General features: G+C 32.1%; 7 protein-coding genes and 1 long non-coding RNA gene across 11 annotated transcripts; 5 read left to right on the top strand and 3 right to left on the bottom strand.

Moving 5' to 3' along the window:
* The first annotated feature begins 4481 nt into the window (after positions 1-4481).
* Positions 4482-6932, top strand: LOC133185752 (toll-like receptor 4). The gene has a single exon (XM_061321052.1). The coding sequence runs from the start codon at positions 4497-4499 to the stop codon at positions 6930-6932; it is 2436 nt and encodes an 811-aa protein (XP_061177036.1). The 5' UTR covers positions 4482-4496.
* A 13603-nt stretch (positions 6933-20535) lies between these two features.
* LOC133185888 (uncharacterized) lies at positions 20536-23047 on the top strand. Its single transcript, XR_009720966.1, has 3 exons — positions 20536-20574; positions 22314-22479; positions 22941-23047. It is a non-coding gene; the product is annotated as an uncharacterized LOC133185888 (long non-coding RNA).
* A 1845-nt stretch (positions 23048-24892) lies between these two features.
* LOC133185751 (glutathione S-transferase P 1-like) lies at positions 24893-29875 on the top strand. The gene is made up of 7 exons (XM_061321051.1): positions 24893-24922; positions 25455-25613; positions 26487-26574; positions 27049-27152; positions 29217-29273; positions 29384-29422; positions 29672-29875. The coding sequence occupies exons 1-7, from the start codon at positions 24893-24895 to the stop codon at positions 29858-29860; spliced, it is 666 nt and encodes a 221-aa protein (XP_061177035.1). The 3' UTR covers positions 29861-29875.
* A 60086-nt stretch (positions 29876-89961) lies between these two features.
* On the bottom strand, positions 89962-99763 carry LOC133185750 (toll-like receptor 4). The gene is made up of 3 exons (XM_061321049.1): positions 97293-99763; positions 90273-90511; positions 89962-90110 (listed from the first exon to the last, which is right to left on the bottom strand). The coding sequence occupies exons 1-3, from the start codon at positions 99761-99763 to the stop codon at positions 89962-89964; spliced, it is 2859 nt and encodes a 952-aa protein (XP_061177033.1).
* Positions 99764-102516: 2753 nt separating this feature from the next.
* Positions 102517-119601, top strand: LOC133185279 (uncharacterized). Its single transcript, XM_061320394.1, has 7 exons — positions 102517-102597; positions 107751-108118; positions 109767-109848; positions 110765-110910; positions 111182-111322; positions 113653-113826; positions 115438-119601. The coding sequence occupies exons 2-7, from the start codon at positions 107800-107802 to the stop codon at positions 115887-115889; spliced, it is 1314 nt and encodes a 437-aa protein (XP_061176378.1). The 5' UTR covers positions 102517-102597; positions 107751-107799; the 3' UTR covers positions 115890-119601.
* Positions 119602-119687: 86 nt separating this feature from the next.
* Positions 119688-209271, bottom strand: LOC133185886 (transcription initiation protein SPT3 homolog). Of its 3 annotated transcripts, XM_061321178.1 has the most exons (15): positions 209207-209271; positions 208634-208706; positions 195006-195102; positions 180339-180395; positions 176408-176597; positions 142763-142847; positions 138133-138219; positions 130044-130212; positions 129566-129627; positions 128550-128625; positions 128084-128205; positions 123681-123848; positions 122870-122977; positions 121921-122028; positions 119688-120293 (listed from the first exon to the last, which is right to left on the bottom strand). In XM_061321178.1, the coding sequence occupies exons 5-15, from the start codon at positions 176539-176541 to the stop codon at positions 120246-120248; spliced, it is 1167 nt and encodes a 388-aa protein (XP_061177162.1). In that variant the 5' UTR covers positions 176542-176597; positions 180339-180395; positions 195006-195102; positions 208634-208706; positions 209207-209271; the 3' UTR covers positions 119688-120245. The 3 variants fall into 3 exon arrangements, with proteins under 3 accessions (XP_061177162.1, XP_061177163.1, XP_061177161.1); XM_061321179.1 differs by lacking the exon at positions 195006-195102 and having other exon boundaries at positions 176408-176590; positions 180333-180395; XM_061321177.1 differs by lacking the exon at positions 195006-195102.
* A 7201-nt stretch (positions 209272-216472) lies between these two features.
* Positions 216473-225773, top strand: LOC133185278 (runt-related transcription factor 1-like). 2 transcript variants are annotated; one of them, XM_061320393.1, is made up of 5 exons: positions 216473-216934; positions 219136-219249; positions 221900-222097; positions 222891-223001; positions 223704-225773. In XM_061320393.1, exons 1-5 carry the CDS (start codon positions 216568-216570, stop codon positions 224555-224557), a joined length of 1644 nt encoding a protein of 547 aa, XP_061176377.1. In that variant the 5' UTR covers positions 216473-216567; the 3' UTR covers positions 224558-225773. The 2 variants fall into 2 exon arrangements, with proteins under 2 accessions (XP_061176377.1, XP_061176376.1); XM_061320392.1 differs by having other exon boundaries at positions 222891-223016.
* A 42988-nt stretch (positions 225774-268761) lies between these two features.
* LOC133185885 (uncharacterized) lies at positions 268762-276126 on the bottom strand. The gene is made up of 11 exons (XM_061321176.1): positions 275884-276126; positions 273824-273954; positions 272974-273111; positions 272354-272494; positions 271781-271878; positions 271388-271529; positions 270986-271050; positions 270848-270882; positions 270536-270580; positions 270159-270263; positions 268762-269760 (listed from the first exon to the last, which is right to left on the bottom strand). Exons 2-11 carry the CDS (start codon positions 273928-273930, stop codon positions 269455-269457), a joined length of 1182 nt encoding a protein of 393 aa, XP_061177160.1. The 5' UTR covers positions 273931-273954; positions 275884-276126; the 3' UTR covers positions 268762-269454.
* Between the last annotated feature and the right edge of the window lie 12232 nt (positions 276127-288358).

Below are 288358 nucleotides of genomic sequence, written 5' to 3'. Positions count from 1 at the left end.
TAACTAGTTCAGTTTAAAAAGGGTATCTTTTTGTGCTTTTTATATACCATTGATTTCTTCATAGTTCCTTAACAGTACTGCGTAGACAGACGAACGAACAAGGGACACCTTACTATTGCATTAGCTCTACCGGTCTTTTACCATATCTCATTTCTAACAAAAATGAGTGAAAATATATTTGTTTCCATAGCAACCAAGATTTTTTTTTATTTCTAATGACCTTATAGTGTTTTTCATTATAAGAAGTTGCACTTGGAAAACATTAGGTGCTTCAAAGGAACTTGAACGCAACCATTAAAAGGGTTTAATTTAGAAGGAATTCATAAACAATGGATTGGGAAAAGTCTCATCTACCTAAAACCGCCGGAAAACTCTCCCTGGCAAATAACAGACTGTCGCTGGGGTTATATGCTTTTGAATTTCGCTTACCGAAAGAGTTAAATGTTAGTTTGCAGCTGTACCCACCAAGTAGAATAGACAAAGTATTTAAGATTTGCGTAGAATCAAGACGTACTTCCTTGCCCAAAACGTTTGGAAGGGTTTCATTCAGAAACAAATTCATATAAAAAAGAACAGGCAATATTTGCATTTAGATTATGAAAAGGCAAAAGATACACCTTTCGTACCTTATGTTTCGTTTTATCCATATGTGATAGTTGAAAAACAAGATTTGCTATTCATGGAAAGGTCCGATTTATAAATTGGAATCTGTAATATTTCAACAGAATTCCTGTCATACTTTTCCATATCTGGTTATAGCATTGAATTTCAGAGGCAATAATTTTGCAGAAAGCTTATCTTTGGTTTTAAATGATTAATTTTCACAAAATCAGGTAAACCTGGAATTCTTATACATATTTAATAATAATATGAAATATCTATAAAAGCAAATATCTATTCATGTCACAAATATCAAGCAATTATTGCTTCAAGGCAACCGGCTTTATAATTGGGTGTGTGAAAACATTTCAGATAAAAAATTTAACATTTCTAGATCTGTCAGTAAGAGCATACAGACTCTCACTTCCACTGGCTGTTTTGATTAGCATTTTCAAGTCTGAATTCTTAACATGTACTTATAATAACCAAAAATCGTCATTCTGGCATTTGCAAAAACACAAACTTCTTGCACTTGGTAATAACATTTTGTCCAAAGTTCAAAGGTTTCGGAAATTTTTTCTGCTTGGATGAATCTCATCATGTTCAAAATCTTCAGAAATCAGTGAATAAAATGAACAAAAAATGTTAATCATACTTGATCTGGTATATTATCATTTGTATTGGATGTACTTTGGTTGTCACACTTATTGCATGCTACCGTTGTAAAATACGTTAAATACGATATATAGCAGACAGGAAATAAAGGGGATATCACCGCCTTGAATCAAGTGGAAGCAGTGAGACTTTCCAATTCGACGCTTACATATCTAATGATGTATCATTAGTAAAAGAAGAAATGATACAAATGGCCAACTGAGATAAAGAACCGAAGTTCGCAAATAATGCTATGGAATAGTTCTAGAACTATCAGAGTTGTTCTCACAAGCTTTCTGGAATCCGACTGGCAGAACTATGATATAAATATGACAAGGATGGAAGGAGTTAAACCGAGAAAAACATTATATTTTGTACACTAAATCCTAATGCAAGATGTATGCAAGTCGAAGTATTTTCAGAGAGCTCGTTATTTTATCTAGAAGGGTTATTATTTGGAATACTCTAAGGAAAGTTTTGGACAACCAGTGTTAGACAGGAGATAAAGAAAGATCAGTTTTCTACGCTTCAAAAAAGTGTTTCCGTTAAAATAAAATCATTATCTTTGAGCTTTGACTGCGTTTATGAAATTATATCTATATATATGTGTATTATATTACTTTATAGAATTATACTCTGAATTAGCTTAAAGATATTGTTTGAAAAAAAAACATACCTACATGTACTATCAGAATTACAACGACAGTATTTCGACGTCAGTTTCATTTAATAGTGATGAGCAACTTATGTCAACGTTAAAGGTCAATTAGGGTATAAAAGTTCTAAAATATGTACGTTTTATGAAAACAATAAGCGGAGGTTTATGGTTATCTTTTTTAAAATCCAAATATAGAAGCAAAATACCTGTTCAGATATCGTAATTTCTGGAACCGAGTGATACAGTTGTCGCCCCCTTCTACAACATCATCAGAGACAATTGTTGCAGCTGATAAACTGATGTGTGGCGAGAGATTCAACGAAACCGTGGATAGTGACGGTGAACCTACTGGAGATAGACTTGAGTCCATTACAAAGCAAGCAGAATTCGGTAGGCCTTCAAGATTATATCATCAAAATTGGATTGACTGATCGCATGTATGTTGTTTAACGTCCCATTCGACCGTTATATTTACATCAATAAATACAAGTGTGTACGTGGGCTATTCAAGAATTGATAATGCGAATTAACTGTAAAGTTTACACTATATGGAGAGAATATATGGAGAGAATAGTCTTGTCTGTCAAAATCAGAAATTAAATTAAATTCATGTCACGTTAAATTATTGACAAACAAGTTGATGAAACAAGAATATCAGTAGTCTCGTTTAAAGTCATCATTTCGTAAGTTCTATGGTCGATACAATAACCTTGTCAGCAAATACAATTTATCATTGAGTCAATTGCTGACTGATGTTTTTCATACGAATTGTTAGGCCATTATTTACACACTGAATTGTCGTCGCATTTTTCTATTATTTCCCGATCATGACAAGGAGCACATGGCGGGTGTGACCGGTCGGCAGGGGATGCTCACTCCTCCGTGGCACCTGATCCCACCTCTGATGTTTCGGAGGTCCGTGTTTGCTTTGCTCCTATTTTGTATTGTTGAATTGTATTGACTTTTGAGCTTGAATACTTTTCGTTATCTCCATAAGTTTCATACACCTTGCAGCTGACGAGTTGTATGCAGTTTTCTGTTTGACGGGGCAGGACACAGGTGGAAATCAGTGGGTTTTGTATGTAGACTGAACATCAATTAGGGTAGATGTAGTATTGAAGAATACATTTTTAGAATATGATATTGCTACAGTAAATTTAATCGATCGCAATTGGTGGAAGAATTAAGCAAAGAAAACGAATGTCGCGGCATTCCATCCACTTCATCGTCAATAAAAGGCATTTAGCTAAGGGGCTTAAACGGTACGTGAAGTAAAAAGCTGCATTCAAGTCTACCTAGGAAGACATTGGCATATGTTAGGACAAATTTAGTGCCCATAGCGGTGCCATTGACTTGTAGGTAATGTAAGAAGTTAAGGGGCCTAAACGTTACCTGAAGTAACAAGCTGCGTTCAAGTCTGCCCATGAAGATATTGACTTTTCCATTTAGACTTTTCCAATAAACATGAAATTGGTAAACCTGAAAACATGTTAAAGGAATTCTTCTTCCCACACTTCTCCTCAGCCACCAATACCCTAATCGTGCGGAAGGTTTTTGTACAATGATGTAACGTCCATTCTCTGGAGGGGAATATGATCTGGAAGATCAGTGGAGAGCGTCTTGTTTATATAATCTGTGGTGTCCTTGAGATAGGATGGCAAGATAATAACAAGTTGACGGAGATGTAAATCAATATACTCACAGACCCCCCCCCCCCCCACCCGTGGGATGCGGGATGTCCATAATGCGACCTTGGATACATATCTTCTTTTGAAGCAGGTATAATTGTCCTGGTCTACATACAATAGTGTTGATAGTCCCATAGACGTTGACATCAATCTGGTCATTTTCCAACATTTCGTCAAGAGTTGTGGTGAGTTGTGGCTGAGAACTCTTTAGAAGCATTAAAGTCCAGATTCCAATGGAAAGGTTAGTCTTAGAGTTATCTCTGGGCCACTACCATGTTATTCTCTCTGTCACTGAATTTACTAATGTTTCCTTTGATAGTTCATCTATAAAATACACTGAAATAACAAAACAAGGTAATGTATTTGTTTGAATTAAATCTATATCATCTTTTTCAAATTTTCTGAATAACTGCTCAGGCATTGTATCCAACTAGGATGCTTGTATCAGGAGCTGATTGATTTGAAACTGGTGAATTGTTGGTTCGCGAGTAAAGCTTTGTCCCGAAAGTGCTATAGAATGTAAATGGTACGTGAGACAAGCAAAGCATGTTAGAAGTATCAGAATGAATATATAATAAACTATATAATAAACTTCTTACAGCGTGAAGTGTTTACTCTAGTAGCACATGCATTATACCATTTAAACTTCCTCATTCACAACCGAGCGCTTGTTTATCATTCATGGTAAAGGCAGACAAGTTAAATGAGAAAGCACTCACAGTATTACACTTGAAAGCACACAGCATGTAGGACGATTTTCGCAGCAAACTCTACAATGAATAGCAAGGCATCAATTCTTGTCTGTGTCTATGTTTATTGAGGTTTTTCAAAGTGATGCAGGTGAGAAAAATCCATGTTGGTTCAATAGCATTGAGTGTATTTGTATTCCTTATGAAATGGGAATTCGTGTGAATTGTTCAAAACGGAATCTTAGTGTTATACCAAATATGAACGACAGCATCACGTGGATAGACCTAAGTAAAAATAAGATCGAGACGATTCAGTCAAAAAGTATTAAACTGCCAGAAAAGGTGATTTATCTCGATTTATCTGAAAATAACTTAACAACTGTAAAAGGTAATCCTTTCAAACGTTTAACAAAACTTCGGTTTTTGAACCTAGAGGGAAATCAACTGGAAAATTTAATTTATGAGAAACTATTTCAATCACTCTCTCCCTTAGAAGTGCATAACATAAAGAGAAACAGCGACAAGAAAAATACTATAGTTTTTCCAGGAGACGCTTTTGCAAATCTTTCTTCTATTTCAACCATAAAAATGAATGGAATACCAAACACAAGGTTTGGGAAAAGTTTCTTGCGTTTAAGGAATCTTAAAGTTTTAGATATGTCTGGGATTGCAGGCAATTGTATTGTTGAATATATTGATTCGAAAATGTTCTCAAATTTGCGGTTCCTTGGGGTTTTGGATCTTTCCTACTGCAATGTAAATGATATTGATAAGGGATCGTTTAGTAACATGCCAAAATTAAAGCATCTTAATATTTCCTACAATCGTCAGTTAGGCTTTGCATCTATGCCTAATGTAACTTATCATTTGAACAAAACCAAAATTAAATCTCTGAATATTAATGGAGTTAATTGTATAGCGGGAGTTGGAACAGAAATAAAATGTCATCATCTTCTTTCTCTCAAATATACTAACCTTACAGAATTATATGTAGCCAGTAACCGATTGGAAATTTTAGAACCAGGAGTCGCACGCAATCTACCGAAAACATTAGAGATATTATGGTTTGCCGAAAACAAACTAACAACTGCGCTTTACGTACTAGAATTTAGTACTCTAGAAAACTTGCGAGTGTTCAACATGAGCGTCCAGAAGCATCCACCAAAGTTTCCTTATTCCATTATAGATAAATGTAAGGTGAAGAAAGAATCGTATAATGATGATTTCCACTGCCATGAAGTTGCAAATAGCCACACTTCTAAAATAATCGGCAGTGATCAGATTGTGACCTGGGATTTCCCACCAAATCTTGAAGAAATATACGCTTACTCCAGTCAAATTCATCTCAAGGTTCCAAACTTTTCAGTCTCTGCACCGAGTCTTCGGATTGTAAACATACATAATAACTTTCTGTACTCTTTCGAAGGTCCTGTTTACATTAAATCATCAAATAACCTAATAACATTGGACATTTCAAATAATTTTTGCTCCCACTTATCCCCATTATTATTCAAAGATGGTGGACAAATAAAAAAAATAAATATATCCCACAATGACATCGGCCTAGACCTGGAGAAGGATGTAATGGGGAAAACGTTTGAGCCTCTTCTTTCCCTTGAGAACTTTGACATTTCTTTCTGTAGAATTTCCAAACTTTCAAATTTAGTACTGACGAATTCTTCCAAGCTTAAGTATCTTAATGTTAGTAACAACCAAATATCAAGATGGAATGTAAAAATTGACCATATGACAAACTTATCATTAATAGACATTTCACAAAATCGGATTAGGTCAATTGACGAAAAATACCTTGTGCATTTGGAGAATGCCTTTCAGAAATCCAAGTTAATGGTAGATCTTTCTGGCAACCTTTTAGGTTGTTCCTGCGATAATCAAATATTTCTTAAATGGTTAGTGATAAACAAAGCTTATTTCCTAGATATTCAGCAATACCAGTGCTCCTTTGATAAAATATCATTTTCATTTCAAGATTTGGATAGTTCTTTTCTCTTATTAGAGAACAGCTGTAGGTCATTTCTGACTTGGTATTTAACAGGATCTGTTTCACTTGCCGTATGCATTAGCTTTTTGACAGGAATATTTCTTGTAAGAAACAGATGGAAGATTCGCTATATTGTGTACAAAACTAAACTTAAATTCCGAGCTAGGGACAGACTGAATGTACATAATTCCACAAATCTAAACTATGAATACGATGTCTTTCTATCTTACACTGGAATGGAAAGAACCTTTGTAGTAAAAGAGGCGATACCTCGACTTGAAATCAATGCTGGATTACGTCTTCTTGTTAGAGACAGGGATTATCTCCCAGGATTATCAAAGGTAAATTGTACAATGACCGGAATTCATGAAAGTAGAAAAGTCCTCTGTGTTGTTTCAAAAAGGTTTTCGAAGTCAAAGTGGCGTGACTTTGAACTGAACATGGCTAAAGTGGAGGAAATAAAGGATCGTGAAAGCACAGATTTTGTCCTTCTTATTTTGTTACCGGAAGTTTACAACAACGGCTATCCCAGTAAAGTTATGGACCTTGTAAAGAGAGACTCTTTCATTGAATATCCTGAAGAATCGTGTGCTCATGGCGACTTTTGGGAGAAACTGATTAAAATGTTAATGAACGATTAATTAGATGATTTTTGTATTGAATATTTTCTTTTTATTTTCAAAATAAATTTTTATAACTGATCTGAACATTCGCAAATGCGTCTCCAAGCGATCTTAAAGCTTCTTGAATTCAAAGTACGTATTGATTATTCCCCATTTATCCTCTTACATTGGCATCGCAATACATATATTTTTCCATGTTTATTTTAAAACATTCAAAATTAATATTTTTAGTTATTTCTCACGTACTAAGACATTCAAGATGAAAAAAATATTGACTTATTTCATGTAATGCAGAGTCGTTTATGATTTTTTTTCTTACATAAACTCTGTAATAGACATGTAAATGCCCACATTGTCCCTGGACCAACAGACATTAGATAATGCATTTTTGCTAAAGAAATTCTTTATCTCTCTCTTTTTATTCACTTATTGTGTATGTTTAATAACATCCAACCTTCCGGATAGATTTGAACAGTTCTTCGTAGAAGCACAAGATATGCTTCTTTAAAGTTCTTTATTAATGTAGTAATATCCCGCTATCACCTACATCTCCCAACCTAATTTATACTCCAAAGCATACCCAGAATACGATCAATTTTTGAGCCGTGGTAGAACACTGACAAATCATATATTGCTACATGTACAGAGATTTCAACAACCCCTTTTAGAGTAAGCATTTTGTTAATTTATTGTTGTTATAATGATATAGTTAGCAAATATATGTAGTTTATTTTGGGATATTTTTCTGACGTATTTCATACGAATTTTTAGACTTTTCTTTTTGTACTGAATGTAACTACCGATTATTTGGTTTGCCTGATCACTACCTAGGGTTCTTTGCGGGTGTGAGGGGTTTAGAGGGGGTGCTTATACCTCCTATCCACGTCACCTGAAAATGACAATTCGTGGGGTCCATGTTTTATGCAATGTTCACAAATTTGTTTTGTTTGTAATCCTTTTCTATATCACTGGTCGTTGTATTCACCTATTTCATACAGTAATTTTCACATAGTGTGCATGTAAAATCAAGTACAGTTAGAGTTTCAGTTCTTTAATCTACGTATATGGAGGCCAATTTATGTGAACATGTGATTATATAATTAAATTTACTTCTGTCAACAAATTGCACTTTGCAATACGTGGACATGGATTTATGAAGATTTTAATTCGTATACAAGAACTTCAGGTGGTGTAACATAAAACAAAAAAATTAATAATCATACTTGAGACAAACATGTATTTAAATCTGTCTTTCCGATGCCAAAATCTACCTCCTTCTTAATTTATTGTTTACCTGAATAAAATACTTGTATGAACAACAATGAGTCATAGATCTAGGGACTTTACATTCATGATGTTTGAGCACTCGAAATAATACTCTGTATCTACTATAATGTGTACAAAAGATAACCCTTCACATATATTGTGTGTTCATTCATAACTAAATTAACTTCAGTGTCGCATATTAGTGAAAATCGAGGCCACATGTCGTAGAGTGACGGCAGTCAATTGTATAGAGAGAGAGAGAGAGAGAGCACATTTTTACAACTCTTAAACTAACATAACTGCCCTAAGTGAAGTAATATTAATATAGAAAGCACAAGGAAATTTACTTTTACATGGATACCCACTTCCGCCCCAACTCGAATTTGAACAATAATGTTTAAATAAATGTATCTCATTTCCATTCTCAATGACCGTGTGGTGTATAACAGCGCCGCTAGAATTCCATCGGCATCGAAGGCAAGTTTTTTTGACTTGCCTAAGTGCCCGAGTGGTCTTGTACGCTTTCCTGTACTGCGAGGAGACAGATTCCGTAGGTCGAGAATTCAACCCCGGGTTGGAGCGGAAGTGGATATCCAGGTAAAAGTGAAATTTTTTGTGCTTTCTATATTTAATATTTCTTCACTTAGGGCAGTTATGTAAGTTTAAGAGTTGTTGTAAAAAATGTGCTTCATATATAAAATTAATTCAGTACAAATGTATCGGTTACTATCCTCGTATAAAAACTGATGTTCAAATAACTGTATCTCACTTCCATTCTCAATGACCGTGTAGTGTAGGATAGCGCCGCAAGAATTCCATCGGCATCAAAAGCAAGATTTTAGACTTGCCTGGATATCCGAGCGGTCTAGTGCGCTGGTCCTGTATTGCTAGGAGACAGATTCCGTAGGTCGTGAGTTCAACGTATTAACATATTTATATTGAAAGCCGGAAAGAAAGTTGTAAAGTTTTCTTGTATGTAACCATTAATAAGCTAATGTCAGGCAATAAAGACTGGCGATTCTGAACATTAATGACGCAATTTCTATAGATAGAGTGGATCTAGCTCATGAATTTGAGATCGTTGCCAAATTTAGCGGACCAAGACAGCCATACATATCTTTATGATAATTCTCGACAATGTTTAATAGGATATGAAATAGATACAAACGCCATTCTTAGATGATAATGTTGTCTCAGAAAAAAATAGGACTATGGGTTCTACGTTATTTCATCTTTACTGATTTTCATTATTTGAATTAATGGCAAGAAACATTAATTTTTACGTTTTCTATTCAAATGAAGACAGCCTTGTAAAAACAAATATGATCTCAGCAAAAGTATTTCTATGAAAGCAAAGTCTAACACAATTTAGATCACTAGTACCTGTTACCTTCCTCAGATAATACAATCAAGAATCATTAATTTTTTCATGCATGTCCTGGCCAGTCGTTTATTCTTTAACAATTGAATTTAATGGTTATAAGATTGTAATCCCTGAAAAATGTTGGGGGGGGGGGTTATTTTTCTCCATGCATTTTCACTTTGCTCAGGTTTTAAGTATTAATTAAAACACATGATAATATTAATTATTTGCAATTCCAAATCAACATTGTTGATCAATGAAGAAAATTATTAGTCCACTTCTTTTCCTGTTGAAAAAATGTCAAAATCAATTTATGTGTTTATTTCCTGAAACATCCTACAAAATAAGGTCCGTAAATTGGGATTCTTTTTCAATTAGTTTTTAAATACTTGACTAATTTAGGAATTTGTTAAATGTGCAACAATGGGTAACTTATGTAATTTAATTTTTAAAAAAAAAATTTTAATTTTAATTTTTTTAATTTAATTTAATTTTAATTAATTTAATTTTGTAATCTTCATATTTCATTACCTCTTTCATCCTGCTTCAACATTGTTACTCTCTCTATCTCTTTTAAATTCGTGTTTGTAAATTATTTAGGTAAAAATAAATTATAAAAGAAGGTGTTGTGCATTGTTTGTCTCCTCACTTTCCAAGCTTTCTTGTTATTCGTGTACTTGACTGTACTCATATGATAGTTAACTGTAATAAATATTGTGATCGTCAAATCTTGAAACTAGATAGTAGAACCTATGATACAGGGGTGTCTGGTACATCTGCCTCAAACTCCCAGGAGAATAAATTGATAAGTCACTTTGGAGGATTAGAAAACATCAATTTGTGGTCTTTTTTGTGCCTTAAAACTTTTAAGGCGATTTTCAAAGGTGTTAAACAAAAAACAAAATAAATAAATAAATGCAATTTATGTAATAAATGATTCTATGCTGACAACTCTACGCATTTTATTTTGTTACCTATGGGGAGCCTCAATTATTTGATTAAAGCCAATACCCGTATGTTACCCCTTAACAATACTTAATTTTGATTGGCTGAAAGATAGCGTCTCTCCTTTGTGAAACACGATACAAGCCTAGCATCACAAAAAAAAAAAAAAAAAAAAAAAAAAAAAAAAAAAATATGCGAAAGTTTTGTTTTCCCACCCTCCTCCCCTAATGGATCCCACCTTTGCCCATTATTTGATTATTGTGAGATATTAACATTTGAACTTATTTGTTAGTCCCATACATGTTACTTAGTAAATTTACTTTTTTTTCGACTGGCATGAATGTCGGTAATGGATATGTATTTTATATGGTAAATTTGCTTGTCTGTCTGTTTTTTTTTTTTTTTTTTTTTTTTTTTTTTTCGAGACAGTTTCAGAGTAATTTGTTACATATGACCATTGTATGAAGAAAAAGTAAACTTTTGAATGTTTATGTTTTGAAGCACTTGATTACATTTTGTCAGTTCTTTTGTATTTGCGTATTCGTGTGAACTCGATAACTGCATGTAGTATTAGGAATGTTTTGGTAGATATTTTTATTTGTTCCTATTACATGTTTAGATGGCAGATCAAGATTTATTAGATCACTAAAATACATTTTCAATATATATGGTGTTCATGTTGTTTGGAGGTAGAGGAAGGAGGACGCATCAATAAATAAATAAAATCCATCTACAGATATTGCTACATTTTTAATTTGTACTAAAAAGCTCTTATTGAAAATTATAAAGTAAAATTTTGACTCAAGCTATTAGCTGAAAAATAATTTACATTTCAGTTTTTATTCTTGGACGATATAAAAAGCACACAGGGATGACATTTCAGTCTTTCTGGAAGGCCATACTATTGGCTTCCTCTATTTGTATGAAAAAAGTCTAGAAAAACGCGTCGATATATTCCTTTGAAGAAGAAAGAACAATATTGATTAGACAGGTACTCAAAATCATAGTAACTCGATTGTTCATGTCCATTTACCTGTATATGGTAGTGATGTCTTGACCTAAGATTAAAATGTATAATCAATGAAAAAATATATATTGACAATGTTTGTATCGTTCTAATGCCAAAGAGGAGTTCTATAATTATTTTCAAAGTTGTATAAGTTGATTGATTGTGTTTTGTTTTACGTCCCGTTCGAGAATTTTTCAATCATATAGAGACGCCACCATTAACCGGTGAAGGGCTTAAAATTTAGACCTTTACTCTGCACTGAAGTCCATTGAGCAGTAAGGGTTCTTTATCGTGCAAACGCCTACTGTGACACAGGGCCTCGGTTTTAAGTATTCATCCGAAAGACCCGCAACTTTCACTTCAATGTGCCGAGCGCTTGGCATAGGAACAATTGCTATCTACTTTTTTATCGACTTAGGTCAGTCGCAGCTGTGATTCGAATACACGACCTTCCGACCACGGAAGTAACGCCCTACCGACTGGGCTACCGTTAGGGTCAAACTTGTATAAGAGAGTTAGCCAAACAAATATTCATCCCTATACTGCATAAATATTTAGGGAATTCGGAATATCCTAGTACTAGATTTTTTTTCTTTTTTCTTGGAAGAGATTTTTGAGAACAAATATGCGTTTGTAAATTTTTGTGTCTCAAAGTAATAACTGTATACATATGCATAATATCATTTCATGAAAATTACTAACACTAAATATGAAAGGATTGTTATTAGAAAAAATGATATCTATTATCAAAATTGACAACCACAGCACTTCGGGTGTGCATTAACACATTGATTATTATTTATTTAATGAGAGAAATTTCAATGTTTAATGTTAAGAAACTAATTTAAAATCCTCCTTGCTGATAGAAAACATTATACCCTTATAAATTTCATTGATTTTCATCAATAAGAAGAGAGAATCAAAAGGAAAAAAACATTAAAAAGAAGGTACGGTTTTAGCTTTATTGTGCCCTAAATATTTAACGTTTTCAAAAAGTTTTGAAACTGGCTTAAGTATTAGTTGAGTATATGAGTGTGATAAACAAGGAAAAAATAGGGCATAAGGAAGTACCATTCTGGAAATATGACGTCATGAATTTGATGCATTTCTCTATTTTAAACAGAAAAGGCCTCAAAATGACACATTTCAAGATTTATTTTCTTTCAGAAAATAGTGTCACAGCCGTCGCTCACTTTAATTTTCGGATATGTTGTGTATAATTCTTTGAAAAATCAAATATCGTAAAATCTTTATAGGCGATGTCTGTAGGCAATATTATCTGAAAGAAAATTCCATTGAGAATTGATGTCTTCTACAACTTTTTAAGAAAATACGGGGAAATGCACAACTTTATGACGTCACAATTAGCATTAAGAAGGTCATGTGAGAAAAATGATTTTTATGATCTTTCTGCATAGAATTTCAATGATTCAGAAATCATGAGTTTTAATTTTTTACATCACTTTCATTTTTAAGAAAAACACAGGGCAAGATCTGTAGTGAAACTGTACCTTGTTCTTTGTGGTAGATGTTTTGTGATTTTTCCTGTATCTGAGTAGTTGTATTCTTTTGATTAAAAATGATTAGGGTTGATTCTTGAATACTTCAACAAAATATAGACGTACAAATAATTCAAAATTAATTATAAAAACTGATAGATGATACAGCGTATCAAAATTATAAAGTTTGTAATCATATGCTTGTATGTGCAAAACATTTATTTCCTTATGAAAGACCTATTAATTTTCCCTTTTTGTCTTATTTAAATATAGGAGTAAAGAAGAATAACTTTTTGAAAATCTTGTTTTATAAAAGCTCTTGAAATTCTAACATTTGAAATAAAATCCTAAAAGTTATGAATGCTTGCATGTAAATGCACTGCTAACCTGGTGGCAATTTATCACGGTATCAAGTATAATACATCTGCAATATTAATCAATGTATAAAAGATAAAAATACTACATGTCAAAAAGTCAGACATCATGTTTTGAATAAATAGCAATCAAAAACCATTTATAAACATGAAAGTATGTATATATGGTTGAATGCTTCTGTTTTACTCAAACATTGAACATTCGACGCTTTAGAAAGCATATTATATCAAGCTTAATAGCCAGTTCAAATTGTTACCGCAGATCACAGGATGAAAAACCAGGTTTCCCAAATTTGGAAACCCGATGGAAACATATGGGAATCGTGACATCAGTAGTTTCCATATAGTTTCCATTTTATGGAAACCACATAGTGGTTTCCACGTAGATTCCCGATATGGAAACAATCAACCTGTGGTTTCCCGTAAGTTTCCCAATATGGGAAACCGTGGAAACATGCAGTAGTGGTTTCCACGTAGATTCCCGATATGGAAACAATCAACCTGTGGTTTCCCGTAAGTTTCCCAATATGGGAAACCGCGGAAACATGCAGTAGTGGTTTCCAGGTAGATTCTTGATATGGAAGCAATCAACCTGTAGTTTCCTGCATGTTTCCCAGATATGGAAAACACGTATGCTGTGGTTTACACCTATTTTCCCGATAATAGACATTTTGGAAACGTGTATCAAAAGAATAATTTAAAAAAAGCTGTTTTGTAATTCTGTGTCATAAAATTGAACATTCTGTGACAAATTAAATATTTTTTTAACATTTTAGTCTCGGTAAAACTCATAAAGACACGTGAATTGGAATTATAGTAGTAAGAGAAGAATAAATACAACTTTTAATTTTAGAAAAATCAGTGTAAACTGTTCAGATAAAATTCAATCATTGCGCTAACCTTGTAATCGCGGGCACCTGTTCTCACGTGCCACAGGTGGGGACACGTGTCGCGAAGACACCTGCGACTGTGTATTTTTTGTATATTCTATGTGATTTGAGAGGGTTTTCTACCTAAGGGGAACAATGGGCTGTGGTCAAACATGTACATACACATAGTCTCCACAAATTCAGTTTAAATTTAGGTGATAATTGCTGGCCATTGATTTGATGTAAAAAAAAAAAAAATTAAATTATCAATAACACCACAGAATATTGATAAAATAAACTAAATTAATTTTAAGATGTTCAATGAGAGAAGAAAAAAAAAGAATTGTATTTTAATTTTTCATTACTGATTAAAAAACAAAATTTCCTAGCCGTTTAAAAATTCTATATACTCTTCTATCGGTCTAGAATAAATCTAAATTCTCGTTATGTGTTAAATCGTAATTCCTTTTCAAATAAATTTGTAAGTGCATAGATAAATGAAATAAAATTTCTTAATCGGTAATTAACGAATCGTCCTTGTTTGACATCAATGTAAACGTTGAATATTGAAAACATAGAAAGAATTATTAATTATCAACTTTGTTGCCTGCTTAATTGTTTATGAGATATACAACATAAGAACTAAATTACTAATGTTTTGTGTGAAATTCGTATATAGTCCTCTACAAAGACATGTATAAGATAATACAGCAGAATAATATTCATATACAAAATTAATGAGTGTTAACTAAATAACTTATTTTTTTAATTTATATCTGTACACAGACCCTGATGTAGTAAATGTCTTCATTTTTCGCAGGAAATTACAATAATGCTGGTCTTAAATACATACATGCACGTATATTCAATTTAGTCATTTTGTGCACAGAGACCAATGCTGGCTCTAAATAAAGAAAAGTCTATAATATTTATATAACATGATTTTCTTTTCCTTAAGAACAACGTCTTCTGAAGAACTGCATGCTAAGGCAATTCATTGAAGAAGAAAAACCCAATAATTTATTAATTTGTTTTACACGTAGATGCTTAGCGAAAACTTAATATTTTTAAATCGTGTATTGTGTTAAACAGAAGGTTACCCCTTTCAAATTTAAGCCCCCTCCCCTCCTTCAAAATATGGAGAGAAAATAGTTTCTTTCGATATTTAGGTATAATATACTGATGTGGTGATTGTCAATACTACTACATGTACAAACATTTCTTTATATATGCCGTCCATTTCTTGATTTTTATACCCCTACATGTACCATTACATATTTAAAAAAAAAAACTGCACTTAAAACTGTCTACTCAAACCACAGGCCTGTATAATTTCAGTTTGGGGCACAAACTTTACCAGAAAGTTCTTAACTAGCAAACCTTACCAGAAATTACCAGAAAAAAGATATACATGTATGAAAGATACAGGGCGGTACTGGCTGAACGGCTAAAGCCACGTATATATATATATATATATATATATATATATATATATATATATATATATATATATATATATATATATATATATATATATATATATATATATACAGCCCTGCACATCAAAGAGTATTTTCCAACAAATCAGATGATCAAATATTGACTAATTGTTACCAGTCACGACTAAAACTCTGAACGCAATGGACATGATTGTAGGTTACCTGCAAAAATTTTGGGCTTATTTTAATTATGTGTTTCAGGTCAGTAGCAACAGTTTCAAAAGTGGGACCTTGTGTTTACTCTCCTTTTTTATAAATCAATTTTCAAATTTAATGTGAAAAATTCTGATACATTATAACGGTGAGAATTATCTTAACTAAAGGCAAAGGTGTTTGAAGTAAAATATAGCAAATAGAAAAAAGTCCAGCAATTTCGTCCACTGATTATTATTGATATCAGGCTAAAATCGAAACCAAAAAAGGAGGGGGTTCAATAAAGTATCTAAAGCCGAACAAGAGAAAAAAAAATCATCAGATCTTTATTATTCTTGAACCGTCCTTGCTGGTAATTAAATTATTTTGTATTGATTTTCACAAGTGTATACTAATCTAACATACCCTGATTCCTTCTACTAACAAGCAATTTTTGACACCGAACTTTTCCATCATCACTAAAAATAAAATACTGTTCTGCATACATGTCATGTAGTTCATTTGCATGCCAAATGCAGATCGAAATTTACGGCAGACTTCAAAGGACAACATTCTTGTCACAAAATAATAAACAGCTGATAAAGAGTCATTATACGTTTAATTTGAGAGGCGCAACAGGAAATAAGCTTTGTTTTCTATACTGCAAAAAATATGTTTAGGGACGTATGGCATGTCCACTATGCCCCCCCCCCCCCTCTTATTTTCTACGGTCTTCAACTAATGTTCATTTTCTGACGCTTCAAATTTTAAAACATGTATACATGTATAAAGGTTTAACATCTTTTGTTGTGACATTATACATTAATCAGAATAATGAATAATTTAATGAAAAAGTAGTGGGGGGGGGATAACCGGACATTTTCTGTTTGGATGGGCACTACCTACCAAGCCCCCCCCCCCCCCCCAGTCAATTAATTTGAGGGGTCACACCAGAAACATAAAATGTCTCTGGTTACCCTCAGAAAAACGCTTTGTTTTCTATAGTATACTAATTATCAGCAAATTTATTGAGGAGCACCCCCTTTCTATGAACAGTGAAGAACTTCACTATGGATATGAACTCATAATCACCGTTACAGGGAAATTATATTATATATAAAAATTTTTATTACCCTCTAACATAATTAACGTAAACAGGTTCCGTTTCCCATAATGCGTCGCTCTGCAGAGGCTTTAATTTCATTGGTCAATTTTCACGAGGCGCCATTTTTGGAGTTGAGCAAGACGGAGAAGAACTCAGGTGTAAGGTGCAAATGTGAAAAGTTAACGATGTTTTCGCCACCCAGTGTCTTTAAAACTATGAAAAATGCAATGATCAACATCCAAGGTTTAGTGTAAGTATATTTTCATATACTTTTTACGGTAAATAATACTAATATTGGGCAGAACAAATCTTTCCCATCGAAGACCACATTCGTTTTGACGCCATTTTGAAAAGTTTGATATCAAAGTTTTAAATATTTTAGTTTACATATTGCAAAAACGGAAAGAGAAACTTGAATTACACAATATTTAGTGTTTTACGTTCAATCATAGATATATATAGATAGTAGACTTTGTATAGTTAGGCCCTATGGCACCACATTTGTCTTTTTCCATGCTGTATAGTTTAAAATATATTTATTCATTACAAATGAAATGGATTGAACAGCAGGCATAATGCCTTTAATCGTTCTCTCCATAGGTCAAGGATTGATACATTTAACATTGAAAAACGGTATGTAAAATAGATCATTAATTGGTACATATATATAAGGTAATGCTGTATGTTGTATGTTAACGTTTCGCCTTTGTAGATTTTTTTTTAATGAAAATGAATGCTTACTATAATAGTTCTCTCTCTCTATAAATAAATGAAAAGTGTATGATTTTTTTTCGTTGTTAAATCGGATAATAATGTTTTTACCGAATATGGTTTCTTTGTTAATACGGACAAACATATATCCGGTTTGAATACATGTGTTCTCGGAATGCAACTTCTTGTACTTTTGGACTTCTGGAACTTTTTATGATGTAACGACAAGGTAAAAATGAATTATTTCTCCTTCTAAATTACGATTAAGTCACCAATATTTAAACAAAAAGTGTCCGCAATCTCAACTTATCATTATTCACGAAGGACATCATCATCGATGGAAATTTAAACAGTTAAAAGAGAGAGTTCTGACTATTGTTAGCCGCCTTTATTTGGCAGATAAAATTAGAAATTATGAAGAATCATTATAACAATTTAAATAGATTGTCTGTAACTAAAGTACATATACATCTTACAAAGTCATAGCACAACCCTTATTCATATGCATAATGATGATATGTATAGGGAAAATGTATTGGTTTTAAAGTACTGTCTATAATAATATAACAACTATGTAAGAAACAAGTGATATATTGTAAATTGAAACAGTTTACTGTTCAAAAGACAAAATTTCTCATGTGTGACCTGCTGAGAGATTTACTGAAAATGTTAAAAATAATAAACCTACAAGATGTACAAATATTGATCATTTTTGATAGTATTTCAAGTAATGCAAATGAATCATCTGAGTAACAATCATCAGTTATTGATGGTGGTCGCAACATCATAGAAGTCTAATGGTAAAAATAAGTGAATCCTCATTTGTTTGAAATTTTTGTTTGATATATGTTGTATCATAACGATAAATTTTTGTTTGTTTATTTTATTCCTCCCTGGTAGTTGTTGAAGTTTTGGCTATTATTAAAAATACTTTTGTTTGTCAATGATCAGATGTACTCAGGGTTGTCTTTAAGACCCGGGGGTCGAGGAATTTCCCCACCTATAATGATGTAATCCCCCGGTTATTTCGATATTCCTCCTAAACTTCCCAGTAAGGGAGGAATCCCAGTTCCCCTCTACTTTTTAAATGTCCCCTTCTATTTCAATTCTTAGGGACAACCCTGTATACTTCGACCCAAATTTTGTAAAATGGTAAGGTAGGTAGGTAGATTTTTTTTTGGCAGTATCTAACAAATTGATTTTTTGTCATACAAAAACACAGAATTAGAAATTTATTGATGTATCATTACACAATGGACAGCTAGACAGATTTAATATTTATTGCTTTCAATAAAACAAGTGTCTTGGAGAAATTATAAACCTCAACTTTATAATGAAACAAACTTTATTTCCCTGAAGCCAAAAAAAAAAGAAAAATATGGAGTAAAATTAAAACACTTAATAAAATGATTGGGTATGGGTGATTTTGATGGATCTTTTGGAGTACATCAAGCAAATTATTCATAGCTCACCTGAGCTAATGGCTCAAAAGAGCTTTTCTGATCAAAATTTGTCTGTCGCTGTCATTGTCGTAAACTTTTCACATTTGAATCTTCTTCTCAAGAACCACTGCCAATTTCAATCAAACTTGCTACAAAGTATCCTTGGGTAAAGGGGATTCAACTTTATTTAAATGAAGGGCCATATCTTCTTCTAAGAGGAGATAATTACAAATAAATGAAAAATTAATGGCATCATTTAAAAATCTTCTTTTCTGGAACCACTAGGCCAGGAAAAATTAAACTTATTTGGAAGCATCCTCAGGAAGTGTAGATTCAAATTTGTTTAAATCATGACCCCCGGGTGTAGGGTGGAGCCACAATGGATGATCAAGTTTTACATAGGAATACATAGGATAAAATCTTTGAAAATCTTCTTCACTAGAACCACTGTATCAGGAAAGATGAAACTTATGTTAAAACATCCTCAGCTAGTGTAAATTCAAGTTTGTTCAAATCATGACCCCCGGGGTAGGACGGGGCTACAATGAACGATCAAAGTACATAGGAAAAATCTTAGAAATTTTTCATTTCAAGAACAGCAAAGCCATGATTCGTCATATTTATATGGAAGCATCTTCAGGTAGTGTAGATGCAAGTTTGTTCAAATCATGACCCCCATGGGTAGGGTGGGGCCACAATGGGCGATCAACGTTTTACGAACAATACTGTTACATAGGAAAGATCTTTAAAATTCTTCTCAAGACCAATATCGTAAAAATTGGTCATAATAATATAAAAGCATCCTGAAGTAATGTAGATTCTATTTATTCAAATCATGACACTCCCCCCTCCCTCCCCAGGAGAATAAAGGGACCATAACAGGGGATCACAGTTACACAGTAAAACTCGTTTAGTATAAACACGGATATTGCGAATTCACAGATATAGCAAAGTTTTCTTGGATCCCCAGGTAAATAAATTTTACTAATTCCTTATATGGATATAACAAATTAAGGATATAGCAAAGTAATTTCACAGGTCTCAGTGACTTCGTTATACCTGAGTTTTACTGTAAAAAGGAAGAAAAAGGATATATTGATAAAAATTTTCTTCTTAAGGATAGCAATGGTAATATGTGTCATATTAATTCAAAAGCATCCTTAGAAAGTGTAGAATTCATAACCACCCCCCCCCCTCTCTCTCTCTGAACCACTTTTATATTTAAACTTTTAAATACTGAACTGATTTATGCTTTTTTCTACCTAAAGTGCTCAGGTGAGCAATGTGGCCCCTAGGACTCTTGTTTATTGTTGGTCTTATATGTGAAATCAGAATGCAATACAGTGTAGTAACTGTACATAATATATTCTTTCAGAGAGAAGAAAACTGACATTAAAGGAGAACCAGTAACTAAAGATGTATGATGAATCAAGATGTGATCATGTGGTAAGTGGTAATTAATTCAATCATAAATAGGCATGTATGACAATTGCATTAAAAGAAAAGAACTTGATTCCAATTTTAATTGGAATGTTGAACTACCAGCTGCAAACTACAACTGGTTAGGCATAATGAAAAAATATGTTTGTTTATGGTTACCCGACTGACCCTATATCTAATAGCCAACCCAAATTTTTTTTTCATTGTAAAAATCCATAAGTCACTCATTTGTCGGTTTAACTTTTACATGCATCTTAATCGGTCAAGCGTTTGAATCGAAAGTACTAGAAATAGTTAGTGCTACATGGAATTAAAGAAGAAATACAAGACAGTTTTTTCATTGTGTGGTAGCTGTAAGGCAGTTGGCAAGAAAGATATTGTCTATCGCCTATATGGCAAGCCCAAACAAAAAATAAAACAGCACCACACAATGGTAAAACTGTTTTGTATTTCAACCAATTCATGTGAATTTGTGTATAAAAAAATTCAATAAAATAAAAAATTCCTACCAACCGACCCTATTTCATTTCAGCATGTAACAGTAAGCAAACATATTTTTTTGTTTGGCCTTATGTAATTGTATGGCTTGGAGTCACTTCTCTATAAAATTTTCTGTCTGGATGATATCTAGCATAATATACACATGCAGTGAGGATTTTAGTTCACCCGAGCTAAAAACTCAAGTAAACTTTTCTGATCATCTTTTGTTTTGTCTTTTGTCCATCAAACTGTCTATCCATCAGTGAGCTTTTCACATTTTCAACTTCTTCTCAAGAACCACTAATTTTAACAAAGGTTGACACAAAGTAAGAATATTTTAAATTGTACAGAGGAAGCCCCCACCCCACCCCCCACCCCCCTTCACCCCAAGGGGAAATGATCAATTCTTTCAGATATTATTGATATGATCATAAGACATTTTTGAGCAACTCATTATTTTGTATTCTGTAGACTTTATTTTAAGAATAATGAATATTTGTTTAAGAGTCCTTCTGTCAAGGTTTAAAGTTCAATTAAAATTATTTTGTGATACATGTATTTGAGGATTCGAGATATCAGGAGTAAAATATTTAAAAAATACTTCCAAATTACTTCGACATATCTATGGTATTCGAGATGCCAAAGTTCAACTGTATGGCTATGCTAAAGTAGTAAATATTATAACTTACTAAAACTTTCTAACATTGAAACATGTTAAATGAAACAAGACAATAATGAAAAATAAAAATTTACTGATTTCTGGCTGGTCAGTATTTTGATGACTGTAATTTCTAAAATATTCAATGAAACACTTTGAAGCTTTAACTGTAGGTATATGTTAACTAAATATACTATAAGGTAATATTTATAAATGAGAAGTTTTGAACAAACATTACAACATGCATGTATGTAAATTGGGGGTAAAAATTTGTTACCGGTAATGGCTATTGCCTTAATTTTCAGTGACATAAAACAAGATTTAGAATGTAGGTAAATAATACTAGTATGTGTCTGTACATATGATATAGCATATACTGTGGTAGAACTTGTACTGAATGTTGATTAGCTAAATCTTGAATGGCTGATATGTTGGTCGTTTTTTATGAAATTTAAATTATATGTATGTAAACTGAGTGTACATGCAACATAAAATTATTCAGAAGGTATTAAACATGATTAAAGTATGTGTATGCAATGCAACATATGATGAATTCATATTGACTTGTAAGGATATAGCTTATCATGTGTGTGCATTGTTTTTTTAGGGTCCTGTTCTGCAGATGCCATGAGATGATCTTGTCTGTCCATCTGATATCACTTGTCCTGAGTATATTTTCTCTCCTCTTAGCCCAATCTCACTCAAATTTAACTCATAGAGTGCCTGTGGATGGAGGGTAAAAGGTGACCTTGGACCAGTTATCAAGGTCAAAGGTCAGTATCAAAACACACTATATATCTTTATTTAAAGTCCTTGTCCACAGCATAATTTTTCTCCCTTGGTATGATCTGGCTTGTGTGCCATGGGATGAAGGGTTTTTAGTGATCTTTAACAAAATTTCTAGGTCAAATGTCAATAAGAAAAAAAAAAGATTCATAATATCCTTGTCCAGAGCACATTTCTCTCCAATTCACTCAACTAAAAGCAGTGTATGAAATGGTCATACATGTATGAGATGGTCATATTCTGCTTTAATATTAATCTGGCTTAAAACCTTACTATGTAATGTTCATTATTCGGAGTTCATGGTCATTAAATTTAAAGACTGAAACTGATTATAATCACTGATATTGGTACATTAAAGGACATTGAGTGATCTTGTAAGATTTCTAAATAATATTCAAGCATACAATTCTTACATCAAGTAATAATTTTATATGAAAATATATTGCAGATCGCAGATGATGTGAAGAAAATACAAAGGAAGCTGATGTTGAAAGAAGTATAGAGTATTTAATGAAGTTTATGAATGGACTTAGATGTGAAAGACTACTTCATTGTTTACCAAGATATATAATTTGATTTATTTTGTTATCATTTTCAAATAATGTTTTTGCACATCAAATGAATTATTAAACACATGATTTGATAATGCTTTTTCCTTTTTATACATTTTCTTGATAGATTTTGAAAAGAAAACACAGTCTACCAAGGAAATTAATAATATATATTTTGATTTAAACCTGCTGTTCTCTTTTCACATTCTAGACAAGAAAGATTTACCATGGTAAATACAGGGATCCTTGAGCTTCCAGTTGCTAGTCGATCATTTTTCGAAATTGAAATGCTCAACCTACCCTGTAGTTTCCATGGTATGGAAACTATTACACCACAATTACACATTGCTTCCCGTCTCAGAAAAATAAGGGAATCTTGAAGTTTCCCTGTCATTTCCTTTTATGAGACACCAGATAATTCCACCAAGTTTCCATCACACGGAAACCGCTACGCTCCGATTCCATGTAGTTTCCTGAGTCATGGAAACTTGAGGAATCACGAGGTTTCCTCTAGATTCCGTTCATGGGAAATCTGAGGATTCCATCGAGTTTCCATTCCATGGAAACCACTACGCTCCGATTCCACATAGTTTCCTAATTATGGAAACCAGTGGAATCTTCAGGTTTCCCATTACGGGAAACCACATGGAGGCTCAGGAAACTTCAGGTTTCCTGAGGTTTCCGTGGTTCGGGATACCTAATGGAATCGGAGCGTAGTAGTTTCCGTGGTACGGAAACTTGATGGAATAACCTGGCATCCGCTGCGGAAACCACTAGGAAACATGATGTAAACATGAGGTTTCCATGTGGTTTCCATATAGTTTCCCATGACGGGAAACTGCTTTTTTCACCCAGTGGATGTGTACCATACTTGTCTGAAATCACGAGAAATCGATCGTCCATCTTAAGTTTTTGAAAACTAGAGAGCTACAGATCTGCAGCTCTTCAAATAACAAGGAAATAAAATCTCCTGAAGATTTGATGAGTTTCAATTTTGTCAAAGCATATTTTTAATGGCATATTAGACATAGAAACAATTCGCCGAATGTCAGCTCTATAAAATGAAACGATCAAAATACTCATGGAGTGAAAAAGATGAAGATAAGAACAGTGATAGATCTAAAAAAAAAAAAAAAAAAAAAAAAAAAAAAAAAAAAAGAAGAAGAGTGCTAAAATAGGCTTTCGCTGCTGCCCAATCCTTTAAAATTATGTAAAACCTAAATTAAAACAAAACTCAAATCTCTCAATAGGGCATTAAAAAAAACCGGACCGCTGGAAAACGAGACCTAATTTGAAAGAAACGGATGCCCTGCTCCATACGTGTCTTTAATAATTATTGGATAAAATTAACATACAAAATGAACCTTAAACACATAAAAATCACAAACTCTGATAGTCTAGACGTTATATTATTTAATAGGATAACTTGATTTTTTCTGCACCCGGGTATTATATACTACAGTAGATTCTTATTGTTTTCTCTAATCCTTGGACTATTGCCCGTCCACACCCCAACCCCTCAAGGGATCCTTTGTGTAATCGCTATTCTTTTGTATTCTGGTTTGAGTTTCAGAATAAAAGGCTGTACGTAGATAAAATGAAACCTGAAGAAACGCAATTGAAAATTATTATGATAAAAAATAAACAAATTAATATTCGGATAAGTGAGAATGCACTTAAAGATTTGATAATTCTTCTTGCAGTTAGCAGCCATACTGTCTTCTTTGTTTAATTTCATTTACCCGGTAAAACTAAGATAACACGGGGTGTAGGTTAACTTATCAAGGTAGAAATACTCTTCGTGTTTTTGTTACTAGACTGTTGTGCTTAACGTTTTTGTATCATACCCATGGCTAAAATACAGTTAGTTTACTTCCAGGTCTGGGGTAAGTATTATAAACTTTTTATTATGTATCTGAATTTATTATCTCGATTTTTTTTCTTTAAGGTGTTTAGTAATGGAAACACGAGCATTGTTGACATTAGGTCTATAAGCCGATGTGAGATGAAAAGTCAAACCTGGTGCTTGATATCGCATTTCTACACTTGTACAAAGTTCTATATTGGATGTACAAAATCTTTCAAAAATCTATGTAGGGATTAATGTTACCTTTGAAAGTAAGCAGTGACTGAAAAATCCCCCCCCCCCAAAAAAAAAAAATAATAATAATAATAAAAAGTAACTGTACGTTGTGCATAATTAAGGGGTCTTTATCAATTTAAAACATTATAGAAGGAAGGCCAATTATCCAAGGACCATTACATAATACATGAAATGCATCGTTGCATGTGAAAGAAGTCTGCGTTGAATAAGATGTTTTTATCAATATTTTTAAGAAATAGATTAAAAGAATCTGTAAAACCTAAACAGATAAGGGGATTATTATTTTTCAAATCTGTAATGGAAATAGTCAAATGGTGTATGTCAACTCTTGTGCTGTGTTCATTCAATTGCTTTTGCAGGCCGTGGAGAGTCAATAAGGACTCTCATGGTTGACAATAATGTAGAATACGAGGAAATTGATGTAGGACCATTTGACGACTGGGTGAAAGAATGGAAACCAAAAATGGTAAGTGTACTTCTACGGTCAAAACACGGTTACAGTGGCGAACACGCTAATAAAAAATTCATGCTTACAGGGAAATGACTGTTCTATTACCTGCTGTAAATATATAATATTATGAACTTAACGATATAACGAATTACTTTTATAACTAATCAAATTTTTTCGTCCCTGGCTCTTCACTTTAAACGCTTTCTACTGTATAAAGAATTTAATTTGTCCTTGACCTTACAATGAATGCTTTGAAATTATTAGTTTATTGTAGATGAAACAGTTAACTTTACATTCGTAACAAGATTCATGTGTCATCTTTGAACAGATGCATTTTTATGTTTTCTGGACCAATGTAAGTCAAACTCAGACGAAAGCATGAACATCATGCACGTATCATGTGTTAAGCTCTGCTTGTGTATAAAAGTAAAGGTAACTACTACATAATATAATAGTTAACAAACTGAAAAAAATGAGGATAGGGAGTAATTGTATATTATAAAATTTCAGGAGGTAAGCTAGTATTAAGTAAATAAACAGAAGTATAAAATATATCGTAAATATCAAAAGATTGATCATTTCAAGAATGCAAGCGTTAAAAGTTTATATTTGTAGTGCTTTATGTAATTTGTCACATCAATTTTGTAGGGTAGAAAATGCTTAGAGAAACTATTGTAAAATTAATTTCAGTCAATGAAATGAGGATAAAAGGATATAATACTTAGTCTAGTAAATGTGTATATGTACCGATACAAAATTATAGAAAATTCAAATCTAAGATAGGTTTAACAATATGAAATCAAACAGTTGCAGAAAAGATTATTTAAGCATTTACATTGTGATGAACAACTTAAATTGACTGACAGTTCAGCATAATTCATCTTCAAGGCGTTTGGTCAGTGTCCTTATTTAAAAGATGGAGACGTAGAGATTGTACAGTCTAATGCAATTCTGAGATATCTGGCTAGAAAACTAGGTAAGACGTAACTATTCTTGTCTAATGTCATGTAATAATACGTCATATGAAGAGATAAATGAAATGTAAAACAGCACAAAGCAATGATTTTAAGACGTTATATTCTATAGAAGATTTCACACCATCTTAATAGAGTTGCTCAAATGTGTTCGACCTTTAAAAGGTCATTATTTTATTTATTCCTTATTCATTAGGTTCATGTCTATATTTTGCAAGATGGGTGTGAAACTGGAGGTTTTGTTATTGACAAGTAGTCTAGAAATAATTAAAACGTCTTGTAAATTTTTAGCAGTTATATTTATTTACGTAATATTTATTAAGCTACTTTCCCTTTTAAGGGAAATTTGCATTTCATGAATCAATGTAATGCTATTACTGTATAATTATAATTGTCATGCAAAATACAAGGAAAAAAATATATAAAATTCGAAGTGATTCATGATACTTATATTTTGCTTTTATGATACTCTTAAGATTTGTATGGTTCAAATAATAAAGAAGCAACAAGAGCGGACATGATCAATGATGGGGTGGAAGATCTTAGAACAGAATATACAAGGATGATTTATCAGAACTATGCAAGTATTTTTAGTTTTTGAGATATCAAAGTTAAGCAATAAGTGGCGGATCCATTACTTTTTAAATGGGGAGCAGGGTGACAGTAGGGGTCTGGGTCCTCCTTAAGGCCCCTTGTGTGTCCAAGACAAAGTCCTTGTGACAAAGTAAACCTTGAGAGTCCCAGGGGACAAAAATCCCGGAGATCCCAGATTTTAAGTATTCTTTAGGTACTTTTGTAAAGTTTTGCATAATCTACCCAAAAAATATTTTATTCATTTAAGGAATGTTTTTAAGTTTTGTGTGAGATATTGGTGTGTAAATCACACAGACTTGTCACGTAGGCATATTTCATGAAGCGCGCTAGCGCTTCATGAAAAATATGCCTACGTGCAAGTCTAAATCCGCTAAATCCGCCAGTGGCACTGTCACCTTTATCTGGTGCTATATATGAGAAATATCAAACTTCTAAAGTTTGTTGATTGCAAGAAATTTCAAGTAACACTAAATGATGTCTTGCCAGAAATGTCTCACAATTTCTCATCTTTGGCTTTCCTACTTAATTTGGCTTTAATTTCAAATTGTCATAATTACTTGGAAAGAGGAGAGGGTCTTTGTAGAAAAATCTTATAGTATATAACTTGCATGGAAATTCGACCATGATGAAGTGGAAAAATCCCCTACTTTCAGTTTTATATTGACCGAAAGAGTAAATTTGTAGAAGACAATTAAATGCGTACAAGTAAGTCTTAATGTGGCATGGACACACATGCATTACCGTTTTTTTACAATTTAAAATTTCTATTCATATTTAGAAAACTTATTTTAATGATTTTAACTGAAATGATAATGACAAAGTCATTCTTCATGGTCGGACTTCAAAAACATGGACACGAGCTCCGTTATTGTTTATATTAAAGTTGCATAATGAGTCAAAACCATGTGTTTCTTTTAAGAAAATTGTATGACAAAACAAAAGGTTTCTGTGAAATATGAATATAACGAAGTTTTGACAACTCAACTGCACTGTAAAGCAAGAAAAATAAATGCCGGAAAAACAAATGTTGTATCTATCGCTTTGTTTTTATCGTCAGTGTCAACAATGTCAAGGTCACGCGTCCTTTATTTTTAGCGTGAAACTTGTAAACGATTATGATAATCTTTTTTGAAGAATGTATCAAAATTCTCAGTCATCCGACATTTATATCTATGGAATTGAAACCATGGTAAATTTTTCAACTTTTCAGCGCATGCGTACAATAAAGAGGAAGAAGTGAAGCAATATTTTTGTGATGGGTTATACAAAGATTTTTTTTACTTTTATTTTTCTCCATTAAATTAGATTTTTTAGGTTCTGAAACCTGTAATTTTCTGAAACCTAATATCTTCAAGAACTGAACAAAATTTGCGTGTGTCATGCAAAAATTCTACTGTTGTCAATTTTCCCGTTTGTCCGTCACAGTGTCACTTTAATATTTTCCCGGGATTTTTCGGTTTGCTTACTCATCATACAATACTGAACACGAACTGAAAACATTAGTGTTGTTTTTTCTTTCTTTCATTTCTTTAGTGATTTTCTTGAGTATAGTTAAACCTTTTATTAAAACACCATAGATTTTCCCTTTTAGTACTTAGAATAAATTCTCAAGAATGACAATTAAACACACTGGAAGCTCGTAATTTTGATAATTTTCAGATAAAAGAAGATTCGAAATATATAGGTATGAATTACTAGTACTCTTACAACGTGTCAGGGTAGTATACTTATATATGTTAAAAAAATATTAACTTCAAACTCATGTTCATGCAAACTTTGATATTACAGAATCTTTAATACATAAAAAAATGAAATAAACGATTTTTGCATCATATTTTATTGCATATACTTTTGGGAATATATCAAAATTTCAAATAGTTCTTTGGATAATTAATATGATTCGGACTAATGGATTCATATTTATACATCTGAGTCATTACTAGTCCCACTGAGTTTGATTATAGTACAAGAACACCAAATTTTTTATTGAATTTTCTATGTTGTAATGATTATGATTAATTATAATCACTGTACGACTTATCTACTATAGGAGAAAGGAAAGGATCCATTTATAGAAGATCTTCCAGGAAAACTGCAGCATTTTGAGGTTTGTTCAAATATAAGCTTATGTTTTAGAATACCATAGGGCTGATTCTATTTAGGCTGAATTTTTTTTTCAATCTGCCTGTTAATCAATTTCTTATTCTTCTTTCGTAGAACTTGATGAAAAGTGGAGATTATGTACTGGGAAGCAAGGTTTGTCATTAAAAATATGCTTTGAACATTCAAATAAGATAAATTCCATTGGTTTTTCTATTTAAAAAATAATTCTTTACATGTGTGTGCGTGTGTGTGTGGAGAGAAAGAGAGATTTCTAACAGTAATCAATCCTAGAAGTGTACTGAAGCATCCCCTGTCGACCGGTATATCAAAAATCAACAAATATAATTCCATTGCTGTAATAAATTATGCGGCCATCACATATTTCGCTTGATTTCTTTTCAGATTTGTTTCACTGACTACAATTTGTTTGACCTTTTGAATTGCCTGGTGACCTTATCTTCCCCCTGTCTTGATAAATTTCCCAACCTAAAGGCCTACCGTGATCGTATGATGAATAGACCAGGGATCCAGAGGAGAAGGGCAACTGAGCACTTCAAAGGACTAAAAATTAATTTCAATGGAAAACAGTGAGAAAATCTGAAAATAAAGGTACACGATACATTGATTTATGTATTTGAAACTCAGTTTTAAGCTGATGGAAAAAAAAATATTTGTAGACTGTTTATAAAAAGATACATGTTAACTGAATGTAAGGAAAAAAAATTATCTTTATAGTCATGTAATTAGTCAATCTGTTTGTTTCCATTCTATTTTGTCTACTTTACAGTGTATCAGGCGCGGATCCAGGATTTTTTTCCACGGGGGGGGGGGGGGGGGGGGTCATCCCAGTCAAAAAAAATTCTTACCCAAAACCCAAAAAATTTCTTGATAAGCAAAAAAAAAAAAAGAAAAAGAAAAAAGAAAAAAAAACGTGAAAATTACCTATTTCGTGGTGGTGATAGTGGGGTTCACGTTTTCTGGGGGGGGGGGGGGGGGGAGGGATCCAAAGTAATTTTTTATTTGCTTCAGTATATACTTTTTCTAACTCTGCAAATTCCAGGGTCCTGAACCCCCTCCCCCCTCTAGATCCGCGCATGTTGTATTCATTACAAGTATACTTGACCAAATTTTCAATTTTGTAACGTATGATAAGTCATTTTTTACATGCCAGTACAAGTGGTTTAAGGACAACAATACTTATCTAAATCACCTTTATCTTATTGTTATATCTTTTTTTATGCTTCATGGAAATATTTTCTTTCCATTTAAAATGTTGTTCCTCTCTTATCACCCCCATCCTACCCCTCGTGCCAATTATTTGAAAAATTGATATATGAAGATAACAAACAGTGATCAATCTCAAAAGTACATTGGGAAAAAAAATCGGAGCAGAGCAAACACGGGCCTCTAAAAACATCAGAGCTTGGTTGGATCAGGTGACATGGGGAAGAAAGCACACCTTGCCTACGGTCTCATCAGTCGTGTTTTTCTTGTCATGATCGGTGAAACGGAAAAATCCATAGATAATTCAGACTGAAAATAACAAACTGTATAAAAGTCAGTCAACTTTCCGCGTAATTTCAGATTGTATTTGCAAACAACGTCATTGTTTCGACGATAAATTTTGCAAAATGATGACTTTAAACGAGATTCTTGATATCTGTGTATCATCAACTTATTTGTCAATAGCTTGTCCTGATTTGGAATTTGTTCGAATCAGCTGGGAGACACCTAGCTCCATATGCAGGTGATAACGTCCATTGCTACATAAATAAGGGAAGACGACGATAGAAAAGTTAAAGTCATCACGTTTATCATAAAGTTTTCTTGTTAGGTAGCCATTGATGTCTTCTTCTAGTAAAATATCCTAACATGAAGAAAAAATTGTCAAACTTGTGGTGTCTTGTATTTTGAGTTCAAAAGAATGTAGGAATGAAAATGAATATTGTTAATTAAATTGTCGTCGATATATCTCAATGTCGAATTGAATCGAATTAAATACCACAGCAGGAGATTTTTTCTTTTCATGTAGAAGTTTTTGAATAATTTTTTCTTCATTTGAATGCAAAATACTAATAACGTAGCGACAGGGGGAAGATCCGAGAATTTGGTTTTCTGAGCCAGAATGACTACGATTTTAGGAAAAAGGTAGCATTTTTGTGGGTTTTAGTGCATTTGCCACCGTGTAAAATGAAAAAGAAATCGTGTTACAATAATTTTCGTTGATAATGCTAATTGTAATTCAATAGATTGATCGGGGGCGTATTTATGCAACCTATACCTGGCTGAGACTTTGAATTATACAAAAATTTAATCGACAAGTGTATATCTACCTGTCATACATTTTTGAAGTATTTTCACATATAGCTTTATAAATAAAGTCTAGAAGGATTTCCTTGTTTATTATTTAGTTTTCGGAGAATTAAGACTTGACCTTTTTTAATTCCCAAAAATATAAACATACATATCAGTATTGAATGGTATTTTGGATTGTTATATTTTGGTTTTTCGTTGATTGTTGAAAAATATATGTTTAACAGTTGGTAAAATAAGATTAACTGGTGCAAAGCTCGTGGCGAAGAAACGATTAGGTCTTCCGCGGACGACGGACATCGAAAGTAATGTATTGAGAGTTTTTATCCTTATAACAGTAAAATTTAAGCCGGACCTTTCCGGCCGTTAGATTATCACTTTTTGTTTGATGTCAAAGTCACAAACGCCAGAAAAAGCCTTAAAACTAAATTACATATCATTTCATAATATTTCTAATGATTTTAGGGAAAAAATTCGACTACTTAAGGTTTACACTGGAAGTACGTATACTACCGATGGATTCATTTTGTTGTCGATTATCCATATAAACATTTTAGTTCTATATGCCTTTATTCAAAACTGTTCAATTTAAAAAAAATCACTAAATTAAATATCACTTCCGGTGTCCACCGGAAGTGATGGATGCAAAACCAAAATCGTTATGCATAACTCAAAGACATGTTCAGTCTTCCCTGAGAATATCATGATTCTGTCTTCAGTTGTTTTAAGAAAATGCATTTACAAAATGAGAATTTGAAAAAATTAAAATGCGGACATAAAATTTGACCGGAAGTGGGGTTTTTTTTCTTAAAAAAATGATCTGGAGATATGAAAATGATGCATCATTCCTGAAAAAAATATTTGAAATCGATCGACTGGTTTTCGAAAAATTCCGTGTACTTTGAAAAAGGAATAAAAAATAATCAGAGAAAACAGAAGGGAAGCAGTAAGTTATAATTATAGAAGATCTTCCATGGAGGAATTCGTTCCCCGAAGGAAGTCGTTAAACCTCAATAATATGGTCTTCTTTAGGAATAATAAGAATAGCTGTGCATACTTCAAGTATAGCTGTGTATACTTCAAGTATTATACCTTTTCCAATATTATTACATTTCCAGTTTCTTTCTATTATACAAACAAATGAAAATAAATAACACCAGATATGGGCCCAAAGGACTAGATTGAATATGCAACACATGTACCAAAATTACATGACGGACCCCCTACTGTAAACACATATGTTAAACATAGCCGCATCAGAAAACTGCCTGCCCACATAAAAGGTGGGTACCCACAAAAAAATAGGCAAAGGAGAAACTTAGGCCAAAATATTCAACAATAAACTACTATCTTTGGAAGTAGAAGGGGTGGAAGGTGGGGACAAATTTCACCCTTCAGCTATAGTGTGGCTTCATATTCGAAAAACAGATCAATAAGTGACACGTGACAATTTAAACATATTTGATTGATTTGGATGTAGGAGTTAGGGGTAAGGTTAAAATTAGGCCACAAAATTATTACATTAACTTAGAAAGGAAGGGGGTAAAGTCAGGGAATACTAATAAGTATAAACCATGTTACGAACTAGGGTTTGAAATACTTTTATCTCGCAACTTAGAATAGCACACTCTCATCAATTATTTTAGTTCTAATATATTTTTCAAGTTCATGATGAAAATGATAAAATCTACAAGATATTAAAAATGAGACTGACTTTTTTAAATGAAGGTATAAACATATATTTCAATTTTGATTGTAATGCACTATACTCTTGGTTAAAAGTGTTTATATTGTTTAAAGGCCGAGGTTTTCAACTGGTCGGTTTTCCTCAGGTAAGTTTGGTGAGGGGTGAAGCTTAATAGAAGCGACCGTGAAGCCCCGAGGGAGCTGCACTGGCTTGTGTATACCTACCTATATACACAGGATGTTACCTGTATACATAGTAAAACAATGTCATCGTTTTTCTTGTGTGCATGCTAAAATAAGGGACAGATTCGTATTTTAATTCTTTATTTAAAAAATATGTTTCACTAAATTAGACAATTTCAATATTACTGTATGTGCGTTAATTAATATCAAATGTTATATTGAATATAGACCAGAATCTTCGTCGTTATGAACTGGTGAGACAAAGGGAAGTAATTCGAATTCCAAGTCGTCCAAGGGGGCAGGAATAAGTCTCTAAGTTAAAAAAAATATATAGAAACCCTAAATTTTGTAGAAAAGATAATGACTTAAATGAACATTTTTTAACTATAATTCCTAAGTGATTTTTCTATGATGCATGGTCAGCAAAGTGGCCAAGGCCGTTCCTCAACAGCTATAGTTGAAACGGAAATTTAATCTTTTCCTCGGGATCCGTAATTCTTATCATTATGTGGAATGACAGCTTTTATAATACTATTAAATTATCTTCCAAAACTGATTATTTCACTATGTGCACCATCTCTTGAAGAAAAGTGACACGTAACGGTACATTTGTCTTATAAATTTTCATTTGAACAATGTTTCAATGTTGTCATGATTAGTAAAAAAAATAGAATTATTTAGTTACATGATGCTTCAAACGTTGGTCGGTATTTTCTGTTTAAAGTAGGATCAATGTTCGTGTGTTTGACTATCTATAATTATCGACTCTATCGTGAAATGAAATCCCCCCTTTTTAAAATTACAATTTAAATATATAAGCGTTTTTTTAAATTAATTATTTAATTATCTAACAGATTAAATATATATATAACATATTCTTATGTCTTGAAGTAAAAAAAGTCAGCTCTGGTTGCTTCTTTATCACGTCGGCATGTATGCCTAAGGCATCAAAAGCCTGTATGTTAATTCAATAATCTGTGCCATCGCCTACAAGGTACACAAGATATACACAAGAAAAGAAAACCAAATGTCAATTAATTATAAATATCCAATTTCATGCTTAATTTCAGGTGATTGATAGGGGTTCACAGACCAGGTAAAGAGCTAAATCCACGAAGGGGCTAAATCGGCCTATTTTTTCAGGAAAATTAAACTGAGGGGAAGAAGAAAATTAACAATAGAAATATTATCCTTGGGTATCAAACTTTTATAGTTCATGCCAATTTTTTTTTATTTGATGACGTCATATTTGTACAGAAGTTATTTTGTGTTGTGGTGCAAAAAAGTACGAAAAACTCTCGCTGAGCATGACTGCATAGATGCGATAATGTCGACATTTTGTGTACTACATCTACGTGCCTCAGTCCTAACCCAAGACTTTTCCTTCAAGTAGCTGATCTATATTTAACTCATCATTATGCTGAAATGTTTAAAAAAAAAAAGAATGTGTTCTCTTTCCCTCTGACAGCCTATTTATTTATGCTTTGAATTTGTTTTCCAACTCCCGGCTCCTCGTCACCATGATCACTATGTAATCAAAGGGAGATCACCCGAGAAACATGTAGGCTACATCTTTATTTTCTCCTGAGTGGCCGTGTCGGAATAGCCTAGAATATTAAACAAATTACATCGGATGCAACAACCAAGACGTGTTTATAATGATTGTTTTGCCACCTTACAAAACATAAATGTCGACTCGTGAAGTCTGCATATACAGCATATGATCGACAGCATACAAATGGTTAATGTTACGCAATAGAGTCTATTATAACTACATGTATTATAATTATAACCCATGCCCAACATGCGTTTTAGAAATCGCTGGTGGCATTTTAAGACAAAAGATTAATTAATATTTATTACTGAAAACCTTTACTGATCCGAGACCTCTTAACATAAATTATGTTACGAAGTACTGAACCTATAAAATTCGAGTTGACAAATCAAATAAACGATAGATTGATTTTACAGATCGCGTGTAATTTTTGTGATAGGCCTCTATAAGAAAAATGCCGTATATTGTAAAAACGAATAACTTACAATCAAGGCAGTGACAACTCTTTATGGTTTTAAGTAATTTCAGTATCGCATGCATGCTGTGACCTAGCCAACACATGAAAATAAATGTCAAAGGGAGGCTACTTGCTATTTCTTTCTATTTTGAGTTACTCCGCTTAAATGTAACAGGCCCAAGGGTGAGAGGGCAACCAAGATTAGCAAGCATGTTTATACATGTAGTAGTGTAAATTCATAAAGGGGGATTAGAGCATTCTGTGTAGATACATGTATAAGATCATTGGCCTTGTCATGATTTGCTCTTTTTAGGAGCGTTTTTTTTAATTTATAAATTTTTAAATTATTTGTGCATAAATAATTTTAGAGAGTGTTACTTTTATCTTTTATCTATTTGTTATGGTGTTCTGCAGGTTTCGTGCATTTCGCTCGACCCAGTAAATCAATATTAAGTCATTTTCTGTCTAAATATATTATTTCAAAAGAATTTGAAGCATTGGGAATGAAATTCAAACAAACAGAAGCAAGGAAAGGGGGGGGGGGGGTTGGAGGAGGGGATGTCTTTTACCGTATATAGAATAAGAAGCCCAAAAAAAACCTATTACATTTACAAAAAAAAAAGAAAAAAAAAGACAGGGGTTAGTGGGGGAGGGGGGTTTCGGGATTCCCACCCTCACTCATTAAATACGTGGGACAGTTCGACCAATTACTGCTGCCATTTAAACAAGAAAGTAGTAAAGTGAATAAATAACAATGCCAATTATATTAGTCCTTGTATATCTATATAGTATGAAAAAAATGATATACAAGTTTTCATTTTTTTTCAATCTGCTTGATAAAAATTTAATTTAAAAAAGATTAATTTTTCGTGACTCGGTCGTTGCATAAATTTAGTATAGATCCCAGGCCCGTAGGTAGCAATTTCAGTGGGGGGGGGGGGGGGGCACAGCCATACATTTTCAGTTGGGGGCACTATCAACTACCAACATTCCTTGACAAGCAAAAAAAAGGGGAGGCATCAGACGTTTTTATTGACGGGGCACAAGCATATAGTAGCTTTGATTTATATAGTATTCTATATATCGGCAAAATTATGGGGGGGGGGGGGGGGGGGCATGGGCACCCCCCCCCCCGGTTCCTACGGCCATGTATCCTGAATGTATTATTATTATTAACGGATATAACTGCTAATTTTGCCTGTCTATCGTACTTGTTTTTTTGAAAGGATGTCTATATGGAATATAACTTCATAGATCGGGCATTTGAACATGGAGTTTTTTTTAGGGGGGGGGGGGGGTAAACTATGGTAATATGTCGCTCGACATGTGGTCTATAATTTTTTTTTCGACGGTCTGTAATGATACATATAGCCGTTTACTACTGCCAGTAGCTGCTTTTCGTATAATTATTTTTGTTTAATTACAAAGAGTAACGATCCGAAAAAGTCCAAGTTAAAAATCTCATATACACTATGTATACGACATTATAATTATTTTATCGTCTTCTGTACTCATTATCGCCTATCTATTTGTAGTTGTGTTAGATATTGCACATGGAGAAACGAAACGTTATTTTAAAAATATGAAAATTATGAGTAAAATGTTAAAACTCTTTTTGAACTATATGAAAGTCTTAGATGTTGTTATGTTTCAATTAATTTTCACCTCTCACCAGATAATCATTACTTTATGATTTTATGAAAAGGGTTTATAATAGGTACTCCCCAACATGGGAGTGTGTAAGATATGATAATATGATGATAAAACGATTAGTTAGCAATAATAAATTCGATCGTTTTTGTCATCTGAAATCTCTTTTCATATCTATTGTGGGTATATAAAACGTTTTTTCTTTGATGATATAACATATTTATCATAATTAGTGAACTTTATTTCGATTAAGTAATTTACATTGGGGAAAGTGGTATACGTACCATTTCCGTTTATCTTGTTTTGTTTTTTTTAACTTCAGGTTCCGTTTTGAAATTCAAATACTTTGGAAATCTTGTGTTTTCGTTGGACTCTTAATTTTTTTTGCGACCGATTTGATGCTTTGCATCACTCTTGTTTAAAAGTCTGTAGTGGCTTCTTTCCTGACAATCTGTGGTGCGCAGGATTACCGTCAAATATCACTATTTTACGTGTATTACATGTATGAACTACAATTTCATTTCAAATGTCCGGGAAATGCCATAACTTTCGGAAGTGCAACGAAATTTTCAAAATGACAATAAAATAGATGGTAACTTCAAACGTATTCATTTTTAATGCAACTTTTCATTTTAATTTTATGTTTTCGTTATTAAAGAGTACTTGTGTATTTTCAAAAAAAAAAAAAAAAAAAAAAGTATATTTTTTGTTTGTACGCCGTATGACCATACAATAACACATTTAAGAATGATAAAATAGTAAATAGTATATATTTTACTACATTAATTCAGTTTTACTCAAATATGATGGATTAACACTTTGTGTTTGTTTTCAGCTTAACGTGTCTCTTATTATCATTTAAAACGTGTTACATGTTTCAACGATTATACCAGACAACCGTGGTATATAACAAATATTTGGCATTTCTTTAGAGTACAATTAGCTTTAATTAGAAAATAAAGCAAAAGTTTTCAGAACTTCTTGAAAAATTCATAGTAAAATTTTCCCAAAATTTTAAAGAAGAGCCTATATTGGTTATTTTTATTCCATTAACGTACATATGTTACTTTCTTATACAAAATGTCAACGTCACGACGTTAAAGTATGTTACGTCAACGTAATGACGTGATAGTATTAATAAGGAAAACAATACCAAATTTAAACGAATGTAAAAAGAAAACCAGAAAAGATATTGTTAAAAAATAAATTGTTTTACAACATACAAATCTTAGAGTTTTATGTGAGAAAGTTTCATTTATTTTGATGACTGGGCCGATTTAGCCCCTTCGTGGATTTAGCTCTTTAAAGGCGGTGCTTATTTCCTCCCCCTTTAACCCGTGATGCCCATGTCATAATATCATTTGCGAAAAACTTATCAGCTTGGTGTAAAGTTTAGTTGATTTTCTTTAACAGTTTTATAGTAAAAACGTCTCATTTTCTTCAGTCAATATAGATGATTAAATTATTTCGGTTTATGAAGCCTATTAGTTCACCAAGTATGCTTGTGTATCTTAGGCAACTTTTTACTTCATTTCTTGCATATATCGGTTAATGCTGAAAAAAATATATTTACTTAGGAAGATAATATAAGCAACATACTAAAAGAAAATGACTTTTGTCTCATTTCCAAGTAAAATAAGAAGAATCCAATGACTATTTTCTTATTGATTGGAGATTACAACTGATTAATTAGTCTCAAAAGCAATATAGTTAGAAAACCGATATAAAAAATGGAAATTGAAAGGAATGAGTTTTCTTGAAGGGAAATGTTTTATATAGTGTAACAAAAAGCTTCAAAATAAAGATTGCCATTTAATAAAAAAAATAAGTTTTCATTTTTCGAAAATGTCTCTATGCTTTTCAAGAAGTAAAATAAATTAAAAAAAAAAATAGAAACACAAATGTTCTTATTCCGGGCAACAATCAACAAATGCTAGATTATCTTCTTATATGTACGTTTTACGACATTGTGAGTTGCAGGAAATTTTCAAAAAAAAAAAAAAAAAAAAAAAAAAAAGATCTGATTACAAAGAACTGTGTTACGTCTAAAACGGACATATTGTACATAACTCACTTGATTGCATCAAAGTCTTTGTTAATATGAATAGAAAAGTCGAAATGCGCATCTGGTGCATCAAAATAGGCACCGTATATGATTTACATTATGACCCCTGGGTCGAGGCCTCTGCTGGTGGACTGTTAGTCTCAGAGATCTCTACAGCCAAGTAACCTAATAATTCGGTACTAGCTTGAAAATACGGATATATATTTATTTGCTGTGGTAAAATTTAGACATTGATTTCAAAATTAAGGATTATCTCCCTCAAGCGTAGCTCTGATCCCTCGACGTATTTGGTTCAAGTCTTTGGCACCTTTTTAAAGCTCTTTCAAGTCTTTTTTATTTGAATATTTTGAATTTCCAACCTTTCGGCTTGAGCATTACTGAAGAGACTTAATTTTTCGAAATGCGCATCTGGTGCATCAAAATTGGTACCATATATGATTTACATGCTAACATAATTATCTTTACTTGTGATATTCATTAAGTTAATGTAGTGCTATCGAATCAATGTATAAATTAGAATGAATATTGTTAATTATAATAACATAAACGATTGACACCAGAAGAAGTATGATTCTAAAATTTTCAATAATTATAAACCAAACATGGCACTTTTTGATGAACGTGTTTAATGTATCTGTATCCTTCCTTTCTAAAATATTAAAGAAACAATGATTTCAAAAGTGCAATTAAGACGAATATAGTGCAAATGAATAATAAAAAAGATGATATAACTAACTTTATATTTTACATAAATAAAATAATACCGTCATCTATATTCTATCTATAATAATTATCTATAGTAATCTTTCTGGACTTATTCATAATGGTGAAACCAAGGGTTCACTTCATAAAAGAATATCGGGTCATCAATTTCAAATTAACAACGTGGGCCAGCAGCTTCTTTACAAGCACTTTAATTTACCTGATCATTCAATTTTGTCAATGAAAGTTAGAATTCTAGAAAAGATTTACCATCATACAAACAGTCCATCACTGAGTACACCTTTCCGTAGACAACGAGAAGGAATTTGGATTAGAAAACTAGGGACGGCCTTTCTCTATGGATGTAATGACAATGTCGATAGTGTTGAGAATCTCTCCAGTCCACAGTGTAACAAAGTCAATGGGACTTTTCAACCATACACAGAGACGTAAACGTAGTCATTGGCATCGGTCTTACAATAAACCTTTAATACACGATGTTTCATTTGATTCGTAACTACCTTGTGTAAATCAACAGTTAGGTCCTCAATACATTCACACTAAACTTTACTCTGTCCCTTTGAAACTTTTGAATAGTCTACTTGAAAAGGTCAAGGTAAGTTCATTTTTTTATTCCTCGACACCAGAATATAGACTCGGATCTGTGATTATGGATATTGCAAATCATATGCTTTTTAAACCGCCACGTTTTACGGAAAATGCAGCTAAAATAACTCGTTTTCCCTTAAAATCCAAAGGAATTGACGCGGTTAATATAACTAATATTCTTAATCACAAGAGGGTTCAGTCTTGTATTCCACCATATTTCAAGTTGAAGACTACACCTTGTATTTTCTACAAATATACATCGATTATTGCTTCCAAACTTTTTAATTACAAGAAAACTTTACAGGGCCTGGATATCGAATATCTGAAACATAATCCTCCTTCGTGTTCATGTTCTTCTTCACCCTATAACTAAAGTCCTGCTGGAACGGTATTACTGGTGACGTAAATATAGTTAATAATGAGGAACTTATATCACTAATTTTAAAAGGTCCTAAATATAAGGAACCCCGATCTTTTAACTGGCGACGTAATTTCATACATATTATGGATTCTGTAGAGGATTACGCCAGGCATTGGGTCAGACATGAAAAAGAAGTCCTTGACACTTTGTCAGAATGAATTAAAATTATCAGATATATGTTAAAATCTCGCATTAAAAGATTGAGGGGCAGCATGAAGACCATCTATCCTGATTACAAGATCAGTACGTACTGCTCCCTGCTGACAAAGCAGGTAACAACATTGTCTTTGTTAGTAAGGCTCGTTATATAAATTGTATTTTAGAGGAACTGAGATTTAATTCTTCAAGTGGTAATCCAACTTATACCCATAGTTCCCTTTCTAAGAAGGAAGTTCTTCAAAATCATATGTCAGTTTTGAATATCTTTAATATTCCCAACAACCAAAATGAATTTGAATTATATCTATATTGGATTCCAAAACTTCATAAAAATCCTTACAAACAAAGATACATAGCGGGTTCCAGTAAATGTTCTACCAAGCCTCTTTCTTTACTCCTCACTAAGATATTAACAGTAGTGAAGGAGAAATTTCAAGAGTACTGTGCAACAATATGTTGGAGAAGTGGTGTAAATTAGATGTGGATACTAAAAAATTACAACGAACATTTGAAATCACAAAATTTTACCAAAATCAACAACAACAACAACAAAAAACTTACGACTTTTCAACTTTATATACAACTACTCCCCACGACAAATTATTAAAGTCCAGACTTTCTGACATCAATGACAGCTGCTTTTCAATAAAAATGGAACTCGTAAATTTATTTACCTTGTCATTGATAGTTTACAAAATTATTTCGTTAAAAAGACCTCTGATTCAACACACAAGTACTATGAAGTTGATATTAAAAAGATGCTCGAGTTTCTGATTGACAATATCTATGTAGTTTCTGGAAATCAGGTCTTCCAACAATCTATTGGAATTCCCATGGGTACCAATTGCACCCCATTATTAGCAGACCTATTTTTGTATTCATATGAAGCAGAGTTTGTTCAAATCTTTTACGTGAAAAGAAGAAAAACACTTGCCGTGGCCTTCAACTCGACATTTAGATATATCGACGACGTATTATCAATTAACAATGGTTATTTCCATTCTTATGTCGGCACGATATATCCCAATGAGCTTGAGATAAAAGATACCACAGAGTCTGACACATCTGTTTCATATTTGGATATTTTATTAGAAAAAGACGTTAATGGTAATCAAACAACAAAGCTTTATGATAAACGTGATGATTTTAACTTTTCAATCGTCAACTTCCTTTACTTATGCAGCAATATACCCGTATCACCTGCATACGGAGTTTATATCTCTAAGTTGATTCGATACGCCAGAGCATGCTCTACGTATGAACAATTTCTAAAACAAGGTAAGTAATTGACAAGCAAGTTGATGAAACAAGAATATCAGCAGTCTCGTTTAAGGTCATCAGTTCGTAAGTTCTATTGTTGATACAATGACCTTGTCAGCAAAAACAATCTATCATTAAGTCAAATGCTGACTATTTTTTTTTTCATTCCAATTGTTAGGCCATTATTTACACACGAATTTTTTCCATTATTTCCCTATCATGACAAGGAGCACACGGCGGGTATGACCGGTCGGTAGGGGATGCTCACTATTTAATGGATTTTGAGCTCGTATACTGTTCGTTATCTCCACATATTTCATTGGACCGCTTACATCACACATATACATCATGGAAGCCAGCAGAAAATAAATGTACGTAAAAAAATTAAAGGTATAAAAAAACATTTATTGACTGTGTTCTAAGGCAAAATGCGTTTTGTCGACCCCTCGTACCAAAATGTTTGCCTTCGACCTAACGGCCTCGGGAAAACAGTTTGGTTTTTGGGTCCGACAAAACGCACCTCGAACCCAGTCAATAAATGCATAATGATGTATGTTACACCTGTTATAAACAAAAATTAAAACAAACAAAACAATACAAAGAAAAAGAAATACATCTTAGAACAGATCTTAAATTATATTTGATGAACGTAGAGAAATCATAACACCAAACTAAACTAGATGCAAAAAAATGACAAAAAGACGAAACTAATTTGTTAAAAAGATTTGCCCTAAAGGAGTTAAAAGCAAATTAATTGCAACGTAATTTGGTATTTAGAATGTTTTCTAGAAACAGATCGCCGATTTAAAAAAATAATTACACTTTACCTCAAAGTAATTACAAAGCTTATGTAAAATATGTTGCAACAAGTGTTAAAACTCCCCCTCCTCCTTGGCAAAATTAAATCAAATATTTATCATCTTATTTCGTCAGTCAGCAGATGGATGCAAAAGATATCCATGCACCTTAAATTTTAGTTTAGCCAAATAAAATTCACCGTCATCCTTTTCATCCTTATTGTGGGAGAGAGAGAGAGAGAGAGAGAGAGAGAGAGAGAGAGAGAGAGAGAGAGAGAGAGAGAATTTTTCAATATTTTAAATCTTATTGTTGACCAATTGGTTTCCCTACTCTCGTTCTACAATTTTTACAAATTTCATGTTTTACCTGAAAATTGAAATGTAGATCGTAGAGTTAAGTACAGCTGTATCATTTCCTTGATGTTTTTAATTGTTGAATGGGCTATTTATTTCAGAATTGCAGTAGCTATATCTTGTATCGTATCGTAAGAACCTTTTAAATAGCTGCAGAACTGTAGCGTTATGGTTTTATATTTTAGTTTTTGACCATAACGCTACAGATCCTGTAATGCAAACAGGGTAAAATTTACGGCGCAAGATTTTCTGCGCACTTCGGGGATGTATTTTGTAACTTTCCAGCATTGATCAATCTACTATCTTTCATTCCCTAATTTTAAACATATTCTATAACCAATCTGTATAATTTTATCCATCTCCTAACCCTTTCTAGTCGTTACTACAGACCAATAAACTCGTTTGTTGTGAATTTTATGCAAAATTCACAGCAATCGAGTTTACTGGACATAAAACTATAACGCTACAGTTCTGTAGCTACATTTTTAACTGAAATAATGCTATTTTTTCCAAGGTATTTTCCAGTATTGTCATCTATCATTTTAGCCCATTTTTAATGAACAAGTTACTAAAATCTCATTTGATATTGACTGAAAATTCGTAAGTTATTGAAATTCATATGACGGTACCCCCAAGAATGAAATTAAAAAATGAAAAATAATGAAAATAAAAATTCTCAGTATCCATCGCGCGACTATCACAACCTTGATTCTCTTGTACATGAAGTTCATCAGAGCATTTACCTTTCTCATGGGGATATTCATTTTTATCCTGCAACTACCCCTTGCATTGACCTAATAAAGGCAACCTAATAAACCAAAGCTTTTTTCGGTCAATGCCCTAATAAAGCCTCGTGCGTGTATTCCGACGTTCTAAAAGCATTGTGACGTCATGTGTATTGCAGTGTGTACGCCATGGCGTCTTAGTTTCAACTGCAAAGATGTGTCTAAATCGGGTTGAAAATAGCACGTTTTGGAGTTCTAATGTAAAAACATGTTGCAGGATAAACAAAATACATGGATACTGTCTTGAAATATAAGCGATTTTGGGTTCGGGTCAATGTGATGGGACTCGCCCCCTATCACGTTTTCTTACCCTCGCCCAAATATATTTAAGACAGTAACAGTGGCACCCGGCGCGCACCCCCCCCCCCAAAATTGTCAAAGTTAGCGTAAATCATAGTTTCGTCGAGTAAAAGTAAAAATTTCTACTTGGTAAACCTCATTTTTACCCTAAAAAATCTCTAAAATCCAGGTGCTTCCGGGGGCTTAGCCCCCAGTACCCCCACCAGGGCTTCGCCCTGGATCCACTGGGGGCCTCAATGCGGCCCCCAAACCCCCTGCCTACTTTTGGCGCCCCCTCTAACTTCAAATCCTGGATCCGCGCCTGTGTAACCATGTGTTTTTATATGTACCCTTCCGACAGGTCAGACCTATTTTGGTGGAGATTAGCTGGGCGTACCGAGGCCTTTAAATCCTAGCGTTCAGTTAGTCCCACAGATTTTCAATTGGAAGAAAAGATAGAATTTACGGATACCAGTTGATTTGGTAAATGTGAATATTAACGAGAAAGTCTTGACAAACTCTGACAACGTTTTCCTGAGGGTTAACATGCTGAATAGTTAGACTTACGACGAACACGTGCACGAGTGATGGTATCACCTCACAAACTAAACGGCGCCGCTGCGAGAATTCCATCGGCATCCGAAAGTAAGTTTTTTGACTTTCCTAGAGGTCCGAGCGGTCTAGCGTGCTGTTTCTGTACTGTTAGGAGACAAATACCATAGGTCGAGAGTTCAACCCCGGGCTGGGACAAAAGTGGGTATCCTTATAAAAAATGAATATCTGTGTGATTTCTCTATCTATATCAAAACTGACGAGAAATTAGTTTTTACTTACCTTGATATCGTTTCACACTGTGAGAGATTATCACTTTTATTCAATAAATAAATCACTGTTTTACACTGTTGGAAATGTAATACATATATAGAGAGAGAGAGAGAGGGAGAGACCCAGAGCACTCAAACAGGAGTCTCACAGCGGTCTCAGAAAGTAGTCCCAGCAGTCCTAGTGGCTGAGGTATCAAATTTAATGGGTGTAGCTTACCCCCATCTGGTATTATCAATAGACAATGTCATTATTACAAAGGAAGTTAAAATAACGATGCATTTCTTTTCTGAGTAGAATAGGTAATTATCAATTAATACTCACAATTCTTACGCGATAGTTATTTCCGAATTGTTAACGAAATCACAGTATATACACAAAGGAACATTATGGAAGGAAAACAGATTTTCACGCTTGATAATAACATGAATAATTTCAGACGTGTAGAATATTAGTTTTACAACAAATTAAATCAATTTGTTTATTATCGTTGATTGCTATTGATGTACATATATTTTTTAAGGAAAATTAAAATTGAATGACTTATTTTTAGGTCAGAATTAGCTGAAGATTGATCTTACGGTTATAGAACAAGGTATATTTCCATATTACTCTGAATGCATTTTTCATTGTTGTTGGAGTAAGTGAAAAATTCTCTATTAAATCCTTTTTTTCCCGAGTACTTTATTCTGGTCATGATTATTTTCACTGACGTACCGATTTAATTATCGTTATAATCTTCTTGTAACAGAAAAAAAAATTCAACATTTTAAATTGTTTTATTCTATAAGCGTTCTATAAGCGTAAGTCAAGCGAGTGAATACCTCAGAATACCTCATATACCGGGTATGTTTCTTGTTATATCGAGGTGGTTATCTCGTTATAACGAGTTAGTTATCTCCTTATAAAGAGTTAGTGTCTCCTTTTTATTTGTTTGTTCTTTAACGTCCCTTTCGAGAATTTTTCACTCATTAGAGACGCCACCACATGCCAGTGGAGGCTGCAAATTTTAACCTATGCTCGGCACTCAGGGCCACTGATCAGTGAGGGATCTTTTTCTTGCCAACACCAACTGTGACAGGGGACCTCGATTTATACAGTCTCATCCGAAGGACTGGTCTCCACGTCTTGCTGTGGATTCGGATCAGCTCCTTACTCTGTGCCTCTAGAGCAGACGCTCTAACCACTGCACCACACAGGCGGCGCTAGTATCTCGTAATAACGAGTTAACTATCTTCTTATAGCGAGTTAGTATCTCGTTATAACGTGTTTATTATCTCATCATAACAAATGAGTTATCTCGTTATAACGAGTCAAATATTTGTTTATATCTCGTCGAAAATGAGCCTGTAGGGCTTTTTAAGTACATTATTTCACATAATTAATTCATTAAATACATTATTTTGTTTCAATCACGTGCAGTAACGATAAATGCAGGAAGAAAATCGTTTCCTGACATCCATATTTTACATATTTTTTCTATTATTATCAAGATTAATTTATCTGATTAATACTAAACTACAATGTTATACTTATTAATACTAGACTACAATGGTTTAAATTTACAACCTCCGAAGACCTTTAATGTTCTTTGTGTTTCCGAGGTCGGCAGTTTCCATATGTACGTAAATATCTCATATTTCCTCAGTACCTATTCAGGTATGTTCTGATTGAAATATTATGAGAAATCTTTATATTTTTAAATTTTTATTATTTCAACAATTTCTTTGCTGAATATAAACAAAGCTACAACAGGGAAGCAGCAAATTTTGGATACACAAGGGACGGGGTCATCTTGTAACTCAAAACTTTTTTCACGCATCAGTGAACAAAGCAGTCCCAAAAAGCCGTTTTGGGGACAGCGGGGACTGCTAGATTTGCTTTCTAGAGCAGTCCAGGATCAACCATATAGCTGTCCCAGAGCAGTCTCACTTTTTGATAAAGCAGTCCCAGAGCTGCTTTCTTGGACTGCCTGGTTGTCAGGTTGGGTCTGGTTGGTAATTTTTGTTTGTTTGTTTGTTGTTTGATGTCCCTCTCGAGAATTTTTCACTCATATGGAGACGCCACCACTTGCCGGTGGAAGGCTACAAATTTTGACCTATACTCGGCACTCAGGGCCATTGAGCAGTGAGGGATCTTTTTCGTGCCAGCACCTACTGCGATACGGGACCTCGGTTTATACGGTCTCATCCGAAGGACCGGTCTCCACGTCCCGCAGTGGGATTCGAACCCGCGACGTAAGGATCAACTCCTTACTCCGCGACTCTAGAGCAAACGCTTTAACCACTGCGCCACGTGGGCGACTGTCTGGTTGCTAATATATATATATATATATATATATATATATATATATATATATATATATATATATATATATATATATATATATATATATATATATATATATATATATATTCATGACTCTCCTAAGTGAAGAATTTAATATAGAAAGGACAGAGAATTCACTTTTATTAAGGATACCCACTTTCGACCCAAACAGGGGTTGAACTCTACGGACCATACGGAATCTGTCTCCTAGTAGTACAAGAACAGCGCGCTAGACCGCCCGGCTATCTAGGCAAATCAAAAAACTTGCTTTCGATGCCGATGGAATTCTCGCGGCGCTGTTCTACACTACACGGTCATTGAGAATGGGAGTGAGGTACAGTTATTTGGACACTAGTTTTTATAGAGGATCGTTACCGATACATATCGTAATGAATTTAATTTTACTTTTAAAGCACATTTAATTTATAACAACTCTTAAAACAAACACAACTGCTCTAAGTGAAGAATTATTATAATAGAAAGCACAGAAAAATACACTTTGATAAGGATACCCACCTCGGCGGCGCCCTACACAACACTAAAGCTCCTAAAAAGAAGGCGGGGAAAACGTTTATTTTAACACCTGAACGATGTGCAATCTCCACAATGAAGTGATAGGAGTTTATTTCATAAGATAAGAAATGAAACATAGTCCAAAAACAGAAAGTGTGTCATTTGCACAAATCAAAACAATACTATATCCAAAACGCAGCGATGTTTCAAAGATTTCCCGAAGATACAAAAAACAAGAAAATCAAAAAAATTGCATTGCAAGCTCGGTTTTGATTTTAAGACTATTCTCTGTAACCATTAAAACTTCTTTGCCACGCATGGTCACGTATTTTGATGAAGCTTTGCCCATTATTACAACTTAACACTAGAAACTCATATCAAATAAGATTTTGTTGCAATGTGTCTTGGCTGCCATGGTAACAGCCAGAAAAATTCTAAAAATTGAGATTTTTCAACTACTTTGAATCGTTATTTAGACTTAACAAAGAAAAACAAACAAACCATTCTCGAAGAAACATGACATCTTGTTGCCACTTATGCTATAAAGAAGCTATTCAAAATATATCTCTCAGTAATTGGTAACCAGAGGTACATTTGGCATACATTGTAAACGTGAACAATGCTGAGAAACGCTCAATATTTATTAATGATAAGTGTAACATGATCAAAACCACCAACTCAAGAAAAACAATAAAAATATTTTACCTTAAGTAATTAGGTATTGGAAATATTTTTCTAAAAATAGATTTTATGATTGTTAATGTAACACAGCGTAGCCATACAAAATTTGTTGCCACGTTTTGGCTAATGTTACTCTCTTGAGGAAAAACATGGAAATTCATGACTGGCAAATACTGTAAACCAACCTTAATTCGCGTGCGAGAAATATTCCCGAGTTTCCCGACCCACCTTAACTCGCGAATATTAATCGCAGCGAACCATTTATTTTGCTTTGTTTATGTAGAGAATGTTTCCTCATTCGCGAAAATTAATCGTCATGGATTGATTTCAGACTGACAAATCGCGAATAAAAGATGACGCGAATAATAGTTGGTTTACAGTATACATAGTTAAGACCTCTTAACATAGATAACCTTTGAAAAATCGGGATTGATTGCTACTTTCCATTGAAACAATCCTAACAAAAAAATAATGAAGTTAACTATAGTTTACTATAGTTAACTATAGTTAACTATATTAAATCAAAGTTTCAAAGTGATCACTATAGCAAATCAAAGATTTCAAAGTGATCACTATAGTGTCATAGTGATCACTATAGTAAATCAAAGTTTTCAGAGTGAACACTATAGTGTCATAGTTGTTACTATAGTAAATCAAAATTTTCAAAGTTATCACTCTAGTAAATCAGAGTTTTCACCATAGTAAATCAAAGTTTTCATAGTGATCACTATAGTAAAGAAAATTTTTCAAAGTTATCACTATAATAAATCAAAGTGTCAAAGTTCTCGCTATAGCTAACTACAGTACCAACCAGACCCAACCTGACACAAAGCAGTCCCAGAGCAGTCCCACAGCGGTCCCAGAACCGTTCCAGCGGTCCCAGAAAGCAGTCCCAGTGGGCGGGATTAATTAATTTAATGGACGGAGCTTACTCAGAAATGAGATTACCAATAAACAATGTAACTATGAAAGGCAGTTGAAATTAATGATCCATTTCTTTCTGAGCAGTATCAATTCTCATGCGACAGTCATTTCTGAACTGTTAAGAATATCACACTACGCGTATAGAAACAAATAATAAATATTGAACAGAGAAGACGTTAACACCTACTAATAACATGAATATTTAAACACAGTTATGTGGTATATGTATATTAATTTTTCACCAAAATAAATCAGTTTCTTATCGTGATAACTGATGTAAATTATCTGTGATTGATATTGGTTTCCATATTTATTTATTTATTTTTTTTATAGAAAATTAAACTTGAGTTATTTATTTTCAGTCAGAACTAGCTTTAAATAGTCTAAGACCTTATAATTATAGAGGAAGGCCGATTCCCATACTATACTCTGAATGCATTTTTCTTAAGTACTGGCGCTTTTGAAAAATTCTTTGAGTATTATATTTCAGTCATGATTATTTTCACTGACTTGCCAATTTAATTATCGTTAGATTCTCTATGTAACAGAAAACAATAATACTTTTATTATATAAACATTCAAGTGTACATCTGTAAATCACGCGAATGGATTATGTTCAAAATTAATTAATTCCGAAATAAATTTATACACATTTATTGAGACAAAGATTTTTTGCAGTACATAAATTGAAATTAGTGTCATTGTTGACCAGCATATTCAGTGATGTGTAGCACTGATAAACATCATGCATTGACTTTCTGCTAATTATGCCCAAAGGCGATTGAAACCTCGGGCGTTGACACCATTTTATACATTTGTATTGCTTTCTATTAATCGGCCAGGAAAACACAAATAAAACAAATAAGAAATAAATCACAATTCCCAATATTTCAAAATGTTTATAAATTTACTCTTTTAAGAACTTGTTTATAAATCAAAAACAAATTCATAAATAAATCCCCCAATAATTGTTAAATGACTGAAGAATGGTAGAATAATTTCAGTTCATGGTCATTTAATAAATTATTAGGTTTTATTTGAGGGCGGTAAAAATTAGCATGGAATGCTCTTTTTTTAGCATGGTTTTAGCTTTTTCAATTAAAAAAAAATCCAGTACAGTACGTCCCTGTGAATATCTTACTGTAATAAAAAAATTGTTTTTGTTTGTTTTTTTAAATAGTGCTAATGCAAACTTTGAGTACATACCGTAACTTGACAGCATTAATTAATTAAATAGGCCTAGATATTTTTTTTCAAACACCTGTATTAAAGTTTAATTTAAGGGATAAAAGTCATCTCCTGACTTCCCTTTTAACTACTTTCATTTTTTAAAATTAATTCTAGACTACAATTGTGTAAATTTACAGCCCCTGAAGACATTTAGTAATTACATGTATATCTATCTCTACCTTATTAAAATTTTGTAAGAAATCCTTGGTTTTTTTTTTATTCTTTATCTTAAACACCTCTCTGCTGAAAGTAAACAAAACACAACAACAGGGAGCCTGCAAATTCAGAATACACAAGGGGCGGAGCTATCATGTCACTCAGAACCTTTTTTCATGCATGAGTGAACAAAGCAGTCCCAGAAATCAGTCCCAGGGACTGCTGGGTCTGCTTTCTAGAGCAGTCCCAGAGCAGTCCCACAGCAGTCCCAGAGCAGTCCCACAGCGGTCCCAGAGCAGTCCCACAGCGGTTCCAATGCATTCCCGGGGACTGCTTTCTGGGACTGCTTAGGTGTTAGGTTGGATCTGGTTGGCACTGTATAGTTTTCATTGAGTCAAAGTTATCACTATAGTTAACTATTGTATTTTATGTTAGGGAATGTACAAGTGGTATAAAGCAATATTTTTTGCTACTTTATCACTTTAGTAACCTTTTACTCAAGAAACATTTTATTTGACTCATCTTGAATAGTACTTTTCTGATAGAACTGAAGTTGAATATCATATTTTGATAAAGTTTGATGAAGAAAATAATACCCTATCTATGGTTACCAAGTAGGGAAAATGTTCAATTTTGTTAACTTTATAGCAGTATTAAATCCTGTGAGGCAGCTTCATGCATCCAGTTAGAGATAGTGTGATAGTCAAAATTAAACGTCAGGTTTGTTGTTCATAAAAATCATTCACAAACATTTTGAAAAATTTCAAAGATACATATTTTACCGCTTTTTATTAATATATTTTGCTAATTTCCATAACAAGGCCCTACTTAAAGAACTCAATTTGAATTTTTTGAAATGCGAATATTGGATCACACCAATGGTGTTAAAACATGATTACCAGTTCTTTAGAAATGTGTTTTTTTTAAAAGATAGGTTCAAATTAAAACTTACATAAAGGAAATTTGAAATCCATTGGAAATATTAAAAGCATGGCAGCCATTGCCGACCAATACGAAATATCACATTTTGTCCTTGGTATATGTAACAATGATCTTTCTCTATTACTTGGTTGCATTTCAACCTATAATTGCCTTTATTTTTTGAGGCATGACTTTATAAAGTGAATGAATAAAGTTATTACCTTAACATGAAATATATAGAGATAACGAACAGGTTTCGAGCTCAAAAGTCAATTAAACATTACAAAATAGGAGCAGAGCAAACACGGACCTCTAAGACATCAGAGGTGGGATCAGGTGCAATGGAGGAGTGAGCATCCCCTGCCGACCGGTCACACCTGCCGTGTGCTCCTTGTCATGATCGGGAAATAACGGAAAAATCCATCGAAAATTCAGTGTGTAAATAAAATTAAAAAAAGTCAGTCGGCATTTGACTTAATGATAGATTGTATTTGCTGACAAGATCATTGTATAGACCATAGAACTTGTTTGTCAATAACTTACCTCGTTTTAGAAATTGTTCATACGTAGAGCATGTTCTGACGTATCGAATTAACTGAGAGATATAAACTCCGTATGCAGGTACTTTTATCCATAGTAACGTATGTAATAGTTGTTTATCATTCATTTAAGACATCAGGCCTTCAAATTTTGAAAACAGTCATTGTCACTTTTTGCATTGCCGTAAACGTTAACTATTGGACTCTGAATATGTTAACATTGCTATTTTTTTAAACTTTAGAGCAAGTTGAAACGATAAACATGACACATAGCGACCGATTTTTGCCATATTTGAGCTTAAGGTATCAAATATTTTCGCCTTGGAGAGATGGGAGAAATTCGAGACTATGCAGCTCTATGCAAAATTTCAAGACATTACAGAGAATGGCTCTTTATTTGTAAGTTGTACATATAAAGTACAGCCAATTGATATAGAAGGTTCTCGACTATATATTAAAATATTTGTTATTATATCACAAGATATTGTTGATCACTTGACGATAATTTTGAGTTTTTTGAGTATTTTGCATAAATCGCTTCGGCGTAGCCGATTAACAGAATTATTACTAACGTTTTGTTATATAAATATCCTTGTGTACCTGAGCCCTACTTTGGAAAAGTCATAGTATTATTTTAGGTACAAAATATTTCATGAGAAATTCAACATACTGACAAATTTGAAGGTATTTTCTACACAAAATCATATTCTTTTTTACGAACAAAGCAGTATTTTCTACACAACATCGTAATCTGTTTTAAAAACAAAGCAATCATACATTCATCCTAAGCAAGATTAAGTTAAAGAACAACCTCTTCTTGCCATTTTTTCCACAAAAGATCTCAAATTTATCCTTATCAATTGCCTGTGCCAGACTCTTATATACACATAATAAATTCTACCTCCTATCACTAGTATCATAATGAGTTCATTTTAAAGTATATTTTTTCGTGAGCATTTGAACACATTGACTTTCAATCAAGTGTACCCAAGTGATGTATATAAAATATTAAGACATATAATATCTAAAAATACAATAATGACACGTGGATTTTGCAATTGCGCTCCAACATTTTACATGCAGTTTGAAATCAGGTGTAAAGTTCATGACACTCTTCAAGTCATAATAGCACAAGTAGGAAGTGACTTGATGTCATTTTCCATTAAGACATCATATTTTGGTAGTTCAACAGAGTGCACTGTGATATTCTATGGGAAGCCGTAACCTACAGTTGTCATCTCAGGTAATTTCGCTATTCCTTTTCTGTTTTGTATTTTTAATGTTAATATTGCGTTAGACATATGCGCCAAAAATAAGATGACATTTAACATATTTGACCGGTATTTTGATGTTTTTTAACAGTTCAAATAAAACAATAGAATTGATAGAGAACAATACGACATATATATGTATGGTTCAAGACTGCAGGTTCGCCATCATTCGCTGTGTATATAGAACACCCTAGTTAAGGATTTTGATTAGTAGAGACAGGCGGTGAAGGTAGGTTGATATTACATGCCTTCTTTTATTTTAGGGAATGTGCTTTAGTTTTCATTATAAATATAATATTTTTTCCTTTAATTTTTTTGGGGGAAATATCAATTAACATGCTTAAGGGAAAATGTTTATAGTATCACTTTTGAAATTTCATGACAAAGCCTCTTTTTCCAGAAATTTAGACGAGTGTAGATATTCAGTGGATAAAAAGAGCATATTCCTGTTTTTATCAATACAACTCTTGAGAATATTAGTTTTGTCTTGTCCAGATTTTAATGTTAATGTACAAAACCATACCATAGGTTAGAAGAAACAAAGACTGCTGTGGTTAACATAAAGGCAATAAAATATCACCTATTTTTAAACTAGGTTTGATGGCTTTACACTGCAATTAACAATATCATATTATTGAATAAGAGAAGAAAGGGAAAAAAACAAAGAAGGGCGATTGAAATTCAACGATCATTTTGGTTTTGTTAATTTTCTTGGGCAATAAATTTTGTGATTTTCGTAAAAAATAATTTCATTGATACGTTAACTCGTGGTCAAGTATCTAGTCGAAAACAATTTGTATTCAATGGGAATGATAAATCCACAGTATATTTCAAATCATTTTTTTTTTATATTATTCAACTTATGTCTGAAAATGTTCTAACTACAAAAAACAAAATTCTATATCAGTATTACATTGTGAAACCTAAGATTCTACTTAAAATTCAAAATTATCCGTCTTTATTGAACTAAATGACACAAATCAATTTTATGTGCGATTCGTAAGAAACAAAACACATTAAGCGAATATTTCGAGAGCGACATCTAAGTTTATCTGAAATAAATTAAATGGTTTATATCAGTGAAAGAAATTAGCCTGAGAAAATGAGACTTGCAGAAATGAAACATTATTATCCGCCAAGAATACTTTGGAATATTTTTTGATTAAGAAATTGTTATCAAAATAATTGTTCAAATCGATAAAAGCAAATGTGACCCCAAGAAAAAACCTCCCTTAGATCTATTATGACGTAACCTCAAAAGACGCGTCTAAAGTCAACTGGGTAAAAGCGACGTAAAAACGCTTCCTCAAGAGAATTGGGTAATTCTCCCCAGTAGAACAAGGGAATGTTGTTTTATTTATATGCTAAGGAAGATTCCTGAGTTTGGGTTGATATAGTGCATTCTTTAAGAAGTTAGTGTCCGTCAAGTGTCTGCGTGATCTTTCCTTTTCACAATTAAATGCATATTTTTTAAGAAGTAAAGTGATGGTTAAAAATTTCCTGTAGGGACATTTTTAAAATATTGTTTGTTTGCCCTCTCCCTATTCAGGTTAAAAAAATAACGTCAATAGGTAGGTCAAAATTTTTTCTGTTGTCAGAAATTTTCAACATTAATGTTGAATTTTCAAAATCTATTAAAATTTAAGACATTTCTGAAATTAAAGTAGTTATTGATGGGATGAGAAAATTCCGGAAAAAATGTCTAGGAGGTTTTAAAAGGATTTTGAATCGGGTAATGTCCAGTAGTTTCATCGTGAGGCGCATGCAAGAGAAATTAAACCAGAAGCATTAAGCTAGGAAAGGTATCTTGTTTTAAGTAGCGATGCAGTGGAAAAAAATCACCCTAATTCCTCTTTTATGTAAGTATATTAAATACATAAATAATATCTTTTCACTTCCGTTAATGATGTAAATTACATAAATGCTTCGCTTTTTATTGCACTTTTCTGTTCAAGTAGTAAGAGCTGTAATCTTTGATGAGCTTGTCAAAGATATTAACAAATAGTAAGTTTAGTAAAAAAAAAAAGAATTCTCTAAAGAAACGACACAGAGTGATTGACGTAGAGGTGGCCATTTCTTCCGAAATTTGTTTTTAGCTGTTGATTTGTTATGAATATTTTGAAGACACGCCTTTTGAGCTTCTTAATTTATGGTGTTACTGTTGCATGGTTTATCACCCTCTCATGTTATTGTTTACAAAAGTAGAAGAAACTCGAATTCCCCCCTCCCCCCCCCCCTCTTCTTCTGTGTCAAGTGTTTGCTCTATCTCTTTGGAGATTTCTGGGCTTTTTTTGTGAATTTACGGACGCATAAGTTACAGTCGCACTTTCTAAATCTTCCAAATCATCATTTTTAACATAAAACCTTTTGAACTAAATTGATATGCGAAAACAGGTTAATAAATAAAATTTTCCACAGCATTTCTTGTTCCAAAACTTATGAAATAGAAAGGAATATTCATGATATACTCAGAAATGGGTTGTTCCCTGTGAACGTAAAATGATGTGTGTGTAAGTTGGAAAATCTAAAAAAAAAAAAAAATCAAACATAATTCTGTCATGAAGATTTTTGTCTTCTGAATTCCACATTTCTTACAAATCTAATAGAACATCATAATGAAATGTCATGCAGTTGTGTTCTATAATTTTTGTTTATAAACCAGGCTGATCTTTGTGTATTTTTTCATAAAAGTTTCAGATTGAAAGATGAAGAGTTCATGCTTCTACCTCTATTTTATTGTGATAATCACTTCAATGAAAGGCAAAGAAATCTCTACATTCAAACCAACTTCTACAATATCATCAACAACGAATATCTTGCTTGATACGAAAACAACGGATGCAAAACAGGTATAACTTAAAGATTTACAAAAAACTATTATAGTAGGCTTAACTTACCCATTAAAATATTCCTTTGAAGGTAACGTCTGTTGATTTTAGAAAATGTACTCCTTGTGTTATTTTACTATATAATGTTACATATATTTAAGTTTAATGAATGTAATAAGTTATTTATGTATTTGAAAATCATGAATCTATAGTTGAGACAACACTTAGTCTTGCATACAACACTTTAAATGTTATAATAAATCATTCAACTTTAACATCGATGAAAATCATGGAAGCAATTCTGAACCAAAAAATAAACCTTCAATCCGATCATTAGGACTCTCTGAATAAAACAGGTCTATTGTTTACGACTGGTTATAAATAATTCTTGCCAAAGGTGTTTATTCTCAAATCTTAGGTGAAACAAAACGGTTCTCTTCCATAAAAACGTTTAGACCGACGTTCCAACTAGTGTGATCCTGTTTAAACTTTTAAGATTCATCATGAGATTTTACAATTTCATTAAGATTAAAACGTTATAAGATTTGAAAATTCGAAAGCAATTATGAATAAGACCGGTACAAGTTATACTCAGTCAGAAAGATCAGTTCGAAAGTTCAAATTTTGTTCTTCACCAGGCTTGGTAGACACGAACGTGTCGCCGATTAAACTCAGTTTGCGACCGTTAAGTCAGCATTAACGCTCGCAAAGAATAAATGAGAAGATAGTTATTCCCTAAATAATGTAAATCATATACGGTACCAATGTTTGATGCACCAGATGCGCATGTCGACTAATTATGTCAATTCAGTGATGCTCATGCTAGAACGTTGGAAATCCGAAGTATCTAAATGAAATATGTGGAGATAACGAACAGTATTCGAGCTCAAAAGTCCATTAAACATTACAAAATAGGAGCAGAGCAAACACAGACATCTAAGACATCAGAGGTGGGATTATGTGCCATGGAGGAGTGAACATCCCCTGCCGACCGGTCACACCCGCCGTGTGCTCCTTGTCATGATCGGAAATAACGGAAAAATCCGTCGACAATTCAGTGTGTAAATAATGGTCTAACAATTAGTATGAAAAACGTCAGTCAGCATTTGACTCAATGATAAATTGTATTTGCTGACAAGGTCATTGTATCGACCATAGAACTTACGAAATGATGACTTTAAACGAGACAGCTGATATTCTTGTTTCATCAACTTATTTGTCAATAATTTATCTCGTTTTAGAAATTGTACATACGTAGAGCATGCTCTTGCGTATCGAATCAACTGAGAGATATATACCCCGTATGCAGGTGATGAAGATATATTGCTGCATAAGTAAGGGAAGTTGACGATTGAAAAGTTAAAGTCATCACGTTTATCATAAAGCTTGGTTGTTAGATTACCATTAACGTCTTTTTCAAGTAAAATATCCAAATATGAAACAGATGTGTCAGACTCTGTGGTATCTTTTATCTCAAGTTCACAAGGATATATCGTATCGACATAAGAATGGAAATAGCCATTGTTAATTGACAATACGTCGTCGATATATCTAAATGTCGAGTTGAACGCCACAGCAAGTGTTTTCTTCTTTTCACGTACAAGATTTTGGACAAATTCTGCTTCATATGAATACAAAAAAAGGTCTGCTAATAACGGAGCGCAATTGGGACCCATGGGAATTCCAATAGATTGTTGGAAGACCTGGTCTCCAAAAACCACATAGATATTGTCAATCAGAAACTCAAGCATCTTTTTAATGTCAACTTCAGAGTACTTGTGTGTACAATCAGAATGTTTTTAACAAAATAATTTTGCAAATGACCAATGACAAGGTAAGTATATTTACGAGTTCCATTTTTATTGAAAAAGCAGCTGTCAATGATATATATGGTGCTACATTTCTCCTTTTTTTCAGCAAATCAACATGGTCCAAACAGGAAATACTTCAACATTGATAAAACATCCAAATTTCAAGGATCTGCTAGACCGCATCTTAAATACATCACTTTCAAACACTTTCAAGTTCCTTCTTAAATGTGGAAATAATATTGTGAATTGTAGAGCGTCACTAGACCAAACGGTAGAGTACTTGTGCAAAGAAACAGGTTTTCAATTAACTGACAATAGTACGTTCTTTCAAAGAGTTCAAAACGAAACTTTTCTTGAAAATTTCAATTTAAGTCAATTCTTTGGCTCTCTGGCTTTATTATGTAATATTGTAACAATCATTATTATTGCAACAAACTCAAAGCTTCGGAAACCTTTCTATCTAGCAATTATGAGTCTTGCTTTTGCAGACATTTTATGCATTTTGTATTATTATAAAGATTACATCAAATACAATGATCGCTGTTCCTTTAGTTCAACTCAAAAGCTGTTTGAGGTATACAAATACTCTACAAAACTCAATGGTAAGTTGAACATAACGCTTTTGGCATCAATAAGATACTATATGTTTGTCTACCCACTAAAAAGCCGTGCATACTTAAGAAACATTTATATCACATTTTCCTCTATTTTTTGTCTAATGCTGAGTGGAATATATGGTTATTGTATTGTCCTTTATTTATGGTCGATAGACGTTTTTCATACACGTGTTCTCATAATTATTATTGATGACATTGTCTTGATTGTATTTTTCATTGTCATCAATATATTGTTTTTTATTCACCGCTTAAATACTGTGAAAAGATCTAGAGCAGCTGGTGATCTTAGGGTAAAGATTACGGTTATTGTTGCTTTTATTTTAGTTCTACACACTGTAGATTCAATCATTTCACTTGCAAAAAATGTTTTAGAAGTTCCTGTTGCCAACATGGATTCATTAAAACTTTCTTTTGCCGACAGGAATTCATCAGAATATCCTGATGTTAACAATCCTCTAATAAAAGATCCTGTTGACAATTTATCAGAGCATCGTACAATATATAGCGGCTTAGATAAAATCTGGTCAGATTTTTTAAAGTATACAGAATTATGCTTTTACATATTTGTTCATAGTATAAATCCTTTTCTTTACTTTTTCTCATCACCAGCTGTTAAGAGAATTCTTTCATCAACTTTCAAATGTTCCTGGAAAACTTAACCAAACATCTTTTCCATTGTTTTCCCGCCAATCTTGAAGTTTCGACATTTTATGATGACTTTTTTCATGTACATGCATTACAAAACATAGTCAGTAACCATGCTGATATTATTGATATTATTTGTATTGTGTTTTCTGTGTGTTTCTTACTTTGTTCAAAGAAAATGTTGTCAAAATGTGAATCTTTGATATTAGTTTAATCAATAAAATGTTTCCTTTGTAAACTGAAGATTAATCATTTCAATTTTGCAAGAAAGAAAACATAATCTGCGTTAGCGGGTTCCATTTTTTTATCTGCAAAGGTGGCGACCGAGAATTCCCCTTATTAACAAAGTTAACAAAGAAAGAAAGACATTTTATATTATATTGAAATCTGTATATATGTATAAAAGGGATGAAAGTTTGATATAAATCTGTCATTTAGCAATAAGTTGAATTTATGAAAGAGTCTACCTTTGAATGATATACATACCTATGAAATGGGGGTGAAAATTTGTTTGATAACATGTCATTTATCTATATGTTGAATTTATGAAAGATCCTAATTTTTGAATTAATCTTTTAGACAAACATAGTGTTTTTATGGAAAAATTCACACAACTTTATGCATAAAACATATGAAAATATTTAGAACGCATGCTTAGGATTCTGATCATAAATCAATTAGGTGCTCTTTGATGCGCTATAAACCTTGAAGCGCATATGTTATGAATGCTTATCTCAAAATGTAATTGTACGACATTATATTTATGTTTCTATTTAAATGCCTTTCAGCTCGACGTTAAGATATAAAGACGATGTATTGTCAATTAAAAATAGTTACTTCCATTCATATGTCAACTCGATATATCCCACTCAACTTGAAATGAAAAATACCAGAGTATTGCATGACATATCTGTTTCATATGTGGATATTTTACTAGAAAAAAAGACGTAAATGGTAACCTACCAACAAAAGGTCATGATAAATGTGATGACTATCGCTTACATATGTACATGTAGCAATAGACCCTTATCACCTGAAAGGGGTTTATGTTTCACAGTTGATTCGATACGCAAGAGCTTGCTCTACTTAAGAACAGTTTCTAAAACAAGTAAAGCTATTGACAAACAGGTTGACGACACAAAAAGATCAACAGTCCCGTATAAATAATATAATAATTTCGCAAGTACTACGGTCGATACAATGACCTTGTTAGCATACACAATCTATCATTAAGTCAAATGCTGACTGACGTTTTTCATACTAATTGTTAGTCTTTTATACTAATTGTTAGGCCATTGTTTACGTATTGAATTAAAAACAGATTTTTTCGTTTCCCTGATCATGACAAGGAGCACACAGCAGGTGAAACCGCTCGGCAATGGATGCTTACTCTTCCATGGCACCTAATCTCACCTCTGATGTTGTTAGAAGTCCTCGTGGTTCTGCTGTCGATTTGTATGGTTTCCATGGATTTGAGATTGATTACTGTTCATATCTCCATGTTTGATCTCATAATGTAATTGTACTATTTATATTTTACTATTTTAAAATGATGTACTCTTGGCGGCTAGGACAAGCTGTCCCTAAAATATCATAGTGAATCAGCTGTAGTAACTTCTCTGAACTACTTAGATATCATGTCACAGTAGCGTATGAAATAACATTACTGCACACTTGAGCTGACATTACGGAGAGAGTGTCTTCACTTTTACTTTCCTTCGTCTGTATTTGTAAAGCTCATTATTATAAGATATCTCTACGTCTTGTAATCCTACACATACTCGCAGTTCACTTTCCGAGGCTGATTCTCTTCAAAATCACATTTCAGTGTATCATGTTTTTAACATTCCAGTCAACCAAGGTGAGTCTTTAAAAATCTTTAAAAGCAAAGATATAATACCGGGTACAGCAAAGCTCTACAAAGCCCATATCTATACTCCTTACCAAAATATAAACTGCTGTTGAGGAGAAAATTCAGACTTACTGTATTACAGCATACTCGCCTGCGTTGTTCAGTGGTTAGAACGTTTGCTCTAGAGTCGCGTTGTAAGGGGTTAATCCTTACGTCGCGGGTTCGAAGCCACTGCGGGCCCCTTTATAAGCCGACATGTTTTATATTCGTATGAAGCAGTGCAACATTTCCTACAAATATACATCGACTATTGCTTCCAAACTTTTTAATTACAAGAAAACTTTACAGGGCCTGGATATCGAATATCTGAAACATAATCCTCCATCGTGTTCATGTTCTTCTTCGCCCTATAACTATAGTCCTGCTGGACACGTTATTACTGGTGACGTAAATATAGTTAATAACGAGGACCTTAGATCACTAATTTTCAAAGGTCCTAAATTTAGGGAACCCAGATCCTTCAACTGGCGTACGAATTTCATAAATATTATGGATTCTGTAGAGGACTACGCCAGGCGATGGGCCAGACATGAAAAAGAAGACCTTGACACTTTGTCAGAATGAATTAAATGTATCAGATGAATGTTAAAATCGCGCATTAAAAATTTGAGAGGCAATATGAAAACCATCTATCCTTCTGTATTCAATAATCCAGAAGTGAAAAAAGAATTAGATAGATTACATGATCAGTACGTACTGGTCCCTGCTGACAAAGCAGGTAATAAAATTGTCTTTGTTTGTAAGACTCATTATATTAAATGTATTTTAGAGGAACTTGGATTTAATTCTACAAGTGGTAATCCAACTTATACTCATAGTTCCCTTTCTAAGGAAGAAATCCTTCAAAATCATATGTCAGTTTTGAATATTTTTAATATTCCAAACAACCAAAATGAATTCGAATTACCATATTTATATTGGATTCCGAAACTTCATAAAAATCCTTACAAACAAAGATACATAGCGGGTTCCAGTAAATGTTCAACCAAGCCTCTATCTTTACTCCTCACTAAGATATTAACAATGGTGAAGGAGAAACTTCAAGAGTACTGTGCAACAATATATTCGAGAAGTGGTGTAAATCAGATGTGGATACTTAAAAATTCCAAGGAACTTTTGGAAAATTTGAAATCACAAGATTTTACCAAAATCAACAGCTTAAAAACTTACGACTTTTCAACTTTGTACACAACCATTCCCCACGATAAATTAAAGTCCAGGCTTTTTGATATCATTGACAGCTGCTTTTTCAATAAAAATGGAACTCGTAAATATACTTACCTTGTCATTGGTCATTTGCAAAATTATTTTGTTAAAAAACATTCTGATTGTACACACAAGTACTCTGAAGTTGACATTAAAAAGATGCTTGAGTTTCTGATTGACAATATCTATGTGGTTTTGGAGACCAGGTCTTCCAACAATCTATTGGAATTCCCATGGGTACCAATTGCGCTCCGTTATTAGCAGACCTTTTTTTGTATTCATATGAAGCAGAATTTGTCCAAAATCTTGTACGTGAAAAGAAGAAAACACTTGCTGTGGTCTTCAACTCGACATTTAGATATATCGACGACGTATTGTCAATTAACAATGGCTATTTTCATTCTTATGTCGATACGATATATCCCGGTGAACTTGAGATAAAAGATACCACAGAGTCTGACACATCTGTTTCATATTTGGATATTTTACTTGAAAAAGACGTTAATGGTAATCTAACAACCAAGCTTTATGATAAACATGATGACTTTAACTTTTCAATCGTCCACTTCCCTTACTTATGCAGCAATATATCTTCATCACCTGCATACGGGGTATATATCTCTCAGTTGATTCGATACGCAAGAGCATACTCTACGTATGTACAATTTCTAAAACGAGGTAAATTACTGACAAATAAGTTGATGAAACAAGAATATCAGCTGTCTCGTTTAAAGTCATCATTTCGTAAGTTCTATGGTCGATACAATGACCTTGTCAGCAAATACAATTTATCATTGAGTCAAATGCTGACTGACGTTTTTCATACTAATTGTTAGACCATTATTTACACGCTGAATTGTTTTTTTCCGTTATTTCCCGATCATGACAAGGAGCACACGGCGGGTGTGACCGGTCGGCAGGGGATGCTCACTCCTCCATGGCTCTTGATCCCACCTCTGATGTTTGGAGGTCCGTGTTTGCTCTGCTCCTATTTTGTATTGTTTAATGGACTTTTGAGCTTGAATACTGTTCGTTGTCATTTATTCAAAAAGTTTTACACGAGAAGAAGAAAATACTTGCCGTGGTCTTCAACTCGACATTCCGTTATATAAACGACGTTTTATCAATTAATAATAGTTATTTCCATTTCTATATCGACTCGATTTATCTCTTTGAACTTAAAATAAAAGACAGGGTATACCACATGTGCTTCATATTTGGATGTTTTACTGACTATAGACGATAAAGACCTAACAACTAAACTGTATGACAAACGAGGTGACTTCAGCTTTTCCAATGTCACATTTCCGCATTTATGTAGCAATATTTCGCTATCACCTGAATTTGGTGTTTATGTCGCTTATTGGCTACTCAAGAGCTTGCTCTGAGAACGATCTCCCTCTCTCTCTCTCTCTCTCATATATATATATATATATATATATATATATATATATATATATATATATATATATATATATATATATATATATATATATATATATATATATATATATATATATATATATATATATATATATATATTGCTGCAAGGTAGAATTTTGAAGATCAGAAAGTTTACGATTATAAGACATTTATTAAACACATCAATTACAAACTAAAATGATGTACTAATCCAGGCATCCATATTCTGTTTGTATCATCTGTTTAGAGGGATTCTTTGCTTTCATTCTTAACACATTGGGTACTTGTTTCATTTCACATTTCTTCATAAAAATACATGAATTAAACAGTCAGAAATGAAAGATTTTGTCGCAAAAGCTACAGATGGACTGCATGTTCTAGAAAGTATTAAATTATTTAAAATTATCGTTCTTGTATAGGAAGTCCTAGAAAGATTTTCTTGAAATAAATCGGCATCAATAGAGTTTAATTTCAATTTTCTAACCATTTATCTTTTAAAAGGGTCAACAAACAAAATAGAGAGAGAGAGAGCAAACAAACAATTAAAAATCGATAATAAATATTTGATAGCAAACTCGTAAGATGATTATAGAGGAAATACACATTGTACTAGAGACTGATGATTTTATCATCATGTATTAAAAAAGAATATTTTCTTTATTGCTGTATTAAAATGTGAAAAAAATATTTGAAACAATAAAATTAAAGAAACAAATAAATTTCACTGATAAACTTTGGAAAAATTCTAGATCGAACTCATTAAAATTGTTTTCATATATTGTTATGTTTTTAATCCTTAACTTGTGACATATTATAATACTTTTATTGTTGTTCCATGTCTGAAATAAATGTCTATATGTTTAGCAATGCAAAAATGCATTGTTTGCAGCAAAATCTTTCATAAAAGCTTATTCATAGAACATACATAGAATGCATTTACCAATATTCTACCTTCTTTTTTTCTTATTATATGCAAATGATAGTAAGTATTTGATTATATCTTGTTTTCTTAATAAGTGTCAATCAAACACACTGAAAACATATTGCTAGGCTAGTTTTTTCTTTTTAGAAACAAAGATAATAAAACATCGTAACCGGAACCACATAAGCTGTACATATCTAGCAAAAACTCGTATATAAAATTTAATCTTTCTTAATTTAGGATAGCTTTGAAGCAAATTGATAACAATAATGATTACAGGAAATGAGAAATGAACAGTCATATTACTGATAGGCAAAACATTTACACGAACAATAGACATCTAATCTATGTAAATCGACAAATATAAAGTTTTTTTTAATAGGATTTGGGATTGGACCAGTGGATAGAATTATACAAAAAATTAGGAAATGAAAACGGACGACGGTTCTAATGGATCAAACAGTGATGTCACTGACTTGTTAGACGCACAGTGTTGAGAAACAGAGTTGTGAATCAATTACACGTATATTTTATAGTTAATTAATATTGACATGAACGCTTAATCTTTTGGTTATCTTTATATAAGATATGGAAAAGATTTTTTTTTTAATATACATAAGAACTGATTACATTTATCATGTATTGCGCATGCATTATAAGAGACTCCATGCATTACATAGTCATGTGGCCATGTGTCCCTCTTCTACTTAAATATATTTGTATACTGAAAGGAAAAAGAAACGCAGGGTAAAATTCTGAAGTGACTTAATGTTGTTTTTTTTCAAACGTATTTCCCAGTATTGTCACTTAACATTTAGACCCATCTTTAGTGAACAAGTAACCAAAATCTCATCTGATTTTGACCGACAATTCATGAGTTATTGAATCTCATATTACAGTACCCCCAAAAAGTGAAAATCAAAATCATAAATTTCCGCATTTCTTTTTCCTTTCAGTATATCTTAAATTCATTAGGCTAGTTAAATCTATGGTTCTTATCTTATTAAAGAAAGTCCATCAATTTAAATCCTTACATTTTATCTAATAAAGGTTTTGTGTCTGAATTCTACACGTATTGTATTAGTTTAAAAAATAGAAAGAATACGAAATCAAAGCTGTTTCTCTTGAGATGCAAATAAAAAAATTGAAAGCGATAAATAAATCTAACATGTTTAATTTTATCGAAAAAAGGATTTAAGAATTTCTTCTTTCCTTTTTCTTTCTTTTTAAGGCTGCATCAAGATCCTTTGACATTGCGAAATCAAGATCCTCTAATGTTGTCTACGGAGTGGAATGTACCCTCTGTGGGCTTATTTATGAAAGCCACAAAAGATTTACCATCATACTAGTAGCCTATCATGGAGTACACCTTTCCGTAAAAAAACGAGAAAAATTCTGGATTAGGAAACTAGGCACGCCTTTTCATATGGTAGTTGACACCGTCAAATGTGTTCGGAATCTTTCAAGTCCACAGAATAGCAATGTGAGTGGACTTTTTAACAATACACAGGGACATCAGTCTTTTAAGAATCCTATATTACACGATGTCTCTTTTTATTCAATACTACCTTATGAAAATTAACTGTTATGTGGTCACCACATTCGCACCAAACTTTACTCTAGATCTGTCCCTTTGAAATTTTAAAATAATCTTTTTGAAAAGGCCAAGGAAAATCCATTTTTGGATTATTCGATTCCAGAATACAGACTCAAGGTTGTTATTATGGATATTGCAAATTACAGGCTTTTTAAATAAAAGCGTTTAACGTTATACTGCTCAAGTAACCCGTATATTCCTTAAACTTAAATTAGCCAATAAAAGAATTGACTCAGTAAATATTAGTAATAATCTTAAAACAAAAGGATTCAGTCTGTATTCCATGCATTTTAACAAATATTATCGACAATTGCTTCCAAACTTTTTCATTATACTAAAAAAAAATTCTGAAGTGCCTTGGTATTGAACAACTGAAATACTTGTATAATCCTCCAACGTGTTCATATTCTCCCTCACCCTAGAACTACAGTCCTGCTTGACAGGTCATTACTGGTTAGGTAAATATAGGTACATGTAATAATGAGGACCTTCAATCACGTATTTTAATAGGATCAGAACTCCGATCTCTCGATGAAATATGGAGATAAAGAACAGTAATCAAACTCAAAAGTCCATTGAAACAATACAATTTGGGAGCAAACAAGGACTTCTAGAAAAAAAAAAGCATCAGAGGTGGTATCAGGTGCCATGAAGGAGTAAGCATCTCCTGTTGACCGTTCATACCCGCCGTGTGCTCCTGTCATAATCGGGAAAACGCAAAAATCCACAGACAATTCAGTGTTTAAATAATATATTATTATATTATTAAACCTCTGATGTTTTGGAGGTCCGTGTTTGCTCTGCACCTATTTTGTAATGTTTAATAGACTTTTGAGCTTGAATACTGTTCGTTATCTCCATACATTTCCTTTAAAATCAGTATGAAAAAAGGCCAGTCAACATTCGACTTAATTAGAGATCGTATTTGCTTAAAAGGTCAATTTATCGACCAAGGAACTAGCAAAAGGATGACTTTAAATAGAAACTGTTGATTTTCTTGTTACATGAACTTGTCAAAAGCTTGCCTCGTTTTAGATTTTTTTTTGTACATGGAGCATGCTCTTGCGTATCGAATCAACTGAGAGATATAAATCCCACATGCAAATGATAAAGATATATTGCTACATAAGTAAGGGCATAAGGACAATCAGGTTACATTGTCTTTGTTTGTCAGGTTCTATATTCTAACTGTATTTTAGAGGAACTTGGATTTAATTCTGCAAGTGGTTATCCAACTTTTACATAAAGTTCCATTTCTAGGGAGGTTATTCTTCAATTTCATGTCATGTCAGGTTGAAAAATTTTTTATGTTCCCAACAATCAAATTGAATTAGAATTATGATGCCTATATTGGATTCCTAAAGTAAATGTTCAACCAAACTTTCTTTACTCCTCGCCAAAATATTAACAGCAGTGAAGGAAGAACTTCAGGAGTATTGTACAACAACATACTCGAGAAGGGGTTGTTAATCTGATTTGGATAATTAAAAAAGTTTGTAAAATTTAAAAACACAAAATTTTTGCTAAATATTTAACATCTATACTTACAACGTTTCAACACTTCATACGCTCATTCCTCACGATAACTTAAAAATCCAGGCTTTTTGACGTCATAGACGGTTGCTTTTATAATAAAAATGAATTCGTAAATTTATATGAATCTTTTCATTGGTTATCTGCAAAGTTATTTTGTTGAAAAATATTCTGGTTGTGCACATAAGTGTCCTCAATTTAAACATAAAATCACTGCAAACTATGGATATAAAACAAGAATTGACTATAAAGTATTGTTAAAATAAATTTTATAATTATCAGTTTGTTAAATCAATATCAACACCGAACAACCTTGCATTTTTCACTGACATTTTGTATGAAAAGCTATGCTTATTGACTTTACCTATTTAAACTCCTTATTTCAAAATAAATGAAACATCATTACTTGCTAATAGAACATTTAATATGTCAATTATATAGAAAGAATTATGCAATTTTTCTATTCACAACTAAACATCAAAATTATATTCATGGGTACTTAAACTATCACGAATTCCAGGATTTGTAAGGTGGGGTGAAGATCTATATGATTTCCATTTTCTATAAAATGCTATGCTTACTGGCATGACCTCTTTAAACGCCTTATTTCAAGATAAATGAAACTTATCATTACTTGCTGATAAAACAGATAATTTGTCATTATATAGAAAGAATCATGAAATTATCCTATTCATATCTAAAAACCGTTCACGGAAGTTCAGTCGGTAGAGCTCTCGCTCCGTGATCGGGAGGTCGTGAGTTAGAATCTCGGCCGCTACTAACCTAAGTCGATAAAAATGGGTAGCAACTGTTCCTTCGCCATGCGCTCGGCACTTTGAAGTGAAAGTTGTGGGTCCTTCGGATGAGACCTTAAAAACCAAGAACCCGAGTCACGGCAGGCGTTGACACGATAAAGATCCCTCACTGCTCAACGGCCCTGAGTGCCGAGTAAAGGTCAAAATTTGAAGCCCTTCACTGGTATATGATGACGTCTCTTTATGAGTGAAAATTCTCGAATGGGACGTAAAACAACATACAATCAATCAATATTCATATCTAAACATCAAAATTATATTTATGGGTACTTAAACTATCACGAATTCCAGGATTTGTAAGGTGAGGTGAAGGTTAAGTAAAAGTGGCGTTTTGATATATGGGAGTCTAATTTTGAGAGAGAGAGAGAGAGAGAGAGAGAGAGAGAGAGAGAGAATTGTTTTTTATACTTGAAAAGCAAAAGGTATTTTTTTTAAAAAATCATGATTAAGTCTTATACAATGACGTTCTGCTCAAAATTTAATTTAATATCATTTTTAACGAAGCAATACCAAGGCCTTTTTTAAATTTAATCTTGATATATTGAGAAGAAAAATTCTAATGGTATTTTTGTTATACGCAAGTAGGTTAATGGTATCCATAGAACATCACGGTGTACTCTGATCCGTCACTTCTCTGAACTACCAATATATGACATAATAATTCGCGTAAAATGTGACGATTAGGAAACTAATCAATCTCATAAATCAAGTATTTTCATAGTCTTGATTGAAAAAGATTTCAATTCACTGCAAACGTGAGCTGTTATGATCGGGAGAGTCTCATAAAATTTAAACCTTATTTCAAACAAAATGTTAAAATGTTAGAATGTTGCAAAATTCATTTGTATAGATCCTATTTTTAAATCTTATATGTCCGAATATTTTAGAATACTTTGCTTAAATACCCTGGATTGAAATTCAGCGCATTCAAATTGCTTATGGAAAATAGACTTTTGAAATGAACTCTGTTTCATCACCGTTGTTAGAGTTATGATTTATTTTCTTTGTATACTGTATATAAAAAAAGTCTGGCGCAGGTGATTAATGAGGATTAATATGAGATTTCTGTAGACGACTATAAGAGGAAGATGTTCTCTAACTGAATCGTCTGTGATGGCTTCGTTTTAATACAGAATACGATACTGAGTGGAAAATATTTTCAAAAGTGTCGGTAAGTTGAACCCCTCATGAAATATTTTGTACGCAAGTAATACTTAGACTTTTCCCAAGAATATTTCGGGTACCCAAGAATACTATGAGTTTATTTATAGGACAAAAGTAAATGAAAATATTGTTTATGTGGTGCGCAGAAGTGATTTATGTAAAACACTTAAAAAAATTATAAATGAGCGTCAACGAAATAATCTTATATCGTAACAAATATTATAATGTGTAGCTGAGGGAACCCTACATATAAATTGGATGTAATTAACCACATTACTTATAAATCAAAATCAAAACCCGCCTTGTAATGCAATATTATATTTTGTATGCATTTAAAACTTGGGGAAGCCTTAACATTGTAGCGTAAGATTCTCGATACCGTGAATCGATATTTTTAGCTCATACGTATTAGATCTTCGCAATAATATCGTCATTTTGTATATTGCAGATAGTTAACAAAAAATATCGTATTGCGATACGTTTGTTTAGTACTGGTATACTTGCAAAATGATTTGACCTGGGATTTCTAAGGTAAAATATGAAATTTAAGGGGGAAAAGGACCTTTAGCTGAAAAAATACTTGTCATTCAATTTTTTTTTATATTTTGTATATTTCTAATTAAGTATGTCCCACATATCTTAAAGCAGTTATATCATTAGGTTACTTACCTTATTTTAGAGATATTGATTGACAAATACTATGCCCTACAGTATCTAAGTGGAGTTTTAATTCTCCACGTTTCCGGGCTTTTTACTCTGTCCATAATGGGATTTTTAAAGCATATATAAAAAATATGTAAGTGAACATGTATCTTTTAAAATATTTTGAATAGGGTTTAAAATTCGAAAAAGCAAGTTTCTTCTATCACACTGCATTTTGATAGGGAAAATTACGAACTTTTTAAGACAATTTAAACAACAAAAAACGTAATTCACAAAAAATTCTATCATTCAATTTTTTTAAATTTACGTTGAAATGCAAGTCCTTCTAATTATTGATTAACTGTAAAAATTTTGAATGGTGAAGCTGACCTCAATATTGCACAGGGCATCGTTAAAGAGGACATAAGTATGATAAAAACGTGTCATGTTTACATTTCTCGAGTACGGGAAAAACCATCTATGACGTCACACGTAAGCTAAATAAGCGAAATAAGATATACCTACATAAGATTTCCGTCATCAGCCATGCAAAAATAATTTTTGTGCTCCCCGTTTCTCAAAATATTTCATCATATACTGATTATGACCTGTTTTTATATAATAATACCGCCCCTGTATTCACCGAGTATGATCTTGCTGTACTAACAGATCCTGTATGACGTCACCGACGAATTGGACACGCAGTTTAGGGAAATAGAGGAGTGGATCAATCTTTTTCATAATTTGTTAACGTTTGGAAGAATATTAAACTTTTCATTTTTTTTTTTAATATTAGATGGTAATTAAAGAAAAAAATTGTCAAAAAATTATACAAGAACTGATGCTTTACACGTTTTGCACTTATATAAACGGAGACTATGACGTAGTTAAACAGAGTCATGTGACCATGTGTCCTTCATCCCCTTAAGATGCGCAGTACAGTTAAGGTGCGCAATGGAAATATCGGCAATTCTTGTGATTAAAAATATATTCTTAATTAAGATGGCGATTCTTTTCAGTGCTTTATTGATATCCGACAAATGTAATTATGGTTAATAACTACATATTGAGGACGATAAGATTTTATATTAAGACTTGTCACGTGATGCGGCAGTCACGTGATATAGCACATATACTGGCAATATTGAGGTCACCTATAAATTTTACTAGTGCAAGGGCATAATCAAGTTAAAATTCTAAATTTAGAGTATAAATATTTTCAACACGTATCGAAGTTTCTGAAAAGTGCTGCGATCCTCTATAGATTCTGCTATTTCATTGTTAAAATCATATTTATATGACCGCATTCTGTATTTTTTGCTGGTCAACGGCATTAAACATAGATATAATTAATTCATTTTCAAGATTTCATCAGGATCGCAGCACTTTTCAGATACCTTAATACTTCTAGAGTTTATCTGTAAAAGCTTACTGTGATCCATTGAGTGTATGCCCTTGCACTAGATCGATTTATTAAGACCCTTACATTACCCTCCGATGTACTTACATACAAATATACGGCAGTATCAATTAAATAGGAAATATACGGAATATATATAAATAAAATCATAAAGAAGACATTGCATCGAAGTTAATGGCCTCTTAAATATCTTTAAATAATATTTTATTTAGTTATAGAATACATTTTTCGTTGTGAAAATATCTCTTGATCCGCCTCTCACTGCATACAAACTGCGTCAGGTTTTACGAAATGACGTCACATCGACAAGTGCATCGCGATCAGTGACTTGTTTATACCTTGCTATGTGGAATTTAACTAAAGACAAAACAGCATGTTATAGTAAGTTTAGATGTAGTTTGATGGTTTCCTATAGTTTAAAATAGCAAATCATTTCAATTTGTAGTATTTTTAAGAATTGTTGGTTTTGTATGATGTCATAGTTATCATTTCCCGTACAAATTAGGCTCCGCCCCCTTTTTGTAGCCTTAACTGTGCTGCGTGTCAGAAACATTTTCAATCGTAGCTAAACATCAAGGTTTTTGTTGTATGGTAGTATTTCGTTGAACTGAATTGAAATTAACTGGAACTGTTTTGTTGCAACGTATTTGAAATAGTTTTATACAATCTGACTATAAATGGAGGTTAAAAATAAAAAAAATAGAACATCATACAAATCAACGTTTTGGAAGGAAAAAAGGAAAAGTTTGGTTGATATTAAAATTCTTTTAAATATCTTTTGTATTAAGAGATTTAGTATAAATATGTCAAATTTGAATCGTGAGGATTATTATTTTATTATAAAATAAATAACTCAGCTATATACGTGAAGAAAAACAAAAAATAGATTATTATGCTAAAACATTTTTCAAACTGACAAATAATTTTTTTTTTTTTTTAAAAAAAAAGGTGAAAACCATTTTGTGCGAAAATGAATTAAAATTGATATAATGAAATATATGGAGATAACGAACAGTATTCAAGCTCAAAAGTCCATTAAACAATACAAAATAGGAGCAGAGCAAACACGGACCTCCAAACATCAGAGGTGGGATCAGGTGCCATGGAGGAGTGAGCATCCCCTGCCGACCGGTCACACCCGCAGTGGTTACTTGATACATTAGAAATATTTCTTTTAAAATGCTCAAGACAAAAAGTACACCCTATAAGTATCATCATGTTAGTATTTTAGTATGATAACGTTCATACATTTTCAAACTTGTATACATCTTGAAATTCAATATCCTGAATTAGGTAAACCGAAAAAAAACTATTTAAAACAAATCGATTGTATTTGTGAATACATCAAGACTAACGGTAAATGTAATCAGTAAAATCTCTATATATACGTACGTATGTATGTACCCTATAACAAGGTAGTAGTTTGGCCAACCGATACTTGAATTTCGACAATAAACCGGTTCACGTACTTGTTCTCGTTGACAACACGACTTTTTAGTGCCTAATGCGCTCCATACTGAAGATCCATAGTCGCTATTTTGTAAACGTTCACCTAACCGGACATATCTATTTATGAAAGTTGATATTGAAAAAATATTGAGATTGAAATCAGGCAAGCAATTAATTTTTAAGGAAATTACAATGATGAATTTTATATATTTATATATATATATATATATATATATATATATATATATATATATATATATATATATATATATATATATATATATATATATATATATATATATATATATATATATATATATATAGGGTGTTTCAGAAAACATACAACCATTTACTTTCCTCACTTTATTGATACGCAAACAGAAACATACGAAAGTTTTAAATACAATTATGCTAAAAAGGCTTAAGTTTAATTACAAAAATTTATGAAATAAGTATAATTTGAATAAATAATGACGTCATATTTGACATCACTTAAGAAACAGGTATTTTCATTCTTAATGAGGAATTTAATAAGAAGCAATCATCAGAAGTTCCGAAACTGTTATCAAAGCATCTCACCAGTTCCTGTGATTAGGACAATGAAAATAAGGTTTACAGAATGCAAAGAACTTACTTAGTAATATAAAGTGGAAGTTGTATAAATCTGTGAAATTTTGAAGCTAATGGAAGAGTTAATGCATGATCAAAGAAAAGGAAAAATTGGAAGAAAAAGACAATGAGAACACATGAAAACATTTAGAATGTTAATTAAGAGGCATTGTTCCAGAGACTCACATGAAACCCTTTAGTAAAATAACTGAGCTTGTGAACAAATGCTACAAAAAATTGAGGAAGTCAAGCGTATATCAGATGCTGAAATATGTTTTCAATCTTAAACCTTGGACTGGTTAGAACAAATGCTCTGAGGACCGTTCAACTCTTTCAAATCCATTAAATTGGGCCTCCACACTCACCTGACCTAAACCCCTTTGACTTTTATCTTTGGGGATATTAAAAGGTCAAAGTTTTTAAAACATACCCCAAAACAGTAAATAAACTCAAAATGGTTCGAAAAATGAAACCTGGTTCATTACCTAGAGACTTTTTGTGCTGGTAATGAGAACTTTCTTGCATCAGATAGATTTATTCATTCAGCAAAAGTGACGCCATTTAGAGCTTATTTTGTAACTAAGTAAAATTTTACAAGTTTCTTTTTCCTTCTGTAATTCATTATCTATTTGAATTTGCCAGATTAACATTATTTTCATAAGAATAAATCTTGAAATTGCGACTTTTAATTTGATATGTTGGTGCATGGCATTGGTTGAAACACTAGTCAAATAAAATCAATCAAAATGGTTGCATGTTTTCTATATATATATAAAAGAACACTATGTAATGTTAAAAAAACGTATTCTACTGCAAATCTTGATGTCGCTTCATTCATTTACAAATTTTAAGATGAAATTTTCAGCCGTATAAGTGTTAAGTGAATAGATTGCAATAAATATTTTTCTTTAAAAAAAGTATTTTTCCCTATCTGTATAAAGAAATCAAACCACTTCTGACAAAAAAATACATGGATCTTCTTTCATACGAAATCATAACATGATCGCTGAAAATCATTTAATTTCCGTAGCGATTTTGTTTTAAATTTTACGCACAGAATGCAGATTTAAACAGGAACTGAAACTTATCTGAAAGTGACCATGGAACCTAATATCATCGATTCTCGTTGCAAGTCAGCTATTTTAGACCATTACATTTTTTTCGACATAACAAAAAGAATTAAAAAAAAAAACAGTTATCTCTCTTTAAAATTTAACTTCCGTTACAGTTACTCAGGAAAGTTTTTGCATTAAAGGTATAAAAAGGATTTCATTGCTTTGGGAGCGAAATGCTCGCTAATTTTGTATAACATCCTAAAACAAAAGTTTATTTTAACATATTGCTGAGAATTTTAATTTCTGTTGCTTGAAATTAACCTCCGTAACGATATTTTCCGAAATTTTATCTTAATATCAGCTATGTGCGAGACATTATGAACTGAAGAGTTCTATACCGAACATCAGAAAAAGAAAAAAAAGTGGTCAAATTCAGCTTTATTTAAAAATAATAAGACTTGATCAAGCATTAAATTCAGTAACATTACCTTAAAATCAATGGTATATTGAAATCATTGTAAAAAATTAACGATACTTGATTTGTAGTCAGTTCTTTTTTCAAGTTTACTGATATGTCCTTAAGAGAATTATGAAGTTTACTTTGCTATTTAAAACAATTGGTCCTTTTATTGTAGAATGACTGATTTAAAATTTTCGACAAATCTAATAAAGCATAATCTCTATGTGTATTGCAGTATTCGTATTCTCATTCATAGCAAGAATTTTCATCCTTTTGTATATGTACCATGAAGTTTATAATGTTTTTTTTTTATTATTATTTAAGGCTTCAGATTGAAAATGAAGATCTCTTGGTTTTGCTTCTTTCTTTTTGGAATAATTCTATTCATGAAAGGCAAGGGAATCTCTACACTCAAAACAAATGCTACGATGCCATCAACAACAACGAATATCGAGCCCGATACAAAAACAGCTGATGATTTACAGGTACAGTAAGATCATAAAACAAATTCGAATAAAACTAAGACATCAAGGATAAACAACGATATAGTAGGTTTGCTTTATACAGTTATGAATACCCTAATACCTGGGCTGCCCTTGGAAATCATAATGCATATGCCATTTATATATGTAATGTATTATACATGTAACAACATTTTTTATAATTTTATTTTATACTTAACATTTAAAGAAATACATTTATAGTAAAGGGATAGTATGTATTTAGTAGAGTCAATTAATTGATTGGTTTAAGACAACAAATAAAAGAAACATATAAATGTACCAGTATAAGATTAACAAGTGAATAAATCATAATTTAAAAAAAAAAAACACCACTGTAAACAGCTGAGAAAACTGAAGAGTAATAAAAATACGAAAGGAGTTCAAAACGTTTGAGGACTGGCCCAATAAAATCGATTTTATCTGAGATTGAATTTTCAAAACTTCAAAACATATGATAAGGCCATTATTCACATAATTATCAATTATTAATTCTGTTTTATAATTAATAATACAAATACTGACAATTCAAACCCTCTTGTTTTCGTACCTGGCGCAACCTCGAATTCCGTTAGGCAACAAAGTAGACAAGCTAAACATATTTGGATAATAAGTTCACTATCTGTAAAATTTACCCCAAAAAATTATAACTACAGATGTGTTTTAAAACGTCTTTAAAATTGACGGTAAATTGGAAATTTTTGATGGTGGAAAAAGACAATGTAAAGCAAATTCTCAAAATATATTAAAGTTTTGTATGCAATTCGAGAATCCCCACAGGAAACGTTGAATGTGTTAAATCCAGGAAAGAAAAAAAAAGGTGTCAAAATCCCTAACATTTTAGTTGCATAATGGGTTCAAGGACTCATGGGCTCGGTAAAGATAATCCACGCTTTGGATGCGCAAAATTATGAAGGCGAAAAGTCGCGTCTGTCTTGTGATAAAGGTTCCCATTTTTTTTTTCTTTTCCCCAGATGAAAATAAGATCTCAATGAAGTTTTAAGCTATCTAAATGAACTTGTATTAACAATAAAAGATAGAATTTCATGCCTGAGTCAGAATGGTAACAATCTCTCTTAGTTTGCTGGTGACCCAACACCAGAGATGAATCCAAGAAGGAGGGGAACAAATGTAAAAACGCTAATCACATTACTGACGTAATGCTATTACCACAGTTTTGTTTCTTTGCATATAAAACGGCAAATGAAATTCAAAAATGTTTTTGTTATACGCCTGATAAAAATTTATTATAGTTAACTATGGTAAAAACTTTTATCCTTTGATTTACTATGACACTTTACTCGGGATCTTTTTGAGATTTCAAAGCTTAACACGTAAATCTTATATGGTACCAATTTTGATGCAGCAGGTGCACACTTCGACAAATTATGTCTCCTCAGTGATGCTCATGCCAAAACGTTGGAAATCCGAAATATTTATATAGAAAAATTTTTGAATAGCTGAAAGAAGTGGTGACAAAGACTAGAGCCAAGTACGTCGAAGGATCAGAACTATGCATGAGGGAAATAATCATTAATTTTGAAATAAATTTCTAAATTTTACCAAAGCAATTAATTTTGGTAATTTCAAGCTTGTACCGAAGTACTTAGCTACTGGGATGTAGAGTGATGTCAATTCAGTGATGTGTTTGGAAATAGTTATAGTTCCATCCTATATATATATATATATATATATATATATATATATATATATATATATATATATATATATATATATATATATATATATATATATATATATATATATATATATATATATACATACATACATACATACATATATATATATATATATATATATATATATATATATATATATATATATATATATATATATATATATATATATATATATATATATATATATATATATATATATATATATATAAGCATGTATGAATTGGTGAACATACAATATAACAATATGAAGTCCATAGTAACATACTTTGATATACTGTAGTAGAAACTTTGATTTACTGTAGTAGAAACGTTGATTTACTCTAGTACAAACTTTGATATTATAGTAAATTTTAGTTAACTAGAGTAAATTATAGTTAACTGTAGTATCTTTTTGTTAGGGATACGGGACAGCCGGTCATAACACAAAGTTGTTTTAACCTTGTCTATTGCTTTATGAGAAAGTACTATGCATGTATTAACTAACGGCAAGAGTTATACACTTTAAAAAATACAATGTGATACTATCTTTGCGATGGACAAAACAAAAGTCTTACTACAATTGTTTAGGATAGATTTTACGTGGACAGACAATCTCTCCACATCTCGTGAAATTCACTCTCAATCAACTTGTTTACTTGCTTTACGTCACTGCAAGAATTTGTAATTCATACACAGCTATGTAAGGGTTTACGTAAGCTTTAAATTCGTTCAAAACGTAATATTGCTTTGTGAGATTGGTTTTGGTTTTAATTTTTTATGTACTTAAGTTTAGCCAATTTATTTTGAGAGTTCTCTCGGCTATTTATTAACATATTTGTCATGATATCACATGACTGTTGATCACGTGACGGGCACTTATAATTTTTTTTGAGATAGCGTCATTGTAAGTAGATGTGATTTCATGTAACGTTATGGCTTAGTGTTGTGTCAAACACTTTTTTTAAAATCATCATATAGGTAAAATTCAAAATACTTTCAAACTGAAACCGACGAAAGTTGAAATCTCCTTATAATCGATAATAGAATGGGATACATGTGCGTAGCACTTTCTTAATTTGATTTGACTTGAATATTTTTATTGCTTTCCAAAACACCAATGAACGATTAAACTTCGTCCTTAAGAGTACTTCCAAATGAAATTCTTACGCATGTAAAGAATAATGTAAGTGTACTCACCATGAAACTGATGGTGGGTCTATATTTCAAGGTAAATGCAACAAAATAATGTTCGTTAGTACTTAACATGTTCGGAAAGTTTTGTTTGAAGTTGTCAGTGCATAGTAAACAAAGTAGTGCATGGCGTAATGTGTACGCGGATAGCTACATTTGCCGAATGCCTCGCATGGAATTAACTTGGATCTGCCGAAGCCAATCCCCAAAACAAAGCCATCATACATTTTTACCAGTTCAGTTAGTGAACAACAACTTCTTACAGATTTTTATAAAAGATTTCAGATTGATCAGACTCGTTAATAACGGCAAAGTAGACTCTACTTCTAACCACGCGTATAAGACAGAGTACATTTAAAAAGTATATTTTTCGTAAGCATTTTGAACACGCCGAAATTCTATCAAATGTATTATTAAAATATTCGGACACGTAAGATTTAAAAACATTATTACGAGACGTGAGTTTTGCGATAACGCTCCAACATTTAACCTTCAGTTTGAATTAAGATGTAAAGTTTATGACATTTTCCACGTCATAACCACTGAAGTTGGCAGTCACTTCATTCCATTATAACATTATATTTCAATAGTTCACAGAAGTGAAGGCACTGCGTGCACTCTGATATTCTATGAGAAGTTAAAACCTACTGCGTATTGGGACGCCAACATAGTCAGTGGAAAGCCGCAGATTTGGACCTGAACTAAAATCTTTTGACTTCTGAGCAGTGAGAGATCATTTTGATACCAGCTAGCATCTTCCGCAGGGATGGGGTAATTGAAAAAAGTAATTTTAATTGACTGTAATTAATTACTTTTTTTGAAGTAATTGGAAGTAATTTGTAATAGAACATTTTTTCAATTACTTGTAATTGTAATTTAATTAATTACACTGAAAAAATACCATGTAATTTCAATTACTTTTTCAATTACATTCAATTACTTTATATAATACACATTCATGATATATTCATGATATATCGTCACCACTACCTCCCCATTTTACTGGTTTTTATTTTATTGTTAAACATATCCTCAATCCTTCAATTATACAAAATCTTAGGTTAATGCTTACAAACAAATAATTAAATGATTGGTTTGATAATAATAAACTAGTTTCTTTCTAATCATTATGTAAATTTTGAATTTTTTTATCTATGTTTATAAATATGAATTTGGAACCACCCTTCTTAGGTCTATTCAGCTATGAAACACACATTTATTATATTTTAATCTTTGTTGTTTGATCAATAATAAAGAAAAAGAAGGTGTGTTTCATTAATTAAGGTAGAGTTCTCTCTTGTTGGGAAGAGATAATTGGCCTACTAATCACAGCTTTAAATTGCAATCAAAACAAATCAACTCCTCTAAAGAGATATTCATTCCATGATTTAGAAGACAAAGCCAATGGAGATAATTATTTCAATTTAAAATGCTCCACTAGCTTTAGAAAAGAAAAACTTTCAATTTGATAATTATTTTAACATCTAAACAGATTTTTATGAATGAATTTTCTATCTGTACAATTCTGATTTATGAAGTAAAATTGTTCAACATAAATAGCAATTTAAGATGTTCAGGTTACCTTCAAAGGAAATATTTAATTTGAGGGGTTACAGTTGCGACTCATTTTACTCTATTAAAATACTCACTTTTAATCATATATCATAAGCCGTGCAATTTGTGTACATGTAGGTTTTGTGTGGTGGAAACTGCATCAAACTGATCTCGGATAGTTCTTTAAGAGATTCTTATTGTTTTGTAAATAAATGTTATAAATAAAACCACAATGGTACACAATGCCTATAGCATATTTCTTGTACTGTTTGTGCAGAGGCTGAGCTTATGTACAAATAAATGATGTTCTGTATATTTATTGAAAAGGATTATAAAAATTTTCCAAAAAATTAAAAATGTAATTTGTAATTTAATTAATTACTTTTGCAAAGTAATTGTAATTTAATTAATTACATGTCTTAGAAAGCCTGTAATTTAATTGAAGAAAAAGTCAAAGTAATTGTAATTTAATTAATTACTTTTTAAAGTAATTGACCCCATCCCTGATCTTCTGTAATACAAGGCCTCGTTTAAGTTGGTCTCACCCGGGGGGGGGGGGGGGGGGGCAACTTCAAGGCATTCCATTACACAAAAGTACAATTTCTAGAATCATACATTCGACTTTCAAAAATATGTTTACTTTACGAAACACTCCAAGGTATGATAAATGAATAGCAGAGTGACTCATTTGAATTCATTTCTTTTGGTGTTTATTTACATGTATAGAGGGTTCTAAAGAAAACAGGTACATTGTCCTGAGTGATTAACCCTCTTGAAGGTATATCTCTGTGAGCTTTTGAAAAAGTTTGGTGAAAGGTAAGAACATTGATTTTGTTTTTAAGACTCATAATCTTAATTATATTTTAGAGGAACTGGGGTTTTAATTCTGCAAGTTGTAATCAAACTTATATCTATGGTTCGCTTTCTAAGCAGGAATTTCTTAAAAATCAAATGTCAGTTTTACATATTTTTAATAATCACAATAATAAAAATGAATTTGAATCACCATGCCTATACTGGATTCCTAAACGTCATACATCATTGACAATTGTTTTTTCTATAAAAATGGAACTCGTAAATTTACTTTCATTGTCATCGGTCATTTACAACATTACTTTGTGGGAAAAAATCTTTCTGATTTTACTCAAGTACTCTGAAGTTAACATTAAAAATATGCCTGAGTTTCTGATTGACGATATCTATGTAGATTTTGAATATCAAGTCTTCCAACAATCTGTTAGTAATTCCAAGGGTACCAACTACGTCCCGTTATAAGCAAACCTATTTTTGTATTCATATCAATCTTCAAAATCTCAAAGAAGAAGACACTTAATATGGCCTTCAATTTAACATTTAGATATATTGATGACTTATTGTCGATTAACGACAGGTACTTACATTGAACATCAACTTTATATATCCAAGTGAGCTTGAAATAAAAAAAAATATACGTACATCTGTTCACACTTAAATAAATTTAGCTTAAAAAAGACGTTATGAGTAACCTAACAACAAAACTTTTGATAAACGAAATGACTTCAATTTTTCCAGTGTCAACTTTCCTTCCTTATGACGTTTTTACACTAATTTTAAGGCCATTATTTACACACTGAATTTTCGACGGATTTTTTCGTTATTTTCCTATCACGACAAGGAGCAGCCGGCGGGTGTGACCTGTCGGCAGGGGATGCTCACTCCTCCATGCCACCTGATCTCATATTTGATGTTTTCGGAGGTCTCTGTTTGCTCTGCTCCCAATTTGTATTCTTTTAATGGACTTTGAGCTTGAATACTGTTCGTTATCTCCATATTTCATTATGTAGCACTTTAGCTTTATCACCTGTATATTGGGTCTATATCTGTTCATTCGCATTCGCAAGAGCATGAACAAGGATATTTACAGTCTCGTTAAAAGTCATCATTTCGCAAGAAGTATTGTCGATACAATGTTCTTGTCTATCAATAAGTCGAATGTTTTTCATACAAACTGTTAGGCTATTACCTAAGAACTGGGCTACTGTCTATGGATTTTCTCAGTAGCCCGATGACGACAAGGAGTACACAGCGGTTGTGACCGGTCGAAAGGGGAATATTTATTCCTCCGTGGCCCCTGATCTGGGTCAATCTTATCTTAATGTTATATATATTCGTTTCCACTCATGGTCCATCAACATAACGTAAATTTAGCTTTCTAACCACATTCATTGCGATGAAGATCAACAAAACACAGCATGAAATATGCAATTCGAATTGTGATTTTTGATAACTTTACTCTTTCATGCTTAAAATGAAGTATAATTTTTTTGTCTCAGTTATCAAAATCTTGACTTTTCTACAGATCTGTTTGACACTATCAATTTAGAATACGTGATAAGAATCAGAAAAAAAAAACACAGTGTATGTCTTAGAATTCAAATATACTATATATATGAAATTCTTTCGCAGCTCATAACGAAAAGATGCCCTCTTTGATTCAATTGTTATAATCGTTCCTTTTTTTCCATTTACAACGTATGGAAACATTCAAGGGCAATCTTCTGAATTGGATACCAAAAGTCCTTTATGCGATATTCATTATTTTTACAATCACATTGTGACCAAAATGTCATAACCTTTAAAGAAAATATTCCAAAAAAATTTATTCTAATAGCCCTTGAAATATCTGCCATTTTATGTATTTTGTATAAAAAAATCCACTATTTATTTATTTCTTATTTATTTTAATGGAGCAAATTATGTTTAAATTTTAAGTGATGCTTACTTTTTGTTCTTTCAGGAAATCAACACGGAACAGCAAGGAAATATTTTAACAGCGATTAAACAAACAGATATCCAGGTCCTACTAAATCGCATTTTTAATGTCTCATCCTCAAACACTATCAAGTTTCTTTTAAACTGTGCAAGTAATTCTGATAATTGTGGGTCACTGGACGACGCAATAGGATTTATGTGCGAAGAGACAGAGGTTTCATTATTTCATAATGAAACGTACATAGGAAGTACTCAAAACGAATCACCTGTTGAAGATTTCAGATTAAGTTATTTCTTTGGTTTTGTGGCTTTATTATGTAATGTTGTAACAATCATATTAATAGCAGCAAATCCAAGCCTTCGGAAACCTTTTTATCTATCAATTTTGAGTCTTGCAATTGCAGATATAATTTGCATTTTTTATGAATTTAAGAATATCTTCAACCCGAAAGAACCCTGTTCCTTCAAATCATTTCAAAAAGTCTTTGATGTTTATAAATATGCCACAAAACTTAATGGTAAATTAAACATTACACTTGTAGCAACAGTTAGATATTGCATGTTTGTTTACCCACTTAAAAGCCGTGCATTCTTAAGAAACTTATATATAGGAATTTCCTCTGTTCTTTGTTTTATACTAAGTGGTATCTATGGTTATTGTATCGTCAATTATATATGGTGGTTAAAAAAATTTCAAACGCGTACTTTGATAATTGTTACTGATGACGTAATCCTGATAGTTTTTTTCATTATTATCAATATATCGTTTTTCATTCATCGCTTAAATACTGTGAAAACTTCTAAAGCAGCTGGTGATCTTAAAGTTAAAATGACATTTATTGTTGTCTTTATTCTGATTCTAAATACTTTCGACTCCATAGTTTCACTTGTACAAAGTTTATTAGAGGCTCCTTTTTTCAACTCGCATATATTAGAGGGTTCCTTTGCCAACGAGAATTCATCAGGATTGCCCGCTGTCAACCTTAGTATCTTAAAGAATTCTCCATTTGATGATTTACCAAACATTCCTGTTGGAAACTACGATCTGGACAAAAATTGGTCAGATTTCTTTCATTTTGGAGGTCCATATTATAACATATTGGTGCATGGCATTAATCCTTTCCTTTACTTCTTTTCTTCACCAGGTGTTATAAGGATTTTTACATCAGTTAGAAAATGTTTTTGGAAAAAGTAAAAATAAATTTAAAAGCATTTTAATTTTTGATATGTTTTAGGTAATTGTATGGGTTTTTTTTTTCATGTTTGATGTACTTTAAAGGTACCATTTACCCTTTTATTCTACTTTCATATGAGGGAAATATTATTTTAAAGTAAATTTGTAAAGAATTTGATGTTTGAATTGCATGTTTAATTATATAATAATTGGTTTCTGCCTTACATGTCTGAGGAGCTTTATTTTGATGAATCACAATTAATTTATAGAAGAATACAATAAAACCTATTTGATTTGATATCAGCTCTTAATTCCTGTAAAACTCTTACGGAGAATTTAATATCACAAGATAATAATCAACTATTATATCAGACATTCTTACATTTTGGACACCCTGTATCGTTACAGTGTAGCTAAAACTAATTACGCAATATACCCAATATCCAACTGCCACTGCAGAAAATCTGAGAAATTTTTGATTTAGCAAGCATACCGTGGTAAAACAAATTAAATTTTGATTTAAAGTCTTTTTTCTGATCGTAAAAAAATAAATCATTTTTTTTGTACCAAAATAATTCTCCGAAGAAAGTTTCTACTTTCGTAAAATTATATCTTCAGAGAAGGCTTCTTTTAAAAGATATAAATATATTAAATTTTGAAAGATAATTTTTGTTGTTTCATTAAAAAAAAATTATAATAAAAAAAATCAAATAAATACAAAATATAGGAAATGCAAAGCTCACACATGAGAGAGGCTTTGGAAGCAAATCGCACGATGGAATTCAAACTAACTTTTGGTGGTCCAAAATCTCGGACTCTGGTCAGCTAGGTTAAGGACTTTCGTACTTACATCAGGAGTGCGTTAAAAAGCGTAGCGGCTGCGTAGCCTCTACGTTAAGCTTCAATCTTGCATGATTTCTAGCCTAGAGAAAGCTAGCCTGTAAATTTGATGCTAAGTACCAAATCCAAGATGGCCAACTTAGTAACCACCTCGCAGAACACAAGATTTTTACAAAAAGGAAATTTTTTGTGCATCCTAGAGAATGAAATGTAAATAACATATATATTTCTCTTGAAATAAACTTTTTGTGTTCCAAATCTAATTTTTTACTGATAGTTTTATCCGAAAATGAACTCTGTGTGTGTGTGTGTGTGTGAGAGAGAGAGAGAGAGAGGATGTGTGAGTGCGTGTTTGTGAGGATGTGTGTGTATGAATGTTAAAACTCAAAAACAGAGGAGAGTAAAAGAAATTTGAAGAAAAGTTATTAGAATAGTTTTTGTCGAAGCAAAGAAAATGCAAGAACACAGGAAAAAATGTAAAGTACAATTATGTTATGGAATTTCAATATGCTCTTTCGCTAAATTTCATTTGTGATTAATTTAAGATTTTTATGCTCCCTTCAAGAAAGTCGTGTAAATTCACTGGAATTTGTTTGCCTATGCATTGAAACAAATCGTGCTTACTTTTAAGCACACCTATATGTTGTCTTTATAAGACGACCTATAGAAATTGAGATTTTTTTGTGGTTAAAATTTATCTCACCTCCACAAATTTATTTACTCAATGACATTTATACAATGAATACAGTTCATATGATATCGTACTTAGATCCACACTATGTACTCTTACACCACGTGACGTAATCTTAATAAACAAATAGATGTGCGTATGTGCATGATAAAAAGAATTCCAAATACATCTGTTGTAGAAATCCATGATGTGATACAGATTTGGTGAAATCTTTCAAAGTCGAAATAACTGAATTTATTAATGAAATTGAGATCATCAAAAAGCTCAGATAATGTTTTCTGTCGTTGTATTATTATTATTACCTGTGTGGTTGTTTCATTTCCTAAATTTTTTCGTCATAATATTGGCAAGCAAATCACCATGATAAGCAAAAATTTTCCAAGATGATGAGAACCATATTTTTTCTCAATGAATATGGACATTATTGTGAAAAAGGCTGTTGTCCATTGTTCATCAAACTGAGAATGTGATTTATTGTTTTACTTGAAAACCTCACTAAATTTTGACCAATTTTAATTTAGACTGTGCTGTATGTTGGTTGGGAAGAAAATATTAGAAATCTAAAGATTGATCATCTTCGCTAGCCAAAGGCTTTCGATTTAAAATTTCGGATCAGAAACCCTTGGTAAGCGAAGATGCAAACTGGTATGCTCATATTTTCTGTTTAAGCCATCCTTTCCCCCTAGGGGAATAGTCATTCACTGATAATGTAGGGGCTAGGTCTTGCGAGAGTATTCCTCTGACTCACCTGAATTCCACCGCTGCAATGAAAAGGAAAAGTCAGTAAAACCTGTATTTGCACATGAAGTGGTCACAGTTATGTTGAGCTGTGCGAAGGCTTTAAATATATATATAAAAAAAAAAATCATACTATTTTTTCTGACTGTGTTTTGATCTCAATTTGTAAACTTTTATATAAGTACAGCCAATTCGCAAAGAAAGTTTAATCAGGTAATATAAAAAAGCATTTTTGTAAGTTCCCATGACTTTGCTCATCACGTGATAACCACATAACTTCTTAAAAGTGCACAAAAATTGCTATGGCAGTGATGAATACAATTATTGGAAACTTTTTGTTACATAAATCAATTTATCGTATTTTTTTGTATATCAAAATTGCTATTGCAAGTCGAATTTTACTTGTATGTCAAAAATTTAATGAGAACTCCAAATTAGGAACGTGCATTGGGGATTTTCACTCTACATACCTATTTATATAAAATTGCCTCAATGACATACAATCCCTCGGATTAAGTTAAAGAACAAACCTCTCGTATATATACATACAGAGAATTTTTAATTTATCCTAATTAATCATTTTTGCCGGTCAAATGTATATACGAATCATAAATTCTAACTTTATCTTTGGGGGTATGACTGGAAGCATTTCACATCGTATCTTTTTATCATTGCTTAAATACACTGCATATCAGGTAGAATAAATGAATCATGATATTATTACAAATGCTCATCATCAAACAGAACAATAGTGCTTAAAACATCAACCCACACACCTGAATACAACATTAAAGCAGAACACGACTCGTAAATAGGCACGCGCCATATTAGTTTTCCTATCTCCGGTATTAGCAGTGAGGTATACCCTTCGCATTCGTTACACCAGATTTATTTCTTGTCACGAGTACTTGTGTGGAAAGGACGACACGTGTTCATGTTGGTTATTTTTTTTTCTTGACATCTAATTGCAGTATACGTGTATTTTTATTTGACCTGTGCAACTGATTTGAGTTTCTTTGATAACTTTCTCTTCTGCTTTGGATGAAGTATACAGTTACCTTTGTCGCTACCGCGAGTTTTGTAAAAGCTATGTAGAATGCGTCCGTCCACACAGTAAAAACTGATTACACTGAACTGTGACCAAGTGAACGGCTTATACAGAGACCGTGCAGATAATGGAAATTAAAGAGTAATATAACGGACAAACATTGCCCAAAGATAAAGTTAGAAATTATGATTTGGACTTGCAATTACCCCCCCCCCCCCCCCAATCCAAAATGAAATGAAACTATACAATACATACACAAAACAGCACAGTCACAAATACAAAAAAAAATTCTTCATATATATGCATAATCTTAAAAATTTACAAGGGATCTGTGTTACGTTGGATGGTACTTATCCCCCCTTTCGATCCTCTACTTAACAAAATAAGTAGGTTTGTTTGTTTGTTTGTTTGTTGTTTAACGTCCCTCTCGAGAATTTTCCACTCATATGGAGACGCCACCACTTGCCGGTGGAGAGCTACAAATTTTGACCTATACTCGGTACTTACGGCCATTGAGCAGTGAGAGATCTTTTTCGTGCCAACACCTACTGCGACACGGGACCTCGGTTTATACGGTTTCATCCGAAGGACCGGTCTCCACGTCCCACAGAGGGATTCGAACCAGCGACGTAAGGATCAACTCCTTACTTCGCGACTCTAGAGCAGACGCTCTAACCACTGCGCCACACGGGCGACTAAAATAAGTCGGTATTGTGGGGTTCGTTGTTGAACTGTTTGATTAACCAGGCGAAAAAGATCACTAAGCTTTTATTTTAAAAATCCGATTTTCAAGATGGACATACACGTAGTTATTAATATTGTCATGACTGAATGTGCATGAAAATGTACGTGCATCATGCGGAAACGTCCACAATATCCCAAGTATTCATATTACGAATTTTAGAAGTATCAAAATAAATGCAGTGTTGTTAGCCTATAGCAAATATAAATAAACATATTTCTGAACTAAATTGTATATTGTGTAACTATATATATTAATATTCTAGATTTAGATATATTATTTTTTAAATAAATATTACATGAAATATTGCCATTTTACGCTAAATTTAAAATTGAAGATATTTATGTAAATATTTTATTCTAAAGAATCAAAACTGAATTAAGTGTGTTTATTTAATTGGATAAATCACAGTTGTGAATATCAGTTCATAAATATGTGTTTTTATGCTGTTGAATTTAGAACCGGTTTCATGATCAAAATTCCACGACCCGGCTCACTTTTCAACGGACTAGGGTCTAAATTCAACACCTTTGGTCTCATTATTCAACGTTGAAAAATGACCCCCCGGGTCAATTTTTAACCCGGGTCAAAATTCAACCTTACACCGGCACTAGAAGTGAAATCACGGGTCTTTTGGGTGAGACCTTAAAATCCCAGGTCCCGTGTCATAGTAGGCGTTGGCACGATAAAGATCTCTCACTGCTCAATAGCCCTGATTGTCGAGGTCTAAATTTGAAGCCCTTCACCGGAATATGGTAACTTCTCTATATGAGTGAAAAATTTTCGAATGAGACAACAATTTACAATCAATCAAATAATCAATAGCAATATAGGTCGAGTTGATACTTATGTACTCAATGTTTCACTACGTTTAAGATATTGAACTTTGGTGTGTAATCAGGAATAATTGGAGAGTTCAAAATTCAAGAACATATCAATTATAGTTAAGTAATATTTCCATATACAATAATTAATAAACTGATTACACGATAGAAATACTGTGAAAAATTTGTCCATTTAAATTGTAGATTGCAAATCTTTCTTTATCACTTTTCCAAGTCTTTCCCAAAACACCGACTGTCCAGGAGTACCTTCAGGGTATTCAATATAATATCCCTTTTTAATGAAATCACGAGCTTTCTGTGGGTATTTTGACTTGCATACATCTGGCATCAGAATTAAAAACACAAAATTTAATGTTTTTCTCGCTTGAACTCCTTCCATCCTGGCCATATTTAACTCGTAGTCCTACCAGTCAGATTCCAGAAAATTCCTGGAGACAACACAAATTGTTCTTTTACTTCTACTTATGTAATCCATTATATTACTTGCGTGATCGCCGCATGGTACCATGTCTCTGTGTAGTATTGCCAGTCTGATACTATTTTCACACTTTCCTTCAAGGTTGGGTATCAGTTCGTTCTTAACAAATGCTAAATCTTTAACGGAGTACGAAATGTAAGCATCATATTCGAAATCTCCTCCACTAGAACTTGATCTTAGTGGACGATACCCTCTTAGCTTTTTGCTTGCCATGTACCGTATGTAACGTATTCTCCAACGGTTTCTATAAATCAAGTAACATATAATAATAGTTAACGCCAAAGTACACCCAGTCGAACCACAAACGTACCAGATTATGTACGATTTGCAATTTTCATTCAATATGCCAACATATTCCTGAAGATTTTGAACACGTAGTAAGTCATCCAAGCACATATAGCTGTAGAAATCTTTGAAGTGGGAAGAAAATGTAACGATCCAATTTAGAAAGTCAATGTTTTCACAAGTGCATGAAAGACGATTGTTTGTTAAATCCACAGTCAGATTTCCAGTCTCGAATAGGGTATAAAGATTTGCCATATCAGCGGAACTTAGTTTAGCTAGGCGATTATCTGAAAGATCTAGAAATGATAGATTTCTAAAATGATCAATCTTTACATCCCATTTATAAAGGCGGTTTCCCTCAAGTGATAAGTTTATAATATTGCTGACATTTTTGAATATCTGGGCTGGCAGATGTTCAATTCCATTGTTTGATAGATCTAAAAACTTAAGATCGTGTTGCTTTCTGAATATCAAACCTTGAGAATCCAAAGATAAACTTTTTGCAAGGCTATTGCCTCTAAATTTTAATGATTTAACATGAGAGAAGTGAGATAGAAAATCTGTAGAAATGTTATAGCAAAAGTTTTGAGACAAATCAATTTCTTTAATGGATTCAAGACCGTAAATTGGCCCAGTCCACTGATACCAAATATTGTTCTGAAAATGAATCTTTCTAAGGGAGGATCCGTTTAACCTGAATTCGCCTAGATTTCCAAACAAACGGCTTGATGACCAGTCCAGTACCTCAAGTTTTGGGGGTAAAAAGAAAGATATGACTGATCGAGGTCTTTTCTGATTTTCGTCCTTATTTGTATCTACATGATTTTGGCCCAAAGAAAATGTGGTTAATTCCTGCTCTTTTCTTGGAGAGGAGCAGAAAATCGTGTCATCATTTTCGTAACAATTCTGAAATAGTTTTTCAATTAAACTTCGTTACTTTAATTGCAAACTCATATTCAGTTCCTTCAACTCTGTTAGCAAGCTATATTCGAATGAGTACATTCCTAATGATAACCTATTATTTGCTAAAGACAATTTATGGAGACTTTGAGGGAGGCCACTTAATACACCTCGATTTCCTGCCAAACTTAAATCTTCTAAATAAGTGTTCGAGAGATATGCCAGATGATTCTGACGTAGACGAGTCCCAGGTCCCATGTAACATCTTATATTGTCCAAATGAAGTTTTTTTTATTTTGGTATTCTCTAGATTAAATGTTACATTTCGTAAACTTTCAAAACCTAGTTCTTTGTTATGCGATAGGTACAGTTCTACCAAATTTTCAAGAATTCCAAAAGTCCCATGTTCAATGTATTTAATCATACACGCAGAAAGATCTAAAACTTGCAGAAACTTAAAGTATTGAAAGGTTGATTTTCCAATATGCTTTATGTAGCAGAACCCTTTTATTCCAGAAAGATCCAAAGTATGCAACTTCCTTAACTGGGAAAATTGTTTTCCAAAAATTGTTCCTCTGGGAGAATCAATGCGAAGAACTTCTAGTTCTCTCAATTCTGCAAAAACTGTATCATTAATACACCCCTCATCTGAGTTGTTCTTTAAATTCAACTGACGCAACGACACCAAGGATGAAAATAAGCTCTCAAAATAATTTGAATTTGAAAGCTTAATGTGATTCCTTTCCAAATTAAGAAGCCGCAAGTTAGCCAGACGATGGAATGGTTTTTGACTGAAATTGGTGATGTTATTTCCTGAGAGGTCCAATTCCACTATTTTACTTGGTTCTATGTGTATTATTTCGGCTGTCATGTTATTTGAAGCATTACCATTTTCACATAATTTAGGTATGACTTGTAATCCACGGTGAGAACAATCAACCTTCACAAATTCATTTTCGAAACAATATGTACATCTTAAATTTGTCGCTGTATTATAAATAAAAATTGCCCCTCCTTCAAAGTTTATGTATACGATCAATACACAAAAAACCACAATGTGCTTCTCGGACATGAAGTCTTGCGCCATGACACTAGAATTAATAAAATATCATAAAGGAATCATACAGCTTTAACTCCAGAACACTGTCACTAGTTTTGTATAGCAATATTACAACGACAAATCAGCATTTAATGGCGTTATAGACTCAGTTGAAATTAATTATGATGATGAGAAATCAAATGGGATTAGTTTAGAGACGGAAACAAATGGTTTTGATGATCCAAACAAATTAAGAAAACCATCGACTTGCTTTTTATTCTCAAATTAAATACATTTGATGAAAGACAGGATCTTTAAATATCAATTATAACTTATTAATCTTTCGTTGAAAGAAATCAACAAATAAGTACCAATAAAGTGATAGATGACAAAAATAAATGACACATGTGAAAACTTTAGAGTTTCTTGGAGTTGTTAGGGACTTGCTATATTGTAGGGAAAAAGTTGATGATAGCAAACAGTGATGAATCTCAGAAATCCTGTACAATTCTTGAACAGGGCAAAAACAGGATCCCTTGAAAACAAAAGATCTAAAGGTGGGATCAGATGCCTCAGAGGAATAAGCTTCCCCTGTCAATCGGTCTCACCCGCGTGAGCCCTCCGTATTGATCAGGTGAACGGAGTAGTCCGTAGTTAAAATTGTGTAAAGCAATGGTCTAACAACTGATAAAAAACATCAGAGGAATATATACATATATTTCTTTAAAAAGATGCCTAATGATTTGTGAGACACTGTTTAATTTAATCAGTTTCAAGTGTATAATACATGTATATATTTGTACATGTATTTTCATGCAGAGGTTGCATGATGTCATTTGGGTCCATTTCACATCTTTATAGCGTAGTTATGGTGTCACAAGTTTTGTGTAGTATATACTTGTGCCTCTTTATTATGTTTCTATGATAGCCAATAGAATTCATATTTAATTAAAGATGCGGGTATTTTTATAATTACCAAACGATCCACTTTCAACAGTGAATGTTGTATATTGTTACATAGAGACCGTTCCTTGAGTTGGACTGGATACAATCTAATTAAAATTAGATGTTCCGAATCCGCTATCGCTTCTCAAACATCTAACAACATCCCATTCGGGGTCACGTCAGAGAGACCTTTCGATTATGAATTGAGAAGCGATAGCGGATTCGGAACATCTAATTTTAATTAGATTGAAGTTTGAGAAGCGATAGCGGATTCGGAACATCTAATTTTAATTAGATTGGACTGGATACTGGATCGGACAATAAGAATGTATGACCGAAATTAATCATGCTCAGACGCAAATTACTGAGGGCATGGAAAGTTTGACGTGTCAAAAATTTGGGGGTTTTGTACATGATTGTCACAGAAATAATTTAACTATTAGATATAATTAATTGAAATAAAGTTTACTGTCATTACGTATGTCATTTTCAATTCATTCATACGATGTGAATAAAAGTAATATTTTTGGACAGATTAAAATCGCTATATAATGTTGGAACAAAACAGTTTGCCCATTTAAGCCAAATAAAACGAAGAGCCTATTGAATAATATATTTTTTAAAAAAACACTTCATAAAAATGTTTGAAGAATCGATTATTATTTGAATTCAGTGAAAAAAACCTAAGAACAAGTCTTTTTACTGAACAAATTCAGACCGATCGGTGATGGGTTGAACCACTGTGTCATTTTCTATGTCACGGTTAAGTTTGCATTTTTTAATCTCCAGCTTAAGGATCGATTCTGATCTGATTTCTGATTAGATAAAATATTAAGTATACTAGTGCGCGCATTAACGTCTTTTATATTACTAGTATATGTTAGGATTTTAAAATTTATCTTTTCTTTCTTCTTCTTCTTATTATTATATGCAATTTTTTCTCAGAAATCGTTAATAACTTATTTAGTCCACACTTGGAACAATCAAAGTCCTAAAAGATTTTCTGAACAAAACAAAGTTTTTAGAATATACTAAATAAATATGATTTTCTAAACAAATTTATATTTTGTTAACTTTCGTACGTTTTCAATCTATAACAAAACTGAGTTTTAAAAAATCATTTCTTTCTCTCTATTAAACAGTCATTTTTTGTATCATTTTTTGTATCTTCATTTGTGACTTCATCACCATTATTATCTATGAATAAGAAAAAAAATCATTATTCCTTAAAAAGAATTTAAGAACATTAGAGGAACGATCCTGCGTTATTCGTTCTGTTTACAGGTTCCACTGTGTATTTAATGTATAAATAATTTAACGAATTTCTTGTAAATCATTTCAAATATAGCTCGTACATGTAAGTTAAGCAGAAAAAACACAAGCCTGACAAATTAAAAATGTATAGTTATATTTTGTCGGTCTCTAGCACGAAAAAAGAGGGGTTTTAAGTGTCAGTTAATCATAAAACATAGTACACCTCGAACACACGCTGGTATATTCATACTATTCGCACGCTTGATAGACGCTCAGCCTTCTCATTCTAATAGTACAATGACCTACATAGCCGTAATGGTGAAGCCGGGATTTCACAATGAAATATACAATTTTGTTTAATTGATATAATGTATATATTGAAAGTCTCCCAAAAAATCTTTTTTTATGAATGAATTGAATATATTTTATTGACAAAGAGTCAAAAGGATTAGACACAAGTTCAAAAACTTAAATAGTCTTCTCCTAATACAACATTTTGTAAAATTGCCAAAATAAAATACATGTATATATATTGTCTACTTCATATACATAGTAATAGAAGGAAAATAAGATCTTTAAATGTACATGCAAATATAGATTTACTATGGTAAAAAATTAAGGTTTTTATTTATTTATTTTTTTTTTTTTTTTTTTTTTTTTTTTTGAAAAACGACCACATTCATTTAGAAAAGTCTGAATAATCTTAAAAAGTTCAGCATTTTGTTCAATAGTAAGAGAATCATCACCCCATGTCATTAAATGTACATCTATATTAAACATATAAATTATTAAATGACAGTAGCTTATTCATTTAGGAACTCCTTGCATTTGCATAATTTTTACAAGCAAAAGACAGATGGTATGCATCCTCAAGTAGTCCACATGAACAATTTGGACTAGTTATTAAGTTACATGGATATAAGTCAGAGATTAAAATACAATGGTGTCTTAATCTTGTATGAATTATGTTCAAAAACTTTTTTCCGTATAAAAAATATTTCTGAGGTTTTACAATATTGTTGTGCAGACAGTTCTTAAAAATTTTAATAGAAGTTGTCTCCCTTGCTTTAAGACAAAAGGAATTCCACTTTCTGAAAGTATCAGGAATAAATTTATTCAATAATTCTAATCTGTATTTTGGCAAAGAATAGTTTAAGGAATTCCTAGTAGTATATCCTGAAATATTGCCTCTTGTGTCAGGTACTAAATTTTGTATATGGTACTAAATTATTGTGCATTTTATACATTGTTATAAGCTTATTATGAATATCAATACAGGCTATGCTTGAAGACATTAGCTATAATATAACAATTTTCTGATTTGAAAAGGTAAAATTCTGCTTTTTAAAAGGGACGAGAGAGCAGTGTTATGAAGATTCATTCTTTACATGGTACACTATGAATATTTTTGGAAATTACTCCCTCAAGCGCTTGTCTGCAATTGCTGAAATTGACATGATTGTACATGTGAATTTTCGTAGATTTTGAAAAAAGATCATTTCATACTTGTTTGTTTCAAATTGTATGCATCCAGTCTGACTTAAAATGGTTTAGAAAAATAAAAATGCAATGTAATGAATTTTTTTCAAGGCAATTCAAAATGTATTTGCTATATTAAAAAATGAGGTGGAAGAGCTAATGTGGTTTTATGTTCCTAGAAAACTTAAATTTTCTGAATCAACATCTAGTGCAATCTAGCTTTAGTGACATGTACTTATTAGTGTTTCTTGCTTCCTACTTGAAATTTAGTAATGCCCAATCCTTGGATTTTAATTAGATGTTTTAGATCTTTTTTTTATTTGTTACCTTCAACATTAAAAGAATCCGATAAAGACCTACTTGTTTTCATCTGGACGTTGTATTCTATATGAATATTAATATGCAAAAATTAATTTTAGCATTTGTTGGGGAGTTTTTTTTAGAGAGCAGAAACGATTGCAATTTGCAATTTTTAATAAAATTACATTTCTCTTAGTCATAACAGTTGCCTTTTTGTGATTAGGGAACATACTTCAAATCTTAGCATCTTTTTTCTTGTAAGTCTGAAAAACACTCCTTGGGATATAAAAAGCCTTCATCTAATAGTTTTCTTTTCCTAAGGCACGCCGTATTTTCAATACATGTTTCTAGTAGACATGCATAAAATCTTTTAGAAATATGGTTCTGGGGAATATTGAGCTTAAAAATCCTGTATTTATCAAGTGATAAGTAAGCAATCTTGACAAATCGTTATTGAAAGGATAGGAGTAATGAACTTCGTGTATTTGTGAAAATTCTAAATCATTGTTAAAATATGGCTGTAATAATGTAATTATTGTGCTACAGCATTTGTTTATTTTCAATTATCCTTAATTTCTTTCTTTATTGACTTTCTACAGTTTCTTCAACTATTTTATTTCTCCTCATTTGTGATAGACTGCATTCTAATTTTTTTTTCTTTACAAAAAGCTAATATTTCATATCTATTGTAATCAATTCCTATCCATTTTTTAACCATTTTTAATGAATTTAATGATTTATCTTTAATTGAATTCCATAAAAATACATTTACATAAAAAGCTGGAATTTTAATGATGTAATCTAAATGACAGAGGTAAGCAACATGTCTTTTTGTATTTCTTTTCTCAAAGATTCCCAAAATACCCTATTCCCAAGGGGATCATCCGGGTACTCTATGAAACAACCTTTCTTGATGAAGTCACGTGCTTTCCTTGGATACTTAGACTGACAAACATCTGGCATAAGGATTAAATACACAAACTTCAACGTCTTCCTTGAACTGATGCCTTCCATTCTGGCCATGTTTAACTCGTAGTCCTGCCAGTCAGACACTAGATAGTCTTTGGAGACCACACACAGAGTTCGCTTACTTCGGCTGATATAGTCCATTATATTTGTGGCGTGGTCCCCACATGGTTCCATATCCCTCTGCATTATTGCTAGTCTTATATCGGACTGCTCTTCAATGTTGGGGATCATTTCGTTTTTCACAAAAGATAAATCTTTAATAGCATATGAAACATAAGCATCAAATTCGAAATCGCCACTGCAGCATGACTGAAGTCGATGATATCCACGAAGTTTTTTATTGGCAATATATTTTAGGTACCGTATTTTCCATCGGTTGCTATAAATTAGATAGCTAGTTGTTAAGCTGATTAATAAAGTGCAAGAAATGGAGCCAACGATGTACCATATTAGATAAGATTTACAATTTTTAATCAACATATCTAGAGATTGCTGAAGGGGAGATGAATCTTCCAAGCATGTGTAGTTATCAATGTCTTTAAAATGGGACTTATATGATGTCAACCATAATAAAAAATTGATGTTTTTGCAAGTGCAGGAAAGCCGGTTGTTTGCCAAGTCTACTGTTATATTTTGATTTCCTTTATTGAACAGATACTCAAGATGTTGTATGGCTGTTGATTCAAAGCTTGTCAGACGATTATCGGAAAGATCCAGAAAGGTTAAGTTCCACATATGGTCGATTTTGACATCCCACTTGTATAATCTGTTTCCACTTATTATCAGAATATTTATGTTTGAAGCGTTCGCAAATATATCGCTATGCAGATTATCAATACTATTGATTGATAAATCTAATACTTCCAAATATAACTGATTTTTAAATGTCTGTCCTGAGTAATCGAGAGATAAACTTTTGCCAAGATAGTTCCCTGACATGTTTAAGATTCTGATATTAGAGAAGTACGTCAAAAATTCTGTAGATATGTTGTTGCAAAAGTTCATCGAAAAATCTACTGTTGTGACGTTTTCAAATCCATAAAGAGGACCAATCCATTTGTACCAAATATTGTTCTGCATGTAGATGGATCTCAAAGACTTTGCCTTTATTCCAAACCGCAATAAACTTCCATATAAGCGACTTGATTCCCAATGCAGTACCTCAAGTTTAGGTGGGAAAATAAATGAAATTATCAAACCTGAGTTCTTTTCGAATCTTTCACTTTTTAAAAATGAATTTGAAACATATTCCGTAGAACAAATAAGCTTGTCTTGATTTTCGTTGCAGGATTGAAATATCTTAGATATGATGCTAGGCGGATTTAACTGGTGGCTAAGATCTATTTCTTTCAAACTAGTGAGTAAACTGTACTCAAATGAATACATCCCTGTTGAAAGTCTGTTATATGCTAATGAAAGTTTCTCCAGGGTTTTCGGTAAGCCTTTCAGAACACCCATTTCCATCCATTCCAGTCTATTTCCGGCCAAGTTTAAATCTTCAAGAGAGGTCTGTGTGAGTTCTGACAGGTGCTCTCGGCAAAGGGTTGTTCCCGGTCCCATGAAACACCGAATGTTGTCCAAATGTAGTCTTTCAATTTTGGTGTATTTCAGATTAAATGTTATGTTTTGTAATACTTGAAAACCTAGTTCTTGATTATAGGATAGATATAATTCCGTCAGATTTTGAAACAAGCTAAAAGTGCCCTTGTCGATATATTTGATCATACACGAAGAAAGGTCTAGAACCTTCAAATATAACAAATTCTCAAATGTTGTATTTTTAATGTGTCTTAAGTCACACTTTCCTGTTCTTCCAGAAAGATCAAGTGTATGCAATGACTTCAAAAATGCGAAAGAGTCTCCGAACTCATTTTCACTGGAAGCATCCATCCTGAGCACTTCTAAGCTTAGCAACTCTGCAAACACCATACTATTTACAAATCCATTGTACTTGAGATTCAGTTGACGCAACGATACCAAAGGCGAAAACAAGCTTTCGTTGAAACTTGAAAAATTAATTTTGTTGTTTTTTAAATTCAAAACTTGAAGGTTGAACAAGCAATGAAACGGGTCCTGCACGATACGATTAATAACATTGTTAGACAAATCAAGATTTACTATTTCACTTGGGGGAATGGTAAGATCGACCTCCGGAGTGTTGTTGTTACAAAAATCCGGAATGGAATGCATTTGGAGACCAGAACAGTTCACACTTAGTCCGTCTGTTTCCACTGTATACCTACACTTTGTTTGCTTATGAATAGCAACTACCTTGTCTATAGCGTTCAAACATAACATAAAAATAATTCCAGTGAGGGTTTCCATCTCCAAAAAAGAAGAATATGTGCGAGTATAGTTTACAGTTAATAAATCATCGTGTGAATATTACATGACTTTAATAGGCATTGAAACATGAAGGAAGTAGAGGAGGACTTTAATCAAACATATAAATCAAGATCTATAAGTGTTTAGTCAGTACGGTGTTGTATACAATTTCAGAAATACATGGACCTGTATTATGTTTATTGTTTGTTCTATTTACTTCCTTAATATAATTATCAAGTGAATCGTTAATACTCTAAACGAGTTCAAATTGTGGGAACACACAAAACGAGTGTGAGGCCCAGTGCAGTTGGTGACAAATTCCCGAAATAAAAGGTGTCAAATTAATTTTACATGTACATGTATGTTTATAAAGTTTGGCATTCATTAGAAATGACAATACAATGAATTTGGGAAGTGTTCACTTAAAAAAAAAGAAGAAACCGTTATCTATTCCAATAAAACATAGCATTTCAAAAAAAAAAACCTGATCTGGTCCGTCGCATGTTTCTCCTCTCCCCTTACAATATCGTGTAAATTATTGATTAAATTTTGTACAATTTGAAGTTATCATTTTTAATGATAATCGTCTTATTTTCTTACACTAAATGAAGGAAAGGAGTATTCTACTTAAGTATAGTAGTGTGGTCCCTTTTTACACCCTTGGTTTACCGGTTAAATATTAGCATACGGTATTTTGTTTGTTTTCATTGTGTATAACGAAGTATTTCTAATTAAAACATTGCGTATTTATAATGAATAATCAAACATATCCAAAAATACAAGCGTATTTTTAACACCTATCACACTAAAAAATGCCGGAACATTTTCCCCCGATCAGACTACGGTTTCTCTATTACATCGAAATGGGCGGAGACATTTAGATTAGATACTATAAAAAGAAGATCTTGGTATGATATTTTTTTTCAAAGACGAATAATATGTTCAAGATTCACAATCAACTACAAATACAATTTTCTATTAACAAAACTTTGGCAATAAAAGCTATAACAAGATGAACCAAACAAGTCCATGCTGATCGATATAAAACTGAGTACGTTTCAACTGAGAACTAGCACGTTTACTGGGGGCATTTACCCGTAACGATACAAATCCACGTGGCTTGTTATGATTCTAAACAGGTCATAAAGAGGTTAATCGCATGTAAATGAAGTCAGCGAAGAGATTCAAAATCGCAATACTTTTAATTAGAAAACATAGAGCACAAGGTTGTTCAACAAAGATATTTTCACTCAACCTTTACACATATAATATACACATTATATTTCAAACTCGACTCTGAACAAACCTGTGCTCGGTGTTTACGAAAGCTTTGAAGTGTGTACCTGTCGCTGATTTCTTTTGATATTCATGAAAATCAAAGGACCCTACCTTCAACGCGCAGCTTCGTATGCTGCCTATATCTATTGTTTGACATTTTTAGATGATGATTCAAATAATAAAGACATTAGTTAACAATAAAATTTAATTTTTAAAAATGTTAAAGAATGTTCGAAATTTGACGAGCAACCGGGGACCACAGATAAGCCTTATTGAGACTTGTTCTTTATAAGGAATGAATCTAACAGTTACCCAATTTATACGGTATAAAATGGCTTGGAACAGTTAACGCTTTTCATCAAGTACGTGCTTCGCAGTTTATCAGGCGTGAACTGCCACAACCCTTACTTCGTAAAGATTTTTGTAGATCATTTTTGGAGAAAATTAACTTTATTATGTACATTCGTTCGTAAAAAAAAAAAAATAATAATAATAATAAAAATCAATTAAAACAAACCGCTGTTGCTTCTATTTTATCTTATTGCAGCGTTTGAGGATCTTCTCAAAAAGTACTGCATCGGCTGATTAAGCCCGTAAAAGTTGTGTAAACTGCTAAAATAGAGGCTGTGGCCTAGAAATGATATACTGACTGATATTTTTTCCGTCCCTAGTTCTATTTTTGAGCATGTGTATTTGTGTGTGCATTGAAAAGGGGGAGGCAAGGGGGGAGCTAATTTTACCTTGCGAATGTGATCACGGGTCCTTGGGGTCAACTTTTTATTTTTGGCTTTCTTTGTAGATTAATTCCACTGGGATCTAGCTAGGTTGAGAAAGGGCCAGGTCCGGATCACGATGACTTATCTGGTTGAACCCTTGGATTCGCCCTGGATCCTCCGGTTTTGCTCTTTATGCAGAGTATTAATTTAATGTTTTAACGAATTTTAACTTCCACTTCTTTTTTATTTTTACTATCTTTTATTTTATTTTTTTTTTTAGATTTGAGAAAAGATAACTTTAAATCGTATAGCCCTGTAAACTGTTAGAAACCTATTTCTGCTGGAAAATATTTCCAAAAGATTTGGTGGAAGCCGGAAGTCGGAATAAAACTGTATGAATAATACCCCCTGCCCTAAGTCTTTGCAAGAGATGAATGGGTTTTTTTAATCTGAATCTACAAGCAAGTAAAGTGTTTACTATCCAAAAATATTCACTATATAGGCCTATTGACGATGTGAACAGTTTATACAGGTATATTAATATTATAGATTAATATTATAGAAGCGTTTTGATTTTGGTTTATTTTTTTTTTTAAATTAATTAATTAATTCATTTATTTACTCTGTTTTATTTTATTTTATATACTTTAATTTATTTTATCTATTGATTTTAAAATCAGTTTTCATTTTTTCCGGAAAGTTATGAACCAACCATGCAAGATTCTCATATGTAGAATTCCATTTCGAATTTCCTTGAGCTGTCGAGAGGAAAGGAGTGAGATGTGAATGGTGAGGAAGAAGAGATTAGATACGTATATCGAAATGTAGAGAAATTTACAAGTGAGTTTTCTTTGTATTACTTCCATTATCTGAATATTATTTTCAAGGAAGAACAAATATGATTGAAAATGTTCAATAAACAAGATGTCAGAAAAGAGGAAGAACTTCGTTGTGAGGGCTATAAACATTTTGTAGCATTAGATGATGTACACAAGTCTGGTTTGCCTGCGTGTTTGTGTTTAAATCACGAAAATCTCTCAGTGGTTAAGCTGAATAATCAGTGTTAACAAAGAACAAGAGATTATTGATTCTGTTACCAATACCCATGCAGCTGCTGCACTATTGATTTGTAAAATAACATGAAGAAGTTGTCAGGACTGACGATAATCATGGTGTAAATTAGCATTATTAGACAGCTGCTTACTTAGAGGTTACACAAATCAAGTTAAAATGTACTAAAACATGTTCATAATATGTAATATACCTTGACAATGTCCGGGGAAGTAGACTCTGTTAGATGCTACTATACACTACAGTATTAAATATTCTCACTAACCAATTTTGGAGTAGGCGATATAAATTCAAAGCAAACCTTTGAAATTAATCCTTTTGACGTCTTGTAAATCAGTACTGTATGTATATTTTGTACCCAAAAAGATAAATTAACCACTGAGCAAGACACACAATTTTATTTTGGTAGTTGAGCAAGACAATGAAAATCAAGTGCAGGGCCTGGTCACCCCCCCCCCCCCTTGGAATATATGACATACAAAATTCTGTATACCCAAAATTATATGGAATCTGGTGTAATCAGAAAGTTTACATACAGTTCTTCATCTCAAAAAAATCAGTCCAAGTCTCGTACAGAAATACCCAAACTGGGCAGGGAGATTCAGGAATTATTTTGCTTCAGCAATGTTTTGACGTAAATCTCAAACAAAATGCTAGTATGATTGACACCTGCAAAAGTATACAAAGTCCACAACCCCCCCCCCCCCCTTCAGAATTTTCAAATAATGTTCAAGTCATACTTTGACTGTTGATTTGAAATGGTTTTCAGTCATCTATTAGAACATTTTTACAAAAAGTTTGGACTTTGGAAATTTTTTTTTGGGGGGGGGGGGGGTAGAGAAGTCAGAATGCCTCTTGAATTGGTGATAAATATTGAATCTATCAGTGACAGCTCTAGAGTTTAATTTTTTGATGTGAAGTGATCTTGAATTTGTAGAATATCACCAGGTAGTTATCTGTCAAACAAAACTTCACAAAAATGAATCAAATGTCTTAATAGGACATTCACAAGAAATATCCATTGGCAAACAAAGCAGAACATGTCCCAAGCAGAACATGCTCTAAGGAAATACTAAACAATAGTACTGTATACAAACCTTATTAAAAGAAAATTAAACAGGTACATCTTTAATCTCCTTAGTGGTATTTCATAGATGTACACGTCATGTATATAAACACAGAGAGAAAACAATACTCTCTTCTGATCATCTAATGTAAATATTTAAAGGCCATGATTATCAACTTACTGGTACTTGTAAACATTTGCATCTGCTTAATAGGTATCTGCAGAAAAAAAAAATATTGCAAATACACTGTAGTATTTATTAAATATTTCTAATGTTTCACAAGCTACTGAATCTGATTGTCACAAAGTACAGGTACATGTGTAACTGTAACAAAGCACAGGGGCAGAAGGTGAGTATGTAATATAGGCCACTTGTATTTATTAGTCAGTTTAATTTTAGTGTAAAATATAGTGGTCCAAACAGATATCTAAATTTCTCTCCCATACAAGGGAAGAAACATTTGAAGGATTGTTTTAAAATTTTAGAATAGTAGAATGCTACATACACTCACTGCATGCCTAATACTGTATTTTAGAGGTAAGTAAAAATGTGATGCATATTTTAGTTTCTAAATCTGAAGTGAAGAGAGTGTAATGCATAATTAAATAAGAAATATTTCTCGCTGTTTAAAAAATAAGCATGAGGTCCATGGGCCACAATGCTCACCTGAGTCATTGTAGCCCTGTTCTTCTTCTTCAGGAGATTATATATATATACATATACATATATATATTATACACCTATTTACTGGCTATGAGGACAATAGCAAGTTTATCGTCCCCCAAGACAGCAACTATTTCCCGAGGCGCAGCCGAGGGAAATAGTTGCTGTCGAGGGGGACGATAAACTTGCTATTGTCCTCATAGCCAGTAAATAGGTGTTTTATTATACCGAAGCTGACTTTATACTTGTGTTACGTCACAATCTGGATAAAATCAGAAGAGCTCCGAAATGAAAAGAGAGGGAAACGGAATGCTGCCGGTGAATAGTTTGATGACTATTTCACCATGGGCTAATAGCACAAAAACTATTCCACGGTTTAAAAAAATAGTCGATTTATTCGTCATATTTTTATATAGAAAAAATTCACAGAGGTATAATAAATATATATATTAGGGATGTCAACGAGTACCCAGTTAACCGGGTACTCGATCGAACGTCCGAGTATCGAATACTAAAAATGGCACTTGGTTACTCGGATGTATATTTTTCTTATTTCAAAGTATGTATATTTCTTAGTTAATATTTTTATCAAAAAATAACTTAATTATGCATACGGTAAATAATGTGTCGTCATCTACACCTGTAAACACCCGTTATCCCCTGTGGCTGTGTTTATACAATTATTAGTGACCAATCACCTGGTACACAGCTGTTCTCGTCTATTGTTGTCCTTAATTTTTGAATGGCTTCAATGATTGTTTTCATTGCACATCGTTTAAGTATGGTCTATTATCTTCATTTTTAAATTATTTAGTTTATATACGGCAGCGAAAATGGACATGCATAGAAATTCCGCTACCCACTTTAAAAGTGAAGAAATATTTAGAAATAACGCAAGATTGAAAAAAAATGTTGAAAATTAGTATGCGTAGTAGGTTTAGTGTATACCGTGGAAACGACCATCATATGAAAAAAAATATTAGACTAGCGATCCCAACAACGTCCTTCCTTCTCTTTCCCTAGTTTAATCATCACAAACCTGCATAGCAGGTTGTCCTCCTTTTGCGTTGATCAAATAGATCCTAAACAAGAACTGTAAACCATTTGTAAATTTGATGTATTAATTGTGTCTTTTGTGTTCATTTGATAAATAAATTAAGTACCACAAAATCATTTCCGTTGGAATCTATATTTATATACCTTTATAAATGTGATAAAAACAGCTTTGGGGTTTGACCGAGCTTAACGTGGCTCAAGAAAATTAACACACTTGTATTAATAAATTTTACTTTTTTACGGAGTACCCGGGTACTCAATCGGAAAAACGTCCGAGTAACCGATTATCAAAAATTGACCGATCTGACATCCCTAATATATATATATATATATATATATATATATATATGTATATATATATATATATATATATATATATATATAATTTTTTGTGCTTTTTTATATTTTTTTATATTACTATTTCTTCACTTAGGGCAGTTATATTAGTTTAAGAGATGTTGTTTATAAAATGTGCTTTATAAATAAAATTAATTAATTACAATGTGTATCGGTAATGATCCTCTAATAAAACTAATGTTCAAATAACTGTATTTCACTTCCATTCTCAATGACCGTGTAGTGTAGGACAGTGCCGCGAGAATTCCATCGGCATCGAAAGCAAATTTTTTGACTTGCCTAGATGGCTGAGCCGTCTAGCGCGCTGTTCCTGTACTGCTAAGAGACAGATTCCGTAGGTTGAGAGTTCAACCCCGGATTGGGGTGGACGTGGGTATCCTTAGAAAAGTGATTTGTGCTTTCTATATATAGATACATATATATTTATATAGATATATTCCTGTGTGAAACTTCGATCTCCTATTGTGGCCCCACCCAATCCCACCTGGGCCGTGATTTGAACAAACTTGAATCTACACTACCTGAGGATACTTTGGAATCCATATTAATATGACTAATCATGGCTTTGCTGTTCTTTAAAAGATTTAGATATTTTTTATTTCTACTATTCCAATGTAAAATTATGAGTGCCCATTGTGGCTCCACCATACCTCCAAAGGTCTTGATTTGAACAAATTTGAATCCACAATACCTGATAATGCTTCCATATTAATATATTCCTATGAAAAACTTTGATCATTTATCATCTATTGTGCCCCCCCCCCCCATGATTTGAACAAACTGTAATCTACACTACTAGTATGTAATGAAGCTTTTACCTTAGTGTCATCCTTTCTGGCCCAGTCATTTTTAACAAGAATGTTTTTGAAAGATGCCAACAAATTTTCACTAATTTTTAATTATCTCCCCTTGAAAGAGGTTATGGCCTTTCATTTGAACAAACTTGAATCCCCTTCACCAAAGGATGCCTTGTGGCAAGTTGCATTAAAATTGACCCAGTTGTTCTTGAGAAAAAGTAGAAAATTTTTAACAGTTTACAGTTGGCGAAAAAGATGGACAGACAGCAGAAAAATGTGATCAGAATAGCTCAGGCGAGCTAAAAATAGCCACCTAGCTTTCTGATTTATTAGGTTTTGTGTACTCTGGATTGTATGACATAAACAGATTTGTCATTTATGCAAACTAACCATGTCCTTCAATGTATAAGGTTGAAACATAAAAAAAAGCAACAAAAAACAAAAAAGGAAACAGACATTTTTTTTCCTTAAATGTGTGCAACTGTGGAATAGACACATAAAATGAGGGTTTTAACATCAACTTTAAGGAAGTGTCGATGAATTAAATGTCAAAAGTTTTGATATGGTTTTCATTGTTGACAAGAGAAGCTGTAGAAAAGCCAGTGCACGGGCAGTGGATTTTAATTGAAAACACTGAATGTAAGTTCTATAGCAGTATTGTAATTATGGTTGCATATATTACATCTAAGTGTTGCTATGTAAGTGATGTTCACCATATGTTACCTATGGAGAGGACGCTGACTCTTATTTTAAGAGATTAATTTCCACATGGTAAGAAACAGATGTCAAAAGGTCAAACCAAGTCTGACTTACTTTTTTTAATACATACCTATACCTCTTCAGTCTTCTAAGATACTAACATTTTGTTACTCTTCATATTTACTATTCCTCACTGAAATGGGAATAATATTTGCAGTTGTCATTATTGTTGTGTATGTTGTGACGATATGTGTTGTAAAATGCTGTAATAATAAACCAACAGGTGCTGACATGAATCAAGACGATACTTGTACATCTGACTCCGACTACTGATGGCTGACCGTGATGTCCAGGACAAAGACGAAGGAAAGGCCATGGTATTTATTCCCGTAGGGCGTAACCTTCAGCGACCCACTATCCTGCCGACCACATGTGGATTCCGCCGGCTGTATGTTCACATCTGTCTCTTTGCCGTAGTGATCATAGTGATTCTGGTCCTACGAGCGATCTCCAATGTACGTGTGGTCTTTGTGCAGTATCACTCAAATTCTGACACTGATGGAGAGTTGGTTGTTCTACCAGAGAAGTTTGCTTTTTCCAGAGGAGCGTATTGTCTGGATGGTTCACCTCCTGGGTATTACATCAGATATGGTAAGAATTTCACATAATATGTGTGCACTGTCTACAAAATATAGTAAATGTAGATGTAGCAAGAGTAAAGCACAATCTGTCCTCACATTGTAAAGATGGCAGAGCATCATTTAGAAGATTTAAATATGTTACTGCACATTTAAGACTGTTAAAGACTTTCAGTTTGCAAAAGCTTTTTCTTAAATTTATTAAAGTTATAAAGTAGCAGATTTTCTGAAGTTGTCATCATTTTTTCCTTTTTAATTTCATTATTTTATATGTATACCTGAATGCATTTCAGATTGAATGAATGCTTAAACCAGAAAATCACATGCACATACAATTCTCAATGACATCTATAAGTCTTGTAGGTAATGAATTGCACCATGTACTGGGTATGCATGCTGGAGAAATTTCTACAGTTGTAGAATTACTAGTACATGTGGATGTGACTGCAATTCAGGGCTCGAGCTGTGATTCGCCATTTGCGCCAATTGCGAATTTTTTCCAAAAGTGGCGAAAAGAAGTTCAAAAGTGGCGAAAATGAATTTTTTTAAGATATACCACACAAAAGTGTGTGTACTCCTGGCTATCTCCTTTGTTTATTCAATGTATACAGATTAGCCCCTTTGTTTATTTAATGCAAGCAGACATGTGAATTCAGGGTGTGAAAACTCTATGAAACTTACAAAACAATGTACATGTACGAAATCACGTCTCGCTTGAACGCACACAGCTGACTAGGTACATATAACTTTAGCGTGGAGCAGTATGGGGATACAAAATTACTTGAAATAATATAAGATGGATTAAACAAGGAAAGACAAAGTGTTTTGGGGAGAGGAAGTTAATAAAAGATTTTAATCAATAAAATTTCGATCTATATAGATTGTTTTTTTAAACCGAAAGTAGGAAAATATGACGAAAATTGCAAAGCATGGCTGCTAATTTTACCTGATTAAAATAAAAATAGTGTGTTCATTATACCAGAAACTGACTAAGAGTGAAAGAGATACTGGCTTGGAAACAAAACAATACTTTTGTCAATTACGCTGAATTATTTTCAATTATACGAATTTACATGCATACACCCAGTGTCCAAGTTGTTATTAAGCCAAGTTTTAAACCTGATTTTAATTACTTCTTTTCACAATAAATTGTTGGTATGATTAAAATTTTCACTTATATTATTTTTTCATTTTTCAAAAATGTCCTATATCTTTAATAAGTCTGTAACCCCCCTCCCCAGGCTAAAAAAAAATGTTATGTACAAGAGGACATCTACTGTCAAGAGTTGGCTAATATCAGTATCAAATTAATTTTATAAAATAAATGTAGAAATAATTCCTATATTAGTTTGTAAGTGGATACAACTTTAAATTTTACAATTTTAAAAAATGCCTGTGATAAAAACAAATTGAAATAGTACTATTAGTGGAGTGTTTAACATATACACTTGTCGAGACAAGACATAAGAATGCGATTCCTTTCATCGCAAAAAGTGGCGAAAAATATTTTTGCTCTAGTGGGAGCTCTGCTGCAATTAAGCAAAAATATCTACTTTGTAACCACAAAGCATGCTATAGATAAGGATAGTTCATAGAGAAAAAGGAGGTGGGGATGTGAGTTAAGTTGATATCAACAGTATATTGTGTATTGCTACTTTTAGGGAAGAGTCCTAACCTGAACAAATGGATTGTACATCTTCCAGCAGGTGCTTGGTGTTCATCTGTGGAGGAATGCTACAGCAGGTAAGATGTACACAGATGTCTTAGATGTGGAGGAATGCTACAGCAGGTAAGACTTACACAGATGTCTTTAGATGTGGAGGAATGCTACAGCAGGTAAGACTTACACAGATGTATTTAGATGTGGAGGAATGCTACAGCAGGTAAGACTAACACAGATGTCTTAGAAGTGGAGGAATGCTACAGCAGGTAAGACTTACACAGATGTATTTAAATTTGGAGGAATGCTACAGCAGGTAAGACTAACACAGATGTCTTATCTGTGGAGGAATGCTACAGCAGGTAAAACTTACACAGATGTCTTAGAAGTGGAGGAATGCTACAGCAGGTAAGACTTACACAGATGTATTTAGATGTGGAGGAATGCTACAGCAGGTAAGACTTTCACAGATGTCGGAATGCTACAGCAGGTAACACTTTCACGGATGTCTTAAATGTGGAGGAATGCTACAGCAGGTAAGACTTACACAGATGTCTTTAGATGTGGAGGAATGCCACAGCAGGTAAGACTAACACAGATGTCTTAGCTGTGGAGGAATGCTACAACAGGTAAAACTTACACAGATGTCTTTGATGTGGAGGAATGCTACGGCAGGTTAATGCTCTATTATATATTAATATTATGCATTTATTAACAGCAAATTTTAAACCCAAAAGCATCTTTTTTGCTAATTGATTTTTTTTTTTACATTTTCTCTGAAAAAAGGCCAAAAAATTCTAATAAAATAATTAAGAGCTTATATCAGTCTTTCCAAGCTGAAACCCAAGTAAAGGGATGTCTTAAATATTAAATAAAAATTTGGATTTGCATTCCTGCTTAATACAAAGAAATCCGAGTCATAATATTCAACTGACTGATCATTTTATTTTTTTCTTCGGTAAAATTAAAAATTATAAATTGAGAATTTGATATTTACAGGAGTCTGACAGAGCTTGGCTCCAGTGTGGAGGCTCCAATGTTCCGAGCTTTCAATGGAATTCTTTCTCCTAGCGAGTCTGAAAACCCCAAATTTCACATGTGGAATATGGTGGATTTTCTGTACTGTGATGGTGGCTCCTTTCTAGGTATCACTTATGCATTATGGATTATTATTTACAGTTTTTGATTCAGTACAAGACTGAACTGAAAATTCTTTGTTAAAGCTGAAAGTCTTAACATCTGTATGAGGATTTGCAAAATTGAAGCATTTAGAAGTTGTACAATAATTTAATATATATGCCGAAAGAATGCTGAAGAGAGATACTTCAAACTTCAAGTAAACTGAGTAGAGGTCACTATTTAAAGTCACGTATTTATATTTTCACTGACTTCGTTTATTGTATATTTATTACACAGGAAACAGAAGTAATGTTATCAGCCACAAATCTAAGAAGTTATACCTGACAGGTTTTCAGGTGTTTAATGCTTTGATTGACTATTTACTGGAACACACAGAACTCAGAACAGCTGACCAGATCATCCTTATAGGTTCCTCAGGTAACCCGGAATTTATAGGTTACACTGTTACGATAGACTTGCCTCCATAGACTTCTCCACATTTATATTAGAAGGATAATCTTCTTTATTCTAAACTATATATAAATTTGGGCTGTTCAGTCCCAAACTCAGCAAAAAGCACAAAGCAACATGAACATTTGATTGAAAAAATATGATACTCATCTACCATTAATGCAGAAAAAGTGGTCTTTTTTAACTAAATTTCTTTAAGACACAATTGTTGTATTTTGATATATAAGTATGTCATAGATTTATTACAAAATGTTTAAAAAATACTTTAATTATAACTCCACTCTGAAGGAGATGGAGTACATTGTTTTACCCTTGTGTGTCTGTCTCAACAAATTTAGGTCACAGTTTTCTCAGCAACTACTCATCCCAGATTCTTGAAATTTTAGCACACACTTTGTCTAGGCATGTCATATAATGGGATTCATTTTTGTACGAATCTGATGTCTACTTCCTGTTTATCTGTCCGTAAAAAAATTTGGTCGCAGTTTTCTCAGCAACTGCTCATTGCAGATTCTTGAAATTTTAGCACTCTCTTTGTCTAGGCATGCCATAGGGTGGGATTCATTTTTGTACAAATCTGATGTCAACTTCCTGTTTTTCCATGTGTTTCTCAGCAGCTACTCATTGCTGATGCTTGAAATTTTAGCACATTCTTTGTTTAGGCATGCCAAATGGTGGGATCTACTTTTTTAGCTCACCTGAGCCAAAGGCTCAAGTGAGCTTTTCTGATCAAAATTTGTCTGTTGTCTGTCGTCGTTGTCAACTTTTCACAATTTCATCTTCTTCTCCAGAACTACCGGGCCAATTTCAACCACAGAGTATCCTTGGGTAAAGGGGATTCAAGTTTGTTCAAATGAAGGGCCACACCCTCTTCCAAGGGGAGATAATTACAAATTAGTGAAAAATTAATGGCATCCTTTAAAAATCTTCTTCTCAAGAACCACTGGGCCAGGAAAGATGAAACTCATGTGGAATCATCCTCAGGTAGTGTAGATTCATATTTGTTCAAGGGAGGGGCCACAATGGACGAGGAAAGTTTTACATAGGAATATAAAGGAAAAAAATCTTTAAAAATCTTCTCAAGAACAGCAAAGTGCTGGTTGGTCATATTTACATGGAAGCATCCTCAAGTGGTGCAGATTCATATTTATTCAAATCATTACCCCTGGGAATGGAGGATAAAAGTTTTAAATAGGAATATATAGGAAAAATCTTTTAAAAATCTTCTTCTCAAGAACAGCAAAGCCATGATTGGTCATATTTTTGTGGTAGTATCCTCAGGTGGTGTAGATTCAAGTTTGTTCAAATCATGACCCCATGGGATAGGGTGGGGCATAATGGACAATCAAAGTTTTACATAGGAATGTTTAGGAAAAATCTTTTAAAAAATCTTCTCAAGAAAAGCAAAGCCATGATTGGTCATATTTATATGGAAGCATCCTCAGGTGGTGTAGATTCAAGTTTGTTTAAATCATGACCCCTGGGGGAAGGGTGGGGCCACAACGGACGATTAAAGTTTTACATAGGATCCGGAATATATTGAAAAAACTTCTGAAGAACAACAAAGCCATGATTGGTTATTAACTCCTCGGAAGTATCCTAAGAAAGTTATATTCATGTTTGAAAAAAAAATCATGACCCCCCTGGGGATAGGGTGGGGCCACAATTGATGATTAAAGTTATGCATAGGAATACATAGGAAATTTTTTTTAAAATCTTCTTCTCAAGAACAGCAAAGCTATGATTGGTCATGATTATATGGAAGCATCCTCAGATAGTGTAGATTCAGATTTGTTCAAGCCATGACCCCCGGGGGTAGGGTGGGACCATAATGAAAGTTCAAACTTGTAGGAAAAAGTCACAGACAAAGAAATATGTAAGCATCTTTAGTTAGTGTAGATTCAATTTTGTTCAAATCATACCCCCCCCCCACTGGTCCCTCTTTAGGGGTAGGTCGGGACCACTTATGTATTAAAGCTTTTCAATACTGAACTGATTTTGCTGTTTTCTTAGCCACAGTGCTCAGGTGAGCGATGTGGCCCATGGGCCTCTTGTTATGAATCTGATGTCAACTTCCTGTTTATCCATGTGTCTGTTTTCTCAGCAACTACTCTAGACAGATGCTTGAAATTTTAGCACACTCTTTGTTAAGGCATGCCATATGATGGGATTGATGAGAGCGTATAGTCACATCAGAGCGAGGGTATTACTAGTGAGCATTGGCTCACAGACTTCTTGTTTAATCAATAACCTGTCAAAATTCTTCTGAATATCTGTCAAATATCTGTTATATTTAGCTGGTGGAGTGGGGGCCGCAGTCAACGCTGACTACTTGAGGAAGCGACTGACCGGGGTAAACTCAGTACACCTTGTGGTGGATGGAAGCATATTTGTGGACAACCCTGAACAAACTGGACAGCATGTGATGAGGAATATCTTCAAAAATACATTCTACCTTCATAATATACAAGGTAAATAGAGGATATTCAATGTCTTGTAGTTGAATATTGAATTTCACTCGTGGGACAGGATTTTTTTTTTATATTTTCACGAGTGTGAAGCACAAGTGAAAATATAAAAAAAATCCCATCTCACGAGTGAAATAAATTCCATATCCAACTACAAAACATTGAATTTTCTGTTTATTACATTTTCTTTAATTTTCCCTTTGCCTCAGTCATTTCTTAACACAGTGTCATAGGCTATGATGTCATAGTTGAGCAGTGGAGATGTCATAGCTTAGCAGTTGTGAGATTGAAAGCATTGTAACATAGATTTTAGCAACATATTTGGGAAGAAATTGGCAGTTTTAGTCTCTATCAAGCTGGTTTAATTACTATCTATCTTATTACATGCCAGAAATTATTTTTTAGCTCACCTCAATGAAGTTGGGAGAGCTTATGTAATACCCACTGCATTGGTGCCAGTGTCAGTGTCCCAGGTTAAAGTTTTTGGAGCAGTTTTCCTTTCAAGTACTTGTATGCCCTATATTAATCAGAGATGCATAGATGATGCTTCTAGTGTGTTTCATTGTACCATTCAAGGTTTCAGATGCTGCAATTTCAGCTAAAGAATGACCAAGTTTAATGTTTTTGGAGCGGGTTAAAGTTTTTGGAGCAGGTCTCATTTCCAAGTAACTATAAGGCCTATTTGAACGAACTATGCATGGATGATACATCTAAGGATGCACACTACTGGACTTGCTTCGGATGCTGGATCTGACCTAAATTTTCCGGTTGAGTGACCAGGTTTTTGGAGCAGGTCTGATTTCCAAGTAACTTTAAGACATATGTTGACCAAACTTGCATGAATGATACATCTAATGATGCACACTATCAGACTTGCTTCAGATGCTGTATCTGACCTACATTTTCCAGATGAGTGACCAGGTTAAAGTAAACTATAAGGGCTACATTATCAGAACCAAACTTGCATGGATGATGCATCACTGGATGAACACTCTCAAACTTGCTTCAGATGCTGGATATGACTTACATTTTCTGGATGAGTGACTAGTTTAAAGTTTTTAGGTAAGTCCATTCCCAAGTAACTGCAAGCCCTATTGGACCAAAATTGCATTAAATGTTACATCTAGGGATGCACACTACTAGATTATTAATTTGGGACTTTGCCTTACTTAAAGACAACATTCGTTGAGGTGAGCTCTGTAATCTCTGATTACCTATGTTTGATATCTAGCAAAACAGGAAAACATTAGAGGTTTGAATAACTCATCAAAATAACTAAAAGCACATGTACATGTACTAGAATTTGACGGGGCTTTCAATATCTGTATGCCCAAGTTAATTAGGTCATTTTAGTTATTTTCTCTCTGTACAGGTGTTCATTCTTTCTTAACTTTATACGTGTATATGGTAAAACAGGGAGAGCAAACATGCTTCTATAATGCATTTTATGCTTACAGCTAAGTGATCTTCATTCCCTGAACATATCAGATATAATGAATTATGTTTATAACAAATCAAATTAGTTTGTCCCTGGCAGTTCACTATAAACATGTTTTACTGTATACAAAATAAATGTTCATGAAATTTGAATGGTGTTTTTTCTTCTGTAACAAGGTGCTGAAAGTATTCAGGAGTGTACCCAGAAGCTGCCCAGCAGTGACCAATGGCAGTGTCTCCAACCCACCTTCTTCTACAAACACCTGTTTACACCTGTCTTCTTCCTCAATTCTCTCCATGATTCCTGGTACAGTAAGAATGCTATAGGAGTTACCTGTCCTTTCTCCACCTGTAGTCAGTCAGACATCAGTGTACTGGATCAACACAGAAGCTTTATTCTCTCCAGACTCTCTCCTGTCCTGCAGTCGAAGCAGGATGGTATATATCTGACTTCCTGTCCGATTCACACCATGACGATGAACAAAAGATTCTCTTCTAAGTTGAGTGAAGTGGGTATTTCCCCTCAGACTGCTTTAATTAAGTGGTATTTTCACCAAGTTCCCAATTATACTTTTGTTGAGAACATAGATTTTAGAGAAGCTACAGCAGTTTGTAAGTTAGGAAATTGAAAATACCTGAATTTTTTTAACTTATAGTTCTTCCACGGAAAGAAACTTGTTATCTAACTGCTTTCTGACCACTGTGTAAATTTTGAATTAAGTAAATTTCAGGTGACACACAAAATTGAAACTGCAAATTGAACAAAAAATGCATCAAAATTTCTTATACTCAGTCTTCTATATATTGCTTGTTTTTATGTGTTGTTTTGTTAATTGGCTTTATAAATGTATGTGCATAGAATAACAAACAATTCTCAACTATAGTAAGTCAGTAAACCCAGCACATTTTTTGTTGGGAAATTTACTTTAAAGTATTTTACTTATTCTTCATTATCCATAAATGTTCTCATTTCACTGATTCTTTTATTTACAGGCTCATTGTTTTAATTTAGATTTTGTTCGATGTTGTAAAACTTCACAAGTGCTTTAAAGTAGAACAGTATTTTCCAGGGAGGGATGTTGTGCCAAATATTAGGCTTTAGTGGAGATTTTTTTTTCATAAAACGTGTAAATTTTTTTTTACAAAATAAGTATTCTTTGATGAAATCCTGTTAGTGAACTTAGAGAACTGGTATACAGTATTAATATTATATATGCATCATGTATACACTAATTCTTTGTTTTATAATGTATCATGTACCTTCAAGCAGCATAAGAAGACATTTGAAAAATAGTGCCATGTCATGTAAAATGTTGTAGTAGACTAGTAGCCCTTTGTTGAAGAAGGAAGTTCAACATTTACTGTATTATTTATAGAACTTCAATTTGGAACTTTTAATTTGATATACACTTTCACTTTACTCTGTATATTACATCAGTTGTACATATAATTTCTTCTACTATCATGTAAAATGATTTTATATTTAAATACCTAATGAGCATATAGAACACATTTCACATGCAGATTTGTATGACTTGTGAACATGTGAACTTATTAATTAATTAAAACGTCCATTAATAGAACAAATTACATTATGTAATGCAGTCATCTATGTTTGACTTGAACATACATTTCTTAAATTGTTCATTGAACTGGTATTGCACTGAATTCCTCATTCTTTACCCTTTAATGTTCCACATTTTGACACTGTGTGACTGTGATTTCTACATGTATCATTTATTTACTATAATTTTTACTATAATGTTAATAAAGATGGAGAAATTTTGATTTGATACAATGGAGATTTTTTTTAAATTTATATCCAATTAACTGATTTCCAAAAAAAATAGATTGTTGAACATACCTGTTTTAATTTTTAGACAGATATTTCCTTTCTGAAATTTTCCAATCTTTTTTTTTTTTTTTGTGTGTGTGTTGAAGTATAAATTATGTGCTTATTACAAGTTAACATATGCAAAATATTAGTGCAAGTCACAGTCATGTTATTCTTTTTGGTAATGACGCAGGTGTACTTTTGAAGTTTTGTGCAATACGATAAATGTACACATGTATGTCTAAACTAATTTACTCAAAATTCGTTGCCTTTTAATCATGTTTGAAGGATAATGAACATTAGGATTGACTTAAAATTGCACTTCATTTCTCCGATCTCTACACAGAAACTATCACTAATTAGTAATAAGATATATACAATAAACTCACCCGTGTTTATATAATTTTACATCTAATTGATATTTTTCTTTCGCATTACTATATATTTACATACTTTATCTACAAAGTTACTGCATGTACATGTAACAGTTTCCAAAGATCTCAGACTGGATATTAACTATGAATAAGTAGTAAATGAACCTCTCTGTCAGTACTGCAGGACTAACCCTGGTAAAAACAATGCAAGACAGAAACTTATAGTCTCTTACTTCATGTGTTGATCTAATAATCCATTGATCAAAACTGTTTTATGTCATAATTTTCTTTCATTTGGCTACTTGTTTACTGTACATGTATCTGTGAAGCAAATTTGACCTAGAAAAGTTTAATCATATGGAACCTGTACCAAAGCAGTCAAATTAGTGATTCTGACCTTGACCTTCAACTTTTTCTTGACCCCATGATTGTATTGAGACAACCTTGTTCTTTGTTGCCATATAACACAGAGTTGTGATGTCTTCCACACTGTTTAACAAAGGATTGATCATGCTGATATCAATCTTTTTTATTTAGAATTTTGAATTGTTGCTCAGTTGTATTTACAGTGACTAATGATATAAAATTCCCTAAATGATATAAAATAGCATTATTGGATTGATTTGCATACATTCAAATATTAATCTTAATGGTAATAAACCATTATGTTGACCATGAGTGATACAATGTCCATTAACAGAACAGTTTACATTATTTATGGATATAACAATATCATCCACTAGTGAAATGAATAATAAAGAAGCACACACTCATCACTTAAAAAAAATTACAAATGTCATTAATGTTTGCATATGTGTCCACTAATGCTAAACATATCCTTCATGGATTATATATCATTAGTGGTTACTTCAATGCTTTTTTTTTTCTACGAAGTGTGAGAGAGATCATCAAATTCTTAAGTTACTGTCTCCCCAAAAAGGTGAAAATACATGTATAATACATGTTTGAGTTAATACATAAACATAATATTTTCTTTTCTTTTTTTTTTTCATGCTTTTTGCTTTACTCTAGGGTATTGTCTGGATTGTTGGTCTGTACTGACAAGTTTGCTTTAATTTTAATATTCAGAAAAGTACATGACAAATATATGTACATTTCTTAATCAAAATACTGTATGACGGGTATTTTCTGCAGTTGGAAATTTTTTTTGATTTGACCCAAGAAAGACAGCAAATTAATTTGTGATTTTAATTTCTGCAGTTGTATTAATATATTCCAACAATTTATTTATGACTATACTACCAGATTCTGACAATTTGACAGAACACCACGTTTTTATACCCACACTTGAAAAGGGGGGATGTATAATGATGGGGGTGTCTGTCCATCCATTATGTTTTGGGGTACACATCTCTTATCCTCAACTCCTCCTATACCACTGAATAAAATTTAATGAGATCTTCTCAGAATCTTTGTTACATGGTGCCATTGTGACCTTCTATTTCACTTTTTGATCTGACACTTATTTCAGGTCTCCCATAACAAAACATGGACTTTGCCATTATAATCATATGGGAGGTGGGAGGTATCATTTTGTGAGCTCAGTGCTCACAGTACCTCTAGTTTAACATAGTTTCAAATTCTTTTAATGATATGTTGACCCACAGTGCATTATATTTAGAATTTCTTCTTTGCCTATCAATGTTCAAGTTAGTGTTCATAAATCATTTTCAAATCACTTTTACTGAAGTTCGTAAGTCAGTAAGCATAAATCCATTTTAGAATATACAGCAAGTAGGTATGAAACAAGATTTCCTCAAGATGTCTGACATATACACCACTTACCATGTTTGGAAATTAAAAAAAAAAGAATGTATAGAATTTCTGATATTTCTGGAATGTTTTGCGATTATAATTTTTGCAGATACTTCCTATTTACAATAATTGACAAAACGCAGAAAATATCCACTACACAGTATCAAGCTTTGTAAGCAAATTTTGCTTTCTATACATTACAATAAAGGTTACTCACTAACGCAAAACTCGATATTATTTTCTTAAATTTTATTCAGAGTGATATTTTATGTAATATTTACATATAACATTCTTTGTCACCATTTATAATTTGTGAACACATTGATGTGAAGTGGAATAAAATGATACCATTTTCAAGTTTCTTTCTATTGAGCATATATATATATATATATATATATATATATATATATATATATATATATATATATATATACTGAAATTAAATATCGATTTAACAATTTATTCCACATTAGAGGTTACTGTTATTTAAGAAATAAAGAATCATATTTAAACTTTTATTGGGAAGGAAATACGGGTTGGTGATGTGATCACGTGCCAACCCGTATTTACATCCTGATAAAAGTTTAAAAATGATACCTTATTACTTATATTTACATTTGTGACTGATTTATTACAAATGCTTGGGTCCTATAGTTTTAAACCCATAAATTGATTTTTTTTTTCAAACCTCACCGGTATAAATTGAATGTGTTGAACTTAAATCGCTAAAATTACTTCTTGCTAAAATTAATTACTGATTTTTTAAGGACAAATCACTAAATTTGTGTCTTGCTAAAAATTCAACTTTTACGGTATATTCATGTATATACACTGACCTGAAGTAGCATATCTTTAACATTACTGAATTTCCCTCTCATAAAGGAAAATAAAACGGTAGAAAGTAATGAAGTCTGTTATCTGAACACCTCTTTTGTGAAGCCCTTCACTTTCTCACAGCAGGAAATAGATTCCGTTTAATGGACGATGTGTACAATGAAGCATCATAAACACAATAGTCTTGTGTGGGGGGGAACCATGGGATTTGTTTTCTGAAAAACAAAATTTAATATATTAAGTGTACTAAAACAGAACAAGTTGTTAATGCTCATGATTAATGACACAGTAGTATGTTTTCTACACATTACAAAGACTAGTTCTATGGCAATGGAGGCATGCAGCTTTTCATTCTGTATTCTACAATCACCATAATGGCCCTACTTGCGAGTTGCTTGAATCATATAGCATTGCCGACTTCAACAACCTGACAAATTTCAGTAGCTAGTCAGTAATAAACCTAATGTTTTATCAATTATGCAAGGACCAATCAGAGTTAACAAACCTGATGCTGATATACAGAATTAAAGGGATTTTCTTTTCATTCTCCGTTGGCTGTGTATATTTCTCCACCACCTAAAAGTTCATGTTCCCTAATATCAGGGTCAAGGTTAGGGCTAAAAGGGGGCACTACTCTAAATTGAAACATAGCAATATGAAAAATACAAAGCTGTTTATTAATATGGAAATTCTGTATTTATCCCAGATTTTTGTTTTAAAATGTGGATTAAAGATTATCCTCTGAAATATACGCTTCTGTGTTATGCTCCGAATATTTATTCTTTTTGTGTTACATTAATATTTTAGCAATGATAGGGATATATTATAAACATTAATTATACTGATATATAGATAATTGGATTGCCATTTATGCAAAACTGCTGACAAAACAGAATGATATTGTGTAACAATAAAAATTCTCATCTACAAGTTATCAAATGTACATTAGAAAATTAAGATAATGTATTGGCAACAATTAACTACAAATAAAAAGCTAAATCTCTATGAAGGGGAACCACTTCAATTATTGAAAACTGCAAAAAAGGGTCAACAGCTCTGAAAATAATCCTAAAAAAGGGACAACATAGTACTTTTTTGATTTGCGTGTTATCATCTAAATTTTTGCAATGCCTACTCATTCACAGAAATATAGGCAGCAGGCATGTGACATCTGTTACCCAACAACAGAGTCAAGTCACGATAATGTGGGAGGAGAATGGCACCTGATCCCATCTCTGATGTTTTCAGAAGTCCGTGTTTCTATGGCCTTATATATGCTGACTGTACAATACAATGTGAGACAACGGCCAAATATAACTGGCTTTATTACATAATTTGAGAGAAGAGCCTTATACACGGACCATATCAGCCCTATATATTGAATATATCACACAATGTAAGAAGAATGCAGGCTCGACAATGACTGTATCATTCAGTCCTAGACAAAAATGGCCGTTATACTTATTGTAATGCACAATCTAAGAGTACACTAGTCCCATGTAGTGACTGTATCAGACTAACAATTTGAGGTAAACACCTTCAAAATAATAATACTTGTAATGTGGAGGACTTGTGCTATGCATGTACATGTACTTGGAGACATCATACTTATAATGTGTGAGGAGAATGGTCCTATACGCTGACAATATCATACTTGCAATGTGTGAGGAGAATGGTCCTACACACTGACAGTATCATACTTACAATGTGTGAGGAGAATGGTCCTATCCATTGACAGTATCATACTTACAATGTGTGAGGAGAATGGTCCTATACACAGACAGTATCATACTTACAATGTGTGAGGAGAATGGTCCTATACACTGACAGTACCATACTTACAATGTGTGAGGAGAATGGTCCTATACATTGACAGTATCTCCTCATGGCTTCATGGATGTCCTCGGGCTGTATCGCTGTGGAGATCTCTAATGCACTTCCTATACCACTCTGAAAATATAAACTTGGTAATATTCCTGATCTTATACAGTAACAGACCTATAAGGGCAGAATACTTACTGTAGAGTCCTTAATATATATATATATATATATATATATATATATATATATATATATATATATATATATATACAATGTATATATATATATATAAGCAAGGAATTTATTTTTAGGTAAATTCCGTAGAAATTCGGTAGAAACACCACAGGTGATATAAAATTTCTCGCTTTTATTTTTAAAATTTTTGATATACATGTAAAATAACATGTAAAACTCGTTTAGCATGACCACCAAGCAAAGTTTTCTGGGATCTCCAGCAAAGTGACATAATTTTTTATAACCATTTGAAATTCAGATTATCAAAAAAACTTTAGTAACCCAAGATACGTTTTATATGTTTTATATTCAATACTTCCCACAACATATTTGGTAGTCTCACTTGAAGGAAAATGTATATTGTGACTTTGTTACATGTACTTTTACTAATGAATTCGCTATATGGATATAACATATTACAAATATAGCGAAGTGTATTTATGGTCCCCAGGACTTTGCTTACAACCAAGTTTTACTGTAAACAGTCCATCCGCCAATTGAAATTCTAGTGATTGACTTGCATGAGTCATTTTGTGATATTAACTACTAGTGTAAAATAAAGAATCTACAGTCTATGAAAGGCAAGGAAATCCCATCAAAGAAAACCCAATTAAGTACCATTTGTAGTATGTTATTGTCTAAAGTCAATGCATACTGATTGATGATTGACATAATTTCTCATGTTCTCATATTTTGATGAATATAAACAGAATGAATTTGAGTCGTGTTTGTTTACCTTTTTGCGTTTTTTACTCTTTGGTTTGGGGAGTGAGGCACTGAGAGAAGAAGAGCTGGAACTCAAACTGAGGGTGGATCCAGGAGTTGTTGGAGTGGCAGGAGGACTCTGGTAAAAAAGCTAAATATTTAAACAAAGAAAGAAAGGAAAGCACCTGTAAATGATATGTAAACAAGTAAAAAATGAACATTTTGAATTGTAGTCACCAAGATTATCCATCTTCTAAAACAGTAGTCTATATATGGGACATCATCATCTGTTTAACATACAGTCTGTAAATCTCTAAAATGAAATAATCCTAACTATTTTTGTCATGCCTGCATGCTCCTATATAATCTGTGTACATTGGTTATTGTTCTGATGTCTGACTTGGATGTAATAAAACAATATGTGATCTAATATTTCCTACTAATTGCATGTTATTTTTAGATGAAGAATTACAATAAAAGCAATGTTAATCAGAATTTTGATGTGTGATTCAGAACTATAGCAATATATATCTCCCAAAAACTTAGTTAAAAAAAATTCATAGGCTACATATCATAAGAACTTTTTTAATATGATTTTTTTTTTAATTTATAAAATTGAAGACAATTAGATGCCCTTTATAATTTCTTAAATATGACCAAATAATGAAACATTTATTGAATTATGCTTGCATCCCCACCTTTTCTTTATAACCTGATACTACATTTGGATTTTTTTTTTTTTGAAGAATTCTAAATCTAATAAATTCAATTAAGCTACACCTCCATGGAATTTTTTACATTGATATTTGTTTTTCTCTTCTGCAGGTGAAATCTCCTCTTACCTGGACAGGAGAAGTTGATCCCTGAGTGGTGGAGGGTGGGGCAGAGATACCTGACCCCAGGGAGATTTGATTGTAGTAATTAATGCAGACATTGGGTCCATTTCTTGGCACTGGGTTTCCATAAACAGATTTCTTGTCCTGCTTCACTAGCAAAGCCATGTCTACTATCTGTTTGAAAAAATGCTTAGGATTTATATTTATACTGCCCACTTGAAAAGAGGGGATACCTTATAGTGGGTTATTTTAGTGGGGTGCTAATTTTGGCTTATTTTGATAGAAGCCCGCTAAAATTTTAATCACTAAAATGTTCAGTAATCTTCTTATTGTTCATCTTCAAAGAGTTGAAACCCTGTGTCCGCTAAAATAAATTATGCCAAAATTATTGGCATGTCCTTGAGCAGGCAAAACCCCAAATTTTACACAAGCAAAGAAAACCCGTTATATGGTATATAGTGATGGGGGTGTTCATATGAACATCCAACTGTCCATCAGCTATACATACATCTTTTATCCACACCTCCTCCTATACCACTAAATAATTTACTTTTGTTTGTATTCTAGCCTCTGATTGGTTAATATCCAAAAAGGAACACAAATTATTTCTGTATAATCTGGTTTGGTATGGGACCCCCCCCCCCCCCCACCCAAACAACCAGCTGAATCTTCTGTATCCATACAATCCTCTCATTTCCAGTCCTTGGGATTCATGGAAATTTCCAAAATTGGCAAATTTGAACTAATAAAAAGCAACGAAATTTTACACCCATAGTTATTTAATGATTTTAAAATTAAATTATAAGGAATGACTTTAGTTCTTGGCCAAATTATTTGAGTATAACCTGGTTTGGGTCAGTTTACGCTGATTTATAATCCGCTTCGTGGATTATAAAGTGTAAACTGACCCAAACCAGGTTATACTCAAATAATTTGGCCAAGAACTAAAGTCATTCCTAAAATAATATTTAATGAGACTCCCCGGAATCTTAATTACTTAGTGTCATCGTGCACCTCCTATTTTATGTGCTGATCAGACACATATTTGGGTTTTCCCATAGCAAGGCATACACATTACCATTTCTTTCTGTGATATTGGGGGTACCCATCTCGTTTACAACTCCTCCTATATATCACTGAGTAAAAGAGCTAGGTATACCTTAATCCATAAAATAACCCTGTCTATCACCGTACCAATTAACTGACCAATACCCCATGTCCCATTCCAAACATCAATAAAAGTACATCCAGACTTAGTGCTTTCATTAAAAAAAAGTTTCCTCTGAGAGTCCAGGCATTGAAAAACAGGTAAAATTGTAAAGTTCTTGAATTTTGAAGTAAATGGGTGTACTTGAGTACCTGCAGCAAACATATAAAATTATATGATCCTACCCCTCAGTCCAAAAAATAAAACATGGATTATAATCTTCCGAAACAGTTCTTTCATTACCGGTATATAATTGAACATTTTGGATCACAGGTTGGACTCCTGATGATCTATGCAAAATATTGAAAAACACCCTAAACTTTTGGCCATTTTTGAAAAAAAAAGTTTAGGAATTCAGGATAATGACGCAGTTCTTCACATCATAATAAATTGTACTCATTACTTATGTAACATCAGCTTGTGGGATTGGGGAATTGCTTTTTCGACTATAATTGTTATATAACCACCTATGAACTTGTTACAGCTGGGTAGCTGTTACACCCAGAACAAAGAATATGCAATGAATTCATTAGCACTTTCCGGAAGTTTCTGTTGAGAAGTAAAAATTAATATAATTGTAAACATTACATGAACTTCACACTGACAGGGCCATGCCATGCATGTCATATGCTGTACATACTAAGTACTGTTTGCAGAAAATTAACTTCAGAATCATTCTCCAATTTTATCTGACTAGTATACATATCACATATTAAACTGTATTTAATTCAACATTCTAACTGAAATATATCAATATAGATAAGCAGTCCTTTTAAAGAAAGAATGTTAAATGTTTTTATTGCTGAAATCTTGTAAAAACATCTTTTTAGAATCTGATAATAAAAAACCTTGCAGAATTAAACCTACAGAGTGGAATGAGTCCCTTGCCTGCTACTGTTGGAAAATGCAATTATCCATACATAACCACAGCCTTATGCTTCCAAATCCCTTAAGATTAAGACTTAGGAAATGATTTTTTTTTTTAATCAGACATATAAAATGAATGTAGCAAGTCTTAAATCCCAGAAAAAGACAATTTTCAGGTCATTGCCTGGAAACCAGTTACCTTTTATTAGCAAGAGTGAATATATCTTTGTACTCGTGACTCCAAATGCAATGAAAGTGGAGACATCTAACCAACGCAATCAATTAATGAGGTCGAGTCTAATTTGAATGTGCATGATTTTGTGCAGCTTTTTAATTTCATGCAATCATAGGTGCAATATTACACCTTTCCTAAATATTGTGATTTTATTACAAAATTACAATTTAACTGTAACTTCTTTTGGCCTTAAAATGTGCTGACAATAATTAGGAAAAAATTCTGAAATGGCTCTAACTACATCATTGTTTTCTGATTTTGTAAAAATTGCATGACGCTGAAGAATGAAGAATGTCTCCCTTCTGTATTCAAGACGTTCATGGACGTTTTACTAAAAACTGTTCACAAAACATCAAAAGAAACATAATCTAAACTCTGTTATTTTTACCAAAATAATTCATCTGCACCGATGTATATACCGCAATATGGCAAATTTAGAGGTATTGGGGATTGAAAAAGAATAAACTTTGTAAAAATTCCTAGATGATTTAACCCAGATGGTCGACATTTTGAAATTAAGTTTGGTGACTTTTCACAATAACTTTCATGTATTTGTCTGAAAAAGAAATCACTAGGACAGAAAAACAAAAAATATGGAAAAAATGTGAAAATTTGGTGGAGATGATAAACATTCAATTATTTAATCTTAAAACAATTAATATAATAGTAAAAATTCATTCAAGAAAATTTATCAAAATCTCTTGGGAAGAAATAATTAGACTTGGCCCAGTTAAAACCTAAACTATCCTCAAACTGTTATTTTTACCCATACATGCAGTCACATCCTTGGACTATAAAATCAATCTTTAAGAAATTTTTCACTGAGCCAACCAAAATCAATTGAATTCAAAATATAGGGAAGCTTTCATATGTTATCTTTTCTGGCCTAGTTGTTACTGAAAAAAAATGTTTATATCACACCACCTTATTTTTAGCCATTAATTTTTTTTTCCTTGGGAGAGAGCTATTGTGGAATCATTTTAGTTCTTGAGGGGTCAATGTTCATGGGCAAGCAAAATTTTACTTGTTTATGTATGCGGGGATGTAATTTTGTGGGTTACTTGTTTATATAGTGGTTCAATCAATCAATATGTTTACAAAATAAAGGATCGCTGGAATGTAAATTCGTGGGTGTGACTCACGAAATCCACGAACATTGATCCCCCACAAACAATGAGGGTTTCACAGTTTTACCCTTCATTTGAACACTGAGCCCTTCAACTGATTGTCCTATGGAAGGTTTTGTTAAACTAGCTCAGTAATTCTTTTTTTTTTTTTGAGAAGTTGAAAATGTAAGAAGGTGCAATTAATTGGACAACAATAAAAATTTTGTAAATTCCTTTGGTGGAGTATTTTATTTGATAAAACCTTCAGAATGCTACCATGCTGAAAAATATCGGACCATTCGTTTATTAGCCGGGTACAAGATATGGTCATTATACTTTGAATACCTTAAAATCATGGAAGTGTTAATGAGAAATTTCTCTTCAGCTTTTGGTTAAAATGTCTGCCAGATAACAATTGAGCATGGTATTGATTGATTGTATGTTATTTTACGTCCCATTCGACAATTTTTCACTCATATAGTGACGTCACCATGCATAATACCAGTGATGGGTTTCAAATTTAGACCTTTTCTCGGCAACCAGAGCCATTGAGCAGTGAGGGTTCTTTATTGTGCCAATGCCTACAGTGATGAGGGGCCTTGGTTTTTAAGGTCTCATCTGAAAGACCCACAACTTTCACTTCAAAGTGCCGAGTGCTTGGTGAAGAAACAGTTGCTACCTATTTTTTATCGACTTAGGTCAGTTGTGGCTGTGATTCAAACACACGACCTTCTGATCATGGAGAACTGGGCATGGAATAAACATCATCCATGTTTTTAAATGTCTTAATTACTAGGTACATTATCACATTTTACCATCTCATTCAACTTCTTAAAACACAACATATAATATATCATATATATATATATATATATATATACATATATATATATATATATATATATATATATATATATATATATATATATATATATATATATATATATATATATATATATATATATATATATCTTATACACAACATATCATCTACCTGAGCAACTGTTTCATAGGCAAAGTAGTTGATGATTTCCATGGCATGTTGATTGGGTTTGAGATCCATAGTGATGCCAGTCAGTAACCAGTCCTTAAAGCGCTGGGCCTTGCTTCGTCTAGCTGTGATAACAAAGGACATGGTAAATCTACTGTTCATTGCACTTCATTTCTGTGCAATTTTTTGCACCTAATGAGATTTCATCAAAATTTTCTGATAATCCAAGAGGAAAAGTGTTGATCAAGGTTACGTATCAATAAAGAGGTACGTGTCATTGGGATGAAGGGTCAAAATGTCAAACTTGCCAAACCATCCACAGACCATCAGCTTTAATCTTAATTATCAAAATATTTTTTTTTTAAATCTGTCAAATTAAAGCAATTCGATGGTCTGTGGAAATATCTGACATTTTAAAAATTTGGTATAAGACATCAATTTGTAAACATAAGGTAAATATTACACATACCAAAGCTGGCTTGTCTGGCTTCAACATATTCCATATATTGCTTCTGATCCATGTATCTTGTTTGTAGTTCTGCTCTCTGTTAATCATACAATATCCCTGTATAAACATTGTCTACAAACATAGGTTGTCATAGATTTCATGTATATCACCTATCCAGTGAGCCACAGCATCCCACCTAATAAATGTTCAACAAGCCACCTATGAAAACTTCATTCTTTTGGAAGAATGTTTTAGACGTACACTTTAGAAAACCTAGCATCTAAAGCAAGACTATTCATTGTATGCATCCTTAATTGGATGTGTCATCCATGAATAATGTTTGATTCAAGGGAGGTTTTAAGTTACCAACGTAATAAATATCCTCCAAAAACTGTAACTTGTTCAATTGAAATACATTAAGTTTGAAAAAATTAACATGCATCATCCAAACATTGAATATTACTGTACATCCCTCCTTGCATCTCCATACAAGTTTTGTCCAAGGACTGAATGGAAAACATGGTGTACCTCAATTTATCGATGACCCACACTTTAAAAGTGGCTTTATCAATGACTGGCTCTACTAGGTAATCTTTTTTCAATTGTCTGTATAGATTAACACATTAATACTAACTACATATAGATTAACATAATACGAAGTACTAATCTCTTTCTCTTCACGTACAGATGAAATATGGAGATAACAAAAAGTATTCAAGCTCAAAAGTCCATTGAAACAATACAAATCAGGAGCAAACAAGGACCTCTTGATCAGGTGCCATAAAGAAGTAAACATCCCCTGTTGACCGGTCTCACTAGCCGTGTGCTCAATGTCACAAAACAAACTACAGTAGAACTTTGGTATCTCAAACACGGATATCTTGAATACCATGGATATGTTGAAGTGACCACATATTTCTTAAGTATTTTACCCCCCATATCTCGAACCCTCAGATATCTTGAAGCTTTTTCTCCCATCAAGTTTGAGATCTCTGAGGATTCGAATGTAGTAATCTAAAGATTAACACAATACTAACTAGTAATCTCTCTCTCTTCACTTCATCTGTACCTCCATCTTCAAACAGAGCCAATAGTTCTCCTAAAATATGCAAAGATAAAACAATCTCATTTTCATAATTTTTCTTTTACCTTTTTCAGTCCAAAAATTCAATGTTATGTATCCTTATAAAATGAACACCATTTTGTGTGTGTTTTCTGCAAAATCACAATAGAATTAATGTATGTCAACAATACTGACAGGAAGTAAGCTATTACTAGGTAACAATTACTCATCACTCATTTCTCATCAAACATGCAACACTCACCAACTACATTAATACTAGATTTTTTTAACATTGCAGAAAAATTATTCTTAAAACAATACCACAGTATCCTTCCTTTACTTTCAGCAGTAATGTCTACATGTATATATGTCTTTATCTCATAAACATTTCACCCATGCTTCCATACACTTCTTTATTGATAGTCACTAGAAATTAAAGTTAGGTCAGACACCTGTGGCATCAATGGAACTTAGGTAGTTGTAGCACATTTTGAGTCGTGTTTTCACCGGTTGGGCGACTTTTTCTCCCCCTTGATCCTCCTCTCCCTCCTCAACACCCTTCATTGCCATAGAGCGCTGATCCTTCACACCCATATACCGCAAAAGACGTCTCAACTTCACCTTCAAAAATGTCAAATTAATTTCATAACAGAATTAATTTGAGAATAACAAGTTACAAAATTGCCATTTCACCCCCATCCAATCCCCTCCTAAAATAAAATAGACATGTTTCAGTTTCACAGTCAAGATCCTGATCATTTCGGATATCAGATAACTGCCGGGTCATTGTAACTGGAAATATATATGTTTTATTTTACCAATATTTAAAATTGTCTGTGGTCAAGGTCAATAAAATGTTGATGGTGCAACTGTTGGGGCGAGCACAGTTGTGTATTATATATTTACTGGACACCTATTCACTTTTAACTTAAGATCCATCTCTTCAAAACTTATGAGATATTTGGAAGGTCTAGACTATGATGTTAGTTGTATTTCCGATTCCCATAACAAAGTCTGAAAAGCGTAAATTCATAAACAAAGAATGTTTAATCAATACTAGTATCTATCTGCAATAACCAATGAAATGTGAGTTTCTTTCTTTTTTTGGTGAACTTTTGTTGTTACCGCAAGAAAGTAGTTTGCAGCGAGATGCAAATTGCAAAGAATTGTGGGTCCCGAGGTCTGCCATAAAAAATTTCATTTCAATCAAAGTGCACAGTCTGAATTTTTTCTTCACCCAGGCATTGCTGTAAGAGCTTGTCGTGCTCACTATTAACCTCATCAGCACAATGTTAGCATTTGAAACATCTCTAATGTACGTGCCTCTCAAACAAATTAAAAGGCAGTTCTACATGAAAAGTTGCATTTTCCATGTAAATGTCAAGGCAAAGGTAATATTTGAAACAATATCTCACCTTGATTTATCTACCACATGTTTGAGGCTTTAAGTTCAGAATGGGTCATCTTTAACACTGACAAACTTTTCATTTACCAACTTCAAGATCAGAGCTTGGTTAAGCCATTGACAAATGACAGTTTTTGAAAAATGCTATCTTAATTTAATTGCATTTGATATGAGATGATCAGAATAAAAAGTAGCAGTGGCATTATGATTAAATTACAGTTAGAATATCATGCTTTGGTCCCTCAAGAGGCTTCTAGATGCACTGATGGATGGGCAATTCAAAGACCAGATTTTGCTTCATAATCTAGCAAGAAATACAAGGTAAATTCTGTATTTCAATGGCATGTGGTTTGTTAATTGACCTCTTGGTGATATTCTAGTCTCTGATACATGTGAAACAGGGTTACCAAGAACTATATGGTCTACAATACTGAATGATTTGGTTACCAGTGTGTGGTATCAGTTAAACAAGCACTGATTCTTTCAGATTTTTAGCCTGCAAATTCTCAATTCAAAAGCTACCATTAGAAAATTTCTTTGCTCTCTTCACACATGTAATTTGCCAAAAAAATTTAAAAAGAAAAAAAAATCCAGGTCTTTCAATTAGTTTGTACTATATTCATCTTTTATACAATGACATGGTGGCAGAGGAGGAAAATTACTTTCGTAAGACGAAAATGACAGCATGTGTTGCAGGCAAATTACAGTTTTTCTTTTCCAACCACCACTGTGATATCAATATAATTAGAAATAAGCACCCACAAAATCATGAATAAATTCAATATCTTAATCTTTACAGATATTACATGACTTCTGGTGGGAGGAAAAAGAAAAAAAAGAAATGTGAATCATTCATTCAGGTGCTGCTATAAGAAATAATTATATCCTGAACAGTCCTCCGCAAACAGAAAAGAAACCTGAGATCGTGACTATGTAAATCATATTTCAATTTTCTGTATGGATGCAGAGTAACCTTAAAGAAGTCATTCCTGTTGAATTGATATGCAGAACTTAATGGTTTTAACTCTAATTAATTTATTTTACAGTTTGCCTCTACGTAACTTCAAAGAAATATCTCTTTGACATAATAACTAATGTATTATATAATTTTCACTGTACCATAAAACTTGTCTTATCCTGAAACTACTTCAGACTATTTAATTTCAGCTTATTACTTGAACTGCAATCCTAGAAATTAAAAATTAATGCTAAAATATTTAAATACAACAGCTGTATCTATCAGAAACAGAATCAATATGACTTCTGCTTGCAATTATAATCGACTAATTATTATGGTCAAAATTAATCCCCACGGAACCAGCAGAAGATAAGCATAAAACAGCATGTCACTTACATTCATTCAGAAGTATAAAAAGAAATTAATTTTAACAAATAGCATTTATGCTGTAGCAGAAAGTAGATCATTATACTGCAACACACCTGTATTATTCAATTTGTAAAAATAAGCTTCTTTTTCAAAACTTTTTCTCAAAACCTGGAATTCCCAGTGGCTTATAATCTAACATGTCTGGTTAATCCTTTTTGAAAAATGAGTATTGATTTTATGTAATAGCTAGCACACATAAAGGCAGGAAGGTCATTGTCTTATTTAATTTCAGATTGTCCTCATTTTTTAATTTAAGTTTCATAGATTTTTTTCATATTATGCTGCTAAATACAGAGCACAAGGTAGCATATGTTTGAAATTTTTCAGTTTTCATTCACTTACATCAGATACATCTTGTCAATAAAATTCTTAGAAAGGCTGAGTAAGCATCCCTTTTTAAAGTACAAGAAGCTCAAGTTTGATTAAAATATTGAACAAGTTCAGTTGGAGAATTTGAATTTTCTTCTTCAAATTATCACCCTCTGGAGGCCTTAGCAACCCAGAATGAGTACAGTTTTTTTAATTACAATTCAAAGTATCACAGTATTTCATTGTGTTTCGATTTTATGTCAACCTATGGGACAAATTTTCCTCTCGCCATGCTTTAATTATCATATATTTACATCCATTGAATATTATTTCCTTTATTTCTTAAGTAACCCATTGCCGTTTATCACTGAGTAAACAACACTAAGCAAGCCACCTGCATAGATTTCTTCAGCAAAGGCTGTTCCATCAATTATACATACAATGACATACACTTCTATAATACAATATTTAACATGTTTAATAATACTTTGATTGTTTTTTTTATACAGATATAAATATAAACAATAAAATGACTTCCTTTGTTTGTTAGTACGGGAATTAATGTCGCAGCTATTGCAGAAAAAAATTTACATAACCCGCTTACGCGGGTTATGTTTTTTTTCTGCAACAGCTGCGACATTAATTCTCGTACTAACAACCAAAGAAAGCATTTTATTGTTTAAATTTTAAACACTCTTATAATATAGTGCATATTTTTCAAATTTTCGATTGCATTTAAAATTGCACACCCCAAAATGCATAATTATACAAAACTCATCCTAAAAGTAATTACATATCCTCACCCCAAAGTGCATCAACAGAACTTGAGAGTATGTCTGATTTGATATGAACTTAGTACACTGACTTTTACTGTAAATTCCTTATTTCATGTGTCACTGAGTACTTAATACTGCAAAATGATATTTGTCTACAGACATCTAGAATTGCTATAGCATGAATTCTGATTGGCCTTGTTATCAAAAATTTTAACATGTACTCCAATGAAAGCAAGTAATTTTATTTCATCAGTGCAAAAGTATGTGATGATAAGTTCATTGAATATATTTAGGAATCTCCATATTGTGGTACAAGTAATTGTAAAACTTAAATTGCAGAAAAAGTTTCTCAAATTATAAAAAAATCTGTGACTTAATGAATATTTTTGTAAATTCACTCTACATTGAAAGAATAATTTTAAAAAACAACTAGACCTTTTTTGTCGTTCAACAAAAACGGAGGGCTTTTCGACGCTTAAAATCATAAGGACCTTAAAGAGCGATAACTCTAACAAAATGAAAAAAATAAAAAGAATTATCAAATCGGATCAAGTCTTCAGGAGCTTTTAAAAATGGAAACCTAAAGAGTATGTAATTCTCACTAGAGCTCTGCAGAGGGAGGTAACTCTTACAATGTTATTTTGAAAATTACTAAAAGTTACTATATTTCAGGTCTCTAAAACACCTATAAGGGGTCGAAAAGTGACCCCATGGACCATAATTTTCAAATTGTACCCTTTATGCTGAACTCAGAACCGAAAACTGTTCAAAAATTTATTGAGAAATAAAAATGTTACATGGGAAAATCTGTTTTCAATATAAGCCCCTTGAAATCCCTTATTTTTCAGAATTTTATATTCAGGCCCTATAGGGGTTGAAATAATATCAAAGTCATTATATCACTCAATTTTCACAAGAATATCTTATTTAGTTGAAGAGATATCGTGACATGTGCATTTTTCCATTTAACATGGGAACTCCCATAGACAAATTTAGAGATTCATAAAACCGAAAGTGCTTGTCATATGCATACCAAACTTGAAACCTAAAGAGTATGTAAGCCTGCCAATAGATGTGCAAAGGGAGATAACTCTTACTCCATTATTTTTGAAATAAATAAAAATTACATTATTTCAGTCCTCTGTAACTCCTATAAGGGTTCAGAAAGTGACCCCACGGACCATAATTTTTAAATTGTACTCTTTAATCCTAATTCAAAACCGAAATCAGTTTGAAGATTTGTTAAAAAATAAAAAAGTTACAGGGAAAAAAGTGTTTTTTGTTTTGGCCCCTAAAAATCCCTAATTTTTTTAAATTTTCTTCTCATCACCTAATCACTTGAAGACAATGTTAAAAGAAGTGTTCTTCTCAAATATTACAAGAATTGCTTGCTTCCTTTCTGAAATAATGGAACATGCGTGATTCCAATTTAACATAGAAACTTCCATAGACATTTTTAGGAGACTAATAAAACCGGAAGTACTTTTCAGATTCTTACTAAAATGGAATCCTAAAGAGTATGTAGGGCATTTAACAGTTGTACAAAAGGAGATAACTCTTACTTGATTATTTCTGAAATTGCTAATTTTTACTATTTTTCAATTCTCTAAAACTCCTATAAGGGGTCAGAAAGTGACCCCACGGACCATAATTTTTAAATGGAACTCTTCATGCTAAATTCAAAACCGAAATCAGTTTGAAGATTGGTTAACAAATGAAAAAGTTACAGGGAAAAAAGTGTTTTTTTGTACTGGCCCCTAAAAATCCCTAATTTTTTGATATTCTCTTTTCATCACCTAATCAACTAAAGACAATGTAATATATAAATAGTGCACGTTTTTGAGGTTAACAGTTGAAATTGACACCCCAAGGAAAACCATTGTCAACCGACGCGTCAGCGGGGGTTGACAATGGTTTTCCGAGGGGTGTCAATTTCAACTGTTACCCTCAAAAACGTGCACTATTTATTTTATTATACTGAATGTCTTATTGATTTCGGGTGTCATAAAAAAAATTCCGAGATCGTCGTTAAGTTCACGCTTGGAAAGCTTACAAACTCCCCGCTTCTATTTTTCTCAATAAGAAAGCTTCGGAAAAGATTAACCAACCTCTTTATTGTTTGTTTGCTACTCAAAAAGTCCTTTGTCATCTAAAGTTTGCACTCGCAAGGATGTTTCGTCTGTCGTTTGTTGTTTTCAAGTAAGCTACATCGGACGCAAGCTTTTATTGACGTCGCTTATTCTGCTTCTTTCAAACGCACAACCGACGTTTTGAGAATTCTACGGTGAACCGTACGCGCATGATTTGAACGCATGTGATATTTTCGTAATGTTACCCGTTGCCAAGTGTGTTGCTAACGCTGAGGGTAATATTACGGATTGTCAAATGCGTCTAAACCAATCAGATTTTAGTATTTAACATGAAAGTATAATAAAAATAAATATTTCACTTAAATATTACAAGAATTGCTTGCTTCCTTTTTGAGATAATGGAACATGCGTGATTTCAATTTAACATAGAAACTTCCATAGACAATGTTTGGAGACTCATAAAACCGGAAGTTACGCTTGGATTGACTTGAAACTTACAGCACATGTTTTATCATTCAATTGTAACAATTTGTAATCTTCAAAATATTTTTCCTACATAGTTTTTCAATTTTTAAATTTCCATCCCCCCTTTTCCTAACTTTGGAGTCTTATAACACAAAAATGTGTTATAGGTACAATATCGCTGTCGCTAACTTTTTTGTAGGATTTACTTTGAAGAATCTATTCCTAAAATTTGAATGAATTTCCATGAAAAATAAGATTTTTTTTAAGCTCCTAAAGAAATCTTAGTTTTCTACTTGTAAATACCGGAAGTGACGTTTCCGGAAGTACAAAACCTTACATACGGGAGACATTTAGATATGCTATCTGACGGTTTTATCATAAAATACATATAACCAAAGGTTTTCTTTAAATCCGAAACGTAAAAGTGTTAGGTATAATAATAATAATAATAATAATAAAACAAGACGAAAACAATAGGGCTTTTCGCCAAAAGTCGAAAAGCCCTAATTAATAAATACAGACATGGATATTTAACAGTTTACGAGGGTTGGTCCAAAAGTTTGCGGAATTTCTTTCTAAAATTTTATTGTGACATGATTAAAGCAAACAGAAGACATATCTATAAAATTGAGTCATTATGCAACAATACTGAAAAATTTCACCATGTTCCAATTACCATTAAGGTCACACGACTTGGACTTGGACAGCTGTAAAATCCGGGGGAGACTTTGATGCAACGTCAAGTAAGGTATGTTAATATAAAGCAGGTTAAAGTTTTTGGAACAGAATCATTCCAGTGTGGCTTCAAGCCCTACCTAGACCAAACTTGTATGAATGATGCATCAATTGATAAACTCTTTCAAACTTGCTATAGATGCTGGATTTGACTTGCATTAAATTTTCTTGATGAGTGACTAGTTTAAAGTTAGAACAAGTCCATTCCTAAGTTACAGAAAGTCTTATCAGACCAAAATTGCATAAATGTTGCATCTAGTGAGGCACACTTCTATAGTATTAGTTTAGTGTGGGATTTTCCCTTACTTATAGAGTTAACATTTGTCAAGGTGAGCTCTGTAATCTATAACCAGTACAGCCTAACTGCGAGAGGTGTTTTCAATTCAGCAGTTTTCAGTAAATGTGAATAATTTCTATTATTATGTAGTCTAAAAAATAGTCCCTATATAATCTATACAAATGCAAACAGTTCATAATACTACATATTCACTGGATTTGAAGCCGTATTCACCGGAGGGTCAGTGCGCGTGCAGCGGCATTGTGACGTCACAATCAATACCTAAAACAACGTTGAAAACAATGGTTGCAATGGCCAGAGCCAGCTGTATATGCTGTATATCTGAGCAGGAAAACTTTAAGGCAAATTTCTCGTAGGATTATTTTCCAAACATTTCAATGTCTTACACACAGCAAAAAGGAAAACACGGAAGTTATAAGTTATAATCTGGACATTTTTAAAAAATTTTCTACGACAGAAGTTCGTTAATGAAAATGGAGTCGTCATGCAGCCTTCAATGTCTTATTCATTCAAATCCTGACTATATAATAAAACATTTATGGACTCTTTCGGTGGTGAATATGGTTTGTTATTCACCAGAAAAATATCAATATTGACCTCGGCTTCACCTCGGTCAATATTGATATTTTTCTGGTGAATAACAAACCATATTCACCATCGAAAGAGTCCATAATTGTATATTATTTATTTGAGTTTTTGTCAGTATTCTCATGTTACCAATACCTTGATTTTGCTATATGTATATATGTGTAATAACCTCTAGGTATAAATGGTTTTTGATAGTACTTTTCTGTCTTGCCAATTAAGACAGAAGAAAAGTTATTCACAAAATTGTTGGTTAAGAGTAGGTTGTAACTATCTACATGACTCTTTTAATACAACTTTTGGAAAAAAAAATTACAGAGTATATTATGCTCACATCTAATGTTATTCCATAAGTCTTACCCATGTTTTCTAAATTCATTAACTTGAAATATGGATTTTTTTTTTTAGATAAATTCCCTGTGATGATTTGGATTTTTTTTTTAATTAGATGAATTCCCTGTGATGATTTGGATCTGGTGTTTGATGCTTACTTTATCTTTCCGAAGAAGAAAAAGAATGTCTTCAAGTCCAATAAAACGCCCATTTCTTGATGAGGCCACATCTGCTGCTTGAAGAAGCTGCAATTAAAATTATATATATATATATATATATATATATATATATATATATATATATATATATATATATATATATATATATATATAGTAACACTACAATTAGTACTACCATAATCTCCGCCCAAATTTTTTTTGGGCCTCTATATTAAATTAACTATAATTTTTTGTAGCATGACATTACTTTAAAAAAAAGAGATTTAATGGCCAGGGGCATAATGATAAACAATTCCTGTATTCATGGAGATTATTCCAAAAATTCAGTGCATGTATTTGATATAACTATTCACAACAGGAGGCAGCAAAGCAAGGCATGTTGCAACGATCATGACTAAATACAGATCTTAATACAGATCACCTGAAGGATGTACTTAAATGGTGATCACTAACTGAAACATTAGTATTAACCTTTAAGGTACAAATTAAAGTTTTTCCATATGAAATCATGAAATTTTCTTGAAAGATGTGAAGATTCTGCAGGGCTCAAATTTCTTCTTTTCATATACATTTTTGTGTTCTTTAATTTATACTTTGAGTGTTATTTATATCTATGTTGTCTCAAAGACACTTATGAATTACCTCTGTAACTTCATTTACTGCTCAAAGGATACTTTAATTATTGTTAAAAGAATTTAAATCATAATGATTATACTCTTTATCATCAAAGTATTTCAGTAATAAATTATAAATGTGCGATCTTGACAATTAGACCCAAACTCACAACATAGTAAGAGGACTTATGGCCACAAAGCTCACCTGAGTCACCTCAGTGCTGCTATTCCTTAAAAAAAAAGATTTTTTTAAAGAATCCTGCCCCCAATATATTCCCTTGTAAAATTTTGATCCTATAGTGGCCTTTTGCGATTACAAATTGAGTTTTTATATGGATTAAATCAAAAGAGTAAATCTGACTTAAATTAACAGAACACAAAAAATGAATATTAATTATTCTACAATTGGCAGGATACTAACTTTTTACATAGTGAGAGCTGCAATCAGAAGCAGCATTGGCCATCTTTAAAACCATCTATCAAAGGTTGATGATGGTTTACCATGTATAAATTTCCTTATGAGTGTTAGATCCTCCTTCTCTGCAATGCTACACTTGATAAACTAGTGTCTGAAGGGGGAAACTCAATTCTACTTCTACTTAGGGCTGTTGTGGCTCCCAAAAATAACCACAAACTGTGGTCCAAAAAACTCAAGCTCATGGATGTTTACTTTTGTGCAAAGAATTATGAAACACAAAAGCTCAATCCTGATTAATAATTGCTGAAAAATGAATTTCCATTGGCATTTCAACTGAATAAACTTGAGGTACTGTGAGTAGTGAGCTCACAAAATGATACCCCCCTCCCATATGAGTATAACGGAAATGTCCATTTGCTGTAAAAAATCTCAAATATCTGTCCAATCCAAAAACAAAGTAGGAGGTGCACAACTGCACTATGGAATAAAGATTCTGTGAAAGTATCATTTTTAAGCGCTAAGCGCAGCGCAAAGCGCTTTCTGTCATCTTAAATCTACTTCCGTTCACGATCCAGCGCCACTAACCAAGTTAGATAACTCCACTGGGTTTTCTAAAAATATGCAACTGGAAATCCCCGACTCTCTTTCGGCTATTTTAGTGTAATACTGAATTACGTGCAGTTCTAATTATAGGAGTCAATTAGTAAGGTAAAGATATGCATGTACATTGTATGAAAATTCACTGTTAGTAGATAAGGGCGGCTCTTGTCATGCTTATCTCTAAACATTGTAGTTCATTTAAAATCGTGTCGGCATTCATCACTTGTGTACCATGTAGCTAGCAATTGCTGCATCTATGGCGCAAATACTCTAGTTAATTAAAAACGGTTTATTATATGTCATATATATGTAATGTAGTGATTGAAAAAGTGCATATTTTTAAAACTCAGATGGGATTTTAATAAGTATTTAAAACTCAAACTGGAATTGAGTTATTTAGTAGAAAATTTCGCATAAAATTGATTTACAAAGTACTTACATATGCACGTTCTATATAACTTATATCCATATAAACTATTATAATTTCTTCTTCTTGACCCTTATTTCAGGCAATGTAACTAAAAACAAGTCTTCCTATTATCACCCTTGCACCATGCAGAGAGCTATCAATGAAATGGATTTTCGCATCTCAGTATCAATTAGTAACAGACTGGAATGCATTCATGGACTGTCTATACTTGTGTTGTACTCTATACTTGTAATATGGGTAAAAAAATATGATGTAAATAATTCGCAAGGAAAGGCAGTTTGCGGCTGTACGTACATGTGGGGCACGTGGTGGCTGTGTTTTCAACGAATCACTCAAATAGGAAAACTAATTTTTTTGGTATATTGTGCTTTAAAATTGTGTGTGCAGTGTGCAAGATATTGCGAAAAATGCAAAAACCTTAATTAAACGTTCTTAGCAATGGACAGGAAAGCGCCGATGAAATGTTAAGCAAACAGTGTAATACTTGTATTAGGAAACTTGGAAGAAAAGTTTATGTAAAGATGTGCGCGTGTTTGCCGTTTTTGACTGCTAAGCAACTTAGTAAGGACTACATAAAAACAGAATGAAACAATGTTGCATACCTTCATGAAGATTTATTAATACTTGAGATTAATATGCTGTATTTTCTTTCTTGGGTTGTTGAATTATTTATCATGGAAGTAGCAGAAAAATTACTGGCAGTTATTTTCAGTATTCCTTTTCAACTAACACAACAGTGCTGTGGATATTTTTTTCCTCTAAACACGTTTTGTGTGGTAGTTAAAATCATACATAATCAAGTAAAGAATGGTGTAAAGCATCAAACGTCCGTAAAAAAAATACTGAGGCTTTTTAAAGTATTTCAACAATAGTCCAAAATACTTTGGGGGGTTTAAAGACATATTTTTAATCCGAAGGAGAAAAGTATAAAATTTTAATTTTAAAAAAGTAATATTTACAAATCAGATATACATATTGTGAAAATAACAGTAAAGACAAATATTTGTTGAAAATACATTATAAATCATGTATATGATTATAAGAGATAAAAGGATAGCACCGAATGTTTTATCATCAAACGAAGAAGACAAATATAATATCTTCATACTCAAAATGTATATTTACCAATTATCTCTGACAAAAGGACGTTAACTCTACGGGTGCTCATTTCGTTGACACAGAGTTTTGTCAAATGACGTTGTTACAAACATGCCGATATGCTGCCTAGCGCGATGAATGTATAATACACAGCGGTAGCATATTCAAAACAAAATGTAATATATACATGTAGTCTAAGTTTTATTTATCATTAATAAATTCTGGACACTCGTAGCAATTGTGTAAATATCTTACACACTCCATTAATGTTTTTCTTGTAAAATCCTTTCTATAAAACAAAAATTTTGAATTGCTTATGAATATGAAAAAAAGAGATATACTTAAAGAATTTAGTGAGAATACTAGTATTCGATATTTTTGAGATGTTTTATTTATATGTTATCAATTAGGAAATATTTATCGACGCAATAAACAAATAGCATCTTTGTTTTCCGAGTGCAGTTTCTAAAATTAAAGCACAGTCACTATCCTTCAATTTGAAACATTCGTAAACACGGAATAAATTTATTATTAAAAATTATCACCAGAAGATTTTAGCTGTCGGTGTTGCACATAAATGAGAGGAATTTCAGCGACATTTTCAAGTGTTCAAAATTATTTAGAAATTCATGTTTTCCAGCAAATATATAGCTAGATTTATAGTCTAAATTTGGTCGGAAACTCGTTGACCATCCCCCTCCAATAAATTGCTATATATTTTCATTAAGTTTGAGAAATACATTGCTGTTTGGATAGGAGTAAATATCTGCCATTTAATTTGTATATATTGTTTTTTTTAAGAAACGGAGAAATATTTTCTTGCAATTTCATATACATGTATGTGAAATTGATTGACCTTTTGACAGAAGAAGAAAATGTAAAATGCTTAAAATAAAAAGGCATAAGACAATGTTGAATTTCGTATCCCAACGGGAAGTTTTCATGACTCACATGTTTAATTATGTATAAAACAACTGTGCTCACCCTAGCGCAGCCGCACTGTCAAGATATTGCTTAAATGCCAATACAACAGGCAATTTAAATTCAAAGTAATTCTGATCAATTTCAAATTGCAACATGTTTAGCGCTTCCCAGTACTTTCAGTACTTGGATTCTATTTAGTGGTATAGGAGGAGTTGTGGATAAGAAATGGGTTCCCCTGATAATATAAAAAGAAAAGTAGTGCCCATGTTTTGCTATGGGAAAAGAGAAACATATGTTCAATCAGATGCACGATGGCATTATTTAATATCTCATTAAATTTTATTCAGTTGTATAGGAGGAGTTGCAGATAAGAGATGGGTACCCCAAAGCGTAACAGATGGATGGAAGGGTGGATGTACAGACAGCTGGACAGACACCCCCATCACTATACCACCCCCGCTTTTCAAGCGGGGAGTATAAAAATGTTGTATAATACAGTTAAGGTTGGTTTACATTATGACTTACTACAGATGTTAGCTGCTGTTTGACAATGTCCTCAATCAAAACTGCTGAATCATGCTGAGGCTTTGGAACATCTCCAAATCCATACCTGATAAAATAATTTTCATAATCAAAAGCAATGTATACCAAACTTTCCTTAGACAAAAATATTATAAGAAAAGCATACTCCTGATTTAGGATAACTATAAGGCACTCACATCGCCTCCATCTCCGGCAAACTGTGGAATGTACGTGTACATGTACAAATTAGACATCCTTTTTTTTCAGGATTGCACAGTTTAACCTATAATAGTGCTAAATTCACAGAATGAAAAAAAAGTTCTTCATCAGCATTTTCCATTGGATGCCCCTGCAAATCTGATTATTTTTCTTGTCCAGGAGGCCCAGTTTTCCTATTATATAGAAACAGTTCACAATTTTTAAGATAATTAGCTTACTGCTTAGAAGTAAATTTTCACCAAAGTCCATTCTTAACTTTTTGAAATATCTTTATTATAGAGAGATGGAAGCTTACAGTAACAGGCAGACATGCACAAGAGAAAAAGTCTCCATACATCTTTGTTAGCTAACAACAATCTGCTAAATACTGAAAATCGCTAATTTTCGTGGGGTTTAAACTTCATTGTTTTCGTGGCAGGAAGAGACCCATGAATTTATGTCCTCCACAAAATGTAAATTTTTGAATGTATAACGTATAACACAGTATTTCTTCAACCATAAATTAAATCAAATCCACTTAAACCAAAAATTTTACCTCAAACCACGAAAATTTGACCCTACGGAAATATATGAATTTACAGTAAACATGCATGCCCTGCATTGACAGTGCATGTGAGTGCTATTCTTAATTATTTTCCCCACTTCTTTTGAGGCAATATTACTATGCTGGGTCAGTAGAAAATATTTGCCTTGGGCATGAGCAGGATATTTAAAGTTCAATTTTTGCTAAGACAGACCAGGTACTACAAACCAATTATTGAATGTCAATTCCTCCAGCAGATGTTTATTAATGAAATATGAAGATAACGAACAGTATTCAATCTCGAAAGTCCAATGAAACGATACAAATTTGGAGCAGAGCAAATACGGACCTCAAAATTTAGAGGTGGGATCAGGTGCCATGGAGGAGTGAGCATCCCCTGCCGACTAGTCTCACCCACCATGTGCTCGTCATGATCAGGAAAAAAACCTAGAAAAATCCGTACAGTTCAGTGTATAAATAATGGCCTAACAATTAGTATGAAAAATGTCAGTCAGCATTTGACTCAATGATGGGTTGTATGTGCTGACAAGGTCATTGTATTAACCATAAAACTTGCGAAAAGATGACTTCAAACAATTGTTGATATCCTTGATTCATCAACTTGTTTGTCAACATATGAGGAGAAAAGTCAAAAGTTTATTTGGTGAGATCCAAGACCTGGTGATCTGTGTCATGATAGCTAGATGCTGGCATGATAACAGCACTTGTATCTGACTCAGGCATCACAGATGGGTCTATGTAAACAGGGCATTACATGCCAGCTTTTGAGAATTTACATCAGGAACATTGCAAATAGTGACATTTTGTTGTGATTGTAATAAATAAAATACAGGAATGGATGTTAATGCATGCCACACAATAATAAATGAGATTCACAAAAAATTCCACCTCAATTTTTTGCCTGGAGATTTTTCAAAAATAGATGTATTAATTTCAAGAAAATATATATGACATAAATAGGGCATTTTTATTTTCTCGGAAAATTTGTTTTAAATGTCACTATAACCTTACAAATTAAATATTTGTTGCTTTGGTGCATAAAGATTAAAACTTGATACACAAGAACTAGCTTTCATTCTGTTTGATTATTTACAATACACACAGGGGCTTGGTTATATAATTGTCTACCAACTAACTAAGGTTTTTTTTTTAAAGCTTCCTGAACAGAGAGACCTTCTTCTTAAACCTGATAGAGTTTTTTCTTGATTATGTATGAGTTATAAGTTATAACCCTAAACAAAGACAAATAAGAAACAAAAAAATAACTTTTAGGAATTAAATTTATTTAGTTGTTTTTTTTTACCTTTTTTAAAAGTTTTTTTTTTTTTTTGCATATAAGAAAATTATAATTTCAACCCTAGTGATCTTATATTTATATAATGATGTTGCCAATCTCAAAAATCATATCCTCAATCCACTCCGTTTTTATTGGTGGGACTCTTTTGTCAAACCAGTGCACACCAAATGCATGGATTGACCCTTCAGTTGGCAACCTGCATTTTCACTTAAGGATGGCGTTTACTCACATGACAAAAAAATCCACTGATAAGAATGAAAAACCACCATTTTAATTGTACATTGTAGACCTATGATGGTAGTGTTATTATTCACTTTTAAATAATTAGGTCAATGACCTACTTTTCATGCTAGTGGCCTAGAGTATTTCTCGTAAAATACCTCATTTTTCACACTCTGTCCAATATTTTCTTTACCCACAAAATATGAAAAGCAACCAAACTCTTTTAATAACAAAATATAATAGGAATGGAACATCTTTGCTAAATGTAAATAAGCAATTAGAGTTTGAGCCATTAACTAATGTTAATTATTACATTCCAAATTTCCTCTGTTAGTTTTCTAATTTTTACCAATTTTTTATCCAATATTTCAAAAATCTGAATAAGAACTCTAAATTATTTATAGCCCCAGTTTACTTTTGTTGCCCTAATTCTGTTGGTATAAAAATTATATGAGGTCAATAATCAAATTTTTGAGATATGTTGTCTGGAATGGTTTTTGTTCATATTTTTGAAATTCTTCATTGCATGTCATTTAATTCTTTTAAATACATGAACTTTAACACTCATAATATTTGCAAATTTATGTTTAAAAACACATAAAATCTTTACTTTGTGAATGATATTGCAAGAAAAAAAAATTCAGATAAATATGAAAAATTTAAAATTTAGTCAGAATTTCCTCTGCATCACCATATAATTTATTTTTGTTCTTGCATATTTTCTATAAATAATAAAATATTAAATTTTTAAATTGATATTGAGTTATAACTTGATTATTTTGCTCATTTAGAACATTTTTTATTTAACATATTGTACTTTATAGCATTCCGTTTCTCTCATCCAAAACCCTGAGTAAACGGCATCCTAATAATTCATTTGACCGGGACACTGAGGTTCTTTATGTATGCCGATCTCACCAATATGGAACGACAGGTGGCGGAATTGTTGGAAAACTATAACAAGTTGTAGAAATGCTGATATTTGTTACAAATCAGCACATTCTTCATTGTTTGCATTAATTAAACAAATCATTATTTATAAATTTATGTTAATTATGTTTAAAAAAAATTATTGTGAAGTCAATGGGAATTTTTTTTTTTTTTTTTTTTTTTGGTAATTCATTAAATTTTGAACAGTTACCATGGTTACTGTTCAACTTTTTCCCACAAGAAGTATTATAATGCAAAAAGTGATAGATCTCCAAAACTTAATCATGCATTATTGAGATTAATTAATTTTTGTTTTTCGATGTTTAACTTTCACATCGCTTCATTTGCCAATTAGCGAATTTGCAAATTTAGTGTCATAAAGTCTGTAACTAATATGTTAATAATTCAAAAGTAGTTGGAAAGGCTAAAGTTTGTGACAGAAACAAAAAAAATACAGAACAAATTAAGGTCAATACCCCCCCCCCCCCCCAACACACACACACTTTTTAAACTAACCAATCTTTGGCCATAAAAAGAAACACAAATTTATTCCCTGAAAAAAAAAAAATGTTACTAGGATATTTAAGGAGTTTAGTGGGTTAATATGTCTCTTATAGGATCAATGACCTGTATATTAAAGACCAGTAGATAAGCCACGCAATAGCTTATAGCTAAGTCATAAAGGAAGATCAGAAAAATTACAGACTAATTTCAAAGCAATTTAAATTTCATAAAAACAGAATTTCCAATCAAAGTTAATTCAGTCACTGAGTGAGCATAATTATTTCCTGTAACCTTTCTGTACTACTCATCTTTAAAAGATATCCCCATAAGCACTCCTTAATCATTTAGCACACTAATAGTTCAGAAAACTGATACAAATGAGTATCAAATGGGGCCCACTTGCCCTACAGGAATTACTTATGAAATTACTAGTGGGTTACTACGTTTTAAAAAGAATTGATATCTCTCACAGCTAGGTTAAGGACTCCCATAGTTACATCAGCCTATTATGACATCAAGTTAAAACAATACTGTAACAAATGAATCTCAATGCAAACAAACACTAATGTTAATTTTCATACACACTAAAATACTTTGTTTCTTATAAGTATTATAGAGATAAATCTATGTGCAACTTGTCTTACCATAATAACACTATCCCAAAGTAGAATGAAAGCCAGCTTGATATTGCTGTACCATTAGATGACATCACTGACTAGTTTGACATGCAGTCTCTCTTGAAATAAGATGAACTTAACTCTGCTATATCTGTAAATTCACTATAATATTCGTGTTCGTACTATACAAGTTTTACTGTACCTTTTAGTATTAGTTAAATTTGTAGAATCATAGTGGATGGGCCCATGATCAAGGTTAGTTTTACACATGGAAATATAAAATTTTTCACCAGACAATAATTAAGGCTTATACAGACCCTAAAACATGCTACTTCACCACTTGCACAGTACAGTTCATTTCGTTTCTTGCACGGTATGTTTCATTTGTGAATGGTACATTTTGTTTTGTGCATGTTTCCTTTTGTGAATGGAACAGTTCGCTTCTTGCATGGAAGTTTTGGTGAACGATATGCAAATTAAGCCTGTACACTTTAGAACTGTAAAAGTGGTTATTTACACTGGTTGTTAAGTACGCGTTTGTGACTGTCAAAAATTACACGTGGGTGTAATTCATGCGGTCGCACAAGTTACCGAAAAAAATTTACGCCACCAAAATGACTTGAAACTCATCAATGAGTGTTCAGGAATCATCCCTGAAAATTTTGATGAAAAATACTCATTTTTGGACAACTTCCGGTTTTGAAGAATCAACTTCCAGTGGAAATGATATGATTTGAATTACTTTATTTGGCACTACAGGTAACTCTCGATCTCTCGAAGTTCAAGGGACCGTAAGAAAAGTTCGAGAGATCGGGGGGTTCAAGAGATAAAAATTGAATAAAATCCGGAATTTTCAGTTCCGATCATCATTGTTCTACTATTATACATACCGGTAGTATATGTGATAATGTTATTACACATTTTCATTCGTATTCTACAGGTAATTCACTTTATATCAACAACAATGATCGTATTTTGAATAAATTATTTTAAGTTCAATATTTATTTGTTCTCATTTCATGATAACATGAAACCTGAATGGCAATTGTCGATTTGGCTATCCCCCGGGCGCGGGCTTGATCCGTCCTTCACAAGATTGCTCGTAGTCATGGTAATCGGTATACAATTCTTTAGATAGGATTTCTTGTGCAATGTCTGCCAAACTGGGATTCTGTAGACTCTAATAATATTAAAGTTCATAATATATGGAAAACTACTGACACGTCCCTAAATTATTTTCTCAAAATTATCGTCTTGTCCAGTCAAAATAAGTTGTGAAGCGATTTGTTTATAATTTACCATTTAACCAATTAATTATATCAACACTTGGACGACACACAGGTGTGGTATCATCTATACAAACACCCAATTAACATGTCCATCCCAGCCCCGGGCGTTCGCTGTTATCCAGGTAAGTCTAAACTGCATTATAATTTTACGCTTGATTGATTGGTATACATGCGTAATCAAAACTTCGAGAGATAGAGAGTAAAAAACAATGAAATATGTGTAACGGGACCCAGGTCTTGGTTCGAGAGATAGAGAACTTCGAGAGATCGGGAGTTCGAGAGATCAGGAGTAAATTTGTTTAGTTATATAGAGGAAAAAACGGGACCGGAGGTTCACTTCGAGAGATGGAGAACTTGGAGAGATCGGAGTTCGAGCCATCGAGAGTCACCTGTATTATAAACATTTCAAAAAGAAATAGGGACATTAAAAATTGCATATCTTTAAAGTACTAAATGCCATGGACAACGGACGTGACAGCAACAAAAACTATACCCTTACTTCACATCCAACAGTCACGATCTATCATCCCTGAAAGTTTCAAAACTTATTCTTTAATCATTTTTGAGAAAATGGCCAGACAAAATTTCATTTTAAAAATATAAAATTGGCCTTAAATTAAAACCGGAAGTGACAAAGGCAAAATTTAAAAAAACGCCCTAAGATCAGATGACTTCCTATCATTGCTGAAAGTTTCATGAAAATCCATCAAGGCACATCCGAGAAATCGTCTGCACAAAATTGTTTAGGAAAAATAATTATTTATTGTGGAAAAGAAACAACAGAATTATAATACAGCCCATCATGGTAGCTCAGTCGATCGGTAGAGCACTTGCTCCTTGATCAGAAGGTCGTGTTTTCTAATCACGGCCGCAACTGACCAAAGTTGAAAAAAAATAGGTAGCAACTGTTCCTTAGCCATTTGTATCATTTGTATTATAACATTCTCAGTTGGTGGAGTGAAGAGTTAAGGACAACATAACGTGGAATCATGATTCTTTCTGTGGGTCCATGATGTTTGTGGATTTCATGGGTCACCCTTACCCACAAATTTACCTCCCCATGAACATCTATAATGTCAACATATAATTGATTCCTTGAATATGCCATATTTAAAGGAGTTACCCACGAAATTACATACCCATGTAGCAGTAAAATTCTGCTTATTAATTACCACAAACATTGATCCCAAACAGAGGTGTGCAATTAAAAAAATTAAGCACTAGCCCACGGGCTAGTGGCAGCAATAAAGTTACTAGCCCCAAGTAAAAAGTTACTAGCCCAAATGTAAGGGGGGGGGGGGGTAACAATTAATTAATATTAAAAGAAAATACTAGACAAGTAGTTTATTGGTGAAAAGTCAGGGTTTTAATGTCATTCTTTTTAAAATTTAAGTTTTATTCTCACTAGTAAAATTGAATCATATAAAATTAATAATTATGATAGTAAATAAAAATGAATTTAAATAAGTTATCTTATCTAAAATGAAGTGAAAATGTTTTTTTTCTTTCAATCTTAAACTATTAAATACACTGGAAATATATTTTATGTAAACCACATAACACTTATCTTTAAATTGATTGAGTGATCGTAAATAATCTAATGAGATATCTGCATGTATTAACGAAAAACAGAAATGGAGGAAATTCGGATTAGATAAAAACGATCCGTTTTTGGATGTAAATAAGTCAGGTAGTACTGCAAAATGGATTAAGATTATGGAGATTTACTAACAATAGGAGCCTGCTGCCTGAAAATGTTTCATTGCTTGGGAATTTAATAGCAAAAAATGAGTTAAAATACCGTTAGTGATCTTCATGTATGACATTGGTAGTTTTAATCTTTACTAGCCCAAAGGGCTACCTTCTTACAGAAAACTACTAGCCCGACCCCAAAAAATGGTAGCCCCGGGCGTCGGGCTATGTTAATTGCACACCCCTGCCCAGAAAGAAATAAAATGATTCCATAGTACAGTAAAACACACTTATAATGAATTGATGCTTACAATCAGGGATTTCCATTCTCCATGGCTTTAAAATATATTGTAGATTCAATGGATTTAATGAATTATGTTTATAACGAAACAAAACCGTCCATCCAATATAAGCATGTTTTACTGTACAGGAAAAGTAGAATCTACTGTGGACGGCTTACAAATTAGTTACATGCTGCATCAGGTCAGATGAGTTCAGAAATATTATGAACATGATGAACCTTAAATCTTACAAGTAATAGCTTTTCAAAAAGCTTGCCTGACTAATCAATCAATATCTATGGAACATATAAGCAAGAGAGGTGCTAAACATTTCCGTCATCAAAGAGCGACATAGTTGCGATACTTCATTACACAAGATGTACAACTGACTTTCTTAAATCTCATAACCAAATACTACAGATTAACGAATATCTAAGACATGCCACTGTTCAATCATTTATTACAGTCCCTGAAACGTTCTACTTTCCCACTTGAACGGTGAGCGAACGCTGAACGAACGCAGGGCGAACGGTGAGTGAACGATGTGTGAACGCTGAACGCAACTTGGTGAACGATGTGTGAACGGTGAACGGTGATCGAACGCAGAACGCGAACGGAGTGCAAACGCAAAGTGAACGGTGAACGAACGGTGAACGCAAGATGAACGATATATTCGGAATGCCTCTGATCTTTTCCTTGCATTGAAACTATTTTATTGTATTATAATGTCAGGTGCCAAAAAAAAAATAAATAAATAAGTAAACCAATAAATGAATGAATAAATAAGTAAATAAAATAAATTCTCCAAAATTGTCCTAAGAAAGACGATTCATGCACATTAAGTTTTTAATAATACGATTTTTAACGCATTAAAACATTGCAATTGTTGCCGAACGCTGAAGTATAAAAGATATTTTTTTAGTTGGAAAATAAAAATGTTTATTCTTATTTGATAACAAATCAGAGAAAACTTCTGACTTTTAGAATGAATTAAAGCGATTGTAACACCCATTCATATATCTCCGTGTCAAGGCGATTTCATGTAAAGTAATGAAAAAAAAAATTAATTACAATGGTCAGTGGACGTTTTGCATTTATACGCTCATATTTTAAATATTTAATACAATAATATATTATGTGTCATTTCTATTTTTCATGATGATTTATTGAGCAGACTTCTGCATGTATCTGTAGATGGCCGTGATTATACTCGGACAAGATAATACAAAGATACATATTCATATTATTTGTTATAAATTCAATTTTCAGAACTTGATATTTAAGTAATATGCTGTTATAATTTTTATTAAACAGACAAATGAGAGAGAGAGAGAGAGAGAGAGAGAGATTCCGTTTCAGCCCCCCCCCTTCCTTTCAGGCTTCACTAAATGTTTGTACCTATATCAAACAATAACTCTGAAATTTTTTTCTAAATATATTAGACAGTGAAATTAACTTTTTTTTTTTTTTTATCAACAAATCATATCTATCTGTTTGACAGTATTACTCGTTTTTATTTTCCTGCTTCAAGTTCACACGAAGTCCACGTGCTTGTCCTGTCAATCAAAATCATTCGACACTGTGCAGGTGTGAAAGTTTCCTCACATCGAAGACGAAGTGCGAGTATTTCCAACAAGTTATAACATTTATTTTTATCATTTCTAGATTTGATACCAACATTTGAATAATAAATGAATAAAATATATTGGGCATTAACACTTGAATTTGAAACATACTCTCTGCCAATTTCAAATACCACCGCCGACACATGTACATTGTGAACTACTATTGTTTTGTGACTTTTTTAGATGCATGTTTGTTTTGAGACTGAAATTTTTGTTCTAAAAAAGACCTTAACTTTTTTTAACAGGTTAATTAAAATTTTCTGGAAATACAGTACTGACTAAGTAACCGATTTAGGGGAAAAGGGGGGGGTATTAATCATATCGAATGGCAAACATATAAAGTTACGGTGAAGAAAGAATTTTTTTTCTCTATAACTATAGACTTTACATACATGTATTATAGTAGCGAAAATTCTGTAGTGCATTTCATTTTAAATAAATATTTCCTTTAAACACACTATCAATTTAATTCGCTCCAAAGATAATAAATTAACGGGATATCCGCAGTACTATGTATAACTCTCAGAACTAGTTCTATTATATTTTCTGTAGTAACTGAATAAAAAAACGCGTTAGAAATAAATATTTTCGTAATTTTGCTGCGTAATTATTTGACTTGGATAATTATATCTCCATTAACGATTTGTCGTCTTTAACAAAACAAAATGTTGCAATTCTTGAAGTATTTGCACATTGCCCTTAGTTAAATTTAATATTTCAGCATCGTTCTACATAGGTACAGAACAACATTTATTTTCCAGATTAATTTAATGAATAACCTAATAGCTAAGTTAGAATAATAAAAATATATATCTTAGATATTTTCCCCCATGAAATAATGATTCTTCAAACACGATATGTTAGTTATTAAATTAAAAAATCTGTAACTCCTTACCTACAAAAAGATAAGTCCTTTCACTTGGGAGTTCCGAATGGCAATGAAAACTGAACGATAGGTGAACGCTGAACGCAAGGTGAACGCAAAGTGAACGGAACAAAGAGCGAACGCTGAACGCTATGTGAACGGTGAACGCGAGCGCACGGTGAACGGTGAACGCAAAACTGTGAACGGAGAGCGAACGGTGAACGCACGGTGAACGAACGGTGAACGCACGCTGAGCGAACGGAAAAATGGGACAGTAGAACATTTCAGGGACTGTAGTTAGCCCACGGGCTGACAAGTTACGTTGGGGTGAAACTCTAAGTGCGCTAGAGTAGATCATAATTTTGGGAAAAATAGTTAGATGACTCTCAAGAAATTCATATTAAATGTACTCTCTTACTAGAGGGCGCGCTTCTCTGGTCAGTGATAGATTGATGAGACGGCCTCTTTTTATAGACTGGTCTGTTTTCCGTCGTTCTCGACATCGAAATAAATAATGAACAGTTTTAACTGCCTTTTCTTGAAGTGTTTGAGACGAAAATGCTTCAATGCTGCTCTAGAACTCAAAGTATATGGACCGTACACTTTATAACTAGAGCAAAACAAGATACTAATAACACCCCCCCCCCTCCCGACCCCCGGACGAAACTCACGCGCTGATGGTCTTACCATATACATGTACATGTATTATAAATAAGTTTAAAAATACATCTTTATGGGTAGTTTTAAAATTGTTAACTTTTTCTTTTCAATCGATTTCAGGACCTTTCTCATACTTATAATAACGTGCTTTTATATGAAATGAAAACTAGTACAGATCATGATGTCTTCTGCATTTTGCCGATTCTTTGCTTAGAACATTTGGGGAGTTAAGCCCATTCCTCTATGGGTACTGACCTACTCTTGTCACTATCCTTGCATGTTCATCACAAAGCATGAAATAATATGCTACTGGCTGACTTTCTAAGCTTTTTTAAAAACCTAATCTTGTAACGTACATTATTAATAAAGTAATATTGAAAGAAAAGGTGGAAAACAGACTGAATCAAGAAGGGATGTCCCATTTACTAGGTCGAGGGAGTTCGTTTATGATTGGACTAGTTCACTTATGGGATAAATAGTAAGAATAATCAGCAAATCCATTGCTTTAGTGTTGCCTGCCCATATACAATGTGTTCTTTTAAAAATGAGATAAAATTTACTGTTAATAAAAAAATCTGAAGCTTAAGAATCAGGTTAAAAGAATAAACGTTATTTATTTCCATAGAAGTTATCACACCCATTCAATAGAACAATCCAAGAAAAGGCGCGAAGATAATTTACGTGACATTTGGCGCAAAATGATTGTGTCACCCCTTTCGTAGAAGGCAAATAGACTGATCCAGTAGTTTAGAAATGCCTAAAAAAATGTTATGCGGACATGCCCGTACAAAGAATCGCAAAAAACATGTGCATGCAAAAAAACTTAAGGAATTAAACATAACATTATTTTGCATCAGTAATATGATTCTTTCTTCTGCAAACTGTATTTGTTTAAATGCAGGTATCAAATTCCAGTGTAAATCAGCCTCCAGAAAATCTAGTTCATTAAGAATGATCGCTTAGTTTCGGATCTTGAAAAAATTAATCCTTATACTGCCTGATGCACGTGGCGTCAGGCAAAAATCATTTTTATTAGCAAATATTTCAGGCAATAGTTGCTTAATAATCATTTGTAAATAAAACAAAAAGTGTAAGCACTCCTGAAAACAAAGACTAAAAATAATTGCTTCTTGGACAGGGCTTTTTTCAATTAAGATGAAATTCCAGAATTCATAATAGGTGTTTTAAAATTTAAAAAAAATTAACTTGAACCAAAATTAGGGCATTAATTTAGCATTATCTTCCAAGGAAAATTTGCAAAGGAATATCAGTTATTTGAGTCAGCAAGACTTCAGAAGTCTATCCTCAAACAAATTTTGAAATCCATCTTTAAATAAGATCCCCCATAATATGAATTATTCCACTACATGACTGAAATTGTCATACAAAATTACATCTTTATGGCCAAGATGTTTCTGTAATTATGTAGCTATATAGGATTTTTTTCTTAGACAAGTCAATTAAATTTGAAATAAGAGTACAGAAGTCCTCAGTAGAGCCTGCAGTGTAGGTATGGATATAATGACATATTCCTATCGTCAGCACACCTTTAGAAATCAGGCTGCAGAGTATTCAGCTCTGCCCACGGTTTTCTAGAATATCTCCAACCCATCTTCACTGCTCTGAAGAAAAATGCTCTATTGTTAGTGGTAAACTGCAGAAAGCAACAAGTGACCACGAAAAATGGCTGCAGAAGAGGGTCGGTTAAACCACATACACATTAATCGGGTTGTGGGCTTCTTCTGTTGCATCGATTGAAGACATACAAGGTAAATATAACATATGGGTAAAACATCTTTTCTCTTTTATTGTGCCATTGTGGTTTTTACTGCATAAGTGCAAAAAAGTGGAAGTGCAAAGACACCGTTTTCAGTGCTTTAATTAAGGTTTGCATCTTTATAGCATTCTAAAATATTGTTTGAGTGAGTATATGATTTTGTACGATGAAACCAAGAATTAAAGCAAAAAGAACTGTGATTGATCATCAAGGAGACCAAGCACAGTGATATTTTAGAGGTAATCATACTTTCGTTCTTTTTGCGCCGTTTCATGCCAGCAGTCATACACATGCTAATACTTGATTTAAACTTATACATCATTTTTAAGACTCAAGTGACTAATTTAATGATTAATCAGTGAAAAGGAAAATTGCACTAGATTTGAGTTTATGTATGTTTACAGTAATTAATTTTGTTCCTACTTTCTAGCGTATGTCAATTGTAATGTTAATATTACCCAATCATATGTGTTAGAATATCTTTATTATTTATCACTGTTTACTCCTTTATTGTATTTAAATTTCCAAATATTTTTCCTTAAGATTCTTTGCAAATTACAAAAAGTTCACGTTCTCATGAACTACCATGGGATGAGTAAGAATTATATTTCCATTGTGATGTGTTTGGGGTCAAAAAATAGTGCAAACCTTTTTTTTGCAAAAATGATTGTTGAATGACAAAATTATGTGGCAAGTCATCATAAAAATAATGTAAATATAAGATACAAATTTAAATTTTGAGAATTCATGAGGAACATGCTTCACGCCTGCATATTTTTCATGAAGCACTAATGCGCTTCATGAAATATGCTGGCATATTGCGTCGTAGTTCATGTCCTCATGAATTCTCAAAAATTAAATTCATCTCTTAAATACAGTACATATACCTCTAAGGATATTGTTTACATATCCTTGGTTGTGACATCACATTTTTGTGAATTTAGGCCAACATTTTTTTATAAAATGATTTACGGGAGCGCCGACTGCAATTTTTGCTAAAACCAAATAAAAATGAAAGTCCCTGTTGTTGATTTTATTTTTAAATTTCCCGCCAATCGTAAATGCAAGTGCACTAAGAAAATAAAATAATGTGCAAATAAGTCGGCAATTCTGATTGGCTGCTTTATTGAAATCCATTATTATCATCCAATGAATTGACGTTTGTTATCAACTGTTTCGGAAGTGTATAAAATGTGCCAACATGGATGCAGAAATGTCAAATTTTAAAAAAGTTGAGAATACTTTGTCCTTATACACGATAGTTTTTCCAAGTCAACCATAGCTAACAGGAAAATCAATTAGAGTATGTCCGATGACGAAGTTAAGTTGGAGTTAAAAAGAAATTAAAGAAATGATTAGCATTATATGCTGACAGGACTGTCACTTTCACGGTGGGTACCATATAACTTACAGTCTGTAGTTATCTTTTCCAATTTTGATACCTTTGATGAACGTGATAAAAAAAAATGGAAATCAAAAATAGACGTTTGAATTTTGTGAAGAATAAAATGTGAGGTATCTAACTTGTATGTATATCCAAGAAACGTTTTCAAACTTCTAACATTTTAAAAAGATCATATGCGGCACTGCACAGACAGGAAATTCATATGTATTTTGTTGTGTGTTAAATAGTTTTAGAATAGATATAAACAGACACTGCAAACAAAATGGTATTTAAAGCTTTCGAGCTTTCAGAAGTTTGTTCATATGCATTAACATATGCTGTATTGTAAAATACAGGTTTAAATCATGATTCTGGGTTTTATATTATATTGAGATTCTCTTTATAACAATATTTTCAATTTTTGAATTGTTGGTACATGATTTTTTTTTACATTACTTTGAGCATAGTGAGGTTCTCATTATAAATATTTTTCTTTGGTCATCTTGTTGTGGTTATGATGATGATGAATATTTTGATAAGAAATTCCTTAGATTTTCCCCCATTTCTCATAAGGGTTTAATAGTTTACTTTAATTTTTGTGTTGCGGTAGTCATATTTTAAGCTCCACACTGTATATGGCAATTTTTATCAAATAATTGAAAATTAAAAAATCAGACGCTTTTTCCAATTTTATTTTTATTTTTTTAGTCGACTGCGTAAAATTTTGAATTTTATTTTTATTTATTCCCCCGACCCAATTTTTCAAAAAAATTTCCCGTAAATCATTTAATAAAAAAATGTTGGCCTTATCTGGTCAAATATTGTGGATTACACATATAAAACAGTATCGAATATGAAATAGCTATGTGTAAAACATGTGATAAAAGGAATCTCCCATGGTTTGTGGTTGGATTTGATTTTTTATCCAACTTGTGTGTTTTTATCCCCTCGCTAAGGCTGGAGATAAAAGAAAAACACAACTCGTTGGATAAAAAATCATATCCAACCAACCATGGGAGATCTTATTAATATTTCTCTCCTTTCTGTGGATAAAAGGTTGATGAATTCTCAGAGGTAGATTTTAGCATTCCACACATATGGATAAATAGAGTGTGGGATTTGCGTATCTTACAGCACAATAGACATTAAATTACTTTATATCTGAAATGCTGCTGCATTTTCTCAGACGTACTTAGTGCAATTACTCTTTGAAAAAGAAAAGAAATGGATTATGCTAGTATTATAATATTATGCTAGTATCATGGATTTCCGAAGTATTATATCTGCATGATCTCATGTATTTAGGCCAAATAAAAGTTTAATATAAGCAATGCCCTGCTCATTGGTCAACCTTTTTACAGCTGATTGATTGAGGAGCAGAGTCAAATCAAAGAAGCACAGAAACACCAAATATGTGTAGTTTTAAATTTTGTTTCATTTGTATTATTTATTCAAAAAGAAACTTCACATCAACATCCCCTGACAGTGCAGGTTCACTTCAATGCACATGTCAAATATCTGGCACTATAGAAAGTGAAAAACATATATATTTATGTTTCTTAGTAAATGGCTATAAATATATATTGTAGCAATTAGGGTAGAACTAATTTTAGGAGTGCAACTACAATTTAATTGGACAGCAGATTGCCAAAACCCCTGCATAATATCTGACTAGTATAAAACCAGTTGTCATGCACATACTGTATATGCTGCGATGCATTTTTCGTCAATGCTGCATCAACTGATCAGATTTGATGCTATACTAACATCATGGTAGAATTTTATCTTTTAATGTTATTGATGTATAATGGAGTCCTCGGCTGGTACTTGTATGATAAATAATGCTTCACTACATGTGATTACCTCTCAAGGTAACACCGTATTTTGTATAATACTGTAGATTCCTAAATATACGCGAGGAATAAATTATCGCGTAATTATGCGAGAAGCACCACTCACGAAATAAAACTACTCGCTTTTATTTTTATTGTGCTTTAATGTATATAAAATCTCTAGATAAATCACCCATTCGCAAATTATTGTTCTCGCGATTTGACGCCCTTGGGCCATTTAGCGATATCAAGTACAAGCTCGCATAAGAAAAAGAATCTACAGTAGGTTTAATAGGACTCCTATAGTCTGTCCCACATGGTGCAGCCTGTACCAATGTCTTTGCTTTTTTATTATATCTCAAAATTCATTAAATGCCTTGATCTTCAAACTAATTCAATTAATAAAGAATTTCTTTCCAAACTTCTTGCGTTTAAATGGTTCCCTCAAGACTGTCACACCAATTCAAAATCTATGGTAATTTATCATTACAAGAATAGCCAACACTTTGGAAAGGCATCAATTCTATACAATATTTGACTTTTGATGAGGTCTACTCATGACTATATGGACCTGGTCAGGCATTGGTTGACCGAGGCCAAAAGAATTAAATGATCAGGAATTTTACACACATTTTAAAAACTCACAATATAATATGTTGTGTATAAGCACCATAACATAATTATATTTTATTTCAACAGTTTAAAAAGTGCATGTTTAACAATGTGGAAAAAAAAAATTATAAAACAATAAATACTCAACCATTTACTAATAAAGGATATGTTGGCATCTTCATTATTTATATTTACAATGGTGTACGCTTTAAAATGTGCAATTATATTGGCTGATAAAAATGTACACAAATCTATGGTTGGTCAAGAGAGAAAACCCAAATAAACCTCCAAGAACATCATTTCGAGGTGAACTCACCCTTAGGTACATCTCAGGAAAGACAGTCTGGACCAATCAGAGAGCAGCAAAATTCCTAATTATTTAATAAATCATAATATTGCGACTTACTGTCCAACTCTTGACAGCAATGTGACAATCTAAAATAATTAAAATTGTAAACTTCTGTATACATTGAAAAATTGTGTCAAACTGTTTTGTTTCTAGTTGCATGCATTCAATCTGACTAAAAATTGGTTGGAATATCAAAACTTAAATCTATAATAATATTTTCTTTGAAGACATTCAGAATTTATTTTCTTCCATTATGCTATATGTTTCATCACTCCCATTCACCGAATCTTTTTTTAGTTCTCCAACATGTTAGAGAACACCCATTATGATGGCACATTGTGCTACGTAAGACTTGTGTGTGTTTCGTGCAGTAATAATGAAGAATTTAAGAAAAAGGGCAAAAAAGTGTTCCATAATGTGCTTGTTAGTTATCGGTTTTCTCCAATCCTTGTTCCTTAATTAGCTCTTTATTTGTCAATATACAGATGCCCAGCAAGTCTTATGTCTACTGAAAATTGAAAAGTTAAGGAACTCAATTGAAGAAAAACAGTGACTAACTTGCACAAGTTATGGAACCTTAGTTATAAAATGAGTCAAAAATTGCTAAAATTGGACAGAATATGATTATAGATGATTCCATGCACTTTCATATCATTACAATTGCTGAATATAGGGCTCTGAACACAGTTCTCAATTTTCACCCCAATTTTATTTTTGCCCCTTTTGCCCTCTATGTCAAAGTGGGAGAATTCAAAATGGGGCAAATTAAAATGACAGAGTTATCTCTCTTATAACACAACTGTGTCTGAGCCAATTTAAAACGCAGGTGAAATTGTTTGCAAATGTGATACCAAAAAATTATCCCAGGGTTAAAATATCCCTGTATTAATTAATACATGTACTATACATTAGGATTTTTTCTCTCAAATCAAACTTTGCGGAAGCTAATTATCGATCATTGCCAGAAATTGCAAGATTCTGAAAAATTGAGGCTGCAGATATTGGGAGTTTCTCTCACTGAATTGAAGCGTTGGCAATTATTTTCCTGGTATTAACTATTTTATGCATCCACATTTTCCAAGAATTTTAAACATAAACCACCGTTAACACAGCAGTTTGCAAATAATCATTAGAATTAAAATTGAATGTGCAAATAAAAAAAATACATGCAAATTTTATTGAATTCAAATTCTCCCATTACAAATTCCTTTATACTTTGACATTTTCATGCATGCACTTGCACAATTAAGGAAATGCACATCACATCTAAATACCCTCGCTGAAAATTGATGGTCATAAAAATTACATCACATTTATGTTTATATGAGTGTGAGGCTGCAAGTTTTTCCTATTATCGGCATCTAACAGGATATAACATACAGTTGACTGACATAAGTGATTTCCTGGGGGGGGAGGGCTTGTGGTCAGATTGCTGCTGTCAGTAACCACAGCTGTTCAGGAAATACTCGGAGATTTGACAGGCACTTGTGTGCTCAGGCTCGAAAGTGTTCACACAAATAGTGTCAAAGACTTGAACTCCATAGTGATGCACAATGAGTTTTGAATCAATTAATGAAAAATATGTTGGCAAAGATTTGAAACAACAGCCATTTGTAAGTTACTTTTTTCAGGCCTTAATGTCAGGAGTACATTGTCAAAAGAAAGACTCAAAACTAAGATTTTTTCCACATATTTCTTAGACCCTGACACTTAATAATTTTGTGTGAATTTTGTTTCCCTTACACCACATTTTGTTACATGTATCTCAATATTAATGTAAGAAATGTTGAAAAAGCCAAGAACTCAAACCTTTTAGAAAATTAAAAAGTTATTCTTATGAATTATTATTCCTGATGAAAAAGCTTGTAATTCTAGTAGGGATATGTTGACACTCTTCAGTGAAGCACGGGTCAAGTGATACAAGCTCGTGTCAAGAAGAATAGGCCATTTCCTGTCTTTTTTGAGTTTAGAATGCAGTTTATGACCACTTTTTCATCAATTATAAACAATCCAAAATCCTCTTTTCTGACATACAAATTGATTTCTCCTGCAAAAGTTAAGTAATATTGCATAAAGACACACAAATAATACTGTACCAAGAAAGATAACTCTTCTTGCCTTCAGAGCTAATGAGAGACAACTCTGTCTAGTTACAGCAAGTGATTCATTACACGCCTACAGATGCTACTCCTTAATAAGAACAACAACAACAACAAAAAAGAAATAAAATGCTTAAACAGTTTATCAAGGACATCATCAATACAATAAAGCCTGTGGATGATGCATGACTTCTTACAAAGAACTCTGAGGGTCAACCTAGTGCAGTTTGTACTGAAAGAAGTAAACTGGTACAAGATGAAACAAAGTTAAAAACCCGAGAACCATATATAGAACCTTTTTTTCCTAAAGGTATTTTAATCTCTATTAATCTTTTTAATCATCATTACATCACCTTAACATGCAATATACCTTGGCAAGAAGTGTCAAAGTTAGGGTAAATAAGATATGTGCAATACAAAAAGGGGGGGGGGGGGATTGAAATAAATTATAGGCCAACTAGCAGGGAATTAGCTGCATTTCCCTAATCATTTGGTGTCCTAAATGTATGACATAAACGTAAAACATTTGTCAATAGAAAAACAATAGTATTTTATTGTGTGGTTAAATATACATTGTGACCGCTCTATTTCCCTATATCCGGATTCACCTCAAGAGCCATTAGGGACCACAAAACCGATAATCTTACCCTATCAGCTCTTGTCCAGACGAGATTTAATTATCAGCATAACACATTAACAAACAGGGTATGAATACAGTGGCAGTGCTCAATGTCACATCGGAAAATCGACGGCTTGATAAGGCACAATCGGATGCTCCTTGATGGGAGACTTCCCTATGGAGCTTAACATGACAATGTAAGTGTTGTAGCCCCATAGACAAAATTCACAGTGACATGGTACACTTACCACTTAACATTGAAATTTGAAAAAAAAAAAAAAAAAAGAAATGTTTCGTCTATTACAAATTTTATTTGCTTCTTACTCCCTTTCCTTCAATGCACTTACATATAAGCATTCAAAATTTTGTTGATTTTTTAAATTTTTTAAATCCAATGAACGCTAATGCACTCGTATGGAAATCTGATGTGGTATACCGGTATATTAATACAAAAAATAATTTCTCCGAATTGGTTCTGACCACAAGCTACCAGCTCTTCTAACAAACAAATTCCTGGTACATTTTCTACACATTCCCCACTACGGCAATACAAGTTGACAGTATTATACCCACATGAAACCAAAGTCAACTAATTTTACACTTGTACCTTCCCCAAATATCTATATCCGCATGCAACCCCAAGTAGTAAAGATCCTTAAGTTCAATATTTGATGTAATTTTAACCAATGAAAAATGCGAAAAGAATTTTCCTCTTCTTCTTAAAAGGGGCACTCCTTCGTGGTTAGGAATTCCTCCTAACCTAGTACATGTGCAATTAGTATGAAGTAAGTAAAAAAAGAAGAGTTTACAGAAAACCCCATGTGACATGCATGCAGTCGTACTGTAAAATCATACTTGTGAATTTGGCGGTGAAAAAAATCCTTGAAATACTGAATTATACAACAGGAGACGGAAAAGAAAGGGAATAAAACCAGTAATTCTGGGGTTAAACCACAGGCTTTTTTTTTTTTTGGTATTGTGTGCAGCATTGTTGTGTGATTATTCAGAAATATAAGATCTTATGTAACAAAGTGTAGGATGCACCATCATACTGCCTGGACATTTATTCATCAAAACAACTAATGATTTCAAATTTTTTATGTGGAAACCTAAAATTATGGCCGAAAAGAACTGCTAAAGGATTTTTCTAACTGAATTTTCCAAGGAGGATTGTTTACAAAAAAAGTGGTGGAAGATACACATATTTGGTAAAATGTCTTATTAGTATACAGAGGAAATATACGTGTGAGGCTCAGGAAATTTATAATTCATGAATGAGAATTTCATTGACGGTAAGTAAAATATTTTTCTATCACCTTATTTGTTGTGGTTTGAAAAAAAAACAAAATATCTTTCAAATTACTACAGAGTAAATATTTCAAACCATTTTTTCATTGATTTTTACTGTTTCTTTTCAAATTATTGAAAAACTATAAAGTACACTTATATAGCAGCTCACAATAATTTGACATCTCCTTTATAACTTCTAAAACTGGACTGCATCAATTAACAGTTATCAAAAGTTGTATAAAAACTTCTATATGATATTCATATATACCAAAGCTTACAAACATTTCCCCCTCTACATTAAAAAAAAATAAATAAATAAATGAAATAAAAGAAAATGTGAGATTTTTCTTTTTTTTCTTTTTGATGCTTAATGCTAAATAAATGACAGAAAACCTTGAATTAGCCTAAAAGCTCTGGGAAATATTTTTGAGAGTACTTTGCGTTTCATTTACTTGAAATATTAAATTGTCATGGAATTCATGATCAAAGCTGTTGATCAGTATTATGTTTATTATATAATAATGAAACTAATGAAAAACATGCAGCTTTATCATTCCATTACAGTGACTGATATTCGTATTTATATACAAATATTCACATTAATTTGTAATAAAGCAAAATATATGGAAAAAAAGGACCAAAATTTTGTACTTATATTTATTTAAGTCTCATTTTAATAAAGTAATCTTGTCAAGTTTAATTTAAATCACTTTTTTGTAGACCCTCCATCAGCCACATTATTTTTTTTATTTTTTATTTTAACTGATAAAGTCAAATAATTTGACTTTATTTGTATGCACTTAACAAATAATTTTAACACACAATTTAAAAATATTTTTTTTATTTAAACATCACATCATATTTAAACTGCATGCAGTCAAAAGAAATTCTTCTACAGTATATTTTTAACTTAAAAACAAAGATTAAAATATTTCAAATGACATCTGTGGCATTTAACAAAACCAATAATAAATAAACCACATAAATATCAATTCAATATGTACTTTAGATGCCTCCTTGATATAAATGATATAAAGGAAAAACCACTATATATCATACTCAATAGTTGAAAATCAATCTTTCTGCAATGGAGAAAATTTATGTCTCAAACACAACCCCTTTTTTTTGGGTCTTCATTTTGCCCATGGTTAGACTTGTAATTACAAAAAACCCCAAAAATATAATGCTTAATTTTCAAGAGTAGAAATGACAGAAAATATCGTGACAATGGCACCAGATCAGATGGAAATTAGTGGGTGTTTTTTCCTTCATCTACCTGCCACACAAAGATAATAATTTTCAGCACCATTGATTATCGTCATAAATAAACACAAAAGCATAAAAAATATATTTCCTTATTATATACGGTGCATTAAGACAAAAAGATCAATTATTTATATGCAAAGCTACATTAGAGAGATAAACAAGAAGCCGCTAGCTGAACATCCGTCAATGTTTACTCGTGCCTTTCTAATTACATCATGAAATTTCACAATTTATAAAATATTAAGCATCTGAAAAGGATGATATTAATCAATTTTTTTCCGGAGCAAGTCAGGAGCTATTAATTACCTTCATGTATTGTCTGCATGCATGCACAAAGTTCAGTACTAAATGTACTTTTAAATAAGTCAACAAGTCTTGTTAATGCTGGAAACAAAATCCAACGAATTTGTACTGAGAATGATGAAATTTAAAAAAAAAAATATTTTAGAGACAGACTAATAATTATAATGATTAAAGCAATAATAAATAAAAAAAATATATATTAAGTGATATATTATTTCTGAGATTTAAAATTTTTGCAAATTGATTCTTCAATTAGGTAACATTCACTTTTCAATTTTTAAGTGTTTGAAATTCCATTTGATCTGTTATTTCAAAGAAAGGGAATTTATATATTCTGTAATATTCTAAATTGCAAATTTTCACTGAACTGAAAAATTACAACAACAAAAATTTGGACAATCTCAGTCCCTACTTAGTCCACAGTAATAACAAACTTAATAATTATTAATGAGAAAAAGTCAAATATATTTCTTACCGCTCCATTACTTTGTTTCAACATTTTCAATCCATTTCAATAAACTATATTCTACAAATTAAGCCACTGTATGAAAAGATTAAGATAAGTTCATAAAAGTACTTTACCTATAGGATATCAAATTAACCATTTATGCTGGAAAATATACTTCATACTGATCTAAACAGAAGACTTCACTAAGACATTAAATTCAAATGCTGAGGACCAATCCTTTAAAAATGTGTTTTAAGACTTTTTTAATATTGATTTAACCTTTATGGAACACACCTTTACTGATCTCAAGACATTTCAAAACTCCTACTAGTTGTATACCATTTCTTTTTAAAATAAAGTATCATGTACTAGCTAAGTGTATGCTTATAAAATATTTTTGTCTCCTGAGCTTTTTTCTAACATTTCTCATGAGCCCATAAATGAGGAGTCAAAACATTATCTAACCCTCACCCCCACCCCCTAAACACACAAAATCTCACCAAAATATAAGAAAAATAGTAGGTAATTTTTTTTTTTTTTTTACTTGCAACTTAAATGAGTGTCCACCTTAAGACTTTCAACATTTTGGTACAGAGTTCACTGCTCATTATATTCAAGCATGCTAATTTTTCTGAACTTTTTAAAATAAAAACTCCAAAAACACATGAAATAGAAAATGGCATGAAAAGAGAAATAAAAATATACATAAAAATAAAACATTGTTTTAATGCTCGGTATCTAGAAGGATTTTTTTTTTTTTGCTACAAAATCATTTTCAATACATATTACAGTGGCTGTAACATTATTGTTGACAAACCAATCGTGTAGAATCATTGGTGTAACGTGCGTGATCGTTCGTGTAACGTGCGTGTATCAGACTCAATCGTTTGCGGTTTTAATCATGCGTGATCGTGCGTTAAGAAATGTGTAAATTTCATTTTGTAAGTTTTTAACGGAAGCAAGTAATTATACAAGCATTTCGCTTGTCTGTTGTTTTTTTTTTTCAATCCAAATAAAATAAATGAAGCACGATTTACATAATTGAAAGCGGAACGAACTAATTATCACTTGGAAATAAGCAATATAGTAAGTCATACAATATTGTGTTTTCATCAAATAGCATGATTTTTTGTGATAAACCGTACTTAGATGTTTATTAAAAGGATTTTTTTCTCTGATGTTAATTATGTTTACTGCTAATTTAGGTCAAGATATTTTTAAAATCAATAGATCAAAAATAGATATTTTTACAAATAAATAAATGAGCAATCTTACATTAATATTTAGTCGGTGAATGTACATGCACACGACATGATTGTCGGGATTTCGTATATCAGTGTTTATCTCTGGAGCTTACTTTTAATTATTTTCAGAATTTCTGCAAATAAATGATTTGTAAAATAATTGTTGATTTTAGAGATTCACAAATGGAAACATGGATATAACTTATAATTTAATTCATTTTCATGCCTTTTTTTTTTTTTTAAACTTATCCCTTTCTGCTTTTTGAAATCCAATTCAATCAAAACTCACGATCCACCTACATGTACATCTTCTGATAGAACGAAAAAGAAAATTCATTTTTCTTAAGTCAGAGAATTACGTAAATAATTATTTGTAATCTAAAATAATTAATAAGTCTTACATGTATTTAGTTCCAGAAATATCCATTTCTTTTTTTTTTTTCATTTTTCAAAGTCGATGAAATAATATTAATAATTATTTGAAATCTAAAATAAGTATTAAGCCTTATTTCGTTTTGAAAATATCCATTCCTAAAGAATTTGAACTATTTTGCGTGAAGAATCGTGCGTTTGCGTTAGCAATCTTGTAAGATCGTGCAACGTGTAGAATCGTGTGCGTGAAGGATCGTTCATGTAACAGATTTTATCGTGCATTAATCGTGCGGAATCGTTCGTGTAACGTGATTGTTTGTGTAAGTTGTCAACAATAACGTTGCAGCCACTGTATGACCAAGTAAGCCTCACCCTGAGGGCTAAATGTATAAAGCCATTGTTATCACTTTTAAAAAAGACTTTAATATACAAAAATACATAATGAATGTAAAAAGTAAAATTTGTTTTTTATAAAATTGTAAATATATGGAATTCCACTGCTGGTTTGTGTAATTTCTATTTTCTGAACAGCTCTTTTTTGGTGCCACACTCTTTAAGGTTCATTGCTCCTCTGATAAGAGAGATAACTCTAACTAGCATAAATTTCTATTATTCCTTTATAAAACTGTGAAGAGACCATTTCTGTCAAAAGAATCTGGGGGGATAAGACGAGCCATGTGCCCATGCCCATTGTTCGGCAATGCAAGAACATTTATTGGAAAAAATCTCTCAATTGTTCGAATTTACTTAAGCATTTTAATGTTTACCGTAGTTTTCAAAATGATATTTATATTCTAAACAACTAAACAGTTGACTTTCATTTACTGTCACAAATGTCTAACATGGGTAATAAGGACTTCTATTAATTAATCTGCATATTGAGTGTTTACACTTATTGTGGAGATATTATAAAAATGTTAACATCGTATATAATGATAATGGTGATCTAGAAGCGCTTTTATTTAAAATAAATAAAACGGGAATAAAAGTATTCAAATATCTATTATAATCTTTATCCGGCATTTTAAATAATTTACTGTAAATAAATTCATTACTACATGTATATATTTTATTTCCAGTGAAAAATATGTTATTCCTATAGACATTTTTTATAAAGTAAAACAAAATTAAAACCAAAAAAATCAACAACAAAAAAAAAATCAGAGCATGACTCGAACACTTTCCTCAATAAACGTCCCTTCAAAGTGCTCATCGCTAACCACTAGACCACGGAGTCACACTAACATTTCCATTTAAATAGCATACAGTTCTCTATATTTAGCAAGCGTTTTTGGACTTAGAATTTTTTAAGACCACGGTGAAAATTTAAGTAAGTTAACTTAATTTTTTATGTAGAGTGGGTCTTCATACCAAATTTTTGCAAGTGTAAAAAGCAACATCTTTCCATTGCCTTTCATTAATCGTTCTCAAAAAAATGGTACGATGACCCACTCTATTTAAAAAATGTAGTTATATCATCCAATTTATGTCAGTTTCTGTGAAAATTGAGCGTGATGCCATTTTGTTGTGTTAATCAGAATCATTTTCGCTGTTACAGTATTCAGGTTTTGTCAAATTTATATGCAAATGGTAATAAGCATTACATTAATTCAACAAAAAATGAAATTTTTGTAAAATGAATTTATTGATTTTTTATCGATCGTTATGTAGGCATATGGCTCGGCTTATCCCCCCAGTTTCTTTGCCCTGCAAGATATGCTGAAATTGTGTGCATTTTAATTATAAATTAGATTTCTTTTGGACAAGATATAAGTATATGGAAATTAAGATTTTATATGAGCAGAGGGTTGAAGAAACTTAAATGAAGAGAAAGGAAGTTTACTCCTGATATTCAGGTTACTTACCATGCAGATAAAGGCAGTGATAGAGATAGTAGCAAACCACTATTTACCTTTTTTTTGGCCCTTTTGTCTTCAGCCTGCTCTCATTAGTTTTGAGTTACTGGCATGGGAATAATGTCATATATCAATTAAAGCATCACAATTTTATGTACATGCGAATGAAATATCTGGATGTCAATTTAAAAAGATAAAAATTTTCAATAAATTTTACTATTTATTTCAGAATCTCCTGTTCATTTATGGGGGTCAAACCTGAGTTTAGAAATTAATTATAGTCTAATTGCTCTTTTTGGCAAACACTTCCGGTTGAAATATAGATGTGCATGAAAATCAAAGGTCTTCCAACTTTCAGATAAGACCTTAAATATTAGGGTGAGCTGTCTCCTGGTAAGATGGCAAAAAATTAGAACCCTAATTACTTCATTGGCTGGAATATATTGCATTGCATCCTGAGCTTCACTTTGCGACATCTGGTCATCAATTAAACATTCTCATTGGGCCATTTAAATACTCAATACAACTGATCATATTAAAATTCTAATGGTCACAAACATAAAATTAGAAGTTTAGGTGTCAAACTTAAAGAGTACAGTATCTATGTCACAACTTTTTAAAATCTTAAGTTAACAATGAAATATGTTGGTATATATTGACTTCACTATTTCTATTCTACTTTGTGACCAAAATAAAATGTTAAGCCCTTTCTGCATCAAAATATATTTATATTAACTGCTCCTGTAATATATTTAGAGATTCAGGTAACCTTGAAATCCCCAGGCCAAGTATAGAATTTGTAATCTTTTCTATTAATCCTTGAGTCTTTAAATAAATTTCATTCTAGCTGTTCTAACTGGTATCACTGACTCATATCCATATAATTCAACTGAAGACATATAATCATCACCATACTGGGATTAACTACATCAGCACAAAAACATCTGTACCACACTGGGGTGGAACAAGGCAGAAATGTATAGACTCTAGTCTCTGTACACACTATATACCATAGACAAATGAATAAATGATACTCTACAACATCATAAAACCTATTTTTCGACAAATAAAATATTTTTTTCCACAATGTGGGATTGCCACATTTATTGGCTTGACCCCTCGTTCTGGTTGTTCCCTTTGCTTTGCCTCTGTCTGGCATCTGAGCTAAAAATCTCCAGTCAGCTGTGGTTTCAGCTGCCACTCTGCTTGTCAAGTTTTCTTGGCAAAAAATTGGATTATGCCAACATTACTCTTAAGACTAATGCCACAGAAGTCTTAATCCTACAGATTCCTCCAATTTCTATCTTGAAATTGAGTTTGTTTGATCTTGGCTTACAACATTTTTTACTTCTTGTTTTTATAATTAAATCTCTTAAAATTTGTGTCAAATTCTTGCATTTTATGTTTATATGACCTTAAAGCATGTTCTATTTGAAATAAATTTCATACGCCTGATTATTTTCAAGTATAAGTAGATATTTGAACACTAGAAAAATTAACAGCATGCAGACACAGGAACTAAGTACAGTCAAGCCTCGTTATTAATCCTGATATTTGTGTTACCAAGCAAATCATTTGAATTAATAGAAGTGCCCAGATGAATGAAATTTACCTTTTATAATTCGTAGATATAAATGTAAATTCCATTCTGCACAAAGTTTGTATGGAAGGTGAAGTGTCTGGGTTATTAGTGTCCAGACTATTGAGACTCGACTGTATTGGGGAAACTGAGGAACAAGGATTTTGCTGTCTGCATGCATACATTTTACACAAAAGATTTTTAGAGATTTGGTATTTCCAATTCTTGACAAAATTTATTTTCTCATTCAGATTACCTATGTAAATTATATATATATATATATATATATATATATATATATATATATATATATATATTAAATATATATATATATATATATATATATATTTCACACAATACCTTAAGTTAATTTATTCACTTTTCAAATCTGCATACCGGTATTCTGAAACCCAATTCTACAAACTCAGAAAATTGCTAGGGTAAATTTTTCATTAACTTCTTATTTTATTAAATTTTTATTCCATTTCAATGATTTATTCAATTCAAATACCATTCCTAACAACACTGTTTTTGGATTTAACCAAGTTAGAGACCTTTTAAATGGTAATTTCTATCAACCAGTAGAGTTCTCTCTACAGAGACATCTCTAAATTGAGCAGGCCGGGGAATCGTATTAACTGCTTTAAAAAGTGTTTACTGTTCTTCAATCAATGACTTCATTAAATAATTAAAATATCAAGAGACAATGCCAAACTTTAAAATGCACAAACAAAAAAAAATGCAAAGGATATAGATTAAATGACCAGTGAAAAACAAACCACCATATTTCAGTCTGTGCTCTCTCAAGGAACAACTTCACAAAAAGCACTTTTTCTCAGAATAAAGTAAATACGGAGAATTGACGTATGAATAAGAAATTATAATCTAGTACACAATATCACTGTGATTTTAGATTTAAAACTTAATAGAAAAGTTAATGTTCATGTTTTAATTCAGCCAAAATGTCACATTTAAGTAATTACAGATTTAGTTTTTTTTTCCTTTATTTTAAAGTTATTTCCAATAGGTATATGATTTTCTGAATTGTCTGTTGAATGCCTGCTGAAAATTAATTTAGATAATTACTACATTTATATAACAGAGCCTAATCCAAGCTGCCTCAAAGCTCTACAATGTTAAAAAGAAATATTTGCTTTCCCTTCCTTATACCTAAATTAATACTTAATTTTACTCCCCTCCCCCCTCCCCCTTTATACACTTTCCATTGGTCTATGTAAAAGGATTATATGGACAGGTGACTAAGGATTACATAGGTGTTATTTAAAACAAGCTAATTTTTTCTAAAACTACCAAATACATACTAAAGAACAATTCACTGTGTTCAAAACACATGAGTATTTAAATGGTTTTCACGCTTCAAAATTTGACCAATGTCGCCAGGAAACTTGCGTCCAAAGCTTATATTAGCGGCCCTCCCATTGGCATAGAGTTTAACTACTTACACTAACTGAGTTTTGTTGTTTTGTTTCGGAGGGGACAGAATACAATATTTTGTCTGGTCACTCCTGAAACAATGAGTCACAAACCCCCCTCGGCAAAAGTATTAGTAAGGTTTAATATAATGTGTGATAACCACAATTGTATAAATTGAAGTGTTTAGCTGGCATGTGTTGTAAATTAAAATTTCTACCTGTGTGGTTTGAACAGACAAACAAGGTGTTAATTTGACTGTTTGGCGACATTTATATCACGTGATGACCAACCATTTTACTTCATCATTCATAATCCCCAGTGTTTACGATGTTTATGAATGAAAATCACTACAAAACAATCACTAATGAATGCATTTTAATTATAACTCATCATTTCCTTGCCTCCTCACATAAAAATGTTTTTGCATGAGAATACCCCTCTTAAGAAAGGGAGTGTAAAGGCATTGTCCTCCTAAACATAAACATTTCAAAATTTAATATTTTTCTTTGAGGGGTTCCATATAGAAGTGTTGGTCATAATAAAAAAAATTCATATGAGAAAGATCTGCTTTATACTATAGGTCATACTGACTTTTTATCTGTAGGAAGTAAAGATGAGACTGGATATCCCCCCTCCCCCCCCAAAAAAATCAAAGCACACATTTCATTAAGGTTTCATTCACACATATATATAAATCAAAATTTGTCTGGGATACTGCTAGAGATAAGCAAGTACTACTGGGATCTGAACGCTGAGCTTAACATACAGATAGATGGACAGACATGGTACGCCAAATATAACCCCCTTTTCATTGCAGGATGAATAAAGAGTGACACATTAGGTAGTGAAATCCCATTTCCCATTTATACCGAAACTTACTGACTTCTCTTAATTGCCAATAATTTAATCTGTGATCTTATATACCTACCTCAGAGAAAATAAAACTGATTGTCAAAAATGTATAGCAGGCATTAGTCAAGACCACACACCAAGTGTCAATACCAACCCTGGAAAATCAGTAACTTTCAGTACCTATAAGCTTTCTGGAGGCAAATCTAGAGCTTAAAATGTAGTATTTGCACAAAATTCAGTCTAAAATGTTCTTGAAACTTAATTATATAGAATTTTTTTTAAAAAGGTACCCCAATTAATCTAATTGTTTTATTGTGATGACATTAAAGTATCATTAGTTGTAATAAAAGACCCATTCTGCAACCTCTGAAAAAAGAATATTGGTTCCACCTGCATTAAAACCAATGAACAGTAAATTATATTTTCTCAATGAGCTCAATTTAGATGTTACCGAGATTCATAATCTCCATTTTCTTCCTGCTGTATGAAGCCATATTAAAAGCCTATCATATTATAGGCTTTCTACTTCTCTATAGTATCATGTAATTCTTGTATTATCACTAATGAAAATCAGGTTCTTCTGTCTGATGTTCTAAGTGGGGACCTGGTGTACATGCTGCACATCTATTAATCACCCTTGTGCATGAATCAATTGCAATGCACAAAAAAGGACACCTGATCTAGACAGAGTATGCTTTTCACCCCATAATGTTCAAGTAGAGAATTATTATATCCCAATTTGCACATTAACAGGGGGAAAAATTGAGGAATCATAAAACAACTTTTTTTTCTTTCTCTTAGAAATAAAAATGAATTATTCATTTTCCTACCTAAAATATGAAATAGTAGAACATTAAAATCAAATTATATTTGAATGCATTAATTAAAGTTGTTTTTTCCATTAAAAATGAAACCATTGGGAGAATACTGTATGGCCACAAAGGACCAAAACTGCTTGCACATTATATTTTCTGAAGATGCACATTATACAAGTTGCATGTCAATATTTGTGCGATATTTTGTTCCTATCAAATGAAATGCAGGTGATCTTCACATAATAAAGCCAATTGGGTATGGACTAGCTAAAATGCTTTTTTTTTACCCTCTCTCTAATTTCCCCATTCCTGATGAGCCAATGAATAAATTATTTCAAACAAAAGAAAAGCTTAAATGTTTCTCCAAAATCAACAAAGACTTCATCACCAGTGGTTTCTGTCTCAAGGTTTACCATTTCTTAGCAATGCTTAACCATTTCCATTGGCTTCCATTAATCACAATATTTCAGTCTGGGGAGAATTGAGGTCTCCCATTTTCAAAATTTCTGATTAGAATATTCTTATCTTGCATTCTTCGTAACTTGCCATCTGCCTTTTTCATAAAAAAATGGCATCTAATCATTTTTTAAAAAGTTCACTTAATTTTCCTTCATAATTACTTCACGTAACTGTCATTCATATGATTAGAACTTCAGTGATCTGTTTTAGCTGCTTTAGTTAATGTCATCCAACTAATTTAAAATTGTTATTGAGTAATCTTCCTCGATGTGATAAAAAATCAAACAAAATTTACTGAGGATTCTATTTGAATGAGTTACTGTAATAATATATAGTAAGTTTGTAACAATTAAGATACATTTATGTATTATAGGCAATGCACAATACATTTTGGATGACAGTTTACAACATATTGAGAATTAAATGATTTTTTCAATTTTTGTGAATATATCATAAATATTTAAAAAAGGTCATTTTATATATCTACTTTTTCCACCACGAATGTGATTTTTGAGCAATTCTTCACAAGTATTTGCCTATATGTTCAGTATACTTACTTAATTATTAAAAAAAATAATAATAAACAAGAGACTTATATCAGACGGATTCAATAGCAGTCAGGGATTATTCTATCAATTCATCCAGATCACAATATGTACTGCAACTATATATTTATCATTCATATGTTCACAAGAAAGCAAGTATTGTAAAGCATATCGTTTTCCGATTTTCTGTATTGTTACATGTACATATCACTTATAGACTCATTATCATATTTAATATGGAAATATTGTTATTAAACCAATCTTTCATGTAAAATCTGACAATGGTGACTTTCATTTTTTATCTATCAATACTATAATTTTCTTTATCATTTGATTCAATCTTGAATTAATGATAATAATATTTATTTGTTTTCCAATCTTGACCTCCATGACCTTTGACACAAAAAATTATTGTAAGCATTTGAATAATATATATTTTGAATTCCCAGTTTTCTCTATACCTTTTCCAACCTTTTTTTCTTGAGAAGGTACATAATCCCCAAACTAATTAATGTATGAACGAGACATTTAGTTGACAGTAAAACAGAACAAAATTAATTACTCTGTTCTTTTGAAAAGGGAAGGGCAAAACATTCAAAGTTAACCATTAAACATCAAAACCTTAGTTTCAGTAAAATCACACATGCACGGAGCCCGAATAAAAAACAGAAAATCCAAATCACATCCTTAAGGCAGCTCTTGATGAATTTAATCCCCATAACAGGAGGTTAAGACGAGACAATAGACAAGCAATTTAGTACCCTAAAATTTGTACCGACTTTGGGTCTAAGCTGTATATTAACACCTCTAACATTCAATATCTACTTAGCACATACTGCCCTCTAGACCCAGACTACCCTCTCAACCACAAACACCAGAAATCAGACTGAAGGTCTACCACAACATCAAATAATTGTCCAACAATCAGAATTAGCAAGCGGTATACCAACAAACCAAATCAGAATAAATATACATAAGTTTTATATACCCTGAAGTTATAGACCATGCTGCAGCATGATACGTACGTTCACATTGACAGGGAAAAAACATGTCTCAGCCAATATTAGGGCAAAATAAAACATTACCATGTAAGCCAATGTTCTGCAGTCTTTTCACTGCTGTCAAAAGGTGATTCAAAAAGAGTCTGCCCTTTTTCTTCTGGTTTTATTTCCCTTATGCAGAACAGTTTGCCATTTATCAAATGGAGACAAAAGGGAGTAAGAGACAAATATATTCAAACACGACAATATTATATGGACATAAGATCAAGTTATCCAGGTACAGTCTTTTTTTTTTTTTTGAACATTTATGTTTTTTGTTTTAGCCTACAAAATAAGAATGTTATACACAAACAAAAAGTTTGTCTTTACTTGCAAGAACCTTGACTTGCTCTTTAAAAGTGATTTTTTTTTAAATGTCAAGGTTTCTTTTTTTTCTTATAAAAGCCATGCCCACAATATCCTCTCCCTAATGCTTCTAATATTAAATCATTTGTCAAAGAACCATTAAAACTGAACTTGCTCTTCTTAAAAGCAACTTAATAGGATGTCTGTAGAGAATTACTCCAACAAATTAAATTCTTTTTTGTTCTAGAAGGTTATTGAATGAACAAGGAGACAGTAATGGAATTACAAATACCAATAACTTCCATTCATTCACCTCCAATAGTCACTGCACCCTTTATGCATCATTAGCTGTAGGTAAACTTTCATAATCTGTAGTATATGTCTATACAAACATTTTCATACTTTCCTGCACATGTACTTACATCATTTGTAGTATTTCTGAGAGATACCAGTTCTTCGGTGCTCCGCTGCTTGTCCCCCCGGAGCTCTGGTTTTGACTTTTCTCTGACAGATGACCATTCTGACTTTGTCCACCTTGACCATCCTTCCCAGACATGCCTTATCTCTGAATGAACAAGCTTTTGCAACTGTATAGATTTTTTTTTCTTCTCTCTGTAAATACATTTAAAACAGACATGCAAGTACAATAAAATTTTTCCGGACTGACCTTTTGATTCAACATTTTCCTGGAAATCCTTCAAATGTCAAAACTCTAATATATATATATATATATATATATATATATATATATATATATATATATATATATATATATATATATATATATTTCTCCGCAGTTAAGGGTGTTGTATTTATTGGAAACATTTATCTTCTTTATTGTACTGTATATTTTCATTAAACAGAATTAAATCTTTGAAATAATATTAAATAAAAGAGTATTAATTGACTACCACAATTAAGGCTATGGGGAATAAAGTTGATTAACAGTAAAACCAAGTCAGTGCCCCTTGTCTGATGAACACCCATCACATGTTAAAAGGTTTTTGAAAATTAATAAACTTGTTTTCCTAACATCAATATGCAAAACTCGAACATATATCAAGTATTCTGACAGTCATTTTTTTGTTTTGAAAATAATTCCATCAAGTATTAAAAGGCCAATGACTTCAACTGGACAACAATAACATTTTTAATTAGGGATCTGAACTTTATTTACACAGATTTCTTCTTCAATTTTTTCTATTATAGTATTTTTTAATTACAATGAGTAATCTACTTTAGATTTTTAAATATGTTAAAGAGTTGTTCATTTTGCCATCTGCAGCATTAGTCAGCAATTCTCAATTATGTAAATTTAAATTTCAGAGAGCAAAAATTTTAATATATACTTAAAAGAACCTTTAATTTTTATAAATGTGATGATCATATACATTTTATCTATTGTACTGCCATTAACAGCTTTACATCATGTATAGATACAAATATAACCATTCCTATCCTCATGCCTTCAAATCAACATTATATACATTACACTGCAAACACTACCATTACTTGATACCTTTTAATTTTCTTACCATATAAATTACCTTCTTTAGCTTTCCACAAACCACTATCCCCAAACTTTTACTACCATCTAATTTTCCTGTCTAAAGCTACCACATTTCCCACAATGCCATACCGGATGCACATGTTCTGTGGTTCGGCTGAACATGTTAACATTTACCACATCTTAACATATATGTATAACATTCGAGTTCCCATGATGCCTTTAAGCTCCACTTTCTAAATCTGCATGATGATTTTCCATAGTTTCCTACACATATTGTAGCCATAATCAAGGACATATGTACTAACGGGATAGGCAACTTCTCCAGCACCATGTTTATTTTCCAAAAACGTCACACAAAAAACGTTACGTTTTTTTCAAATAACGTTTATTCCCAGTTAAAAGTTTTTCTGATAAATGTTATCTGTTCTTATTGTTTATTGAGATGAATTTTTGATAAATTTTAAAGCATACATTGTAAAATAAATTAATTTATAAAGCAAACAGCCACCAAATTCTGCGAATTCTTGGAAATCTGGCCAATCTGTGGATGTGTTGATTTTGAATTTACAATATAATTATATTAGTTTACAAAGATAAGGATCAGCATAAACAGTGCCAATGACAAATTTTGAATAATTTTTTGATTGATAAATAAAGGTTTTTTCCTGATATATTGATAACATTACAGATATATTATATCTATGAAAATGTCATCAGAAATCCCAGAACTTACGAGATATATCGCAAGACTTGCTAAAAGTTGCCTATCCCATTGGTATATATACGTCCCTGCCATGATTCGAAACCATTTCTGTTACTTTGTGACCAAAATGTTCCTTATGTTTTGATTCCATAAAATTCTGATGATGAAAATAGAAAGCATTTACCCTCCATCTTGCATTAATTCCTCATAGACCCATAGACAGGCTACTTACTGCATATACTCACTTATAAGTAGGTCCGCCTGTAAATCGGTTCTTTTTTTCAACTTTTATTGGAGGTTTTTGCCATTGACTCGCTTATTAGTTGGTATAACTTTTTGCCAGAATGGGTTGACAATTTTAAGTCAATGCTCTAATGTTTAAACCCATATTCCAAATATTAATATTTTTCAAAAATGATGAAATTTTATAATTACGAGGTGCTCAATGTCCAAGCCATGTTCGTTGTTTCTACTTTATAAATGCTACACTTGATCTATTATTGGCAACTATCATGCTAAAGTTTTCATTTGTTTACTTAAACAATTACTGTCTTATACCCATGTCGCTTGCATGTACCAGACACTGTGTTTAGTGGCATGCGCCCCAATAAAATGACTGTGTACACAGGAAACAATTAATTTCATTAAAAATAACATTTTTAATATAGTCAAGAATTATATTCTGAATTATTTTTTAAAAGATGAATATTAAGTTATCAAAAATATATGAAGGTACATAATGATTATTTGGCAATCACAACTTTACTGATAAATGATTAGTGTTTTTACGATAGTCTCACGCCAACTATCGAAAAATCGTAGCTGAAGACAGCACGTTGGCGACAATCAATAGAAAATTTTTAAATCAATAGTAGTTACATTTTTTCTAAATATTTTTTTCATACAAACTGGTTTATCTTTTAACATTATCAAAGGACATTTCTCTATTTCTCATGCAAATGGTGGACAAATTTTCCTAGTAAGCATAAACTGAAGCTGGTCTCAAGTATTTGTATTAAAATATTGTTTTCATTTACGAGGATATCTGAATATTTCATGGTTACCTTTATTTAATTTAACCTTTAAATTAAAGTTCAAACTATCCATCATATAATCAATTGTATGTTACTGATTCAATTTGATAATCGATAGTAAATTAAATTTGGTTCGATTTTGTGACACTATAAATGATAGATTTACAGTAAGTAGCCAGTTACTAAAGAATTAGATATGTAAATAATCAACAAAGTAAATGGTACACACTTAAGATAAAAAAAAATAATCAAAATATGTAATTACTTGTATTTTTAGGCATAATGTTAGAATACATAAATAAAATAATACGTCCAGACTTTTGTCAGTGATAATCATCGGAGTTGTTTGAAAAATGCTACATTTCGCAATCCAGTAAAATACCAAATGATTTTTGTTAGGACTCACCCATACGTCGGACACAGAGTTTTGGACCAAAATACCTACTTATAGGCGAGTATATACGATATCTGGAATAAACATATTTTGGCCTTCCTGTAAAAAACCTTTAAAATGAAATCTAGTTATTGCAGTTCTTACTCTCTCAGAACATTTGCTCCTCCATATTCTATATGTATGAAACATACAACTTTTATCCCCTGTACATCCATCAATTTCCAGCACTTAAGCCCCCCTCCCACCCATGTCCTCATCCCCTTAGACAAAAAAAAAGCACTTAAGCCCCCCACCCCACCCCACATTCACATCCCTCCTTTTCTTCATCCCCTTAAACAAGAAAACCTCCAATTCCATTCCATTTCCCTTCAACCTTCATATATCATGGAAATGTCCTACATTTAGAAGAAAACTTCCCAATACAAAAAGTCAGTGACAATTGTACTACAATGCCATGCAAACAATTGCTAAATTTCTGGTACAAAATACTTGTTTATTGTGATTCTCGGTCAAACACAATGTGGAATGCCAGTTATTTTGTCTCCTACCCCCATCTAACAGTTTCATTTCCGCTCTTATATTTTTTTTAACATCCAACTCATATTAAGTGACTTAACATGCAAAGTCACTTCCTCAAAATAAGAGAGAGGACACTTAATTGCCAGTGCCGAAGTACTTCGATCAATTGCTTCATATCTGAGTTTACACTTACTGATTTGAATCCTGCTTATTCAAACACTCAGCCACTCTTGGAAATATTCATCTCAGTCTACAACATGAAAAAAAAAACTTCATGATAACACTTCTGTCATCAAATGTATTGTCTACAAACTCGATCCTCAACAAACTGCATTGCAAAATTTCTGCAATAATCCTTTAAAAGTGGGCAACAAGATTCTGTTTGTATGTTTTGTTTTATTTTTGTTTCTTTTTTTCAATTTTAAATTCAATCCTAATTAAATTGACTGCACTTGAGGCTAAGAATTTGAAAAATGTGCAGGTAATTTTCAGCAGTGTTACATTGTAGTTCCACTATAAAATCGGACATTATACTGCAAATTAATAAAGCCATGATTCATTTTCATATGGATATTTTTTGTTTGTTTACACTATTTCTGAAATTCCTCAATGCCTAAGTTTCTACTTTTATTCTAATCTATTTCTATCATTCATTAATAATCATACAATCAAAATTTATTTGCACAATGTCAATATGTATTATATAACTTTTCTTTCATTCATTCTTTTGGATGCAAGATGCACTAAGATATGCAAATTCTGCCTGTCAGTAATTAACAATGCATATTCATTCTATAAGTTAATTGAAAGTAAAATAGATTTCAAACAAGAACAACATGAATAAAATTCCTATATTCTTCATTTATTAAAAAATTAAAAAAAGCACGTCACTTCGCAATGACAAGTCCTGCTTCAAATCGACATATTTGGCATTTACACAACTTTGAACAAAGCTAACTGCATGCACAAACAAACAAAATCAACAATCAAAAGATAAAAACATACAAAATAGGCTAGATGTCCTTGGTACAGCAATTGGTATAAATATGTTTTATGTCTGCGACCCAGTGCTCTATAGAAGATGACTTCGCCGTGTCAATCCACTGCTGTCTGCCTATATGTCATTCCCTTACGAGGGGCGCATGACACCCGCATCTCCAAAATCATCTTTTATGGTTTATGTGTTTATTAGTCGTTAGAGCTTCTCTCGCAAATCTGTTAGCCACAAAACCTTTCGCCCTCATGTCTTGCGGGGAGACACAGCTTTGGTAACCGTGGTCACCACAAAAATTGTAAATGCGATTCTGGCTATGCAGGATTCAGCATTCGAATGTAAGTACAACCATCTTCTCATGTGAATTTCTTTTAAAGTGGTGACATCAAAAACACCATATTGCCCTGATTACCTAACCATGTCCATAGGCTTATGGCATTAGTCGAATGTCATAGGAGGTTTTTAGAGTGATTTCTACACATTGAGCAGCTAGAACATCCAAGGATTAATTTAAATCGCTTTCTTTTTTAACTATTTAATGCATCAGCTTCAGTGTACTTTTTTTAAAATTTGTTCATCTTTTTTTCAAATAATTGATTTGAATATCTATATATGTTTCTCAAATGAAACACCTGTACATATCTGACAGGTGTGAATTTCTGCTTTTTAAGTAGAGAAAACGACAATAGGTGTTAGGTAAATGCCTTTAAAATTACCTCCATTTTTAAAATGGTGATGTGGCACAACCCTTATATTGCATGAAAATGAAAGTGATATTTTACAAAATACCTTGAATTCTTGACATATTTTAATGTATAATCATTTAATAATATTTGTAAACAATATAAATGCCAAGGAGAAGAAATTCAATTACTGTGATGAAAAATTACACATGAAAATGGCACAACCTAATTTAAAAGTTATTCAAGTTCATTTAACATTTTCTTAAACTAATTAATGACAAATAGTTAGATAAGTATAAACATCAAAATATATTTAAATCATTTTTCACATAGAAATTTACGCAAATTTGGCATCAAAAATAGCTTAGTGCATTACTCATTTTGTCAAGAAAATGAGGTGTACGCAATGCTGCCAAAAAATGAATTTGTGGTCATTAATTCAAGTAAAATGAACAATATTCCAATTTGCAAATATTTTGACATTCAAAGCAAACAAATTAAAACAACCATACACTTATTTTTTCAATACACTGAAGACAGGAATTGCGGACAATATCACATTGTTTCTAACATACTGAATACTTCACCTTCCTTAGTGTAACGGAAAGTTTTAACCTGTTTACTTGTTTTAAATTAGCATATATTTCAATAAATAAATATGAATCTTACACAAGAAAATGAATTACTCCTGTCTACAGTTTGTTTATTATCAATTAAGCACCAAGTAATTAACAGTTGTTATGGACCATATGATATTACACATTTTAAACTTTAAAATTATAATTACATTTCAGATAAAGTGCTTTGTTCCATTTTCACTTGAGACCTTAACAGCTTTGATTATATCTCAATAAATTATCTATATATTAATTATAAGAAATTCTTCATACAACTAAACCTCGTTATCTCAAACACAATGGGACCAAGAAAAAATTTTGAGATATATCCAATGATTTGAGATACTGAGGTTAAATTACTTTAAAAATGGGGTTTGGACTTTATTAAACTTACTTGGACATATCCATGGTATTCGAGATATAGAAGTTCGAGATAAGTTCAACTGTATTTTGTATTTTTATATTCTAAGCCATTGCTTCACAAAAGACTGTCTACTTAAAAAAATATTTTTTGCAACTTCTATGTTTAAAATAAATGGTTCTCTCATTTTCATTCTGAAAATAAATAAATCAATTTATGCCACATATCATGAATACACAAAAGATTTGAAATTTGTCCTGCATTAAACTTTCAGAAAAAATTTCATTCTAAAGACTTCAAACCACGTTGGTCTGCATGCCATCAACCTGTCTCTATGAATTATATATACAATATCTATAAAACACTTTCTATTCTCAACAGAAAAAATAATGAGCGTCTTTTTGTTTGTGTTAAAGGTACTAGCCTTATAATGTTAGAAGTTTCAAGTTTCATAATGCCTCATCAGTTTTTGTGACATTCTAAAAAAAAAAAAAGAGATGGATTTAGCAGGATCTTGTCTGAATTAATATTTATATTTACTTCCATATTATTTTCTTATGTACATCCATTTACCACACTTTGTCTAATGTTGTGGATATTCTCTTCTGGTAATTTAAAATTGTATTTCTATTACAATACTGCTGATCTATGATGAAGGTATGTGAATTTTACCTAATGTTAATGGAAATTTGAAACAGTCTTCTTTAGACTCTTAATGAGTTTATATTCGCTTTGTCTTTGATAATTATTTTGTGCATTAATATGTCACATAAAAGAAAGTAGTCTGTTGCTAAAGATTTCTTGAAGCACTTTAATTCCTTGATCAGCAATACTTGTTTGGATCATACTGTCAATTCCAATTTCAGGAAAACTTCATACCATGTCCCTAACAAAATCATGCAGAGTCAATTTTGAGCATATATATACATCTGTACAAACATATAAATACAAATTTGCTCATAAATAACCAAAATACAATTTTACCATGAAGATTTGGAATTTTACATCAAATTTTGAACATCTGAATTAAAATCTTGTCATGAATACTTTTTCAAAGTAAGATGGAAGTTCCAGTCACTTTTTTTTATTACCTCAATACCTTGAATCCTCTGAATCTCAAAGTTTTTTACTTAGCCTAATAACTAAGTTTGAGATATCGAGGTTTGACTGAATTTGGAATAACCTATCATTCCTAATTTATAAATGAATAGGGACTGTTTATTTGATTGTCTTTAAGTGTGATGGTTTCAAATATTAATATATGTTAGGGCAAGTCAACTATGTAAACATTTTTAGTTCCCTCTCCATCTGTCTGTCTGTCTCTCTGTCAGTCTGACCCACTTGGTTTTCCATATTTTTTTCCTAGTTGCTTGCATTGTAATATTGAGCTGATTTTGTTTGCCTAATTGGTTTGTGAGTCCATCTTAACTAACAGACATAGTTTGCATTTCATTCTGCTTCGATGATTTTTCAGGAAATTATGGCCCTTTATAGCAGTAGGGGACTCAGTTAATATTGCTTGTTGCAATACTCTTAGAATGCTTTTTCATATGAACTTTCTCTGGAATTACAAAATAACTCTAATAAAATCTTGAAACATCAAGCATGTACAACTGTTACAAATGCATTTTGCAAAAATGTGCACAAATGAATTTTGCAAAAATGTGCACAAATCTGTGCATTAAATGGGTCTCCATAGTCTAGAAGACATTACAAGTTTTTAGTGGCATGATGCTTTACGAGCTAGAGACTGAAACAAGCAGTATTCTGTTCACACTCATGAAAGACATCTTTTTACGAGTATCTTACTTATAATCTTCTATGAGATAAACTTATTACCGAGGTACTTGACTTTGTTGATTTACTCCATTACATATTGCAAATTATGCATATTTATCTAGTTTGACTTGTGACTACACTTCCAAAAAAAATATACCATAAAATTAATGAGTACACAAAGTATCCATACTATAAATACCCCTATAGTCACTTGTCAGTACTGAAATTTAATGAACAATTATAGAGACAGAAAAATTGTTAAAACCTTCTTCTCAAGTACAGCAAGATCCTGAATAGTCATATCAATTTGCAACAATCATCATATCATCCATACTGAAATGAAAGAAAAAGTGAGCAAGCTCAGATACCCCACGCTTCCCCAAAACTCGACAATGCAACACGTAATGAACGGTACAGTGCATTTTAAATACACAGTATAATTCAAAAAGGGGCATTACTTGCAAAAAATCATCACATCAAAACTTCTTGCATATAAGGACAATCAAATCTTTGTATGTTACAAATTTAATTGGGCTGAAGTTTCTAGATAAATAATGGAATCAAAATTTCTTAGTAATATACAAATCTATACATTATGTCTGAAATACCTACAAAGTTTCAGGAAATTCAGTGCAGGAGTTATGCTGACAAACTATTATTTAAATTCCTCAGTGATTTCGATTTGTTAATGTGTGTAAGTCCATGCCCAACAAATGACAATTTACACATTAAATAATTGGTGGAAACAAAATTATGATGTAGTCACATGAATTTGTTTATATACTGAACTTATGAAATTATTTAAGGCAAAGCACCAATTTGAGGGGGTTGGGGGTGAGAACTATCCAAGAATTTGTGTGTGTGTGTGTGTGCCTACTGAATCATTAATATTTTTATCTCAATATCAATAAGGGTCTTTTAAGGTCATAAAATATTTCACATAAAATTTCATTACGAAAGCTGATTCCAGTGGAGTTCCTTATTACCTAGCTGGAAAGTTTCTTCAATAATAGGCAAAACTCTTACGGCAAAAATACTGGAATTGGAATTTCCTGTTAATATGCACATCTACACTCTGTACTAAATATCTGCAAAGTTTAACCAAATTCTGTGCAGCGGTTTAAGAGGAGTTGTACTAACAAACTGTTCATCTTTATATTCAAGATATGGCCAAAAATCTAAGTTGAGAAGTGCCAAAATTTCCAGAAAAATAGTGGAATCAGAATTTCCTGGTAATATGCACATCTACACACTGTGTACTAAATATCTGCAAAGTTTGACGAAATTCTGTGCAGTGGTTTAAGAGGAGTTGCGCTGACAAACTGTTCATCTCTATATTCAAGATATGGCCAAAAATCTAGGTTGAAAAGTGCCGAAATTCCCAGAAAAATAAAGGAATCAGAATTTCCTGGTAATATGCACATCTACACATTGTGTGCTAAATATCTGCAAAGTTTGACGAAATTCTGTGCCGCAGTTTAAGTGGAGTTGCGCTGACAAACTGTTCATCTCTATATTCAAGATATGGCCAAAAATCTAAGTTGAAAAGTGTCAAAATTCCCAGAAAAAATAAAAGAATCGGAATTTCCTGGTAATATGCACATCTACACATTGTGTGCTAAATATCTGCAAAGTTTGACAAAATTCTGTGCAGAGGTTTATGAGGAGTTGCGCTGACAAAAAAACAGGACTGACGGACTGACTGACTGACTCACTGACTGACTGACTGACGGATGGGTCAAAAACATTATACCTCACTAAACTTGTTGCATGGGGTATAATAACGTTCAGACTTTCATTTGTTCAAATCATGGTCCCTTAGGGGTAGGTTTGGGTCACAATATTATGTCAATTAGAGTGGAATGCCCAAAAGAAGTATTATTGTGGCACAAATATTTACCCTGCAATTTCAAAAGTCCAAAACTGGGACCAAAAAAACTTCTGAGTCTTGTTCAAGTTCCTCCAGTACTCTCAAATCAATTCCATAATCTTGACCTTGAACTTGACCTTTGGCCAAGTGCATGACCCTAAAATTTTCTGGTGGTCTGTGTTTTATGCCCTGTTCACAGATATGTATTGTAATTGTAGGTGCTTTGAGATCAATCATTGTTCTTTTAAACTTTTTCATGTAAAAACTCTTTCTAAACCTATATCTTAGATTTGAATTGTAGATATTAAGTCTGTACATTTTCAGGTAATTGTGTCACATATACGAGTTTTAAATGACATTTCAATGATCTTGATCTTTTACTTTGTGATTTCAAAATACAGGCATGAATTTGCCTCTGACCCATCCTCTAGCTTTGTCACGAATAGTTCGTGGTTTGGAATTACTGTGACATTAGATTTAATGGATGGTAAGATTGCCAAAGTGATTAAATATCTAAAGATCAACTTGGTAATTTCAATTTATGATTTTATGATGCAGTAAAAAATGTTCATAATTAAGCCAACACATTTGGATTCTGAGTAAATTAATTCATGCTTTCAATGGCTAAAATTGCAAATGGAATATTAGGATTTTTAGCCAATATTTATGCCATAAAAAATTATTGAAGGTCAGATGACACATTCCTCAATAATATATAATTTTTCTCAATAATTTGTCATTGAAGTTATGCTACTTTAACAAGTTTTCTCACAAAATATTGAGGTACCTTACCAGGCATTTCTGCAAGATATTAAGAGGTTGATATTTCCTATTTAATCCTATAAGAAATTGCTGGAATTACAAAAATCACAATTTTTGGTGTACTTCTTCATGACTTTTTCAAAAGTTTTAGAAATCACCAGAGAATGACAAATATCAATAACTTTTTGAAACAATACAAAGAGATACAAAACAGATATTTGAGAAAACGTGTCGTCAGACCTTAAAGAAATTCCATCTATCCTTGATAACTCCTCTTGTCCTTCTTTTACCTTAGAGTCATCAGCTATATAAGGCAATACTGTATACATGTAGCGGGTTTTCTTGGCAGGTGTAAAATTTGGCATTTTGGTTGCTCAAAGGCATGCCAATAATTTTGGCATAATTTATTAAATCAGAAAAAGGATTCCAACACCAAAGCAGGACCCAAGTAAGCACCCTATATAATACTTATAACTAATAAAAATAACTGACAAATCTTGAGACATTTTGGTATATTGTTAGGGAAAACCTAAGTAAATAATCTCCCCCCCCCTCCCCCCCCCCCTGCAAAAGTTTAAAAACTCATGAAATAACCATAAAATTTTAAATGGCATTTAAAATTTCAATAAATGTAATTACTCCCCCCCCCCCCCCCCCCAATGATGAATCAGAGCATATCTTTGGGATTTCAGAAATATTCCAGGAAATTATAACAGTTACCTACATGTACCTTGTTCTTCAAACTGTATACTTATATAATGCAGTTTCCTGACTATTTCTTTCTTTAACTAACAGTTGACATTATCTGTAAAACTAACAAATGGTTAACTAATAAGGGATAACAATGTCAGTAAACTTGACTGACTGTTATGCAACTGTCTCCTTAAAAATATACAGGCGGACAAACAGGCCAAAATTCAAATGCAATGATATCCTTCACATGGCAACTTTATAATGCAGAACTAGACAGGAGTGTCACTGCCTGGACTTGGTTCATAACTAAGGAATTCTGTTTATACCTAAGTTCTTGTCACTCTGGTCAAGTGATAATTTATTTATTGTTGGGTTTATTGTCTGGAACCTGTGGTACCAGCCAAAGCAATATCCAGAACTCTTGTGGAAGCCTTTGTGCACCTTTACTGTCATGACATTAGCTCTGAAAGGGTTGTCTTGATGACCACCATCTGCATGTGTGTGTATATAAAAATACAGTTTATTGGACACATCATGATTTACCTTCAAGTCACCAAATTACGGTTTAATACAACTGTCATAATTTAAAAAGAGAGAGAGAGAGAGAGAGAATTAAACCACCATGATACATGTAATATGACTGATCTGCAAAATACTTAAAATTTAATAAAATGAACTTTTCATTTTTTTTTTAATCTTTATTGTTTAACACAAAGCTGGCAGATTTTCATTCTTATGTCTGTGGATTTTTGTGATTATAGTCCTTACTTAATTAGCAGAACCAAGAGAGAATCGCATCCAACCTGCAAATCATTTACAGATCGATGCAAAGGTTATTGTAAAAGTTATCAATTAATACAAACTGATATTAAATATACCGCATCCCTAATAAATCTGAAGATGATAGCTATGATAGGGTTACCATTAACATTCCCATTTCAACGTCAAAGGTCAAGGTTAAATCAAATGGCAGCATTTAAAAATCTCATCCGTATTTAATTTAAAATGACAGATGGTATTAATACACCTAGCCTGTCATCTATAACAAAAATAACTTTTTAAAAAGTGTAATAAAGTTTAAATCAAAAGGCCATTAAATTAAATTTAGGTGATACATGTAACTTATAATCATCTTAAACCCTGTAAATGTCTGTGAAGTAACATGTCAAACGACTTGAACATATTTAAATATTATCCAGATATTTTAAAAACATAATAAATGAGATTGGGCAAAAGTTCTAAAAACTTAATTTGTATGCCTGTTCCCTATATCTTCAAACATTTTCAATATATAAATTACTTAGATAAAAAAATCATTTAAAGTCAACATCAACAGAAATATTCAACATGATCTCAAGGTCAAAGGCCAAGGTCAACTCTGACATGGTATTTCACCAGAAACACTGCATCTTGATTTACGTACAATGATCAGAGTTGGTCAACTTCATCAAATTTTTTTAAACCTCAAGGCCTGGTCAAAACTGATAAAACTGATAGTTGTATTAAAAAAAACATCCTTACTAATGATAATTAGTAAAGGTCATTCTCAATGGAGATTACAGTTTTTAATTACTCAAAGTATCATCAGCTGAACAAACTGTTAGAGTCAGACAGACAAGCTGTCAACGTCATCATGTTCGACATCATCAATCCATAGACCAGTTATGTTCACATCAATTGATGTTCTGTTTCAAGTTATTTGCATGCCTATATAATATTCAATTATTTGAAATTGATTTTATTGTGACAAGCATGAATTGTAATCAACTTTTCTGGAATAAAAATGACATAAATCATACATGATTACATTCTTCATCATGGTGCTTTAATCATTGCACTTCCTTTACTTTTTAAATTGATCGATCTTTATTTGTTAACTGTATTCAAATAAAAATCGATTTAATGATTTAAATTGAAATGCATTATAATTTTTAAGAGATTTTAACAACCTATTCCCACAAATTATCTACTAATCTTGCTAATAATTGAAAGGGTTTTTTTCCCCTAAAAAGAACTTTTTTTTAATTTTTTTAAAAAATATTATCACACATGCAATGTAAAGAAGGTGCAAAATTATTTTAAGAAAAATAGATACAACAAAATGTTAATCGAATCTTACTTGAATTGATACATGGATTAACCTACCAGATTTCATTAAAAGATTTATGGATTGGACCTCACATCATTAAAATCTAACTACCACAGATAATCAAGGAACGTACATGACATCCATTCTAATGCACTTCTTAAGTGTTGTATACTGTCTGTGAGTTTAAAAAACTGCTTTTTCATACCTAGTCAGGAAATATTATCAAGAAGGTCTTGTGTAAGAAACCTTGAAATCATAATGGACACCCCCAAAAAAGTGTCTACTACAGAGGGCACAGATTTATAGCCAAAACACTCCTAGTTCTGGGATCTGAGATTTACTATCGTGATCTGTTACAATTGCTGACTTAATTCTCTTGGCATGTATTTAGATATAAAGAAACAGCTGCTCTCGTTTACCTTTTGACTGGTTCCCTGAAAAAGTTGGTCATCCTTGTAAAGTACTTTAACACCTTCTTGGATGCTTTGGAATGGTATATCATGATAAATAATCTTGTGTTTATTTTAATTTTTTTGATAATTTATACTTCCGATGTTTTATGTGAACTTGGTCACCCGTTACAGGTTATTTAATACTATATATTGGGATATACCTTTAAATAATCCCTTTTTCTGCGAGCACTATCAGGACGACCAGTCCCTCGGTTTTGTACTGTTAAAGCCCTGCGGTTCGGCTTTGTTTGTCTTAGACTTGATAAAAAGTTGCACCAAATCAACCTCACCTAACCATGCTTCACATACTTTTCATGTTATCTTGCTTTAAAATGAGACAGTTTTTATGAATGGGTAAACAAAGTTCCATGTGTTTTTTAATTGATAAAATCAAACTGCAATTTTGTGGAACAATTACAGTAAACTAAGAAACATGAAGTTAACCACTAGTTTCTTATTTTTAAAATGTAATCATATCATTGAATTACAGCAGCTTGGGAATATCTGGGAATATCTGCAGCTGCTTTTAATCAACATTAGCAGAACTTGAACTCCAATGATTTTAATTTTTTTCAATTTTTTTTAATTCTACAGAACTTCAAAAGGGCTTTAACTTTGGCTAATTGCAGTCAAGTAAATGATGACAATTATGAAACAACATAATGAGGAATTTTATCTTAATTAATGACAGCTTTCTTAAAATTCTTTGATTTTTTTTAAAAAAATCAAATGCATTTTTAAAAATACACAAAATTACTATTATTCTATGAGAATAAAATTCATTGGATAGAAACTAGAATATTGACAAAACACTGAACAATTAAAACTATTATCTAATCACCATTAGGTGGTGATAATCTAAACTCAAGGCAGCTGCAATCGTAATATAAGGGGCCAAAAAAAATACAGGAACAAAATTATATCTTAAATATTCTTCCTATATAATGGGATATCGCATTACAAATTGATTATGCTTTTTTCACTCTATATTTAGAAGCAGATATCTCAGGAACCGATAACATGAAACAGGTCCAACAGATGGGTCTCTAAATATTCTTTTTCCAAAATTAGAATTGATCTGCAGTTAATTTTACTTAATAAATTAAGACATGTTTTTTTTAATCAAATTTGATCACAATGGTACTTTTGTTGTATATGCATTGTAATGTACAAATATAGAGTCATATTGGTACAAACCACCCATCTGATAATTTAAATATAACAATTTAAAAAATATGCAAAAATTAAACAGAAGAGCCCTGTGTGTTATAATGAATAACAAGGCATATTAAACAATCCAAATCATCTACCATGGAGCCGTAAAAACTGATATTGCACTTTAAACATCACTTGACTCTTTATCATATATAAAACTTCACATCACATGGTGCTTAGCTTTCATCAAAGGCAGTCTTTTCATCATGAAAATTAAAAAAAAAAAAAAAAACACCTCATAAATTTCAAACAATAAAATCTCATTAAACTTCTATGATTAAAAGAGACTCTTTGTACTTTGCTACCAGTCCAAAACGGCTACACCTTCTGTATAAAAAAAACCTTGTTTTGATAAATCACTTTTTTTAACACGGAAATTTGAAAAATCACCTGCGGATATACACGTTTTCAGTAACAAATATCCGGCATTATTTACATAATAAAGTGTTCATCCTATTGTTGTACAGCTCTAATAGTATTTATATCCAAAATACATAAATCATACAATACGTAGAACTTGATTAATTAATTTAGGACTCTCCCATCAATCAGGTCCCAACCCTGTGTGTCGTCTCTGCTAAAGGTAGCATCATAAACAATGTGTTGAATGTTCTCGGTTACTTACGTGTTTTGTTCAGACTGAAGTAGCTTTTGTTTTTATGGATTCGACTCTGTTTCCAAAGGAAAGAGAAACTTTGTTAATAAAATGATTCATTTTAAATCTCAATACACAGCCAATACATAACTTCTAATGATGAATCATTGCATCCTGGTGCAAAGAAGCTGTTTTAATTTGTAATATCCTCCAGATAAAATATACACAATGTGTTTACACATCACTGATCATTTATTTCTAATTTACAATCAAAACCTAATCCTCATTAAGACAAAAAATACTTTAGAAGCTGAGTGAAAGCTAATCTAATATAGAAAAAAAATTTGAAAAGAATTATATTCTTTCAGGGCTCTGCATTCTCCATAATTGGGACCAATCACAGGCCATTCCCAATTCAAAAAAGGTACCCTTTTCCAAATTGAATGTGTTAATTTTCTCACTTGTCACTTCCCCAAAAATTAAAGAACATTTAGCAAGATATGTAATTACTAAAATTGTTATTATTCATATTCTTTTCTATTGCAAAACAGAAATTTAGTACAGAACCCCAATATGAAATGATTTTAATGTATAATGTCTATTAATTCATGATTTTTTCCAAATTCCTAAAAAAAGGTTGCTAATTTTCCAAATTTTTATGGCCCCGGCCCCAGTCCCAAAAAACGATGTGAGAGCCCGGTCTTTTAACCTAGACTTCAAATATAACTAAATATGTGAAGGCTGGTTACACCTTGAATTTTTGGGGTACTAATGGTAATCAAAAGTTAACATACAATGTAACTGCATCTAAGACTCTTTTTGTGATGCAATAACTTGGATTTTTGTTTTAACCTCTGTAAGGACTTCATACTGTAAAGAAGTTAAATAATGAGATAACACCTATAGTTTTTTGAAACAGTTGCTCAAAGCTGATGGTCAAAAACCCAGAGTATGATTTTATCATATATTATAAGATAATTGTAATGGAATGACTATAGGACAGTTTGTTTAACTTATAGAAGTTATTTTCATATAATGTGGAGAATGGTTAAGAAAGAAGGAAAGATTGCCTACAGATCTGGGTTCATTTAGTCAAATGTCAACATTATCTTTATGGCCACTTTGATTCAAAAACAAGTATTTTTTCTTAAGCTATAGTCTTTCTACTTAATATACAAAGAATGTTTTTAAGAAGGCAATTAGCTATCAAGGACCAGTGTTAATTTTGGTCTCATGTATGGTACTTGAACAAGATGTACAAGACAAGGTATCAAGACTGTTGATATGGCCATTACATTTACAGTTGGCAATAACTCAGGTGTCTAGTTTTTTTTTTTATGAAACTAAATGTCTTCACAGAGTAACAAATCTGTTAGAGACAAACATTTACTTTGATTTTGAGATCATTTAGTCAAAGGTCAAAATTAATTTTAATTTTCCAATTAATTTTCCCAGAAACATTCTTTTGTGTGGCACCACAAAATATCTAGTTCAACACACAGACTCCATATTCACCACATGACCAACAGATTTTGTGGCCCCTTTTTAAAGATCAAGGTCAAAAGGTTAAGACAATTCAAATGTATAAGCACACTGCAAGGCACTGTATGATGTGACCTTTCCTAGTTCAAGTTCATACTCTGTTTCAAAGATTGTGACATTTTATAAACCCTCCCTTTTGATTTTTGTTTACACCTGAAATTTTTTTATCGCTCAACTAATGACTGAAAATTCAAAGAAATAATCCACCCAGGCAATGACTTATTTGGTCCCCTGCTGACAGGGCTGACTGACAGTTTTTGACAACTCTGATACATCCGAAAAATCTTAATTATACAACTAAACACAAAATCTTCTTGCCATGAAGATAATATATGGTCTTTGGGAAAATGGTGTTTGGCTGTACAGTGTACATGTGATATATCTGACATTTATGTACACACCCCGACCCTATACCTACCTCTCATGCATTATAAAGCTATCAAGTTAATATTCCTCTACAAATGTGACAAGTTCATTCTAATCTCAAATTTGGTATTTCATTCTACATGCTGCATCATATTAAAAAAAATGCTTTAAAATGAAAGGTTCATTAACATTATATGATATTTTAGTCCTTGTACCAGAAAAACTTATTATAACTAAAATGATTTTGATATTTCCTACTAATTTTTGGTAAGTTTATTGAAATCTCTTGTTTGATACTACCACAAATCATATTATGTCTAACTGTTGTGGGAAAATATGAAATATTAATATAATAATGACCAAAAAAATACAATCTGAATTGCAATAATGTGAAACTTTTTAGTTGACAGTATATGTATCTCTCTTTTTCTCAAAAATGTATATGCACTGTACATTGTACTTGTAAACTGACACAGTTTTAATAACGGTGTACTCTCGTGTTTTTTTTTTGCTAATTAAGGTACGCTGTGAAATTAATCAAGCATACAGTATTTGATCCTTACACTTATTAAGCTTCTGATTATCAACATTAAGTTAATTTATTCCATCAGCCATGAAAGGTACAAATTCTCTTTTAATCATTGGTTGTGATCCTTGAATATTAAATCACAAATGGAGTGCACACCCCATCTTTACGGCTCTTTCAAATGTACATATTGACATCTGTTTTACACATCTGCTGATCAATATGTAGTTATCAAGATGCACATGGACCTTAATTGACAGTCACTTGAGTATCTTGAGTTTTCTCAGGCTAATGACCATGCAAGTCAGTGCCCCACCTTGAATTGGAACTCTGGAGTACTCAGTGCCATGAACTTCACAATTTGGTGAAGACTTGGTTGTTCTTTATCACACTGTATGGAGCTTGTCTTCTAGCTGCTCAGGAGGAAATATGATTTTTAAAGATATTGAATTTGAAATTATCCATCACCTTAGCCCCACCCTGGGATCTACATTGTAGGGATTCAAGCAAATTTGACAAAATGGTAAATGACTCCTTTTGTCATCATGCATAGTTTGCTTGCTAACTGTACAGGAATAAGGATTTTTTTTTTTTTCAAAAGTACTTTGCATAATAAATTCCCAATATAAGAGTAATTTATCCCAACCCCCGGGCCTGAGACAGGTGGGCAATTTTGTGAGAGTGCTGGAACAACGTACTCATTACAGAACCTCGTAAGTTGTTAGAGCTTGTGTTCAAACCATTTATATACTATTTATGCAATAAAATAACTCATTATAATTGTGTACAGTATGTTTGCCAGCTACTTCTGTTCATAAATAAAGAAGATTTTTAAAGGTGTCATGCTTGTACAACATATTGACAAACTTTAACCCACCCTGGGTCATTTAACCCTCGGTCCTGAGACATGGATTTCAATATTTTGGTAGAGAGGACTAACTGCTCCTTATCAAGGGTGCAACGATAAACCGTTTAACGGTATATCACGGTATATTTTTCCACGGTTCAATTCACGATACGTTAAACTGATATCGCGGTTCAGTTCAATCGGTCCAGAATTATCCGTTTTGTGCATTTTATTTCCTTCTTTACTATTTCAAAATGGCTTCCTCGCAAAACGTGAGGTCGCCGATAACGCATTTACGGCAGTTAAACTCATCTCCAGCATCTTACAGACCTCAGATTTAACATGGAGAAGGACTTTATGTGATTATAAGTTATAGATGTTAAGACAAATGATAAACCCTTTAGATCTAAACATATTCTTTGGTAATACATGATATTTCATCACATGTGTATTTCGATGAGAATTCGCTGTCTTGTTGACTAAAACGTATTATAACGAGAAATATGACAACTGGTTTTCTACGTAAATAAAAGGAATAAAAGAATGAATGTTTTCCTTTTTCATTCCAATTTAAAAGGAAGATTATTAGGAAAGGTCCGAGTAGTTCCCTGTAAATGTTCATCATTGGTTTAGAATGTTGTCACAACTCAAAAATCTACCTAACAATCCAATTCAAGTTAACAATATGTTATTTTAATTATTTTTAAAAAAAAATATGAACATTTTGTATAACCCTGTCAAGTTTTAAAAAAATATATGATGACAAACTTGAAAGACTGTTTAACCTTGTCATGTATCGTGATACGTATCGTATCGTGAACTGAATACCGTGACATGTATCATATCGTGAGGTTAGTGTATCATTGCACCCCTACTCCTTATAGTCTGTTATCCACCCATAAAGGGATCACAAGAACCTCTTTGTATACATGCAGGTTTTTTCTCCTCCTTTCTTTTTTAAAATCAATCACAATTATGCAACAAGAAAGCCAAAAATATTACAATTTGATATCTTACTTTAAATTTCAATCCATGCAGTTAAACAAGAAATTCCCATACAATTGTTAACACTGCTACATGTAGTGTATTAAAGACTTGAAATTTTAAAGTTATAAGGAGGTAAAGGCCACAAACAAGCAGTTTTCAGAAAATCACATAAAAAACCCTTGCACTCCTCTACATGTATATCAGAAGTATGCTACAATATTCAAGATGAATTAGCACTATAGCTGAGATAAACATTATGACATCATAGTGATGAACAATGAGTAAATCTTGCTATTCTCACTTGGGTATACATGAAACCTCATCTAATACTGTTGGAGTGTCCTAGAGAATTTTACTAATGTCAGAGTTGATGTACATTGATCCTGATGTAGCAATGTGACTCAATTTCTTTTTAGCAAATATATATCCTTATTTTTAAAATAAAGATTTTTATAAATGCAAAATGCAGGCAAATGACCTTGACATTTTTTAATGCTTTATATGTCTCCTCAAAAAAATCTTCTTTAAGCATTCTGGATAGAAGATGCTCAAAGCTTATAAACATCAAAATCAGAATTTCTACAGCATAAATGTAGGTATTTATTTAAAAACTCATTTTGCAATGAAAGTGATTTAATTAATACATTTGCAGTAAATTAATGCACAGATAATATACTTGATAAAATTAGGTCAACCACCTGGCAAACACATCTTGTTATCTCACACAACCACATTCTTGTCTAAGACATTATAATACTTAAATAATAATCCAAGGTTTTGAAAATGTACACCATATTGGTTAACAGACGATAAACATCTATGAATGATTTAATATCAAAAGTAGATCAGCTTAATAAACCATCAAGTGCCTAGCACTTCCTCTAAGACTTATTTGCATCAAATAAAACTTTCTTCAACAAGAATAAAAAATTTACATAAACATAAATATTCATCATTAAAAGGTAATCCGTACATCAAACAGCCCAAACACTTCATCTACTCCAATCTTTAGAAAAAAGAGGTGAAAAAAGTGTATATAATTTTGTGGTAAACCAAAATTGACTCAGCTCCTAAATTTTATCTATATTTAAAAGCGGTGGCTCCTAATCCAAACCGTTTTTATTTTTCTTAGGCTGAGTTGATCTGCACCCATTAACCGAATTTAAATCGGTCTCAGGTTTTCACATTTTATCAGTGTTTGTAGTAGCATACAAACACTCGCTTTAGTAAAATGACACACCTGGAAGATATTGCACACTGTATCAAGGCACAACGTCACCTTTACAGATTACGCTTGGGCTACCTAATTTTCATTCATGCCTTCTCCAAGCTCAAGGTCCACTGCAGTGAATTGTTGGCAAATCTTGCCTTGAACTTTAACAAGCCACAAGCATTCTGAGAATGAGAGGAATGTTTTATTGTACCTGGTTAATGTAACACTAGTTTATAATTTTGATCCATAGAGTCCTTTTAACTCTGTTTATAAACCAAATTCCACCCAGCTCTTTCTTAAACTCTCATAATATTACTCAACAACTTAATCATGTAGTGAATTTTATAGACAATTTGATACTATCCCTCAATATCATGACCCTTAGTAGAAAACTCAAAATTAAATGCAAGGAATTATTTAATCATACATTGTGTTTGTTTTAGCACATACATGTACTGGGTATAAAATCATAGAAATATTTACGCAGTTTCCTTTGCTTGAGAAGATTCAAAGTAACAGTAATCTATAAATTTTATTGACAGAAAGACAAAAAAAGAGAATTAACCAACATATCTTGCAAAATCCCCAATATACATTAATCTAGAAATTGGGCCAATAAAAAACATACTGCCGTAAAAAAGTGTTCAAGGAAATTGTCTGAAGAAACGAGTGGGAGCTCATCCAGTAATTTATAACCTTTGGTGACAAGTGTAATCAATTTCTCCTGATCATCGTTACCTTATGCAACCTTCCTACTCAAAGAAAAAAAAACCTAATTAAACAGAGAAGAAAATACATAAATATAGCATCCATAGACAGTAATGGTAGCTTATGTGTGACACAGAGTATCAGTAATCTTTCTCGTGATATCAGTATAAATGCACTTATATATTCTGTGCAGAAATGCACCCTGTTGCATCAAAAACACAATCCTAGAGAGTAAAACACCGTCATCTAATTATCTGCACTTTCTAACATCCCATTGACTATAAATCACATATCACATTTGTTACATACATTGACCCCTTTTCATGTTTTCAAGGACTCATTCCAAACTTCAAAACATGGGGGTGTGCTCCCTCTGAAGAAGTGAGCCAGTGCGTTTTATCAGGATGCATATTATTCATTTACTGGGATGGTTCACGAGAAAAGAGGTCATCCTTTTTTTTTATTGTTTACCTTATCCTTGGAAAGAAATGGATTTACATCTAAGAATTATTCATTCATGGCACTTTAAATACATTTGTCATTGCATTGGACCCCACATGAAAATTTAAACATTTTCACTTAAAAATTATGTGCTTGCATGTACCGGTAGATTTAAGTTTATACTTTAGCCTAAAAGTGCATAGGTATTTTGATAAGGGTCTTTAATTTCATCTGCAATCCTTTTCTATAAAAATGTAAATAATAAGATCAGTTGTTGCTACCTCTGAGGACAATAATTCTAATTCCTTATAGGCCTATCAGTGACAAAGAGATATCAGGGGGCCCAGATTTCACACAAGGCCAAACTTATGTACCAAATAAACGGAATTGATTTTCAATGAATCACTTCTATTTATGGCTATATTAAAAGCTCGCTAGCAGCACCTTTAGATCTACACTGTACACTGGTTAATCAGGCAGGTGAAATTCTTTGTAGATATAAAGATGTTTAATGAAAGAGAATACACACTTCATTAAAGCAATATCTGATAGGCATCAACCATTTGATGTGTAACATATATCTGAGGGCAACAAGTATAGCAAGCAATGAATAGCATGAGCCATATATCATAAGGTTTTCAGGTACTCTATACAGACTTATACATGTTCTATCAAAGGCGAGGATGGCTCAGGGTGGGTACTCCATATCTTTTACGACTGCCTCTTCTTAAACTTAAAATTAGCTGGATTACGACACACTCCTCTTTACTGCTCCACTGGGTCTACACCTTCTTAAAACTGAATTAATCACCTAACTAAGAAAAGAAATCAAAAAAAAAAAAAAATGATGAATACTGCTTACGCAGAAAGTTGTAGTTCAGAAACTTTTATCAGTGAGGTACTTTGATGGTTGACCTCTCCCAGTGTATTAAAACCCAGTTTTCTTAGCTGTGAAATGTTACTTTGTGGTCATCCCATTGTGGTTAGCATTATTAACCATAATCACTGATCCTGTGACATTTTTAAACACATTATCCAAGCTGTGGTCCACAGAAACCATCAGTAATAAAGTACCATGAAACCTTGAAGGTATGGGGAATTAAAGGCCATAATTATGCAGAATTTCTTTAAGAGGTGCTGGGGGGGGGGGGGGGGAGTAATGGAAAAAGACAAGGATAAGGGGTCCAATTCATGCCCTTGACCAAAATCACCACAGATCCACAAATAGAAAGTTGGTACCAAAGAATTCCATTTTACCATATCCTTCAACTTATTGTCTTAGTACTATACTGGTTATATTCGAACTTGTAATAAGGATAATTTGTTCATAATTTCTGACGAAAATGTACTCTGTGACGAAATAAAGGAGTCACAGAATATGAAGTTATTGTGGTAATTAAAGTATTAACTAATTGCTTTTTCTTCTTTACTTTCCATTCCTTTTTGAATTGTAAGATTATTTGAAGAATACCTGCATTTACGGAAATTAAATTAGCCCTAAAGCTGGTTTCTTTTTAGGTAACCTAGTACTTGTTATAAATGGCTAATATTTTTAGACTTAATTTTGCCCCCCTGCTATAGTATTATACACTTATCCCCCCTGGGGTCTCTCAGCCAATATCATCATTTTTTTTTTCATTTTCTTCGAGAGGAAAGAAAACTAATAATTTCAAATGTCAGCTTCCAAACACTTTAATGTAAAACGTGTTGAAAATGTCACAGTCGTGACCGAGAGGTATAGGACTCTGAAGGCACAGTTCTAATGATTACCTATAATAGTAACCTTGATGTACATAATCAGCTAATTTAAGCCCACACACCGGAGCAGGAATTCAGTGCAACAAATTGTCTAAAGCTACTGCAGCTGAGCTCCTATACATAGAAAACTAGTATATAATGGCAGCTTAGCTCCTATAACGGCAGCTTTGCTCCTATACATGTACACAGAAAACTAGTATATAAGTTAGACAAGTCTGAAAGCCTTTTGGAATGTCTATATCCTCTCTCTATAACTCAGATATATTATAAATCAATTTCAATACAACAGAATTTTTACAAAATGAACATTTTAAAAATTTTTCACGAGAAAATCCCATATTGAATGTGTTTTGGTGATAAAAACCTTGAAAATATTTTGATTAAGTCATTCTGTCATTATTTCCTAGAAATGTGACAAAACCCTTAAGCATCAGAATTGTACAGGTCACCTTGACAATAATTAGCATTAAATGATGTAGTTCCTGCTACTGGAATGAACATCCTCTCAAAAATTACCTTAATCGACAATCCATGGCAATTGAACAATCTGCAGACATCTAAAGAATCCTTAACAATTAGTTTAGCTTGACAATTAACGTGGATTCCTGATCATTCCACATTTGTTTTGTGTTTTTGTTAACAGGTTTTTAACAGAACATTTCGCACATTTTATCAAATTTCTAGCATACTAACAATTAACAGGAATCTGCAATCTGGACAACGAAGTAGACCTTCACGTTAACAGCCTGCACTTTTAAATCTATATTTTTTCTTTTTTAAATCCTTCAGAACTCTTTCATTAATTCTTTTGGCATGCATTTACAGACGTATAATCAAATGATATATGAAAATGAAATCTTTTTTAGTCAGCTAGCACACTGAAAAATATTTGCAAAATTTAAAGATAAAAATTAAAAGAAAATTTGAAAAATTTTGAATGATCAGTTCAAAACATTAACATAATTGACAATGTTATGTGATCAAACGTATTTTTTAACCTCCCCAACTGTAAATCGAAGGGGATGTCTTTACATGGTTTACTAGCCCACATTGATATTTTCCCACAATTTCTTTCCACTCTATAAGAAATTCTAAATCTTTTTTTGTATTTAATCTCTTATAAGTATACTTTGCTATCCACCATCTTTCATTTCCATGATGATTTTGACACCACAAAAAATGAAATTTTAAATTTTCTTTATTTGGAGACTTCACAAGATTATGATGTTTAGGAGATTCAGGCTCTAGAAAACATTCTGAAGGTATGAACAGTGAAAATGAAAGTGCAATTAATTGTAGAATCAAAGCATGGTCAGGTTCTGGAAAAAGTTCTGATAAAATTCTTACTCGCCATGTTTGTGATTACATCTTCAAGAGTTGGTCACCCATAAACAAAATTTCTAGCATTTGCTAGTGGGTGAGTGGTTACAGTGGACCTTCAGATATCCGGACGCCAGATATCCGGACGCTTCAGTTTCCGGACGATTTTTAATGGGAACGAAATTTTTTAACGTTATTTTGTCTCGTTTAACCGGAATTCCGCGTTCCGTATCCGGACGGTCCTTTTTCACCACAAAATGGATTTTAACGTTAAATTTTGGTTCATTTATCCGGACTATAATTTTTTAACTGGTCTGTCAAGTCTGCTCAAATTTCTTGATCTGGGTGTTAATTGTTGTAAAAACACTGGTCTGGCTGTTTGTTTTTAAAGATGATCACCTGCGACCTGTTATCAATGGCTTGCGGCAAGCTTAATTGTAGGTCGATAGGTACGCACAAGACTCTCGCTTCTCTAACATGGTTTTGATACGTATTAATTAAGGAAAATAATTTTATAAGTGTAGAATAATTTTTTCGTAGTCGGCAAATATATATCTTTTACTGTTAGAATACAGTCGTAACATGGTTTTATGTATTTATATACATGACATCGGAGTTTTTTATGCACAGTATTTTGTGCGCGAAATGCATTCTATGATTTGATGACATTTAAAAATCACTTTCAAAATTACATTCGTTAATACGATCTCGCTTTGGATGATTACGATTAGTGTTCGTATACATATGCAGATTATGTCACATCAGAGACATATATGTCTCTGGTCACATTTAGCATTGATGAGCGTTCATATTAAATAAGACTCTACCGACATTACCGTACCGACAATGCTACTAGGAGAAGTTGATTCATTAGACACTGGGAAGTAGAAATAATTAATGTGACCATATAAACACGTTTTTTTTTTCCAATGACACATGTACTTTTTATTTATTTAAAACAAGTATTGAGTAGTACTAACTTATATTAAAGTATTTAAACAATAAAACATATTGATAAAAAAGCAACATTCTTCACTATTGAAATGGTATGAAAGGCAATATAACTAAAATCAAGGCAATTCAGGTATCCGGACGCTTCACATATCCGGACAAATTGACTGGGAACCAAAGCGTCCGGATAAATGAGGCTCCACTGTATTTGCAACCCTGCTGCCTCCTAAAAAAGAAAGCAATGCCTATATAGATGTAATCCCTCTCCCCCTTTTTTTCATAAATTTTACCAAAAATATTGACTAAGCTACCATAAACTTGCCAATTTTATCAGAATCAACTTAATATGAAGAAACTAACACCACTAAGTCTATAATAGAAGTTAAGGTAGCCATTTTCAAAACTGTTGGCTAAGAAATTATAATTCTTAGTGCACATTTTACAACTATATTAGTTTTAATTTTTCAAAGATAGTCAAAAAAATGTATCTCAGTCCTGAATCCTGTGTCTCGGCCTATTAAATGTTAAGTCCATGTTGTGCTTGATTTCACCAAATATGATTTTTTAAATCTCATTTGCGTCTTTCATCAGGTCAGCTAAAAACTGCTTAGATAGTGGATGTCTCATTGTATCAGAAGACTTCCCAAAGTGCAGATTAAAATGATTGCATGCATCATCTTGACAAGCTTAGAGATCTCCAAAATGATATAAAATTGCCAAAGTTCATAAATTATTGACACAGATGCACTTACTGAAGCTGCAGATGCACAAGAAATGTCAACAGACAATGTTTTATTGAAATCAATAGCCATAATACAGGAACTGTTAACCACCAACAGAACACGATCTGCAGTCCTCGGTGACTGCGGCCCACAGAATCATCATTATATTTACCCTAAATCCTTCCCAAAGTGAGGTGGTCATTCTTACATGTATTGTTTGAACTCTATAATCAGTTTAATGTGCAAAAAAAAAAAAAAATACATAACTGAGAATTATTTGTTGCATGCATAGAAAATATTAACCTTTATTGTGTATCCTAGATAATCTGTAGTGTACTCACACATGACTTTCAGAAATATTTCAGCTATGTACTTTGTTATATTACAATAATTGTATTAATTTGACAGAGATAAAAAAAAAATATCTTGTTGTTTTAGAAATAATATTTTTAAAAATGATTTTTTTTCCCCACAATTTAAGCTCCAATGATAAATTTTAATATGTGTATAAATTAGGTCTATTATAATGACAAAAGGTATTAATTCCCAGTAAGAAATGCATTTATAAAAAGTGGTATAATCAGTTCATGATCATGTAAACAACAGTGCAGTGTTCATGAATTTTTTTTTCTTATTTTACGACTGAGGTAATTGTAATGATGTTCACAGCATGCCATTTTGAGGAATAACAGTGTTTTAAGGTGTGTTGCTCACTCAGTTGGGGGAGGAATATACATGTACATGTCACGACCAATCTGGCTTTTTTCTCCAGAAAAACGAGAGTGACCTTAACCTCTCCCTTTCCGTCTGCTTCCTGCAGACATCAAGATCTAGATCAGTTTTTACCAGCCAGTCTCTCTAATTTCATTAGTTAATGATTCATTAATGTAATTAAACACTACAAGAGCATTATGCAAAGTGACTAAGAAGCTTTAATTGTGTCTTACATATCCTTTAAAACCAGGCTCAAGAAAAAAAAAACTCTCTCCAATGCCGCAGGAAAAGCTTCTGCATTACACACAATAGTAAAGTGACGAATCAATTTCAACCACAATTGGGGATTATGATAATATAGAGTTCATCCATCACTGACCTGGGTTCAACTGATCACACAGTCTTACCACCAAAAAAATAATCAAACCATAATCTACTTTAAACCCTGCCAATAAGCTGACCCCAATTAATCAACATTTTCCCATGTCAAGTTATATAGTAGAAATAAGAGTTTTTAGGAGTCAATTCAGTTCAGGGATAATTCCCTCTAGTAATGATTCAATGATGGCAATATCCCACACAGTGCATTGTTTAATGTACTGCACTCATATCAGAGCCACGAAGTAATGCTCAAAACATGAGGCAGACTTCCTTACTTTGTCATGTTTACAAGAAAAAAATTATCCCACACAAATGCGACAGAGATAAATAATAAACAATATTGTTACAATATTATACAGTATACTTGCCTTACTCGGCCTTATTGAAACAAACAAATATTACCCCACACAAAACTACGAGTTTTCAACAATTAACTATATTGTTCTGGGTGGTAAACATTACAATTCATGGAACTTTTTTTTTTATTTTGCTTAAATCATATAATAAATATCAAAATTAATGCATTTTTAAAGTGCGTGACTAAGAAGAAAATGATTTTTTTATTTTCTTTAAATGCCGATTCCTTTTTTTTTTTTTTTTTACTTTTTTTAAGACTGCAGATTTTATTATGTAATACATGTGGCATCAAAATAAAACAAAGGGTGTACAATAAATATAATTTTAAAGGTTATAAAAAAAAATGCGTAACAAAACCTACTTAAACTTCTAATCTTAAGTGACATTCTGTTTTTTTTAATTTTTTTTTAATTTCCATATTTTTGACTTCTGTAGAAGCACATATTTTCATGGGGATAAAAATTCATTGATTTGTTCTCTAAAAAGGTTTCGAGGGCATTAATTTTCGTTGTTTTGAAATTAACCTTCTTCACATTATAGAACTATAAAAATTTTGTGTGGAATTTCATTTCGTTGATAAAATAAATGAAATTTAATCCCCAACGGATATTTCTCCTTTTACATTGCTTTAATGCTAAATATAGATGAAGTTGATTATGTACCCAAATGCATTCTGATTATTTTATTTTTCCTTTTTTCTCATGAGATATGAACTAGGATTAAAATTGTAATTTATTATCAGAATAAAGTTCAGTAACTTTTGCTATGAAATGGAAAAAAAAAACTTGTACAAACAAATTAATTTATAAATATGATAATCAGTATCATATGCTTATTAGAATCAATGACAACACTCTGTTGGTAAGATTGTTTATTAGCGAGTTTCCCACAAATGCCTTCTGATTGGTCAAACTGTTTAAAGATTCCGTTTCTAGTAACACTTCTACCTCCCAGCCAGTAAACATCTTTTTTCATTCATAATCATGAATAAGCAATCCTAAAGCAATGTTTTCATTAGATTCAATTTCAATTGTTCTATTTATAATTGTAAATGTCAACCATCACTAGAGTTGGAATATTCTGGTCTCTGCTGGAGTCGATCCTTGCATGGGTATATTTAAATTGTTATTGGTATTGGAATTTCATGCATTTTTCATAATTAAAAAAATTTATGCAATCATGAGTTATTGTACCAGAAAGGGGAATTTTACCAATTGGAAATTAGGCAAAAAACAGATATTAAGTAGTGTAAACAATTAGCAGGAAAGGACCAGAACAATTTAAAGTTTTAAACAGTTTCATGCACTGTTAACATGAGGCCAATTGGTCATAATGCTTGCCTGCATACAAACAATCTCTTCCTGGTAAATGAATATTAGATAAACGAAACATAGAAACAGGAGCTGTGACTGTATATTTTAAAGTCAATGGTTTCAACAATTTTTAATTTACAGTCTTGATAATTATCAAGTTTACAAATTCCAACTTTGTTGTTCTTCAGGAATTTGTAGTATTTTTAAGTGCACCTATTACAGACCTGCATGCTCTTTCTTTTGCAGAGGTGCAATCTAAGTCCTCGTTTTGGTGGAATTTCATAAACAAAGGCGTAATTTATTGCATTTTCTATTTTTTAATGTCTCACTGTGATTCTATATTATTATAAATCAGACTCTGTGTTGTATGTACCTTTAAAAAAAGAAGAAAAAACTACCTACCTACCTTTTTCTGGATGTAACCAAAACTATATACATGTAATTTATTTGGCCTAATACAAATTACATCCAATTTAGATATAAAAAATTTGTTTTGTTTGTTTGTCTGGTGTTTAACGTCCCTCTTTAGAATTTTTCACTCATTTGGAGACACCATCAATTGCTGGTGGAGGGCTGCAAATTCTGACCTATACTCGGCACTGAGCAGTGAGAGATCTTTTTCATGCCAGCACCTATGACACGAGACCTTGGTTTATACGGTCTCATCTGAAAGACCAGTCTCCATGTGCCACAGTGGATTCAAACCCATGACTTAAGAATTGACTCCTTACACCATGACTCAAGAGCAAATGCTATAACCACTGTGCCACATGGGCGACTAAATAATTCGTAGTAAACTCTGAAAATACAATATACTATACTATAGTTATGTCTGGTGTTGATAAGATTTTCATTAGCAAGTCTCCCACAATTTATTTTTGATTGGTTAAACATTCTGGAGATTTTATTTTCATTTACAGCTCTAACTCCTAGCTAGGAATTTTACTTCTCATAAATTTATGAATTTATTTTCCATTCATTAAAGTAAATGATTATATCCAATTTGCAACTTTAATATGAAACTATTTCTAAAACCTTGATTGTTATCTACTTGTTCATGGAGAGAAACATTAAGAGAGAGAAAATATTAATTTTTCAGGTTTAAACAACCCAATCATATTTTATTAATTAAACTGATTGGCTTGTTTTATACTGTATGTGTTAAATCATATTTCTTCATAAAGCAGGGAAATCCAGAGATTTGTGATTTGTTGAAAATTATAATTAGATGATCGTGATTGAAATTTATTATTGAAAACAAACATTCTTTTATAATGACTCTCTTTTATTTTTCCCAAAGATTGTACAGCCTCTCATTTATGTTGATCCTAGATATATCGACTTCACAGAAGAGTATATTGACCTCAGTCTTGATCAGTTGATATGCTTTTCTTTGAATTTATAAGTCAATATATCTATGCCAGGGTTGACCACATGAAAGGGCTACATTTGTATTATAATATTGAAAAATTGCACAATCTCTTTTCATGAGTTGGAATGATAAAGTCATAATTAAAACTTAAAATTTAAAACAGTAAAATGTTAAGAAACCTATCCTAAATATAACCATGTGCCACTCAAGCTTCAATAGTTATTATTTACAAAAAAAAATATTGTTCATATACCAAAACAAGCTAACAATGTCAATTGAATAAATTTGTCAAAAAGTACATTTTTTTTACCCAACTATGAAAAACTTATTCATTTGTTTTTTTCTTAATGTACATATATAATTGGCACAGCAAGTGTTTTTTAACACTGGTTTTAATATTACAAATTTATTTACTTTCTTCAAGACTGATTTTTGTTTTACATATATCTATGTAAACGTATAGATTTTTTTGGTCCTTTGTCGATTCAAATTACACGTACAGACAATTAACTTAGTAAGAATTCATGAAAACAAAGGCCTTCCGTCTGTATATATAACCTACTATTGTATTCTTTTTAGGTTAGGGAGTATGAATCATTTTGAAACTGACGTCTTAATTTTGCCAGGTAAATCTTTAGGTGTGAAGTAGGTAGACTTGATTGGCCAATGTCCAGCAATGAATCACTTTGTGATCCTCAGGTAGAGCAAAGAAATAACAACTGTAGACCTAACGGCTCGATTGCTTCCCAAACAATGGATGTCCAGGAAACGGCTATAAAACTCCAACTCTTATTTGTGCCATTACTTCAAATTTCTTGACATTTCTTATCATAAGTGGCAAATGAGATATTTAATCTTACCTGTTTAAGTTTTCAAGGCAATCTGTACTTTCTCTTTTGTTGTACACTTGATGTAAAGTTACCAACTACTTCCCTAAAACATTAAGGTACACATGTAAAAATATATATATATATATACATATTAATTACATTTTAATTAAAATTAATTCAATATTGTTTATATATTATAACTGATGGAAAAAAAATAATGATATTATTGCTTCTCGTCTATTATTAAAAAAGTAGATTAACATATTTACATGATGGCTATGGACCCCAAATATAAGTGGACAAGCACATATATTTACAACTTGTCACATCCTGACTTTCCCATCTCCAATCTCATACTTAAATACATGTGCATTTCTAATGCATGTTACAGAATACGTGTATTTTTCCATGATACATTTAGAACTATGACTTCGCATGCAATCCGGCTTTACAAATTTAACAGTTAACTTTTTTCACTGATTTAAGGAATATACATCTAGGTATTCTGGACAGTGTTAATTATCCAACACCTTAACTTCATTAATTACATAAAATGTACTCTTAAAGGCTGTTACAAAACTTACTTCAATTAATCATACATACCTAAGATGCACAAACTTCTTTTGGTATGTAAGTGTACAGCACAAATGGTTTCACATAAAAAGTAAGCTGAAATTAAAGACAGACAGGTAGCCATTATTTCACATTCTAAAATCATTTAAAATCAGAAAAAATTAATATAAATATTAGTACACAAGTGTGTATCAACTGGCATGTAAGTGCTTTTCTGCAAAGGGGGTGAAATACGATTATAATAATAATTTTATGTTATTCAGTACATATAAAACCAGCCACCAAAAAATTACGATGAAACACATCAAAAAATTTTAAAATACTCGACCGTATTTAACACAGTGTACATTGCGTACAGAACCAGTAAACATTAGTCTTTCTGCACTTAACACAATCAAGTTTTGTATTCAACTGCTTCATGAAATTTACATCACCAGGAGAGTTCTTTACTTACGAAAAAACAAATAGGGTAAATAAGTACAAATAAACATGCATGAATTATGTTAGAAACTGCGCACAACTTTAAGATTATTTATATTGACAATTAACCACGTTTTATTTGTACTGAATCTGTTAAAATTTAGGTCTTGGTTACGGGCGACATGTAATGTCGTGATTCCGCGGCACATTACGTCGACTTTATGTGCTGTCAACAAGAGGCTTAATTTGCATATACTGTGTCTTCCACATTAATTAGTTCTTAGAACCTAACCATGTGACAATTTGCTGCTAATCTGACACATGTATATTTATCTTGTAGATTTCAGTGTTGAAACTCTTTTGTTGAATTTTAAAATATTCTAATCCATCACCGTCATGGAGAGTTATTCAGCTTTGCCACTTTAATAACTTTTGCCGACATCCCCAAATGAATTATAATTACAAGTCATATTTAATTTCCAAGGAAAACATTTTAAAAAATTATTATTCAAAAATTCATGTGTCATTTCACCATGACAAATAGTAATTTTTCACAGAAAATGTCCTTTTTCGTTTATAATGATTTAATGTTTTGCATTTAATTTTTCAACAGCTTAAAATTAATGATACTGGAGAAGAAATAACAAATTATGCTTCTTATAAATTACAAATTGTAGTTCATAAACTGTACAGTAATAAAATACATAGTAAGTTAATACTCTTACAAAAAAAATATTTTTTTTTTAACAATGGGAATTTTCCAAACAAATTTTGCTTAAAATGGTTTGAATCAATGCATTGTATTTCTACCTGCCTTCAATATTCTGTATTTATACTTTGAGGAAAACTTATTAACCCTAGCTGCATGTATCTTGATTAAAATGAATCCCAAAACTTTTACAATTATGGCAGATATACAGTAGATGTACCTCATACTATTCAGGTGTCCTCAAACATCAGTGGTTAAAAAAGAACCCTAATTAGTACTCTCTCTCTCTCTCTCTCTCTCTCTCTCTCTCTCAGGATTGTTCATATTCCCATATTCCACAAGTATGCAACAATTGTGTATCTAAAAAATATGAAGCAGTCTACTTTCAGCTGCAGAATGGGCACCTATTGATTAGTACGTGGTATTCTGATAATTAGACATTGCTTCATAGTAGGTGGCACAACTCTACCCCCACATCTATACAAACTCTGCGGTCAGATTGATACGGACCCAATGAAACGGCAAATATATCACTTTTATCTGCTCCTAATGCATCACTATATGCTATTGATACTAACCAACTACAAACAACCACTAGCTAATCAGGGAATCATTCTAACTTTGTTTGTGTCTGACCCCCTGCAGATTTTGTCAATGAACAGACTGCTCTCATTCATGATTTCTACCCACACTCTGCTAGCCTTGAACTTAATGCCTATATCTAATAAAAGTTACTGGAATTTCTAGGGATAAAAGATTCCTCCTAAACACATGGCTTAAATCCTACTACGTAAATAACAAATAGAAAATGATTTTAAAAGCCCTAACTATTGCAAATTGACATATTTTTTGTGTTTTCTTTTTTGACTTTATCTTAATTATTCTATTTCTTGGCATACAGCATAATAGAGACCACGCTAGTAACTACATGTGCTTGAATCGATCCATAATTCCTTTCATCATTAAATATAAATTATTCAAAAAATCATTTTTTAAAAATCAAATAGCATATAAATTTTAAACAAGTTTTTCAACAATGCCATGCATTTACTATGTAGTTAATTAAATTGGACACCTTGGGACATGGAGTTGAGGGCCTTTTGCCCCTCTTCCTTGTCCAAAATGAACCCCTGGAAGACCATAAGACATAGGTTCCTGAGTCTGAGGATTTTTTTTGATTACCTGACACACATATGTTATCTCTTTTTAATGATCATGTTTAAATGCTGAAGATCAACTATTTATTCATTTTTTATTGATTTTTAAAACACACAAATTATCCACTGCAAATTTCCAAAATGTCAACAGTCTCAAATTTTAAAAAAAAAAATTATTTGGTGACGTTTCAGTGAATGTTACATAACTTATATTTATTCTATGCATATATTTTGATTGTTTTTATAGAAAAAAAACTTTTTTTATGCTTTCTTTCATTTTTTTTAATAAAACAATGAGGCTATTAACTGGAGATTAGTAATGTAAATAAGTTTCTTTACCAATCTTTATGAGCAGCAAGTTCATAAAATTCTTCTTATTAGCGATTTAAAAACAGTTCTGGATTTTGACATTGAATTGAAATTGAATTGAATTTTTAGTATATGTTTATTATTTAATTTTTATCAAAATAACAAAATTTAATTAATTTCCATTATAGCTACTCAATGCCCAGCTAAAATGTATATAGCTCGAGCATATATCATATCTGCAGGATTGAGAAATATTTGTATTACATAGATCTGTAAAAATTACATTCAATTCCTTGATGATCACACTTCAACCATAAAATACAAGTATTTAGTGTACTCATACACATACAGGTGTACAATCAATTAAACAGCAATATATTGTGGTATATTTCAAGCCTTGTGTATTTCTTTAAAAATTTCTGGATAAATATATAATATATATACAGATTAAACTGACAAGCCTAAGAAAAAAAGCACAGTTTTTGGAGGAGATCTGTTCATGAGTCACCCCTCACAAAAAAAGTGCCACACAGAGTTTTTGTGTATCAAGCATCCCCCTGACCATCCCATACCTTCCCACTCACTGTCTGGACAAATTACCCCATTTCAGTGTTCCTGGTGTGTTTGATGCCACAGTTCATGATTTTATGATGGGTCTAAGTGACCTCTTTTGCTGGTACCATTCCCATTCATAAATCTATGTTTACTGGGTATTAAAAACACTTGGAGCTAGGCACTGACCTGTGAACTACCACACTGCAAGACATATATGTTTTTTATAACCTCCAGATGTGCTTAATATTTACTTATAAAAAGAAATCTAATACGGAATTCAACTGGTCATTCAAATATTCACCAGTTCATGCATAATACGTATACTGTTAAGTCTGATATGAAATAATTGGAATTTTCTCATAGAAATTTAAAACAATTCTGCGAAACCAAGTCATCATGTTGGTAAACCATTATGCAACTATTACTTAACTTTTAAAGTGTCTGCATCATGTCTTCTGGAAAGCAATTTAGCTTGTTTTGAACAAAAGAACATATCCCTGATCCTTTAATTAATCAGTCTGTGGACTCTAATGGATTTAAATCAAACTTTAAACTCTCAAAAGTGCATTCACATTTGTCACTAAAGATCATTGCAATTTTTGTTTTATTTTAAAAATATACAATATAAATACATATATGATAATTAACATTAAATGACTTGATAATTAGAATTGACTTGAATTAGAAATGACATTGAGGAATTGTCAAAAAATGACAGCTGCTTCAAAAAATATATATATCGATCTATACAGAGTCACTTATTGACAGATTTCTTGAACTTATAATTCAAAAACTGACGATTATTAAGTAATAAGCATATATAATGTCAATTTTTACCCAATTATTCAACTCCTAGCTATCATTATTTACTGCTTAATATAAATAAAACTTGTCATTATACATGTATCAACTTTATTTTTCAATTCACTCTGTAAGTATTGTACTAACTTGTGATGGTAAAAAACACCTTCATCTCTACTCAACTACTAGTGGTGACTACTTTAACAATATTGGAGATTTCTTATTTAAGTTATCTGGTGTCAAGTACAGTACATCTCTATAAGCTTTTACATATAGACCACATGATGATAAGTACAAACACGCACACGTGCAGTCAGTTACTTAGTTTATAATGATAAAGTACCTCTTTGAAAATACGAACATTAAAAATATGAAAATGGATAAGTTCATAAGTGAAAGGCATGATAAATGGTCCTGTTTTCACATGAATCAAGTATTCATCCAATATCTATGACCATATTTTTACTTGAATAGAAAAATTGCTTAAAGATGGTTTATTTGAAATATTATAAAGGTGTCATAAATTTCAACTCTTTAACCATTTTAAGAAGTTATAACTACAACTCAATTTGTCAACAAAAAATGTGATATGACTATTGTCTAGAAGATGAAAATGTATTGAGTTTTTCATCTTTTTGAGAAGAAAGTTTTTACTGTTCAGAGATTGAGAAATCATGGATTTTTTTCTTGACAAATTTAATCTCAACATCATTTTAAAATTTTATAAATAGAATGCTGACTTGAAATTTTTAGTTTAATACTACTTATCATTAAAATTAATATATGCAATTTAACTTAGTCCCAAAATTTCTCTTATTGATTTTTTTTTCAACAGGTGCTTCAAATTGGAGATGTTTCTAAAATGCTGAAAAAGGGGGGAGGGGGAAGAATGTGAAATTGTATGTGAATCGTTTTTGGAATTAAAATAAGCACTGCCACATGGCGGCTTCACTTTTCTTATTCTTGTGCAAGTGTATGAAAATGTTCCAGAATAGAGAATTCTGCCTGAACCTCTGTTTAGAAATAATACAATGTGTAATGTCCACTGTTTATATTATAAGTGACCTGTTAACATAGTTAAGTGAAGTTAGGAATTTTACACAGTGTTATGTAATGGTTTTTTTGATGTGGCTTTGTGGTTCCCATGTTGTGAGGTAAAATGTGTTGACCTAATTGAAAGGAAACAACAACAAAATCCTAATATTTCAATTTCTTTGTGGACTAATTCCCTTTGATCCGTATAGAGCCTAACCTCTCTTTGAAAAAGACATAACATTAATTTTTATGTATACAGGACTCAGGTAGACATATCTCCTCTCCTTTAACTCCAGTCGTTCGTTAATGAAGATTAAATGTATATATTGGATTAGAACATGTACAATACGCTTCGTTATATAACCCATCACATCAACTATGAGTCAACAAACAAATTCCTCTCACCACCCACGCAAATATCCACTCATTCTAGGTCAAATGATATGCACAGAGCATATAACCCTAAGGTTACACACTCAGTTCTCTAAAATATACACGTTTCATTAATGTAGAAATAATGGTTAGGGCCACTAAACTTGAAAACACTTACGGACAATAATTTCATCAATGCACTTCTCTACTTTCAATTTGTGATGACGCATGCGCGATAAAAGTAAAGCATATTTCGCGCCGTTTTTCAGCTGGTTTTAGAGAACAATACGATCCAACGTTGTATTCCTTCTCAGACTGTATTAACAGTTAATACTACAACTAAAATTTATTTATTTATTTATTTATTTATTTATTTATTTATTTATTTATTTATTTATTTATTTATTTATTTATTTATTTATTCATTCATTCATTAGGATAAAAACATTCAAATGGATGATCCTTTCAGAAGGAACACTTGTCAATATTACTTATTATTAAACAGTTAAATGGTTTAGAACCGGGACATGTACTAGACTATAAAGAAAAGTAAGAACGCCCTGAATAAATACTGCAATAGACTATACAGCTTGTTAACGCACCATAGACATTCTAATAAAGTTTTAATAATAAGATTTACTAAGTCAAAGTATACATGATCATGAAAAATTTTTGTACTTATTATTTAAACAGGGGAGCTCATGTTCATTGTTATACTGTGTACAAAATGTCGACTTTAAATAAAATTTACTTACTTACTCACTTACTTACTTAAGTATATAATAAGTGGAGGTAATTTTATTTTTTTTCATTTACAGCATGATAACTTATCTTGTTGTAAATTTTGTATTTACCTCAATCAATTCTAAATTCAAAATTTACAACATGAAAATATTTTCGCGTTAATTAACAAATAATTTTTTCCACTACATTTTGGACAGTTCTCCCGTTTCTAAACAATGATAATTGTATTATTTTTCTTTTAATTTCCATGACAAATTGTAGTATATAAGGAGAGGAACTTTGTAAGTTGTATAGAACTTGTTTCCAATCTTTTTGATGTAATCAATAAAATATGTTCAAAACAATGATAATAAGAGCTCAGGTCACCAAGATCGGTAAATTACAACAGCTTTTTTCAGTCATTCAAACTGTTTTGGAAATTCCAGTAATTTTTTGAACAAAGAACGAATTATTTATTAAGAAGGAATTAATACATACTTACTATTTTATATCTGACAATTATTCTGAACAACAACAATATATTATATTCAAATGATTGATTAAAAAAAATCATAGGATGTCTATTTTGTGTAAATTTTCTTACTAAATAGAAAAGTGATGTTTTTTCATCAGCAAAACCAAATGTGCCGTTTATACAATCCCAAATTTAGGCTACCCACACGAAGTACCTACTGTGTCAGAACCACACCAACTTGACATGTAATACTGAAAGAGGAAATAATCAAACGCCTATTTTTTTTTATCTCAATTGTCATAAATAATTTGCATTTTTTTAAAACTCGATAACAAAACGCGGAACAGATTACACGACGTCTTTACGATGAAGAATCAATCATGTATATCACCTCCTATATACGTTAACTCTTAGTCTGTTATGTAAATAGAACTGTGGGTTTCACAGGTAATTCTCAAATGATTGACAGGTGAAATGGGCTAATCCCTGAGAAAAAATAGTTCCGTGAAAGGTTAAGCTTTCACAAACATTCTGCAAAATGACAGCACATTTTAAAATTAAAGATGCATTTAATATTCTGTTATCAAACAAATTGCACCCTGTACTTTCAATAAAACTAAAAATTTGAACAAAAAAATGTTGCAAAATGTAAAAAGAAAACAACTATAGCGTAGTAATTTATGTGAGTCACGCAGCGCGAAGGAGTGGCTTAGACCGAGTAAAACCACGACAAATTGTATCTTCATTCATAAAACCACACTAGTAGCTCTCATGTCAACATTTATAGATTTTCTCTAACTTGTGTTTGTCATTCTGTGACTTGAAGTTTAACCACATGCATTTACCTACAGATTTAAACGGGCTTACCCCCTTCCCGGACTCTCCTCACAACATGTCCGAAGTTTTGCCCGGGGAGAGAAGTATAAGTTCGGTACTTAACGACACTGGAGGTGGTGAACTGGTTAGGACAGGGAGTCCCAACTTTGTGTGTACAGCCCTGCCGTCTCATTGGAGATCCAACAAAACTCTACCCCTAGCTTTCAGGGTAGTGGCTCTGGGGGATATTAAGGATGGGACTAAGGTTCAAGTCTCCGCGGGAAACGATGAAAATTTCTGTTCTGAATTAAGGAATTGTACGGCATATATGAAGAATCAGGTGGCAAAATTTAACGACTTGCGTTTCGTTGGACGTAGCGGACGCGGTAAGTGTTGGTATATCTATGTTGTTTATGTGCTTGTATAAATTCTACGACCTCTGTGCATTTGACAGCTGATTGAGTGAAATGGACATGCTTTCGTGAACTGGTCACTTTACGCCTGTAAATGATTCGCCTGTGTAAATGCGGTGCACCGATTAAACCACTACATGGTTTTACGCACATCTTATGAAAATCGGAAATACTGTACTTCCGTGCTGTTTGAGAAAAAATAACTTTCTCAAATTTCATTCTGGTCTTTTGAAAATTTTGGCGACTCACCAGCGTATCGGAAGTATCTATCAATCTATTGCTCCTCAGTTAAAGCTATTTGAACTGAAGACTCTCAAACTTTTGTCATGAGAGTTCAAAGTATTCGGGTCTGACACTCTAAAGTGGCCAGTATAATTAACTGATTTTCTTACCAATGGTTCACCGCAATTGTTAGGTTTTCAACTTTTACCTAGCTGAGGTCTTCTCGAGTTGATTAATTATAATCTCCTCCACAAGACGTAGTTTAATTACTGGCGATATATAATTTTTTTTTATTATGTACAGGCACCTGACGTTATGTAGACTGCAAACATAAATTACTTTTGCCTTTGTTTCCCTTTACGACCCTTTCAGATTGCACTATGAAGTCAGCACTGTGAATATCTAAGTTCGAAGTTGATTCATGGTTTTGTTTACATACCTTTCAAAAGTTTCATTCATAAAATGTTCAGGTATCCGTGACGGGAATTACAGGTAGTGGGAAAATTTACCTTTGTGGGCGTTTATTTTTCTGTCCGCTAATCTAGGTCATAGTAAACAATGACCATATATAGAAAAACGTAGTAAAAAATTTGAAGGGTAGGTTTACGCAATACTCGTATTAGTTGTATGGTAAAATGACGTGCACTATTCTTAAAGAATTACTTAATAGTCATATTTATATTAAATAACTACTGATTTTCAAGTGTCCACCTTTGTCGGTTCTAGAACATGGACATAAAGCTAATATATTGAAATCTGTGGTAAAGTGTTACTGTAGTTCGATCGATAATAAAGTAGGTTTCTCGAAGCTCATATAACTGCATAAAAGAGGGGGGAAAAGAGAAAAGTATATATTTTAAAGAAAGGTCGATAGGAGGGGGCGTTGAACGGAGGCTGGCTCCAGGGGGGGGGGGGGGGCAATTTTAATGAAAATAATAAAGTTCTATTGACCAACATGCTAAAATTGCTTTGCTTCTCTTAGTTAAAAAAAAGCCTGTCTTGTGAAGGACTCTAATTTTTTGTGTTAAATGAACTTAATTTCTTCTTGGTACATTTTTGTCCTTATCACTGTTCAATATAGATAAAATAAATTGTCTAGAGTACTTGGAGTATAAGCTCGCCATTCAGACTGACTATATGCACAGGTATCTTCCTTTTCTCTGTTTTCAGACCACCTTTATACATCTTGCACTTACAAACTGTTCATTGATCCTATTTTAGTTCAATGTGGAAAATTACATATTTTATATATCATAATGTACTTAAAATCGATCAAATTTTTAAAATTGTAAATGGCGTTTATTATTATTAAGTAAAGATGAGATTTACTTTTTTTTCCAAACAGTTCTTCAGTAACTTGATTCTATATACAATTAGGAACAGACGGGAAATCAGTTGGTCAGTAGTCATTTTAGCAAATATTTATTTTGAAAACTAGGCAATTATTTTCGTCTGCAAAAGGCAGTCTTTGTAATATTTCTGTGTATTAAATTAGCATTTTTTATATTAGAAATACTTTGGGAGTGCAAATGAGTATAACCCTTTAACCCTTCCTTCATAAATCAACTTTAATTGCTGTCCAAAGCGTCAATGGTTAAGCCTTCCGACCCTTCTCATCTCCGATATTGCAACAATAGAAAAAAGAATTAAGTAAAAGACACTTAATAAAATGTTACTACTTTAACTGAACATTCATCACGTCAGCTGTCATGGACAAATCATTTTAAACAAAGGAGTCGACTTTAACATCAAGTTGTCAATAAGCCTTTTGTTAATGATTTTTTTTTTCTTACTTCAGTTAAATTTTCTGACGTTTTCACTCATTAAACAGTTTGTTAAAAGAAAAGGATTGTCTCCATATCAATAAACTGTACTATATAAAATGTATTTTTTTTAATTGTTCACATATCTTCCACATTAATAAAAAATGAGATATATAATTTTTTTTTTAGGAAAAAGTTTCACATTGACGATAACAGTATGTACACACCCACCTCAAGTTACTCTTTATCAAAAAGCCATCAAAGTCACTGTAGACGGACCACGAGATCCGCGCAGCAAAATCAGTAAGTATATACATGTAGATGATTTAGTTGGTCTCACCAGAGTGATCTCCCTTTTATTCTTATTTCGTTACGGGGGGGGGGGGGGGGGGGGTCATTGAAGCTAAAAAAAAATTCAATATTTATTCAAAAAAATATTTCGAAATATGATCTGTGGGTGATAGGATGATAAGGCGATACTTTATCAGTGCGCATGTTCTTTTTGAGATTCAGTTCACTGTAATCAAAATTTAAGCATTTTAAAAGAAAGAAAATATCCATGAAGTTTTAACATCAAAGGACCTCATGAATTCGTAATTAACAAAATTAAAGCTGTCCGACGAAAAGCGCGGGTTTAACATGCCGTCTATCTCCTCCATCAAACGCTGTATTTTACCCTCTTTAGGGACACCGTGTTCCCAGTGACAGTTGTTTCGGAAAAAAATGTGGTCTAACTGATGCAATTATACCTCGAACCCGATCTTTAGATTTACATTACAAAGGACCCTCGATATAAATTGCCTTGTGTGTTACGTAATATGCATTGGGTTCGTCTTCGAATGTTTTTTTAAGTCAATGCCATCTGCGTTTTTAATGACGAAAAAATAATCCTTTAAAAAGAAGTTAAATTTCTTTTTTTTCGGCACACAGATTTATAATTATTCAAAAGTGCCAAAAGAAAATGGTATTCACAGCACACAAAATATACACAAACCGAGAATGTTATACATGTATGTCAGGACTTTTGACCTTTACGAGGAATCGGGTGCACCATATGGTAATCTTTGCCACATACTCTAATGTGAGAAATTTTCGTTCGACAGGCCATTAGATCGCGACCCTAAATCATACATTTCACATTGCTAGAAAGTAACATTTGCTTCCTTGAGAGAACAATCACACTTTATTCCGATTTCTTCGAGCACCTTTCTTTAAAAAAATACCGAAAAACGACTTTCTGAGGTGTTAGATTTCTACAATGGTGAAAATTAGCATGAAGTATTATGTTTTGGGGGAGACTTCACAGACTGCAGTTTCAAAGAAACGAGACACGGGGTTTTTGTATTGTTTGAGACCATTATTGAAAGATAAGAGACTTTGTCTTGTGGAAAGAAGAGATTGAGTCCTTTCATTGATCACACTTCGCATTAACCAACAGGGAGGGTTATAGGAATATTCCGTCCCCTACTCACTTCTGGGGGACATATGCCGATGTTGAAAAATTAAGGAGGGTATCACGTGTCGAAAATGGAAAAATTAACGCACGTGTACAGAAGAAAAAACGCGTGTGAAAGAATTAGAATGATGGGGAAACCAAAGAGCATTGTCGCTAAATAATTATGTTTGCAACAACACAAAACAATTTACATAAAACTTTAGGAGAGGACAGATTAAAATGTAACAAGCTATACATCTTTTAGAAATCTCGTAGTTTATCTATTACAGACTGTTCAGAATTCATAATTAAAATGAATAGACTAGAGATATTTAATGCAAACCATCCATCTTTTTTATGGCTAAATGAATAAACAAAATATCACGGGCATCATATCTTACAATAAAATATTCTAATAAAATGTCGCCATTGACAGTGACGGATTATTTACCCCATATCCTTAACTTTCACGTCTTCTAACGAAATTCTCGTGTTTGTATTTGAAGTTCAAAATAAGTGTTCACCAAATTTGTATTCGTACGCCAGCGGTTAAAAGTCTGGTGAACCGCAAACCAGGGTTCCGCTTCAGACATTTATGATCGCCGTAAAACTCTACAAACTGATTACTTCCGAAATACTTAGAATGGACTTACAGAGAAATTAGGAACCCAAGAATTCTGATTGAAATTTATGAATTGCTATCTCTATTATAGGTATTATTTTTAGCATTAAGCATATTCTATCGATTTACACATGCATATATATAAAAGCAGCTTAGATAATTACGATAATTTAATGTCAAAACACTCGATAAAAGACCTTTACGATTCATTTATAAGGTGTTTCCTCCTGTACTATATGATACAAGTAGAAAGAATGCCAACTTTTTTTCGGGAGTTCCCAATTTTCCTGTTGGTCATACGATGTTAATGTGCTGGTGTATGCATGGCTGCTTTTCGGGAAGTGAAACTTGCAACACACTAGCCCTGTAACGAACCTTGTTGACGAGTAAATAACAACAGAATACGACATGGAGGAATTACTCGATTTTATGGTTCCCCGCGTTAGATTCAAAGGTCTACGGGCAACCACACATACCACAGAATAAAAATGACATTTATGCATAATAAATTGATTATGTGTCGATCATGAATACGACGAATAAACGAATCGGTCATATGCAGCTATACACGGGTCTGCAAATCAAAAAGAAGTTTGTACCAGCGACCCAACTTACACCAAAGAATAAATAAAGACATTGTTCTTCAATCAACGAAAACAATCGTCCTAATTGTCAATTTTTCCGTCGTCGCTCTCTTTATTTAAACAATCTGACGTCTTGCTACTTCTCAAAAGAATATGTGATTATGAAAAATGTCAATTTTTATTTTTGGAACTAAACGTGCATTTAGTTACGGAACTATTAATGGGCTACACAAAGAAAAGTTTCATGAATGTTTTCTAATTTCCCCTAATCGTTTGAATTTTTTATCACAAAAGTAATTGTTTCCTTTTTAGAACTGCGGACTGACGATCGTCGGGTTCGATGTCCACTCGACATGCCCTCGGACAGAAATCCATTTCCGAATCCTTTGGAATCCACTCGATTTACACAACACATGTCGGACTGGGGTCCAGTGCGTAGACCAACGTCACATCCGGGGGATGCCTCCAGACGATTACAGTCCTCAGATTCCAACGGTTTTCACCACAATGGTAAAAAATTAATAAATACAGAGAAATATATTTAATACATGAACGAATAAAAGTCCAATTTCTGATTTTCATACATTTTTATGCAACACTTATTCAAAAAAAAAAAATATTGTGTACAGTGCTACATGAAATTTTGGGGATGAAAATCTGTAATTAATGTTTCTTAAAATGTTAATCTACTTTGTTGTCAGACACTGAAAAAAACTTATCATTGGCAATGATTTATATACCTTTACTAAAATGCAGTTTGATTCATAAAATAGATAGAAAATCATGCATAATGCATGCATTAAATATTAAAGAATAAAGATAATTTTAGACCAGTTGTGCATTTAGTTCCACTGTACCATAAGAATTTAGTAAGCTCGGATTTAAAAAAAAAAACAATTTAAGAAAGACTCTTGAAAATTTTGAAATGTGATAGGTCATGTAAGAGAATTAAAAAAATCAATATTTGGATCCATTTCCGATTTATATAAGTCAAAGTCACCATATCAACACTATCTGGCATATAAAATATAATCGTATTAAAAGAAGAATTTTTAGTGCGTCAGAAAAAACGGTGACACGCCATATTTCTTCCTGTTGAGGTCACTATGGTGACTGCCCTTGTGCACATAAGTCGCCAACTTTTTGGTTGCCAGGAACGCTTTGGTACCATAACCTACATTCCTAGCAGAATACAATTTCTGTCTGATATATGGAAATATATTCTATCAGATAACCATAAATTTAATCTACTGACAGTTTGGCCTACATTTTTACGCTTATTTTACCTCTTTTTTTTTTACAGATCCAATTGCGAAAAGAAATCATTGGGGATTCGATCCCTCCCCGTACCCCTCCATCACCACCCATGCATCAGTCCCACCCTATACCCAGTCTCAAGGGCTCTCTGTCACAGGTAAAATTTTCAGAAGTGAGTAGATTTGCGATTTGAAAGCTTTAAATATACACAACCAAGTTCTCAATAATTAACACTTTTTAGCTGCCTTCATTGTAGTGATATGCATAATATACATTGTACATATTTATTTTCAGTTCCATCACTTAAATCCTATACTTATTCAATACAATAGTCAAATAGATGTACTATTTTGCCTTTTATGATACGATATGAATTGCCGATAATCAGTTTAACTTATAAAATGCTAAAATATGAAATTGCTTGGTTGTGTAAATTGAAAGCAGTGACAAGTTAAGAAAATGTCCCATAGATCGCAACTAGATGTAATTTGAGCCGCTCTGTTAATTTCAGACTTGCGCAATTGGTCGAAATATTATGCATTCTTCAGCTCATATATTATTTAATTGAATAGTTAATGTCCTTAACATATGGATTTTAAGACAGACAGAAAAATTAATGAATCATTAAGATACAAAAGTCAAGTACAATTTCATTTCATACATCATACTGAGCTTTATTAAATAATTTCTGTAAAACTGAAATGAATAGATACACATGTATATATCATTGAAATAAAGATGAAGTTCTGAGAAGTGACATTAGAAGCAAGGAAAGGGATTGTTTTCCGCGTCCTTTATCACTTTTTGGTATTACATGTAAAGGAAGAGTCTAGAGTGTCAATTTCTTTCTTTCTTACAGGGCATCAAATTACCCCCGCCACTCCTATCACTCAACCAATGGACCAGGTGCTTCAAGACAACAGAATTCCAATTATGTCCAAGGATAACACTCAGTTAGACATTTTACCCCCAAATCAGGATAGATCAATGCCTGTCATTATTCCAGACCCACAGAGAGCCGACGGAACAACTCTAGAACAAAGATCATCTTCACTTGATCAACAACTTTCGCTGTTCCCGAGATTTCCCGAACACCGAATGTCCGAGTCTCGTTTTCAAGATTCTAGACACCTGTTTGGTTCCTCCAGTTTACCGCCATATCCATCTACAAATTCAAATCTCGCAATTCTTCGCGAAAGTGCAATCTTAAGAGCATCAGAAAACATTTCGAGAGAAATTAATCGGGAAATATCACTGCCTATACCTGGATCCCATAATAGTTACCCCATGATGACCACAAACGAAATTCTGGATCGAATTAACCCACCAACGACCATGACGTCATCATATTTGAGCACGTCTCCAACATTACCCTTTTATCCACATATTTATTCAAATCAGCCACCAATGCAATCCAGTATATTGTTCCCAGAAGAAAGAACATACGCAATTTTAGGTCAGAGGTCACAGGAAATTAATACAGTGAGAGCAGAGCGCCCTCTCTCTGGTACTCCACCGCGCTTGCCAATTGAGGGTCCAAACAGACAAATGATCCGAGACGACGTTGATGAAAGATCAAGAATGGAAGCAGTTCGCGCTAATATCATGCAACCAATGGAAACTCACGTTACAGACGCCAACAATTCTCCTGTTCGTCAAGGCGCGAATTTGAACACTGTTGCGGACGTCTCATCAGTATGGCGACCATATTGAGGACAATCATTTACATACACTTTTTCCCTGCAACTTCCCATGTTGCTATTGTCATTTTGGCGGTCTTGTTGAAAGCAACAAATTGTTTTTCTTCGCTGAATTTGACACTTGTTTTCAAATCAAAGGCGGGAAAAGAAGGTTAGAGCGCTTGAGCATTGAGGAAATGACGTCTACCAGACGGATTGTTATTTTGTTGATGTATGTAGCTTGAGAGAGAGAGGGGGGACTGATACTGATTTGATGGTGCTTGAAAATGGTGTATTTTGAGGACATTGTCCTGTGGAATCAGCTTTGGTTCTGTGATCTCAATTTGCGTTGATTTACGCTTGAAATGTACAACGTGTTTATTCTCGAATGTTGTGTAAAAAGTCCAGTGTTTTGATCTCAAAGATTTGTGAAACTTAACTTTCTTTGTATCTTTATATAAAAATTTCAACTGTGGATATTGTGCTAAAATGGGAATGTAAATTACAGATTGTATTTATAAGCTTTACCACAGGTCCTTGAAATTGTGCAAGGACTTTTTTTTTGTCAAATTCAAATGTTGTAAATTTTAAACAATTATATTACAATCAATTTTGCCAAAGAAATCCTTTGGGATGAGAAAAACTTAGAAATGAATCAAGGAAAAGGATAGTCTATAATGAAAGATGAAAAGTATTATAGAAAATGTATCATTGTACATCCCAGTCATATATTTATTAAGACATCCCACTATTTCATTCCACTTTTTAATTATGTGTTTTTTCATGCGATCTTTCCATGTTTTCAATATTACGATAAAATTCCTATCATAACACCACCTCTATTTTTATTGTCGGTAATGTTGTCTTGTTTTTGGTATGGTACCGTTGATTATCATACAGATATCCTGTACGACATTTATAAATACTACTATTTATCTTTTTTGAAGATTATGATTACCTGCCTTAAAAGGTTATCCATAAAAATTCCTTTTTGTATTCTTAGACCAATTTGTCTCTGAACAAACTTTAAAAAGAAAATCAAGTAGAATGGACATAGTAATTACCATGATTTTATCAATTTACAAGCTCTGTCTGGATATTTTTAAGAAAGTGCTGTAAAATCTTAGACTACTATGGTCTCTGATGAATTTGTTTTGATACTCTTTTGTATTTTTTCGCTTTAGTGCTGTCTGTTTCCGTGTATGTCCGCACTTTTGTGTGGTTATTCAATAAAATGTTGATATATGTAATCAAGTCTTCCTTGATTTTTTTCCATAATGAAATGACATGACGTATTTGAAAATTGATGTCTCTCCGATCAGGACTGGGTGTGGGAATGATGAATTTTAATATTCAGAGGTGCATTTTTTGATATGGCGTCTTCAAAACTACTCATAAAATGAAAGAATACATTACTTACGAAGTTACAAGAAACTTTATTAAAAAGCCTATGATCTTCTTTATTCCGACAAATTTCATCAAAACAAACGTAGATATATATGAGAAAAAATATTTGAAGCCCCCCCCCCCCCCCCATCAATTTTAAATGTTACTGTTCAATTTATACTAAAATCGTAAATACATTTATCATTTCCTGGTAAGGAATGCAAACTTATTTTATATAACTTCTGAATTTCCAACTTCAGCTTATCACATGAATAGGGTTTTTAATGTATCATTATTTTGTCGGTACATACAGTTTTTAACTTTTTTTTCCTCGTTCCGTGTATAACTGAAAAGTTCAAACGATATTGAAGGCTTTTATAATGCCTAACGATGCTGTTGAGCTCTTCTAAAACTTTTTTCTTATATCAAGTTTGCAACAAGGGTAGAGGGCATATTTAGGTAATCTGCTCAAAAATATTGAATGAACTACATGTATTCTGATAAAAATAAGTCCAATGTCTATCAGTCTCTTTGTTTGGCTTTTGTTGAATTTTCAAATCCTTTTAAAGAAACAATAGATTTGTTTTTTGATTGACTTTGCAACGAAATCTCATGAGTATGAAAATTCCAATTTATAGAGGTCTACAACTCATTCTAAGGCTATAAAATTGAGAAACGTAAAACCTTTGATAAAATTTTCTCTTAAACAACTTGGTCACAATTTTATTTTATTTGGATAGATGATCTACACCGCATAATTCATAAACGAGTGATTCGGGTCTCTATTCCTAAAGGAAGTTTAAAGAAAGCATTTTTACGCGCTGCCGAAACTTCTTAACAATTTTTTTCTTAATTTTGACGAAGGACTAGGTAGATTAAAGACCCATTTATACCCTGTTATTAGCGACACTTAGAATAAAGTAATGTTTATAAATAAACAACTCTAATTTTGCCGTGTTAAAATTAGAATTGATCATAAATAATACCATACATTATAAGGTTACGGAAAGGTCAGAATAGTTGAGTAATATCCGAATTCCCATGATTTTTCTTGATTCTACCTTTATTATGAAGGAAATTTTCCTTCAGGAAACTTAGACTAAATGCTAGCCTACATGTATCTGCCAAGTGTACTAACTTTTGCCCTCGTACTATATTTTTATATATAGTATATATATTTATATATACGCTATATTTCAAAATCAATATTGTTTTTAAGCAACTCTCCTTTGCAGTTTTTCAGTTACAAACTATCACAATTATCTGTGATTTTGAACATCAGAAGAGGGTCAAATTTGGTCCTTTCAATGCCTCTCTTTTTTTTTTTTTTTTTCAAGATTAAGCCCCTGCATGATGATATGCTCACGGTGGGGAAACATCAGAGAATATGAATTATATAGTTTATCTATATATTTATTTATTTATTTATTTATTTATTTATTTATTTATTTATTTATTTATTTATTTATTTCACTGTTTAGTAATGCAGACTAAATATATGTACGATTAATTATAGAGATGATGTACACACACACAGGGTACGTAATCATCATCTTGCTGAACACGTTGATTTAGAAAAAAAATACTTATAACTATTCCTTCTTTTGCAGACAATTATTGATTTGAGAAATTACGCCGAGCTACGATGTCTTCTAAAATCTTTATAGTTTCAGTAAGTTATGAAGCCTTTAAGTTTATTGTTGATGTTTTTGATTTCCTCTAATAAGGCGTGGGCGGCACTCTGTATCTGAAATCTTGTGGGTGTATGGAGACAACAACCTATGTTGCTTTACAAATTACTGCTTATCTCCACTAATGAATCGAATATAGATAATCTGAAACGCCTTGGAGACAGAATATGTTCTGAAAACTATCATATGAGCAATAAATATGTTGTTATTTCTATGGAGAATCGAATACTTCTTAAGAAACTAATATATAGGGTGATGTAAAACTGGAACTAGTATGATATAATGAAAATGTGAATTTACAGGCCTTCGTTTAGTGGTAATATCTTCGAAACTTTACACCTTAAGTTTACGTGGAATTAAAAGGGAAGTAATTAAAGCATTATTATAATGACATTTTTTCTCCTAAAATCATATCACGTAAAGTCAAAAACTATTGTTCTTTAACATACTGCGAAATTTATATACTAGTATGAGGAATCAATTTGTGTTTTCTCAGTTTCAAATAATAAATTTTGTTTGCAAATTCTTTTCTAAAGAGGCATATTTTGAACCTTAATCTAATATCGTTCTTAAACATTATTTCTCCACATATGGTGGTTGTTGTTGCTACATTATTACAGTACGATAACCATTTTATGCATATGCGCATTGTATAGGCAGAGTGCAATTCTAAAGGAACCCATGTGAACGAACCCGCTCTTCTCCAAGGCTTAAGAAATGATACTTTAATATAAAAAGGTAACTCAAAAAGGAGCTAAATGCCCTCAATTTTACATTTTATCTACTCTAGAACACTTATCTTAAACATAAGCAGAAAATGCTTCTTACTGATACTAAAGAAACAGTATAAGTGAATACTTTACGTTGCCCTCTGAATTTATCACTAAATATTTTCAATCTCTTGCGAAAGCATTTACTTGACCTGTCAACTTCGATTATTTATTTAAATAATAATGAACTGCACAAGAAAGATCCATTTTAACACAATCTCAAGGGGACCTTTGCATCGTCATGAATGATGGCTTAGCGAGTTAGATATCCCATGATCAGCATATAGCTATAAATCATCCATAATCGTCCAGAATTAAGTTTTGTCATTTATATCAGGAAAAAATAGGAGATATCATAGGTCATTATCAAAATATTTACAGTGTTTTGTAAAATGTAAAACCTCAAGATTTTTTTTAACTGCAAAAATTTCATATGGATGGAAAAATTAAGAGAGATAAATTTTATTCACTTTTCTGAGCAAAATTGGGTTAAAATCTGCTTTTTTAAATACCATTCTATCATTTGACAAAGGAGATGAGGATGTGACTCTAATAATAAAAATTGGAACGATGTTTTTATTTTAATCGGAAGTGTAATAAAATATCACTACATTTTTTCGCTGTCTAAAAATAATTTTACTTTTTTTAATGTTTTAATCAATGATAAATGAATTTCAACTCAATGCAAAGCTAGAAACCAAAGATATAAAAGTAAAAGGAAATACTACTAATTCATACGATGGCCGATATCAGCATCCACAATTTCGGGGAAAAAATCTGAAATGTGATCACATTAATCGTACGTTTGATTGGTTCATTGTACTCTGACGACGCACACGCACATTTTTTAATTGATGGTTTTTGAAATTTGTAACCGAAAATGTACATTTGGCACTTTCATTTTTCACAGTGACAACGAACAGATTTCAGTCTCAAACTGCCGACACTGATCGATATCTGTTTTCAACTTTAAAAATGCCCATGCATATGATGTATATTTTTCCAGCTACAAAGTTTAAAACCAATTAAAAACAAGATGTGTTTGTGAAACACTGATGCACCCCTATGGCAACTTATAGCAAAGGTTAAACTTTCTCAAATGCAAATCAAACATGTTGGTACTCAAAGTAAGGTCTTGTCTCGAGGAATATACCCGTGAAATATGAAAGCCCTAGCAGCAACCATTGAATAGATATGAAAAAGCTTAACATTTTTTTTTAAAGTATGTCAAACATCAAGAACAAGGTCAAATGGTCAAAATTAATGGTGCCCAAGGAAAGGCCTTCTCCCAAGAAATACACAGGCGAAATATGAAAGCCGAAGCACTAATCATTCAAGAGTTATGATCAAGGTTAAAGTTTTCCAAGGTCAAGGTCAAAGGGTCAAAGTTGTTGGTATTCGAAGAAAGGACTTGTCACAAGGATTACTTATGTGAAGTATGAAAGCCCTAGCACCAACCTTTCAAAGTTTATGTCCAAGGTTAAAGTTTTCCAAAAGTAGATCAAACTCCAAGGTCAAGGTCAAAGCTGTTGGTATCTAAAGAAAGGAATTGTCACAAGGATTACATATGTAAAGTATGAAAGCCATAGCACCAACTGTTCAAAAATTATGGCCAAGGTTAAAGTTTTTCAAAAGTAGGTCAAACTCCTACGTCAAGGTCAAAAGGTCAAAGTTGTTGGTATCCAAAGGAAGGTCTTGTCACAAGGATTACACATGTGAAAAATAAAAGCTCTAGCACTAGTTGTTCAAACGTTATGGCCTTTGTTAAAGTTTGGTAAAATTTTGCAAAACTGGGTCAAACTCCGAGGTCAAGATCAAAATGTCAAATATGGTGGTACCCAAAGAAAGGTCTCGTCACAAGGAATACACACGTGAAATATGAAAGCCATAGCTCCAACCAATCAAACGTTATGACAAGGTTAAAGTTTTTGCGGACAAACAAACAGACAGATAGACAGACGGACGGACAGGGTAAAAACTATATACCCCCGAATCTTCGATACGGAGGCATAAAAAGTCTGTTGGCAGTGTAAAATGCACGTCTAAATTGTGTACAAATTCATGAAACACTTTGAAAATATACAAGCTGATATTGGCCATCGTATAAATATAAGTAATTTGTGATATCTTCCTTAAATGTCCTAAAAAAAGAACTATATATTGTACGTATTTTCTTCAAAGAAACAGACAATTGAGAGGTGATGACCTTGACAAAAATGTACATGTAAGAACGACGCATGTACTTTCTTCATGTTTTACTAAGAACAAGGTACGGTTTCAATATCAATCTTGCCCTGTGTTTTTTCTTAAAAATGAAAGTGATGTAAAAAAAAAAATTAAAACTCATGCTTTCTGAAACATTGAAATTCTACGCAGAAAGATCATATAAATCATTTTTCTCACATGACCTTCTAAATGCTAATTGTGAAGTCATAAACTTGAGCATTTTCCCGTATTTTCTTAAAAGGTTGCAGAAGACACCATTTTTAATTTTTTTCTTTCAGACAACATTGTCCACAGGCATCACCCAAAAAGATTTTGAGATATCTAATTTTTCAAAGAATTTTACACAACATATCCGAAAATTAAAGTGGGCGACGGCTGTGGACACGATTTTCTTAAGGAAAATAACCCTTGAAATGGGTAATTTTGATGCTTTTTCTGTTTAAAATAGAGAAATGCATCAAATTTATGACGTCATATTTCCAGAATGGTACTCCTTCATGCCATATTCTTTCCTGATTTATCACAGTCATATACTCAACTAATATTTAAGCCAGTTTCAAAACTTTTTGAAAACATTAATTTTTTAGGGCACAATAAAGCTAAAACCGTACCTTCTTCTTTGTATATCTTTCATGTTTGAAGAACATTATGATACAAGAAAAATTACAAAGATTCCACCCACCAAGCTACAAATGCTTTGACTATCTGAACAAAACTTTTATATAGCTTGATGTCTCAGTTGAAACATTCAGCGTCAGAATTCCACTATTTTTATTACATTTTGCATGCAAAGGAAATAAAAATAAAATAACAAAAATATATTTATTTAGCATGTTTTGGAATAATTTTTTTTTTTTTGAAGTATTTGTTTCTTTAAAGTTTGAATATAGCTCACAACAGTACTGTAATATTTATTAAACAAGATGGCCGATTTCAGGAAATTAAGGGGAAATCCCATATAAATGGCAGGTATGGATATGACGATTGTTTCTTACTTATCAATTATATGTATAGCAATAAAACATTTGGTGTAACAGACCCTAATGTATTTTGTCAAACAAGTTTGATGTATTAGGTCACGTGGTCCCTTTTATGTAATGGTGACCGGAACTTCATTGCGGCAAGTAATCGAATGAAGATTTTTTTCAGTTCTTGAAATTAATATGTTTCAAACATAGAACTAAAATCACATAATCTTTTACGGCCAGGAATAATGACTACACAGGAAGGCCTATTTAAATTGAGATATTTATCAATTAAAAGAATATATTTAAAAAATTCCAAATTTATATCAAATATAGGGTTTGGATATTGATGATGGGTATAGTTTTCTCCTTTAGAAGAAAAAAATTTGCCATTTTTTTTTTCTTTTACAAAATAGCATAAACAAATCTTATATTTTCTGTAGTTCGCAAGTTTATACATGGAGAAAATATTTTCACAAATTCGATCACAAAACCCACATATATTTTCAATGCACTTCTGTATCAATTCAAAGTAGTATGTTTCATGTAAATAAATTGAATAAAATATGGAGATAACAAACAGTATTCAAGCTCATAGTCCATTTAAACAATACAAATTGGGAGCAGAGCAAACTTGGACCTCCAAAAAACATTGGAGGCAGGAGCAGGTGCATTCCCTGCCGACCTGTTACACCCGAAGTGTGCTCCTTGTCATGATCGGGAAATATGGAAAAATCCGTACACAATTCAGTGTATAAATAATGGCCTAACAATTAGTTTGAAATACCTCAGTCAGCATTTGACTTAATGATAGATTGTATTTGCTGACAAGGTCATTGTATCGACCATAGAACTTACAAAATGATGACTCTAAACGAGATTGTTGATATCCTTGTTTTATCAACTTGTTTGTCAGTAGCTTGCCTCATTTTAGAAATTGTTCGTAGGTAGAGTATGCTCTTACGTATCAAATCAACTTGGAGACAGAAACCCCATATATATGCAGGTAATAAGGATATATTGCTGCAAAGGTAAGGGAAGTTGACATAGAAAAGTTAAAGTCATCACGTTTATTATAAAGTTTTGTTGTAAGGCTACCATTAACGTCTTTTTCTAGTACAATATACAAATATGAAACAAATGTGTCCGACTCTGATTCGTCGAGAAACATTTGCTAAAAACACTATAACACATCTGAGTGATGAAACACGTCATATAGCGTGATAAAACGTATCAAAAGTCAGCATTGCTTGACGACGGGTGATAGTCCCAAAAAAGTCGACTAGGCAGAATCTATGCAGTTTACTGTCATATGTACCTGCTTTTGTAGAAAGCATTCAGTATAATATAATAAATATTGCATGTAGTTGAGGGTAACATTTAACATTTTCACCCCTCGAAAACCAATGTCAACCTTGGCTGCACATCTGTTGACAATAGTTTGTTTTTTTTTTAGGGGGGGGGGGGGGGTTAATGTTACCCTCAACTACATGCAATATTTAAATAGTACCGAAATCGAACGTAGCTCTACCGCACGTGACTTATTCTATTGCTTAGCGACATAATGAATGCATTCAGATCACATCATGTGAGAGTTTGCTGCTGCAATGTATATTGGTAGTTGAAGCTAATTTGATCTAAACATATACATATACAAGATACATATTTTGTTTAAAAGATTAGACATAAGTGTCAAGGACAAATGTTAAGCGTTACAGATGTTAATAAACCGTCAAAAGAACAGCAGTTCAATGTGCTTTATTTTTCTAGAAATGGCATATGAACAACTTACAATGGCATATGAAGCAGCCAAGGAAGTTTTTAGTGAGTTTTAGGATAAAATCATTTCATCACCAATTATATTACATTCAAGTATTTTGGGGTATATTATTTTCAAAATGAATACTAAACATAATATACATGTTATATAAAGGAATTACAGAAATTAAATGAGAATTTTTATGTGAAAGTGAATCATTATAAATGAAATATATGGAGATAACAGTATTCAAGCTCAAAAGTCCATTAACCAATACAAAATAGGAGCAGAGCAAACACGGACCTCCAAAACATCAGAGGTGGGATCAGGTGCCATGGAGGAGTGAGCATCCCCTGCCGACCGGTCACACCCGCCGTGTGCTCCTTGTCATGATCGTGAAATAACGGAAAAATCCAGTTAACAATTCAGTTTGTAAATAATGGCCTAACAATTAATATGAGATATAACAAATATATGTTTAAAGAGCTTCCAGAAAGAGAAGCAGTAAAATTCATGCAAAAAGGGTTAACTAACGTATTATCAGTTGACAGCTAAGTGATTTCTTAATTGTCAAATTATCAGGTGACCAGTAAGTTAGCATTACACTGATATTCAACTTTATGACACTCTTTTGATCATTAGAGGAATAACCAACGACCCTGATAAATTATACATATTTCGTTCAGAAGAAACAGAATGCTGTTATGATACTTAGTGTAACAATTAGAATATTTAAAGTACAAAGGACTGGAAAGAGAGAATACGTATAGCAAAAACAAACACACAAATTGAATAAATCTCATTGAATGAATTCAGTTTACTTTTTGAGGATGCGTTTTCTAACATCATATTTCAGTGTTTAACACTTTTAATATTCGAGTCAACTAAGGTGAGTTCTATCTATTCTACCTTTAAAGAATTCCTAAACTTCATAAAAATCCTTACAAACAAATTTATATTGCCAGGTCCAGCAAATGCATTACCAAGCCCGTTTATTCCTTACAAAAATATTAATTGCTGGAGAGGATAAATTGTACAGACGTACTGTGCTACAGCGTAATTTAGAAATGGTGTAAATCTGATGTGGATTCTCAAAAACTCCACAGAACTTTTAGAAAATATGAAATCACCATTTTTTTCTAAAGTCAATAACATCAAAATAACCATTCCTCACAGTAAAATTAAAAACTAGGCTTTTTGATATCAAACACAACTGCTTCATAATAATGGATCTCTGAATTTTTTGCATTTTGTGAATGATCACCAACAAAACCAACCTGTTAAAAATCAATCTAATTCTACACACAAGTACTCTAATATTAATATTGTAAGGATTATAGAATTCCTCATTGACAGCATTGGTGTAGTCATTGGAGACCAGGTCTTCCAACAAACTGTTAGAATTCAGTTGGCCAATAAATGTGATATTTTAGCCGACCTGTTTTTATATTCTATGAAACAGAAATTCCTATGAGGCAAAATTTATTGAAAAATTTCTACATGAGAGGAAGAAAACACTTGCTATGGCCTTCAACTCGACATTCAGATACCAGTATATCGACGATGGTTTATCAATTAAAAAAATAGTTACTTCCATTCATATATGTCTTCTCGATATATCCCAGTGAACTTAAAATAAAAGACACCACAGAGTCTGCCACATCTGTTTGTTATTTGGATTTCTTACTGACTTAATATGATAAGGTCCAACTAACAACTAAACCGTATGACAAACGAGATGACCTTAGCTTTTCCATCACCAACTTACATTATTTATGTTGTAATATTCCGCTATCACCTGTATACGTCTCCCAGCTTATTCAATACTCAAGAGTATTTTCTGAGTACGATCAATTTTTACACCGAGACAGGCTACTGACAGATAAGTTGATGTTACAACCTCGTTTAAAGTTAGCATTTCGTAAGATCTATGGTCGTTGTTAAGAAGGTCGTCGTTACAGAAAATCAAGTGAAACAATTCCATTACCAGATCTAGACATTGTGCAGGATAAAATATTTTACTAATGATACAAAAGGACTAGGAAGCAGTCCATGAATTCACATATGAATGCATATATATATATATATATATATATATATATATATATATATATATATATATATATATATATATATATATTAGGGATGTCAACGAGTACCCGGTTAACCGGGTACTCGATCGAACGTCCGAGTATCGAATACTAAAAACGGTACTCGGTTACTCGGATGTGTATTTGTTTCTTATTTCAAAGTACATATTTTTATCAAAAACTTATCAAAAAATAACGTTAATTAATTTGCATACGGTAATTAGCGGGTCGTCATGTACACCTGTAAAACACCCGTTATCGCTTGTGGCAGTGTGTATACAGTAATTAGTGACCAATCACCTGGCACACAGCTGTTCTCATCAATTGTGGTCCTTAATTTTTGGATGGCTTCAATGATTGTTTTTAGTGAACATCGTTTAAATATGGTCTATTATCTTCTAATCATCAGTTTTAAAATTATTAAGTTAATATACGGCAGCGAAATCGGACATGCTGCTACCCACTTCAAAAGTTCAGAAATATTCAGATATAATTAAAGATTAAAAAATATTGAAAGTCAGTTTGCGCAGTAAGTTTAGAGTATACGGGGGAAACAACCAACATATGAAATGATATTAGACTAGCGATCCCAGCAACGTCCGTTCCTTCTCTTTCGCAAGTCTAATTATCACAAAACCTGCGTAACAGATTGTCCTCCTTTTGCGTTGATGAAATAGATCCTAAAGAAGAACTGTAAACATTTTTTTTTTTAATTTTTTTATGTATTAATTGTATCTTTTGTGTTTATTTGATAAATAAATGTAGTACCAAAAAATCATCCCTGTTGGACTCGATGTTTATATACATTTATAAACGTGATGAAAACAGCTTTTGAGTTTAACATAGCTTAACGTGACTCAAGAAAATTAACACACTTGTATTTATATTTTTACCGAGTACCCGGGTACTCGATCGGAAAAACGTCCGAGTAACCGATTATCAAAATTGACCGATTTGACATCCCTAATATATATATATATATATATATATATATATATATATATATATATATATATATATATATATATATATATATATATATATATATATATATATATATATATGTATATAATTGTAGTAAAAGTTCATGGTATAGATAGGTTATAAATTAAAATTAAATCCAAGATAAACAAACAAATATATATATATATATATATATATATATATATATATATATATATATATATATATATATATATATATATATATATATATATATATATATATATATATATATGTATGTATGTATGTATGTATGTATTGGATCATAGATAAAAATTATGGTATTTAGGAATCTAAATTTATTCTCCTCTTTTCTTCTTTTGACAAGTAATGGTTCTGCAGCACAGATTTCATAGGATAAGACACTTCCTTGGAATGTTTTATTATTCATCTAATTACAATACGTCATAATTTAACATCTTTTCAGACCACATTAGGTCTATTCAATTTTAATGATTAAGTCTGAATTATTTATTGTTTCCTAACTTATCACGACATCTTTCCCTCTGTCTTCATTGACAAAAGTATGATACTCATAATCTTTATGAAAAAGAACAATTTTTTTATTACTCTGAACTCTGTGCAAGTACACATAAGTTGAAAATGAAGTTTGAATAATAGCTTTAATGTTTTTCAGATAATTATCTCTCTAATGAATTGAAGGCGCTGAAATCTTGAAAAAATCTAATTTCATAATCCCGGTCTGCATGTGACATTATCCCTGGTAAGCTAATCAATTACAAGAAGTTTGAAATGCATGTAGAATGTTAAAGGTGATGCAGTTAACTATAAATGATATGTCAAACTAGAAGGTTTTACCAAATCTGTATGTATTGAAGGGTTATTAAAAAATAAACAAAATGGAATATAATTGAAGAGTAATCTACAACACATGCCCCACTTTAAGTGTAACCTTGAATTGATGAGTTGACCCTCAGAAGACACTCTGAATTGTATCCTGTCGGCATGTACCCAGGATATGACGGGCTCCTGTGGTGTCTTTCAGTAGTTGATAACTGGAAAATGACGTAACACACTTTGTGTTCCGACGTCATATGTCTGACACATAATTCCGCCTAGTCATTTTACTTGACCTGAATCTAAATTCTACATATATTTTTTATACACATATTTTGTGCATCCTCACTGATCATAAAATAAGTTAGAGCGAAAAATACACCCCCTTAAAAAGACGGAAAAACGACCCGGCCCCTCCTAAAAACATAGACGCAAAAAATTTGCCTCTCCACCCAATACAACAAATGAATCTGTCCTTCCGAAGAATTTTTTTTTTTTTTTTTTTATAAAAATCCAGTTGTTAAACTGAAAAGGAAAAACAACAACAAAATCCAAACAAAACATATACCGGGTTTATACATGTAACAAACAAACAAAACCCCTCATAATGATTATTAAAAACCCATAAAAACAAATCGACAACAAATACAACAACAACAAAAAAACTGTTTTGTAAAAAGAAACAATCAAACAAACGTATTAATACTAAGCAAAACAAACAAAAAATGAACAAAGAAAACAAACAACAATTTCAGAGACAAATAAAGGTTTAAAAATGAGGATAATACATTGATAAACAGAAGTAAAAAATGGGAAAGTTTTTCCCATATAGAACTTTTATTTTCCTTCAAATGACTGATAATTTATTTTCCCCGTCTGATTTTAAAGAAATATTGACAACTCCTAGTGTTTAAAATAAGAAAAATCCATAAACATCTCAGATTTTATCCATAGACAATTAACTCTTACAAATCAATTTACATATCTGCAATAATTTTATTCTGTAACAATAGAGAGGCTCTTAATAAATGGATTGCTAAATTGAAACAGTATAACTATTGTATTAAAGCAGATATTTTGCAAAAATGGTATTTTATATAATGGTATAATACTTATAAATACACATGGAATTAAGATGTGTAATGTAATGATAAAAAGGAGATGGGCGAACATAGCGTGCAGAAAGCCTGTAGCTTCAGAAATATAAAAATCATGTTCAGTTTGTGAATTTAATATTTAGAGTAAAGTTCTCATTGTTGAAATTTATGTAATTGTGATAAACAAAACTTTTCTGAGGAAAATTTTCTCGGCAAAATTTATTCTTTTATTAAAAAAATTAATGTAGTATTCGTGGGATTCGAACCCTAGCAATAAAAATCCTGAGAAGCATTTTCTTTCGAGACTAGCACGCTAACCACTAGACTACACAAGTCCTGACGAACAGTGGCATTTAAATCATGTTTGTGATATGACCCTTGACTTAATGGACTTTAAGTATTTCTCGAAAAGATGCGAATGTTATGTCATAAAAGTATATTTCTAAGGTATAGTGGGTCATTGCTCCATATTTTTGGTAACCAAAAAATGTATATTTTTATGCAAACTTTGAGGATTAACTTTCAAAAAGGTGGAGCGAAGACCCACTGATATCAAAAAATAATGTTATAGTATGCAAAAATGACTCTTTTTGCCCTCTTTAATGTGTGTACAATATTTCACAGGCAAATAATTTCAATCTTTGAGGGATTTTTGCAAATTGTAGAGATTTTACATAAAGTATATTTTAATGTTAGACGAAATATCAAGGAAAATTTTGATATAATAGAAATTTAATTTTTCATCTTCATGTTTGTCACACTATAGGCTTATCGCTCGTCATGTTCACCCATCTCCTTAGGTAAATTATAAGAATTATCAATTTGTTTAGTTTTAATATTTTTTTTTTTTTTTTGCTATGAGATTTACTTTGTTAACAATAAAGACGAAATTAAATTTTAAAAATGTTATTCCAATACGCCTGCTTACTACGTACCTTTTTGATTTTCATTTTTGCAATGACATTTACGTTAGTAACGAAAACAATTTTTAATGTTGTTATTTTGGAATTAAAAAAAAAAATCGAAATAAAAAAGACAACTCTAATAAGTATCTTGTCAAGGGAAAACATGCGTCCAGTACATACAATTATAGTATTATTATCTATTTACATTTCTATCATTGAATAAATAATTGTAAAAAACAATGTACAATAATTTATATGAACTGTCTTTTACAAAATGTAAGATGTTAAACAAAATGTTGCACAAATCATAGTAGGTGAGGATATTTTGTTTTGTTTTGAAGTCTGGATTTCGTGAAGCGATGAAGAATTCTCTTGAGACCCATCGATGGAGGAAATCGAGCAGATGATCCAGTGTGAAACACAAAAACCAACTGAAGAGTCTCTTAAACCAGGCTGTATAACTAAGTCGATCAATCGCTTTATGTTATAAAGAAACATTATTATTAATGCAAATATTCGATACTTTATGTTTTAATTTCTATGTGGACACAGCGTCTGTTGGACACTTGAAATCTAATTCTATCTGCAGCCCTTTTTTTAGATTTCGACTGGAAAGGTTCCGGTGCTATTCTTTTTTCCTTACACCACATCTGTGGCTAAATTTGTTGGCAGTGCCATTATTCTGCTTAATTTTCCAATTTTGAATTTAAAGCAATGCACTAGCTACCGCAAATCGCTATATACTATACAGTTTAGTTTCATTATGATGTGCTTGCGGGAAAAAAATAAACTATGTTCAGATTCAAAAGCTTTTATTTGACTTCTTGTTTGTATTCTGATATGATATGAGGGAATGCTTCGTGGCTTGAAATAGTAAATTGTCGGTAGGGTTTGTGTTTGCTTGAAAAGATCGGTGTCCTTGTGGATAGTTCTTACAGCGACGCTATTAAAAACACATTTCGTAATCGCCATTTAAATTTGCAATGAAGAGGAAGATGACTGATGTGCATTAAATGGAAGAAAGTTATAATTTCTTAATTTAGCAAGATGGCATTAAAAATTTTCTCTTCTAAAGAAAAGTCTCATTAAAAAAATTCCCCCAAAACTTTGTATTTTTTGTTGTTAATTTTCCTTATAAATTTGTTTCTATTCTGGTGCTCATGGAAATTCTGACATTTGAAATCGGAATAGAAATATTTAAAAAATTACAGTAAATAAAAATTATAACAACTAAAGATGCGCCTAAATATTAAAAAAATTACAGTAAATAACAATTATAACAACTAAAGATGCGCCTATTTCAAAAAGCTTTCAAAGAAAATTTTAAATGCTTTATGCTAAAAGAAATGCATGTTAAAAGGCTTCTACTGTAAAGGTTACAAGTGGATGAAATGTGTTCGAATATGTTACTCGTCACGTTATTTGTTTTGCCGTTACGTATTCGTCATAAACGTTCTTTTATAATGCCCTTATGTATGTAATCATTTTTGTCTTAATTTTGTTTCATTTAATTACCAGTTATATTTTTGTTATGTAGTTTTATATTCCGGAATTTGCTTTACTTTTAAAAATGTAGAATTCAGTATTTTTTTTAAATTTCTTTTATCTTTAACTATTTCATTATATCTTACTGCTTAAAAGAAATGACATACTGTTGTGAATGTTTAAATTCACACTACTACTTCGAAAGTCCTCAACAGTTGTTGAATACATTTGTACGTCCCTTATCATGCATACGATTTAAAATTTCTGAAGTCCCTATCGTTGATGACAAGTGTGAATTTGTTAACACTCTTCATATCATCTTTGTTTGAATGACATTTTTGTCCATTTCCTTGGTATTTCCTTGCAGTGGAAGACTCCTTTATCATGAACGAAATTTGTTTTAACGTGATACATACAATTGCAATGTTCATCAAATATTTATGAATATATAAAAAAAAAAACTCTATGAGTAATTCATTGAAGAATTCTTCATTGGTAAGTGACACGTTTTTTGACAGCTAGGTTCTGATTGCTTCAATTTTTCTATGTAGCGCATTGTCTACGTCAAAATCTTAATCACTGGATAGTAAGCAGTATCTGACGTCATAGTGGAAGTAATTGAAGAACAATGTCATTTTGATGCATTCAAGTCATAAAGTGCTACAACGCAGACAGAACAAGAGCACGTGACGATGTCTTTTACACTACCATTAGTATTCATAGAAGACACAGCTTCATTTTAGAATCAGCTGTAGATAATTATAATAAGTTGAACTGGCAGTTAAAGAAACAGCTTTAAAAGATTATTTTTGCGAGAAAGGAATTATTATCTTTATAGCTTTTGTGTAACTTTTTTTTCAAGGACAACTGTGTGTGATTCTATGGGTTAAGATGGGGAGATAATTTTGATTTTCATCAGCTGTACACGGCGTAGCTAATCACAATACTCATTATGAAAATCGAATCAGCTGCAGACAGGATTAGTTCCAGCAAGATTTATTCCATTTCATGTCATTTACAGATACTTCTTTTATCAAACATGTATCGATTTTATTTTCCTCAGACTCTGATTTAAAAGTTACCACTACGCCTCAGAATTTCATAGTTTTAAATAGATAGCCTGGGATACTTCTTTTGGTGAAAACACGTGGTTATACAAAACCCCGCATGATACATGCTTTTTCTTCAGCTCATTGTTATACAAACATTAACTAGGCTTTTCTGTCTCATAAAAATTCGCCCCACATCAAGCAGGTGGAGTTTATGGATTAATTAAACGGAAAGAAAAAGGCATCTTCCCTTAAATAAGGTTGACCCCAAGAAAACAATCAACTGACCCCTTATTTGTAAACAGCATATGCTGCAGAAGTCAATTATAGAAAACCGTGGTAAATCTCGGAACAAAAGCTCTCTTGGCTTTGCGAAATGTGGATATTCCCAAGCCATTCAGGAACCTCGTCTGCAGACACTTGGAGCACAAAAGGCTTTTAAAGAAATGTGTGAAACCTCAGGCTTTAAGAGTTGTAACATGCAATCTCAGTCTTTGGATCAGAAAGAAAGGGAAAAACGAACACAAATGGAAAAAAAAGAATATAAAATCAGAGTTGGTCGATGATAAAGATTTTTTTTTTTCAATAGATATCTATATAAATAATAAAAATGAACAAGAATAATTTTTAACTTACAGAAACCAAATTTGATTTGCGTCATCAACATACATTAAAAGCTAAATATTTAAAAAAAAACAAACAACTACATAAAACATTGATATTGATAAGGGATTAGTGTAGTTTATTGATAACAGTTTGTGAACCAAAGCGTTTTACTAAAGTAAATTTTTGAAAAATCGAAACAAAGGAATTTGAGTAAGTTAGTAAATAAATAGATAAGTAAGTAAATATTGTAAATAATTGTTATTTCAATGTCACATACCATTTATATGATCCTAAAATAACATTGTTTGAACAATTTTGACATCCTTCCTCCAAAATATATAGCTTTTTATTTTCACTAAAGTCTTTAAAATTCGTTTAAAATTGATAAATAAACACAATAATTTTGCAAATGATCAATGACAAGATAAGTATCATGTCAAAAAGCCTGAACTTATGGGGGAATGGTTGTATATAAAGTGTTGAAAGTGTGATTTACTCCACTTCTCGAATACAAAGGTATATACATTGTAGTTGTACAATATTCCTGAAGTTTCTCCTTCACTGTTGTTAATATTTTAAACAAGAGTAAAGAAAAAGGCTTTATATATATATATATATATATATATATATATATATATATATATATATATATATATATATATATATATATATATATATATATATATATATATATATATATATATATATATAATTCTATTTTTAGATGCCTCTCTGGAAACCAGACGATAGAATTTCGTGTTTGTCTCTAAAAAATCATATTTGAAGTGAAAAAAAAATAACTAAAACTGATATTTTCCCATATGATCCTATAATAAATGTACCTGTATCTTGAGATGGTCCCTAAAATATCCGAAGACGATATATTTTCCTTAAACTTGGCATGTATACAAAGGTAAATGTAAGTTACACATGATATAAAATTGAAGAGTTTTCTATTTTAGCCTTCACATAATAAAACCCCAGTCGTCTCCCTTAACAACAGTTACTTCTACACCTATGTTTTGATGTAATCATTTAAGAAATAAGGTATCATTTTAAAAGTTTTATCGGGATGTAAATACGGGTTGGTCATGTGATCAAATCCCATAAAGCCCGAAGGGCTTTATGGTAGATTTGATCACATGCCAACCCGTATTTACATCCCGATAAAACTTTTAAATGATACCTTATTACTTATATTTACATTTGTGACTGATTTATAACAGATGGTAAGGTACTAAAGTTTTAAACCCATAAATGATTTATTTTTTTCAAAACTCAACGGTATAACTTGAATGTGTTGAACACGTCGATCACTTATGACGTCACTATGAAATTACGTAGATCGTTTATGACTAAACAATCAATTTATGGTCACATGACGAACGTGTTTTACACAGGTGTAAAAACGCCTTGTTCAAATAGTGTTATATAAGGGAAAACATTTGCAAATGTAAATATTTGTATTACACAATGACAGGAATATGGATCTACTCTATACTGTAAACACAAATTGTATAAAGTATTTATTTTTTAATAAACAGAAAATATATAAATAAAACAAAGGTATCCTCCTCATATGGCGTATTCCGTAAATTACTCTATTAATAGAAAGAAAAAGCATTGACATTAAAAAAAAACAAAAAAAATTTATATTGATCTCTAGTTTCTTTGTGTTTAAAAAAACTGAAAAGAGAAATCAGTTGCAAATTGATCCCATCATTTTTTAAATTTTGTTTTGTCAATCTCTTAAAAAATATATATGACAAATATAGCTCTTTCATTCGGTCAATCCATAGATATATTAACTTCACAGACTCCGTGCTCGGTCGATTTGCTTTTCTGTGAAGTCGATACATCTATGAATCGACCTCATTTTATATAATTGTATAACATTTAAACATTCTAAATTGTAAAGCTTCTGGAGATGTAATGAAAGCGCTAAAGCTTTACGGATGATTTTTGTGCCTTCCTTTCATATTTTTAAATATAATTATTCAATACACACTTACTATGGTTCAGGTGCATTTCTATTATAAATCAAAATAAATCATTTTAGACACTTGGGGAAATTGTTAGTCCCAGACGAAATATTTCATTTATAAATGAGCCTTTTGCATAACTTGACAAGCAAGCTGCATTTTTAAAATTTATGATTATATATCTTTCCTTCTGTGTTCAAATAAATCTTATGATCAGTTGAGCTAATTTTGAAATGTAGCGATTTTATCACATCTCTTGAACTTATGCACGACATTCACCTGAATAATTTGAGACAGTTTCAGCTACCAATAACACACTGTAATGCTCTTTGTAAATGAAGGCTTAGATATTCATTGTTCAATATACTTGTACATCTTAAGTACTGACGTTTATTCTACGTATATTTGATTTTTATTTGACTTTTTTAAAATTTTAATTTTTAAGTTCAAAAAGTAGCATACTCTTTGAAAGCATAAAAAATGTTAATACAGCCATGAATATGATTTTTCATAATTTTTATCCGTTTTGTGGTTGCATCCATTCAAGATTTTGCTATATATATGCTCGTACATTGATTTAAAATTGACCCTTTGTCAATCCATGCCACTTCAAAAATATAAATAAATAGATAAATTTAAAGAATTGCAAAATTAGAAAAGCTACTCAACATTTGAAAAATCGAAAACAAAACATTAACTCATGAATATCAGAGTAAGTTATTCATGAGAGGAATTGCTTTGAAAGTTATCAACAAAACAATGGTGTGCAAAATATAGACGACAAAACGAGACAACTTCAGCTCCTCCATTGATATTTCTGAAGGTTGAGTTGAAGGCAACAGCAAGTGTTCTCTTCTTCTCATAGAGAATGTTTTGAATAAATTCTGCTTCATAGGAATATAAAAACAGGTCGACTTATCAAAAATATAGTTAGTGCCCATCGAAATTCCAACAGTTTGTTTGAAGTCATGGTCTGCAAAGACTACATAGATGTTGTCAATCTTGTCAATGAGGAACTGCAGCTTTTTTTCAATATCAGCTTCAGAGTACTTGTGTATAAAATCAGAATGATGTTTACGAAGTAATTTGTTGATGACCAATCACAAGATTTGAAACTTTTATTGAAGAAGCAGTTGTCTATGATATAACCCCCCCCCCCCCCAGTTTTTAATTTATTGCTAGAAATGTTGTATAAAGTGTAGAAAAAGTCATAAGTTTCAATGATTTTACTGACTTTTGAAAAAAAAATTGTGGTTTCTAAAAGTTCTTTGGACTTTTTGAGAATTCACATTTCACGTTTCTCCAGAACAGCAATTTATAAAAGATAGGGGCATGGTAGAGCCTTTGCTGGACCCGGTACTGTATCTTGGCTTGTATGAATGTTGTAAAGTTAAGGAATCCAGTATAGTTAGGGTAATCTTAGAGTGCAAATTATACGGAGTATTGTATAGTAAATCATGGAATTTGAAATTCCTGAGATACTTCCAAAATTCTGAAGAATGTTTTCCTGGAAAATTGATTGTACTTAATACTTCTTTTAAGCCATCTTTGAGCCATTGAATATGAATGAATGGTAGAATAAATTAATACTACATGTAGTATATTTAAAAAAAGAATCTAACTAAACACATCTAAAACTGTCTTGAATCACCGTTTAGTCACGTGTGAGCCCCGTTCATCGCAAGATTCGAGGAAATGTCTCATATTGAGTGTATGCATTGACTTGACAAGAAAAGTGTCCCCAAAAATATAATAGTACAATACAGAAGTGTTGATTACATATATCTTGTTTTACAAATTTCTGTCAATACTTTGGAATTTTCAATGAAAGAAAGACTAGATTCTATTAACAACTGTGGCTTTTCTTCGTTGGGTAATATTTAATGTTATTGATTATTAAATAACATAACAAAATTTTTATATATTATATTGAGATGATGATTTGGTGATAATTAATATATTTCCGTAAAAATAAATTAGTTGTAAAGAGGGATGGCTGAATATTTCAATGATATTTTACTCAGGAAATAATATGCTACAATAAAATGTAAGGTGACATTTACTTGCGTAGGAGTTTGTAATTTTTTTTTTAAATAAAGCCAAGTCATTTATGTATGGAATTCTAAAAATCGGTTATCTCATCATGCACCTGTAAGAAAGTAGTTTTATTTTTAATATGAATGTGTAAGCATTATACTATTAAGATACTTATAATTCTACTAATCGTTTATTCCGTTGGTTCAAGCCAAACACTCAGTGATAAGTGTATGGAATTGCATATGTTATGTACCATATTGCATGTTATATTGATTTCATAAATATACTTTGGGGGAAAAAAATATCAAAACTGCTGCAAAATTGTATGTGAATACGTGTATATATATAGTCAACAAGTTTAGAAGTGTTTCACAAAAGTTACTAAATAAAGTTATACTTTTACACTAAAACACATTACAAAATAAAAAAAAAAAAATAAGCAACCAATAATGACAATTGTGTACACATTTAAAAAGTTCAAAGTTCATATTATTTCATATTCTAAATAGGTTTAACGAGGAAGGACTGAAAAACATGTACATACGGTATGAAAATCTTACATGATTCATCTACGTAAATATTTTAATTGTTTTGTTTTTTTATTTTAATTACTGGATTGCGTCTCATAAAGTGATAGGGAGATGTTGTCTCTACAGGAAAGAGTGTCAAATTATAGTGTAATTTATAAACAAGTACTCTGTATTTGTCTAAGTGAAAAAATTCTGCTACTCCCCATCATTTGCTGATACGATGATATTCGTTTCAAAATTATCCTTATTTCCGCCAGGAAGCTAGATGAATTAAACGTCATTTTATCTTTATTTTCAACACATCGAGTTTAGCAGCCAATTATCTTGGAACTACTACTCCCATTCGTAATTAATTTTAACTTGCTTATTTTTATTGTGTTAACTTTTATTTCATTCGCTAATTAGTGTATATCAATAAATCTTCATCGGAATGTCCATTTATTATGATATTCTTAAGGGAAATGAGATTAGTGACATTAGCCTACAATTAAGACGAGAAACAAAATTGATCTAAAATTGATTACACTAACAATACTGTTCATAATTCTTAAAATAAGAATAAAAACATTGCTATATTTGAGAGCTATCAGGCAAAATTTGACCTGATTATGTAGAAACTAAGATTTACGGAATAATAACGTAAATCAACTCCGAAGGATCCGCACATAGAATTTATATAAGGCGTCGTAGATATATTTTTTGTTAATGTAAGGGCAGAAAGTTTAAAAGAGTGATACCACTTAGCACCTGACGAGGTTAATATTTCAATTTGTCATTCCCTTCCAAAATGGAATGATGCTTATTTTACAATTATATGGATATTCTAAAAGTAGTTAAATATAAATCTATGACATTAATCTTTCCTGCATGATAAGTAGATATATAGTGTTGGCATTAATTTTATTCAGGAGAATATTTTTAATCACTAAAAACAGAATTCTTTATGTTTAACCTTTTTGCAGTTGAAAACTGAGCACATGGATATTGATAAACGCACCGCTAAAAAATCGTATAGATAAACAAATGTACAATTAAAGAGTATTAGTTTAGATTAGTAGTTTACGGTAAAACTGTGTATTAATAAATGTCCACAACGAGATTACCTTTTTTAATGTGACACCAAAAATTTCTATCCGAAGCAATCTTTTTGTAGAGAAAAGAAATTTGATTCTGATAAATTTTGTAGTAAAGAGTAGATCTAGGCATTATGCAAAAAACGGGAATAAATTCACATGGAGACGCGTAACCGCATGTAAAGGTGAACCGCAACAACCAAGACCTGCTAACAAGCACAGGTTCTCCTAATGAGGACAACTTTACGATAAATCCACTAATGTCTATCGACTTTGAAGAGTTTTAATTTCCATTTTCATGTAATAAAATGATAATTCTTCTATCTGTTTGAAGAATGAATATGAATTGCTAATGACATTAGATTTTCAAAGCAGGTGCCTGTATTAATTCTTTATGCCATATTACTTCTAGATACCCTCAGAGAAATTTTTGAGGATACGTGTCCCTAAATTAGATTATCATTCCCTTGAAACCCGTAAACTTTGATTCTTTTTTATGTAATAAATTTGTATTTTCAGACCGTTTATATATATAGAAAACCTGCTGAATCATCAAAAATGTTAATAAATGTATATAGGTCATACTGTATTAAAACATTACATATCAAAAATTTTTAATGAATGTATATAGGTCATAATGTATTAAAACATTACATATGCAAGATAACAGATAGCAGAATATTAAAGTCATAATTCATGTTTCATGTGTGGAGACATGCAGAGTAACCAATCATGATTGCTCATCTTCATTTAAACAGATTTTTTCCCTACTGGATAGTGCTTATCGTTGTAAAGTATACATCAACTTTTTTAAATGTACAATTCTCACATCAGAGAGGACAATCTAAATTAGAAAAAAAAAACTTTTCCCAAATTATTGCACGTTCAAATGATGAATATGATCTCCATTCTTTGTTTGTATGTAGGAAAATAAATACCCTTTCCCAGGAATAAGTAAAAGTTGCGATATGTTCAATTACATGTAAGTAATAAAAAGCACATATGTAAATCATTATCATAACCTGTATACAATGTTTGATTCTTTTTATTGGGGGGGGGGGGGGTTCTCTGTACAGAAGTAAAATTTAGAAGCAATTTAAAATTTAATGCTTTTAAAATATTACAATGCAGAATTTTTCGAAGAGTTCTTTTTAACGGACAAATTCTTGAAATTTAAGACAATGTTACTGCCATCCATGATCTTGCCATTGCACTGACGTCATCAAAAGAAGCAGCCAATAAAAACCATGTTAACTTTTAGCCCCTGGCTAGTTTCACTCATCTTCGTCATCGGCGAACCTTCCGATTATCAAAAACAAAGATAATAAATGTTTATTCCGTAAGGTGTAAAGCACGTACTGGATTCGGAGATATATCACTTAGAAACAGCTAAAGTGAAGGTGTTTGTGTGTTTTGTTTTGAACGTGCTTACACACCTACAAGACTCCACAAGAAACACGGAAAAAAGGAGACGCATTGGAACAAAACAGTAAAGGACAAAAGGAAATGACTAATCAGCAAAATTTGATATTAAGAAATCGTTTACGTTATTTTGGGGATCGTCGCACTAATTTGTCATTATTAGAGCCATAGGGAAATGCGCTGGGGGTATCGACGAGCATATCGAAATGTCACTGCATTTATAAAATAAATACGCTATGAAGATGAAGATTAAAGTCTACAAATACTTCCTTGAACACAAATAGCAAGGATTTTTCGACAATCCATCCTTATAACTATTTCCAGTTAGCTCTAAGTAACCGATATTTAAGATGGATATGACTGGATCTTTGATCTTCAAAAAATCTTAATGCTAGTTTTGAAAATATTGGCTTAATGATATACGAATTAATTAAAAACATTTAGGTCTAGGTAAATACGTAGCATATGATTTAAGATATTTCCATACGCTTTGCCAACTTTAAAATGCATGTAAGGACACAAATTTGCATAAACTTGTTTTTGTGCGTCAAATATAAACGCAGAATATGGTGAGAGACTCATCCTCAATGAGACCTGATAAATTTTTTGCCATTTTATAGCTCACAGAAGTTCTACAAAGAGCGCAATGGGACAAGCATGAATATCCATCTTAAAAATTGGTAATTCAATTTTCGCTTATATTTTTCCTCTTGTTTCAGTCTCACTCTTACTTATTTCTAGTTCCTTACAGATACTAGTAGTTGAACGTATTTAACAGCATTACTATCTCACTCTCTTCGCAACTGTTGAAATATACCCAATATCAACAAAAGAAAGTTATTTTCCTTTTTTTAATTTTTCTACAAGTAAGACTTGCATGCTTTGTTTGACCTAGATCTACTCTATAGAGCTTAGAGCCATATTTATAAGGATAAATTGTCGAAAAACTCCTGCTTTATGTGTTCAAAGAAGTATTCGTAGAATTTAATCTTTATAGCGCATTTACTTTTTTTTAAAAAAAAGAGAGAGATTATTTTGGCTTTTCAATCGTCAGCTTTCCTTATTTATTTAGTAATTTACCGCTATCACATGCATATGGTGTTTATGTCTCGCAGCTTACTCAATACTCAAGAGCAAGAGTATTGAAAAAATGATGTGCTGCTAAAGGACTTTCAACAACCTCGTTTAAAGTCGACATTTCGTAAATTCTTTGCTTGCTATAATAACCTTGCTAGCAAATACAACCTGTAATTGGGTCGCATGTTGACTGACATATTTCATACAAATTGTTATGCCTTCCATCTACCTGATGAATACATAGGTTTCACGGTGAGTGTGATTGGTCGACAAAGGATTCTTACTCCTCCTAGGCACCTGATCCCATCTCTGGAATTTTCAGGGGTCCGTGTTTTATGCCCTGTTCACAGATTTATATTATTGATAGGTTTTTTATTTTAGATCTATTACTGTGTTTCGTTTCCTTTAACTTTTTCACAATGTAATGAGTGATTTATTGACTTTTTATTTCATCACTTACTACCGTCACGGTTACTAAGTTAATAGAGCGCTCACTCCGTGATCGGAAGGACGTGAGTTCGAATCTCGGCCGCGACAGACCCAAGTTATACAAAAAGGTAGCTACTGTTCCTTCGCCAAGCGCTCGGCACGTTGGAGTGAAAGTTGCGGGTCCTTAGGATGAGACCTTAAAACCGAGGCCCCATGTCACGGCAGGCGTTGGCACGATACAGATCCCTCACTGCTCACTGGCCCTGATTGCCGAGTAAAGATCTAAATTTTAAGCCCTTCACCGGTATATGGTGACGTCTCTATATGAGGGAAAAATTCTCGAATGGGACGTAATACAACATACAATCAGTAAGTCAATCATCACTTATTTTGTGCAAATATAATGAGCCGAAATATTTTTCTTTCCCCTTTATTATTTCTCGTTTGTTTGCATGATGTATATTTTTAAATAGCGTCTAATATTCTTGAAAATAGATCTGACCAAGAAAGAAATGGGAAACAAGAACTGGCATATTTCTGAAAAAATTTACACTTCTAATATGTTTGAGTCAACATGGAGGAGTGAGCATCAATTGGTTTTCTTTAAAGTCAAGTTTGAAGTTGATGTAAGTATGTTAATATAAAGAGGAAAATAGACATAAGATTTATAAAGCTAATTTACTGTGAACATAGCACATATATATATATATATAATATGAATCGAAATACAAATACATCGTTTGTATAAAATGACAATTTTTGAAGAAAAGAGCGGGTTATTTACCAGCCATATAATCAGCTTCATATCTTAATTATTTCTGTAAAATTGTTTAAATCAAAGACAATGTTCACATCATTAAACTACACAAACAAATCTTTAACTTAGATATCTCTCTACATACATCACTTAAAATCAGAATGGTGTGCAAGATGTTGAATTAAGGTAAAACTGATGCATGTATTTTGAACCTTAATGTCTAAAATATTAATATCTTTTTAAATTGATTGTAAAAAAAAGACAAAGATTTGATTTAATTAAATTTATATACCTTCAACAACTAATTGTTGGTTTTTAAGTAGGCATATAGTTTGCATGACTTTTGCAAGGTTAACTTTTCAAATAGACAGGTGTAAGAAATTGCCAATAGATTGATTTTAATAAACCCATGCCCTATGATGACAGGCTGAAATAAGTCAAACTATGATGTTCATTTTTCGAATGATATCTAGAAAGCCAATTATTTTCGTCACACGTTAAATTCAAATCAGAGAATATTTGTTTCTATCAATTCATAACCATTCTTGTTAATTTTGTCATTGAAAGATAATTCTTGCTACATGAGGTTTTTCTGATTTATGGAAATCTTGTGGTTTTTATCACACACCTAGATAAGGAGAAACGTATCAAAGTGTCATGGCCAACACTGAAGCGTAAATTAAAGGAAATATAATACACAAGGGCACAATGAAGCAGTTTTGGTTAATCAGTTTAAATCAACAGCTTGCCTGATTTTAATATTCATTGTTTTACTTCATGACTTAACACACCCTGGGTTTCGTGCAGCAAACTATACTTTGAAAATAAAAAAAAAAAATTTTCTTGTGTATAAATTAAAATTTTATGTCATTACACGCCCTGTTATTTTTACGTTAGTCAAGTTGAAGTGTAATGTTTTATTTAATCAAATATATGTTCTTTTCCTTTTTGCTAATTTAAGACATTTTTTTTTAACTGATTGACTTGCATACTAATCTCTCCTTTCAATTAAACTAGATCTAACTTGCAAAATAAAATTGAATTTTTTTCTTAGCTTAAGAATAATAGCTTTCTTCTATGAAATAAACCAAGGGTTTATACGGGGTTATAAACGAACTCTGCTCAGAACAGTCTCTTTTAAACAGAATAACAAATTTAAAAAAAATGTAAAATTTATTCTTTTCAGTGCAAGGAAAAAGACAGAAAAAATAATTATAAAAACCGCTTAAAACAAATATGTAAGGGCATTTAAAGCAAATGCATGTATATAAAACTGCATATATGACAGGCATTTGAGTGTTTCGGAAACCTTTACATAAACACATGTAGGACCCTAATTACAAGAGTTTGTTTTTAGGTAATTTCTTTACAGTATAACATAACTTTTTCCCGCAAAATCTGATTTCTTAAATTAAGGGTCAATAATTATATGTCCACTGAATAATTTTATTTGATTGTGATAGATAAAGTGTAAATAAGATTATAAAATCTGCAAATATCATAGTTTAAAACAAGAATTAGACAAGGAATCCCTTAGAAAAGAAATAAAATGCAAAATAAAGAACATACAGCCTTTTTAATGGCATGAAAAGCAGATTTGCATAAACTTGTTGAAAATGATTCTCCAAACTTGCTCATGTCTTATATCTCCCAGTATTAGGGTTGGAGGAGTTCAGATTTATTTATTATACCTCTGTGTACTTTTGCTTTATAGAAAAATGACAAATAAATTCGCTTTTTCGTCTAAACAGCATCCACCGTGATAAATCTTTGTGCTATTTGCCCATGGTGAATTAGTCGTCGAACTATTCACTTCAGCATTCGATATCCATCAATTTTCATCTCGGAACTTTTCTGGTTTTATCCGAATCGTGACGTGACAAGTAATGTGTACTTCAGTATGATAAAACACCTATTTACTGACTATTCGGATAATAGCATGTTTATGCCCCCCCCCCCCCCCCCCCCCGAGAGCAACTACTGTGAAATCACATATTCTCGTGGTGTCCAATTTTCGTGGTGTTTGAGGAAAAAATGATAGTTCGAGGGAATTTGATTTCGTGGTCGGGGAACTGCTTAGTTGTTAAAATATTTGAAAATATACATTTCGTGGAGGACATGAATTCGTGGGTCTCTCCATACCTCGAAAATGATAAAAATTAAACCCACTTGACAATTAGTGATCTCAAAGTATTTCCCTCAGCTACGCCTCGAGAAATAGTTGTTATCTTGGGGTACAATTAACTTGCCATTGTCCTCATAGGCAGTAAATAGGTGTATAATATTGTCTACACAATGTATAGGTTATAATTTTTGTATATCGATTATTTTCCTTTTATTGTGATTAAAACTTGTGATCTGCCTAAGTATTCTTCTACTTTAAACATTCTAAATACTGGTCTTTAAAACTAATTCCTTAAGTTTAAAAATATGTAAAAAATCAAAACAATATTGAATGTGCTAAATCATGTTTCCTTATGGTGTTTACTCCACCATAAAGAATTCTGAATAGCTCTTAATCCTATAGGCCTTGATGAGAAATTAATTGCACGCCATGACAAGGAAACTGTTCTTATAAAAATCAGAATCTTCTTTCAAGGTCAAAATAACTTAACCCATTTAACACGTCTTCCCAATGCCTTTGAAATCGATTTACCGACAAAAACCCTAATATAACACTGAATTAATAAGCAACTTATTTAGTTTACCGAAGATCATAAAAAATATAAAACCGTGTGATGTTAATTGGAAGGTATTCCAAAACGAGGCAACATTTCTACAAAAACAATAACGAAAACGTTTTCCTGGTTTTGAAATTAATGGGAAGTGTCATGATTGTCAAAAATGACTATATGTGTGTTAAATAATTATCTGATAGCAAATTAACATATATCTAAAATCATACTGCATTTACCGAGTTATTTAAAAAAAAGCTCATAAATCGAAATTTTCATTCATAATGTTAATTTATCACAAAAGGACATAAAAATAGATCTCAAATTAGAATATTGCTGCCACGGCCCAAATTGAAAAGAAAGAGAGATTTCGAAAATATATTTTTAGATAAGATATTGATTTATATGACAATTTTTCTATTTAAAAAAAATGCCTGTAGATAGTTAACTTCTTTTAATACGATGGCAAATCTTGAACTTTAAAAATAAATCTGTTCTGGATAAATGGAAAAGTTAAAGGAGTTTCAAAAGTGATCAATGTTGTCATTACTAAAACAATATAAATGAAGACTATGGTAAAATCACAGACCCCTTGAAGATGTGATGCATAATTAAGGACAGTTTGCTAAGTCCAGGTCAACCTTTAAATCTCGTAGTAGTGTCTTTTATTAATTTTCAATCTAAAGTTGAAAATGATTACATGACAAATAATCATTTTCAACTTTAGATTGAAAATTAATAAAAGACAGTAGTGTAACATACTGACGTTTTGAAGCTCTACAAAGGAGGGTACAAAGACATGACTTTATGAACTACAGGCCCGGGGCCTCAATGCTCACCTTCATTGCTCTCTCTTTCTCTCTCTCTGACAAATGAAATTTCTAACAGTCTTGTCCAAAGTAAATGATTTCAGCAATCTTATTTAAAGTTTATTGAAGCTGCTTCAGTTTGTAAATTTTACATAGCTATTTTATTCTTTCAGATGACCCCATATACATGTATGTTCCTAAATTGCTGCTCTAGCCTAGTCACAAAGCAATGCTTCGTACAAAATTGAATCTCTATTACATGGGAAGAGAAATGTGATCTCATTCTCTTGAGATTATACTTTTAATATTTTTAATTAATACACAACAAAATTGCCACTTTTCTTAAGTATTAAGAATAAAATTAAATTATGTGAAAGCGCAAGGATGTGTCAATCCAACGCGTCCAGAAATTCGAAGTTTTAATAACTTCGAGATGAAATTTGATTTTTATTATATTTCAGCATGAAATGCTACAGCAACATATAAGTCATGAAATTATACAGAAAATTTGAAAAAATATTAACTTCAAATCTGTTTCCAAGCACCTTTAACCTCTGAGCCCATTTTGTTCTCTCGTCCCTAGGGGCCGTAAGTTGAAAAAATCAGTATAGCATGAAAATGCTTGATAATTTTTTTTTATTTTGTCTTGTTTTCAACAGGAAAAGTTGTTCGTAGATTTATCCTATACTCTAATGCAAACTTTGACATTCTTTATAGTTCCACCCAGCCCCAGGGTCACGATGCGTATCTCATTCCTTACATGAATATGTTAATTACTTATCACATTGATTAACTTGTACATCGATATGAGTATACTCGATATGAGTATGATTATTTGTGACTCTGTTGGTCTTTAAAAATATTTTTAAAGATTATTTCTCTTTGTGTTTCAATAGAAACTTTTAACCCTTTCCCCCATGCCAATTACGACCCCACCCAACCCCAGAGGCAATATTTTGGACAAACTTCAATCTACATTAATATATTTTCTCATTAACTTTCCTTTAAAGAGACCTGGCTATTAATAGAAATATATTAAAATAACCTTCAGATAAGGATACTTTGTTGTCAGCCTAATGGTATTCAATGGTTCTCGAAAAGAAAACAAAAATGCACACAAAAAACAATGCATGGTACAAAGACATACTAGACGCAGAAATGAGACAAAGTGCATTCTTTTGATCAGAATAAGCTCATTTGACTATTTGACACAGGTGAGCTAGAGAATTTTTCAGTAGATAAATTCTAATTTGTCTTATTATTGAAACGCGTTTTCATTTATTAGAGTTTGAAGTTATCACATCAATGAATTAATTTGTAGATCAGAGTAGACTCATAAAATTGACATGAGACATCATCAAGTCAATATTTTCCTTATTGTACAGACTTAAAATCCAGTAGACATCTCATTTTTTTTTTAAAAATATTTTCGGATTTTTTTAAAATATACAGTATTGTATATATATATATATAATATATATTTTTTTATTATTTAATATATAAATAAAAATATTTTATGAGAAATCTTCTGTGATAATACCTGTTCGCCATATGTTGCTAAAAATTAGTGTTCAGAAAACTAGCATTCTTGGTGTTTCTTTATTTGGAAAACCATTTTTGATTTTACTGAAAGAGAATTTTTTGATACCTTCTTTTAATGCCATTTGGCATTGACAATTTCTAAAGGATTGATCATTGAAGGATATATGTCTGAAAATATCTTCACCTTATTTGACCTTTGAGCCCATGGTTACAAATGTCCATATATATCTTGTGGACAGGGTTACGGAAGTGTCACTTTGAATACGATATTCTTTCTAAATACCAGCCCTTGACCCTAGGAGATCCCAAAACCTCACCCAGAGTTACAATATATCTGTCAACACATAGCAGAATTACATTTATCAATTGCTTGTGGTCTTCAATCTATGTTTAAATGTCTAATAGGGATACTACACGAAAAGAAAGAATGAGACATAAAATAATTTCATTTTATAACAAAATGCAATTGCATCAGTTTAAATGAAATTTAAAAAACTAAGTTGCTTGCTTAGTGCAGAAACAAAAGGATAATACAACAGTCAATCAAGAATTTTATTGATCAAAGTATGAAAACATTTCGGGACCCAGCAGCAATTATCTAGAATCTTCAAAGTAACCCTAGAGGTTATTTACAGGACCATGGTCATATCTTAGTAGAATTGATTAAATCTGTGTCGCTAAGAGTCACAAAAGTCTGTAATAAGGAAGAATCCTTGTGTGCTTTTTATTAGGATTTCTTTTTTTCGCTTCGGTTATTTTGATGCAATTGAAGTTGCTTCGTAATCTTATTGCTGGACATATTTTCTCATTTTATTATACTATATAGCTATGAATAGTTAGATCATATCTTGCACACTATTATCAAACTTTTTATTTAAGTGTGTTCATAGATCAAAATAAATGCCTTAACTTCACAAAAGCAGCATTTAAGAAATTTCCATTTTTGATGTAATTAAAACAAAATGCTAAGGAGAACTCTCCTATTAGCAAAAACTGTTATTAATTTAAATTCATACCTAATAGAAAAATATCTTTCGAAAGAATGTGGGTGTAATGAAAAATATTGTAAAGTGAAAGAGTTAATAAATTGAATATTATCCTTATTTAATCAATTATTTAATCCTTTAAAAAATGTTGCTAAGGGCAGTAACTTCTGCTGATGTATCTTCATTCAGGCATTTTCTGTATTGTACTTCTAATGTAAAATGGTTTCCCTGATATTCACAATTCAAACATATTTATAAAGTAGAAATTATTTGTAACTTTAAGCATAAGAATTATGTATTTGAACCCGTTTTACATATTTTTTATAATACTGTTCACTAAAATGTATGACTTTTTAATGCTGACATATACTTCTTGTTTATGTATGTCTTACCTATCCATTTTTGGTGATTATTAATTAATTTAAACTATATTCCGTGAAAATAAATGCAGTTTTTCTATTTTGAACCCATAAATTCGTGAGGGTGGAAATACCTTAAGGTATATAGAAAACATTTCTTATTGTCTTCCCTAACTACTTACTTATTTATCCTCTCCGTGGCCCGGAGGACGCATGGGGCCGTTCAACAAAGAACGCCACTTACGGCGGTCACTGGCGACAACCTGCCCCTCCTTCCAGCTGGTCCAACCTAGCTTAACATATAGGTGAAAATACAGAGGGGCTCATGGCAGATAACCCCAAATCAGGGGATTCTTTATTGTCTTAGGCACCTGATCCCACCTCTGGTGTTTCCAAGGGTCCTCGTTTTCACCCTGTTCACGATTGGTATATTCTTTGGATTCTTTGGCATCATTTTTAAGCTTCAGTTTTTTTCTTTTTATACAAATATTTCGGATTTCCAAAGTTTCTACATGAGCATCACTGAAGAGACATAATTTGTCAAAATGAGCACCTGGTGCATCAAAATTAGTACCGTATATAGTTTACATTATGACTCCTGGGTCGAGACCTCTGCTGGTGGACTGTTAGTCGCCGAGGGTCTTTACAGCCCAGTAGCTACGTACTTCAGTACTAGCTTGAAAGTATGGATATATATATTTAATTGCTGTGGTAAAATTAAGAAATTTATTTCAAAATTAAGGCTTATCTTCCTCTTGCATAGCTCTGATCCTTCGATGTATTTGGTTGCAGTCTTTGGCACCCCTTTCTTCAGCTCTTCAAAGTTTTTTTCTTTTTATATAAATATTTCGGATTTCCAAAGTTTTTTAGCATGAGCATCATTGAAGAGACATAATTTGTCAAAATGCGCATCTGGTGCATCAAAATTGGTACCGTATATGATTTACATTATGACCCCTGGGTCGAGACCTCTGCTGGTGGACTGTTAGTCGCCGAGGGTCTTTACAGCCCAGTAGCTAAGTACTTCGGTACTAGCTTGAAAGTATGGATATATATTTAATTGCTATGGTAAAATTAAGAAATTTATTTCAAAATTAAGGCTTATCTTCCTCTTGCATAGCTCTGATCCTTCGATGTATTTGGTATTAACAGTCTGCAATAAAACTTAGGAATAAATTGTTTGAATGATGTTAAATTACTCTTCATAAATCATGTTTTATTGTATGGCACTGTTGAATTGTTTATTATTTTCCAATGAGCTTCATATATGCTTAAAAATGACAATAAACATTTTTTTCTACGAAATGCAAAATTAACCACTAAATTGTGTTAATTTTGGTAAAACACTCGCGGAATGGGTCAATTAGTATCTAAAGGTAACAAAGAACAGGGGGAAACCTTTTGCTTAGAATTCATAAACATGTAATGTTGGGTAACCATGAAGCTTAATAAAATAACAAGGTGAAGTTGATTGATAGATACTATTTTAATTTTGTTTTTCATTCAAATAGCTAAAAAAGTTTTTTGCATTAATAAGGGTGGGGAAATACACGACGTGCATGTTAATCATCCACGATCTTAGTAATTTAGGTCGAAAAGTTCAAGAAAATTTACTTTTTTGAATGAAATATATATTGCTGAAAAATTCTATGATAACCATGAAAACAAATCATTGACTTTCAAATACTTGTAAGGACTTGCAAAATGTGTCCCCTTACAATTCCCCGAAATCTTTAACATTTTAGTGAACGAGATATGTTTAATTTTCATACACATTTAGTACCTGTACTCAGAGTCCCCAAAATGTGCAGATATGATTGAATTTCCCCATACAAGTCTTAGAGGCACCACTGTCATTTATTAGTAAGAGTTAAATGATCTGCAAAGGGAATGGAACCATTCAAATGATTGTGTTCATAGTTTTAAATTTATGAGATATGTTGAAGACTTTTTAGAATATTTAAATCTTCCAGAGAAATTTTTCAACCAATCAATTTTATATTTCAAGATTCAGATGTTTTAATAAACTTTTCCTTTACTTCGAAATCGTTTGTTTATGTATCAACATTAAAATATTGAACGGAAACATAATACTATATATGATCTAGATAATAGTTTATTAATGAAAGTTTTGCAGTACAATTCCAAAATTGCTGACAGAATTCGCGGTTTTGTCTAGGCCAATTTTCTATCCAGACTTCCTTGTATTTATGTGTAATGATAGAACGTGTGGAATTGCCATGCTCAATTTGAATGATGAATTATATGATCGTGTAATTCAAAACAATTACAATTAAATGGCCCTACCGCGTGTGCAAAACAAGAAACATTTGGTTGCATAAAAGGTATAAATATTTACAGCATTTCAAATTTTAAAACATTTCAAAAATTGGTACGCGGAAATCAAACTTTTACCCAAATTATTCAAACGTGTTATCATCATTAACCGATATTTTGTTTTTTTAATTTCTGAATAGATAATCAGGTGTTTTTATTTGATTTGAGGTAAACCATTTTGTACTCATTTTCAGGAGTAACGTCTTGATTTCGCACACACTGGTTTTAGTGGAAATGTAGAAAGATAATAAATATTTTTGAAATAGCGAAAAGATGAATTACCGTTGTGCACTATGTGACACTTTAATCTCTATACCGGATTTTAACATGTAAATCGGTCAGTGCAATTTCTGTTGAACAAACAACAATGGAATTTTTTTTTCAGAATAGACTACTCAATCAAGTTAATCATAATAAAGGAGCTTGCTTCATTAAACTGCACCTTATATTTATAAATATATATACATTTTCATGTTTGCCTGTATTTTCATCTCGAAAAGTTACTGATTTTCACCACTTCTCGAATATATAGTTGAACAATATTCCTGAAGTTTCTCCTTCACCGTTGTTAATATTTTAATGAGGAGTAAAGAAAAAGGCTTGGTGTATATATATATATATATATATATATATATATATATATATATATATATATATATATATATATATATATATATATATATATATATATTTATATATACATTTTCATGTTTGCCTGTATTTTCATCTCGAAAAGTTACTGATTTTCACCACTTCTCGAATATATAGTTGAACAATATTCCTGAAGTTTCTCCTTCACCGTTGTTAATATTTTAATGAGGAGTAAAGAAAAAGGCTTGGTGTATATATATATATATATATATATATATATATATATATATATATATATATATATATATATATATATATATATATATATATATATATATATATATATATATATATATATATATAAAGCCTTTTTCTTTACTCTTGTTTAAAATATTAACAACAGTGAAGGAGAAACTTCAGGAATATTGTACAACTATATACCTTTGTATTCGAGAAGTGGAGTAAATCACACTTTCAACACTTTATATACAACCATTCCCCCATAAGTTCAGGCTTTTTGACATGATACTTATCTTGTCATTGATCATTTGCAAAATTATTGTGTTTGCAAATTGAACTGTTTTGTTAAAAAACACATTCTCATTGTACACACAAGTACTCTGGAGTAGATTTTGAAAAGGTGCTTTAGTTTCTGATTGACAATATCCATGTAGTTTTTGGAGATCAGGTCTTCCGACAAACTGTCGGAAATCCCATGGGTAGTAATTGCGACCCGTTATCAGCAGACCTACTTTTGTATTCATATAAAGCAGAATTTATTTAAAAAACTTATACATGAGAATAAGAAGACATGTATCGTTGCACTCGACATTTAGATACAATGACGACGCATTATCAATTAACAATAGTTACTTCCATCCATATTCAACTCGATATATCCCATTGAACTTGAAATAAAAGATACCACAGAGTCTGACACATCTGTTTCAATTTTCGACACTTTACTAGAAAAGGGCGTTAAAGATACCCTAACAGCAAAAAATTTATGACAAACTTACTTCAACTTTTCTATCGTCAACCCGTCTACTTTGTAGCAATAAACCACTATCACCTACCTGCATATGTGATTTATACCCCCCAATTGATTTGATATGCAAGACTGAAGAACATGCTACACTTACTAACAATTTCTAAAAGGGGACAAGCTATTAACAAACAAGTTGATGAAACATGGATATGAACAATCTCGTTTAAAGTCATTATTTTGCAAGTTCTATGGTCGGTACAATGACCTTGACAGCAAATACAATTTATCATCAAGTCGAATGTTGACTGACGTTTTTCATACTTATTGTTAGGTCATTATTTAAACACTGAATTGTCTGTTACCCAGATCATAACAATAAGCACACGGCGGGTGTGAACGGTCTACAGGGGATGCTTACTTCTTTATGGCACCTAATCCCATCTCAGATGTTTTTAGAGGTCCGTGTTTGCTCTGATTCCGATTTGTATTGTTTCAATGGACTTTTGAGCTTGATTAGTTTGTTATATCATATATATATATATATATATATATATATATATATATATATATATATATATATATATATATATATATATATATATATATATATATATATATATATATAGCTTAATTTATTCAAAGTAAAGATAAAATGTAGAAATGTAGATAGTTATGGCATTTTATGTACAAGCGAATCTAAATAAGAGATTCGAAACATACAATAAATAAACACCTCCTCCCCACAAAAAGATGTGAATTCTCCTTTTCATAAAGGACAATGTAAATTAAGGGCCTATTTTGCGCCCTCATCCAACTAGAAATAAATAAATTAATTAATGGGGAAAAATCACAAATGAGTTAATTTAATTATCATAGTCTGTGGTTAAAACTAGTATTTATTTACCTATTTGTTTATTTTGATTCTCAGCATACATAGATCACAAGAAGGTTACAGATAACACAGAGTAGAACGTTTTACCAAATTTCTTTAGCTAAAAATTAATACATCCAAAAGATTTTCTTCATAATCTGTATACAGAGCAGAGGGCACACGAGCATATCTTTGATTTTCACAAAGAAGACCGGATTTGGAAGTTAGAAGAGGTTACGTTTCTTTTAAATGTATTATTTTTTCTATATTAATGATTTTTTGATATTTTTGAGGAAATGGAAAAGAACATATCCCAGGTTTTGATACATACACTTTTATGTAACCTCAACATAAAGTATCCTGAAAGGAAAATCATTATGCTGAATTCATAACTTTCTGAAAATACTGCAAACGAGGGGATAGATAATTGGGGTAACATCTAAATCTCCTACATTGTACCAAATTCTTTCTTGGTACATTTTCATAAAAAGAAATAATTGAGGAAAGGAATACCCAAAGTATATTCGAGGCTCTAATAAAGGATATTGCACGGATACATATACCAGTAAAGCGAGACAAGATGGACAAGAAAGAATGAAATTTGAAAGCGAGGCTGCATGGGATGGGGAAGGATGAGGTGATGTCTGTGATTTTAGGATAAAATTTACAGAGTGTACATAGCTACATAGCAGGGTTTTTTTATAATTACAATCTCTCTTGATGTAAGGTTTTCTTCATGAAGGATAAAAAATGAGATATAAAACGATCTGAGTTATATGGGGATTTATTCAAGTACTTTGTCGAAACTATGTTACATCAAACCACTTTAAAAAAAAGATGCATTAAAAAGAGATTTGTAAATGCTTGTCTACATGCACACTTCCTTAATAAAGAATATTAGCATGCATCATCAGTAGTGCGTTAGAACCAGCTCGTTTTCTTTGTTAAAATTTTGGGCGTAAAGGGCCAAACAATCACACAAGGAAATAGGCTTCCGATCAAATGGACCTGTCATAGATGAACAAATGATGACAGTCAGTGTCAAACAAGGTTCAAATTAAAATACAGAGTCCATTTCTCAAAATCCTCAACTGATAGTAAGAGCTGAAGTCGAAAACATTTAAAAGTCTTATATTGATTGATCGATCACGTACAAAAACTAACAAAAAAAAACCACGCATTAGCATTTTGTTACCATGAGGTGAACTTGTGTCTCTTATGATTTAGCTATTTTAATTTAATAGACATCTGCAAATTTAAAGTTAATGAAGGTAAAGTTTGTAATGAAGAGCAAAGATTCCGACGGGACGAGAGAAGTTTTGACAGTAATTGTATTTCTAGACATATTGCAGTGACATGTACCAAAGTACACCTGTCAACCTGCTCTGGAACTTACTTCTGTCAATCATTAACACTGAACAAAAATTCAACAAATGCATTTCCTGGGATTTTATACAAAAATATAATGAAAGTGAGAAGAAACAAAGAGATTTTCATTCCTACTTCAAGCAAAGTTGTTTCTAACCACTAAAATTTGCCCTGTGCTTTTATTTAGAAATTCATACTATAAAAAAGGGTATAAAGATGAAAAAAATCAGAATATCGGACTGTCCTAATTTGGTATCATCATTTGCAGAAAACATGCCTCTCTATGCAAAAACAAAAATCAAAAATAAAGACGTGTTCAAAAAAGTATTTTTTTTTTTAAAAAACGTCTCTCCTTGAACGTGTTCTATTGTTCAAAACTATTTTATAAATACCTGTGAAAGAATGCACAATTTACAGGTTTTGATTTTTTAACACTTGAATAACTGCACAAAAAATTAAGGCAATATGAGCTGCAACTTTGATGTCAGAAATTTTTGTTGCAAAATTGTAATTAACTACCGGGTATTTCAATGACAGAAAAAAGAACGTGTATAAACTTCTGTTGTTCATATTTGCGATGGAAGAACTATTTATAGGCTTTGATTGAGGCAAAATTACATTATTGTCGTCCTGTACAATATTGATTTCTTATATAATACTATATATATTTTATTGTACGGAATCCTTTGTTCTGAAACAATTTGATACGTTTTTCTGCCTAATTGATCAAAAAGGTTTAAATTACATACAAATTTACCATAATAACACATTTTAACAGCAAAATAAAATTCTTCAAAAATGCAGCTTATATTGCTTTAACTATTACTTCAGTCTATAATAACAATAACTAATCAATTTTAGAGGGTTAAAGTTGATAGAGAATCAAAGTACTCCAGAAAAATGTAGATTGCCTTAGCTACAATTTAATATATAATAGTGACTTTTGCATCAAAGCAATGTCTGATCAAATGTGATAGTAAGTTCCATAATCATTTCATATTTTACATTGTTCTCAATTTTTACCACTTGGCAGAAAGAACAACTGGAAACCATTAACAAATAAATGTATTGTTTTAAGATGTCACAAATATTCAGTTGTCATATATAGCAAATAGAAAACAATTTAAAAAGGCCAACGAGTCTTGATGTTCCCTCAAGTATCAAGCTTCTCTCAATCTTGATACGACCAACTAATCTCCACTAATACTACAAAACTGGTATCATATAAAGGAATAAATTTTGCAGTTTTAGTGAAAACTCTTTGTTCATATCATATTCATGAAACTTGTTCCTTGTTGATTAGGATTTTGAAATAAAGAGATACAACTAAGACCCACCCTGGGACTTCCGCTTAGAAAATAAGCTTTTTGGTAAAGAGCTTATTGCTTATCATAATCATTCAGTTTAACTGCTTGAAGATTTTTGAAGAAGGCATTAATTTTTACGGTTTTCGTCACGACCCTCAGGTCCACGGGAGGCAAAGACCATAAAATTCACAAATTTTGTTCCGCTTTACTAAAATTGGAGGAAAATGGTTCAACCGTTTCATAGAAGCTGAAAATGCTCAAAAAATTTACGCAAGACGGAATATACAAAAGGATGGATTGTAATATATAGGTCACTTGAGTAACTTCCAGTTTTCATATGCTTGAGGAAGTTGGGAACATGGATCATACTTGCACAAAAAGGTCATCAACCGGAGACACACACTTCCATTAATATATTATTAAAAAACATTGTGTAACAATGATGGAGATATATAAGCTTTATCTTTTAATGAAAAATTGATTGACTGATCTCATTTCCACAGTTGCTAGATTTTTATATGTGCATGATCCCCTAGACTTCGACTGCATTGAAATACTTGCTGGTACCGGATCTTAAAACTGTTAGAGACAATGTAACTTTTAATTTAAAAATATTTTGTTCTTTAGGCTGTGGTGAGGTGCTGGATTTTTTTTTATGAAATGTAAAACTCGTTATTCTTCATTTTTTCACTTACAATCTCTTGGCATATGACATTATTAAAACTAACGACTTGTTAACGCATGTGTCAAGTAAAAAGCAGCACCTGTCAAATGACTTCCTTTCCGCGTCAAAATAAAAAGGTTTTATCATGAACCTATTCAGTAGAAATGAAATTGATAAATCAACAAATCAGACCCCCTCCACACAGCTGACTTCACATTTAAAACTGTTAGAAGAGAGACAACTCTGTATACATTTGGAGACACCTAACAATTTTTTTTCCTCTACTGAAGACACTAAGAAATGAAAACATCTAGACGATAAAATAAGTAAAAATACGTTAATTGCCATCCTGCTACACAAAGATTAGTATTTGTATCACAGAAAATTCGGTATGTGTAACAAAATGAAGTCATTCTTTAACGAATGTCAAGATTTGTTTAGTACAGCATTATTTTTTTTTATACCTCTAATACAATTGAACTACAAAACCTTGCAAAATTTAAATATTATATAGTTCAAATCTTACATAGGTAATATTCATAAATATGTTGTCAATCGATTAAATCCTTTGTAGTTTAAATGAATCATTCATACTGATCATTACAGAAGGCTCACAGTGGGTGCGACAGGTCCACAGGGAGTGTTTACTCTTCTAAGGCACCTGATTCCACACCTTTGGGGTTTCCGGGGGTCTGTTTTCTCCCTGTTCATCACAGGATTTACGGATTGATCATCATTCCTCATCATCACTTTTTTTTTAGATATGCACATAGTGCTCATATATATATATACCGGTGTATCAGTGAATTTCAATTTCACGTGGAGACACAGTTTAAATTAATCTGATAGAATGATTTTTCTATCTTTGAATTAATTTCAGTCAAGTAATAGCTTTAAACTTTATATTCCTGTATACCACACAAAGATAATTTTTTTATTCACATATAAAAAACAAACAAACAAAATAAAAAAAAATATTGCCTTTTCAAATGTTTCCAATGAAATCTACTTAGACAAGATATAATTAAGTGTAAATTTCTTTATTAATAACTAAGACACCGTGCTCAATTCCATAAATAAAGCATATCCTTTTCTTTACAGCTCTGCTCTCACAAAAAAAAATCATCACAAAATCCTTCTGCTACAGTGATATGCGTATCATTTGCACTAATTCCTTCAAGTACATTGTACTAAGTACATGTATTCACCCTTCATTGTGTTAACCAAAACTTTAACAATGATAAATAATTATAATCTAAAATAACGACCATCATAATAAAAAAGCCATTCATTTTATGTAAAAACAAAATAATTCAATGTACAGTAGCTACTGTTTAAGTTTAACTGCACTTGTACAATCCAAAAAGAATTCTTAAAGATTTAATGGAAACATAACCCCGAATTCACATTTAATCCATGAAAGAAAAAAAAGCAGCTTATGCTAAATGTGTATGAAACAATATTGATGACAATAAACAATAAATTTCTTCTGCATTGTCTTCTAACCTGATACAAAATCCATTGAACATAATGAAAAATATAACATGAAAATAAAAACACAAAGGCACATCTTCTAAAACAGGTAACACAATATAAAAACGTACCTTCAAGTACATGTATGTGTAAATGTTTGAAACAAGAAAATTCCAACATCTTAGGAATATCAATTTTTTTCAAAATTTCATAAAAAAAAATCAGAATGAAGGAAAAATACATATGAAGTCACAACAAAGATGTCAGATTTTAAAATGACACAGAAAAGAAAATACAGCCTCAAGAAACCTTGGGACTGGTTACACATTACAAAGGGAGACAATCCTTTCTTTTTCTTTATACATCATAGTTTTCATACAACATAGTTTTTACTGTGATTTCAAGTTTAACACCTCCAATTCTTCAATATTTCCCAAATGACCAGTTTTAATTCATTAAAAACGGTCAACTTAGATAGTTTCAAACGTTTGATAAATAAAACATTCCAAAAATGTGAGAAGACATCATCTTCAAAAACATGCATTCATAAAAACAATTTTCAACACCAGCAAAACATAAGTTAACAGTTCATTAAACGCATTTATCAATGGCTATATATATATATATATATATATATATATATATATATATATATATATATATATATATATATATATATATGTAATTTCTACATAAAAAAGGGTCAAGAAAATAAAAATGAATCCAAATAAAATACATCTCTATAAAAAGTCTAAGTGAATACAATAGATACAATAACTTACATATATCCTATTTAGAACAAGAAAGCAGAACTTTAATGCATGTATTCTATGTAAATATAAGGTAATGACAAATATATAATAAACATATTAAAATGTGTTACTTTTTCCAGTATATTAATTTATATAAAGCATCTAAAAAAACTGAACATTGTAATTCATTGTTAGAAAGCTTAGAAATAGTAATTTCTGTCTATATTTAATGTAATTTATATATATATCTTTTTGAACAAAGTAATTTATACCTATGTTTTACATCATAGTACTTTATACAAATATATCAGAACAGGATATATGGTAAAATAATTACAAATATTACAGAATGAGACTAGTGTCAAAAAATAACACAAAATAATTGCAATGTGTCTGCTTATCAACGGTACACATGGTAAATATCATTTCAATATCATTTAAATCTTCAACAAAAAAATTAATAAACAATGTACATAATCATAACTTTGAGCTAAGAAAAGCATCTAGAATAATGAGTTTTAAAAAGAGTTAAAGTTGAAATTTAGAAATTAACTTGAATGGCAAATTTTCTAGCTCCTTCATGAATGTAAATTTTTTAAAAAAGTCTTTTTAAATTCCTTTTCAATCCTCTTTCTTATGCCAATTATTAAAAAAAAAAATACATATACAAACACACACAAAAGACAACCTATTTTTCTAAAACTACATATAAACTGCCTTAATTTGAACATACATGTACATTAATTTAATATATGCATATGTACATCTAATGATACAGTGCAAAATTACACAACAAATCTTCCATAGGCCTTGCACTTACTAACTATTACTAACATTTCTTAACAAGTTACAGGTATTCACAAATTTTACAGATCTTAAAACTTCTAAAGTGCTTTCACAAATTAAAAGACAATCATTCTTTCGTCCTAGCCTATCTCACAACAAATGAAGTAAAATATAGAACTGAATAATGGTCAATATTGCAACACTGCTTTATAGTCTTCTTACATCTCAACAAGATTAACAGTTTGTGATACTATACACCAGTATCAGATAATGAAGTAAAACTTGTTCTATATATAGAACTTTCCTCTCTGACTGGGTGGCGTTTCTCTCTCATCCTCCGCGGGGGGCCGGGTGGCAGCAATGGCCTCTGGACCTCGTTGTGGTTGGTTCCTCCCTCTGGCAGCCGTCCTGTTTTGGTCGGAGTTGGATGATCCTTCCTCCCTGATTGGGTCTAGATTGGAGGAACTGCTCTTTGTGATGTTGATGGAAGGGCGATTTGGGGAGGGTGAGTTATCCCTGAAACTGTTGTAATCCTCTGTGGGGTGGTACAGCTGTCGGTATTGGTGGTCATCTATACTTCCAAACAAGGAATTCTGGGAATAAAATAAAGCAATATACATATACTCATAGTTTACAAAAGCAACAATCCCAAACAGGAAAGTCTTGGAGCAAAAAAACATTTCAATTAAAGTGTTGCTAAATACAATTATGCCACAAATACTACACAATAAGAACCATTCATGTATTGCATCAAATATGCAAAAGCTATAGTATTTGGTGTTAATATTATCATCAATAATTTTAATCAACAATTTAATTGTTTTGAATAGTAAGTGGTGAAATGCAAAATTCGTAGAAAGCCTGTATCTTATGATTTCTAAACAGAGTACAAGTTCCTTATGTCACTTGCCAGGGCAAACACCCTTTCAATTTGATCAAGTAAAGATATTTTTGATGTACTATATGTATTAATTGCTGTAATATTATCTACCCCATCATCACTGAGAGCTGGTACTAAATCATCAGGTTCATTTACAACTGGGGTGGCTTGAAACACAAACAACATGACCCAGATTGGCAGCAAAAGTTTGAGAACCTACAACATAACAGAATTGTAAACTAATGAATAAAATTACCATTTCATTTGTAACTCAATCAACATAAAGCAAACAACAAGCCCTCTTATAACAAGCATCAACTTGTCAAATAAAATGGACTGAATATACCTCTATACAAGAATTTTTAATTTTCATTGCAATTTCTTTTGGTTTATTTGCAAAATTTTTACAAAGTAAACTCATATTCAAAATGCCTAACCACTTTACAGACTTTTCTTTGCTTTTTTTTTCTCTTTCTCTCCATACATACCATGAATACCAGAAAAACAGATGAAAAGAGTTCTTCTTTCCCACCCTGAAAGTTAAGGATATACATATACTGCAGTGATTTCACATGAACATAAAGCTACATACACCTCTACAGTGTGCCCAAAAAGACTATAAACATGAACCAAATTTCTGATTGGACATTTTAGCCAAGTTCACAATCTTTTGCAATTTATTCAGGTAGGATTCTTCTGCTTTCTCTCTATATACGAACCACTCATTAGATATTTATGAATTCTATTAATTTGTGAATTCAGAGATCTTTTTTTTTTTCTTTAACACAAATTATACTCACAAATATATTTCCACATCCATTTGATTCATTTCCAACTGTAATAAACATTAATAGTATAGGTATTACTGATAAATGAAAAAAGATTCTTTATAATTATTAACTTACGAGTAAATGATGCTATTTTGGAAATATACTAACTTATCTGAAGTGTTAGGTCATACATGAATCCAATAAAGGCTGAGATTTCAAATACAATGATGATGCTGAGAAAAAAAAAAGAGTATAGCACATTCAGTATATTCAAACTAACATCACAATGACATATAGGACTAACAAACAGTATTAATTTATAAGTAATTTCTATTTTATTTTGTTTTTCCATTTGATTCTATTTAGATCTTTGAGAATGTAATGGTCAAGGATAACTAATCTTCCTAGACCTGATAAAAAAATTGTTTTTTCTTCAATCTTCTCACTTTTTATAACAGTTCATACTACTAGTATTTTATTAATTCTGTTCATATGTATTTTATTAATTTTGTTACTATATCTCCCACTAACGGACTGAAGATAAAAAGACACTGTGTTCGCTGTACCTACCACCAGAGGTCTCTCTTCTGTGACCACCTGACGGAATCAAGGGTGCTGATCTCATTAAGGCGACGAGTGATGTAGAAACCAGCAACCATAAATAGCTGGACGGTGGCAAACTCTGCTCCAGATAGCTCCAACCAGTAGGGCTCTGAAAGTTAAACAGAAAACATTACCATGAATTTCAAAGGGAAAAAAAATCCTGCAGAAAAAGCAATAATAGAAGACATTTATCAAAGACAATAAGTAAATAACATTTCAGTGGCAGTCTTATATAAAGGGAACCAAATTTTGTGAGGATAAAAGCATGTCTCAAATTTAAGAGTCTGAGGTGAAAATTTAATCCTGATGCAGCTTATTTTAAAGTTCTACATGTATAGCTCTTTTTTGTTTGATACTTACGTAAGCATTCTGTAATGGCAGGTTCTACATTGACTATTCCCAGTGTGGCTATGACAGTGAAGTAAACGCACACCAAAATCAGAAAGGGAATCAAGAACCTAAAAATAATAAATCACTCATCTTCAATACTGATAAAAGTCTTACATTGAAATACACTTAGGAATAGTTTTATCAGAACTGTTTGAATCTTCTTTAGTGACAGTTTAGACTTTTTTTTTTTTTTTTTTTTTTTTTTTTTTTTTTTTTGCATTAATTGTGTAATTATATTTTTGAAATTACACAAACAATAAAGCTGTTATATGTATATCATGAAACAGACAGTGATAAGCTATTGCATTTCTTGCATTGGCCGGTAGTCTAGGAATACAGTCAAACTTTGTTATCTCAAACTTTATGGGACCAAGAAAAACCTTCAAAATATCCGAGGATTCAAGATATTCAGGGTAAAATACTTAAAGAATATTAAGTGGTGGGGACTTCCAAATCACTTTAACATATCCATGGTATTTGAGATATCGGTGTTCAAGATTGCGAAGATCAACTGTTTATTCATAAGATTTAACAAGCAATCACCATTTAGTGAGTCTTTCTCTTCTGAGAGCTCTGGTGGCCAGTGTCCAGTAGAAGTGACACATGACCAAGAACTGGATCAGCTTCAAGTACTGTAGAACAAAGTCCATCTGGGCATACTGGACCAAAACCCAGTGTACACCTCTAAATTAGAATTCAGAACATTTTTTATAAAAATATTGAACTTCATATTTCAGACGAAATTCTTAATATATGACTGGATCATCATATCTCAACCCCTCAAATATCTATAATATTTAATACAAGAACTCTAAGTTTGGAATATTGCAAGGGAAATTTTTGTTTAGCAATCTTTTTCCAAGGGTATTGTTTTTGCAAAATAGTCGAAAGTGACTGATGTTATATATAGATTAGGTAATTAAGATGCCAAGAGATACAAGTGAAGTTGTCCAAACTCTAAAAAAAAAATAAAATACGATTACATGTATATATAAAGATATCTTATTCTCAATAGAACCCAACATCTTACATATACAGAGATTGAGAATCAATTCTGCACATCTTGAAAAAAAGTACCAATTGGGGTTATTGGTTGTAAGCTTTAATTTTAATGATTCAGTACAGCCAAGTTAATTATTAGTTGCAATCTATCATTGACTTACGCAATAGTGCATTCCAGTGAAGCAGTGTAGAAGATAACATACTGGTGCCATGCTGGGTGGTGCATCAAGTGGAGTCGCACCACCTTAAAAATACACACTATCCCTGTAACAACTGCTAAGAAAGTCAAAATGGAGCTCCTAAAAAAAGGGGGAAAAAAACATTATAACAAAATTTTATTTGCAGTAATTTCAGCATGCTCTTCAGATCTGCTCGTTGTCTTATTCTTTGACAATCTCTTATTTATCAGAGCACTTTGATGTACAAAATCAGTTAGCTTACAAAATTCAGATATTTGCTTCATGAGATTTATATATATAGGACCCTGCATTTCTTCAACTTCCATTAATAATCTTAATAGAAAAAAATTATGACTGCATGCTTCTCTCTATAAAACATGGGCTGACTGATGTTCTGAATTTTTTTTAAAATATGACGGTGAATGAAATGTATTAAATATACACATGTATATTTATAGAAGACTAACTTATGAAATACATAAGAAGCAAATATATTTCCTAACCAAGTTAATGGTCTTTGAAATGGTTATAGACAGTTTATGCATTTCATTTGGTTTATATAAACTGTCTCAAATCATATGCTGTACTCCTAAATACTTTAACTATGTGCACCCATTCATTACATGTATAATACAACTTAAAAAATGTGAAAAATATGAAACAATATCACAGACTATCTTATGCTGACAAGCGTAAGGGTAAACATTACTTGATTCCAAAAGTTTTTGAAAAAAACCCATACCATTAACAAAATCTATGTATAGGTACATGCATAATGACATCATTGAATTTCAAGTAGAAGTTTTGAATTTTTAATAGAATATATACCCACCTTATGCATGCCACTGTGTTGAAATTAATCAAACAACCAGCCATTATGAAGTCTTTACTTGGGGTAGTACTGTTGGACATAGAGGAGTTTCCTTCTTTTCCCAACATGGTTGTTCTTTGATGTAATACTGTCTGCAAAAAAAATAGAACTAAGAGTAAGATAAAATCAATTTCTATATGTTCCATTAAATGAAGTGTCATGTAAGATGATTTAGATCACTATATAATTGAATAATATAGGTATATCATGGATTTATAAATAAGTATGTACATCAACAACTCATTCCTATTTGCTACTAGCACTATCTTCTGATAAAACATTGTGTTATAACACTGCATAACATGTAATAAGTTTAGGTTATAATATATCACATGCCCATTTGGCATTATTCATATCAGTCTTATCACATGCCTGTTTGGCCATTTCCATCCTCATTTAAATTCTGCATGTTGCTTAATTACATGCTGCAATTTAGTATTTGATATTTTAAACAGGAAAGAAGAAGATGGATAAACCAGAGTAAGACTCCAAGGATTCAAAACCAAATCCCTTAAACTCCAGACAAGTGTTCTACTACCTGGCCACAGGCGATCGGACCTGCATGAATGCCACATTCCTCCCTCCCTAACTGTCCACACCCTCAAAGACAACAACCTAAACTCTTGACTTTCCTGACAGAACTTTTACTAGCTGTCACTTCCAGGGCATAGCACAGCATCAAATGTAACAAGACAGGAGGAAATGTGATGAACCAGACCAGAATTCAAACCAGGATCCCCTCTGAACTTTAGAAAGGTGGTCTACCAACTGAGCTATCTGGCAGCAAGCAATGAAATCTGTCTGACTGCTACACTTGCAATGATTTAGGTAACTATGTATTGGTTTGGGTCGTGCATATCTGCCTGGATAGGTCAGTCGGTAGAGCACCTGACCAGTGATGCAGGGGTCCCGGTCCAGCCGTACATTTTCTGCACAATTTGGTGATGTTGACCACCCCTGGACTTGCAGCCAGGGGCAATAAGAACTTGGGTTTTGTCTTCGAGGGCAAAGACAATTTAAGGAGTGAGGAATGTAATGGTTTGGGTCGCAGATATCGGCCTGGATAGCTCAGTCGGTAGAGCACCTGACTAGTGATGCAGGGATCCCTGGTTTGATTCCTGGTCCAGCCAAACATTTTCTCCTTTCCTGTTACAGGTTCATACAAAAATCATATGCTATTTTTCATATCAGCCCTTAATCATGCTGGCTGATATAAATTGACCTAATTTCATCAGATTTAAAAAACTGAACGTGATAATCTTTACATGTATCTATTTAAATTGCATATTATTATGCTTCCTGTCAGTTTGTCTCTATATTATCAATACCCAACTATTTTCACATAGTGTTCTAAGGATTTATATAGCGTAAGCATACTATGCCAAAATAGTTCACGGCTTCTTCTTCTGAAGAAAATCTGACATCACCCATGCCGGGGATCGAACTCATGACCCCCAAGATTGTCAGCCAAACGCGTACCAATTACACCACAGATGCTGTTATATAGTACAATCTATTTTAATGTATATAAACAAGGTTTCATAAATTTGACACTTTTAAAAAGAAAACATAAACAAAATATTTTTTCTAAATATAGTTTCATGTAACTTTTCCCCCCCTTTACTCAACTAATATTCTTTGAAACTATCTGTACATTATATTTAACTGCATGAAACATTATCTGCATAATAATAACAATAGTGTTGTGTTTTGCATGTACTATGCTTTAATAGTAGTCAGGGTTTGACACTAGTGCACTCGCCTCTGGCTCGTGCACCATATTGTGTCAAACCCTGACTGCTATTTAGGCATAGTACACGCAAAACACAACACCACTGTATTATATAGTTATTGTGTTTTCTTCAATTAAAAGAGAAAAACTTATTTTTGTACACCCTCCTCCCTGTAAACTATCTAATCACATCACTTAATTAACACATGCACTGTAGCACTTTGCAGGTACACGTATATGAATACAAAAAATTTAAGCCAGTTGCTTAATAAAATTTCAACGAAATTACCTGGATAAAATGAAAGTTGGAAAAAATTATGTAAACATCCGGTCAATATTGTTTACTCCTGATGCGAGTCTCATTTCGAAAATAACGTCATGAGCCTGTTTGAAATATTGTTCTACATAGTCATACGAAGGGATCTTTGCGTCTGTATTGTTTCTGTACTTGTAAAATCTAACGATAAACAAGGTCCCTGAAACAAAACCAAAATTCTGTTGCTGTGCTCAATGTCATTCTCGATACATTATTTTCCGGAAGTGAACTAGAGTTATGCTACTTAGCACTTTCTTTATATAGGTGGCGCTATGGAATTGGGAGCGGATCTTGAGTAAAGAAAAGGAATGTAGGCATAATATATTCATGATATAGAGATTTCTATAAAAAGGGGAAAAAAAAGATTGACGAGCTAAAACACTTAAGAACAAAAATTAAGAAATAATGTTTTATACCACCTTCTGAAAAGAAATATATGTAAATCGTTCATTGATATTGCTGGTGTCCCCGGTTAATCAGGACTTTATTAAGACCCTAACACCCTCAACCTCCCATAAAATTTGAAGTTCGGTGAATTCTCTTCTTCTTCTTTTTTTAGGGGTAGGGGGGTTAGCAAAAGTTTTTTTTCAGGTAAGTTGTCATTTTCACCCATTATAATATAATGTCTCCATTCTTTTCCCCGCCATGCCCTTATTTCCCAGCACATTGAATTTAGTATTTTAGTTTTATAATGGAAACATGACTTTTTCTTTGTGCTGGAGAGGACAGATTGAGTTGGAATAATATTAGTTATGTCGAAATGAATTGATCGTGTCCAATAACATAAAAATGGGACTTATTCAAGTTTCTTGTAAAACTAAATTTCAAGCGGGTTGTTTCACTGATCAATGACAATTGTGCTTGGATGATGCAGGGAAAGAATACAAAGAACATGTAGGGAGTTGCTGTGGAGATAATTTGAATAGTGACACTAGATCATTAGAATCTTTTTCGATTTTTAAATTTAATTATGCATAATTTTTACAATTTAAATTTTATTTCGTGGCTTAAATTGATGTCCCTAAACAGTATCATTTGAAGGTCCAATTAATGTTATTAAGAGTACTAAGCAATTTCGTCTAGCTTTCAGGTCACTCAGGTGACCTATTGCTATCTGATTTTTTTCCTTTGTCGTTCGTCCTCCGTCGGTCGTAAACTTTTGAACATTTTCAGCTTCTTCTGTGGAACCACTGAACCAATTTCGACCAATTTTGGCAAATAGCATCTTTGGGTGAAGGGGAAAAAATTTGAAATTCATGGCCCCTGCACCCCTGGGGCCTGAGGGGTGGGGCTAAAACCATCAAAATTAGTACAATCTTTAAAATCTTCTTCTTTACTCCTGAACACCAAGCAGGCAAACTGTTGGCATTGAGCCCTCTATCTAAATTGTGAAATTCATGTCCCCAGGGTCAGGGGTTCTGGTGCTAGGGCGGGGCTCTGTTGAATATACATATGTATAGTGAAAATGCATTATTTCTTTAAAAAAAACTTCTCCTTTGCTCCTGAGTATTAAACAAATGAACTAAATGCATCGTTGTGATGAGCAAGGGCACCTCTTCCAAAATTGTGAATTTCATGGCCCCTGGGTCAGGGGTTCTGGTGTTAGTGTGGGGCTTTAATGATTATATGTTGAAAATGCATTAATTCTTTGAAAATCTCCTCTGCCACCGACGCAGAAAAAATTATAATTTGGCCTGACTGACACAAAATTGGTCGGCCGATGAAAAAAGAGATAAAAATCGGGCAAGACAACGGCGATGAACTGCCGACTGTCGCCCAAAGAATCATATTTTTGCCTAAAAAACCGTCGGCCTGACTGGGGTTTTTAAAGTTTTTGGAGCATATTTCTTTTCAAGTACTTCTATGCACTATACTAACAAGAGATGCAAGGAGGATGCTTCTAGTATGTTTCATTGTACCAGTCAAGGTTTCAGATGCTGCAATTCCAGCTAAAGAATGACCAGGTTAATTTTTTTGGAGCAGGTTAACGTTTTTGGAGCAGGTCTCATTTCCAAATATCTATAAGCCCTATATTAAACAAACTTGCAGGGATGATACATCTAAGGATGTACACTACTGAACTTACTTCAGATGCTGAATCTGACTTGCATTTTCGGGATGAGTGACCAGGTTAAAGTTTTTGGAGCAGGTCTCATTTCCAAGTAACTATAAGTCCTATATTGACCAAATTTGCATGTTTGATACATCTAAGATTGCACACTACTGAACTTGCTACAGATGCTGGATCTGACCTATATTTTCCAGATGAGTGACCAGGTTAAAGATTTTCGAGTAGATCGCATTTTCAAAGTAACTACTGTAAAGCAACTTTTATTCGCGTGCGAGAAATATTTGCGAGTTTCGCGGCCTACTTTTACTTGCGAATATTAATCACCACGACCTTTTTATTTAGCTTTGTATTTGTAGAGAATGTTTCCTCAATCGTAAAAAATTAATCGTCGCGGATTTATTTCAAATTGACGAATCGCGAATAAAAGATGACGCGATTAATAGTTGGTTTACAGTATAAACCCTATGTTAACCAAACTTGCAGGGAAGATACATCCAACGATGCACACTACTGGACTCGCTTCGGATGCTGGATCTGACCTACATTTTCCAGATGAGTGACCGGGTTAAAGTTTTTGAAGCAGGTCTATTACCAAGAAACTTTAAGGGCTATCTGAACCAATCTTGCATGGATGATGCATCACAGGATGAACACTCTCAAACTTGCTTCAGATGCTGGATTTGACTTACATTTTCTGGATGAGTGACTAGTTTTAAGTTTTTATTAAGTCGATTCCCAAGTAACTGCAAGCCCTATCAGATCAAATTTACATAAATGTTACATCTAGGGATGCACACTACTAGATTATTAGTTTAGTGTGGGACTTTGCCTTACTTAAAGACAGCATTGGTTGAGGTCATCTCTGTAATCTATGATTACCTATGTTTGAAATTTTTGAGCAACATAGCTTCATCTTTCAGTTAATTTTGCTTTATACCTCTATGGACCCTTTACAGTGTTGTATTATATAACGTGACCGTTAAGACCCTTGGGCCTCTTGTTTTTTTCGCTCCTTTCAAGAGTGACAAATAAATAAAAAAGCATGATGAAACGGCTAATCTTAATTAGACTGAGGTCTAATATTCCTTTGTTAATACTAGTACTTATGAATTACCAACTTTTATTCCATCATGATATTTTCTTTTACAATATACAAAGTAACGTTCGGTATTTTCATTAACGGATCCACAAGGACATTGTTTTGTCTGAAAGTCTAAGCTTGAAAAAGGTTTGTTCGCTTTAAGGAGACTGACATTGAGTTTAACTCTTTTTTGTGTAGAAGCAAATTTTCCATTCCTGTTTCAAACTGTAAAGGGTTCAGTACGAGTAGAGTACAATCAGTACAGTGTATATTGATCTAGGCCTATTTTAATACGCCCAGCCTCTGCTCTGAAGTTTATTAAGTCTTTCACAATCAGCTGTGGAATCGATATCCTATACATACTCAGATAGCATATTGTAGGAGGCTACATTGTAACTCATATAATTAAAAAGGCACTCAAGATTCAATTACAGTTTTAGATTAAGGAGAACTGCAAATTCTTTGAAACCCTTGTTTTTGTATGATATTGTCAGGATGATTTGTATGGCATTCAAAAGTCACAAAAAATTAGCTAAACATTGTTTTTTAGTTGAAAAAATATAGTTTTACCGGTGAAAACAATGTTAATAAATCATTAGTTATTGTAAATATACATTTCTTAAACTACAGTTTTCAACTAAAAAGCATAGTTTAACAACTGTTAAACTATGTTTCGCTCATTTTTTTTTTATTTTGCGAGTCATACTTTTGTCCTTTGTTCAAGGTGACAGTGGCTATGAGTTTGTTTGTATATTGTTTAACGTCCCTCTCGAGAATTTTTCACTCATATAGAGACGCCACCACTTGCCGGTGGAGAGCTGCAAATTTTGTCCTATACTCGGAACTTACGGCCATTGAGCAGTGAGGGATCTTTTTCGTGCCAGCACCTACTGCGACACGGGACCTCGGTTTATACGATCTCATCCGAAGGACCGGTCTCCACGTCCCACAGTGGGATTCAAACCCGCGACGTAAGGATCAACTCCTTACTCCGCGACTCTAAGAGCAGACGCTCTAACCACTGCGCCACGCGGGCGACGTGGCTACGAGTGATTTGCTGATTGATTTGGAATGATTTGCTGATTAGAAATAAGATGTTAGTAGTGTACGTCATTTTCATTAGAAATTGAATTTCACAGACAAATTTTGGTTTCGTCTCTTTCGGATATATATATATATATATATATATATATATATATATATATATATATATATATATATATATATATATATATATATCAGGCTTCGGGCGAATTACATTGTAAAGTAATGCATTACATTACCATTACTTCAAGAACTTGGGCATTAAATTACCATTACCATTACTCTAATTCCTTAAAGTAATGCATTAAATTACCACTACTTTAGTAAAGTAATGCATTACCCTTACCATTACTTTAGGTTATTTTTTAATAGAAATACAAAACTTTGCAACTATTTTCATAAGCATGCATCCAACCCCTTCAAAACAAAACATGACGAATGATAATTCAAATTTGTTTTAAAATACTTGTATTTATTACACTGTAAATAGCTTACATATCTTTTATTATTAATAGGAAGTTCAAACTATTCAATTGTTAGTAGAATAAACTTGTATACAATATGCACTTTTTGAGTAACTATTTGATGTCATAGAGCAGTTTAACTTTTGGTGCACTTTAACCCCTGCCCAAAACTATCTTATAATAAAGCATAGATTATTTGGATCTAGAACCTTATGAAAAAAAAATAAATGCATTGACAAACTTGTTAAAAGGGTTGGACAGTATACATATACATTTTGCTCTGCTAAGGGTGAAATGTCTGCATGTCTTCTATTTCTTTTGGTACAATGGATTTGTCATGGTCAGCTCAAGCTAGACCAGCTCAATTAATGTTTTATAAACACAGCCAGGAGAAAGGGACTTGTAATTTGGAGCACTTTTCAAAACAAGGCATTGTCTTAATTGTTACATAACCCCAGAGGCATAGTGTGTTTTGATGACATTCTAGCTATTCAAAAGGTGGCAATGATCAGTTTACAGTGTACATTAATTAGTGTACCTCATACCGGAATAATTTAAAGAAAGATTAAAAAAAATATTTTTAATAATTCTTTGAAATCAAATCTTATCTAAAATAAATGTAAAAATTTAATTGTATGGTAATTGTACTTTCAACAGAATAAAAGTATAATTAAATAGATACAGAGAGTTTATTTAAATACGTTAACTTTTTTCATTCATTTCTTTCATTCATAATTTTTTGTTAACCTAAACCATAACTTCCATTCCATTTTAAATTTTTATAATAGGTACATACAGAATAATGCAATGTAATGCTATGTAATGCCAGCATTACTCTGAATTTGATAAAGTAACGCATTACATTACCATTACATGTAATGCAAATTTTTTGGCATTACACATTACTAGCATTACTTCGAAGTCAAGTAGTGCATTGCAATGCATTACCATTACAATTAGCATTACCCCAAGCCTGATATCTCTTTCTCTCTCTATATATATATATATATTTACTTAACTTGTCAGAATTTAAATGCTGTTTACAAATAATCGACTAAACTTTGTGGTATTTGGAATCACCGGATAATTTCATGTCAAAACTCGTCGTATGAAAACTGTACAAATTGTTTTTAAAAGTCCCACCTTCGCCACGAACTATTTGCAATGTTTGAAAATATATCAGTCATAAATAGACTTCAGAAATCTGGATTTCTTTATTCAACAAACTGGAAGTCTCCATGGCCAGCTTCTACTCGAATAAGGAATCGAGGTCACAGCGTCTTGGTATTCAACATGAAGTTCCTTTTTTTCAACCAGGACTTTCAGAGATACACTGTACGTGCTAATTCTGATAAACGAAATGGAAATCATTCGTTTCAATTAATGGCGTGATGCATATAATTTTTCGCAATGGGTGTGCGATCGAGGAAGAGACTTGAAGAGATTTTAGATCTGGTCTGAGATCTTGATGGTTGTCTAGATTTTCATAAATTATCTGATGTTTAAAAATGTAATGTTGGACCTTTCTGGGATATTTTTCGATAATTTGGATGTACAAAAATAATTCTTTTAAATATCATTTAGAGTGTGAAAAATGGCGATTCTTTTTATTATTGAATCATTTCCATGCGTGCGCAGAGTAAACGAAAATAATTCTATGAACATGCGCACTCCTTCGCCAAGGGTCTCGCTTCCGTCCGATTTAACCACAAGGTAAGCGCGCGGTTTGAAGAAATTCTTAACCCAAACCAACTTTCTTTGTTCTGAAGAAAATTTGTAATCGTCCTATTTTTTTCCTCACAAAAAACTCAAATCTGTTTGCAGGATGAAATGCTTGAAGATATTCTCACTCTTTGTTTGGATGTTTTTACAGACAAGGGTACGTAGAGTGTTTTATCAAATCAGTCTGAAAATTGCAATCTTCATAAATGTTCTTCTCTGTGTCCTGTACATCTTACAAGTTTGTATGGTTATAATTAGCTATTAGCACTTTAAAAACTGCGAAAAACAAGCCACTGCGTTCAGGGCTCAGGCTGGGACAAAGGATGGGGATGAGGCAAAATTAGTAATTTATTGAAGATGTATTACAACTAGGACTTAATTCTGAAAGTAGTAATCCAACTTATACCCATAACTTCCTTTCTGAGGAGAAAATTCTTCAAACCATATGTCAGTTTTAAATATTGTTAATATTCTCAAAAATCAAAATGAATTTGAAGTACCATGGATTCCAAAACTCGATAAAAATCCTTATAAACAAAGATACATAGCAGGTTACAGAGAATGTTCTGCCAAGTCTCTTTCTCAACTCCTCACTAAAATATTGACAGCAATGAAAGAGAAACTTCAGAAGTACTGTACAACAGTATATTCCTAAAGTGGTGTAATCAGATGGATAATTAAAAACTCCAAGGAACTTTTGGAAAATTTGAAATCACAAAATTTGAACAAATCAATAACATCAAAACGTACGACTTTTCAACAATATATTCAACCATTCCCAACGATAAATTAAAGTCCAGGCTTTTTAACATCATTGACAGCTGCTTTTTCAATAAAAATGGAACTCGTAAATATACTTACCTTGTCCAGTTGTCATTGGTCATTTACAAAATTATTTTGTTAAAAAGCATTCTGTTTGTACACACACAAGTATTCTGAAGTTGATATATGAATTTCTGATTGACAATATCTATGTGGTTTTTGGAGACCAGGTCTTCCAACAATCTATTGCATGGGTATCAAATTTGCGTATCGAATCAACTGAGAGATATATACCCCGTATGCAGGTGATGAAGGTATATTGCTGCATAAGTAAAGGAAGCTGACGATTGAAAAGTTCAAGTCATCACGTTTATCATAAATCTTGGTTGATAGATTACCATTAGCGTCTTTTTCTAGTAAAATATCAAAACATGAAACAGATGTGTCAGACTCTGTGGTATCTTTTATTTCAAGATCACTGAGATATATCGTATCGACATACGAAAGGATAGAACCATTTAATTGACAATACGTCGTCGATATATCTAAATGTCGAGTTGAAGGCCACAGCAAGTGGGTTTTTTCTTTTCACGTACAAAATTTTGAACAAATTCTGCTTCATATGAATACAAAATAGGTCTGCTATTAACGGGCAATTTGATACCCATGGGAATTGCAATAGATCAGAAACTCAAGCATCTTTTAAATATCAACTTCAGAGTATTTGTGTGTACAATCAGAATGTTTTTTAACACAATAATTTTGCAAATGACCAATGACAAGATAAGTAAATTTACGAGTTCCATTTTTATTGAAAAACAGCTGTCAATGATATTAAAAAAGCCTAGACTTTGATTTACCGTAGGGAATTGTTGTATATATAAAGTTGAAAAGTTTTTATGTTGTTGATTTTGGTAAAATTTTGTGATTTCAGATGTTCTAAAAGTTCCTTGGAATTTTTAAGTACTCACATACTCACATCACTTCTCAAATATATTGTTGCACAATACTAATAAAGTTTCTCCTTCACTACTGTTAATATTTTAGTGCAGAATAGAGAAAGTAGCTTGGGAGAACATTTACTGGAACCCGCTATGTATTTTTGTTTGTAAGGATTTTTATGAAGTTTCGGAATCCAGTAAAGATATGGTAATTCAAATTCATGTTGGCTGTTGAGAATAATACAAATATTCAAAATGAATTTGAAGAATTTCCTCCTTAGCAAGGGAACTATGGGTATAAGTTGGATAACCACTTGTTGACTTAAATCCCAGTTCCTCTAAAATACAATTTAAATAATGAATCTAACAAGAAAAAAAACAATATTGTAAGCTGCTTTTTCAGCAGAGACCAGTGCATAGTGATCGTGCAATCTATTGAATTCTTTTTTCACTTCTGAATTATTGAATACAGAAGGATAATTGGTTTTCATTTTGCCCCTCATTCGTTTAATGTGAGATTTTAACATATATATGATACATTTAATTCATTCTGACAACGTGTCAAGGTCTTCTTTTTCATGTCTGGCCCATAGCCTGGCGTAATCTTTCATAGAATCCATAATATTTATGAAATTTTGACGCCACTTAAAAGATCGGGATTCCGTAAATTTTGATCCTTTCAAAATTTATGATTTAAGGTCCTCATTATTAACTATATTTACGTCACCAGTAATAACGTGTCCAGCAGGAATATAGTTGTAGGTTGAAGAAGAACATATTTATTATGACTATTCCTGAGATCAGAAAAAACTAACAATATTTCTGTTTTTGCATAAATCAAAGGGTAAAAATTGTCACAAATGATAAAAAATATTAGCCTGCTCAGTTGCATTCTTGAGTATATTATTCTGTTCAAATCATGGACCCTAGGGTTAGGGTGGGGCCACGAAAGGGAATCAAAGTTTTACATTGAAATATATAGACAATTTCTTCACAAGAACCATTGAGCCACAAAATCTTAAAATTATATGGAAGCTTTCTTAGGTTGTGTAAATTCTAAATTGTTCAAATCATGGTCCCGGGGGGACGGTGGGGCCAGGATATGGAATCAAACTTTTAAATTGGAATATGTAGGAAAATCATTAAAAATCTTCTCATGAACCACTGGACCTGAAAAGATCAAATTAATGTGAAAGCTTCCTGAAATGGTGTAAATTCTAAATTGTTCAAATCATGTCCCCGGGGTTAGGATGGGGCCATAATAGAAATCAAATTTTTACGTGGAAATATATAGGAAAAAACTTAAAATCTTCTCAGGAACCACTTGGCCAGAGAAGATGCTATGTGAAAAAGTCCTGAGGTAGAGTTTTTTTTTTTGGAAATTGTTCAGAACATGACCCTGGATGGAGCCATGTAAAAGGTAAAGATAACGAACAGTGGTCGATCTAAAAAGATCCGCAAACAATACACATATGTGAAGAGGGCATAAAAACATAGACCCCTGGAAATTCCAGAGTTGGGATCAGGTGCATAGGAGGAATAAGCATCCCCTGTTGACCGGCCGCACTCGCCGTAAGCCCTATGTATTGATCAGGTAGACGGAACTGTCCGTAGTCAATTCAGTAAAAAACAAAGGCCTTACAATTTGTATGAAACAAGTCAGCAAAAACATGACTTAATGATGGTTATATTTGCTAACTAGATCATTATATCGACAATAGAAGTTACGAAATGCTGACTTTAAATGATGTTGTTGAAATCCCTGTAACATCAACGTATCAGTGAGTAGCCTGTCTCGCTTTAAAAATTGATCGTACTCAGAGCAAGCTCTTGAGTAGCGAATACGCTGGGGGTCATAAACACCATAAGCATTTGATAGTGGAATATTACTACATAAAGAAGGAAAGTTGACGATGGAAAAGCTAAAGTCATCTCGTTTGTCATACAATTCAGATGTTAATTGTCCTTTATCGTCTATAGTCAGTAAAACATCTAAATATGAAGCAGATGTGGCATACTCTGTGGTGTCTTTTAGTTCAATTCACTGGATATATTGAGTCGACATACGAATGAAAATAACTATTGTTAATTGATAAAACATCGTTGATATATCTGAATGTCAAATTGAAGGCCACAGCTGGTGTTTTCCTCTTCTCATATTGAAGTTTTTGAATAAATTCTGCTTCATATAAAAACATGTCAGCTAATATAAGAGCACAATTAGCGCCCTTCGGAATTCCAACAGTTTGTTGGAAAACTTGGTCTCCAAAAACTAGATGTTTTCAATTGGGAACTCCAGCATCCTTTTAATATCAACTTCAGAGTACTTTTGTGTACAATCAGAATTTTTTTTAACGAAGTAATTTTGCTGATGACCAATCACAAGATGTGAAAATTCCGAGTTCCGTTTCTATTTAATAAGCAGTTGTCTATGATATCAAAAAGTCTAGATTTTAATTTATCGTGAGGAATTGCTGTATAAGGTGTACAAAAGTCGTAAGTTTTGATGTTATAGACTTTATAGACCATAGTAGGGATTACATAGAAAAAAAAAATCTTTAAAATTCTCTACTCAAGAACAGCAAAGCTATAATGAATCATAATTAATTAAGTATCCTTGTTAGTGTTGATTTATTTTTGCTCAGATCAAAGCCACTGTGTATAGGGTGGGGCCCCAAAAAATGATCAAAATTTTGCATAGGAATACATGTATTTTGGGGATAAAATATGATGCAGAACAGCATGGCCAAAGTGACTCAGGTGAGGGTTGTGGCCCATGGGCTTTTTTAAAAATTGTTTTATTCTCTTAATATGTTAATTGCATTTGTTAAGTAAAAATCAATTCATATTCAATAATTTAATTCCGAAAACTATATATCTGTTTCGTAAATTATTTATTTATCTATTTTATTTATTTATTTATTCATTTATTAAATCATTCATAAAATTGACCATTTCTTTTACATAAGCTGTGATAAAAAATATAAATTGATTAAGAATATTATTTTTTTTCTCCTTAAATTTCTATATGTGTTTAAAAATTATTAATATGTAGGAACTGATTAATTCAGATTTAATAAAAAATAAATATTTATAAAAGGTATCATGAGATTATGCATTCCAGATGAAATGTACTGGTAGTAAGCCTAAAATAGACTATTCACAGCTGACCACTCAGGCATGAAAATTCCAAATTTAACTAGTTCAAAGTTTTTGGGAATCACTCTTCTATTACTAGAGTGCATTGCTGATTTTTACATCTGCAATAAATAACATTTGAGAGTAGTGCAGATTTTGCGTATGTTAAGCAATTTCATTAGGTCTACATATAAGGCAATTTCAAGGAAATTCAGATTTTACAAAAATGAATACATTTTTCTTTTTATCTTGAAAATTGCAATTGCAACGTCTGGATAATATTTGAAAGCTTAAAGAAAATCAAAAGGTTTCACTTCTGCAATGCAATACATTACAAAATTATTAAACAGTGAATCTTCATGTGTTTGATTATTTTTGTCGTACAGGCTGGATATGCTAAGGACTCCGGTTTAAAGTTCATAGGACATAATACCACAAGAGCGCCAACTAAAGCCCCAACAACAGAGCAACTGACCACCACAACTAACAAATCAAATGACACAGCAGCAAGAATAGATTTGCAAGCTAAAAGAGATGAGTCCTTTAAAACTTGGCAAGCAAAGATTGTCTTAACAATTGGGACAGTGCTAACCTTCGTCGTATTGGGTGTTGTAGTGTTTGTTATAATTAAGAAAATTAATGAAGACGTTTTATTTCGACAATTTTCGATTGCTACTTATGATATGCAAAGTGAGGACGCTGAAAAAGTTGTGAGAGAAATGTAGACAAAAATTACTTCTGTTACAGGACAGAACTCTTAAACGGAATGCATTCGTTTCCATTTTTATATAAGTACTTTATATAATGAAAAGATTTTTACTGATTTATGCATATTTCTTTCTAAAATGAAAAAAAAAATCTTGTTTCTAAAACTGCATATCTTTTAATTCAACCAAAGGATCATTATAAATTAGAAATCATCAAACAATAGTTTATAGCTGAAAATATTCACTAATTTAACATTTGCACTTTTTAAGATATCATGTGCCTTTTCAATGCTGTTTTTCAAGTAACAATTTTATATAAATATTGGAATTTTAAAGAACACAATAAAGTTTATTGTAAGATATTTTCTTGCTTTTTATTGAAATACAGGTAACATAGGTCACCAGCAGCATCCTATATTTCAAAACTCGTCTCTGCTATTTTGTAAGCATAAAGTTATGCTGTACTTGATTGTTATGAGAAATTGTCAGAAATAATGTTAATTTCTTTTTAACCCTTA

Source organism: Saccostrea echinata, unplaced genomic scaffold (genome assembly GCF_033153115.1).
Source record: "Saccostrea echinata isolate AGI-Se365-2 ecotype Australia unplaced genomic scaffold, CSIRO_AGI_Sech_v1 ptg000012l, whole genome shotgun sequence".
Lineage (NCBI taxonomy): Eukaryota > Metazoa > Mollusca > Bivalvia > Ostreida > Ostreidae > Saccostrea > Saccostrea echinata.
This window is presented reverse-complemented; position numbering and strand designations above follow the sequence as displayed.

Bases quoted from the DNA above. Each gene is read 5' to 3' on its own strand.
- LOC133185752 (XM_061321052.1), top strand. From the start codon at position 4,497: ATGGGAATTCGTGTGAATTGTTCAAAACGGAATCTTAGTGTTATACCA.
- LOC133185751 (XM_061321051.1), top strand. From the start codon at position 24,893: ATGGCTAAAATACAGTTAGTTTACTTCCAG. The intron at 24,923-25,454 runs GTCTGGGGTAAG...TAATGGAAATAG, and splicing joins TACAGTTAGTTTACTTCCAG to TCAAATGGTGTATGTCAACT. The intron at 29,423-29,671 runs GTTTGTCATTAA...ATTTCTTTTCAG, and splicing joins ATTATGTACTGGGAAGCAAG to ATTTGTTTCACTGACTACAA.
- LOC133185750 (XM_061321049.1), bottom strand. From the start codon at position 99,763: ATGGAAACCCTCACTGGAATTATTTTTATGTTATGTTTGAACGCTATA. The intron at 90,512-97,292 runs GTTGCTTACCTC...CTTGATTTATAG, and splicing joins AAAGAAATACAAAAAGACAT to AAACCGTTGGAGAATACGTT. The intron at 90,111-90,272 runs GTAATATAATGG...TTCTGATGCCAG, and splicing joins ACCATGCGGCGATCACGCAA to ATGTATGCAAGTCAAAATAC.
- LOC133185279 (XM_061320394.1), top strand. From the start codon at position 107,800: ATGGCTGACCGTGATGTCCAGGACAAAGACGAAGGAAAGGCCATGGTA. The intron at 108,119-109,766 runs GTAAGAATTTCA...TGCTACTTTTAG, and splicing joins TGGGTATTACATCAGATATG to GGAAGAGTCCTAACCTGAAC. The intron at 111,323-113,652 runs GTAACCCGGAAT...TGTTATATTTAG, and splicing joins CATCCTTATAGGTTCCTCAG to CTGGTGGAGTGGGGGCCGCA.
- LOC133185886 (XM_061321178.1), bottom strand. From the start codon at position 176,541: ATGTCTGGGAAGGATGGTCAAGGTGGACAAAGTCAGAATGGTCATCTG. The intron at 128,206-128,549 runs GTATGTGTAATA...TTGTTATCACAG, and splicing joins AGCCAGACAAGCCAGCTTTG to CTAGACGAAGCAAGGCCCAG. The intron at 120,294-121,920 runs GTAAGTATGGTA...TTTGTTTTTCAG, and splicing joins GACCATTCTCCTCACACATT to AAAACAAATCCCATGGTTCC.
- LOC133185278 (XM_061320392.1), top strand. From the start codon at position 216,568: ATGCATTTACCTACAGATTTAAACGGGCTTACCCCCTTCCCGGACTCT. The intron at 216,935-219,135 runs GTAAGTGTTGGT...TTTTTTTTTTAG, and splicing joins CGTTGGACGTAGCGGACGCG to GAAAAAGTTTCACATTGACG. The intron at 219,250-221,899 runs GTAAGTATATAC...TTTCCTTTTTAG, and splicing joins AGATCCGCGCAGCAAAATCA to AACTGCGGACTGACGATCGT.
- LOC133185885 (XM_061321176.1), bottom strand. From the start codon at position 273,930: ATGTTGGGAAAAGAAGGAAACTCCTCTATGTCCAACAGTACTACCCCA. The intron at 273,112-273,823 runs GTGGGTATATAT...CCCTTTTTTTAG, and splicing joins AACACAGTGGCATGCATAAG to GAGCTCCATTTTGACTTTCT. The intron at 270,581-270,847 runs GTGAGTATAATT...CTTAACTTTCAG, and splicing joins ATGGATGTGGAAATATATTT to GGTGGGAAAGAAGAACTCTT.